At 40.7% G+C, this 237,432-nt stretch overlaps 15 protein-coding genes and 1 long non-coding RNA gene across 25 annotated transcripts; 5 read left to right on the forward strand and 11 right to left on the reverse strand.

The window, feature by feature from the left end:
• Window positions 1–433: 433 nt before the first annotated feature.
• Window positions 434–3,319, reverse strand: hoxc5a (homeobox C5a). Its single transcript, XM_030733187.1, has 2 exons — window positions 2,703–3,319; window positions 434–1,464 (listed from the first exon to the last, which is right to left on the reverse strand). Exons 1-2 carry the CDS (start codon window positions 3,175–3,177, stop codon window positions 1,256–1,258), a joined length of 684 nt encoding a protein of 227 aa, XP_030589047.1. The 5' UTR covers window positions 3,178–3,319; the 3' UTR covers window positions 434–1,255.
• A 1,404-nt stretch (window positions 3,320–4,723) lies between these two features.
• hoxc6a (homeobox C6a) lies at window positions 4,724–6,669 on the reverse strand. 2 transcript variants are annotated; one of them, XM_030733185.1, is made up of 2 exons: window positions 5,765–6,669; window positions 4,724–5,322 (listed from the first exon to the last, which is right to left on the reverse strand). In XM_030733185.1, exons 1-2 carry the CDS (start codon window positions 6,159–6,161, stop codon window positions 5,012–5,014), a joined length of 708 nt encoding a protein of 235 aa, XP_030589045.1. In that variant the 5' UTR covers window positions 6,162–6,669; the 3' UTR covers window positions 4,724–5,011. The 2 variants fall into 2 exon arrangements, with proteins under 2 accessions (XP_030589045.1, XP_030589046.1); XM_030733186.1 differs by having other exon boundaries at window positions 4,724–5,319; window positions 5,765–6,664.
• A 9,388-nt stretch (window positions 6,670–16,057) lies between these two features.
• hoxc8a (homeobox C8a) lies at window positions 16,058–18,918 on the reverse strand. The gene is made up of 2 exons (XM_030733184.1): window positions 18,185–18,918; window positions 16,058–16,848 (listed from the first exon to the last, which is right to left on the reverse strand). Exons 1-2 carry the CDS (start codon window positions 18,618–18,620, stop codon window positions 16,532–16,534), a joined length of 753 nt encoding a protein of 250 aa, XP_030589044.1. The 5' UTR covers window positions 18,621–18,918; the 3' UTR covers window positions 16,058–16,531.
• A 3,598-nt stretch (window positions 18,919–22,516) lies between these two features.
• hoxc9a (homeobox C9a) lies at window positions 22,517–24,895 on the reverse strand. Its single transcript, XM_030733183.1, has 2 exons — window positions 24,269–24,895; window positions 22,517–23,186 (listed from the first exon to the last, which is right to left on the reverse strand). The coding sequence occupies exons 1-2, from the start codon at window positions 24,810–24,812 to the stop codon at window positions 22,942–22,944; spliced, it is 789 nt and encodes a 262-aa protein (XP_030589043.1). The 5' UTR covers window positions 24,813–24,895; the 3' UTR covers window positions 22,517–22,941.
• Window positions 24,896–32,984: 8,089 nt separating this feature from the next.
• hoxc10a (homeobox C10a) lies at window positions 32,985–35,864 on the reverse strand. Its single transcript, XM_030733177.1, has 2 exons — window positions 35,052–35,864; window positions 32,985–33,295 (listed from the first exon to the last, which is right to left on the reverse strand). The coding sequence occupies exons 1-2, from the start codon at window positions 35,764–35,766 to the stop codon at window positions 33,018–33,020; spliced, it is 993 nt and encodes a 330-aa protein (XP_030589037.1). The 5' UTR covers window positions 35,767–35,864; the 3' UTR covers window positions 32,985–33,017.
• A 6,417-nt stretch (window positions 35,865–42,281) lies between these two features.
• On the reverse strand, window positions 42,282–45,589 carry hoxc11a (homeobox C11a). Its single transcript, XM_030733176.1, has 2 exons — window positions 44,803–45,589; window positions 42,282–43,232 (listed from the first exon to the last, which is right to left on the reverse strand). Exons 1-2 carry the CDS (start codon window positions 45,527–45,529, stop codon window positions 43,000–43,002), a joined length of 960 nt encoding a protein of 319 aa, XP_030589036.1. The 5' UTR covers window positions 45,530–45,589; the 3' UTR covers window positions 42,282–42,999.
• Window positions 45,590–55,149: 9,560 nt separating this feature from the next.
• hoxc12a (homeobox C12a) lies at window positions 55,150–58,813 on the reverse strand. Its single transcript, XM_030734191.1, has 2 exons — window positions 58,203–58,813; window positions 55,150–57,119 (listed from the first exon to the last, which is right to left on the reverse strand). Exons 1-2 carry the CDS (start codon window positions 58,789–58,791, stop codon window positions 56,881–56,883), a joined length of 828 nt encoding a protein of 275 aa, XP_030590051.1. The 5' UTR covers window positions 58,792–58,813; the 3' UTR covers window positions 55,150–56,880.
• Window positions 58,814–65,652: 6,839 nt separating this feature from the next.
• On the reverse strand, window positions 65,653–69,817 carry hoxc13a (homeobox C13a). Its single transcript, XM_030733989.1, has 2 exons — window positions 69,039–69,817; window positions 65,653–66,822 (listed from the first exon to the last, which is right to left on the reverse strand). The coding sequence occupies exons 1-2, from the start codon at window positions 69,688–69,690 to the stop codon at window positions 66,566–66,568; spliced, it is 909 nt and encodes a 302-aa protein (XP_030589849.1). The 5' UTR covers window positions 69,691–69,817; the 3' UTR covers window positions 65,653–66,565.
• A 49,769-nt stretch (window positions 69,818–119,586) lies between these two features.
• calcoco1a (calcium binding and coiled-coil domain 1a) lies at window positions 119,587–132,349 on the forward strand. Of its 2 annotated transcripts, none has more exons than XM_030733426.1 (15): window positions 119,587–119,786; window positions 120,892–121,056; window positions 121,155–121,257; window positions 124,075–124,277; window positions 124,475–124,687; window positions 124,925–125,073; window positions 125,166–125,235; window positions 125,344–125,499; window positions 125,904–126,158; window positions 126,700–126,825; window positions 127,046–127,141; window positions 127,854–127,941; window positions 128,121–128,368; window positions 128,624–128,715; window positions 130,348–132,349. In XM_030733426.1, the coding sequence occupies exons 2-15, from the start codon at window positions 120,925–120,927 to the stop codon at window positions 130,373–130,375; spliced, it is 1,959 nt and encodes a 652-aa protein (XP_030589286.1). In that variant the 5' UTR covers window positions 119,587–119,786; window positions 120,892–120,924; the 3' UTR covers window positions 130,376–132,349. The 2 variants fall into 2 exon arrangements, with proteins under 2 accessions (XP_030589286.1, XP_030589287.1); XM_030733427.1 differs by having other exon boundaries at window positions 124,928–125,073.
• Window positions 132,350–137,377: 5,028 nt separating this feature from the next.
• rarga (retinoic acid receptor gamma a) lies at window positions 137,378–178,435 on the reverse strand. Of its 4 annotated transcripts, XM_030732890.1 has the most exons (10): window positions 178,413–178,435; window positions 176,678–176,754; window positions 163,761–164,128; window positions 141,332–141,480; window positions 140,988–141,129; window positions 139,893–140,056; window positions 139,367–139,543; window positions 138,856–139,060; window positions 138,153–138,311; window positions 137,378–137,945 (listed from the first exon to the last, which is right to left on the reverse strand). In XM_030732890.1, the coding sequence occupies exons 3-10, from the start codon at window positions 163,927–163,929 to the stop codon at window positions 137,623–137,625; spliced, it is 1,488 nt and encodes a 495-aa protein (XP_030588750.1). In that variant the 5' UTR covers window positions 163,930–164,128; window positions 176,678–176,754; window positions 178,413–178,435; the 3' UTR covers window positions 137,378–137,622. The 4 variants fall into 4 exon arrangements, with proteins under 4 accessions (XP_030588750.1, XP_030588749.1, XP_030588748.1 ...); XM_030732889.1 differs by lacking the exon at window positions 178,413–178,435 and having other exon boundaries at window positions 176,678–176,833; XM_030732888.1 differs by lacking the exons at window positions 176,678–176,754; window positions 178,413–178,435 and adding an exon at window positions 171,364–171,566.
• Window positions 178,250–190,707, forward strand: nr1d4a (nuclear receptor subfamily 1, group D, member 4a). The gene is made up of 8 exons (XM_030732887.1): window positions 178,250–178,908; window positions 184,487–184,792; window positions 184,886–184,974; window positions 185,115–185,259; window positions 187,709–188,283; window positions 188,378–188,563; window positions 188,695–188,905; window positions 189,015–190,707. Exons 1-8 carry the CDS (start codon window positions 178,887–178,889, stop codon window positions 189,209–189,211), a joined length of 1,731 nt encoding a protein of 576 aa, XP_030588747.1. The 5' UTR covers window positions 178,250–178,886; the 3' UTR covers window positions 189,212–190,707.
• A 491-nt stretch (window positions 190,708–191,198) lies between these two features.
• Window positions 191,199–193,769, forward strand: mfsd5 (major facilitator superfamily domain containing 5). Its single transcript, XM_030733390.1, has 2 exons — window positions 191,199–191,328; window positions 191,676–193,769. The coding sequence occupies exon 2, from the start codon at window positions 191,757–191,759 to the stop codon at window positions 193,200–193,202; it is 1,446 nt and encodes a 481-aa protein (XP_030589250.1). The 5' UTR covers window positions 191,199–191,328; window positions 191,676–191,756; the 3' UTR covers window positions 193,203–193,769.
• LOC115782892 (uncharacterized) lies at window positions 193,000–194,970 on the reverse strand. The gene is made up of 3 exons (XR_004020182.1): window positions 194,709–194,970; window positions 194,171–194,435; window positions 193,000–193,169 (listed from the first exon to the last, which is right to left on the reverse strand). It is a non-coding gene; the product is annotated as an uncharacterized LOC115782892 (long non-coding RNA).
• LOC115782891 (protein lifeguard 2) lies at window positions 194,337–200,019 on the forward strand. The gene is made up of 12 exons (XM_030733391.1): window positions 194,337–194,601; window positions 195,661–195,751; window positions 195,890–195,978; window positions 196,120–196,184; window positions 196,290–196,343; window positions 196,432–196,482; window positions 196,578–196,617; window positions 196,865–196,902; window positions 197,098–197,185; window positions 197,307–197,402; window positions 198,326–198,379; window positions 198,522–200,019. The coding sequence occupies exons 1-12, from the start codon at window positions 194,587–194,589 to the stop codon at window positions 198,669–198,671; spliced, it is 831 nt and encodes a 276-aa protein (XP_030589251.1). The 5' UTR covers window positions 194,337–194,586; the 3' UTR covers window positions 198,672–200,019.
• A 1,163-nt stretch (window positions 200,020–201,182) lies between these two features.
• Window positions 201,183–212,364, forward strand: senp1 (SUMO specific peptidase 1). Of its 2 annotated transcripts, XM_030732634.1 has the most exons (19): window positions 201,183–201,414; window positions 201,469–201,829; window positions 202,019–202,077; window positions 202,169–202,356; window positions 202,439–202,514; window positions 203,092–203,284; window positions 203,478–203,622; window positions 203,718–203,836; window positions 204,233–204,516; window positions 204,636–204,699; window positions 204,966–205,004; window positions 205,104–205,188; window positions 205,288–205,425; window positions 205,836–205,967; window positions 206,184–206,387; window positions 210,800–210,879; window positions 210,983–211,067; window positions 211,716–211,811; window positions 211,900–212,364. In XM_030732634.1, the coding sequence occupies exons 2-19, from the start codon at window positions 201,696–201,698 to the stop codon at window positions 211,960–211,962; spliced, it is 2,184 nt and encodes a 727-aa protein (XP_030588494.1). In that variant the 5' UTR covers window positions 201,183–201,414; window positions 201,469–201,695; the 3' UTR covers window positions 211,963–212,364. The 2 variants fall into 2 exon arrangements, with proteins under 2 accessions (XP_030588494.1, XP_030588493.1); XM_030732633.1 differs by having other exon boundaries at window positions 201,183–201,829.
• A 2,118-nt stretch (window positions 212,365–214,482) lies between these two features.
• LOC115783346 (RNA-binding motif, single-stranded-interacting protein 2-like) lies at window positions 214,483–233,574 on the reverse strand. Of its 4 annotated transcripts, XR_004020201.1 has the most exons (15): window positions 233,059–233,574; window positions 226,551–226,744; window positions 223,368–223,426; window positions 222,346–222,437; window positions 219,490–219,647; window positions 219,132–219,211; window positions 218,843–218,952; window positions 218,690–218,736; window positions 218,504–218,597; window positions 218,289–218,339; window positions 218,051–218,161; window positions 217,753–217,833; window positions 217,523–217,604; window positions 217,323–217,380; window positions 214,483–217,213 (listed from the first exon to the last, which is right to left on the reverse strand). XR_004020201.1 is itself a non-coding variant. In XM_030734140.1 (14 exons), exons 1-13 carry the CDS (start codon window positions 233,173–233,175, stop codon window positions 217,527–217,529), a joined length of 1,224 nt encoding a protein of 407 aa, XP_030590000.1. In that variant the 5' UTR covers window positions 233,176–233,574; the 3' UTR covers window positions 214,483–217,380; window positions 217,523–217,526. The 4 variants fall into 4 exon arrangements, 3 of the variants coding, with proteins under 3 accessions (XP_030590000.1, XP_030589997.1, XP_030589999.1); XM_030734140.1 differs by having other exon boundaries at window positions 214,483–217,380; window positions 226,551–226,741; window positions 233,104–233,574; XM_030734137.1 differs by having other exon boundaries at window positions 214,483–217,380; window positions 233,059–233,573.
• Window positions 233,575–237,432: the final 3,858 nt, after the last annotated feature.

Consider the following 237,432-nt stretch of genomic DNA (forward strand, 5'->3'; position numbering starts at 1 on the left):
CAGTGATGACGCGCCAGTCTGCGGTCACAGGAAACCGAAGTTTTGCATCCACCTTGTGTTGTGGGCGAGTGTTTTCACAGGCAAGTGCGTCCCTTCCTTTCTTGACAAAACAGGAAACGGAGTGTACCAGTGGTCGAGTGGTCGAGTGGTGGAAAAGGGGCAATAAAGTTTTATGGGGGCCCTAAACTTCCGAGCGCGTTTGTAAGTCAGTGAAAATCTGTTGATTCCGAGTGAAACTAAAGAAACGTGACTCAAATAGGACAACGCATGTATAAATAGTTTGGCTAAGTGAGTTGAATTCCGCCACCAACCTTCGATGTGAGGTATAATAATAATAATAATAATAATAATAATAATAATAATAATAATAATAATAATAATAATAATAATGCATATGTTGACAGTAGGGAATTTCCTTACTTTTAATGAGTCTTTATTGGTTACAATCAACGAACAGGCCATCTATCAGTTATTGTAGGCCTAGTGTTAATCAGGCACCTTAAGTTTACAAAGGAGGGAAGAGAAATGTTCCATTGCACATTACAACATTATCACATACAGTCACTGAATTGTACATAGTGATTCAGAGTTACAAGAATATGACAGACAACATGGATGATGTCTTGACAGTAAATCCACTCACAAGGACATTGCTCATTGAACACACATTCAACAGCATCCTAAATGCAACATGTAAATTTAAAAGAAAAAGAAAAAGAGGGAGAGAAGTAGTATTTGTAAAACTATTTAACTGTTGCTACTGATTTTCAAAGCAGTCAGAACTGTTATTATTATTTTATTTATTTTATATTTTCGCCTTTATTTGATTCACTGACCTTGTAATGCATGATGATATAGAGTTGGGAGCTATGCAGGTTACCTCCCGCTTATACCATTCAAAAACACTGATTTTTAGTATTGTGTGCAGCATTTCAGTGTACTGCAGACCCAAGCTTTGCAGCGGGACGGTTCCAGCTCCCCTCAACCCCCTGTTCCCCTCGTGCAGTAAAGTGAGGCTATCATCGCATGGGCAGCAAATTAATTTAGAAATGTAAACCGATTGATCAAAGTGAGGGATATTCAATACATTAGGTCCCAAACTGCAGCAAGTGACACATAATTGGTGATGAAGCACACAGAGCGGTGTCATGATGTCATTGCTCCTAGCAGTTCATCCGAAGGTCAGGCGGCACTCCAGCATTGTGCAGTGAGGGGCTGAAAACGTGCTGCGTGCACCGCATTCGCTGATGCACTTTTACTCCTTCACTTTGATCTTTGAGTCCTTCTTCCACTTCATTCGTCTGTTCTGGAACCAGATTTTGATCTGCCTTTCGTTTAGACACAGAGTGTGGGCGATCTCTATGCGCCTGCGACGGCTCAGGTACCGGTTGAAGTGAAACTCTTTCTCCAGCTCCAGAGTCTGATACCGGGTGTAACTGGTCCTGGACCGCTTACCCTCCGATTCTGAAGTGGTATTAAAATGAGTTAGCTTTCAGCAGCATTAGTGTGGAAAATAAGTGGAATATAAATAATAGGCTCATAATATTATTACATTCATTACTATTACATATTATTACAAAAGCCTGGATACCCATAAGCACTACAAGAAAGGATTCATTAATTTAAATCCCCTTCAACCCCCATTTAAAAGATCAAAAATCTTTATATAACCTAATTTTAACCTGATATTACTTACTGTGGACTTGTGCAATAAAAATTTATGGTCATGCAGATAAGGATGGTTAACTAGACCCTCAAATAAATATACTCAGTGTAGAGGAAGAGGGCCCACTTAATCCTTTCACAGCAAAACATAAAAACACAAAATATTACTTAATACATCTTATCATGATTTAATGTGTAGAATTTGGTAACTAAAAGTATGTGGGCTTCACGGTAAAAACCCTGGCCTCGGTATAATAACGATGCAATGGAGTAGGATGTGTGGGGGAGAAACAGATATGTAAACTCTAAAAAAAAAAAAGGGGGGGGGGTGAAAAAATTTGGGATGATGAAAAGGAAAGTGATGTTTTCCAGATATTTTTTCCGACTGGGTACAAGCATGCAAAGAAATAGGGTTGTGTTGCTGAAGAAAAATAATTTCAACCTCCCTGTAGTGTGTTTCTAGATATTTGCATATGGAGGATCATAAAAAAAAAACAACTACTTTTTGCAGCAAATGTGCGCCATGTACATTTTGTTGCCTCAATAGTGAGCCAATGGTTTCAAGACATAGAGAAGAAGCATGCCTATTCAGATCTTTTAGAGGTGAAAAGTTCATGATTGGGTCAGGGCATTGGTGTTTCACAGAGTTCAATTTAAGGCTAAAGCTTTTCTCTCACAGTGTGTGTGCTGATGTAAAACACATAGCTAGACCAAGACTATAAACGAAGCAAGGCAAAAACTAATACTTGATTCTCAATTTGTAATATTATTTCATAGTTTTATCACATTTTTGTTCTCTTATCCAATTATACCACCATAAATCACAGCGCAGATCACATCTTCACCGTAACAGAGCAGGTTTACGAGCAATGGATGCCTTTGTCATAAAATTTATGACCGCGAGTTTTTATTATTTCCTGCGTTTGGCCTATAAAACTCAAGAGGGACACTGGAACGGGCAAAAAGAAGTGTTGTAGCGCTAAGAGTGAATAAGGGAAAGCATCTTAGCTGCACTTTAGAAAATACGCAAACTTTACCGTGGCTCATGTGCAGTTTTGTCATCCATGGATAAATCTGTGGTCGCTGCTCACTGTCCTGAGGCTGGTTCACATTTGTGTTTCGTTTCACGGATTGCGTGATATCCGCGTTTCTGTCGCTCTCTTGGCTCATGTTGCCGCCGGATTTTGCGCTCCTCTCCTGGTCTCTGTCAGCCCCTCGTCCGAGCAGCTTGCTGCTGCCGTAGCTGAGCCCGCTGGCGTCCACAGACGAGCTACTGGAGACCATGGTTATTTGTGGTCCTGACGGGAGTGGAGTATCCGTATTGCCACGCAGGCTAGTTTTCATCTCCTCCCGTTCAACAGAGGTCGTGGGGACGGGACAAGAGAATATCCCGTTCACATTAACACCCTCATAATGGCTGGACATGCGCCCAGATAGATCGAAACTAAACATAGTGTTAAGAGAACTTGTCTCGCTTGTTTGCCTGAGACTGGAGCTGTCAACAGAGCTCATTTCAAACTACCACCGACACTTTCTTTTTAAACCAGACAGGGCTGCGGGTTATACGTTGCGGTTTTTTCCTTGTTTTTGTTGATCATTGCTTTTCTTTGTTGCCGCTTTTGGAAAATTCACAGCTGTCTGCCCTAAAAAAAAATAATCCAGGATTTATAGGTGGAGTAGGCTTTGGTATCTTTTTTTAATTCTTGATCCGACGTGGGCTGCCCAAATATGGGGTATTTGTATGGGATCACGTGCGCATGTTGGCCAGTCATAAATTGGCTTTGATACTCAATGGGGATATTGATGAATAGGAGAAACGTGTCCGGTAAACTTTGAGCTGTTGGTTGCTGAGGACCAGGCAGGGATCTTTAGCGCAAAAAGGGCAGGACAGTAAGACAAGAGCGTCATCTGGTGTCTGGTATGGAGCAAGACGGTCAAGAGCGGTCAGAGTTCTGTGCCCTGGACACGCTGCAAGTCCACCATCAGTAATAATAATAATAATAATAATAATAATAATAATAATAATAATAATAATAATAATAATAATAATAATAATAATAATAATGAGCTAGGTTAAAATATATCTACGTGTATGGACTTAAAACTTGAACGTTGTTGGGAGTTTATATGACTACAGCGACGGGACTGTTACCGTGTTGGACAGTAGCTTAACAGTAGCTAATTCCCGTTTCATACCAATATCAGCGTCGAATACACAGGTCTCATACCTGAGAGGCCAAAATTGGCTTAAGGGTCCAAATTTGTTTAAAAAATATCTTTAACGTCCAAATTCTTCCCTACGTCCTTAACAGCCTCCTGACCAAACAGGCCACGATAACATTTATAAAAGAAGCTAAATTTTAAAATCAAAGTTTAGTGCGTATTTAAGAAACCTCTGCGTATTTAAGTGCGTATTTGAGAGGCCAGTCTTCATCTGACTTATGAAACACAGAGGACGAAGGTGGAATTTTTACAAATATTTTATTCCGTGATACACAGTTATGACAAAACATTAATGTTTGACTCTCAAACAAAGGTGAAGAATTACTAGTGTACAAATCTATCTCACAAGGAAGCATGTGGTGTCAAATGATGAAAAAAAGGGGGGACTAAGCGCAATTTTTTTTGTTATGCAGCGTCTATCAAAGCGGCTAAATGCACATTACGTTTCCACGGGATTTACATTATATACTGTTATTTTTATTATATACAGACATTTGAGTTTTGTGTGTGTGTGTGTGTGTGTGTGTGTGTGTGTGTGTGTGTGTGTGTGTGTGTGTGTGTGTGTGTGTGTGTGTGTGTGTGTGTGTGTGTGTGGACTGGAGACTATCCGTGCAACTTTCAGTTTTATGCAGGGGCCTTTCCTGCGGACGATTCAAGTACTAGATTATATTGTGATCAAGGGTCCGCCCGCTCCTTTGCCTCCATGGAATGTGCATGTACAATAATGAGTTTAGTCAGAGCAACACTGTATTATGGTGAGGTGATCAAAGAGTTTCACAGTGATGGATGGGGTGTGGGGGGTAAATACACAGATTTCCTGGCATAGGAAGATAGGTAGAAATTAATACTTCTTTTATTTTCACAATACAAGTGTGACATTTGCAATAAAACAAAATCCTCAGTTCTCCACACATCACAGCGGCCAAAGTGTGGCTGAAATAATTTGGATTTCTAAGGCTCAACACTCCTGTGGTCAACATGAAATAAAACTGGGAGAGCTGCGGGGTAGCAATCATGCAGTGAAGTCGCTCTCAAGTCCATGTAGATTTTTAGGTAGTTATGTTGGTTTTTAATGGTCAACGTGTGGGTTTTTTTTCCACGTCTTTATTTTTTTTTTTTTTAGCTATTCTTTCTTCTTGTCTTCATCTTTCCCTTCTTCCATTGCGCCATTGCGTTCCTGCTCTTGAGACGCTCCTGTCTGTTCAGTTCCAGTCACCGTGGAGGTCAGGTTGCTCTCTTTCTTCCATTTCATGCGCCGGTTCTGAAACCAGATTTTGATCTGCCGCTCTGTTAAACAAAGCGCATTCGCGATCTCGATGCGTCTGCGCCTGGTCAGGTAGCGATTGAAATGAAATTCCTTCTCCAGCTCAAGCGTTTGGTAACGAGAGTATATTTGCCGTCCTCTGCGTCTATCTGTCCCGTAGCCCACTCCTGCTGGGAGACAAAGTAAAGTCACTCATTTAAGCGTCAACAACGCGAAGTCACGTTTGACTTAAAAACGCGCCTCTGCCTGGAGTCTAGTCATACTTGGAGGCATACGTTTTGCCTCATTGTTGGATTCATAATTGCATTCTAAATCCACAAAGAGAAATAAACGCATTTTATCTGTAAGAAAAAATATCTCAAAGGATATCTTTGCTGTATTATCTAAAATTATGAAAGCTTCTTAAGTAGTCTCTCTATCTCACTCTGCTGATTATGGCTACTATATCATTCTTAAAATGAAAGCTGTTTGTTTGCACATGTTAAGGCCCATCTACAAGTCGAGGGGATACAGTAATGTTTTATGGGGCCATAAAAAGTAACTTGCTCTCTTGGTAAGACATATCGTAAAACTGGCCCATTTCCTTAATTTATTTGTCGTAGTAAAACTCACCGCTGTGTGAGTTCATTCGCTGCATCCACGGGTAGATCGGGATGTTACTTTTCTGCTCCTGAGCTCCTGCTCTTCCTTGATCCAGAGTGTACTCTTGAGCAATGTGGCTTTGTGTATTGAGTCCCATGTTTGTTTGTCTGCAGCTGGGAAGCACGTCCTTGTCTTGAAGAAACACGTTTGATCCATACTCATACTGTGCTCTGCCAGACCCAAAAACCACATTATCTTGAGGAGAGTAGAAAGGTGCATATATCCGATTCTGGGTCACAGCGGCACCGTACGACGAAAAATGTCTAACTGTGTCATAGGTGGTGGAGTTTAGGGGTACGTTAGGCAAAACGTCTTGACCACCGGATAAATGGCAGGAGAGCGACGGGTTTGCGAAATAAGAATTCATACCTTGCTTGTAACCCTCTCTCCAACTCTCCCCACTTCTTTATCGGTCTCTTTTCAATCTCCTCAGTAAATCTCCTTCCCCTCTGTGTCAACCAACCACACCTTTCTCCAAGGTCTTCGTTTTTTTCTCGACTTTCTGCCTCTGTAACTGGACGTGAGCTACTTTGAGGATTCAATATTATTAATTTCCAATCTCCGGTTAAGACGCACAAACCCGAGTGTTATAGCCGAGGCTTGGCTCGGTGAGAGACAATATGACAATGTCAGCTGACCATTCTCCACCAATTGAGAGGCAGGAGTTGAGGAGAAACTGTAGCTTTTAGCTCAGAGCTTGAACATTACTGCTAAATGTCGATAAACACAACGTAGACTTGGAGTGGCACACTATACAGCTTGGCTGAGTGAGAAGTTTTTGGCTTGAAGTTTATGAGCATGTGGTGTTTAAGCAGAAAGCAAGATGGAAAACGTGGCCAATGTCATTCAGGACAGTCACCACATTCAGAGGAAGGAAGGAGGGGAAGAAATATAATTGAAAATACGTGAAATATTGGACAAATGTCTATTAATTAGTGAACATTAGAAAATTAACAAGCATAGTAAAGCTATTTACTAATACAAAGCCATTTATCTGTCATACGAAGTTCTTGTGTGAGTGACTGTGTGTGTACATGTGTGTCCTGTACCCAATTTTATTCCATAACACAACATATACCACTGTTTATCTCAGCCATATCAACGAGTTTCCAGTTTCCATGCTTTTGTAGTGAACTGGGGGGAGGGTGTCGGTGTTAAGAATGCGTTTATGGTCTCTGTTCTGTGAGGGCAATAAAACAAGTGACGTTCCCCAGTTCACCAACAACTATCTCTGCAGCAAAGCCTTGAAACACAGGCGGCAATCTCTCCGGCAAAGAATCAGAAGCAATGCACAGCATGTGGAGGCAAAGCAAAGGCAAAACCGCTTGCAGGACAGGTATGGCAAAAAAAAAAAAAAAAAAAAAAAAAAAAAAAGGGGAAAGAAAATGCTCCTATGAAGATGACTTCTGCCACCATCTTGAAAAAAATCTAATCAATTGTGCGATTGTGCAAACCAGCTCATCACTGTTCACAGCTAGTTCCCAGGTGGAATATGATTAAACTCACAAAAACGAAGACCTCAGCTCAAATTAATTTTTCGCACAAAAATATAATAGGCAACTCGTTAAAATGCTTATGCAGATGTTCCACTCATTTTTTCTCTCTCTTTGTGATCATGCTTAGACATTCCTGTGACACACAGAGGAAACGGGAACCGATAATTATCTCAGCACCAAATGATGGGTTTGGAAATTACTTTAGAGGCGTTTTGCAGAATTCTAGAAAAACGTGATCACATGTTTGGACAAAACGAACTGCCTCCAAATGCAGTTTTCTGTATTAGACGGAAATGAATTGCTTTAACGAGACCGCATTTTTATTTCTGCACCGTTTCATTTAAAAAAAAACAAAAAAAAAAAACTTTTTAAATGAATTGAAACGAAAACGCCACACTTGTTCTTAAAACAGTTATTCAAATTACTGTAGCGATTTTTTTTTTCTGCAACAAGCCGCAACAGATAGCAATATAATAATAATCAATAAGGCTAGTGAAAATGTCTATTAAACGCAGTCCCACTGGCTGCAACAGCCTATTGGTTCACCTCATTGATTTCTTCAATAGAGTGAATTCTTGCAGCCTAAACGTGCAACGCTGTTTGGTCTGTTGTTTGGGATCCTGAATAGCCCATAAAAGAGACAGGAACAAAGAGAAGGAAGTAGCTGGTGCAGTAAAAGTTTCCCTTCAACTATTTGTGACCATATGTGACATCCGCGTCGCACAGATTTGAGGCAAATAAAGCGCAAAAGTTGTTGCCAGCAATGTCCCACAATTTCCGTCCTGGGACTGTTTTTTTTTTCCCCCTCTTCTTTTTGATATCAAGAAACGAAATCACTTGATGACGAAGGTGAAACCAACCAACAGCAGAAGGAATTTATTTCCCATTTTGTTCTGTGAATTCGCGTCTTTCAGTGTAGTGTAATTTTAAAGGAGACTAAATGCTGGAAATATAAAAAGTCAAATCCCCCACTTTGGCTAGAACATCAAATTTGAATTTGAACAACAGAACTATGAACAAAAACCGTGATAAATTTAGTGTTTGTGATATATTATAGTCAGTCGTTTTCGTGATGGCAGAAACGGAATGTGCAATAGATTAGCGAAAGCTTTCCTTCATTTAACAATTTCTGCTGTTGTCACCATGCAGTCGGTATAATTTACTCCACACAGCAAAGTGTTTGGAATTAATACAACTTTCAGCAGTCTTTGTTTCATCAAAATCCATTCAAATTATTTGCGTTTCCAAACACAGATTTTCCTTGTTGTTATTTACACACACAAACACACGAAGAACAGGCTGGTCTGTAAACTTTGGGCTGTAAATAAAGGCTGAACAGTAAAGCCAATGTGTGGACTGGAGAGACTGGAATGCAGCAGAGCTTGTGTCAGTGTGCAGAATTAGAAAGGTCATTCTTTCCCTCGTGTTTTAGTGTTTTATTGCGGCCCGTGAGGCAAATTACGCGCACGGCTTTTGATGCAGGAAGGAGAGCAAGCGTTTGCTGCACGTTTCCACAATTTTTAAAAAGGAACATTATGTCCAACGATGAATGCATGAAACAAGAAGGTCTAAAAGCGAAATAATAAATTACTATTAATACTCTAACAGTCTAGTTCTAACCATGGAAATTAATAACGATCATTAATAATTAATTCGTGAGTGCCATATGCCCTGAATTTGTAGTTTTATATGGTGATGCGCAACGAAGACCAAACTATTATTATTATTATTATTATTATTATTATTATTATTATTATTATTATTATTATTATTATTATTATTATTATTATTACTGGTTTCATTTTTAGGCTTTAATTAGTTCTCGTGCTGAAGGCCTAACTTTGACAGCTTGCTCCTCTGCAGCACTACATGGTCCATCCACATCCGCCGTAGCTTCTATTTTCTTCTTAGATACAGCTTTCAATATCTAACATCACAACATCACTCAGTATTAGTTATACGGGACCTTTAAAATTTCTACATTATCAGCCATGATTAAAAACACAGCAAGAGGGGCAAAGTCTGGTCATCCTCTGATGCTTTTTCCTCTCCCCCGCTTCTAACCTTACTAATAAGGAGTAATTCACATACTAACAATGTAAAGCCCTCTATAAGCACTTTACCATCGCTGGCTAGCCCAATTAATGTCCGGAAGTGTTCGACTTTATGCTCGTTAAGCACTCAGGAAGCTGTTGCCCAATGAGCGCATGTTGATCCACACATCATAAATTATGGCCATTAGTAGGCAAAATTTTGGTCCTGTCGGGATTTGTAAGTGAGGTTCTAAATGTGGTGATGCGGACAGATTCATGACTTCATGGAGTTTAATGCGAGCCTATCTCTGGGTTTAAAAACACTGCAGGGCAAAACAATGGACTGTGGTTTTCCCTTCTTATTTCAACCAAGATTTACCTAACAACTCAAATGGCATCTATTAAATGGGCCCTCTTTCTCTCCCTCTCTCTCTCTCTCTCTCTCTCTCTCTCTCTGCAGGCATAGTGCTGGGCAGCAGCGGACACGATCCATTGCAACAGCAATGTTTCATAAGGGAAAAGCAAACAACGTGTTTAACAGTAGGTTAAAAGAATTTAAAGGCTTCCACAACGAGGCTGTGCCAATAATTGTATTTTACAAGATTGAAAGCGCTGGACTGCTGAGCTTCAGCAGGAGACAGAAACACATCAAATCGCTTTATTACATAAAACAATATTTAGTCTGTACGCAGACAAGAGAGGACAATTCCTCAAGCTGGGCTTTGATAAAACAGCCTCAAACTTCAAATGCATAGAAACTACTTCCTGCTGTCTGACAACACACACACACACACACACACACACACACACACACACACACACACACACACACACACACACACACACAGTGTTATTTAAGATGTCTTTGGGTCCTTCTGTAATGGATACACTTTGTATATACTTTGTCTTACAGTGATCCGCCAATTTATTATCTTCCCTTTATTTTATTTTATTTCCTTTTATTTTATTTTTACTCAGGCTTTTCTGGTTTCTATCACACACACACACACACACACACACACACACACACACACACACACACACACACACACACACACACACACACACACACACACACTTGACAACTTCCAGCCTCGTGTGTGTTATTCCATATTTTCAGAATAACGTAAAATAATTTACCTGGATTTATGTCATATATTTATTTACTTATTTTAGTATTTTTTTGTCTGAAAGAAATTTCAAAAACTGAAATGTGTTTGATGTAATGTCGCACAATTCTTGTACAACATAATATAAACAATGTACTTTATAAATTCATTCTGTCTCAGTTCTGACGCCATATTTGCCACTGTTAAATGTCTGATGCTGTTGCTGCTGGTGTTGATGATATTGGCGATAATTGTTACAATTTTCTTTCTGTCTTTTTTTTTGTTTTTTTTTTGTTACAGATGCTGTGAATAAAATTAAATGCTAACTCTCACGAATGTCGTCAGTGATTATGTGACAGAGCAATATCTTGTACAGATCACTTAATTTCAGCACGTTGAAACAAAACAATAAAGCAGACGAATCTCATTCTCCGAAGTGACAACAACAAATCAGAAACACTCCTCGGTGTCAGGTCGAGCAGTTACTCGCTGGCAGCAGTGTATCAGCTGACATCCGCAGTGAACCACCGCCGAAAACCGGCAGCCGTAAACAACAAGCCTCAATACCCGCCCACATCCATATGACCCTTCTGGTCGCTAGGGGGCACTGCCGGGAGCTACCACTGTGTCACTGTGTACATACAGTAAGCCTATGTGTTTCTCGTGTGTGCGTGTGACATAGGAGTGTGTGAAATTGCCTATAGATGTTATTCAGGCTGCTGGCACAAACTGGGTTAAACGTATGGCAGCAGATATGGAAACAAAGCATAATTATTACATAACATCAGCCAGGAATGAATATCATCTGTCACTGCCTGGTCAGAAGGGCCTATGTGAGTGATGAGAAAGTTTACTATCACAAGGCAATCAATTACAACGGGCTGGCACAGAACCTTTAAAAACACACACTCGATGTAGGCTAAAGCGGCCATTATCCACGCAGGTGCTGCTACACTAGCCAGCAAGGAATAATGACAACCGCCCCGGGCTTCAGCACCCTCCCAGGCTACAGGTCAGGTCACAGCTACACTGAATAGACACCTTCAGCTTCTCTTGATTTCGCACACTCACAATGTTGCATCATTTCAACGCCACTAGCCGACTGAGAAACAGATCATTAAAAGGTTCGGAAAAGGCAGGTAGAAGAGTGTGTAATCTTACCCCCGGCAGGCTCTCCACAATTTCAAGCGTCACTGTGGTCCAACAAAGCAGCTGAAGGGTCACGATGGCGAGTGGGATATATCAACACAGCGCACATCTCCTGTGTGCTGCTGGCCGTGCTCACATTCCGGCGATAAGCAGCTTATGGAGACAGGGTGTCTGCCGGGGAAAGTCTTTTCTAGCAGGCTTTCTTGTTCCATTTGCTGTCCCAGTGGTTTTATTGCCTCCGGTGGGGGAATAAACGCAGGCAGCGGCTCGTAGAGGCGGCGACTGTCCCGAAGATCGCTCTGTCAGGAAGTCGGGGATCGGGTGAATAATACGCGCAGCAGTGCCAAGATGACTGTGCAGCATTTTTTTTTAAATATTGGAGTAAAGAAAAAAAAATGTTTCTACGCCCAAGCTTAGACTGCTGCTGATACAGGGGAAGGAACAGAGAATAGACAACAGCATAAAGTTCATGTTCATAGAGCCTGTGCCACGTGGCTCGCTTCAGCCAATCGCAGAAAGGATTCAGTCGTAAACTTTTATTACTCAGCTGTAAATTTCTCCCTTTAACAACCAGGAATGTTTGCACCCATCTTGTCTTTTCTCATTTTTTCTTTTTTTTCCGATTGCACAAAACTAAACGGCCAACAATATCGTGCGCGACAGCGAAATCCCCAATTTGTCACATTTCAGACATGTGACAAAATATGACAGTTCCCCTGGTGGACAAGCTGTATGCCAAGATGTACCCAGACCAGTTGGGAAATAGGAAATAAAAGTGTGTGCGTGGGAAAGAGAGGCAGGGGAGATAGAAAAAGACAGAAAGAAAGGGAGATCCAACTAATTAAACTTCAATTAGGACAAACTCTACTTCCATATAAGGACCTGTGCGTCTCAAATGACAACAAACAGATGTCAGGATAGTCTGCTCCTCACATCCAATATCAAATACGCAGACACAACAGCTACCAGCATAATATCAACAACGATGCCTGCTTTAGGTAATTAGCTACAAAATATACTTACAAGGCGAGTGAAGCAGCGTTCGAGCCTGAAAAGGGAACACACTTATAACAAGCAACATTGCAAATCTATTGCAAACTTTCATCGGCTACTAGCAGCAAAACACCCACAAAGAAAACAAATATCGCCTTTGCATAAATTCTACACCTTAATCATAAAAAGTCGATAATGAGGTCACTTACTTTAGAGCAGACTTTCTTGACCATCAGCAAATATACTGTATGGTAATACGAGAGAGAGACTGTTCAAGATGAAGAGAACAACAACAGGCACATCATTTAATTTAAGCCCAGCATGCAGCTTTTATCTCTTCAATCCTATTAGAGGAAGTCCTCTGGCTTCTCCTTAAAATAATCACATGACTTGTGGTCTGATGACGAATAAAATGCATTTTCCACAAACAAATAACCAACAAAATTTCTCTTACACACTAGTCTGCGTAGCGCATCTTGTCCTTGCAGGCCGTCATCTCCACACAGAACTGAGGCACACAAAAGATGCAGGCCAAGCCGCGTCTTTACACCGCCAATAAAGTTTACAGCAGGTACACTTAACTTTATTGGTCATGTCAACCCTCTGTTAAAACTACACACACACATACATGCACACATAAAGGGACAATACGGGATGCGGGATAGCTGTGACTAAGGGATACTTCCGGAAATTTTCTAGAGACAAAGCGCACGTAAACAGAGAAATAAACACTGAAAAGGTTGCGCTTTGACGCAACATTGTTTGATCCAAGAGAAAAAAGGGGGAATAAAAAGCCACTACTAGGGGAAAGAAAAAAAGAAAAAAAAAGGAGACACGAAGGACTCTGCTACCTTTTGGCCTCAGTCTGGATTGCGATCAAGTGAAAATGTTTAATTCAAGAATGAGTTTGCAGGTAACGTAGATCTGTCTGCTTTTTGACACTTAAAGATCAGCTGAAAAGCCTTGAACACTGCTTTCGTTCTGCGTTCCTCCGTTAGGCTGTGTGATACCGCTTTATTACACATGCTTGATAAATGGTGCCCTTGAAAAATGTGTATTTATATTTATTATTTCATTTTACCCGCGAAGCTGAATTAGAGAAGAAGCGGAAGAAAATGAATGGATGAAAAAAAAAGCAAATACAGCAAGTTTGTTCGTTTTTTTTTGTTTTTTCTTTTGTTTGTTTGTTTGTTTTGTTTGTTTGTTTCTATTTCTGAAAAAAAATTTTAAAAATTCTTACAAGACTTTGATTTTCCAATTACCACAGTTTGGCTTCAAATACATAATATTTTGAATTGCATTTAAATGTAGACTCTTATTTAACTAAATAACATAAAGTCCTCTAACACTCACAGCTTAGCATTGTACTGTAATGTATTTGCATCCACAAATGTCTCATAAACACATCAAAGCGTATTTAAATAGTCTATAAGTGAGCAAATAAAAAGCAACAGACTGAATAATTTAGCTGCCTAACACTAAAATGAGGCAGCTAAATTATTCAAAGTGACGGGTACTGTTATATTATATTTACTACTATTATTTACTTTGGAAATATTTCTAATGACACATTAAACTCATAGTAAAAAAATAAAAACAATGCGAGGAAACTCGTTCGGTTTTAGTCTTTCAATTAAAAAAAAAAAAAAAGCAGATCCGATAGAATTTGCTTGAGACGGAGAGGAGGATGAGGTCGAATTACATGTTTAGAAAAAGAGGGCTCACATTTCTATTATGGGCTGATGTGATCGAGTAAGTAGTGGTATTTTACCCCGCTTAACAGCACTTTAAAAGACCCACACTGGTGTACCGCTTGATACTTATGGCAGTATTTGTGCTACATCAGTGTTACTCAGGTTTCACGTCGCCGTCTCATGTCCTCTGTCTGTTCCAAAGCTGAACTGAACAAGAGAAGTGTTACCTGTTACCTGCACTCGGCCTCCCATTCCTTTGATTTCAGCACTCTGATGCATTCCGGCGGTTTGTCTGGACACAAGATTCACACAACACCTTGCAAATGTATGGCCTCTGACAGATAAAGCCTCCCTCAAGCTTTGCCATTACTTTGTTTGATTATTAACATAACACGTCAAATGTTTGCTCATCTCATCTCTCAAACAGCCATCATTCATCCCAAGATTCATTAAGGAAAGCTTCGTGTCCTCCCCGAAGAGAGGAAGTTTCTTATTAAGAGGATGAATCAAATACGACTCAGGCTTTGGAGAGTAGGCCTGCTGTGAATGGGATTCGCTGTCTTTCCTTAAAAGGTAAAGGGATACATCCGCAAACGCGTGTCTGGCGATTTTTTTAATCGAACAATTTGGAAAGTTTAAATTAGGAAAACTTTATTTAGGAGGCTTCTGCACTACCTTCCCTCCTGCCGAAGCACTCTTTGGGTGCCTAGGCTGAAGATCAAAGCATCATCAAATCATCAACTTTGAATTATTCGGATTGATTTTTTTCCCCTGCACATTAACTACTTATTATTGCTCCTGCATGAGAACAGAAATTCATTTTGACCTTTTTATAATATGGGAGGAGAAAACACTGGCAAAAAAAAAAAAAGCACTACACTGCATCACATTTTTATGTATATAAGGGTGTTGAAAATATCTGTGTATTTTTTGTTTTTATTTTTTTAATAAGCAAGTGCATAATCTCAATAAAAACAAAAACGATAGTAGGCCATCTTGTTTATTCGTGTTTTTACATCAACAATGGCGGGGACACACAATTCCGTCTTTCACAGGAGAAACACCAGAAAACGAGCATACGGTTAACATCAATATATAACAAGACGTACATAAAGATTATATTCAGTGCAAAACAACTACGCTATATCACCAGCACATTAAAATAAAAATTCAAATTCCCTTACTTTAAAATCGTTGTAATTGTAGCAGTTGTTATCATACACAGTACATGTGCGTTATAGGCAGTTTTAGTTGTTGGGGAAATAGCTTGCGATCAAATCAGAGCGATGCCACAAATGTGGAATATAAATTCTGCAAAGGCAAAGCTCTGAGTTTAGGTAGTGCTGTGGTACAATCTCAAAAGTGTTTGCTTGGCTTTGAGCTAATTGTCTTCCCAAGACTCACAAATTGTCTTCAACAAGTGTATATTGTTTGTTGGGTAAATGCTACATACATAACTTAATAATATAAGGTTGATATAGAACACTTTAAAATTAAAACCATATGAAATCTCTATATTCAGAAATCTCTATTGCAATTTCCCCAGGTTTAGGTAGCATCAAAGGATTCCAAAACGATTGCAGTTTCCTGGTAATCCTAGAGAAAGATGTCTGAGGAGCTAATGGCTGTCACATGAAAACGAGTAAAACAGTAACAATTATAATAATAAAACTTGTGGTTTATACATAGGCTGCTAGCCAATGCAGCTGTTGCGATGATGTCTTAACACATACTACTAAGTTATAGGCCTACATTTCTGTTACAATTTCGGAAAGGCTACTTTGAAGTCTTTTTTTTTTTTTTAAATGTAGGCTATAATCTATTTACAACACAGGTCGGCGTTGGTCATGTTTTGATCTTATTTGGCTACGCTTTTGATACAGTTATTATTAAAAGCAAATTTGTAAAAAATAGCTACGCCATTTTCCATCCAACATGCGTTTTAATTTACCCTCCTCTCTTTTTTTTTTTTTTTTTTTTTTAACAACGGCAAGAGTTCTATGAAACGAAAACAAACGCTACAAGCGTCTGTAGCTTCTACAGAAATCCAAATGGTAATGCGTATTATGTTAGAATAAACTAGAGAAGGGAGAATTTTGTCTATTTATGACAGCAATATTGGTGGGATTCCTGATCCCTCTTGACAAAATAGAAGTGTGGTCATAAAGTTGACGCTCTCTGTCTCCTTGTGACTCTTCGTCTGTTTATGGGACCTCTCCTTTTTTTTCTTTTTCACCCATATAACCATAAAAGGCCCATAAAATCACTCCTTGGTCTCTTCTTTCTCTTCCGCTTCTTTCTCTTCTCCCTCTTCCCCTTCACCGTCCTCGTTGCCCTCTTCCTCGGCCTCGGCTTCAGCCTCTCCTCTTTGACCCGGAAACTTGTCTTTGTTGTTCTCTTTTTTCCACTTCATCCTTCTGTTCTGAAACCAAATCTTCACCTGCCGCTCGGTGAGGCTCAGGGCGTGGGACACCTCGATCCTTCTCTTACGGGTCAGGTAAGGGTTGAACAGAAACTCCTTCTCCAGTTCAAGAGTTTGGTAACGACTGTAGGTTTGCCTCCCATTCCGTCTTCCTGGGGCTTGAAATATAAAATAAAGCCAGAGGTTAGCTGGGCTGACCACGATTTCCCTATAAAGACATTCAGATGATGCAGATTCTTTCTGCAATTACTTCTCTCCTCTGCACAATCACTAATCCAGTTCAGCTCTCACACACGCCAAATCACACTCACTAAAAAGAAAGAGCGGGTAAATGTCTTTTTTAAGCTGGATATATTAGAGTTTCCATTAGCAGAAACATATATCAGTGTACACACATACCACCCACAATAGAGTCCGTAGCATGTTTAGGATTTGTAAATAAATGTCTTTTAAGTAACAATAATTTACACTCATGTCTGCTCCATTTCCAGTTCTGCAGGTGTGATGCAACTTTACACTCACTTCCCCCAAGACTTAGAGGAGTAAAATCTAGTATTAAATATTTTGAAGTTCAGTTTTCAGTCTTTACATGAAGGTAAAATTGTCCTAAATCCCTATTAATTTAATGACGTTAAAATCCTACAAACAAAATCCATATACTACTCCATGTCAGATTTGGAGGGATGTTTACAAAAACTAGAATGGCTCCTCTTGCAGCAGAGCCCATGAGCCTGACTGACGTTTTCATTCATGTTCATGCAGGAGGAAAATAACGAGGCAAGGAAAATAACGAGAAGATAAAGATCAGATAAAGTTGTTGTAACAACAAATGGGGACAATCTAGGGGTGCATATATCTGAGCAGGGGGGAAAATGCAGCTTACACCTGTGTGGAGTTAAAGTAGCCTGATAGCCTGAATAGAACGATCCATGAATGGAAGGGGTAATATCTACAAAGCCCTTATGATTATGGCTGTATGAGTCTGAGCCACAGTGGGCCTGTGGGTCAAATTACCCCCAAACCTCTAAAACCCGGATTCTGGGTAATCGTGGTATGTTGTGTTTCAGCTAACCCCCTGTCACTCTGCATGCAGCTAGTGTGTGTGGTATCTTCATATTTTGGACTATGACTTATTCATCCCTCTTCCTAGCACTATCAGAGTTTGTGAAATATCTTATGTGAACGATAATTGACTTCAAAGAGCCGGTGTCATGTGGCTGTAATCAGCAATTCAGCGATTAAAGGCACTTTGGAAAGCAACCATTCAGCCCTGTATGGGCATGTGCTGCAGAGTAACAGCAGCCTGCACTTCAGGTTGTATGTGCCTCATCATGTTCTCTGACTTATTTTGTTTTATGGTTTAGAGACACACTCTTGTGCACCCAGCGTATTTAGCACACATGCACAGACACATACACACAGGCAGACACACAGTGACACACGCGCACCAAACGGTAACACTGAAAGAATAGGAAATAATTGTATGATTCTGACCGTGGGGTCTCATCCAAGGAAACATAAGACTGGGAGAGGAGTTTTGATTTAAGTGGCCTTGTCCTTCTCCGGGGTTAGAGCTGCTCGAGGATTTACAGTCTGGGTATTGCGCTAGGCTTGCGTCTTGTTGGGTACCATAAAGCGTTTGCCTTGGAAGGGCTTCATATCCATAAAATTTCGTTGCGTCTCCGTGGCAAGCCAAAGCGCAGGGGTTTTGCTGGTATCCAGGGTTGGAGATCCCCGTGGTCCCGTGGTGAAAAAAGTCCTGCACATGATGGGAAGGGTGCTGAAAACCCGGTGCGGCTGCTCCGGGTCCGTAAACCAGCGTGTGGCTGCGGGCAACGCTTTGTGGAAACCTGCAGTCGTAGTAAGTTGGCTCCAGTGACTCGCTGCCTTTGTATTTAGAAAAAAGAGGGTTAACAAAATAGGAGCTCATGTTTAGTTAGCATCAAGCAGACGGGCTCTCTCGCAGTAGAATATCTCCTTTAGGATGATGGCAGCCTTTTGTTTAGGGTCCCAACTCGCACAGCGCACACAAGCAGACAAACCGGAACTAGGAGAAACGCTGCCCCTTTGGACAATCTACGGCAGCTCACTCTCTCTGAGCCGTTCCTCTCATCGGATTTCTCTCGCAGTCGTGAGTGTTTTTTTTCCCCAGGTTTTGCAACCTCAAAACCGGCTCATGGCATGTGCTTTGGATGTATGTTAGCTAAGGTTACAGCTGGCTCGCTCGACCGGCACAGTCACAGGCGCTGCTCTTTTCTTTCTTTTTCCTTTTTTCAGATTCCCACCCAACCACCCCCACCACAGGCTCCCCCACCCTCCTCCAACCTCCCCCCCCCACCCCTTCATCTTTCCATGACCGGTCAGACGTGGGCCCTACGTATATCCACCTTGAGAGAGGCTTCACTAATCATAACCAACAATCTAAGAGGCTGTAAATATGATCAATGTTATGTTTATCACAAAAAAAGCTTTGTTACAGGCTGAACAACTGAGTTGTGAAATGGTTGCGATATAAAGACTATGAAGCATGATACATTTCCTCTGTAGTCTGAATTTATAGTTTTGCTTCTTTGTATGGAGGTTATGAAGTGTTTAAAGCAGGGAAGATTTCCCCTTTCTAAACGGATAAAGCTGCTGTAAGCTGCTGTTTTTCCCTGTCGTGCCTCGAAGGTTATATACAAGTTCCCAGAAAACAGTTGGCTTTTCATGGGCTCCATTAGGTCACTGTGATATGTGGGGGAGTTTATCAAGAGTATTAAACGGTATTAAAAGTAAAAACAACACAAACTTGAAGCTATTCAGTCTTGCAAGCAAAACAGCGAGTATAGGACAAAACATTGCTGGACGCAAATCGTGTAAAGGCCAAGGCGACATGTTTGCGCCAGGCGCTCTAAAGCACCGACGCACGCAAAATATAAACACGACCTATGAATGCTAGGTGCCACTTACTGACCCCGTAAAACCGACGTGGATGGGCAGTAAATCTCACACGGGGGAGTTCATAAAATTTAACATTGGATGTTTAGGCGCAATCAACGCGCACGATTCCCAGCTCAGTACTTGTATGGTCTCTCTCTCCAAATATGCCTGTGTGGGTTTTGTGGGGTTAGTGACGTTTTCTACACATCATCGTAAAATATGAAAGGCGCACTGGGCGAATTTATAGACCTTTCACACTCTATAAATATGCAGATTGCCAATCACTTGTTGGAGACTTTGAATTGTTGGTACAGACGTTACAACCGACACGGACTGAGGACAGAAATAGAACAGGGAGCCCTTTCTTTAATGGAGAGTATTATTATTATTATTATTATTATTATTATTATTATTATTATTATTATTATTATTATTATTATTATTATGTTGTGGTTTCCGATTTTGTTGTCCATGTTGCTTTGTTGATATTTATTGCACAGTATTTATTTATTTTATGTTACAGCTGCAACTGTTTAGTAACTGCTAATAAAGTAGTCTTTGGTTAAATATGCTTTTTGGCTCTTTATTAATTGTTGATTTTGTTGATTTTTGTTTTTAAATAAAGCATCACAGTCTGTTTTTTGTCTTGAATTTACAGCATAAAAAACAAGGGCAACAAATACAAAACAATTACACAGATTATGGATTATGATGTATTATCCCATACATGCTTAATTGAAAAAAAGCTGCATACATGTATTGCATATAAATGCAGACCTGCTTTTTGAATTGAGCAGCAATTGTAACTACCAGCCACAAAACACCCATGTTAACTCATAAATTCACAGACAATGGAGGAGTTTTTAGAACTGAAAAAATAACAAAAACATAATCAGGATTTTTTTTTTCTAGTGCAAAGACTAATACTGTATTTGCACAGATTGTTTGGCCAGCACAACAACCAGCTGGCTGTATTCCGGATTGCTGCTCTGTGGCCTATTACACAAAATGTGGTTGGTGGCCATATCTGTCATTTTGTCATCGATAGGTTACTCTTCGCTCTTCAGCCAAGCCACAGAGCTGTAAAAAAGCTCTTCAGTGCAGACACACTCCTCAAAACACGGACCTACAGCGTCATCTAGTGTCGAGATGTGTCACTAAACCTGGATAATTCCACCAATCAGACAACTGTTATGTGGACAGAAAGGATTTCTCTACTGAATGTATAGAGAATGTATGCTCCCTGTATTTTTCCTTACGTAAAGTTTAAGCAGTTAATTACTATAGAATCCATAAACACGTGCCTTCGGTCTTCTTTGCTTTACTGCAGACTTGAAATAGTTGCTGTGCTGTCGTTTCCTGTCTTGGCAGCTGATTACTTTTATATAGGAGATAATAGCGCTCTACAGCACTCATATTTATGCACGATGGATATTGACTTTTCCCATCTAATTGTAGGCTAATAGACGACTCATATGATGAAGTGCAGGGGGTTTTGCGGCTGACCTAGTCAGGCAAAAGTCCCCTGAACAGTGCGCATGCTTCTCCTTTGAACGAGTCCACCACCAGCGTCCATTAAAACCATAAAGTAATTTAGCCCAGACGTCTAGCCAGTTAGTCGAGTTTGCTTTGTTGGTCTGCATTTGAGACAAACAGCCGAGCTCCAACAGGGGCTGTAAAACTGGCATTTTTGTCCGAGCAGAGCGGAAATGCACTGGATTGGGCTTTGAAATTACAGCATCCTGCCTGTATTGTTTGCCACCACAAAAAGGCAATTTAGGTCTATCCCAGGAAACAAATGCGAGACATGGGAAACAGTCTCTCGCTTTAAAACGAAACTTTTGAAATCTGGTCTCAGATTTTCTGATCGCCTACGAGCCTGGAGATGCAATTAACGCATCGGAGTAGTAAGACGTTATTTTTAATTGTCTAAGTGCTTAATGATTGAGGGGGGAAAAAAGAAGAAAAAAGATACTGGAAATATGACAACTGCATAAATGTTGTGGATGAGCTACTTTCAACTCCTAAAGGGCATGGACCTAATAAACATCTAAATAAATACCTCGTGCATTTATCTTTGTCCCTATAATAATGTCATGTGAACAATTTAAATAGGATACATTATTTTAGTCATCCCATATTACCAAACCGTAGAGATATATGCTTTTCGAAAGAAATGTGTATTTTGAGTGCGTAGGCCAAATTTGGCCATTAGTATAAAACATTATAAATGCCGTGTTGAAGTCTACTTCTCCTAAAATGAATAACAACGGCACAGATGTGAGAGTTTGCGACTAAGAGGAGGGTAATTAAGGCCCCCATTCAAAGTAATGCCAAGCAAAATTAAAACACTGTTGTTCTACTAAAGCCTTAAATAGGCTACGCCAAGGTTTATATATCGCCATTATTTGTAACAGCAAAGCTCATTTAGGCCTGTAATGTAATGGAGGAACACTCAACGGCCAAAATATAGCCTACTGGAATTGTGGAGGTATAGTTATTAATAAATCATCCGTCTTTTGCTACATGTAGTTTAGCCTATAGTTTGGTGGCTCAGTTTTCCCGTTGATTTATAAAAATCCAGTATTTTGTCTATTTATTTATTTATTGGTTATGTTTTTTTTTTTGTTTTTTTTTCTCATACGGGATGATATTGTTTTTAATTGCTCTGTACAGCCGTGCACCCTGCTGAATGGGTTTGCAAACACACTGTCTGCAAAGTCACAATAAACACAGAAAACAAGAGGTTGGGATTATGGTTATATTTGCAGAGCTCTATATCTACATTCTATAATTAAACTCGTAGGCTACAGTCAAAAAATGTGCACAAATACAGCTACAGCTATCACAAAAATACAAGACAGACAAGTCGACCGCAGATGTTCTGTTTGCTGTACAAAATACTACACCTGCACAACAGCGTACAAAGGAAATAAACATGAAAGAAAACATTCACAGCATAAATTATGGTTTTTGTGAAATTCAAAGGAATTCAAGTATTCTCTTTCTTCGGACAGTTAATCGTATCCAAACTGCGTTTCTTTCATTTCTTTTACAAAAAACATATCTGGAAGTGAAAGCAGAATGCAATTGTCTCCTTATAAGTTTTCTTTTTTCTTTTTTCTTTTTTTTTTCTACTCAAACGCTGGACACAGAAATGTGCACTAAAAATAATATTCGGCATCAAACAGTCTGGAAGTTAAGGTTAATACAAAATCCAACAAAAGTGATAAATATAAGGAGGAGAGGGGCGCTCATCGTGTGTTTTGGTACATCTGTGCTGTCCATTAGACTAGTGGTTATACTTGTTTGTTTTGTCACTGTAGTCCACATTATTGGTCTTTGCTGTCGGTCTTTTCTTTGTTCATTTTCTTCATCTTCATTCGCCGGTTCTGAAACCAGATTTTGACCTGCCTCTCGGTCAGATTCAGCACTCTGGCGACCTCGTACCGGCGGTCTCTTGTAAGGTACATATTGAACAGAAACTCCTTTTCCAGTTCGAGAGTCTGGTACTTTGTGTAAGGACATCGCTTCTTCCTTGTGGAGCGGGCATGTATCCAATTTGCCACAGGGTTATCTGCAAATACAAAGAGCACCAATAATAAAGACAGAACAGCAATACAAAGCAAAAATTGACATTTTCAAAACAGAAGACAGCCACATTAATTGCTGGGCCTTAAAAAAAAAATAAAATAAAAAAAAATGAGCCTCTGGATTTATAGCAAGTCTGTGGACTCATCAGAAAGTGCAACAAACTGAAAACAATGCCAAGGCACACACACAAGTTTTGGGTGTACATCGTTAAAGCTAAACGGGCAGTTAACATTTTAAGGAAAGATTCTCAGTCTTACACTTTCCAAGCCTCCACTGATTTGCTTCCTTGTCCCCTTAACTTGTGAGTAACACCGTCGTAAAATACTCAATGCGCTTATTCACTTTATTGGCCCATAAAATGGCCCGTGGTTCAAGCCTTTACAGGTCCGTGGTGAAAGTCCTCGAGTATGTCCCTACATTCCTCAAGTTGTCTGAAAAACAGTCATGTGAATTTGTTTTGAACCCAGAGAGGAGAACAAATTGTCATATGTGCGTATAATCTTTTCAGTGCATATACATAATATTATTTTTATTTTATTTTATTTAATTTTTTTTAAACCACTGGGGATCAAATAGAGCCACAATGTGGCGTCTCCACACAGGATGGGCCTGTTTGATAATATAGGAATGAAAGTCGGCTAATAGGGTTTGGTGTGCCATCTTTAATGGCACGGGTCAACACATAGTCGTAAAAATGCATCATACGATGAATATGGATTTCTAAGTGAGTTTAGGCTGTTTATTTTAGAACACCTTGCATGTGCTGTTAGCTTATGCAATATCCTCCCAAATTCAACGTCTTCCTGTAGCTTTGAGTCTATGTTTACAACCCCGTCTGGTTTTATTGCCCCAATATTAGCCCAGAAGCGTTTGTCTTTTATAGTTCCTGAAGCTTGCTCCCTATAGCAGGGGCGATTCAGAGCTGAGCTGAAAGGGAAGGATGAAGCAGTTTATAATTTTACTTTATGCAGGACGCTAAAATGGCTCTTGAGCAAAAGCAATTTAAAGCAATCCCAAAACAAAACACCCACCCGGCTGTAAAAGATCGTAGGCGCTTGAACTTACTCGGATCTAGCTCCGGTTTCTCATCTTTATGTTTTCCTGAAGCCATGAGCTCCGACTCGGGAGAGGGGATATTCTGCTGCGTCTTGTCTCGCATGTCAGTGGATGAGCAGTACAGATAATCCGTGTAGGTCCGTCCGCTGGAGCCGAGGCACTCGCCGGCTCTGTGTTCTTGAAATGCATCGGGCTTCAGCCCATAGTGCCTGCTGTTCCCCGGATAGCCATGGAAAGGCACAGCGCCTGATATCGGCTCCAGCCATGACCGCATATATCTCGAGTCTGTGCCTAAGTGAGGTTGGTGACTGTATGGATGGTAAACCACTGATGACTGGGAATGTACAGGGGCCCACGAGGTGGAGAAGACGGGTGGCTTGGGTGCGAAGCTGCAGGAAGGATAGTCAGCACACTCCGGTACTAGAGACGTCGGACGAGGACCGGCTGGGTGCGAACCGGGCGCCGAAAAACGAGTTGCAGTAAGGACATCCTCGTTTTCATGGTTGATCAAGGAGTCCACATAATAGTTACTTATGGGACCCGTGGTCGACATGTCGAAGCTTCCCCGACTCTTTTACATGCATCCGATTATTATATGGACTGTATGTGTACTTTTTTTATCTAGCCATAGAACAATCAAGGCAGGTAATTATTTCTCAACGCTTCCCTGCCTGCTATTGGCTGCTTCGCCAACACGTGATTATATTTACCCCCACAAAAATTGTACAGTGGATCAATGCGCCACTTCTCTTGGGATACCAATGCACATAAATTGGATTAAAGAATCTGATCTTTTACTATTTTTCTTGGACGCATAGAGGCAACTCCCCTCCAAAAAAACCCATGTTTCTTAATGAACAAAATACGCATTTGTAGTTCTAGTAGTGGCTCTACCATTAGTCGCACAACAGACCTGCGCACATTACGTCTAAGAGCAAGGCACTATTTAATGGTGTAATCAATCTTTGTCTGGCAAAATCTACCGTAGCGCCATGCTGTTGCAATGGATAGTATTACAGCAAAGTGTTTACCGAATCGTTTACTCCTTTTTATCTTTATTAAACCAGTATTATATTTGATAAAGTGAATGTATTATATTTTCTTGTGGTATACTTTTTATGTCTTATTAAGGAGAAAAACCTCCACGCTAGCTAGATACAGCTGAAGTGGATATTGGAGAGACAGAATCAAAATACGGGATGCTAATAAAGTTTGCACTGTTTTAACGAGGATAGAGCAAACATTTCCCAAATGGGATCTGCAGAGATAGGAGAGGAGGGGATTCAGATTCTTGACAAGCAGCCCACTACTGCGCGCTATATTCGGCTAGTGACCGTTCATGTTTTTATGCCCATCAATAAATTTTAACGAGGACCATTTGATTGTTCATAAACGTGTCGTTAATAAGACTGCATCCGAGTTCCTCGCTTAACATTAAACCGCCACCATCACCACCACCGCTGCCGCCACTATGTGTACGTGAAACAATTCATATGAAACAAGAAGGGCCGAAGACTGCAGAGAGGACACTGGAAGCAGAAGAGGTAAAATGGGTCGTTAAAGGGCTAACTATGAAAGCTTTAATGACAGGGGTAATGTTACTGTTGTATCCAATGGCATGAGTCTGCTGTTTTGCCCTGCGATGCACATGGGTAGCTTGTCAGTTAGCAGGCTATGAAGCAAGGATGAATTCTTAAACAGAGATGCAGACACACAGCAAATAAAACAATATCAACTATACGGTGAAACAGGAGCAACTAAAGTAGCCACAGGCGTCATAAAGAGCTCGACCAGAGGTGCATACAGAAAATATAATGCATTTGCGCAGGGTAGATAATATACATGATGAATTATTAATTCCTAAAAGCTGCACACGTTCCTGTGTTGTGACTCCTGCGTGTGTGCATGTATGCTTTACCCCCAGCGTTTTATTTTGCCTGCACGGTGTATTTTCGTCTGTTTTATGTGCTATTCCTTTTTTTTTTACGTTTAACTGCGTGTTTAATCTTTCAAGTAACATTTTTCCTACTGTGTGTTCATAAAGGGAGCTGAACTGGGGTTTTTTGGTTTGTTTGTTTGTTTTAAGGTTAACTTACTGCAACCTTTAAGACAAGAAATCTATTTTAGGACGTGCAAAGCTGACAGTTATGTGTAACCAATAAAATATGTGGTGTGGAAGAACAAATCACACTTCCCTGTGCTAGAATGATATCAAACTGGGCTAAAAAAACAGTTTCATGCCATGAAATGTACGAAATAATAGTTTAACATAAAAAAGAAAGAGGGAAAATAACAATTGTAATAACATTAGAATTAGATCCCAATTTGCAACATCTGTAGGAAAATAACGTCTGAGTGTTGGTGTTTGAAAACGAGAAAGTGTCAACCACAAGCTAAGGATAAAATTCCGTCACTAATTACCCTACATCAAATTCAACTTTTGTCAAAACAAAATTATTAATTTGTTTATTAACCCACACAATGCTTAATATCTGGGCTTCGTGGTGTAAAACAACGTGCATCAAATCATAAACGCAGTAGGAAGTGCCACGTTTGTCTTCGCTGCTGAGTTCAGATTCAACCATGAAATTTAAAAGACCAGACGGCGGACCTTAACCCGGATAACTCCAAACGGTGTCCTGGTGTGTGCTGATGAATGCGCAAGTCTGAGTCCGGTTATTTTCCCCCCACATGTTATTAGAAACAAATAAGTTTACTAAATTTACTAGTCAGTTCATTTTAAATGTGTTTTCTGCAGGTTCAAGATTTGCTGTCAGTTTATTGCAGATACTCCAAGTATAATGAAATAGTACTCATTGACCATTTATTGCCATATGATCTTATAATCTCATTATAATCCTGTATCGATGGCTGCAGTAATGCAGTGCTGTTATTTATATTGTACTGAAGTGTCCTTTTGTTTTCGTGTGTACATACAGCAGCCACATGCATGTTTATATATGTGTGTGCGTGTGTTTGTCATTAATGAGAAGTAACTTTTTTTTAATTATTTCCCATCATCTATTCCACTGTTGTATCCGTCTCATTGTGCTATAAATAAAAAGATTGTGTCTTTTATTTAGTATAACCTTTTGTGGTTTGTCGTTTCTTATTTTTGCAGTTTCTGTCCTTAACCTCTGCTCTTCCTCAGTACAACTACGCTGGATCATCTGATAATATATTGTCGCAGAAAATCCCCCTTTGTTGCCTGACCAAACTGTTTCCTATTTTAGTTCCTTAACTTTTAATAGCGAAACACAACGTGATATGGCAGAAATAAGTGTTTGTGTTGAACATATTCGCTCTAATATCAGCAAATCAAGGATGGAACTTGATTAATCAAAAGTATACAGGTTAAAGTTTAAATGGAGACAAATACAAAAACCCCGGGTTGCGTGATTTTGGGCTTTGTACTCGTCTGTGGAAGAGTTAGTTTTATTAGATTTTTAAAAAATCCCATGTCGCTCTAGGACTTGTAGTCTATGCAACATATGATACTATCTATCCTGAGACTCTCCGAGATCACAGTGAGCCTATGTTTTCATTTTAGTGCAGTTCAGTTCGGGTTATTGATAATTCGTCCTTTCTTCTGACATCCAAAATCATTTATCTGTTAAACCGCTTCTTGAATCAGTGATGACAATACCAAAGACTAAGTATAACTTCGCCCAACTATACAAGCCGCATTCTGATATGTGTCAATTGCATACATTTTCTATGTGCAAAAAAGACAGATACAGCTGTTGTTGCAATACCCAGAAAGCCTATTTGTGCCTCATGACGCAAAGAAAGGGAGAACAGCTGCATGTTAATTCGTAGCTGTTTTTTGCTTTGAATGCAGGGCATTAATGCACAGCTTTGACCGGTTAGATGCCAAAAACGTAACAGTGAGTTACATTTTGAGTGTTTTCGCGCTGCCGCAGTGCACTGATGCTTTTTTATTAGTACGGAGTAGGTGGCATGTATCAGTATATGCGTCAAAATACTCTTCGCCCCGCGCTTTTAATTCAGCAATAATCTTTCACCATAGAAAAGGATTCTCCGTTAATACAGTTTTACCGGCAAAATGCTTCTAATGATAATAATTAAAAAAGGGAGCTTCAGCTAAGATCATGAATTCACTCGCGGGCAACTAAAATCATCTGAAGTACTGGTGGATGCAGATTGCAAATTTCTCTGTTATTGTGCCTTTATAAGCTCCATGGGCTGGTCAAACCGATGTTATATATTGTGCTTGTTAAAATAAAATGACTCATCTTCTTTGTCAAGTGACTCAGTCTGTTGCTAAGTCTGTTTTTATCAGTAAAACCAGTCTGGGGAGATAATAAACGAAGAATACGAGCTGTGTGTTGGAACATGACTTTCTTTTATTAGACATTAGACAAATCTGTTCAGTGCCAGAGTGGAAGCAGACTATTTTTCCTGTTTAGAATAGAGACATTGACTGCAATTACTGTATACTGTCAAAAGAATAGTAAGAGCAGCATGACTGAAGCAAAACTGACAAGATGTGTTCTCCCACACACACACACACACACACACACACACACACACACACACACACACGCGCGCCCCAGTTTCCTTTTCCAAAACTAGTTAGGCATGTGTAATTAGGACATCTCGTCTAAACTATCTGTTTAAACTCTAAATACTGGCGATTCAAAGAAACGATCACATTGTATTTTGTTACGTCCCAGGCGCTGAACACCAAGCACCACAGAGCTTCACCGTGATTAACTGAAAGGCCAAAACATATCTATATTTCTCTTCCTGTATTGGATGGAGATTTATCTATCCAAGATAAGCGCTGCACGCCACTGTTTCAGAGAATCAATAATTTAAATTCTCATATAAATTACCTCTAAAAATGTTTTTCAAACGCATTTTCCGTCAAAACATCCCGTAAAATGATCAGTCCTGAAGCTGATCAATGACCGTGGTGCTGAGAAGGCCCGCCGCAGTGATATTTTGCATTTTTTTTTGGTGCAGTTTTAAAAAAAAACTGTGCGATTACACTCATTATCTTTTATTTTTTATTTTATTTTTTTCATTTGCAAAGGGCAGTAGTGTCCCTTTTCCTATATGTTTTTTCCTCTTCTTTTTGATACTTTCATTCATAATTCATTTTAATATGGTTGGAAAGCATTCCCAATTATTAAATGACATTCAACAAATCCAAAAAATGGCACACTTTAAGATTCATTTCTGCATCGTACAAATTGGCAATAAATCAGTCTTAAAATTTTTCCAAAGAAAGAAAGCCAATCTTTAAGCTTCTTGGAAATAGTAAAATAAAAATAAAAATAAAAATCATGTCAAGGTCCTATGTCTCATAAAAATAAACATAATGATTGTCAAAAATGACAGTAGGAAAAGAGGGAAAGTGGGAGAAAAGAAAAGAAAAGCTGTTAGCATATTTGGTTCATGTCTGATCATGCCAGTAGCAGTGAGACATCTTGAGCTGTACTAAAGGAAGTGTCTAAAGGCTTCAGTTCCTGTGCGTAACTACAAAGTGGAATAAATTACTTTATGTGTATATGGTTTTAGGGTGAATCTGTGGAGCTCTCGGGCTGTTTTCAGCGCTGTAAAGTCTTTGTCAGTGGTGCATTCCAAGAGAGACACTCATTCACTGAGCTGAATGAAAGTGACTTTGGATTCCAGACTGTCTCTTCCACTGGTGCTACCGCTAAGAGGAGGGGGCTGACTAGCATAGTGACTAGCATAAACACTGGACTACCTTTCAAAGAAAACATGCTGACCGTGCTTGCAGAAGAACCAGCTCTTTCACCAATAAGTTTCCGTGTTTCATTTACGTAAGCTAAACCCCCTTTCCTGGGAGTTTTCTTTGTTCCTTTATCCCTTTTCATTAATTTTAACATAATAAAACATTATTCCCCGTTTATTTGATTTTCTTTTACTAATTACGGCAAGATATAAAGGTTTGCCAAGTGCCTGTGACAGTCAGTGAGTTGTAGTTTCAAACATAATTGCCATTAAGTTCTAAAGACGCTGGAAATTAATGGTAGCTCGGCTAATTTAATTAATTTAAGTACAAGTGCCATTAGACCAAAATATTACTGTGAAAGTGTTGTAGTTCGACTCCAAAAAAGATACAAGGTGTAATCATTATATTTTGGAAACTTTTCCTTAGCACGTATCAGGAGACAAAGTGTCTACGCAAGTATATTCTTCCGCGTAGTGGGCCGAGGACAGAAACAATAAAGTTTCGAAGATTGCAGTAAAACCAGAGGAAGCACAACTGAAAAACATTAAAGACTGAAGTTCTTTAATGCACAAATACAAAAAAAATAAATCTTTTTTTTCAGGATTTTTTTTTTAAATTGAAAAAGTCAAACTGGTCTCAATCAGCAAAATGCGTCTGCTAACGGAATGATTGCTGTCAGTAGGTTTTCTAATGTTTTCTAGAAACATTCACCATTAGCTTTTGCTGAAAATCACAAAGTAGCTTTCATTTTTTTATTAGGCTGCCTCTCACTGTAAAACTTTACAGCAAACTGGAAGTTGGAATTGGACGGCATTTTGGTATAAACACTTAAAAGTAGTCGTGCATTAGCAGAAGAAAAGAGCTCAGATTAGATCATAAAAATGTCAATACGCATCCATTTCCTGTTGTACATTTGTCTGATAATTTAATGAGTTAAATCAGCGACATCTATCTATCCAGCCAACTATGTATCTATTCATGTCTCCTTCCATCTCATCATAAAACAGCTGAAAAAACGAAACCCAAGCCGACAGCCAGTGATGACAGATGCACCACAACGCAGTCTAAAACTTTACCCCATGTTGTTTACAACCTATTCTCCTTCTGAGAGCCTCGGAAGGGTTTACAGCCCACCACAAAAATAACAGCAAAGAAAGAAAACGTCTCTGTCCAAGGTATTGCAACTCAGTTCATTTACAATGCCATTTGCGGGGACCTGTGTGACTATAGGGGGTAATTCAGCGGAAATTGTGCCCTTGATGAAGACGAACTGACGTAATCAAGGCAGTTTCTTGTTGCCGAGCCAGGAAGCCAACCCCAACAACATGAAACTACCTAAACCACGCTTCAGCTTCGCGCAAAGGGGTTTAAAATCCATGGAAAGGACAATGCAGGCAAAAGCCAAGTGAGGATTAAGACTATCCAGCACAAAGACAAAAGGCGAGTACCAATACATGAAACACACTGTGGTCTGCAATCAAGCTGCTTTTGTAACATTGCTTGTTGTCACGTTAGATGTGCTATGCCTTTCAATTGTTTACTCTCAAAAACCGCGCCAGTGCAATTTTGCTGAACTTCTAAATTCCTAAATACTTTTGTGTCAGAGCAGCATAAATTTTATTCATCTGTTAAGTAAACATAGCTTGAAAATCCAGTCACAACAAATCTCCAGAACTATCATACAAAAACAATCAGCATCCAGCATCATGAATCAAGTAGCAAAGGGAGTACCAATCAGCAGCGCGCTTAAGCAACTTCATACAAACTATGGACGTGAGCAGGCGTGCACCATGCGTGTCAAATCAGCTGTCAAGCAAACTTCTCTGACAGATGCACCATAGTTCCCAAAACAGGAAATAAATATATTACGTAAAGCCGAGTCCTACCTTCGCTTGCCTTCAATAGACGCCTTCCAGGTGCGCTTTGTTATCCACGTGTTTGCCGTGACGCTTGTCATTATTGTCACTGGAGCCGTCGCAGTCGCTGTCCCTTTATCCACCATCCTCCTTATCTCCTGCTCCCATGAAGCTCCATTATCCCCAGGGTGTAGGCGGCTGCTCCTTCCAGCCCAGCGCCTTTCGGCTGGGTCCTGCACACTGCAGTCTCTGCTGTGTGGATTAGCCCTCCTCCACACACACCTTTAAACGCATCTTTACTGCTGCAGCACATTATATTTGCAGATCATAAAATCCACCCCCAACGCTTTCCAGGGCGAACCTGACATTAGAATTTTATGACCTTGACTTACTGTGGTCACCTGGATAATATTTAAATCAACGTTATGGTCTCTCACTTCTATTAAAACTGCCATGATCTCCTTCTCTAATCCGCAGTGTCTCTCCCTCCCTCTCATTTTCACTACTATGCTAGGGGAAGGACAAAGTTGGAAATACCTTTTCTAATTCGCCCTCCTTTTATTGTTTTGGAATCGTTTGCCACGACATAGCTTAATATCAGTGTGTGCATGCACAGTACACTGCACACAAATGCCAAAGCATCAGACACCAAGGAAGAAGCAGCAAGAGTGGCAATTCATTCACTGAAGCTCAGCAAAGTGAAACTGCTTACATGCCACTAGTTATTTATAGACTGCATGAATATTGCCTCCTCCTTTCCTTTGGTTCATGTTATATTACAATTAAAATTACAAACTAATAGCACCTTACTGTTCCAGTGCCGCTGCAACTGTTCACCTGCGAAACTCAGGTCTTGTCTGCAAGTTGCAGCGTTTTATCGTTCATATAGGAAGGCACGATGTGTGCATGTGTATGTGTGCTTAGTGAGCACATTAAAAAGAAACACGACTAAATAATTGCTGAATGTATTAATTAAAAAAAAAGACACATGCATGTCTGTCAATATCTTTGCCTGTCCTGTGTGTGTGTGTGTGTGTGTGTGTGTGTGTGTGTGTGTGTGTGTGTGTGTGTGTGTGTGTGTGTGTGTGTGTGTGTGTGTGTGTGTGTGCGTGTGTGTGTGTGTGTGTGTAGGAGTGAATGTATGTATGTGAATATTTGTGTGGGTTAAAAAATATGTTCAGGAGTAGTTGTAGACTGCACTCTGTTCCCTTTCTCGGTTCTCCCTGTTGAGCTTCTTGAGCTTCATGCGTCTGTTTTGGAACCAGATCTTGACCTGTCTGTCGGTCAGGTTGATACTCCGGCTGATCTCCAGGCGGCGCTCCCGAGACAGATACATGTTGAACAAGAACTCCTTTTCCAGCTCCAGCGTCTGATGCTTTGTGTAGGGACACCGCTTCTTCCTTCCACTTTTGGCTTTTAACCAGCTTCCCATTGTCTTTTCCGCGGACAGATCATCTATCGGAGCAAGACAAATGCAACAATGAGCAAACATGCGGCCAGATCCCGATATGTGGAGATCGTACGCAGCTTCATAACCTTCATCAATACAGTGGATGCTAGGTACACGCCCACATTTTAAATGCACATTCAATACCGTTCAAAGAAATCCAAATTAATAGTGTACACGAGCAGCTTTACCTGGGTGCGGACTCCTCCGCTCTCACTTGAACAAATGAACAACATCGAGCATCACACCTTTTGCAATAACTCCTACTGCTTGCAAATTGCTTCTGTAAGATGTACAACTATAATTAGATCAAATCAAACGAGGGTGTGCAGGCACTTCCTTTGTCTGTGTTGGACCTCAGACTCCCATAAAAATTTTATTACCTTTGCACACCGGAGCCAGATGAATTTTTTTGTAGGTTCATCTTAAAACAAGAGGAGGTCTCTGTAGCATAATACCAGGTTTAGAAAAAATAAGGACAAAGAAACAGTGCATCCAAGTATCAGGAGCGAGAAAAAAATCACACTGCTGCACATTCAGTTAATTTCTTGATTAGCTTTTAGACTCTGGGGAGTAACGCCTCTGTTACTCACACACAACACACCCAACACACACGTACACACACACACACACACACACACACACACACACACACACACACACACACACACACACACACACACACACACACACACACACACACACAGGTTACTGTTATAATTACCCTAATGTGAACAGTCGCTGTGTGCCCCACGTTTAATCATTACAAAAACATTTAATTCAGTAATTTAATTCGCACGCACGCACGCATACACACACACACACATACACACACACAGAGAGAGAGAGAGAGAGAGAGAGAGAGAGACTCCCTCTCCCAAATACACACATAGACCCCACAGCATCTTCCAATTAAATTAAAAATAAAAGGATCATGTTGATCTACATCTATAAATAACGAGGTGAAATTAATTTTAAATAAGCTAATGAAAAATATGTAACAACATTGAATAACTTTGATCTTAATTAGGGGTGTAATACCAATACTACTACTTCAACTACTACTATTACTACTACTACTAATAATAATAATAATACTTGGAAATATTAAAAATGGAATCAACAGATGGTGATATTTCAACACTTCCTTTACCTTTAAATACTTTATCAAATATAACGTGACAAGTTTCTTTCTTGAAAAATGAAAAAAAAAAGTTTAAAATGTACTGTAAAACTGGGGTGGATTTTCATGAATTTACTTTTCATCTAAGCAAAAATTATTATTATTATTATTATGCGGGATTATGCTGATGGCTTTAACAATACGGTATTTTATGACGAAAGTATTTAAACTGTAGCTATAACCCGCATAATTTCATGCTGGCTCAATACACAGTTTTCAGGTATAAAATGTTGCTGTTACATTTGGCAATATAAATAACCCAAGTATGCAGAGAGAGAGAGAGAGTGTGTTTATTCTAATGATAACTGCCCATCTCACGTTGTCACATTAATGGAAAGGTGTTAAATGCCATGGGCACCACAACCCCTCCTAAGCGAAGCTATCAAATGCCCATACAGACCATATGACTCGTATCAAACGCAACGCTGCATTAAGTTATTAATTATTGTATCTGTGCAGTAATTTTAGTATCACCGTCAACAAGTCATCTGCATGTGCGCGTGAATGTTTGCATTGTATTTATACACAGGCATGTGTCTGTGTTAAGGAGGGGGACGTGGGGGCGTGAATTAGTAGTCTACCTTTTAATTCCCCGTCCGAGATATCTGTACAGCTGTCAGTCTTGGCCTTCTCTTCCTTCCTGCTCTCACTCTCCTCTGTTTTGGAGACCTCTCTCGCTGTCTCCTGCGACGATTTGCTGCAACTTATTGTCGATTCTGCTGCTGATTCAACAGATGTCGCCAAGTGGGTCAGAGAGAAACTGGAGGGGAACTGCTGGTCATCCTGTAGCGGCCTCTCTCCGCTGTACACCTGGAAACATCCGCTGGAAGAGGCGGCTGTTTGCTGAGGCCGGCAGCTATTGTCTCCAAGCCGGATGTAAGTGGCTGACTCTGTTGTCTGTTTTCCCTTATTGCTGTCATCCTGGTAGAGGCAACAAAACGCCTCCTCTTTGACGCTGCCTATTGGAAACGAGCAGGGTTGTAAACACTGGGCAACAGGTTGTTCGTCCCTAGAGGTTTTGGAGCCTGGGGTCCATGTGGCCAGTTGTGTTGACAGGTAGGCCTCATCCTGGAAGCCGCTGAGCGACACAGCGCCGGGAGTAACCTCGGCTCCCTTGGAGAGTGAAGACAGTCCAACCTTCCCACTGTTTCTCATCACTGAATATCCGTACTCTGCAGCTGAGTGGATGTACATTCCGGGGTTGCTGGAATAACCCTCACCCCTGAAGGAAGATGATCCTCCCATTAAGGAATCCATCAGGAAGCTACCGGGAGCTATGTTATTCGGACATGACATTTTTGCATTTAGCAACACAGTTATCGTTTAGTGTGTTCCACTGGTCTAAACTACGGGATTCTCCAGGAGAAAAATGACAGTAGGATGCTGACATCTTTTGGAGGGGGGTGCAAAAATATCAGGAACATAATTATGGATGCTCGGAGACATGTCATGTGAGTTTCAGACCAATAGCTGCGTGGAAGTGGACTTGATGCTCCAGACTGACGTGACGTCAGCGCGGTCAAGTTGTGAAGACTAAGGGGTTTTTGGTGGAGCAAGAGCGCCACCTAGTGACCATCTGCTGGTACGACCAGCAGGCCCATACCAGGAAGAACAAAGGAAGGCTGCTCTTGCTGCAGTGATTTTAAAAGACACTTACAGCGTGGCTTTTGGATATTTTATCTATCTCAGTACAGACCTTTGGATGCTCCAAAGAAAAATAACTCCGGACCCCGGTGCTTATGCTGTGGAGATGAAGCGCCGTGGATTTGATCCAAAGGGTACAATTTGTGTCATTTTTTTTTTGTTTGTATGTTTGTTTTTAATTCAGCTTTATTGTTTCCACAAATTTAGCAAGGTAAGCTCTATCAGGTAAGCTGATGTGTTCTCTTTAAAAGAAAACCTCAGCAGAAATGAGGACATTTTTTAAGGTTGTAATTTTAAAGAAGTAGTGAAGATACTTGTGAAGCAGCCCAAAAAAGTAAATGTTCGTTTTGGCCTGCAAAATATAAGACTGCGCTATCTTGGAAGGGCCTTTTACTGGCTTCCTGGGTCTACCACCATAATTTGGACCCTTTGATTATTCATTTGTTTTTGTTTTTATATTACAATTGTGCGCCAGCTGCCTTGGACCCGAATTCGTTAAAAGAATAATAATACCGCATCTTAGTAAACCAATTAGTCAACTTTAACTAGACAGGAATAACTAAGAAGCAGCATTTAGCTGTTTAACTGGGTCTCGACTTAAAATGGTGTCAACTGTACGGGAAAAACTGCAGATGGATGGCCTATAAGGATAGTTATGTAGTGGTCTAAAAGGACATCAAACAGAATTACATCAAGTGTCTTTTCATACTTTTAATACTATTAAAACACACACACACACACACACACACACACACACACATATATTTATATATTTATATATTTATATATATATATATATATATATATATATATATATATATATATATATATATATATATATATATATATATGTAAAGAAATAATAGGTATTTGCTTACTTGAGCTATTGTGATGCATATATAGCATTTTTATAATGAATGATTTCTCTTGTTTGGCTCATGTTTTGGTGTGCTATTGTGAATTTAACGATTTTGTTTTTCTTGTTTTTTTTGTTTTGGGGGTTGTTAATATCTCACTCGGATAATTGATGTGGGCTGCAGGAGTGAATTTGAAGCTACTTCTCAATAATCAGAATTTATACGAGCTTTGAACGTATTTATGCACAGATTTTTTTAAGGTCACTGTGATTTTTTTTTCCTTCTGTCCTCAAAGCTAATCAAATGATGTTGAAATTATAGAAACAGTTTATGATATAAAAGCATACGTAAAATCCTATCAGGTACAATGAAGTAAACAAAACAGCCAGTGCCGTTTAAAATATAGTCTGCTATATTATATGCAACTGTCCTATCACGTAATTTAAAAACTAAATTAAAACCCAGAAGAACGATAAAGTTACATGTCGTACCTCTCGGAGTGGAGCTGAAGGGACCGGTTAAAGTTGGTAATAAAATAAAGTTGGCTAAAACGGGTTAGACCTGTTATAAGCGGCTTTTCAGCATACTTTTAGTTTCAACAATGTCAAAAATTGGCTGTTTAAGCAAACGGGGTTTAAACGGTTTCAAATGTTTGTTGAAATGCTTTAACCACGGCGACCGTGAGGCGCTTGTTTACTCTGTACCAGCAATGCGTGCGAGGCTGTGTTTGCAGTTCAAAATCATTTTCAAAGGCAAGGGCAACATATTTTGCATCACTGTGCGTGTTCATGTGTGCAGAATGGTTGTGCTACAAGATGATACAGAACCTTTTGCTTTTATATATATAGTCAAGTGTGAGTGTAAATAATAAGTGAAATAAATGCTTAAAATAAATGATTTGTTGTCTTGTGGTCATTCCAAACTCGCCGGAATCATGAAGAAAAGGTACGTTAATGTAGTGAACATGTTTGGTGAACATGTTTGGTTCACAACGTAAACAATACCATGCTGTTTAGCACTGAGAGAAAACGACACAATAAAGAATTAATAGAGATGCAACCTATTTTCGCATCTGAAAATTGTGTAACGTGTAAACGCAGGTTTTGCTTCATATAAGGACACAATAAACACAACTTATATGGTCAGCTCATTTCTCAAAGTCACACCACTGACAAACACGCACAAAAATGCTTTACGACACATTCCCACCTAGCCTGCAGGCTAACACTGACTCAGCACAAAACCTAAAATAGTCACGCGTAAAAGCAAATTACGTGTGCACAACGAATTTTACAAACGATGCAAAGAAACCTCGCAAACCCGGCACTGCAGAGGAGTGTGTAAATATCTGAAATGATAAAGTAAAATGACAGAATGCCTGTTGCTATGGTAGCGTGCAAAATCTGTGCTGAATGTCACAGATGGAACAGTAATGTGCACTTGCAGAGCTGCCAGCAGCGTGGAAAAAGTGCTATGATTTGACAGACGAGTCATGGAAATTGTGTATTAGGCTATAAAGACAAAGAAGCACGAGTGTGTGGTTTGATTGGGGTTTTTTTTTTTCTCTCCTAGTACAGAATACACAGTGATCCTGTACGTATTGATGGTTCTCAATCTGAAACAATCTGATTTTTGCGTGACTGTGATCATCATGAGCCAGAAGTTAAAGAAGCTGCTGAGAAACTGAACTGCTTTGTTGTACAGACCAAAGGTTAAACCACAGCTGTATAACAGGGTTATTATCCCTACAGTTTATGCTTTTTAAAAACCGAGGAAAACTTTCAACAGGCATGCATTCTTCTCTGCTTCCACAACAAAATGCTGTTTGTTTACACAGATCCATTTCTCCCATGGAAACGCGAGCGCCGCCTTATTTTCCAATAAATGATCCCTAAAAATTTCGTGAGGTTTTTTTTTTTTTTTTTTTTTTTTTTCTGCAGACGCCTAAAGCCAACTTTGTCGTTTGTCCAAACATTTTCAAAGAAAACGCTCACCACACACACACACACACACACACACACACACACACACACACACACACACACACTTGACTGTGCCTGTATTTTACCATGGTCTTTACACTTGTCTAAACTTCAGCCAGCACCGACCACTAAATTACCGTCCAACTGATTGCAAACCTGGAGGCTGTTATCATAATGCAGGAAGGTATGGGTGTTGAATGCTGTGAGACAGCCTACATGGTAGCGGGTTTCCTACACTAATCAGAAGCCACTGGGGCGACACAACTAATTTGCTCCTGGCGGTCACTTTAAAATATCTTTCCAGTTGGAAGTAAGCAGGCTGTGCTTTGTGGGCTCCTTCATGCTGTTGGCCACTCCATGCGTAACTTCTAATTTATGGTGCCAGAATTATTCAAGTTCTTAATTAAATACCAAAGTGATAACCACCGTCAAAGTACAGCAGGATTACATTATTGCCGTTTACCAAATACCTTTCACCAGATGACATATGGAACTTAAAATTTCTATAATTTTTAGCAAAACTAATTTTGGTGACAACAATGCATAAATGCCAGCCTACAAAAGCACTAATGTAAATGAAAGCGCTTTGAAAGCTGGTCGGTTGCAGCAATAGGAGCTCGTTTTACAGCGACGAACTGTTTTATGGCCCAATAGAACAGGTTAGGTGCTGAGATGTAAGTACAACATTGTAGTATAAAAACCATTCAATAGCCTATAACCACTTGATTAGTATTTGCGGCGGGGGAGTGGGGGCGGTAGACAAAACCAGCATACTGACAAAAAAGAAAGCAAAATTTAAGTCAGAAGAGTTCATAAATTATAAACGATAAATTGTTGCCATAAATTTATAGCAAAATGATTTAAAAAAAAAAAAACATACTGAACAAATAAAAGAAAACTTAATGGTTTTTATTTCCGTGTATTTTCTACTTTTTAATTTTTTTTCTGGTGTGTAATTTTTTTCAAAATTTATGGGACACACATACGAGCACACACATACATACATACACACACGCACACACTGAAAAGATGACGCACAATGTACCCCAACTCTAAGACTGAATGTTATTTTTATAGCCTATTTATGACGCAAAATAACATTTTATAAAACATGATCTTAACAGTTTTATCATTTAAAAAAAACTTATTATGTAGGAGAACTAACTGATCCAGGCTACATCTTCTCCAATCTACTTCCTCTCGTCTACATGAAACAAACCGCCATTTTTCTTCACCGCAAAACCCAAGTGCACAAGCCAGACTGACACATAGCAGGAGCTGAATTCCAGCACAGTGGACTGTCCTCCTGTCACGCATCCCCAAATATGATGTCGACCACTACTACGACTAATAATACTACTCTGATGTCACCGAGGCATCTATATCAGGAAACGTTTTCAAAGTCCCTTTGAGGAAACAAAACAGTTCAGAGGCCGGGGGAGTCCTGGCCCCCGTGTGGCTGATAGACAACATTTGCAGGAGCCTCTGCAGCACTCGCTGTTAGTGACGTTGTGTGTTGGAGAAACCTACAAATTACCACGTCACTGTCCCAGGGCCAAGGTTGGTGGGTGTGGCAAGAGAGGGGCTGGTATAGCCTTGATCTGGGCGGCTAGTGCGCTTCGTCTTTCTTTGGTCAGAACAGCCCCCTGTCATTCCTGATGATATACTAAGACGAGCAGATTAAGTCTGATTTCAGTTCATGCAGATAAAATACATTACAGTGCTTTCTGCGGAAATGCACAAGAGCACGGAACTACAGTTAGTTTACCACGTTTGGTTTTTTTTTTTTTCTTTTTTGCTTTAAAACACTTGTAACTTGAAGAAAACCCTTAACCAAAATCACTCTAATGGAATTAACACAAGCATGCAAACGGTGCAGTAATATTTCTGTGGACATGAACAGCCTGTGCAATCTTTTGCTAAATCAGGAATCAAAGAGTGGACTGACTCACAGGGACCACACACCCACGCACGCACAAACCATCATGTTTGCACTTACAGAACCTCCCATTACGACAAATACACTGGGACAGCCACACACCAACACGTTTTCTTTTCTTATAGAATACGAATCCAGATCTACAGTTTACACCAACATATTTTAAAACGCCTCATGCGTGAAAACGTATACATTTTACAAGGACAATAAAGTGTATTTACTGGGCGTGCTAAAGCTGGCAAAGTTACCTGCTGTAGTTTAATGCGAGGGGTCAAAGTTGGTCTCTGTACACATTCCATTTTCTGTTCCCACTCATTCTTATTGGCCCATTCCGCCGCTGCACACATTTCCGGGCTAAAGGGGCTCCTTGATTCCACTTTATTGCATCGGGTTAAAGGTGAAGGCCTTGACATTATGGAAGTTCAAAGACTACATTTAATTATAAATTGTACTTAATGCACACGTGCAATCATGATGGGCATATGTTTAGCACACACGAACACAAACTAAACACACATGCGCTCAAATAAGGCATATAAACACGAAGAAAATGTATATATATATATATATATATATATCTTGCGCATTGCAGTGCATATTTAGCGCACCTAGTGCAAGGCAGAGAGCTAAACATATGCGTACTGCATTGCATTGGCGACTTAGTTACTCAGTACAGGGGAATATATTTTTCACAGACATCGGTCAGACTACACAGACCGAGTTCACGTCGAAACCCATTTGCAATGTTCTTCGGACATCCAGTCCTGCTTGTTTACTATTTACTGCGGAAGTGAACGCCATTTCCCCCGAACAGACGGTGCAATTAAGAGAAAAAAAAAATAGGCATTTAGTGCCTGTGTCTTTATGGCGGTGTCTAGACTACAAGAGTGGCGATTCCATTTAGTGGGCACTAAAAGAGGTTATCATTGAACCCTTCTTCTCTACATTTTTCAGATCTGAGCTTTACCTTTTTTAACATCCGTGCTAAAATTCAAACGTGATCCTTTGGACTGGTGTAACCTTGAAATGGTCAAAAAGCCGTTAAGTGTGAGCCCGCAGACACTATTCCTTATTTTCCAATCGCCACCAAATCCACCCCACCAAATGCGTGTAGCCTCGTGAACCGGCAATTAACACAAGTTTAAAGTGTGCACGTGTTATGTGTGTAAGCCAGCAGCGTTGGGTTATACACACATTTATGAGCAGTTGCTATTTCCAAAAGACTATGACTCACGACCAAGACAAAGTAACAAATACGTTGCCCGTTACGAATAAATGCACAGTAACAGCGGTGAGGGTAATAATTGAAAGACAAACAGCACAAAGTCGTTGTGTTTTGCCTATAGGTTTTCTGTTTATTTCATAGGTATTATGTTAATGATACACAGGCCGACAATCTGTTCCCCCTGTCTGGAATCGAAAGCAGCAATGTTTTTAAGCAAATAATTTAACAAGAGTTGGCTTTAAAGCTGTTAAAGATGAATGGGCACTGTACTGAAAAAATAGCAGCAGGAATAGGGGAAAGGAAATTCAACATAGGGTTATTTACAGTCATGATAGCACATTGCATAGGCTACTCTGTACACGGGGATATACTTTTTCACAGATTGGACGTCACAGTTCTCAATGGCAAAAGATGCAGCTTGAAGATTTCCTATAATTTGTTCGTACTCCGGTAGAGAAATTAGATAATGATAAGCTATATACATAGACCAGAGCTAGGGACAAGAGCTAAAAGTTGTCTGCGCAATAAGGATTCAAAATACTTGTTATATTTGATATTTTAACAAATACGTGAACAATAGAATAAACACAATGAAGAATCGTGATAAATAGAGGGACATATTCAAGAACAGCATATAAATGATTATTCTAATCGTGTAGGCCTTTTTTTCTGAGGACAGCTAGAAATTCAACGCCGCCCGTAGGGCAATAAGAAAATGGCGATTTATCCCATGCGGGCCTATTTCTGCCACTGTCCACTTTAACATTGCACTGTTGGTGATGTGGGCTTCCTTAGAAAATGGTTATGCCCACAGTGACAACACAATGAGATAATAGGGGGACCTAAATGCCACTGTCCAAGACTGTGACACTCTGCTCCTGCTCACAACAGGGGATTTCCAGAGAAGTACTGGAGGCGATCTCTGCTCAGCTTCTTCTCTTTCATTCTTCTATTCTGAAACCAAATTTTAACCTGCCGGTCGGTGAGGTTTAACATTCGGGAAAGTTGAAGCCTTTTCTCTTTGTTGATGTAAACGTTAAAGAAGAATTCCCGCTCCAGTTCTCGAATCTGAAACTTGGAATATGGACACCGCTTCTTTCTTGTTCGAGGAGCGCCTGGAAGAACAAAATAAATAAATAAATATGCAATTCAAAATAAAGTCAAACTGGAAAATATTCAGTGGAGTCACATGAATTAACAGCAACGATGTCTTTTTAAAGGGGTCAAAGGGAGCTTAACTGCTGAAGAGGCGACAGACTTGCCAGATGCTAAGAATTCAGTTTCAGTGGCATTAGTACTGATAACATTTCAGTCAGCATTCATCCAGTGAACTGGCTGAAGCTATCAGATAAACCAACCATAAAGAGTGTTAAATATCCGAATCGCCTGGAGTAAATAATATCAACTTACAGCCTCTAAGTACGTGTTTATCTGTTATAAATATACAACAACAAAAGTATTTCACCGCATTATGTGTGCGACATTCCCCTGGAGCTAAACTAACAATTTACACAATCTTTTGGCAGTGAGTTGAAATGCACTACCCTTGCCTGCAATGCCATATCAAGACCTCTGTGGCCCTGTAAGGTCTTATCAAACAGGTGACCAGGGTAATTTGTTGTTTTTTTTTTTTTGGGTTTTTTTTTTTTATTTTTTTTTTTTTTATTGTTTTTTATGTGTGTGGAAGAGGGCTAAGCACAGATCCCAGCTTGTGTATGTTCCCTGGCTAAAGCTAAAACGATGCACATGAGGCTAAATACCAGTATGGCTTAGGGTAAATGTTTCATACACAAGCATCCTTTCTTAAAATTTCCTTTAAAAAAAAAATCAGTGGTCATTTTTAGATTTTTAAAATATCTTAGACATTAACTGGAATGTCGGGCAACCTCACACAAATCATGAGGAGAAAAGAAGCCTAAAGTGCAAAAGGAAACATGCACATTAATGAAAACCTTTTTCCAGCGGCTTCTGGGGAAGAGGAATAATGTGCAGACCATGCAACCTCCTAATTCATGGACAGGGGGAAAGAAACGATTATTTATAATTTAAGCATTCTAGTAAATGAAGGAAACGGTTTTAATCGATAGATAGATATATAGATAGATAGATAGATAGATAGATAGATAGATAGATAGATAGATAGATAGATAGATAGATAGATAGATAGATAGATAATTAGATAGATAGATAGATAGATAGATAGATAGATAGATAGATAGATAGATAGATAGATAGATAGATAGATAGATAGATAGATAGATCGCATTTAACCGTAAAGTGTGTAATACTCTTTGCAGCATGCCTTTTGCGAGCAAACCCTGTACTAAAAGAAAATTCACAAGACGCCAAAAGCAATGTTCTGCCCAATTGGTTTTTACTCTCGACAGCCCAACGAGAAAATCCCTTAAAATGCCCAACGCAAGTTCATGATCAAAGTTAACATTTGTCACAATAGCTCTCTCTTAAAAATTTCACAGACTCTCACCATAGAGGCGTCTGTGTATAACATCCCCCTTTTTTCAAAGCGCTTTCCCATCGTAAAAATTCTTCTCGTTGCAAGAAAGAGCTTTGTAGGGTTATAATAAAATCCTTTGAATGCTTATAAAACTCCACATAAAATCTGACCGACAAAACACCGGGCTAGTCCCCTTAACCTTCCCCCATTTTACAGCTCGGTATACCTACTCGAGTGGTTGCTCTTGCTGGCGTTGCCGTCCTTGGTTGTTGCAGAGGAAGACGTACATGAGCCTGAATTTGTGTGTTCCTCCTCATCTTCTGGGTCTTTTTCCTGCTCCGCGGCTCCGGGTACAGAGGCTGTGGGCTGCTGCTGCTGTTGCTGCTGCTGTGGGGAGTCGCTTTCTAGCTTCCCCCCTTCGCCCTTTTGTAAACAATTGTCTGACTGATTGTCCGTGCTGCTGCAATATGCCGTCTCAAAAAAGCGATCGAAACCTTGCGGGAGGACGCTGTTTTTCCCCACGCCGGAATAAAAACCTGTGGAGGGATGATTGGAGCCCGGATGGGTATGATGGTGATGGTGGTGGCTGTACACACTCTCGTTCTTCATAAGCATTTCTGTCATGGTGGATGGTGGAAGACAGTCCCTATGCACCAGATCCTCTCCCGAGTAGCACGACGCATAGTTGCTTCTGTGGTGCCATTTACTAGCAGGGTCCAAGCCGTATGAAACTTCCCGTACCGGCTGCACTTGAGACAGATTTGTGGAATAGGGGTAGCTGATTTGTCTGGACGGGGCCTGTGGAAGAAACGACGAGACGGCAGAAAACTCGGGGACGTAGTAGGTGCAGCTGGGGAGGTAGATATTGGACGCACAGCCCGTCCTGTCCCCAAACTCGGATGTCCGGTCTTTGCGCGTCTGGGAGCAGAAGTTGCCCAGATTCACCGAGTTAAACATCTTTCTCTCTCTCTCGTGTTCCGTACTATAGATAGATGTTTTGGATAGGAGCTGCAGCAGAAGGGAAAAATTTGGGAAGGCGAGATGACGCGCAATCCGTCTAAGTCGCCCCGCAGACACGTGATCGAAAGTAGATATTGTCATATATCAATTTGGAAGAGTTGGATGTGTAGGAGTGGTTGGCTTTAGGTAAGATCGAGGAGGTTCAAACGAATAATTTTCAAACACCACGGGAGCACTAAGAAAACCAGTAACAGATTCGTGTTTGTTGGCTTATGACAATTAGGAAGATATGTGCTGTGCATGTTTATATTTATGGGCTGCTGGTAGGCTAGCTAAACAGCTACAGCTCCTTAAAAAGGCATAGCACAAACTGCAGAGTCCACTCAAAGGCATGCTTTTCATAGTGTTATGGCGTTTTGCAGGTAAGATTATTAAAATTAATATTATCACTACAATAAGTATGCTCACTCTTGAGAGTGCACCACTAGATTACTAGTAACGTAAATATTTTTGATCAGTGAATGGCAAATTATTAATACTGATGCTGGACACAATACAATAGAAAGAAGGATACTGATTAGCAATAACTGAGAATATAGCCCATAGAGCACAAGCCCATTAAGAAGGAGTCTCATAAGCTCAGTCAGCGCTTCAGTATTTACAAAAAGTTACACTAATCACAGCATATGACTCGTCTTTTTATGCTTTTTTAAGAAGATCTCAGCCTTTTAATTGTTTTGGTGCATTTTTACTTGCTACTGGTTATCTCAGTTCGCTGCACACACGATTAATAAATAGATCAGTTAATCATTTCATTCCTGGTGATTTTTTTTTTTAAATTATGCAACCGCTTATTGTGTTACCTTGCCATTCAGTTATTTAGGGACCACCAAATGAAAAACGCTGTTAATTTGGAGAAGGGGTAAGAAACCATAATTATTCCGCAAGGTGAAGCTGAAGCAGCGGTTGAACAATGTGCAATACACAAGATGCATGTTGACTGAGCAAGTTATTCGGTTCAGTCTCATTATTCCCTTTGACACTGGATCGTGACAGAGATCATGAAAGACAACCACACAATTCAGGACCTTTATCCTGGAGTTCCTGCAGGACCACTGGCCATGCATCTAACCCAGACGAAAAATGTGCCCAGTATTTATATACATATATATATATATATATATATATATATATATATAAACACACACATACACACACAGACACACAGACACATACACACACACACACACACACACACACACAAATAATTAGTGCCTCAAATGACTGGCTTCAGTGTTACTCCAGTTTGGAGTGGTTATTGGCAGCACCACTCACAATATTCAGTGTGTAAGCCTCACACTCTGAAAATATTCTGATTTATATGTTAGGAAAATACGTTCTTGGACTTTATTGGCAAAAATTGTTTCTATAAGTGTCTATAAGATTCAGAGCAGAGCAAGGATTAATCTTCTCAGTAACGCGCTACTTAAAGGCCACTCAGACTGGGCCTATTGACCGAGTAGTATGAATGTATCCGACATTTCCCTCTAAAATTAAATAAGTCCCAACTGATGTTCCAAGCTGCTCTGATCATTTTATTTTCACCAGAATGTCGACATTCATCTGTGCGTGACAGACAGAGACATGTTCCTCGGACTTTTAAAAAAATGTCAATAAAATGAATTGTTTGGAGAAAATATGCGCCTGCGTGTGATTTCCTGCGTCATTGTAAACTTTTAATTGTACTGTTGAGGGCCATCTCTGAATCTTTATAGACTAACTGATACTATCTCAAGGTGAAATTAATATGATGGTCCATTGTTTATGATTATAGGCTGCTTCCTAAACGTTGCAATAGACTCTCAAATTATTACCCACTTTTCCAATAACACAATCGTTCTGTTACAGTCACTTACGAGACACCTGTGTTGTTTAAAAAATAGAATTGAAAACAAAGTTAGGGACTTCGGTGATTCCCAAAAGCAATGGGAAGAAGAAGCAACATCATCCGACCCTAAGGATTGGAACGGAGATTCCATTGCAGGCGAATATGTGAAAACGTGGCAATGGCATTAGCTTGTTTACTACCCCTACAGACAAAAGGTTGCCTCACATGATGCATCCTGAATCCAAGTACAAAGAAAGCAGACAGCTGTCCAGACACAGCACTTGAATTTGACCACTAAAATCCTTCTACGTCCACCATAAAACACCGAATGGCTGTAGTAACGCTAAATCCCTTTGTTCTATAGAAAACCATAAATGCGGAGAATGAGAGGAATTTGGATTTCAGCAACTAGATATTGTGCAACCTTTCTGCAAAGAGGCAGTGGGATGAATTTCATTTTCATTGTATTTATTTATGTACCTCGAGCAGCCAAACGCAGTTAAGAAATCTCGCCATTTAGGACACGAATGTCGGAATAAATTTTCAAATTTCGCATTTTAGGACGTTTGCGAGACAAAATATTTTATTAAAATTACTCAGAATAAAATATACTGAGATAAGCAGCAAGAGAAGCAACACTAAGAGTTTATTTGTGATGCGTGAAGCCCAGCCGCTGATGCAATTTTTGTTTCAACAACCACAGTTCTGGAAATATTTGGGTAAACATACTGGCCTGTGGCCTATCTGGACACATGTTTGACACATGCTGCTGCATTAGTGTTTTGCAGCTGAGCAACAACAATAATAATAATTCGCACATCAAAATGTCATTGCCTATATTAACAGTGTGAAATATATAGTGCACTGTGTAATTAAAATAAAATAAAATGCCAGACTTGTGTCTGAAGTTGAATTTCTAAAACCCGAAAAGCCGCCATACTAATTGGCCATGGGTGTAATAAAGGTTCTGGATTATGACATTTAAAATGTATCCATATGTCAGCATTACTCTGATCATAATATCATCCCAGAAATAAAGAACAAATAAAAACAATAAATAAAAACTTCAAACTTTCCTTTCAGCAGGCAATAACAGGACCGAGGCCGACAGTCCAAAACAATACTGTCAATTCATTTCCTCATCATAATCATTTCACTGATGCGTAATAGCCCGACATAAATAAGTAATGTGTGGGTATGAATAAGCGATGCACTAATAAAATTCAAAGGTTAGGCCTGCTGATCGAGACAACAGAAACACAGAAAGGCTTCACTGGATTCAAGATGAATTTATATATTAGATAAGCATATATTAGAAAGACACCGGAAAATAATACTCCTGGTCGCATTTAAGTTGCAGTAATTGTCACAATATGGCAAAATATGACCAGCCAGCGTCCATCACTTGGCATTATCCTCTTCCTGAGAGTTTAAACACTGGCTACTCTCGCCTTAGTGCAGTCAAAGAGTAGGGTTTACCATGTGTTTATTTCCCTGGATGTGCGAGCCGCAGCTGAAATTCCGCTAGCAGTAGGACCCAGGAAAGTTTGATAAGGCTGCACCAAACGAGCAGGCAAAGAGTATGCAGAGTTTGGAAGCAAAATGGCCTGTATCCCAGTTAAGTCTCCTTCTAATTCGAATTAAAAAGACCCAGACAATGAAAATATTTGAAGCGCAGGTTCCAGTACTCTACAGACACAATGCTCAGTTGACTGCTTTGCTAGAACTCGTTTAAATATCACTGTTGAACCACTAACTTTATGACTGTGTCTGAGGAATTTAAGCTATGTCTTGCTACCGCACCAAAATTACAACTGTTAACCTAGGTGTCACCTTCTTGTAAAAAACAAATCGCCCAAAAATGGTGCGCCTAAACGTTACAGTGTTTTGGCTCCATGTCGATAAATCCATTGCCAAAAGATACAAGTTTCAGCACAGACACAGACAGAGATACACACACACACACACACACAATGGGTACAGTTTACCAGGACACTGCTCTACAGTTAGCTGAAGTCAAGGCTAAATGTGGGAAGCTTGCGTAATCACATTACTGTCCCCTCATGGCCTAGATAACTTTAATTGGATGTATGTCGGCCAGTTAAACTTCCCTGTATGAGCTGTGAAGAGTTCCAGGCAACTCTAAAGAGACTTGTTTTTCTTTTCCTTTCTTTCTTCCTTTTCTTTCTGTTTTTTTTTTTTTTTTTTTTACTGAGATCTCAGTGAGTGCACCTAGCGTAAAGCGTTTGTGGTGGCAACAATAGCTGACAAGATAAGGATGTGTGTTGCTGTTACATTTAGAGCAATCTCCAGAGTGTATTTCACTTTCAGCCACAAGGACATAAAGCTTTCACAACAATGTGTTAACTTTTTTTATTAGTAGTATTAAATGATTGCACATCACAAGAAATCGCTCAGTACAGTGACTACTGGATTCAGCTCCCATGTGTTATTTCGACGTCCTGAAAAGAAGCGAGAGAGGAGAGAGAGTGTGTGAGAGAGAGAGAGAGGTGTGTGTGAGAGAGGAGAGAGAGAGAGAGTGTGTGTGAGGAGAGAGAGAGAGAGAGAGAGAGAGAGAGAGAGAGAGAGAGAGAGAGACCTGGAAACCATTTAAGCAGAGGAGCAGTGAATTATGTCTATCTGAACAAATTCTAGGGAAGCTATAAGTAAGCTTCTATTTGTGTTTTGCTAGAGGAACTCTAAATAAAGAGCATTTTATCTGAAGATCCCACTTCAGGCTATAGCCTGTCACATGCTGATAAAAAGATATTTTTAGGCGCGGCGTGCACTGGGCTTCCGCTTACTAGAGTTAATCTCCTAAAATACCTAAATCACCTTTTAAAATCAGGGAACTGATATGAACTGTGCCGTCATTCATAAATAAACGCAGTTACGCACGGATGGCGCAAAATTACCCGCGAGCTGCAAAGCATGACGCATTTGTTTATTTTGAATTTGCTAACTTAAAGATAATGCACCTTGTTTGGTTTCACCATATTTTGAAATAATTTTACTTCAGCGCAGTAATTATACTATTTTTATTTATTGGTTAGACGTTAGATGCAAAAATTTCGAGTTTTTTTTTTTTTCAATATTTAATCTAATATTTTCAGTTGTGACCAAGTCTAATTGAGACAATGTTCATGAACACGCATACAGCAGGATAATTATGTGACTCGTGATAAGGTTTTGAACATCAATGCAAACTAAGACATGGTTGGTTGATTTCTGCGCGGGCGTCAACAATCGTTTTTGTTTGCGTTAGCCTTGCGTAAAATGGTTCAGTGTACCCAAACGGAAAGCGCCGAGCTTTCCGCAGTATTTTCAGATATCTTTGACATTCCTGCTTAAACAGTTACTGCTAATGTTTGACATGTGTTTGCTTCTTTTTTTTTTAGCAGTCCATCCATTTACCCCGAGTCACTGCATATTAAATAATAGATAGCAAATTCCTCCAAGCTATCCACATACGACTTCAACCGATGCTGACCAAACTTGAAACAGGTGACACAAAAATTTTCCACTATGTATAAAACAGCTTTAAAACAGTTTTCAAAAGCTTTAAACAGGTACCACAGTTTGTACAGCTCAATGCTTACATACTTGACCTTCAGTGGGGCGCTTTAAGGCCCAAGAGTCGGGCCTGGAAAAGCTAGTCCTCCATCAGAAATAATGAATAACACTAAAATCCTTGCCAAAGATAAATTAGAACTGTTTATCAAAGAAAGAAAGAAAGAAAAGAAAGAAAGAAAGAAAGAAAGAAAGAAAGAAAGAAAGAAAGAAAATGGTGATCAAAACAACGAGATTACATAACCTAATACTGCGTAATATGAGCTGACTAGCGTTGTGATTGTGTTTTGATTGTTGCCATTAGTGTAAAATCTAACAAAAAACCCGTCCGTGATGATATAACTGTCGATCAAGAAACTCTTACAATGACTTCAATCAATTCCTGGAAATGTTTTGCCTTTCTTTACACCAGGGGACAACTGGTCTAAAAGGAATTCGTCCTTTTTGACGCGAGCCAATGAAACCTTCACACCCCGTATTAAGGGCTGTTGGAGGCGCGATGCTATTGAAAAACAAATGTGATACGGGGGGCACATTTCAGGGAAAAAAAAGGACCTCATCGCGAACTCATTTTCAAATCATGTCAAAATCAATATATAACAGTTCTGAAAGACGTAAAACGATATAGATCTCTTACGTGAGCATCCTACCTATCTTCTCTTTCACATTAACACTCTCCTTTAAAACACACACATTCACACTCACGTACGTCCACGCACTCCACACTCCCCCTGCCACACACTTTAGTAGGAATAACAGTGCTTTCTATTTCTCTAGCCAGCTTTGTACCATAAACGGCAGTGGGGTGACGGGGGACGTAGACCACACTCCACACAAGTTCTCTGCGAAGGGCACTGTGAAGCTCGGTGACCTTTGGGACGCGGAGACAGCCTGCCATAAACAGATTTAGCCAGTCTCAAAGTCAAAAGTGCTCAAGAGCTGTGAAAGACCTATTGTAAAAAACCTGCAAAGCCAAATATCCCCAGATTGTCTGGAAAAGCAAAATATATCTTTGATTTCCTTTTTTTTTTTTTTAACTCGCCATTTTGTATAAAATGAATTCGACCACATTCGAATACAGACATGTAAGAGCAAACTAAAATTACATATTACGCAGAAATCATTGTAGCCTTGGAGGAAAGGGGTGGCAAGTAACAGCGTCGTGCACTGCTGTTTTTGGACGTCAAAACCCCCTTCCCAGCATAGATAAGGAAAAGCAAAGCAAAAGTCATAAATAATCTCAACAGATAAGTCTGGCTTGAAGTTCAAGTTAAAATTCCTTTTTCGTCATTTGATTAGACACAGTTCAAAGCCATGAATGTCAAGTTAATGAGTCCAAGAAGTCCAACCATTTTACAAATGACTCACTGAACTGGCCTGTAAATACACACAACTGTTTGTATCATTTAATCATGGCAGCAAACGCGTTCACGCTGTGCTCAAAGTAGACTTGTTTGGGTGCTTAGACTAATTACGTAGCAGTCAAAATACATTTGGATTAACGCGTTATGCAAATTATAGCTGCTGTGAATTGCAGTTTACTGAACGCTAATCTACTGCAGTTTGTTACAAGCCACGGATCTTGACTCATATCTATTGTTTCTCGTTTTCATGTCACTAAATTGTTCTGCGGGTTGTACAGGCTCAAGAGCACATATAAGCGCTACTGGGACCTTCATGAGTTTCTATCATTGTTGCACTTTAAATTCTGTCAGCGCATCATAACAGGTTTTCCTGAATTCTCCTAATATTTTTTTAACGTAGCACGGCCACGAAGACTTGCTTACAAATAATAACAGAAGTAAGGAAATAAAGTAAGGAACATCATGGTGCATTTTGCACATGCTATTCTCTCCTTACCGATTTAACAAGGCAACGCGCAAACATAAGATACTATTTTATCTCCTTTCGTGGTCAACAAGGCGTTTGATGACCTGGAAAGACTGGAGCTCTTATAAATGACGTTCTCTCGGTAATCAAATTCAATAAAGGCACTTTAAGATTACCTAGCATTATTTCATAGCCTAAGTTAATTATTGCAACAAATACTTGGTACACTTAAAAGGTTATGTTTTGCATCAGACTGGCGTCGCTTTGAAAGTGATGCATTGTGTATTCCTGAGATTAAAACATACACGGACACGCGAATGTTTCCATCGGTGCGTAAAAGGGAATATATTAAAATATTACGCCTGCATTTCTTGTTTTAAGTGAAGGAAATTATTCAAATTCCGTTGCTGTTGTGTCCTGATATATCTATACTATTTCAATCCACCGTTTTATCAGGTAGGCCTACGTAAATGTACATGATGCCAGCATATTTATTTACACCTTCCCTTGAGATGGCATGTATTGAAATTCACAAACAGCTAAAAAAAGAAAAAAGAAAACTGAATGGCGAGTTTATTACATTTACTGGGGTTATTTTAGAACTCAGTATTTATATTAATTTTGATATCCGCACACTGGGGCATCGTGCCTGTTTAAAATCAATGTGTACAGACGACCCTTTCTCTCATGTAAGACCATACAGGCATTATATTCATTGTATTCATGTGTTGCATGTACATTACAAAATTCCTTATGAACTGATGAATATATAAGGAGGCTATCTGTTGTGATTTAATGTACGGTGAGCCTAGATAGAGAAGGTTGTTCGGTGCAGTAACGTAAACAGGCACAAATATGAGCTTCTGTCAGTTGCAGAAACAGCAACATAATATAGCTCCAGTTAGACTCCTGCGAGACCTTCATCAACCAAAACTGTATCTTTCTAAATTACAAAGACTTAGAGATATATGTTAAATCATAAAGGTTCAAGGCAAATGATAATCGAATACCAAGGGGATTGTGCTAAGTAATGAGCTCACGCCATCTTACATTTGTACATGTATGCGTGATCATGCGCAGACTAAGTCAGGAATGTCATTCAGTCAGGCGGCTGCAGGAGCGGACGTTCACAGTTCACTGAAAAGGCAACATCTGATTCCAAACACAGACAGCACAGCGGTTTCCAGTGAGCACAGCCTACTTCACCTAACTCAGACTGCAAACCGATGAAGACAAACGCACAGTTGCTTGGTTAGTTAGCTGACAGGATAACGCTGCGCCGCCGCACGTTGCTTTACACTTATTTGCCAGTAGGGAGAGCCTTGTGGGTTTTAGAAACGGTTCACTGTAAAACTGTGTAGTGTGCATGTCATTTGAAAGAAGAATGTTTATTTGATCTGCGTATACCATATGAAATGAACCGTATTTTGATATATAATTATCACACTTATAAATCCGGAATGAAAGCCAGAGGTGAGGATACACAAGGAAAAGGCGGTCCAAAAGGCTTGAGTATATGGAGCACTGGGGTGTAACCCCATTACTGCTTTACAGAGCTATTGCGTGTTTAGCTGTGCCGTTATAGGCTTGTAGCATAGCAGTGACATTGATTAGGTTGAACTTCAAGAGAAACCACAAGGACTCGGAAACGGGATTTTACTTAAAAGCAGTCCAGGTGTTGTATAGTTGTTGTAGTGTTCCAGGCTTTATAAAATAATATTCAGTGTAAGTTAGAGCTTAAAATATGCACCTGGCTGCAATTCTGCATTTTAAGCTAGCTGCATATAACCTACCTTTGCACACACACACACACACACACACACAATAAAAAGCCCACCCTGCGTGGGCTCCATTTTCTTAAATTTCACGGCATGTACAATTAATGTGCCAACAAAACACTCTTTCAAATGCTTCCAAATGTGCCATTAATGTTCAGATCTTTATTCACTGTGGTGGACGCATGTAGTTTTTAAACTGTGTTACAGGTCACGTCCAATAAAATAATCCCAACAGTTATCACTGGTGTTGAACCAGAACATTCAGATAAGCAACATAATAACAGGCTAATACCAATAACCTTTTCAATATTCTGTTTTATTGAAGACCTTACGCATATACATTCATATCATTATTACTTTTACAAGACAACGTAGCAATCCTTACAAGCGCAAAGAAAGGAATGCACTGAGGGTGACATAAAAAAACGATAATAAACAACTACTACACTGAAACACTCTTTCTTTAAATGTCATTAATGGTAAAAAAAAAAAAAAAAAAAAGAAAGAAAAAAAAAGAAAAATGAAAGAAAAGAAAGAAAATTCTTACATACCATTTTTTTTTACCATTCTTGACAGTATATACTTTTGGCCTACATTTCCAACCCTTACAACCACAGATAGGCTCTTGCCTATGGAATGCGATATTTTTACAAGACGATCAATAACATAAAGCACTAGCCTATTACATTACGATAAGGCCTCCTCAAATAGGATGCAAATACTAACATATGTCATTTCATTGTACAAAGTTATACACGAGTACAGGGTAAAGAAAGGGACAACACTGAGCACATTGCAAAAAGCAAGTACATTAATAGGTCCAATAGACCCTCCGTCCTCCCTCACTAATAATAATAATAATAATAATAATAATAATACATTCTTTGAAGACGTTTGACTCAGAAAGTTTTAGGTTGTTGGCTTTTGTTTGGAAGAAAAAATATAAAAGTCACCTACAGAAAAGTGTCCTGCAGAACATGACTTGTAATTATTTCACATCAATAACATGCTGAGAACGTTTCACTGCTATAGCTTACTCATTATACATGGCGGATAATGCACTGCATTCACTCTGAATTAAGGGAGCACACACATAAGCCCATGATTACAAAAAATCTACATATTGATTTTTTTTTTTTAAATCATAAGCACCAAGTTTCAGAAATGCGCTTTCCCCTAACAAGTTATTCTCCCGCTGTTGCAACGCTAGGCGGGTCCCTTGCAGTAACCGAGTTGGCCTAGAACACAGTTATGTAGTACAGTTGAATCTTTCCATTACAGGTCCTCGCTGGTTCACTGTAAAAACACTATTTTTTTTCACTGGCACAGTCTGGACGTTAACTTTTTTATAGCAGCTCAAACCCGTTTTCAAACGGTGACCTCACTAAACGAAAGAAATGCAACCCATGCGGGATTCAGTGGTTGTTGTTAAGACAAGTTTAAAGGCAATAAAAGTGAATAAAAGAAAAATACCATTAGAAACTTATTTGCACACGAACAAAGTCATGGCAATCAATTTTCAATGCGCAGTCATAAAAATATCGATATGAATTACACTGCGATTTTAGTTCTCCCTCCCTCATGCAGACTCCCAGACTTCCAGATCTCATGCCCGTGACCGTGAACGTGCCCATAAACGTGGCGAAAACTATGGAGACGAGATAAAGGCGTTGTTCCTCTTACCCAACAAAATATGGCTGTGGAAGAAAAGGCAGCCGAGACGGAGATTCTTCATTATCAGTTCATAACTTCAGACATTTCTTTTTGCACTGATCCGCCCCAGTCAGACTGACATGTCTGACATCAGCGTTATTTTTAGGCCTATTTCGAGGGTTCGCCGACACGCCTTGTTTTCTCTAACTAAAACGGTAACAAAAATTACGTCGTCATAATGTGTCACCCCAAAAAGATGCTACATTGAAGACACATTTAGGGCGTACACTAATGTCATGACAGATCAGGAAAACGCACACACAGACACACACAGAAAAACACATTCTCACAGTTTTCTTTTGTGCGATTATGCAAAACATGAAGACTCACTGACATGTATAACTTTGGATGCCAGACAGTGGCTTGTTTTGGGCTTTTGTAACCCGCACCTTTTGTTATAAAAATATCAGAAATAAAGAAGGCTAATAATTGCTTGCAATGTAAAAGATGGATAGATGAGTGCATGCACAGAAAGAAGACCTAAGGGCGCATGGAAGGCTTGGCGTTTTTTTTTTCTTCTTTTTTTTTTTTTTTTTTTACTGCCTATCGATTCACCTTCTGCCGCATCTCTAAAAGTAGGCCAAAGCTTGCTCCCTCAGCATGAGTCTCTTCTTCTTCATCCTGCGGTTCTGGAACCAGATCTTGACTTGTTGGTCGCTGAGATTCAGACGATCCGAGAGTTCCCTGCGCCGCTGCCTGGTGATGAATTCATTCAGCATAAATTCACCTTCTAGCTCAGCCAGCTGAAGTTTGGAATAAGGTTTGCGCTTCTTTCTGGTCCGAGTGTGCATCGGGTACCACGGGGCACCTGGAGGACAGGGAAGAGGAGGGGGCACACAACGAATTAATCACCACAGTTGCAAAATCACGGTCATCTCCAAGGTTATGGTGAACCTATCCACGTCATGTTGCCTTACCTGTGAAGTCAGTTAACAATGCATTACATTAGAGCGTATCTGAATGTTGAATAACACTGTGCTGTTTTCTAAATATGTATAAGGTCCTGTAAATAAATGTATTATTTCAGTTAGCTGGAGTAAACTGCTGTGATTTGCAAAAGCTCCCTGATGTAGGGTTTGTGCTTTATGTTAAATTGAGAGAACTGATGCCCCTGGGTGCTGTCATTCCCTCCACAAGCAACGTGAATTTGTTTTGGTCTCTGACTGGACATATATGACTCTAATCCAATATTTGGAAATCAGGACTTGTCCAGTCTTGTTCTATATTCGCCCATAGGTGCTCATTTGCTTTTTAATTTTCAGCTTCCTTTATGGAGCCCACCAATATACCGCGGTTTGTGTCAAAGGAAGTTTTATTGTTGCAGTTAAAGCTGCATTAACGTGATAATTGAGCCGTGCTTGCAAATACCCCATACTTATTTGCGAGTTTCAGAGCATATTAAATGACTCTTGAGTCTACAGCGACAGATATTAATTCTGTTTACGAGTCATTAAAAAGAAAACTGTCTCTATTTGATGCAGTCAACCAAAGCGACTCACTTCTTTAAATCACTGCACTAATCTGTGTCCACAGTGCAAAAATAGACCAAAGTAAACCATTTACATGTATAAATAACAGAGACTCAAATAAGCTATGAAAATAAAAGATGGAACTAAATTGTTTATTCAAAGGCTGCTGGCAATATGGATTGCTGAGGTTATCTCTAACTGTACCTAAACACATGGTGCATGGAGTATTTTAGGGCAACCCCTAGTGGCGTTTGCACACCACGCAAGTACCCTGCAGGCTAACCTAAGCTGCAAGTTGTGCATCAAGATAACGAGCTCTAATGACGGTTTAATACCGCAAGTGTAAGCTATGCGCAGCCTTTTTATAAATGATGTGAAGGTGCGATTATGATAACTGTGATTTAAAAAAAAAATGCACTCACCTCCGCCTGCGGCTATGTTGCTCGAATGGCTTCCCGGTGACACCAGGGTCTGTGTGTCGCTGGATGAAGGCTTGCTGCCTTCGTTGAGCAGAGAGGAGCTGGAATCGGACTCCATTGACTGACAGGATGGCGGATCTTGCGTTAGCTGTTCGGTCCCATAATCGTATTTGGAAAAGGCAGCACTGTTGCCAATTCCACTGTGCATTCCGTGGTCAGATGTTAGGGATGATGTGTCTCTCGCCCTGTCCTCTCGTTTGAGACTGCTGCCACCTGAACAGGTCTCCCTGTTCCCGTTACCATTGTTGTAATAGCATTTGCCTTCCTCTGGTCTGGTAATTTCACACGAGCGATTGAAGGAAGGGTTAATAGACACGGGGCTGCTGAAGTAGGATTGCGAGTATCCATTGCACGGCTCCGAAGGATTCCACGGGAGGGAGCAAACGTTGTCCCTTCTCGGGTACGAGAGAGACGGTAGCCCCGCCAGTTGTCCCCCTGAGGCTCTAAAATTCGGAAAGTAAAATGTGTCTCCAGTGTGGATGTTTACTAAAGGTCCCACAAACCCTGGATTAAGGAGATTATGCTCGCCCATTTCCGCGGGCCCGACCAACAGCTTCTAGTTTATTGCAATCTGACATTTAACGTAGTTAAACCTGGAGGAGCGCCTGATTGGTCATTCCCAAACCACGTGTCCAGACGAACTTCTGCTACACATGGTACCACCCACTTGGTCCATCTCAGACAAAACAAAACATTAACTTCTGTATTACAGAGGTTTATATGCTTTTTAAAAATACTATAAACCTTTTATTAAAAAATGTAGAATCTTGTTTTTCCTCACTTGAGCCACGCTGAGTCCAAAAGGAACCCAGGCTGCTTCTCCTTTTACGCTTGTGGAACTGTCCATGGCCTCGTTTAATATCTTTATAAGCTGGCAAAAGTTTTTTAAATGCTATTTCTTATGAAAACTATTTTTCTTGAAGGAGAGGGTGCATGTGACATCTTGTTTTCTAGCAAATTATGGTTGAATTCCGTGTCATATAAAGCTGTGATGTCCCAATTTTACAAGCTTGTTTTAAGAAAAGACTGATGCTCATTGCCGCACTCTACTCATATTTACAGTAACGGGGTCAGCAGGTTGAAGCCACTGGCTCTGTAAAGGAGGACGATATTCTACAAGGTTACTTTAAGAGGGTATATTTCACATAATATTCTCTAGTACACCTCACATGAACAACTTTAACAGATACCGCCAATAAACGTTCGCAGCCAAACTCTGGTGGGATTGTTATACCTCTCACAATTCTTTTATATGAATTTTACAAGATATCAGAGGGCACTTAGCTGATTCAATCAGCCGAGAGACTCTCTGCTTTATATCGCACTAATTAGTTGATTTGTGAATGAAGCTCCAAAGACACTGAACAAATATGTAATATTCTGTGATATAGTCATCATATTTTCTGACAAAAGCGCTCTTTTCACACACAAACACACACATACAAACTTTGCATAGACTCCACCACATTGCGGTTTCTTTAAAAAAAAAGTCACCATCATATGCACATGATTGAGGCATTCTGCAAATACCTAGCCCAACAATTTCTAATGTGGTCTATGTTCATCAAATTACCATAATCCTCGTACATATTCTTGTAATTGAGCTTTGGATTTTGCATTCCTCTCCCGAATACAGAGGCTTGTCATTCTTAAAAATAAATAAATAAATCTAAGAAGACTCTCCAGTTGTTTACACCTTTCTATATTATACAAGACCAGCAAAGGTTTACTGCAATCTCTTCACAAATTCAAATTTTACCACCACCACTCTCCATTTGGGAAGAAACAAAATCAATTTATATATCACTAAAGTTATCATAATCTAGTCTTCGCTTGGCTCAATCAAGGCAGTTAAAAGAAACTCTGACAATATAAAGGGAAAAAAGTCTGACCAATAAAAAAAATCATAGATATAACAAAGCCCACTATGTCATCGTCAGCCTACTCAAGTTCACGACACACGGCGGGATGAACTTGATGTTGAACTCAAATACTCCATTAAAATAAAGGAGTAGATATTAGATGCAGTAAATTAGAGCAGGTATTGTGAGGTTTAATATCCATATTAAGTAAAAATATAGTGAATATATTTGAAAATGCCCCGAAATCCATGTTGTTTATTAAAAACTAATTGAAACTATCAGCCTTATTAACATGGCACCATGAAAATGAAATAATTATCAAAGGTCAAAATATAAAATTTATTCATACTGATTCCATTAATTGATGACAGCGATATGAATTTATGCATTAACACAAATGTGCCGGGTTGCAGAAGCCTGCACATGCGTGCTGAATGTCGCTAGTTGCCAATTACAAATTTGCCAATGAAGTGTTATGTGAGAACATTAGCATTCACTTAAACACTGGTTTGGGAACGATTTGCAAGTCAGCCGATATCTGATAGCTGGACCCGTCACTTGTGACCATGTATCCAATCTAATCCAAAGGCACCGGGCCTCGCTCTAGCCTTAAATAGAAAGAAAAAATATCAGATGTTTTAAACTGGAGAAGCTCTTAGGGATCTCTCGGGGTTTAATTCTCTCCCTCGTCTCACGCTCACTGCCTCTCCTAATCACTGCATCTAGTTAGTGAGTCTCGCAATTCACACAAACATCAATCCAGTATAATATCTTAGGCCTCGTCTTATGAAAAGCATTTGGGTGCCTTGGTATCACATCACAGCTCCTCGTGTTATTATAACAGTTGACAAAGCAAAACAGCGCAGTGTGATGTTTACAACAAAATGACCCGGACGTCCATCCGTTTACTAATGTGCAGGCTTAAGTCGCCACTTTACCTCCGAGAAAGAGGCCATGTGGTTGCGCCTCCTTGCCTCCACTCTCCACGCCTCCGATCCAAAGGCTCCCACAGATCCGGATTTCACGTGCAAACAACTGCTCGTCTGTTCAGTGCATCTTTATCTCAGCGGTGATGTCATAGATTACCGTGGGCGATAGGCCTTGTACTTAAGCATAAACAAAAATCTGTTATTAAAAAAGAATTTGGTAAACCGAGCATATAGCACTGTCAAGGTCACTGTCTAGTATCACTGTCTGCCCGATATTGAAATTAGTCTCCTGCGATCCCACTGGTCCTGTCCAGACAGGGTAATAGCCTAAACAAAGGGCTTTTCTTCCCCTTTTCTCTCTTTGATTCTCTGCAGGCAGGTTGCCACAGTTATAGCTATGTGCGACCTCTTTAAAGAGCTTCCGTCAAGAAAAAACGAACCACCAAGGGAAGCCTAAAGAACCACGAAGGTGGTAACGTTTAGTTGAAAGGTTTAGGAGAGCTTTTCTTTTTGTTTACAGGAGCGGACTATGTTTGATGCGGTTTTCCTGAAAAAATGACAACATCCCTTCTGACTAAGCTTATGATAACATACGTAGTCTGTTACTTAGGTCTGTAAGAATAGCGCGTAGCATTCTGGGGATATATATATATATATATATATATATATATAATATTCTATTATATATATATATATATATATATATATTATATATCTATATATAACATAAATATTTGTTATGTTTAAAACTGATATTGTTATGTAGAAATACAAAAAAAAACCAAAAGAAACTGCAAACTAGGATTAATAGTAAAGCCTTCGCTGTGTGGTTATCAGCATCTGACCTTGACCGTCACTTTGTGTGTAACAAAATAAACTGTTAAAATAAGAATATTTTATTTTGTTTCGTTTATTTTGGAAACTGATTTCATTTTAATCCAAAACTTGGCAACTTTAGCATTGTGTGCGGTTGTATAGTAAATGTTACAGAAATTTAAATATAAAGTGTTTATTACCTAGGACTGTTTATGACCATGTGACTATGAATTTTCAAACCAAACCTGGCTCGTGTGGTCAGTCCGATTGAATTCAGTTCTAACATGTTTGAGGAGAATGCAACTTTAAAAGATGAATTTGCCAATTTTTTTGCAACGTGTGCAACGATATCAACAAATAAATACATCATTTAATAAAACAACTGAACGCCGAAAACCCTGGTAGCCTTCCGCGTCTTACATTGATCCGACATATTATGTCCAGATTGGTAACTGGATACCATCTAATAATAGACTTAAAAAAAAAAAAACTGCAATGATAGTATAATAAAAGGTTTAATTCACACAGCACTGTCCTTACAAAATAGCTAAGATAGAATGGGCATGGGTTTTCAGGTCAACTCTGTGACTTTAAAGGTAGGGCTTCAACTTCAACTAACAGCTGACAGAAAACTTTTTTTACATTAAAAAAAATGTAAAAAAAAAAAAATGAAATAAAAGTAAACTCCGTATTCTACAAATGTGCACTGAAGAAGAGTCAGCCAGGAGCTAAAACCATAGATGAACTAAAGCACATTAAAAAAAATGTTGTTGCAACACTTCCTGATATTTTCCTCTGGTCACCACCAGAGGTTATCAGCCCCCTTTCTCATAGCTGACAGCGGCCTTGCTGAGTTGACGCCTCCGTACACAACCAAAAGCAAGGCTACTTTTTTCCTGTTAGTTTTTAAGCGATTTTGTATGGTTTAATGAGATTATATGCTGCGTAATACCCTGTTTGGCACAGGAAATACTAATCAGGCTACCTAATCTATTTGACAAAGGTGTCGATCTAGGCCTAAAAGTGAGCAGTTGAAAATAAGGGAACTGTGGTGGCTTATTGCGGTACAGATTTACTTAACACCTTCGTACTACGTATCGTAACATTTCTATTTTATAGTAACTTCAAAAAATATGTTTTTTAAAGCACCATATGCTTATGTTTAAATGAACATATTCTGCTTGGCTTATTGCGTTTGATCTTTGTGGGTTTGCCAATTTATGTGTTAAATTACTAGTCGGACATTTAATACATTTCTAAACACTGTAGCAAAATATATTTTATAAAGTACAAAGAACACATATAAGGAATGCTTTTTTTCATGTGAAAATATGAATTTAGTCGCTTCACGCTGTGTAGCTTATAGGCATAAATAAACTATATAAGTAAAAGTTACAGTTCTGCTTGATGCAGCATATTATTTCTTATTTTTGTCTTTTCAGCGTACTTTTTTTTTTTTTTATAAGCCACAAAAAGTCCTAAAACAAAGTCCACGTAGGCCTACAGCCATAATAGGAAGAAAAAGGCCGTACCTTTAATTGTTTTATTGTGGGCGACGTCGTATAATTATCTCCTCTTGCTGTGAAGGCAGTATGGCTGCGGATTACTGTTGTTGATGTGAGACGTCAAAAGTCCTACCTGTCCTTCGTGGTCAATAACACACACCTCATGATGATTGCATGAAACCACTGGTGGTTTGGGGGGTATGGGCTAGAATAAGTACTTTTAAATGAGTTCTGCAAAAAAAAAAAAAAAAAAAGTGGGGGAAAAAGAGCCAAAATGTTAATGCTCAGATCTTAGAGATGGTCAGAGTCGCAGGTCAGAGGATATCGCTACACTTCCCCTTTTTATGTATTTATGGCATGTCATTAAGCCAGGCTGTCTAGACGGGGAAATAACACCTTGTTTTCCTACAAACAAACCGTCAGCAGTGGTGTCCAGCCCCCTATTTATTATTCACAATCCGCTGTGATGTCAAGGTCAAAGTGACTGCATAGTCATGGTCAAGGGTAAATTAGGGGACCCAGAACTTTCCACATGGATTGAAAATCCAGGAACCGGACAAACAAAAACTTGAAGTCTGGCGGCTTAGAACACCATCAGCAGCCTGAATGTCCGAAAGAATAACACGGCCTCGCCAGAAACTGACACATAAAGAAATTACAGTGAAAACAAAACAAACAAAAACAAAACAAAACTCGGAGTAATTATAAATTCAGCTGGACTTTTTGGGTATAGTTTATAAGATTAGATTAATAGGTAAGGCCTCAGACGTTAACTACTAGGACTAAAGAAAGACAAGCCGTTTTTATCTTTTACATGTCACATGAAGAGTAATATACCCCAGTGTTAATTCAGATTACAAAAAAATAATTACAGACTTGATATGGGCTAGTCACATGGAGCTTAAAAATACGCTAACCGCAACTTCAATAATTCTCACACTTGTGTCAAACCGTTTATGTATTATTAGGTATTATGTATTATTTTCCTCCAGTCATTTCCTGCTGCACAAGTAGCCTAGCCTAACTTACCTTTGAGAAATCCAGGACTGCATTTGAAACAAGTGTGTGCATGTAGAATACAACAAAACCTACCCCTCAAATACATAAAACATATACATAAACAAAACCACTAAGACTTGTAGAATAAGATAGCCTTGTAGGGCATTTTGCTCTTAGCGTCAGTGCGTAATTAGCCTACTATTAAGACGCGGATAGACGAACAAAACCATGAGATTGTGTGTGTGTGTGTGTGTGGTGTGTGTGTGTGTGTGTGTGTGTGTGTGTGTGTGTGTGTGTGTGTGTGTGTGTGTGTTGTGTGGTGTGTGTGTGTGTAGGTGAAAGATTTGAATATCTCTTCAACCGTGCTACAACTACAACCTACATAACAACTTACCTGTAACTACAGCGGAATATAACCAATATCATAACTCCGGCGGGGATCCTGAAGTATACGTGAAGAAAAACTACGTTTACGAAAGCAAATCCTAATTCAAGCTACTCAGGTTTTGTTAATACGTTAGGGAAAACGGTAATCAGCGAAACATATTGCGGATAAATACTGTCAGCACAGAAGGTGTCTTATAAGAGTGCTTCTTGCGTTCTTAAAGGTGGCGGGTTTTACGTTCCCGTTAGACCAGCAACAAAACACTTTTGTACCTGCGGAATATCATGTAGACTGAAAATGATAACCCGGTAAATGTTCGTGTGAGAGCGGGGAGATAACCCGTTTGATTCGCTGATTTGCAGCGATTCTAAAATGTGAACGAATGCAAAAAAAAAAATTTTTTTTCCTTTAAATTTGACAGAAATTGCGGCAGAATTTAGTGGTGCAAACTTTCTGAGCAAGAATTTCCGTTTCTCAAAACTGATCAGTTTAAATGATCGGATCGAGTAATTCTCAGCAGAGTAGTTGTGCCTGAAAAAAAAAAAGATAAATTCTAATATAGTTCTTGATTTATATTTTTTCATAATTTGCAAGTGTCAGAGCGCCTTGTTGCCCACTAATCATGACTAATCACTGTATCGTCCCTGCTTGCCAAGAAGATGGCTCCGGGATGCCCAGTTATTCTTAATCAAGTATTGTGCAACATAAAATCTTGAGTGGCCCATCAGCTGCTGATGGAGTAGAGGAAAAGCGACAGTTGCCTGAGTCTTTGCTTCTTGGTAGCACCAGTGTAAGTTGAAACGAAGGTAAATGCTGCAAGGGTGGCTGATTGACTTGAATATTTGAGCATTTTCATAATCATCATTTATTTATGAAACACGTTACCAGTACGTAATTCAACACCACAAAACAGTTCACATACTCCACCAAAGTAGAAATTACAGGCTTCGTACAAGGCGTGTGATCATCTTCAATGCTACACTAACGAAGTCAAAACAAAATAGAAACGATTGTGCATTTATGTGTAATACTCACTGACTTTAATGGTTTACAATCATTCCGGTTGCATGACAGAATCCTTCACTGATAAAGGAAAACATACAGGTTTGGGGATATTCCAGTTTACATTTCCGCCATACTAGATAATATGAATTAAATAATAAAGGCATTGCACTATACAGATTAACAACATAGCAGCCTTTGCTTTACCCCAGGCTTAACATATCCCACACACAGGAACATAGCTTTTGAAATTCAGGCGGAACTTTTTTTTTCTTTTTTTTTTTTTTTTTTTTTTTTTTTTTAAGAAAAGTATTCTTTCTTCCGAAAGTCTTTTGTTGAAGATGATAAAGTCTCAAGTTCAACATATGTTTACGCCACAGCAACCATTTGTCCATGTGGCGATTACCGCTCAAAAATGACATGAATCCGTCTCCTCTGTTTTGATCAGTCGCAAGTATTGAAATTGCATCAGTCCTTTTTAAATTTAGAAAAAAAACAAAGAAATAAACACGCAATGCTTGTCTTTGAAATGCTGATATCGTTTTAAAATATTATATATTTATATATGTACATTCCTATAAAACAAATGAGAGGTGAATTTTAATATTTTCACAGTTTTTAGAGCATTATCTCTCATTTGAAAACAGAGTGCTCGGTGGCGTGGTCGATTGAGTTAATGATGGAATTTAAATTAAAAAATATCAGTCAGACAAAAAAAATTTCAACCACGATTTTCAATGGAGGAGGTAAAAATATGGCAAGATGGGGGGTTTTGGAAGGCGTAGTTTCGAGGAAGTCGGTCATCCTTTCAAGTGGTGTGCATATGATTGTTCTTGGATTTACTGACAAATTTCTTCTCCTTGACCCGCCGGTTTTGGAACCAGATGGTGACTTGACGCTCTGAAAGGTTGGTGGCGGCCGAGATGCGCCTTCGCTTGTCTTTGGTGATGAACTTGCTTGCTGCATACTCTTTCTCCAGCTCCTTGAGCTGGATTTTGGTGTAAGGGACACGTTTTTTACGCCCTCGACGATAACTGCTGACCTCGGGCTGCAATGGTACAACATCTGCAAGAAAAAAAATCCCAGGAAAATTTTAGCCCATGTGCGAAAGAGAACAATGTTTCACTTCACAAAATCATCTGACAAGACCGGTCAAATCTGGAAGGAAACTAATACGTCCTTTCAAACACTGACTCTACTAGAATGAAAATAGGAAAACACTATTTTTCCCACAATCTCTGTGTGCGCACCCGGGTGTGTGTGTGTGTGTGTGTGTGTGTGTGTGTGTGTGTGTGTGTGTGTGTGTGTGTGTGTGTGTGTGTGTGTGTGTGTGTGTGTGTGTGTGTGTGTGTGTGTGTGGAGATGGCTAGGTGGCTGGCTGGGAGGTGGGGGTACTCAACTAAAATTTTGTTCAAGTCAGAATCTCTGGTGTGCTGCACCTGACGTGTGGAGGGGTGACTGAATAACCTCCATTTGTTTCTGTACATGAACCATCAATATCAAGTTACCGCCACTACTGTTAGGGTGCATGTTGATACTTCATCTGTTCATTGATAATCTATGGACAAACGTAATTGCGGTTATCGGTATCTTAAATGACTCTCCCGTTGATATGTGATCAAACTGTGGGATAAGACTGATAAGTATAACTTTTTTTTTTTCTGGATGTGTGTGCCATACACCAGTCACCAGTAAGACACAGGAATCACAATCTGGCAACTAACCCGAAGACAGCTGAAAACTTTAAGATTAATAATTAAAATGAAATCATATATGTTAAAAGTACTGTAAGTACAAGTTCATACATTTCTGCAAAAACTTTTTTAAAGATTAAACATTTTACTCATATTATTGCATTGCATTAATTTCCCGGGCAATATTCTTTCTATATCTTAAAAAAAAAAAATAACACTGGCTACCTCGTTTGTCCAGGTAACCTAACTTCTCGGATTAGTCCCTTTCGCCAAAGGTAAAGGTAAACGCAAGACAACCAAGGAGAAACATGACAGGACAAGTATGCCAATACCTTAACACAAATACTGGCAAGCTGGAATACATGCAGCTTCCCCCACCCCTAGTTTACAGGCAGAGATTGTGGATTTTTCTCCCCTCTTCATGTTTATACAAGAATAATGTCTCTTACTCTTTTTTTAAACTATTAATTTAAGGTAAAGGATTTTAAAGCAAGTTATCTTAATGTTTGCTTACTGTTCCCATGCATTAGATATTTTGTCAGTCACATGAGAATAACGTGTTTTTACTTTAAAGCAAATCAGTCAGATCTGTTTGAGAGGACGTCAGCTTGTGTGCATGGCTAAAGCAGCATAGAAAGGCAGCGCGCACTTGTGTGTTCGTGCACGTGTGTGCGCGCGGGACACTGCGTGCCCGTGCTTGCGTGGCTTGCGCTTGTGTATTTATAATGTAACAAGAAGGAAGGAGGTCCCTACCCTAGCAAAAAATAGCTACAGATTTCAAAAATAATAAACCCATAAGCCAAACAAAGTAGCCTTGTAAACACTCTGTAAACTGCATACTGGTCAGACTCTTCAGATATGTGTGACAGTCTGAAGCATGCTGTGTGATGATAAGTAAAGTAAAAGGTGAGCCTGAATTACAGAGTAAGCTGTTTCGTGTTTCTGAACCATTTATATGACATGATGCCAAGATCGGTGTGTGTAATACATATGTTATAAATGATCCTTAATAGATGCAAAAGACGCACCACAGGGGCGCAGAGATTTATTGGCACCATCCAAACACAGCAGGCTAGCTAAGCCACTATATTGTCATACAAGGGGCAAAGGTATGCAGTGGTGCTGCTTTCTGTTCTACGTGACGAAACTCCACTGTAGTCGTCATATGACTGTCAAAAGCAAATGCTCAGAAAGGACAGGCTCCTGAAAACCCATTTTTAACTTGGGATTCTAATTTCTCACCACTTTACGCATATTTCAAAGAAATGCGTGGTGGTTTGTTGAACTTTAAACCAAAGAATATTCCTGCGTATAATGACAGACGCAGGAAAATTACATGAGTTGACTGACATAGGAATTTACAGTTGTGTGTTTATCGCAGTTTCCCTGGGCTCCTTGGTAAGTTGATACGGAGACTTTAACACACTAAAATTGATAGACCACAGTAAGAGAGCAAAGTAAACTATCTTATTGCATTTTAATAGCCTTAATGCGATGGCAAAAGTATTAAAACACTTCAAGCAGCTGGACTATCATATAAATTCCAACCTGCCAGAACAGTTTAAAAATAATTATACTTTTTCATACCTGGGAAAGGGGATTTCCAAATATGAGTTGGCTGCGTTGGCTCTTTATACCCATCCCAGCTATTAGGCAGAGCCCAGTGTTGGTAGCCCTCCATGGGAATCAAGGCGTCGTGCCGCGGTTCAGGGTGGGCACTGATACTGGGCACGACCGACACATCGAGATATCCTGGAACAGCCTGATACGAGCTGGCGAAACTCGGGTAGAAGGCAAACTCTTTCGCCCTGGTAGACAGTTCTTCCGTTTGCAGCGCTGTGCTGGGCTCGGCATATTTCTCTGCGGGATGGTACGAGCAAGGCTTCTGCTGCAAGTTCACGTTGTGCGAGTGAGATAATCTACAGCCGTAATATGGGTTTCCAAAGGGATAACCGTAACTCAAAGATGCACTGGATGATGTTTGAGAAGCAGGACACTGTCGGCCGGTGTCTGTGGAGGAAATATCCGAGTAGACGGAGCCCTGGTGGGTCGCTATGGTGCCAGAATGTCGTCCCAGCGCGGGGTGCGACATCAGGTCCCTGCAGTGGGTCGCAGGGCAATTACCGCTCAGTCCCTCCATTGTTTGGCTTTTATTCTGGTTGTTTTCATTCGGGCTTTTTTCATAAACGTACATCAAGGTGTCCGCCCAGCGTGGATGCAGAACCAGCGAAGTCGTCATATCACGGGCTGCCGATGCTTTTTAAAAGTCGACTACTCCAAGACGGACACCTCATTTCCAACTACAGTTTACACCGAGCGCATGCGCACACTGTGCTCTTGTGTGTCCACTTCATTAAGAATCTGGCACGTGATACGCTAACAAGTCCTACGAGATTGAGCTTGTGAGCAGGGGCAGAGCAGCCCTTTAAAGACCCACTGCCTCAAGTGTCATCGTTTTTCCTGCAGAACACAGAGTCATATCATTGGCTTAAATCACCGAAACCCACACCCTTAAAGGGGAGTTTGTATACGTTCAAGATTTGGGCAAACGAAAGCAGCCTGTGAAATTTAGCCGATTTCTGAAGCTGCCAGATGTTATAATATTGTGCACATAGAAAATAAAAAGCAAATTTTTCCATTTAAATTTTTTATTGGTATAATCAGCTTGCTCCAAATGGCACAAACTTTGTCCCTCTCCATTACTTTGAGGAGGAGATATGTTGCGTCTGGGGGTTTGGTTTAAATGTAAAATGTATATTACAAAAAGATAATTCAATATGGAACCTTAATTATGTAGTCAACTAAATGTCTATTATGTCATATTTGAGTTGGGTATATGTCCATGCATATGCATATGTAAATCTTTTATCAAGACTGCTTTGGCGTACGCATTCAGATCCGTACCTTCACACATTAGTGTTTCTGGGACCAAAGCTTGCTGTAGAATACCACTTTTTCACCAGGACATAATTGTGATATTTACTAATGTTGCATTTAAGATGCTGATAATGTGAAACCTATAATAAATTATTATAATAATAATATTATTATTATTATTATTATTATTATTAGAATGACATGATTGTTTTTTTTTATGCAGCTTTTTGTTTTGTTTTTAAGAATTAAGTAGCTACAGGCTGTGTGTGTATGTGTGCGCGCTGTGTGTATGTGATGCAGAACTACCAGGCCCAGTTTTAGGATAATCCAAAGTGAACGTGCTAAATGACTGCCATTGCACCGCAGCACCAGCAGCCACAGGACGAGATGAAAGCCATTCCAGGTAAGCGCCGTCAGTACAAATTCAGTAGACAGTGTATCCTTATTTGAACGTAACTGCCCAGAATCGCTGATAGCGTGCCTTAGTTTATATACAGCTGATTCCGTTATATGTTTGGGTAAAGATATGTCCAGTTTTAACATTCACGCTTAGGCCCAAAATGAGTTTCAGCGATAACAAGACAATGAAAGTGACCATTAAACGAATTCATGTGATGTTTCTGTTTCACTGGGCAATTCATTCAAACTCTAGAAGCGGACGCTGACGCTTCCAGGCGAAAATAAGAACAAGGGGCGCTTTCAGCTGGACTGTGTACTGGCTACAGATCTTATTTAATTACACTACATGGTGGATATGCGGACCTATATCTTTCAACAACTCTTCCTCTGTTGTTTTACCCACGTCTTCCTTCAGACTTGTAGGACTAGTCATTTGCTAAAGCTCTTTTAGCTCATCTTATCTCCGGGTTATACAGTCGCCACAGTTGTGGAAATCCCCCCTTTCTTCTGCTCTGCAATTCAAAATATTACTTCTGGGTTCAAATATAAACCTTTACTGTGTTTTCAAGTTTCAAATATGACTGAGAGGCTAGGCCCACAGTGAATCCATAAAGTAGGCTTTTTGCAATGCCTGTTCCATGAGTCATTCATAAAGCAGGCTACAATCTGCCCTGTAAAGGGCGGATAGTTTATCAACATTTTTGCTCTTCCGAGTCGTCTTAGGAATAATCGAGCAACCGTAGCGCATTTGTAAACAGCACTAAGGAAGCTGGACCCCTGTCGCTCCTTGAACAGAGACTTTAGTTCTTTTGTCTCAAGGAAATTACAACTGCGAAGGGCTCATCCAAGCGGCAGCTGCACGGAAGTCCAAGGTCAAGGTAAAAAAACGCAGACAAACAAGGTCGTAATCAGAGTCTAGACAGGCAAGAATGAACTTCACACTGAAGTATTCATGCAAACTAGCTGTTATTTGGAGACCCTTACTCTGAAATATTTGGTTTGTGAGAAAGGGGAGAGAGAGAATTCCAAATAATGCTTCGAGGTAATTAGTTTTTGTTTAAAAGATCAGGAATTTAACATTTGCGCGGCAGATAACCGGCTCCTTTCAAACTACTGCTGACAGTATGTTATAAGTCGATTTTAATTCATATTTTTTAATCAGTGCCGTTTCCTGCAATGACTACACATGTATAATTTTTTATTTGCAGATTATGGTAATAGCTCCCCCAAACAGATGATGCAGCGTTGGTCAAATAAGCAGCCTTATAGTTACACACATTAACAAATAACAAAACAAAACAATTAACAAACAACGACAAAGGAGGAAAAAACTCATCAAGTAAAACTTATTTACTAAAAAAAATAAACCACATGTTAAGCCGATCTGTTTTTCTCCAAAACAGACTGAGAATGCCAATTTCTGATTTTCTCAGAATCATTTCTGAAATAGACCATCACAAAAAACTTAAATATAAGAGTACCTAGGGACTTTATTGATTAAGCACTGTTCTCTTCTTCAGCCTTTTGGAACAAGTAATACAACGATTGCATATACGATTAGAAAAAATATATACTGGATACTATGCAGGCGGTTAGGGAAAAATACCGAAGACAACGACATTTTAGCTATAGCGTCTAACACGCCCTGCAGAAAATAGCATCTAATTAATCTTAAAAGATTTCACACTTGAACTTTAAACATTATTTTCCATTAACCCTTAACATGCTTTAGCTACACAGGTTGATTCTTATAATTATTTTCCCCAAGTTTACGCATGTACACGTTTCACATTATATTGAAATTTCCCATTTAATGCTGTCCAACTATGTACTCATTGTGAGATTTATAAATAATTAATTTATCCCCAGAAAGACAGACGCCGGAAATGAAGGTTGCTATTTTCTCGCCCATATTTAATCTTAAACTCACCCTTTAAGTTGTGATGACTTGCGCTGGGTAAGTATGTAAACATGTATCTACATTATGCTGGAAAATCAAACTAAAATTAATTTATCTAACAGGGTTTCGATTTTTTTTATCATAATACATTATAGTCCTTAAACTTGCCTATAATGGCATAAGAGAAATAAAATAAATAAAATAAAATAAAAACTCTGTCAATAATAGTCGTGTAGCTCACAGTGGCATTTAATGAAAATAAAAAAAACAAAAAAACAACAAAGAAAGAAAGAAAGAAAGAAAGAAAGAAAGAAAGAAAGAAAGAAAGAAAGAAAGAAAGAAAGAAAGAAAGAACATAAACCCCAGAAATAAATTAGCCATTGCAGACAATAATACAAACTGTTACTGGTCAGTTTTAGGCGAAGTATTTTAAGCAAGTACTTGTATTCAATATACTGCTCTTCATACAGTTTGTGGGAACTTCGACCAAAAAAGAAAAAAAAAAAACAAGCATCCCTCCATCTTGAATGTTAAAACATTTGTTTAGAAACTTAGAAGGATCTGCAAGGATGAGTTAAATATTTCTTCTCCACTGCGAAAGTAGAGGAAGTGTTTATAGAAAGGACTACCAATAGGCCTATCCTGACCACCAGCTATGATGCCTTGCTGTAAATACATTGACAACCAGACATCACGTCCTGCCAGACAGGCCCTGTCAGGCGGGGAGAGCGCCTGTCTGGTGCAGAGGTTTGTGGGGGAGGGGAAGCGTCCATCCTCATACAATGGCTCCCTACCTGCGGCTTCCGCTCTCAACTCACTGCATATGCACATGACTTAGCCGATGGATATTAAGCAAGCAGAATATGCGTTTACAACATGCAGCAAGCGCCATTTTGACTCTGCAGTACAAGGGTGTAGTAAATTATTGTACAATCCTAGTGATTTCTAAACCGTAGTCACATCTTATTCAAATAATAATGACATTGCAATCATAACCTATAAAGGAAAGAGGTAAAAACTTTCACCTAAAGCTAACGATTTCTATCTATCTATCTATCTATCTATCTATCTATCTATCTATCTATCTATCTATCTATCTATCTATCTATCTATCTATCTATCTATCTATCTATCTATCTATCTATCTATCTATCTATCTATCTATCTATCTATCATGTTATACTATGAAACAGATCCTTACCAGTCTCATTATGATGCAAATCCTTGGGCATAAAAAGCACTTGAAGACTTGATGCAGCGATCCAAGAGTGTGTTGACGGCTTGCAGGTAGAGTCTGTGCCATGCATGCTGAAATCAGGTTGCATTTATATTTAAGAGTTCCCAGTCAGCTGTAGGCTGAACCATTGTTATAATCAAAGCAAAGTGGTCGGTAATTCCACTCAAAAGTAGACGTGGACTATGATAAATAAAATAACCAAACAGATACGCGCACTACAGTGTGGAGCCCACAGAGATTTTAACAAAATAAGACGACCAACTTTGGACACCTTAAGTATATGGACGAACTGACTGAACCAAAGCTTAACTGTGATCTATATAAATATCACAGTAAACTGGGATTCGTGTTAACTTGAAAACATTGTGTCACTGTGTGTGTCACAAGTTCCTGGTCGAGCGCGTTACGTGTACTTCAGAGTAGTTTGTATTAGTCTTTCCGTGTAACATTTCCCTGTGAAAAATAGTGCATTTCTTTTGCTCTTGGGAATCATTTGTGTGTGTGTGTGTGTGTGTGTGTGTGTGTGTGTGTGTGTGTGTGTGTGTGTGTGTGTGTGTGTGTGTGTGTGTGTAAGAAGATGGGCTGTTGTTCTGAAGGTCGGAGAGCAAAGCAGTGTCCTGTCATGAAAACATTCCTACAAAAACTAAAACAGCATCTCAATCTGGTGTTTTCCAGTCCAAGCTGCATTTAATTTACGATCAGAAGAGTTCATAATCATAGAAGCCATGACCACTGAATTTCTATGCCAACTGTCAGGGCACGGGGCAACACGTGATTTTTGTCAAGGTCTAAAATATATAACTGGGGCGGTGCAGTGTTTGGTGCGTGATAAACAAGGAATTTGCAAAACAATAACATAAAATGCTCATTTAAACGCAACCGCCCTTATGCGCAAATAGATCAGGCTCCTATCAGAATTTAGTTTGCTATTGCACCTCGCTCTGAGATCAGCAAATTAGTTGTTGCATTTTCTGTATCTTCTTGCCTATATATGAGCAGCCGACACTAGCAGCCGAAGCTGGATAAGGCATTCATGACTCCAGTCTGATATAAACTAAGTGGCAGTTGCCTATACGTTTTCAGGAGGTAAATCTACCGCAACGCCGTAGGTTAGTGTCAGTGGTAGGAAGACATGTTTGCAAAGCTAACAAATTACTTTTAGTATCCGTGAAACGGCGTACAGTGAACAGAAGAAGCAAATGTATGGCGTTTTAGACCATACAGTGCATGGAGTGCAACAACACCTTCTTAAAAAGAGTCCTATCAACCTTAAGTTAACAGATTAAAATACAGCAAATAGTAACACAATGTGGCGGACGTTTGGTCGATATCTTCTTTAGGAGAATCACCGACAGGTTTGGCCAGCTTCTTACTTATCATCAATATACAGACTAAAGAGTGACTGTATGTCATTACGCTTTTAAAAACGCTGCATGAAAAGGACTACATACACTATACTTTAGGCACAATTTACTTCAGATTTGACTCGTTTAACCTCACCCAAAGCAGGTAGACTATGCGAGGATGGCTGTGGGCTAACCGCAACATAAAGCAGGCCAGGCGGAGCCGCGCCCAGAGCACTGAGGGCAGGGCTGGCAGACCACCGCTACAGCTAGGCCAGATGGATTTACAAAATACAACATAGGCTTTGCAACCCCCCTTTTTAGTGTACTTATCATATTATTATTGTATTTTCAATTATTCATTTGCTGAGTGCACTGAACTGACTGCAGGGTTTTACAAAATTTGAGAATGAGATATTTTGCAGGTCGTTAAGTTGAAATACAAAGTGTATTTCTGAAATGCAATAAATTCGTCAGGAATACAACACCGCTTTAATGGGGAGCATTTGAGCCACAACCATTTGCAGAATTTCGCACAATTTAGATGACAAGCTACACCAGCATCATCACAAAAACAAAGCGATAAACAGATCTGATAAGCTGCTTGGTACGGTTATAATTTACGATTTTAGACATAGTTTGCTGGATATTACCTGACGTGGACAAATGTGGTACTAGTGTAGCCTTGTGTAATCGTCTCTTACACCAAATGAATGTTGCCATTCTGGACTTAATGTTTTTAATTTATCGTCTGTAATACATTATTTTATTAGATATTTGTTTTCATAACGACACGTGATACCAATACGTTGCTGAGTCTTGTCTCGTCAAATATGTAGGCCCAAACTATTTCCAAGTTATATCTTTATGTGCGCTGATGTTACCAAAATGGATTTTAGTATAATCCTCAAATCTTTGATTTACCAGTGTTTAAGTGATAAATCAAGTCTTGCGAGAGTCACTGTTTAGTTTTCCTGCTGCAGTGCAGAGGGTGGACCGGTGAGAAAGCTCACTAAATAAATCCACAGTTTGACGCGGCTCGTCGGAAGTCCAAGTTCAAGTTAAGAGAGGCCGTCGCTCCATCTGCCCAGACAGCAAAACAAAAGACGCACACGTTCATCATTAATCACCTCACTCCTTCTCTCAAAGAATAAAGCCCTTAAAACTTTTTTTTTTTTTTTTTTTTTTGCATATTTCAGACTATCGCTACATAAGCTGCAGTTTAAAGGGGTTCCTGACAAACTAGAGGTGCATTTAATGTTTTAAGTTTCCATTTGCTGCAGAAAAACGTCTTGGCGGAGCCATGTTCTGATGAAGACTTATTTTCCTTAATAACAGGTCTGAAAAAAGAACAACACAGTTCTCGGAGGTTAAACATGTTTGTTATAAATGTGATTATCACAAGGACACAGATCCAAACGGCAAACCGCGTTTGGCCATTCAAGATACAGAAAACTGTTTCCCAGTAATCTTCATGGGTATCTTCATAAATCTTGCGGATTTTGTTATAGTCCAGTTTCTGCGCCACTTGGATTGACGCTAACATTCATTACAGTCTCGAACACTATGCAGTCTTCAAAGGGTTCATATATAGAAAATGTGTCAGAATGCAATCCGAGGACACGCGCTCGGATTATTTTTGATCTTGAGACGCCACTACACAATCTGCTGAGAGGGATGCCAGCTGTATTCAGATGGTTTCTAAACAAAGTTTATATAGAAAAGCCAAATTAAAATAATCGTTTCCTGAATGGTAACTGGTGAGGAAACGTGGAGAGGCAGTCAGAACTATGATCTAACTATCTAAGTGGTTCTTTATGCGCACGTAGCTAAAGCAATTAATTTTACTTTATGTTCCACCAATAACCACTTAGAGTCTCAGTATCGCTAAGACGTAAATGTTTAACCTGAATCATCTATTAAGTCCTAAATGTACCTTCATGTTCCTTATCACTGTCGTCATACACCGTGTCACGATACCACTTGTGAAATCCTCTATATACTATAGTTTAACGTCTTTTTAGATAGCTCAAAGAGCAGATTGCATTTTGAGGCACAAAATGTAAACAGTGGAGTTAGTCTGTGCGCACAAACGGCTTGTTTGTATAACCCACCCTGTGAGGCTCACTTTACTTTAGCACACCAAATAAAAATGCGGGGAATTTGCTGAAAGAGATTTTTAGAATAACTTCCTCACCTAGTATGCAGCAGTTCAGCAGTAACTGTATCCAGAGTCTAAAATCAAATAGGTTGCTGGTTTGAAGGAGCTACGGTCTGGAAAACGATTGTCAGCACCTGCATGATGTTGTGATGTAAGAAAATCTGAAGTGAAACGGTGAACTGGTAACCATACTTAATCATTTGAAATATATATATATATATATATATATATATATATATATATATATATATATATATATATATATATATATATATATATATATATATATATATATATATATATATATATGAAAAGTGAATCGTTATCTAATCAATCAGAAGCAGAGGAAACTAATTAGATACTCAGAGGTGGTTATTTTGTGCAGGTTTGACATTCGAATATGGGAATTTTGTATTAAACTATAATTAAGTCTAAAATCAGTCGTTTAATTTTGATTTCACAAAGGTGAGTTTTCCCATTTCACTGAAATGTTTTATTTGCGGTTCATCTGATCATTTATGAATTTTGACTATTACAATGTAACAGCTGCTGCAGTTTCGATGAGCTACACCTCAGATAAACATCGCATAAAATTCCTCCAGAGAAGCGTTTGTGTGCAGCGCGATCTCTTTCATCGCTTCTACCTGCAATTAAATATTTACTGCTTATCCCAGTATTGACACGTTCCTTAAAGCGTCCAAATAACATGGCTGAGGTAAATCACGTCGTTAATCTGTGATGTTTTATCTGTATAAAAGGCCCGTTGTGCTGAGAAACTGAATAGCGAGAATTCTAAATAATGACCCTGAAGCAAAGACAGACTTTTTTTTTTTCTTTTAATTTTGACTGAAATCTTTACGGAGCTCCGTCTTCGTGTTAAATATTAGGTTAAATGTGTAAAAAGTGTGACTATTTGAACCTCATTCAAAGTAAACTGACTCTGCACAACTACGCCAGATCCTGTTTTTATGCATATGGACCATTTGACTGTTTAACAGGTAAACATAGCTGTCCTTGAGAATGGTTGTTCGTGTAAAACTAACATCAGGCCACACCTGTAGCATAACAGAAAAGAAATTATAAGGCAAACCATACATAACCAAAGAAGAATTGATGGAGTTACACGTTGTCTTTGTCGCTCACTGTGAGAAACAACACATCATTTGAGTTTTTGAGCTTAAGGTATATGGCCTGGATGGATGGTGGAGGGGATAAAGGGGAGAGTCAAATCAGTTCATGGACCAAAATCAGTTCTGGTTCATTTGTTCCGGTGTATTGCGCACATAAAGATGAGCGACGCGAAGTTCAAGTTCAAAGTCCCTGTGCTCAGACAGTGCTGGGTGTGCTCAGGAGAGGACACTCCTCACCTCCCTCATAAACCGAAACAGTAGCCGTTTTCATAAACAGGGTGCAAATTCGAGAAAGAAATATCTGCGATTCAAAGATAATTCTTGAGCCAAAAAAATAAATAAATGTTTAAAAACATTTTTAAGGAGACAAAAATGTGAACAATCTTATCAAACCTGTCATAAGGGGTTAATCTATTTTCTTTCTGTCCTTGAGTTGCTTTTATCTTATCTGGAGTGATATGTTAAAGCTGTTGGCTGTAGACAGAGTCCTCTTATCAGCACTGCTCTATGGCATATGGCTTTTTCTATGCTATGGCTTATTCTGTTGTAAATCTGAATTATTAGAAATTCTGGCTGGATTAGGCCACGCCCTTTACCCAAATAAAGAAATAAAACACCGGTTATCAAATCTGAATCTGCAAATTTGATCACCTATTCATTCATAAGTCTCGGTCTAATATTTCACCAATCAAAGGACATATTTTGTCATGCGTCGTTTCCCAACAGATGAGGATGCCAACCGTATGGTACTGACTCCATATTAATTCACTATTAAACGTCCATACTCGTTTGAAGTCATTAAAAAGTCGTGCATGAATTCAGAAAGATAAATTCTATTAAATATATAGAATATATAGAATTGAGATATTTGTGGCATATAGTCCATATAAATAAGCTAATAAATAAATAAGAATAAAATAAAATGTAGCCCTATTCTAAAGAAAGGAGATATCCAACCTTTGCAACCAGCGCTGTTTTGTTTATAATGTTTTGTTTAAAAATGAGTGCCTCGTTGTAGACACGAATTATTTCATAAAAATAATGAAATACAAACCAAATTTAAGCGATTACAACACTTTTATTAACATATTCGAGGAGTAAAATGAGGGATAAATGACCACATTTCCACACTTTTCTTCCTGCGTGGGATTTTTATGAGAAACCAACAACTCCAAAATTTCGGACCTTGAACTGCGCTAATGTATACCCAGAGAAGTGCGTCGGCTTAAGGGCTTTAATTAATTTTCTATTTAATTGCACAATTAACGACTGGAGAGGCTGTAAAATAATCCGCATCGCCAAGATATTAAATGCGTGACAGAGTTTTACATGTTGTTATGGTGATTATTTTGACTCAGATACAGGGTGGACATTAACATACATATCAGACCGGCTGACTAATTGTGAACAATTGTCTAATAATGCACAACACAAACAACAAGAACACGTTTCTGCAACAATTTGGTCTGAAATTATTTCTATCTGACAGAAAGACAGGGAATGTGGAGAAAATGTAAAATGGCTGTTTCTAGTGGTATACATACAGTCAAAATAGTGAACACAAATAAATGTCATTCAATCCACACAATACATATACTAAACAATCATGGGACATACGGAATCATAATCCAGGAAGAATATAGCTATTATTTTATATATTTTTTAATTAATTACAACAATGTAGTATCCTTGTTGCACCTGATATCAATGTTTTGTGCTTTTTGGAGGGAAATTTTAACTAAGGTTTTTTTCTTTTTGTTGTTTTTTATTTTACTTTTGTTTGTGTGTTTCACTTTTACAATCACAGCCTTTATATTCAGAAGCTCTATGTTATATAGCGCCTTAGAAGTGAAAATCTGGCCAAAGCTGGATCTGTGTCTATAAACAGACACCAAACTATAGTTTAGCAGTCACATCCATCCATTTTCTTCCACTTATCCAATTCAAGGTTGCAGGGGGGCTGGGGCTTATAATTTCATAGGTTTTTTTAAAATATTTTTTTGCAAACAAGGTAATATCTAAGCATCTAAAGAACTTTTTAGTCAGGATTTATACAGAACATAAGCATAATTGAACAATATAATTAAAACACCTTAACCTGGATTTTAGAAAACATGTTCTCAAAACTCTTCTTTTTTTTCTTCTTCTTCTTTTTTGTGAACCCAGGTTAAAACACTTCACTGAAACACCTCCCTGGCATATTCCTGACATGTAAATGGTTCTCCCAAGCCTGTTTTGACTGTTGTGGAATCCTGGAAATGACCCAAGGTAGAAACATTTGGTCACAGCCTTGCTTATGGTCAGAATAAACACAAAAAGACCATTTAGTTTGGTTGAATTTGGCCCAGAATGTGGAGAAGTCTAGCCCAAGAGCCAGTAGAGATGGACAACACATCAGAGGCAATCCAATATTTATTCATCCAACCTTTCCATAGGAACTGCAATTAACTGCCAGTCCTAAAACAACTGTCTGACTGCAAGGCACTAGTCTTTAAAGGTAAGAAACTGGTCCGCGCTTCAGTTTTAAGCTGGAGCCAGATGTGCCCTGCAGGCTGCTAAATGAGCCTCACTGTTTTAATTCTTACCTCCCCGGGTATGATGCAGTTTTTTGTTCCTGTCATTCCTTTAGCAATGTTAAAACTACATCAGCAATAACTAGAAATTATATTATTGTAGAAGCTGTCAATTATACCTACAAATTGAATTAGAGCACTTTTTTCTAATTTTATATTTAGTTTTTATTTTTTGTCCTTTTTTTTTCAAATAACAAATAATAAGAAATAATACAGCAAGAGAAAATGCATTTCATCTTTATTATTTTTAAGATATCCAGAAAAAAAGTGCTGATTTATGTTTAAAAAAAAAAAATATGAGGTGAAATATGAGCAAATAAAAAAATCTAGTCTATGATGATGTTTGCTAAAAAACTAATAACTGCCCTATTTTGCCTTTAGCCTTAGAGAAATTGCACCCCTAATACAAGTAGCTCCAGTTTCTTATCTACCAGTAATGAAGAAAGCAACGTCATGAACTGCTTGCATGATTCAATTTGGTTTTGTGCATATTTTTATTACTCTGACATTGCTTTCACAGGAGAAGAATGTTTTGCTAATCTTACATCTGTATTTTGTTTATGCATTAAACTGGAAAATCAATAAATAACAGTACAACTTTGTACACCGTGCTAAAAACAGTGTTTCTGATACAGTACATGTCTAAAAAACTGTAATGCCTCAAGCCTGCAGTGCGACCAACTAAATAAACACAAAATAACCAAATATGATGCATACAGGAAATTTTGGTATTTACAGCAGTTACCAAATATCACAAACAGTGAAATAAGAGTTGGTGTGGTGTTTAGAATAATTGTATTGTTTCAATTTTTTTGTCTGTCTTCAGTCTATAAGTACATTCAGTAAAATAATTGATTTGTGATTACAGATAAAGTGGTCGAATAAACATTTGCATTGTTTGCTAAAAAAGACTGTTTTTTTTTTAACCCACAAATTAAATTCCATGTTCCTTTCCTGAATCGTATTATTATAAAACATTACACAACCATCACAGACAGCACATTATAAGAACACACTAGTGCTGTGAGAGACAACATAAGAGCTCTACGTGGATTCTTACAGCCACAGTATTGCTGCATGCGAACACCCTCAAATGACTGAGCCGTTTGTAGGACAGTAATGGATACTGTGTTTGTACATTTCTGCACATCCACTCAGAAAATTGTCTTGTTTTCATGCTGCCTGAGGATATAATAACCACAAAGGGATGGGTTTTCACCACATGTTTAATATTTAGCACAGTTTTGCTACTGTCTGCATCTATCCCTGTCAAGCATTCTGTGTAGGAAGTTCTTACACCTTAGCACCAAACCACAACACAACATGCTGTAGTTTAATTCCATTAATATCATACATTGCATTTATCAAAATATTTAATACACTGTGCTCATGTGCAAACCTGTACACTACAATCACTTAATGCATGTAGAGGAACCCTGTAGACCCAAATACCATCTTTTCATGTATGCTGATTTACTGCATTGTACAGTGAGTGCCACATCAAAAGGAAATGTTTTAAACTTAAAAAATAAAAATCTGTATACTTTTTAAAATGTCATTGTATGCTGACATCAACTAGAATCAATTTTCTCTCATTTTTCACAATTTTTATGAATTTTCAAAAAATAACTATTTTTTGCATTATATTTTTTTACTCAGCATTTGGTATATGATAATAGTGCTGATAATAATAATAACGATAATTTCTATTCTGTCAAACTCCTACTTCACAAAACAATTTACATCAGACCTTTAGTACTCAAAGTCCAGCTGAGTCAGCCTCGCTGAAAACGCCTTCCAAGTGGCTACAGCAGGTTTTACATCCATTTTATGGTCCAAAGACAAATAAATCCTGACTGTTTTTTTTCCCCCTTCTTTACCTTACCTTGCAGTCTTCTCTGCTTTTGTTTCTTCTCCCTGCAAAAGTCAAAGCAACGCTGGAAGTCTGCCTTCTTTGTCACCGATATCCTGGACTGCGATTTTGAGCGACTTTACTTTATGAGTAGCAGACTTATTAAAAAGCGCACTTTTAGATACATCTGCCAAAGCCTCCACACTGCAGGTCTAGTACAAAGGCATTTGTGAATGGAAAGCCTAGCATGCTGTATAGTTTTGTTGTTTTGTTTTGTTTTGTTTTTAACTAAATGTTCTAGTACACTGGTCAGTGTGTGAAGTCAGTTTCTGACTGCCTTTACCTTGAGAGAAGTAAATTAAATGTGTATTAGTGTGGAATGCAGAGGTGTGGACCCAAATGCTGAGAGAGATCTAAAATAACAAAAGGCCAGCCTTTTATTCGTATATGCTTATAACAAAGCACAAAACCTGAAACAAACAGAGATCCAAAGCACAGGAGCTCACTGAGAGCAGGAGACTCGTAAGCAACGACAGCAGGGACTATGACAACAAAGGGAAGAGAGGGCTATGTAGACCGAAGACCGATTACTAATAAAAAAAAATAGGAGGGAGAAGAAAGCAGGTGAACACAATTAACAACAGGTGAGAGTCATCAGGGAAAGACAGACAGGAAGCAAAAGTGACACAGAACACTAAAGAAAATAAACCTTCAAAGTAAAAAAGGAAAAACCAAGGAAGACATGAATACTAACACTAAACAAGATGTAAGAACAGGAATATACTAGAATAATCAGAAAAACTCAACTCTCAAACACTAGAACAATAAAACACCAAAATAAATACTGAAAGGTGCTAGATCATGTAATTGACACCAATTAATGGACATAAAAGGAAAAACACATTTTTTTTTAAACAACTGTATTCTTTAAGAGAGGCTTTTCATTTAGCTATACTTAACTTATCCACAACCTTGTAGTTCAGCTCAGACCAGAGGAAGACATGGGAGTACACAAATAAATGTTATTTGCCATAACCACACTTATCTAAAGTTAATGGAGGTGGATAGAAAAACAAGTAATGATGTTACCAAATATGCAAACAGAAACTGCACAAAACTCTTGAATATTTTGTTTAATAGATTAGCTGTTGGGTATGGATCGGAGCGATTGGCAGAAGATCTGGGGGCAGTTCAAACACACACTGTCACAGCTGCCCATTTTTGCCCTTGGCTTTCAGCAACAACACCAGCATTATCAAACAAACATTTAAACAGAATATACTGCCTTACTGGATTTTTTTTTCTCTTAAAGTCACTGCTTAAAGTGAAGAAAAACACGAGGACATGGTATATATACAAGCTACTGAATTGGACTGACATCAGAAACACTACTTTTAATATTGGATGGAAATGCAAACCATAAGCAGACCACAATGGTTACTTAGTGTTTAAGTACAGGCAATTCCTTGAACATAATTCAATACACTATAAATTACCTGCAACTAGTAAATTACACACAGTTAATTACAGTCAAGTAGAGTTTTTTTTTATGTTAAAAAATGCAGCATTATGCTCTTTTAACCTGCTCTGTAGCAAACTATGGCGCTGTATCTGTACTGCGCCATGCCATATGCACTTCAACTATTTCCTGGCAGTAGGAGGTAACTGATCCAACATTATTATGGTTCAGCTAGACAGCAGAGAAAATGTCCCTGGCTGCAACCAGGGTGTTATGTCACCAGAAATTTACTGACTTAGTACACGTGATAATGAAAAGAAAAGAAAAAAAAAAGTTAACTTGCTCCATCTGGTTTTCAGTATACTTGTAGTTCCTATGAAAAGTTTGAGATGCGAGGACATGAATTATGTTATTAAGCTGATGTTAATTTAACAAAATGAAGAAATGGTGTTGGTGGTATATCCACCAACAAGTTAACATTATTGATTTTAGAGAAAGTTTACCACAAGTATTGCGTAGACTGCCATTATATTAAATGAAGAAGTTCTCTGTTTCTAAAAGAGGAAATCCCAGATTGAGATAAAATCAAGTACTGACATAATCAAACCATGACGTTCACATTCTTAATTTTCAGTGAAATATCCATACAACTTTTAGATGAATTGCCATAAAATTTGGTACAAACCTTCCAATCCTTCTCAGGAAGAATAAATATACTGAAGGGAAACACTGAAAAATACTGATCCTTTAATTTCAAAGACTCAAACAGTCTAGATCCACGCTTAAAGGCACATAAACTGGTAGGCAAGTCATGAGCTTGCCATTTTCTATGGGTATTGTTTCCCATTTTCCATTCTAATTTGCATGCCAAATGCTCTCTGATTGTCTTAAGAATTTGACTCAAAGGTTTTCAAACCTTTATTCCACTTCAGTTACAATATCAGTCCTACAGCAGCTCCTATTCTGGGAACACTAATAGACTTAATAAACACTGTTTTATTGTTTCCTTTTCCTGCAGATTGGAAATGCTTTCCCATTACCAACAAAGCTACTTTATAATACATCACACAACTACTCAAAATACAGTGTTGCCATAGATTGATAGTTAGGTCACTTTCTTTGTGGATAATTTTGTTCATCCAAAATTTTATTCTAGCTGTTGAGTTGATCTACACAACCATACAGCTAAGAGACTAATGTCATGAACTGTTAAGTTAAAGTGATGCAAAGTTAAATTATACAAACCTTTATTCCTACAGTCTACGATATGGACTCATATCAAGACCTGGAATGTGACGAGACCTGGAATAATTGGTTAATTAACCTGATAGTCTTGAGACAGAAAATTATTCAATAACTATTTGGCTAAAGATACTTTCGGCTGCTCCCTTATTTCCCAAGGGATCACCACAACACTTGCATCCACTTGCATTATTTGATTTGGCACAGATTGTACCCCATATGCCCTTCCTAATGCAACCCTCTCATTTATCCAGGCTTGTGATCAGCACTAGATGTACACTGCCTTGTGACCCCCTGAGGCTGGGTTCCTGTCTCCTCCCAGTCTCAAACTGGGAATCTAGGGCAAAATGTATAAACCACTACACCATGGAGCCACCGTTCAGTGCCACTTTGGATAAGCTATTAAAAAAAAAAAAAATAAAGGTAATATTACAATAAAATTGGTGCAGTTTATAATGTGACTGCGATTTTAAATTGAATAGTTGTTGACTGTGGGCAGGTAAGGCTATTCATCAATTTTTTGTTTTATAATGAAACATCATTATTACATTTAATAAGAAAAAACTAGTAAAGTTGCATTAATTAATTACTCTACCTTTCTATAAATGTAATATCATCCAGGCTTTACACAAATAGAGCAATCTTTGATTCTCTAACAATTTGAGAGAATTTTGTTTTATTTTATTTATTACCATCTAAACGATCAGCAATTTTATAACTCCTAAACAGTAACAGCTTTAACATAATTTTCAGATATTCTTTTGAGAAACTAAAATATTTTTGTCTTCATCCATATAAACGTGTTTCAGGCTATTAAAACAATCTCACAGAACACCACTGAAGGTGGAAGCCCAAATTTCAACAAGTAGTCATGTAGCTTCAACAAAAGCTAATTTTCACAACTGTGGTGCTTGAAATTATCAAAGCAAACAGCCTTTTGCATCTGATTCTACAGGAAAGGCATGAGCTCTGCTGTTGAAGTAATACTTTGTAATGGTATTAGGAGGGCTATAAAAGTGTCACAGTCCTGTAAACAGGCAATCAGAGAATGAGCCATGGCCGGTTGCTTTCACAGGCATCAGTCACTAAGTAATGAATGCAAAGTCTGAAAAACAGGCATCTGATGTAATTGGATAGGTCTACACTGTAAAAAAAAATCTGTAACTTAACATAATTTTTCCTATAAATTTTACTGAATTTTTCTGTTATTTTTAAATGCATTAAATATCTATAAAATTACAAATAGACAGTAAATTAACATGTCTGATGTAAATTAACATGACAAACCTGTAACTGTGAATTTTTAATTTTTTGATAAGAAAATAATGCTTCTTTCCACATAAAAAGTCTGTTTTAAAATCTCTGAACCCCAGTGTTCACCAGTTAGTATTCCCTAACTGGATGACTGAATTCTGTTTGGCATGTGGGTGTGAACTTATATGTAATTTTGCGTGAGTGATTATATGAACACTGTTTTTGCACATGATGAAGGTAAGTTGGACCAAAACATGATTTAATAAAATAATGGTTATCAAGACACTGTGCTGAGGTTCTAATTTATCTTTTCATAAAAAGACTGTAAAAGTATAGTCACAAATTTAACATAATTTCGCAAATATGTACTGTTCACAGTGTATCACATTTTGTTGCATGTGGGGCTCCATAGCCGCAGACCAGTCATGGTGCCCATACTGACCCCTGACCACTGCTGAAAGCACCAACAATACGCATGTGAACATCAGAACTGGACCACAGAGCAATGGAAGAAGGTGACCTGTCTGATCAATCATGTTTTCTTTTACACCACATGCATGGCCACATGCATCACTTACCTGGGGAACACATGGTATCAGGATGCACTATGGGAAGAAGGCAGGCTGGCAGAGGCAGTGTGATGCTTTGGGCAATGTTCTGCTGGGAAACTTTGGGTCCTGCCATCCGTGCGGATGTCACTCTTATCCAGGGGTGAAAGTAGTTTTAAATTCTTACCGGTGCTATGACAAAATTCATGTGTGTGTGCGTGCGTGCGTGCGTGTGTGTGTGTGTGTGTGTACTCCATCAGCTGTCCTAATTCAGACCATGAATGTCTGTGAAAAGAAGTTCCTCCTCAGCCTTTCAATATTTTATCAATATTTTACTTTACTGTTGCCCACCTGTACAAGGCAGAAATTAGAAGCACTTGACAATTTGGAATATATTTTTATAATTGTTACGGAACAGATGTTTGCACACACTGTACACTGATGACCACCTCCATGCTTTCTGGCTCTGTCCACCAATACAAAACTTCTGTAAAGAAATAATCACCAAACTTTCTCAAACCTCAATCCCCTTGGCAACCACTGTGTTTTGGAGGTGAATGCGCTCTCGTTTAGCGTAAATAAAATCTCCGGTCATAAGCAGTGTTTTTGAGCTGTGCTGTGTTGTTGAAATTGAGCAGAATAACATGAAAGACAATTAGTTAATCTCTCTTTGCTTTTAATTGGGATATTTTGTAACGAGCAGACAGACATTAAACGTAGCAGTGAACGTTTTAAAGGCTGGCCATTGACAAAAGTCTCGAGCTCCGAGGGAAGAGAAGTTAGCGCGAACATTTCAGAAGAATTTGAAATGAGAAAAAAAAGCTATTTATTAACTGATTAAGTCGTGTTTTAGACTGCTTATTGCTAGCGGATCTATTCTGACCCAAAGTCCAGCCGCCCCCCCTCTTCCAGGTACTGCGTACCGGCACAGAATCTTTTAGTGGTACACAGTACCAGACCATACCAGCTTACTTTCACCCCTGCTCTTATCTCTATTGGTCTACAAAACACTCACTTTAAGCCATTTTTAATTCTGGAGCCAAGCTGGCCGTGTGAGATCCTGAGGGAAAAGAAAGGATGAGATGCAAGGAAATGGCCTAGAGGAAAGCAAGCCACCATCAGATACAGGGCTTGGGCACACCAAGCTCCTCTACCTAGCATCCTGCTACCCAACATCCAGTCTCTGGATAACAAGCTTGATGACTTCAAGGCCAGGATAGAGGGATTTTTGGGATTGCAAATTCCTATGCTTTACTGAGTTGTGGTTGAATCCAGCTGTACTGAGTACTGTGTGAACTTCATGAGCTCTCACACAGTTTCAGACACAGCACTGGGATGCTGGACTTATGGTCCCTACTCAGAGTTTCTGTCTGATTTCTCAGACTTTTTATCTGATTTAGTGCTCAGTTCAGATAAAATAATTATAGTGGGTGATTTCAACATCCATGTAGATGCTGAGAATGACAGCCTCAACACTGCATTTAATCTATTGTTAGATTCAATTGGCTTCTCTCAAAATGTAAAGGAGCCCACCCACCACTTTAATCATACTCTGGATCTTGTCCTAACATATGGCATAGAAACTGAAGACTTAACAGTATTCCCTGAAAGCCCCCTCCTGTCTGATCATTTCTTAGTAACATTTACATTTACTTTAATGGATTACACAGCAGTGGGGAATAAGTTTAATTACAGTAGAAGTCTTTCTGAAAGTGCTAAGTTTAAGGATCTAATTCCTTCATTGTTATGCTCTTCAGTGCCAACACAGTGCAGAGCAGCTACCTAAACTCTGCTCCCAGTGAGGTTGATTATCTCGTCAATAGTTTTACACCCTCACTGCGTATAACTTTGGATACTGTGGCTCCTCTGAAAAGGAAAGCTTCAAATCAGAAGTGCCTGACTCCATGGTATAATTCACAAATGCACAGCTTAAAGCAGATAACCCGAAAGCTGGAGAGGGAATGGCGTCTCACTAAATTAGAAGATGCTCATTTAGCCTGGAAAAAGAGTTTGTTGCTCTATAAAAAAGCCCTCCGTAAAGCTAGGACATCTTACTATTCATCATTAATTGAAGAAAATAAGAACAACCCCAGGTTTCTTTTCAGCACTGTAGCCAGGCTGACAAAGAGTCAGAGCTCTGTAGAGCCGAGTATTCCTTTCACGTTAACTAGTAGTGACTTCATGGATTTCTTTACAAATAAAATTTTAGACATTCGAGAAAAAATTATTCATAACCATCTCAAAGATTATTCTTCATGTTCGGCTGTTTTCAGCACTGCTGGTATTTGTTTAGACTCTTTTGCTCCAGTTGATCTTTCAGAGTTAACTTCAATAGTTACTTCCTCCAAACCAGCAACATGTTTATTAGATCCCATTCCTACTAGACTGTTCAAAGAAGTCTTTCCAATTATTGATGCTTCAATCTTAAAAATGATCAATCAGTCTTTATTAGTTGGCTATGTACCACAGACCTTCAAGGTGGCTGTAATTAAACCTCTACTTAAAAAGCCATCACTTGACCCAGCTGTCTTAGCTAATTATAGGCCAATCTCCAACCTTCCTTTTCTCTCAAAGATTCTTGAAAGAGTAGTTGTAAAACAGCTAACTGATCATCTGCAGAGGAACGGTTTATTTGAAGAGTTTCAGTCAGGTTTCAGAATTCATCACAGTATAGAAACAGCATTAGTGAAGGTTACAAATGATCTTCTTACAGCCTCTGACAGTGGACTCATCTCTGTTCTTGTCCTGTTGGACCTCAGTGCAGCTTTTGATACTGTTGACCATAACATTTTATTACAGAGATTAGAGCTTGCTATAGGTATTAAAGGTACTGCACTGCAGTGGTTTGAATCATATTTATCTCATAGACTCCAATTTGTTCATGTAAATGGGGAGTCTTCTTCACACACTAAGGTTAATTATGGAGTTCCACAGGGTTCTGTGCTAGGACCAATTTTATTTACATTATACATGCTTCCCTTAGGCAGTATTATTAGAAAGCACTGCATCAATTTTCATTGTTATGCAGATGATACTCAGCTTTACCTATCAATGAAGCCAGATGACACACATCAATTAGTTAAACTGCAGGAATGTCTTAAAGATATTAAGGCCTGGATGACCTCTAATTTCCTGCTTCTAAATTCAGATAAAACTGAAATTCTTGTTCTCGGCCCCACAAATCTTAGAAACATGGTGTCTAACCAGATACTTACTCTGGATGGCATTACTTTGGCCTCCAGTAACACTGTGAGAAATCTTGGAGTCATTTTTGACCAGGATATGTCCTTCAATGCACATATTAAACAAATATGTAGGACCGCTTTTTGCATTTGCGCAATATTTCTAAAATTAGAAACATCCTTTCTCAGAGTGATGCTGAAAAGCTCATTCATGCATTTATTACTTCTAGGCTGGATTATTGTAATTCATTATTATCAGGCTGTCCTAAAAGCTTTCTGAAAAGCCTTCAGCTGATCCAAAATGCTGCAGCTAGAGTACTGACAGGGACTAGAAAGAGAGAGCATATTTCTCCCATATTGGCTTCTCTTCATTGGCTCCCTGTTAAATCTAGAATAGAATTTAAAATTCTTCTCCTCACATACAAGGTCTTGAATAATCAGGCACCATCTTATCTCAAAGACCTCATAGTACCATATCACCCCAACAGAGCACTTCGCTCTCAGACTGCTGGCTTACTTGTGGTTCCTAGGATACTTATTGCTTACTTTTAAAGCCTTAAACGGACTGGCACCTTTGTATCTGTCTGAGCTGCTTCACTGTCACACCCCTGTAAGAGCTCTGAGGTCATCGAACCAGCTGCTCTTACAGAGGCCTAAAACTAGACTAAAACAGAGAGGTGATCGAGCTTTTGCAGCAGCAGCACCAAAGCTATGGAACGATCTACCTCTCCATATCCGCACAGCTCAGACGATACACACATTTAAATCTCTATTAAAAACACATTTCTTTTCTTTGGCATTTGGCTGCAGTGCTACCTCCTTTTAGATGATTGTTTTATGGTATTTTATGGTACTTGTTTTAAACGTTTTAATTTTTAATTTTCTTATGTTATTTATTGTTCTTAATGTTTTTATTTATTTATTTTTATTTTATTATTTTATTTATTTATTTATATATTTTTATTTTTATTTAGTATAGTCCTTGGGGTTACAGATCTTGTACAGCACTTTGGTCAACGTCGTTGTTTTAAATGGGCTTTATAAATAAACTTGACTTGACTTGACTTGACTTAAGAGTAGAATGGGAGGCAGAGCCTTCAGCTTTCAGGCGCCTCTTCTGTGGAACCAGCTTCCAGCTTGGATTCGGGAGACAGACACCCTCTCTATTTTTAAGATTAGGCTTAAAACTTTCCTTTATGATAAAGCTTATAGTTAGGGCTGGATCAGGTGACCCTGAACCATCCCTTAGTTATGCTGCTATAGGCCTAGTCTGCTGGGGGGTTCACATAATGCACTGTTTCTCATTCACCTTATTTACTTTGTTTATACTCCACTCTGCATTTAATCATTAATTGATATTAATCTCTGGCTCTCTTCCACAGCATGTCTTTCTCTCCCCTCAGCCCAACCGGTCGCGGCAGATGACTGCCCCTCCCTGAGCCTGGTTCTGCTGGAGGTTTCTTCCTGTTAAAAGGGAGTTTTTCCTTTCCACTGTCGCCAAGTGCTTGCTCATAGGGGGTCGTTTTGACTGTTGGGTTTTCTCTGTATTATTGTAGGGTCTTTACCCACAATACAAAGCGCCTTGAGGCGACAGTTTGTTGTGATTTGGCGCTATATAAATAAAATTGAATTGAATTGAATTGAATTGTGGTTGGTGATTTCAACAGAGCCAACCTCACGCGTGTAGTGCTTAGCATTTATCAGCACATAACCTGCCCCACCATGGGCATGAGGACACTTGACCATTGCTACACCCCCATATGAGGACAGTTACAAAGCACAATCTCATCCCCCATTTGGTAAGTCAGACCACACCGCCATATTCCTGATACAAACAAAGGCTGAAACAGGAAGTTTCGGTTCAAATGAAGGTCACACACTAGATGGACAAATTGGTGGCTGCTCTACAAGATGGATGATGCAGACTGGGACATGTTCCGCTGCAGCACTGATGGCACCAACGAGTTTACAGAAGTGATAGTAGGGTTTGTTGGGAAATTGGTGGACAATACGGTCTCAAGAATCATCATCACCACGTTTCCCAACCAGAAGCCGTTGGTGGACAAAACTATTTGCAACACTCTGAACTCTCATAGCACTGCCTACAATGCAGGGCCCATCGGAGGGAACATGGACAAGTACAAAGCCGCAACATACAAAGCACGCGAAGCCGTGAAGAAGGCGAAATGGCGCTACAGGAAGAAACTAGAGTCACAGTTCCAATAGGGTGATTCTAGAACCCTGTGGCAGGGACTACAGACCATCATGGATTGCAAGAGCACCCCCTCTGGACCAATGAGTGTGGCTCAGTCACTGGTGAACGAACTTAACAACTCGCTTTGAAGATGCAACCAGTGGCACTAACTGCACTAATAGTGCTGGCACTAGAGCTGGAGCTAATGGTGCTAACAGCGATAGTGCTGGTGCTAACGGTGCTGATAGCGCTGATGGTGCAGCCAAAGAAATGTGGGACAGCGCTCTTTCACCATCACAGAGAGAGCCATGAGGAGAGTGTTCAATAGGGTAAATACCAGAAAGGCGGTGGGACCAGACAGAATCTGCATCCTGAGCCCCTTGCTTTACTCACTATAGACCCATAACTGCGCAGTACCTTGGAGTACACATCTCGTAGGACTTGTCCTGGTCTTGCCACACCAGCTCTACAGCAAAGAAAGCTCACCAGCATCTCTACCACCTCAGACGACCTCAGATTGCCCTCCAAGGTACTATGGAACTTCTACACTTGCACCATTGAAAGCATCCTCAGGGGGAACATCACAGTCTGGTTTGGGAACAGAACCAAGCAGGACAGACAAGCGCTTAAAAGGGTGATGCGTTCAGCAGAGCACATCATTCGGACTGAACTTCCTGACCTGCAGACCATCTACTACAAGTGGTGCCAGACCAAACCAGAAAGATCGTGTAAGACTAGCCATCCCAACTATGGACTCTTCTCTCTTTTAAGGTCAGGGAAGCGCTTTTGCTCCCTGAAGGCTAACACAGAAAGGCTGAGGAGGAACTTCTTTTCACAGACATTCATGGTCTGAATTAGGACAGCTGATGGAGTACACACACACACACACACACACACACACACACACACACACACACACACACACACACACACACACACACACACACCATTCATCGTTCACTGACTCTACCACTGATCTGGACAATCACAATCATGTCATGTTATTTACACTGTATTATGCACCCTACACCCCATTCCACAACATACCCTGTTTTTGTGTATTTTTGATTATATTTTGATTAAATTTTATATTATATTTTGTTAATTACTCTACTTTTATTTTATCTTGGTGTATATTTCTGAGTATATTTTTGATTATATTTGTAAACTACCGTATTTTCCGGAGTATAAGTCGCACTTTTTTTCATAGTTTGGCTGGGGGTGTGACCTATACTCCGGAGCGACGTATATGTGACATTTATAACACATGAACCAAAATACTCCAGCCACTTGACATCTCCGTGAACTGCAGCTTTAAGGCAGTCTTGCGTAACCTGTGGGCACAGTGGATGATGGATGGAGAGCACAGCTTAACGGCAACTGGGAGAATGCGCCACCCAACTTTCCTGGAAGTCATTGGATGGATCAAGAAAACATGGGCTTCAGTGACAAACCATCCTGTTGGGATTCAGAAAAGCTGGAATAATTGGAACTGCAGCTGACGACGAGTCTGACTAACGCGACACAGAAGAGGAAGCGGCGCTTCGTCTACGGAGTGTACGGAATTGTTTAGAAGTGACACCGAGGATGAAGAATTCAATGGATTGATGGTTTGGTTAACTTGTTAGTATGTTCTTTATGCTATGGTTATCTGAATAACTTAATGTTACGTTAACATACCGAACACGTGTTAGTTGTGCGTCATGTAGCGGAATGTGCTACGTTAGCATAACGTAGGCGTAACCATGTTCGTCCTGTTCTTTAATCCATTATTATTTTAAATTGCCGTTCAAGATGGAATTTCTGCTCTGGGTCTCGGATTCTATCAACCCCCCTCCCCCCCAAAAAAAGTGCGACTTATAGTCCAGTGCGACCTATATATGTTTTTTTCTTCTTTATTATGCATTTTTTGGCTGGTGCGACCTATACTCCGGAGCGACGTATAGTCCGAAAAATACGGTATTTATATCTTTCATCTTTGTGCTATTGTGTCAGAGCAGTTGTCATAGCATTTCACCTAGTTGTATCTTGTATGACCATGTATGTGACAAATAAACTTTGATTTGATTTGACTTGATTTCATGGCTGTGGCCTCGATCAGCAGGATAATGTGCCCTGCCAGAAAACAAAAATGGTTCACAAATGGTTTGAGTGCACAACAAGAAGTTTGAGGTGTTGACATGGCCTCCAAATTCCCCAGATCTCAATCCAATCAAGCATCTGTGGGATGTGCTAGACAAACATGTCCAAATCATAGAGGCCCCACCTTGCAGCTTACAGGACTTAAAGGATCTGTAGCTGACATTTTGGTGCCAGATAGCACACTTTCAGGGGTCTGGTGGAGTACATGCCTCAATGGGTTAGGGCTGTTTTGGCAGCAAAAGGAGAACAACACAATATTAGCCAGGTGGTCATAATGTTATGCCTGATCAGTGTATAAATACATATGTAAAATTTGATCAAATGAGTGAAAATTAAAAGTAAAAGAAGTTAAAAGTAAACTAAGTAAAAGAAGTAAAAGAATAATAATGATAGAAATGTATATACTGTATAGAATTCATTAATATTCTGATAAATGTATTATGTAACACTAAAAATATCGAAAAATATTTTTATAATTTGTAGGGGTTTTTTTTAAGAATACAAAAATATCAGAAGTAAAACAGTTAAATCGCAAACTTTCTGCAACCAACCATATTTTATATGTTAGTTTTGAACAGAAACAAGGGGTGTAGGGCAGGTAGTCTGTCATAAAGCATAATAACAGCTAATTCTCAAATCTGCAAAGATACAGGAAGGAAACTGACTTTACACAGCAAGGCCATTGCATATTCTGGGACACTTACAATGAGACAGTGTGCAACTGTTGACATTTTGGAAGCGAAAGTGAAAACTTTTATCTAATATACAGCAATATGGAAAAATATGGGGGGAACACATTTATTGTTTGAACCCAGTGAAGTAAGACAAATGGACATTACAAGGCCAACAATGTAAATATTTACTATCAGATAAGTGCCATGGATGTGGGAATATTCTAATATTGTTGTTGTTAAAACAGCAATATCTAATGTTGAAGAAGAAAAATGATTACTTTGATTACTAATTTTTAATTATTAAAAATGTAGTAATTTAGAGTTACCATTTACCCTAATCTCTCTGGACATACACACTGTAGTACAGGAAAAAACATGCAGACTCCCACTACAAACATCCTCTTTGTAAATTCCCACTTTTTTACTACTTTTATTGTTAATATATGAAAAAAAAGTATGTCACAGTGGAGTTCCTCCTCTGCAAATCATCACCTTTTCATGGTGGAGGGGTTTGTGTGTCCCAGTGATACCAAGAGCTATGCTGTCAAGGGTCTTTTGCCGCCTAGTAGGGTCTCCCAAGGCAAATTGGTGGGGGCCAGACAAAGCAATTCCAACAACCCTTATGGAAGAGACATCAAGGAAAAAGTTTACCCTGCCCAGGATAGGGTTACTTGGGCTTCACCCTGGAGCCAGGCATGAGGGTGGAGCTCGAGAGAGAGCGCTGGTGGCTGGGCCTTAGCCCATGGGGCCCAGCCAGATGTGGCTCGAAGAGGAGACATAGGCCTGCCCTTCTGTAGGCTCACCACCCACAGGAGGGTCAGATGCAATGTGTGTAGGGTGGTGGTCATGGGCGGCAGCCCTGGAAGACAGATCCCCAATTATCAAGGCTGGCACCCTTGCATCCTCTCGGCTCACTGCTTGTACATCGGAGTTTTCATTTCAGCAGATCCGCCCTGAGCAGTTCCTAAACTCCTCCACCATCTGCTCACAATCTACGCAAGGGCAGTTCAAAGGTGAGCTGGGTCATTGTGGTGGGTTTCTGCTACACTGTTTTTTTTTTTATTATTCAGTCACCACACACCTTTCCCAATGATTATACTAAGATCTCCCACCTCACTGGCTTATTAAAAGATCAGGCTCTTAAATGGGCTGAAGCTTGCATAGATTTTAAACAGCTCAGTCAGATTGTCCATGCCTCGCTTCTCCAATTCAGCCCAAGAACAGAACTTTTGATGCAAAGAGAAGGACATTTCTTTTCAAGATCTGCAGGTAATTCTTGCATTTGTTCGTATGAAAGTGATTGCATCTACAATCAGAAAGAGCAAATAGATAAAAGGGCATAGTATGCTTGATTTTTACTTGAAATAATAATTTTGCTCTTCAAACATTTCCTTCAAGGGCTTTTCATTTGAGGCAGCCTTTCAGACCCTGTGCTTCCTGAAGCAACTCCCAGAAGTGTGATTATTTTGATAGTAACTTCTTTAATACCAAGTTGTTTTGAACAGCAGGTCAATAGGTTTGAGATCTTCTGCTCACTTCATTACAGACAGAATACCTGCTGAATGTTTCTTCTCGAAGTAGCTATTGCGTAGTTTGAAGCTGTGCTTTTGCTCACTGTCCTGTTGTGGGAGGAAATCAGTTCTACACCCACTGGCTATGGTTGTGATAATGTGAAAAGGAAACAGCAGAAATTGTTGCATGAAATTATAGTATTTTTGGCATGGAATACCTTTTATTTCTTAAAACTTGAATATTCTAATGACCTTCAGGAGTTCTTCTCTTGGCCAATTTAAACCTTTGAAGAACTGACAAAGGCTGATGCCTCAGACATTTAACTACCCCTGTTTTTCGTTGTGCTAACATGAAAAGAAAAGGAGTTTTGCAACAATCAGTTAGTCTTTGCATTGCATCCTTTTGCATTAGGTTAAACAATGTGTCATCTGAACACAAGTGTGATGTTTGCTGAGAATGCATTAGCCTAGGTAAGTCATAGTCCTGAGTCTGTTACCTAGCATTTTGAGTTTGGGACTTTGTTTTGTTTATGATTATTCTTTGTGATCCATGTTTTTTTGATGTGTATATTTACTTAATATATTCTTTAGTGTGTTTAGTTTCCTCCTAATTCTAATATGCCTTAGAGTTTAGTTCCTCTCCCAGTGTTCCATCCTCTTGTGTCAAGTTCTGTCTTTAGTCCTTTCATGTGTCTGCATCTTCCCCATTTAATTATCTTACTTCTTGTTTTACTTTTGTGTTCTATATGCTTTCCTTTTAGTTTTGCTTCCTGTCTCTCCAGTTATTTACTTCACCTGAGTAAAAAAACCTGTGAGGGGGTCGGTGGACGGGTGAATGGGTGGCTGGCTGGCTGGCTGGCTGGCTGGCTGGCTGGATGGTTGGATGGATGGATGGATGGATGGATGGATGGATGGATGGATGGATAGAGTCACTGTCTCCCCATGCCTGTCATGGATCTGCTGTGTGGCAGGCAGGAAGGAGGACCCCAACGCAGGATACACCAGACAGAGATAAGATATAAACTCAGCTTTATTTGGCAGAGCTAACAAAAGGCATGAACAAAATTAAACTCCACTAGATCTCCAGAAAACAGGGAAAACTTACAGAGGCACACAGCATGGGAAACGAAGAACAAGGCGACGACAACGACGTGACAACAGACACTGAAAACACGGGACTTAAATACACAGGAGGATAACGAGGGGAGTGGAAATAGCCGGGAACACAGGTGATGCTAATTACAAGGACAAGACAAGGGGAAGCAAAATTAAAAATAAAACAGGAAGTAAGACGAGGGAACAGAGATGCAGACCTGACACAGAATACTGGGAGAACACAAGGAACTAGAAACCAAAACATAACCAAGCCCCACAAACAAAACCCAAAACAGAACTATACAAAAGGAACATAACGCTGGGCCACTGGCCCAGGACCATGACAGTCCCCCCACCCCCACCCCCCCGGCTCCCGACAGCCGCAAAATCAAAACACAAAAGCAGACCAGGGCAGGCGGAGGGGGAACCGGAAGGAGGGACCAAAACAAAACCAAAACACAAGAGTCTAAACAGGGGTCAAGACAGCTCAGGGGATCTGCCGGGAACCCCACAGCAGAAAACAGATAGTTCAGGGGGCCTACCGCAGTGCCAGTGGCGGCGGCGTGACGAGATGGGCGGCCAACCGCGCTCCAAGCGGCAGCGGCGACAATGTGGCAGGGCAGGAGGATGACCGCGCACACAGCAGCGGCCACTTGGAGTGGCAGGGGGCCGAGTATGCTCCCAGCGGTAGAGACGGATGACCTTGGGCGGGCGGCCGCGTGGCATGCAGCAGAGAAGAATGACCTCAGGCGGGCGGCCGTGTGGCATACGCTGGAGACTCTCCAGAGCCTTAGCTGGCCTAGACTCTCCTGAGCCCTGGATGGTCGAAGACTCGGAACACTTGGAAGACTCAGGAAGCTCAGAATGAGCGGGACCCCCTGGTGGCTTGGACTGAGCGGGACTACTTAACGGCTCAGACTGAGCGGGACTCCTTAACGGCTCGGACTGTGCGGGACCCTCTGACGGCTCCGGCTCTGGTTCTAGACCCCCTGGCAGCTCGGACTGAGCGGGACCCCCTGACAGCTCGGACTGAGCAGGACCCCCTGGCGGCTTGGACTGAGCGGGAACCCCTGGCGGCTCGGACTGAGCGGGACTCCTTAACGGCTCGGACTGTGCGGGACCCTCTGATAGCTCGGGCTCTGGTTCGGGACAAGGCTGTGGTGCAGGGCGCACAGCTGTCTCCCTGGACAGCTGGGGATGCTTAGGGGATTGTTTGGGTGTATCTGGTGGTGGTGAGGATGATGGTGACAAGGGCTCTGACTGGGAAACTAGGGGCTCTACTGCGGCTGACAGGAGAGACTGGGGCTGAGACAGGGAAGCTGCTGAGGCTGATACTAGGGCCATTGACTGAAGCTGAGGAGCTGCTGCAGCTAACAGAGACTGAGGGTGTGTGGAGGCTGGATCTACAGCTGACTGAGGCTGAGAGAAAGCTGACACTGGGGGAACTAAGAGGACCAAAACTAGAGGGCTAACCGAGGGAGCTGACTAGGACTGGACAGAGGCTGGAGCTACTGGAGCTGACTGGGACTAGGGGAGAGCTACTGGAGCTGACTGGGACCCGGGGAGAGCTACTGGAGCTGACTGGGACCCGGGGAGAACTACTGGAGCTGACTGGGACCCGGGGAGTGCTACTGGAGCTGACTGGGACCCGGGGAGAACTACTGGAGCTGACTGCGACCCGGGGAGAACTACTGGAGCTGACTGGGACCCGGGGAGCGCTACTGGAGCTGACTGGGACCCGGGGAGAACTACTGGAGCTGACTGCGACCCGGGGAGAACTACTGGAGCTGACTGTGACCCGGGGAGAGCTACTGGAGCTGACTGGGACTGAGCTACAGCTGACTGAGACAGAGGCTGGAAAAAAGCTGGAGCTACAGCTGACTGAGACAGAGGCTGGGGAAAAGCTGGAGCTACAACTGACTGAGACAGAGGCTGGGGAAAAGCTGGTGGTGCAGATGGCATGGAAATCCGTGGTGGCGGCGTGGAAGTCCGCGGCTTTACACCGTCCGGCACCTGAGATGAGCCTCTCCACCACTGCTGGGAGCCTAGCTGCCTTCCCTCTGGAGCAGGCTGAGGCGGTGATGAAATGAGCGTGCTGGATGGCCAGGGACCCCTATATCCCAGGTACCGGGAAAGTGCTTCTCCCGGCGCCATCCCACTCGGCTCCGGAGAAAACTCCCTCCGCTGCTGCTGGGACTTCTTCTTCCTCTGTCCCTGTGTAAACGTCTGAGGAGAAGATGGGTGAGCAAGCGGAGAGGCAGGTGAGGGAGGGGCTGGAGCCAAAAACAGTCCGCCCACTCGACAAACCTGCAGCTTAGGCTGGGGAGGTGAGCGGCGTTGTCGGGGACCCTTCCAATATGCGGGTCCTCCCAGAGCTAGGCAAGAGCCGCTGTATATTTCTGTATCCGCGGGGTCCATTATGGTCACGTTGTACTGTCATGGATCGGCTGTGTGGCAGGCAGGAAGGAGGACCGCAACGCAGGATACGCCAGACAGACGTAAGATATAAACTCAGCTTTATTTGGCAGAGCTAACAAAAGGCACGAACAAAATTAAACTCCACTAGATCTCCAGAAAACAGGGAAAACTGACAGAGGCACACAGCATGGGAAACGAAGAACAAGGTGAAGACAACGATACAACAACAGGCACTGAAAACACGGGACTTAAATACACAGGAGGATAACAAGGGGAGAGAAAACAGCCGGGAACACAGGTGACGCTAATTACAAGGACAAGACAAGGGGAAGCAAAACTGAACACAACTATCAAAATAAAATAGGAAGTAAGACGAGGGAACAGAGATGCAGACCTGACACAGAATACTGGGAGAACACAAGGAACTAGAAACCAAAACATAACCAAGCCCCACAAACAAAACCCAAAACAGAATTATACAAAAGGAACATAACGCTGGGCCACTGGTCCAGGACCATGACAATGCCCTTTGTCAGATTGTCTGTTTCTGTTTGAGCAGAATGAAGTATAAGGGGCAGAAAATCCAAAATGTAATGCCCCGCCTCCCCTTTAAGAGAGACTACAAAATAACAGTTCAAGTGACATCTTTATAATAAATGATCATTTCGTTTTTTTCTGTACAATCCAGTTAAAATTAAACCAATCAGCAACTGAAAACAAACAAAAACAAAGTGCAAAACAAAGCTCCCAAATGAGATGCAAACTGCAGACTTTCCAACAAACTTGTGATTTTTGGCTATTTTTACAGGATACGAATGAAAATATACAGGGGGGGGGGACTAATCTTTTAACTATCATCAAGACAATAAAGACTATAAATAAATAAAAACTCAGACTATTCATTGTATTATATAAACCATGTCATGCTTGTGTACTTTTTTGTGGCAATTAACTTAATTTTTTTCCACTTCTGATTTAACTTCTTTTAGCATATATCATATTGATACACCTGGACACTTTTCTGTGCTCATGGAGTCTTCTGCGTCTTTCAGCCAGGTGAGCCAGCCAGGGTTCAAACCCCTCATTGTGTCAAGGTGACACTGTGCACAGCAGTCTATTCCTAACTCCTTCTGCTGCCTCAGTTGATGGCCTTGAAAGCTCCTTGACTACTGACCCAGCTTAAGTTCAACATGTTAAAGGTATTGCAGATGGATGAACTTAACACACTGCATCCCACCACAAGTCACATTTCCTGCCAGATGTTGCTTTGATATTCTTCTCAAGCTCAACATACTTGGCCCTCTTCCTTTCGTCTCATCATGGTTTCATCATATGGTACTCCCAGTGAACAGCAAGTTATAAGAGAATGATCTGCATACAGACGTTTATGATCAGTACCATGCACAGTCTTACTGTTGTTATAACAGCAATGTCTGGTAAGTCTCTCCCAGGTTAACTTTCAGCTCCAGTTATGTCACATTTAGAGATGAAACAAATTTTTTTCAGTGCAGTATGTACATAAGTGCAACAAAAGCTTCTCAAAAGTTAAATCTCACGTTAAATCTCGCATAAGATACAGAGGGAGAAGTTAGCATGGACAGCACTGGCAATGGCACAGTCACCCAAAAATAAAGCCAGTGTGGAAGTGTCTACAACTGCTGATCGTCAAATGTTTACTTCAAGCTGGCAAGTTCCCATCGAGTCCCATTTTAAAAATGTCCTGCTTTAGAATAATAAATAAATAAATAAAAATCATCATTAAACACTGGCCCAAAAAACAGGTTTGGTCTTTGTAACAAATTTTCCCCTTCATTCCAAATGAGCCTAAAGATGGCTTGGTCTCACAGCAGCTAATTCCACTAACTAAACTGGACTGTTTGAGGTGTTGGTGCCTTTTAGAACATTTTTTATGCTGTTATCTAATAAATAATATGGCTCTTCCTATGCTTAACTAAAATAAAAGACTCTCCACAAAAGCTGCAGTTAGTTTTGTTTGTTTTTTTTAATTGAAACTGCAGTTTTATTTTATTGATATTGTTTATTTATGCACTCACTAGCAGCTATACGTGTGCCAGACACATGTATAGCTGAGACTACATGGGTCACAACCAGACAAAATGTCATACTCAAGGCTTCAAAATGGTAATGAATAAAGCAGTTAATGATATCATTGTGGGTATGTTCATCTTTTATAAAAAAACAGTCTGCTTTCATCACTTCACTTTACCACTGCTTGCAAATAAATGACAACTGACTCACAAATTACTGTAACCAAAGAGAAGTTGTTAGTGTAGTTAGCATGAAATTCCTCCAAACTACTGACCCCTTGCTGTGAGGTAGTCAAGATAAAGTAATAAAGAATAATAAATTAAAGTAATAATTAATGGAAAAGTTGAGCCCACTCTCAATTTGGCTACACAACAGCTGCTGAAAACAGATAACTTGATTGTAAACTCAGTATGTGTGTGTTCTGGACTGTTTACCTGACAAACCAAGACATTGGAGGCTTTGGGAAATTAAAATTTACATTTCTTACAGTTTTCTAACAATATTTACCAACTCACTTATTCAAGGAATCACAATCACATCTCCCTTAACCACAACTGAAAATAATGAAATATAATTTGTTGCAGTCCCAGTTCAGATCAAATCTCTCCAAAGAGTCTGCACACTTTTGTCGAGTCAGTCAACCACAATACTAAATATCAGAACACTACAGTCCAAGTTCAGATCAAATATTCCTAAGCTGCCTGTAGAGTAGGCAGAAACAGACATTCATAACCTGTTCTTCACATCCTGTCTTTCTACGGGATCCTTACAAACACAACTCCACCAACAGGCCGTAATGGTAAGGCCCACATATGCCATTCTATCAAAAGGATCTATCATCCAAGCACAGCTAAATTACATAGACGCCAATGAAGATGTGACAGGTTTCCCAACAAAGCCAGGATATAGAAACCACACACCAGCCAATACACACACACAAAGCAAGAAGGCTATAAATACACATAAGAGAGCTAAAGCCAGCTGCAGTGAAACATAAATCAATGAGACTCGTTTCTATGGTTTTTATTGGTTTACAGTACAGATAAACAAACATACAGAGATACAGACGGAGATAAATAGGTACAGATACATGAAATGATTTAACTGCATATTTTATGCCTAACAAGCTAATGCACATTGGGTTCTTTTGCAGTTTCCATACGGAATGCATAAAAGACAGTTTTGCTTAGGGTTGCCAAGGCTATGAAAAACATTTGTAGTCATTGTTTTCAACTCACTTTACATCCAAAATGTCTTCAATTTGTTCTCCGGATCAAGGTGTCATGTTTGACACACACACACACACACACACACACACACACACACACACACACACACACACACACACACACACACACACACACGCATAAATAAGCAAATTGGAAGCAGTTTAATAACCACACTAAATACACCTATGAATCAAGTATTTAAGTCAAGTTTGAATGAGAAAAATGTCATTCAAAACCACATATTTGTGTGATACAAGCACAGATCTTAATATTTATATTCTGCAGTGTCAAGTGGATACTTTCCACTAAGGCACTCCATAGCAAAATGTGTACTAAGAAACTAAGCATATCTTCATCAGCATATTTTTAGTATCACTGCAGAAATTAGGCAATGGAGTTATGGGCTTGCACCTGGAAAAGTCTCTTAGAAGCATTATTGTTTAACTGATAATATGGAATTTGTGTTGTAGTTTGTGTCCCCATTTAAAATTAAGTGCAGCAAAATTTATTTCATTTTTGTCAACATTATGAGTATTTATAGATATTTCATGAGCCATAGCTTTTCACAGTTTTTTCATCACATCGTAACTTAAAACTAAAGCTCTATTTTTTTTTTTTTACTAGACCTTTAAGAGTCAGTAAAGTGTTTTTTTTTAATCTTGTTTAACAGTCACTTACTGTCAGTTTTTGTATAAAGAACTCAGGCTATAAATTTAGGAATGAATTTTACTCGAATCCCTTGTTTTAACTTTTGGTGGGAGGTTGTCTGTTTATTTATGAGAGGATTTGGCACAGATCCTTGAAGTCATCAAAAACTGTAGAAGCTGTGAATCAAAATCCCTTTCTGCGGTGCATCGCTCTCCACTGCCACTGCTGTACCTCTAAAGAGCAACCACTAACGGACATTTGACAAGGTCTTTAATTCTCTTCATCTAAGCAGTTTTTCCTTGACTTCAGTGAGTTTTCCATGTGTGCATGAGCACACACCCCTGTCTGGTTCCTTAATGTGTCCCTGTGAATAATTGCAGAAGTATATGCATATATCATTGTCATAAAAGGACAAAAGTATTATTTTTAACCAGACCACAAACCCTGGTCTTTGTAGTAAAGAAAGGTGAAGCATAGCATGTTTTTTAGACTTATTTGGTCATGTGGGTGGAGTTCAAACTCCAAAACAGAAAAGGATGTAGTATGTCTTTGCCTTCTGACCAAATGGAGGAAATATGCCTCTGCACAACATGTCTCCACCAAAACTTTTCCTGCCAGGATCTTCAACTATTTTTCCATTTATATTATTCAAAAATGTTTCCTCTCTACATCTCCAATTTCATGACAATAAATATAGACAGTACATAATTAGTCTTTATATGTTTCCAGTTACGTATGCTGATTTCACTCTCATTCAGTACTGCCTTCAAGCGCGGTCTCTATCATGACTACTAACCACTGCAGAGCAACATGGAAGCAATTAGGTGGCCTCTAATTAAATAGCCAAAACGCCTATGTCACCATTCGTTTTCTTGCTAGAGACTACATGGGTTACATGTCAATGTATAAATATTGCAAACTGTCACTGCCAAGTTCCCACCTAATCTGTAAGTACATTTGAAATTAGTCATTAATTTCCCATGAACATATACATAATTTAGAGCTACTGTCTGAAAAATGTCTTGGCTATTCTGTCTCTTCTGTTGGATTAAATTAATACAAAACGTCAAGCTAATATTTATCTCTCAGTAGCTTTTACAGTTTTGCGTGTGTGTGTGTGTGTTGGAGATTCTGCTTGTTTTAATCATTTTTCCTCATGTCAGGTTTTGCTTAGGTACTGACATCTGGGCATTTATAGTGCTGGCAAGTAATAGCTGCTGGCTGCAGTTTAGCATACTTCAAGCCATACCTTAGAGGGCTAGGCAGGGGTTTGTTCAAATGAGCAGATATTCCAGCTCTAATTTGAGTGAAATCCTGAGACAAGGCAAAAGTTTCCTAGTTTAGATTGGCAGAGGTAGCGACAATATACTCACGCATAGACCTATTTAAGCTCGTACTAACGCAAATGTCTGAGAATCTGTGATTTGTTGTAATCTATCTGAAATATAATGACTTGTATATTGAAATACACCACCAGATGCACCTAAAGTTTTTAGTATTTCTCTAAAGTAAAATAAAAGTGTTTTTGACGCTTTTATTTTTCTCGTCTTCTACATTATGGTGTCAATCATTGATCCATCTCTACAAATGTATACTATAACAATAAATATATTCTTAGCAAGGTCTAACATTTGACAGTAAATATGTCTTGGTCAACATAAATAAACGGTAATGCAAGTCTAAGTGAATTCTTTTTGTCTAGTTTAGGTCTAGTTTAACTTGCAATGTCTCTTGTATGCACTCTATACAAAAAATATCAAGCAAAGTAACAGAAAAAACAATAATGGACCCACAATTATGGTTTACTATTCAGTACTTTATGCTGCAGTAATCAATAGATAACATCAATTGAATATACTATTTGAAATAAACCCTGAAAACTACTTCACAAAGAACACTTTGTTCTTGTGTTTAATCACTAGCACTGACAGGGTGGTGAGACAGAGTGCTGTGGTTATGAAATCCAGTCAAACATGTCAGAGAATGCAGCAGTAAGTGGTAAAGGCACAGCATACCAGGTCTATTTTAAATGTATACTCCTACGGCAATCTGATTTCTGTCACATAACCAGTCAAATGTTATTCATAATAGCAAGTCAATTTTGAGACTTTGGTTGATTATTAAGTTGTCCTTGGCTCTAAGAAACAAAAGACCTAAGGGTCAGCAATAAATCAGTGCAGACCTTGTTTCCCCTAGGCTATTGCGCCACTTGGGGTGTAAAGCACTCAAAGGCAATGAGCACTTGAAAGTCTGGAGCTGCGGACCGATTCTGCCCACCAATTATCCTGTCTGCATGCCTCCTAAACGCTGCATACCAGATATGTTTGAGCCTCTTCAGCCAGTTATGCAGACCCAAATGCTAATGACACCATATTTTCTGAACTGCATAGACAGAGGGCCTCTGGCCATCGCTTCTAAAACACATGCCACACAGCCTGCACCACCCACACCACACAGACATGTTATTGATGACCACTGACAGCTCTCCTCTTCACTCAACTCAGGGTGGCTGCCATAGGCAACAAAGCAGTAAATACAACTTGTCAAGGTAACATAACTTACTAATAACTGTTTATCAGTTACTTGGACTTTTTAGCGAGGATGAATACCAAATTAAGATGTGTTGGTATAACTGACACAATTTCTTTTCCACTTGCAGACTTGCACCGTTTCAAACCTTGTACTTCTGTGGGGTTTTTTTGAGGTTTTTTGGGGTTTTTTTTGTTTGTTTGTTTGTTTGTTTGTTTGTTGTTTTTTTGGGGGGGGGGGGGGGGGCTTCCCAGTAAGGAACTGACTGACAAGCACCTGTCACATGGATTGATGTGCCCAGCTGGTGAGCAAGAGGTGGTATAAGAGACAGAGCAGAAGGAGCAGTGCACATTAAGTCTCATTGTCAAGATAAGCGGGATGTGGCTGAGACCTGAGCAGAAGGTTTGAAGGTGATAGAAAGATGAGGTAAGATAGAGAGTTGAAGGGAGGGCGGATTGGAGAAGGGATGAAGGAGAAGGTGACAGGAAGTGATTGTACCTTAGATATCTTCAAGGTGACTCAGCATGACAGATCATTCCTATGGGTTTACTACTGCAATGAGAGATAGACAGACAGGGACAGAGAGAAAGAAAGAGAGCGAGAGAGAGAGAGCGGGAGAGAGAATTTCAAGGTGCAAGAGCTCTTTGCAGATGTCCAAATACGTAGTAAATCACTCCGAGGACCTGAGGGTACTCAAATGCTTTTTGACTGAATCTGTCTCCCAGCCAAGCGGCTCCAGAATGACTAAAACATTAACAGAAGTCTTCATGGTAGCGGCAGTAGCTCACCCATCCCCCCACTAGCAACTGCACAATCCCAGGACTGTGCAAACATAAAGCCAAACCAAAATGGCCTCTGTTCAGATGTTGTCCAAATGCATGTTTTGTTTGAAACCAGGGGAATGCTCGACCTGGAAGACAAGCTTGTACACAAACTATCTATTTAGCTGTGTGTCCCCATTCCCATGAGTCATGGCCCTGGCATTTCAGTAGAGAGGTCTGTGTGTCGAGTTACAGGTGTTCTTTTTTAACACGGCTACTCAAAAAGGAAAAAAAAAAAGAAGAAAAAAAAAAAAGGTTTATGGCTTTTCTGCTATTGGAGGCCCAAGGAAACAGCAGTGACATTGGGCTTAAAAAAAACTTTAGACCTAGGATGTAATCACCTTTTATAGCACAGAAACAAATAAGCCTAGACTACTGTGCATACTATGCAACCATACTTCTGCAATCAACATATTTTCCTGACTTTTCATAACACCAACAGCAATAATGCTGATGAGGAGACAAATTCATTTGGAATGAAAACAAACAGCAATATTTAAGTTTATTATGTTCTATAATAAACACACAAAGAGGCATTACAATGAATATAAATACTTTTTTTTTTTTTTTTAAATGAAAGCCACTTCCAAACATAATTGTAAGTGGTATGGAATCATTACTTGATTTTACTTTTTTAATTAAAAATATAGGGGGGGGGAACCCACTGAATGCTCAGGAAGAAGTTTAGTGCAAAACCATTATTAAGAAATGCAGTAACATTAATATATCTATTCTTATTGCTCATAAATGGCTGAGTAGGAAAATGAGTGGCAGTGAAATGAATAAAATTCTTTCAACAGTTTTATAGGTACAAAATTACAGCTCTGCAACTTAAATTCATTGAACTGTAGCTGACAAGCTTACTTATGAGAATGAATAAATGTTCTTGTTATGTATGCTGTTTAAACTTGTTGAATGTTTTAACATACATTTGTTGTAGTGCATATGTGATATCACAGCTACATCACTGCATCACAACACTGTCTTCTCTGACCTTCAAATGGGAAATGACTGATATAATTAATTCTAATGAAAAGGACATGAATAGGTAATATAAACCACTGAGTGTCTATAATTAAACTGGGCTTCACAAAACTATATCCACAATTCAAATAAGTCAAATACATATAGCAGCAATAATATGAAGAATTAATTAAACCACACAATGCGCTTAATTTGCATCTTTCTTAAAATACCTTCAGGCATAGAAACAGAAACAGCAATATTGCCACAAAAGAGGGAATGGGGATCTGCAAAGGCAGGGCTGCATACTGTATGCCTCTCTGCTGAGTTGATGTGTGTGCTTGCCTGCCCCCTGGCAGATACAGCTGTCACTGCAGGAACATGTCAGCACGAAGAAAAACCACTCCCTAAAACACAGTACTCCACAAAACGGTACTGTGTTCACCCACCCCGCCATTTAGGCCATCAGCATTGTTTGGAGGTCATGTCAGTACTAATTATCTAAGGATTCAGGAGTGATACAAAGAAGCATACTGCCTGAAACCTCCCAATATTCTTCTAACATACCAGTCAAAATAATGAGATTTTGAATAAAACCATATGATGCATAATGGAATTCAGAGCTCTGCAAAAATGGAAAATCTTAAGCGGAGGCCAGATCTTGCCAGCTTGCATTTCACAAGCTTTACATTAAGACTCACAGCCTAGATAAATGTGAATCAAACAAATAATACATTCCTAGTCTCTGGCCTTGTGTATTAAAACATGGAAGTAATCTACTGCCATCCTGCTGAGATCAGAGTCTTTCCTGTTCAAACTGAGATTTCTGGAAATGTCTAAATGTCAAAACCTATAACTGCTGACCAGTTTTTGGCTACATATGAGTAGAGAACAGTTCCAGTCTGTTCCTGGGATCAGGTGTTTTAACTGTACATGGAAAAAAGGCAGGCTCACAGCTTTAGCAGAAACTCCATGTGATATCTGTATGTATAATTTTATGTGAAAAAAAGAAATGCCAGTGAAATGAATGAAATGCCCAGCTGATATAAGGCAAAGCCTGAGACACACATGATGGGAAAACAGCACTGCACACAAAGTTAGTTATTTTCAAACCACATTCACAAGGCAGAAAAGCTTAAGCATAGTATAGGACAGTATTTCTTAGTGACAGCCCCGTTTACATAAAGTCTGCATGTTCACTGGTACACTAGCTGTAATGCAGTAAGGTTAGATGTGTTGTTAAACTACCCTCTGTCACAAACAGATGCTGTGTGACTGAACTGCAGAGTAGCCCACCTAAAGAGATGCTGTGGAAATGGGTACTGCATTACAGTACCTCAGCCTAACTAAAGGTGGCAGCACAGCACCTGACACAAGCGTGGGCTAACTGTGATCACCATCAGTGAGCATCTTTAATGTCTGAACATAAACCACCAGAACCACAAAGATCCACTCCGTAGATGATCAGCAACTTTGGTGAAGAAGTCATGTATGAAATTTTTTTAACACTTAATAAACTCATCAGGACTAAAAAAATAAATAAATAAATAAGCTCTTTATGTATAATATGCAGGGTCTGTACAGTAGTTGATCCTCCTAATTAATTGAATGAGAAATATAGCACGACGACTAACACTTCTTAGGTAGTAGTTCGTGCACAGCAACACCTTCCCCTGATGAATGGTCACAGGGCAGGACATACTGAAGGGGCCACTGCAGATGAACATGCTTCACTGCATTCATTTCACAGCGCTTGAAGTCAGCTCAGTACAGAATGACATCACTCATCCAAGACCACTGGAGCAGAACCAGAGCCTGTAGGGCTATTCAAATTAATTAACAAATGACCTTAGATTACAGGGGGAGTCACAGATCAGACAATGAAGGCATTTATCAATTCAACAGACATGGATACTCTCGCAGGATGCCTTTATATTAATTCTACTACAGGCACACATTCTCACACACTGGTGTGAAGAAGACATACACTGTATTATATATAGTTAACATAAAAAAAAGCTATAGGATATTGCATAATTTGCTTTCAGATGGCTACCATTTCACTAAAGGCCTGGTTTGTAGAAGAATGCCTCAGGACATAAAAGCATCACTGGTTGTTTTTCTATTTGGAAAAATTCCCCAATAAAGAAGCAACCAGAAATCCTGTCACAGTGCTGTCTGATAAAATGTGAAATAAGCTGCAGACAAGACGGCATTTTCTTTTATTTCAAGAACAGACTATATCGGAACCATCTCGGAAAGACAGGTCAATTTCAGGGTTTACTAATACAGTCCCATAGACAGGAAATAAATCCCTGCTAGGCAACAAAAAGCAGATCAATAAAGAAAGCATGTAAACAAACCACAGTGTAAATGAAGCTGAGATGGATTGAGAATGGGGCAGTGAAGGTAACCAACAGTGCTTCAAATAAAGAACATCACCAGGGACTGAAAGAAGAATAAAGGGCAGAAAGCCAGGGGGACCGTCGGGGTGGGAGTGCAAATGAGGAGAGAAAGATGCACAGCCTTGAAGTAGAGAAAGAAACAGAGAAAGAGGCAGAGCACGAGTGAGGGGATGGGGGAAGCAAGAAATTGAGGGAGAGAAAAAAAACGGTAGTGTAGAAGTGATTTATGGTAGTTGTATAATTTTCTACAACGCTGCCCCCACATCCACCCACCCCCTTTCCCCCTTGCTACGGCTCTTCTTACCTCCTCCATATTCCACCCTCCCACTAGGGTGTGCTCCTCCTCACTGTCACAGCAAGGAACAGTCCCTGACCACACCAGCCAGTGATTAAGATTCTGCAGTGATGCGACTGCAGCACTTCGCAAATGGAAGACTGGACATAATTTCCCTAAAATGCTGTTTTTTATCACCTATTTCCCCTTCATCAGCTTGCCGCACACGATTGATAGCTGATGGCACCTCTGACAACTTAACTTTTTATGGCTAGATTTATGGGCTATCTGCTCCTCTCCTTTTACAGCTCAAACTCTGTAAAAATGCTTATTTCTCAGATAAGGAGAGGGAGGGTGTGTGCCTATGTGTATGGAATGGTATCACACCCAGCTAAATGTATGTATGAGAGAGAGAAGGGCCCCACTCACTGCATTGCAGTCAAGATCTGTGCTAGGCTTCCAGCACTTTATGGCTACTCTGAGACTGAAATTACCTCTGCATAGCACCATGGATTAAATAATATGTCTCACTTCTTAGGCACAACTAGAACTCTCATCACCTCATTAGCAGCAAAAATTTGCTGTCATCCTCCTTCAAGGAAATAATAAACACTTGAGCACAAATAGACACTCTTCTTGAGTCAAATGATATGTGTATTCATACAGAGACAATTTGCTCACACATATAGGCCTATAATCATTTCATTTATTGTTTTAACAGAAGACAAAACTGACAGTACTGCAAAAGATTAACAATAAAACACACTCACTAATCTACCAAATGCAGACACTCTAAAACATGTTAATCTTTTGTATCTTTATACAAAGGCTAATGCAGTGGCAATGTGCTAGCTCCATATGTGAAAAAATAAAAAGTTCAAATTTAGTGTAAAATCTCATTACTAGTCTCAGGTTACGACAGGATTAACTAATTGCAATGGAGTAAAGTTAGGTAACTTTGAACACTAGGGAGAACAAACCCCTCTTGGGTACTTGTGTGCACTTATTTGCACATGCAGAAGCACGTAAAAGGTCTTAAGTGTACTGGGGGGGGGGGGGGGGGGGGGGGGGGGGGGGGGGGCACTGGACTTACTGAGCTGCAGAGGACGTGTGGCCGCTGCAGGTTCTCCCTGGATTTACAGCCAGTGAGGGCTCCCAGTTAGCCTTCTCCTCTCCTTACTGATGAGCCTGGCAGATCCCAGACAGACGCCCCAGGGGACTGGATGGTGACAAGCAATGGGGGGAGGGAAGCACAGAGAGCGATATGGAGGGAAGGATAGAGAGAAAGAGGAAGAGAGAGAGAGAGTGAACCAGTTTGATGAGATCAGTGATTCATAGACACCCAAGAGGGCATACCCTGGAATGGAGTAATACCACACATGTTTTAACTGGGCTGGCCCATAATTCATTAGGGTTACCAAGGCTACCAGGAGCACCTTAGGAGATAGGCCCCAGAAATAATCTCTGCATGTAGTTGGATGCATCCCATATAGAGTGGAGATTAATATTCACAGCTCCACCTTAGTGGAGAAGACCAATCGTGTTGATTTCTGCATATTTCCACATCAAGTCACAGGTTGCTCTGCAGCTCAGAGTGTAAGTGGAAATTTTATGACATGAAATATGTAACTGGAAAAAAAGCAGTTTAAATACCATCATCTTCCCATGCTATAATTCCAGTATGGCTCTAACCTCTTCCAGAATCCAAAAATATTTAATGTTGCAAAATACTGCTGTGCTTTGTTACAGGAGGTTACAGTGCTCCAAAGACAAAATAAAAAATTAAGGGAACCCTTGATTTGACTTTTTTTTGGTGTGATTTTGAGTCCAGCCTTCAAAGTCTTGATGACTTTGGCTTCAATTGATTGCTGTTACATCATTTTGTTCTCAACAAATTACAGTAAAGATTTTCAACTTGAATATTTCATTCATCAAGATCAGACGGGCAATTTAAGAGTTCCTTTAATTTTTATGAGCGGTAAATTAATAACTGTAGACTAAGAACAGCACACTGGCCCTCAGTAACAAAAATGATAACAACAACCGCACGCGCACACACACACACACACACACACACACACACACACACACACACACACACACACACACACACACACACACACACACACACACAATCTCTGTTTATCAAGATCTTCTAAGAAAGCTGTCACTTTTATATATAGCCTATGGTTTAATTATCACATTTCATCTAAAATATAAAATTCCCTACCCATATCTCTGAGCTAAGTAACTCTGTAACCAACAGATAAATCCCAGTGAAACAATATGCTAGCCCTAAAAGAAATTAATTACACCTGAAAATAATTTAAAATGCTTTAAAATGCACTCATTTTAAACTATTCATCATTTTGAAAATTAAAAAAAACCCAACCTGAAACTGCTGTTTTCCCTTATTGCCCATATCTCTGCTATATGCATTTTATTCTTACTAAAAAAATTTCAGTCTCAATCAGATTATTTACACAAAGGTTATTTACATACACACAGATAAATGAAAGTTAAAACTGTTCAGTTTCTCTCCTAAATTCTGAGTGTGCGTGCAAGACCCAGATCTTTGAGAAAAGCCACTGAAAGCATTTTTTTCATGTGGCTCAAAACAATCTTCAGTCCTCCCTGGAGAGCTTAAATGCTCTAATTATTCCCTGTAATTGCTGTTGTTGTCTCTGTTTTGAGTTTTATGGGGTTTCAGTGAACAGGTACGGTTTGACTGTGGCTTTGTAACATGGACAGTGTTCATGTTTAAATTAAATTCAAGCAATTTCTGTATCTAAATTATTCTGGTTCCTCATTTCCAGGGGATGGTGATCCTGAACAAGTCATTACGCTCTTACTCAGCACCTGGGAGGTCCTGTGTGACTGTATTGCATTGTGGTTTATGATGACCTTATTTCCTAACATGACACAAGCCTGTTGACATCATACTATTAATTATGCACTTATTTGAAATATTAAGACAAATACAGGACTACCAGGTAGAAAAACTATGACCTCAGTGCAGCAAGAACTCGTTATCATTTAAAAACAATTTAATAGAGGCCTATTAATCACATAAGGCAAAACATTGGTCTCCTCTAAAAGGCCACAAACTGGGTTATTCATTGAAAAATGGTCTCTTTCTGATTAAGCAATCACATTGCAAGCACTGGATGCCCAGATTTCATAAATCACTTCAAACATATGTGGCATTTGATTAGAGCCCATTAGCAATGAGCAACAGTATGTGTATGACGTGCATGTGGGGAAGTATGTGCATATGTCTCATCTCACATTTTCCATGGTCTGCTCTTTAGGATGTTCCTCATTAGTGTGAATATTAATGCAACCAGAAAGGGGGGAAGAGGCGAAGAAAAATGTAAAAGGAATTTGGAAGAGCTTTTTAAAGGGGCCATTTCATCAGAATCGTTATTTTTTTGCGGTTCTCTGAAGGCTCGTAACTGGCGATCTATGAAGAGAGACGTGCCGCAGTGGGGCTTAATTTAAAACCAGAAAGGTCACTACACCAGGAAAGGTCCTCAGCTCAGCCAAAAATATAAAATGAAGAGGAGAAAAAGAAAGCAGTGGGGGAGGAGGAGCGGGCCAAGAAAAAGAACAAAATGAAAAGAGATCAGAGGATGCCGACTGGGACGGGGGGAACCCAAGCGGGAGGAAACACGTTCAAATAATTTGGAAAGAGTATTGTGGAAGAGAGTACAAAAACTCAAAAATACTGAGCGGAGAGAAAACAAAAAGGATAATGAACTGAGCTGCAATTGAACTGGAACAAGTTTTTGTTTACTTTAATGGTGTTTTTGCAAGTAATTTGTTATAATTGCTCAATTTGAGGGAAAAGTACTGCATCAACACACAGTGAAGGACTGCCAATCTGTCCAACAATCTGTGTTGGCAGAAACAACCCTCCCCAAGCCTTTGCTGAATTAGGCTTCCCATGCTTTGGACTTGACCAGAGTGCTAATGGTCAGATGGGAAATTAGCTTTGCCGTATGCAACTCAGCAAAAAATAGGTAAAACTCTTAAAAACTGCATCTCTCTCCAGATCAGCATGTCTACATGAAATGTTATGTCTTGATTTGGCCAAGAAATGCATGTCATGTGTTGGACTCTGCCTTGTTAACAATAATAAACCACTAAAGTGTCCCTCCCCCAACCCACAGTGCATTCCAGAAACTAAGATTCTGGTCTTCAATCACTTCTTTATCTATCAGCTCACTTTAATTGTCCACTGGGTTTTTGACTGCACCACATTACATAAAAGCACAGTGGGGCCACATGGCAGTAGCACGACAGCCTCTGATGTAAAGCCTCACGGCTTGCACAGATAAGACGAGTTCAATTTTAATGTTGCTAGCACACCGAGACGCACCAGGCTCACTTGTAAAACAGAATGCCCCCTTCGCTTGTAAACGCAGCAGCCCAAGAGGAGGAAAGAGATGGGGGTTGGGCTCGTTGAGGTGGGGCTGAATTAAAACGAAGAGAGGTATTCCACTTGTCCAACTCCTGCAATCCATCCAGTGGATCAATTTTTTTTCTCTCAAATTCCCAATCCACTCCCCATCTCTTTTAAAAACTAATACCCAATTCCAATCACAGCTGCAGTAAAGCATATCTTGTAAAAGGTCATAGTGTGACCTCTGAGTTTTCTAAATTGGATGCTGGTTGGCCCACTTTTCTTTGAAATACTGCACGCCCTAATATAAAAGCGCCCTGTGCACAATCACATTACCAGTGGGACCTGCACCCAGCCCATCAGTAGGTGTTCACATTGATGTGAAGTGTCACAGCACAGAGAATTTAACAAGATATTGGATGTTTTTGTTGAGGGAAACAGGAACCAGAACCCAAACATAAACTAGAGCATGGGGGCCCAGGAATTACTCTGGGATAGGTGTATCTCTGTGTGCATGTGTGTTTGCCATGGGCAACATACCGGCATATAGTGGAGCATCTCTCTGCAGCCAGCCAAGGGAACTGATCAGATGGACGATCAAACACTAATCATTCCCTCACGGCCCATACCGAGTAAAGCTGTCATTAATTTTGCGGAATTACATCAAATCTGAGACATTCTTTATGTGGCCCACGGCCTGCAGACAGTTATACGACAGGGACTGCTGCGCTAAGCAGATGGGGCAGCTTGGCCGTGCATACTAAATACCACCGTCCCCCATTTCTCTATCTCCACCCTCCCAACACTCTGCACTCCTTCTAGGCACTCTGCTTCTGCTCTTCTTTCTTTGTTTTCTACCCTTAATACCTTTCTTTGACTATATCTTCACACAGGCCAACATCACTACAAAGCACAGTACCTGGCATTATTAAACTCAAACCTGCCCATATTGGCTTAAAAAATACCTAGTCAGAGTTTTATTCCCATGCAAGACACGCCACCCATTAACTTAGTATGATGAGAAAATAAATTGTTTACTGACATAAATCTTTAATGTTTGTCTCTTGGATCTTCACAACTCTAACAATTTGCTTGGCTATGCACAACAGAAGGTCATAATCCCATTTGAGGTTTCCTTGGCAACTGATTACTGCTGAAGGCTAGTTGCAATTTATGACTAGTGACACATACCTGCCATTCCCTTTGAATGAGACATGTGGTAAGCTATATTCAGACAAACCACCTCAGGTAATAAAACTGCAGTAGCACTCAGGGGCTATACCATTTTCTAGCATTGAGAGAAATTCCAAGCCAAGCTGCTAGAAATCAGCAGATGACAGGGATTAAATTTGTGTCGAGTAGTTCCACAACAGATAAATAAACAACATGTTGAAAGTTTTGTGCCAGAACACTTGAGAGTATTTTTTTTTCCTACCAAATGCCTCAAAGTGTGAATGTTAGTCCATCTATCTCCTCCCAAAAACCAAAAAAAAAGAGCTATAAATTCACACGGTAAGCATAAGTGCATGTGTGCGCATGTTTGCAGGGTGGAGGTGGGACGTTATGATAGGCAGAGGAGCCATAACAGCAGACAGCCGGGTCAAGATCAAGCAGTTTCATGGACAATCCGCTTTAAGTCTAGTCTCTATTATGGTGAAACCTTCACATTCCTACCGCACAGCCATCCTCTAACTTTACACAACAATGGTGCTTCAAAGTCAAGGCTATGTAAAATTTGACACAACACTGTCACATAAAATAACATAAAATAAAATAAAATATTGAGGTGCAAAGCTAGTAGGAATAAGATTAATTCATAAAAAGCCTTATATTTATTTTTTGTATACCTGAATTGTCATGCTGGTTAGAGGAACTCATGATTTTTAAAAAAAAATAAAGGCAGGAGTGAGATTTCCACATTTCCACACAAAGTCAAATGGAGAAATCCTTTATTTTAATAACGCCTCAGCCTAAACACGTGTAAACAGTGGCTACTGAATAAGATAGTCATCACAGTAGAACCTATTTAATTATCCCACTGTGAGAGAGCCACTATTTCCATCACCACTTTGCTCACACAGGCTCAGCACACTATTAATCCACTTAAACACAATTTATAGGGTCTCAACATTGACTGTCCGTCGGCATAAAATTACATGAAGCATCCTTATAGTGTCGTCAACAGACTAAATTAGCCAAACTGGACTTACTAATTGAGGAGGAGTAAAGTATTGTGTGACTGGACTGTCTCATCAATGAGCAGAGATAAATAGGCTGGCTGTGGGCAATGAGGTAACATCAATAGCTATAATAATACAGGCTGAGCATTATTTAAGTTGTTGTTGCAGAGGACTAATAACCTTTAATAGGGAATGCTAACTTTAATTTCCATTTCTGTTAAAGAGGTTTTTGCTTTTCTGTAGTTGCAGGCTGCCAACAGCCTTTTTTTTTTCTTCTTTTGTTTAACACTTTAATCACCATCTTCATCTCTGATTTAAATTGAAATCCTTTAAAATCACATTTAAGTTAAATTAAAGGTAATGTGTTTTTTTTTTAATTTAAAATCGTGAACCCAGATAGACAATTTACCATATTGCTTTAATATTGTCTCATACTATTACTGTAACCTTGAGATCTATCTGCACAGCCATATACTTTGCATATCTGTTATAACTGCAAGATCAAACAGATTAATTAAAGCAAAGCTACAGGGATGAAGGACAAAAGCTTTGTTTGCTTTTTTTATTTTGCGGCGTAATGAAACGGTGTGTTCCCATTATCTTGTATCTAATAGTGAAAAGACAAAAAAAAAAAAATGCTTATTATCAGTGAGCTAAAAAGACCGTACTGTGTGTTTAGACTTGGATGTTTACATCTGGTTTTTAAAATGGTATACTGCCATCTGCTGCCAGCACTGTAACCTCGTCATGCGTCAATTTGTCCTCCCGTTACAAGGCGTTGTGAGATGTGAGGCTTATCTTTAAAATGACCTGCCAAATTGGGGTGCTTCCAAAAAGCAAGATTACTGGATTAATTGGAAAATCTTTTTGGCTAAAGTCCGAATTCCCCATCAAATCTGGAACATGGACTGACGTCAAAAGATCTGCTCTGGTTCCTTTTTTTCCTGAGTAAAGTTATACAGAAAATACATTAACTGGAAAAATAAAATTCCAGTAGGACATTGATTTAAACTAAAACAAACAGACAAAACTCTAAAACCTGTAATATTTTACCATCAGAATAAACAGCCATCGTAGCGCAAAGTCTACCAGCTGCATGGGATATAATGCGAAAATTTGTTTATAGAGCAATACAGCGATTATTTATGAGATCAAACAATCGCAGCAAATGAAAACATCTGTTTTTATTATTAAGTCCGCTACTGGCTGCCTTCCTCATCGCAAATAACACATACTCTTTCCATTGGCGCATCAGCCTGACAGCCACGCTTTGGCAGATGTCCGATGCGAAAAACAACGGCGACCGATGACACGCGTCATGTTACATTCAGCGGATCTCCGTTATTCTACTGTGAGCATGGGGGTTGTAGTTTAAAGAGGGGTATCTCAGCGTACTTTCAGCCACATAGTGAACAACAGCTCCCATAATTCCGCGGTGAAATAGAAGCTGTCGTGCTTGTGTTTTGCTTTGGGGGTTTTTTTTGTTGTTATTGTTTGGCGTTATTGAAGCAGCCGAGCTCCGTGAGGAAAGCGAGACTGTCTCGGCCGTGGTTTTTGTGGGTTTCTTGCGGACTGTCAGTCCGGTACCTCGCACAGAGAGGGCTCGTTTAGACCGTTTGCAGAGGGCTGAGGACCGTAAAGGTAAGACATCAGAGACGCTTCGAGATAATGTGCGCAGATGTCTTTTGGTAGTGAACAAAGCCTTGCATTGTCTTTCCTGATTTGCATTCCTATCACCTTAACAGTGATAAATAACGTGCACGGCTTCAGGTCTGTCCGTAGTAGCTGTGATTGTGCGTTTGTCTTAAACCTTCATCGACGGGCATGACACACAGTTTTCTTGACATGTGTTACAGCTGGGCCTTAAGCCTCGTGCTGTGTAAAACGAGTCCTCCGGAAAGCTATTTTGATCACTGGTGCATTGTTTTAGACGCTATCTGAATTTTTGTTTTGCAATATTTACACGAGAAACTGACCTTCCTTTTATAAATTTGGCATGTTTTACAAAAATAGAAAACTTGTGGTCTTTAATTATTGACTGTATTACAGGGGATACATGTCAAGTTAGAGGAGTCAAAGTTAATCCACGCTTATAACATGCTCACTGTAAATCCTGATTGGGTTTACAGACTACTTGTTTTGTTTTGCTCCCCTTTAAAATCTCGTCATACTTGTCTCTACTGCTCTATCAACGTGTCCTTTACATGTCTTTCTGCTTGTTTGTGTAACCATGACAGGTTACCTTTATCATAATTGTTGCCTATACTTTAGTTATTACACCACACATAATGCTACATAAATAAATCGTGCTTTTTGTAGGCAAGCAAGGTAGTTAACTGCAGGGATCCCACAAATTCATGGCAAGGAACCACTAGTAGAATCTGAGTCCATACATGCTGACACCTGGTACTGGATGCCTACACGTGATGCTGCATAATAGCAGATGATTCTGAAGATGACTGAAATAGCCCTGCTGACAAACGTGTAACGTGCGGTGTTGCTTTAAGCCCAAACTGTCACTGTGGTTTAGTGTGCACTGTGGCGCTGTTTCCTTAAGTGTGCACTCAGGATATCTTATTACACTAAAAAAAAATATATATATATTCACATACTAGGGGCCTCTTGTTTGTTCAGCAGTGGACACCTCTTACATATATATCACAAATATCTCATTTAACAGTGCATGTTGGTTTTAAGGTTGATTATGTTTGTTTGGGTTTTTTTTTTTTTCTTTTCTTTCTTGTAGGTGCAAAACAGCCTGGCTTTGTTTTGTGTTGCCATGGACAAGGCTTGGCGGGTGGAGTTTAGAAATGTCGGCTGCAGTTACTTTCCTGAGAGCAGAGTCGATTGCCACTACACACTGAGCTCACAGCACATCTGGGCCAGTAATGATTGGATCGGGCTCTTCAAGGTATTGTTTTCCTGACAAATTTCTCAAAAAAATCAAGTAAATAAAGAATATACGTGTCCAACTGCAAGTTAACACTGTCCACACATTTTCTTCTTCAGGTGGGATGGACATCTGTAAAGGACTACCACACCTTTGTATGGGCCCTTGCCCCAGCTGACTACCAAGAGGGCACAAATGTCAATTGCTGTGTTCAGTTCCAGGGTATTCACATGCTTGTTTTCTAACAGTATTTATTTCCCATAGTCACACAGCATCCTCTACTAGTGCAGTGTCTAGATCAGCACATAAAACCTTCAGCAGGAGATTGATGCCTCTGTAAAATGAATTGCTCTGTTGTTTACACAAGGCTAGCGATTCATGTACTGAGTGGAAGAAAATGTTTATTTCTATCTTCAAAAAATTCTTCAATAGATAACAGGAAAAACATCCCATGCACAAGACAAATATCCAACTTGGCTTGTTCTCTAAACAGAGACAGTCTCTGTCATGGTTTGAATTCATTTCTTTAGTAAGCAGGAGGTTGAGAAATGAGGATGACAAAGACAATGGCCCAAAGGCTGCTCTGCTGACTGCTGCTGCTCACTGGAGAATACAGTGTTCACTTTGTCCTGTGTGTCAGGGCAGCTGATAAGCCTGATTGAGGGTGAGGGGCACGTGTGCAGCAGGTGTGGCATTGACCCCTGGTAAAGTGATTTATCACTAACTTAAACATACTGTCAATGTCATTCTTCAGTGCAGAGAAAGGAAACTAAAGAAACTACTGATGGTTCCTTATCACCAGCAATGCAGTGATTTAAAAAGAAGGTTGCCTCTCCTGTGACCTTAGCTGGTGCTCTAAGTTGAGTTACAGCTCATAAACTTTACCGTATGTCATTCCCTCTGTCTGTTTTCTATCTTGGCCCTTTACTGTAGATGTATTGTGAAACAGTTTCAAAGTAAATCACTCCAAACATGAAGCTATGGTCTGTGTGAGATAATGATATTAGATCAGCTTACTTTATAGGGTGGAAGGAGTCACAGACTATGGCTGGCTGCTTTGTGGTTAGAGTGGGAGGCAGGATGTGTATCATCATCACTTCCAGTATGCTTGGATAAGGGTGCATAAAAGGGAAACAGTATCAGGAGTTTGGAGATACTGAAAGCAAGTTTTAATGCCATGCAAGTGCCACAATGAGTCTAAAAAGCAGTTATTTTGCTCTCAAAACTAGTAAACTTTCAACTTTGTGAGCGATGGCGTCCTGCCAAAAAGTGACTGCTGATGTTTCTATGTGTTTTTATGTCTAATATCTTTGCTTATGTTGGTAAACAGGCTGCAGTCAACAGGATTTATGAAAGGGTCGTATATAAAATGAAGAAACGACCGGTTTTGCAAGTATCTTTATAACGCTGCATTATTGTACCCACTCTGTGTTCTACATTATAATCAGTCCAGTCCACTTGGCCACTTAAAATATCTTTATAGAACTGGTGTGGTATATTTGTTGCAATTTATGCCACCCTCTTGGCCAAATCTCTCTTGAAAAAGGCATTTTAATGTCAATTAGACTTTTTACGTGGATAAATAAAGGCCTTATAAAAGTCACTTTGCCAAAAACTGATCGAAGCTTCTACCGGGTGACAGGAATGTGCTTTCTGGCTCAAAATGACTGGATATCATTCATGAGAGATGTTTGACAGATTACAGACCAATAAGTTATTTGCCTCAGTTTAAAATGCCAGGAAATCACTTTTTGCCAACGACAACTGAAAGCATGGACAGCGTCATTAACAGCATATATATTGATATTAATTTCTGTGGTCTCATCAGATATATAAACAGTGATGGCGACTGCACAGCTATTTTATTGTGTCATGTTAAACCCAAGTTTAGTTTGCTAGAGGTGGCTGCTTATGGACACTACAGGACATGTACAACATACAAAGTTGTTTAGCCGCTTCTGCTCTAGTCAGTGTTACATTGAATATATACAACAGACATAATACTGCCGCAAAGAACCGTAACTCGCAGAAACTGCAAGTTTTAGGTGGAAACAAGCACCAACCTGTCCTGAGAGTCAACAGCACCGGTTAAGGCTTTTGCTAGCTCAGCTAGCCAGAGACGCGCTGCTATTTCAGGGGCTGTGCGGTTGTTTTAAAATAATAAAAACAAAAATTCACTCAAGGACAAGTGGACGTTTACAGTAACAAACCCTAGCTTATCTCTAAGTCCTGTATGTTGTAACTGGGGCCCAAGTAAAATACGAAACGTCATTGTTTTGTCGCTCACCTATGGTGAATGACTGCAGTGCTGCGAGTGGCCAGAGGTTGTATTGCAACATTGTTTGTAAATCAGAGTTACTGAATTGAAGCTAATCAGCCAGTTTCCATGAAAAAAGGAGAAAAGAGAGAGAGAGGCGTCTATTTGCTAAATGTTTTAGTCTAGCACAGGGCTTAATCCAAGTTTGCAAAGCTAAGCCATTTTTGTCTGCTGTAAATACAGACAAGTGACAAATTAAAGGATATTGACTCCTATATTTTTTGGTTTGTTTTTTTTTGTTTTTTACTTGAATTTGTCACCCATCTGTGTATTTTGACTTGTCGCAGTAGGGGAGGAGCAGGTCAAAGTAATGTTTTCTTAGTTCCATTAAGTTTCCTATTTCATGGCTGTAAAACAGCAAAAAGTGGGGCCTCCCCTAAGTGGAATACAGCCAGCATTCATACACTTTCCCTACTTTCACAAGTCAAATGTTTGTTGTGAAACAGATTTATGAAATGGATTCTTCATCTAATGTAACAATGTAATACAAATAAACATGTTAGGCTCATAGTTTATATGTACCAGAACATTTGCATATATAATGATTAGCTATTAAAAATTTAGAGGTAGGTAATTTAGGCTGCCTAAAGTCCAACTAACCAACAAAGGAGTATAATGGAGAGCAGGGTCTAAATTAAAACAGAGCTACTTTGAAACACAATTATTCTTTTCTGCAAATTGTAATATAACCTTTGTTTTTGTTTTTTTAATCACCATTTTAGCCTCCTATCTACCCAAGCCCAGCTCCAAAGAGTATGAGTTTGTGTATATTGATGCTAAAGGGGAGGTGTGCTCTCGCAGCTCCAAATTCACTTTTTGCGCACCAAAGCCACTTGAGGATCTGGTGACCCTTGAGGAAGACCCCCATGGAGAGGAGGCAGGCACAGATATGCTGCTGGTAGTACCCAGAGCTGAACTGCTGCAGGTGAGCATAACATGTACAGAATAAATCACTGAATAAGATACTGGATAGGAGAGTACGTTTTCAGTTGAGCTAAATTAATGAGTGCTTATAAAACACATCTGCTGGAAGAAAAAAAATCAATACTGTTGTTTACTGCTGCCACACAAAGACGAGCACACGATCATGCCGCTTGCTTCCTCCGGTTTCTCTCCTGTTAGAATCGACTGCAGGAATGTCTGCGAGAGCGTGCTGAGCTGTTGCAGGTGCAGGAGGTGGTTAATAAGCAAAGAGAGAAAGAGAAGGAGGAGTACAAGAGGGCGAGAGAGGCCTGGGACAGACGACGCAAAGAGCTGGAAAGAGATATCGCCAGGCTGCAGGAAGAGCTAAACCAGAGACTAGAGAAGATTGAGGAGCTGGAGAAAAAGCAGAAGGTGATGTATGAAGCTCATGCAAACGATTGGGTCAGTTCATTTGATTAGAATCAGCCTGCTACTATTTCCCTGGTTTCCGCTGTACCAGTGCCCTCGTTCTCAGATAAAAAGTTTCTGCTTAAACAATATCCCTCCATGATAAGTGTAAAAAACAATAAAGTAAGAGAAATTCAATAAGTTGTCTTGAGTTATTATATTAACATAGCATAAAAATTAAACATGCCTCTGGTCTGTTAGGAGGAAAAGAAATTAAGAGCATCACTAGCCCAGGAGAAAGCTGCTTTAATGGATGCGAAGGAGGCAAGTGAAGTGCGAATCCGAGAGCTAGAGGACGACATCAAAACCCTGGCACAGAGAGCTGTGGAAAAAGAGACTGAGTTGGAGAGGTTTGACATGGTTTTCTCATTTGTCCTTCTTTTAGTTTTATATAGGTCTCGTGAATAGTTTTGATTGTCTATAACCAAATCTGTATGTGCAGGATTAAGGACAGAGCCAGGAGGGCAGCAGTTCTGAGAAAAGAAGAGGACAGTGAAAGGAGGAGCCTGCAGGTGTACAGTTCAAAACATACTGTGTAATGTACTGAAACACTGTTTTGTTTTTTCTACATCTCAGTTTCACTTTAACCATCTTGGCCATTTTTTTTTTCTTTCTCTCAGAACAAGTTGGAACAAACAGAGAGTGAGCTTAAAAGTCTGTCGAAGGAGTTCCAGGGCCTGAGGAACTCCCTCGCTCAGAGAGACACCAGTGTCCTGCAGCTTCAAAACACTGTCACCACCCTCACCCAGAAACTCACCACCGCCCACAGGAAAGAGGTCAGGCATTTTTTTTTGGAAATCAAAGGACTGTCGTGAATTAATGTATGGTTTAGCAGCTGAAACTGGACTAGGTTCCTCGCGCTAAGGAAACTTTTTGTATGTAAAAATACAGTATGTTTTCAACTTGACACTTTTTAAATGGGTCGCACCTAAAACCAGAATTTATTTTGGGGGAGAAGTGATCTAAATTACTTTATTTGGGATGTGGTTCTCATTTTATAATAAATTTGCTCCCTAGTGTAGTTTTACTTTTTATCTTGATCTTGCTACAGTGACGTTAGATTGTGACTTTAACATTTCAGATTCACTCTTAGTTATTTTTAGGACTAGCATTATACAGAAAACCACCTACAGCATGACACAAGTAACCAGCACATGCTTTCTTGCTCCTTTGTGGACAGACTGAAAACGAGGCATCACTGAAAGAAATGCATAGCCTACGTGAGCGACTGCACATGAGCGAGCGTGCTGCTGAGGGCTTGAAGAGTGATCTAAGCTCTATGGTTGGCCAAAGGGATCAGGGGCAGGCTGAACTGCATCAGGCTCGTCTTCAGGCTGCCCAACTCACCCTCCAGCTCGCAGATTCCAGTCTGGCCCTGAGAGAAGGAAGAGCCCACTGGGCCCATGAGAGGCAGAATATGCAACGCTCAGCTGAGGTGCTGCATTGTTGTAGAGCATAGAATCTGGAGAATTTAGAAGCTTTAACATAAAGTATTTGGCCTACGGCAGAGTTAAAGTTTTGAATATATTTTGCAATATGTTGCTGTCTAAATGAAATGCTCCTACCACGTTTAAGGACTGGACGGCTAAAGGAATAACAGTTCTATGCAACATAATGAAAGAAGGAAAACTGCTCAGTTTTGAATTTGGTACGTGTATATTTGTAATGTGTCGTATATGTAGTGTTGGATGTTAAGAAGAAGACAGATTTTTAAAACAGACTGCAGAGCTCCAAACCTCCTCTGGCATTAACATCAGCACAAAAACCGTGTACCAGGAGCTTTGTGGCATGGGTTTCCATGGCCGAGCAGCTCCTGTATCCAGTACTTTGGTTCATACAGCATATATTATTAGACATTCCAGCTATGAAAGCAAGTCAATATTTTACTCATACTCCAGAGATCTCAGTGGCAGAGGCAGTTATGTTATACATGAAGTAAGTAAGTACATAGTAGTGTCTGTGTGTCACCCTGATAGAAAGACCATGAGCGTTTGGAGAAACTCAGCCAAGAGATGCAGGTGATGGAGGAGAGGCTGCAAGAGGAAAGGATGGAGAGAGTGAAGCTGGAAGTTGAGCTTGGAAGAGAAAAAGATTGTAATCGGGTGAGAGAAGATACATTATATACATTTTCTACGCACTCTATGTCTGTGTACCAGATGATTTTTTTCTAAATTGGCAAACATACACTCAAACTCAGTAGGAACATCATTTAGATGTCAAAAAATACCTTACTGACTCCTTGCACATCACACAGAAATCAGGGTGTCTTTGAAGTGGTTCTAATATACCGTCCCCTGCTGTTTTGTGATATCTGGCTTGTAGGTTCAGCTGAGTGAAACCCGTAGGGAGCTTCAGGAGCTGAAGGCCAGCCTGAGGGTTGCCCAAAAAGAGAAGGAGCAGCTGCTTGCAGAGAAACAGGTTAGAAACATTGTCTGCTACAGTGGATGCATTGAGTCAGTACTGACAGAAACCTGTTACAAAAGGGAGAAGAATAAAGTCTGGTTGGGCAGTGTTTTCATTCAACACTGTGCATGTGTAGTGTCACAGTTAATGACTTTGTGCCATTATCAGTTGCTAAGGTCTCGGGGCTTAGTTTTTAAATTTAAAACAAGGTTAGTGCATGACTATGAAGACTGGGTACACCCCTGCAATTTTTTTCTAAAAATCTTATTAATAATAAATGCATATCTTTACTGATATAACAACAGAAATATTGTTATTGTGAATGCCTCTGGTGTTGGGATTCATCTCCCTGTAGTTGTCCTCTTGTTATTGTGCAATATAATTTGTTTACAGTGCAATATAAATCGGTGGATTTCAGGGCAGTCAGTGCTGTTGCTATTAAAGTGCCTGCCGAGTTTTTGTTGGCTAATTACCATCACATTTTCAATCTAAAGCCACAAGTAAATATTCAGTGTTTTTAAAATGACTGTCCTGCCTAACTATAACCTGGGCCACATGGAAGCACAACAAACAATGTGTTTAAATGTTCATTGTACTGTGATAATATTTATATAATAGGAAATGCTGTGGTTGTGTTTTAACAATGTAACTACTTTATGTAGTACTGGGTTGAGGAGGTCAGACGTTTTAAGGGTTATAAGGGTGATGGCTGTGTTTTTCACCACAGGAGTTGATCGAATACATCTGTCAGCTGGAGCAGAAGATGGGAACAGTGGCTAGCGCCAAGTGGAGTGCTTCCCCAATTGCCTCTACAGGTGAATTGAGCCACACATCAATCTACTGTATGCCCCGCAAGATGTGAACAATAAAAGTGTTAACTATCATTCAAGAGCAACACTAAATATTGTTCAGATTGGCCCGTATTGTGGACAACAAGAGCAGTGCTCTGAGGAAAAGTGACCGCTATTTCTTAGCCAATGTTTCTATCTGGCAGGCCGTCCTGACAGTGTGTTATCTGACTCCGAGGATGAGAACCCAGAGGCTTTGCAGATCCTCCATCCACCAAGGCCCCTGGCCCACTACAGCCTATGTGAGCAGGGACAACCTGACTCCCTGCTCCTTGCCACCCCTCCTCTCTCCCCCAGGGAGATGAGCAGGAGGGAAGTGGTCATCAACCAGCCAGCACCACTCTCTCTTCCACACCAGGCCAGCGCTGACACTCTGGCCCACAGCTCTGATTCGGTGAGACATGCTAGCTGAGCCATTCACAATAATTATATGCGATACTGAAAATGAGCTATGTCTTCATGCTGATAGCCATGCGCACCAGTTAAACACGGGCAGTGGGTCGTTTGATATAGACATTATCTCCCAGTAGCAATTAGGTTGCTAGTGTGCAAGTTATTGGACGGTAATAGCTGCTGGACAGATATGTGTTAAGTGTCCTCGAGTGTGTGTGTGTTTATGTGTGTGTATGTTATACTCTCTGGTATTAAGGAGGAGGACTCTGATCCACATGAGTGTAGAAGGAACAGCTCTGGAGAGGAAACGGCTCTTTTGTTGCCTGAGCCCATGGATACTTTTCTCAGGTACAGCTTTCCACTACAAACATGTTATGTTTATACATATAATGCTACCTGTTTATTTACTGCTTATACCCATTACTGTAAAGTATCAGTGGAATAATACTCAGTTTTTTTTTTGTTTTTTTTTTACCAATATTAAAGTATGCACTGTAGGTATTTACAGAAATTTGGGTTAAAATGCTAAAAACAAAAATCAGCCCTTTGACTTTCATCAGTGATAGAAATTTAGATAGGATAGGACTATCAGAGAATACAGTGCATTGTTAAAGAGTCATCGGTGGTTGACTGTTTCCAATATGCAACAAAACAAAGACTCGGAAAAAGGCTAAAGCATGAATACAAAATAGTATTTTTATTTGTAGTCCATTAACAATCCCACAGCACCTCAGATCCATGTTTAGGCAGATCTAGCCCTTAGGTTAGGAATCACTGGATGAAAATACCTTCATTCACAAAAAATATCTCCATGTTGATGTGTAACATGCTATATGCAGATTAATGCATTAGTAGCAACAATTTACTAACGTCATATCTAATAATATAGCAGTGATAGGAGCCATGTTTCTGCAGAACAAGTACTTACAAGTACTCCAGTATAGTACAGGATAGTTTTGAACAAAAGAATTTTACTTGAGTATATTTGTTCTTTAACCGCTTCCTTTTACTATTACAAGGAAGTATTTAATGTCGCAGATGATATAACAGTTTCATAAACTGCTAGTGTTATAGCCTCTAAAAGTCAGAAATAACTTCTCGTCGGCACTCAAAATACATTGAAGGATATTCTCCTCAATAAAGAGTGAGGGATTGCTAAACATGTGAGACAGTTGCAACAAATTGAGCGCAGGTAAAGATTTAAGGCTCAAAAAAGATTTGCATTACTGACTGCATATGGAAGTGAAAATTTCTCTGAGGCAAAACAAGCCACCAGATATCACCCCGTCATGCTGGCTGGTTTTAAACTCCAGCATCGTATCTATATTTTATGAGCTCACGACTTGATTTGTGTGTACAGTCTTAGTCTGCAAAGTAATTAGAGAACAAAGGCACTATAAAAATGCAGTGGGGGTAAAAAGTATCGTATTTCTCCCTGAATTGTAGAAAAGTACCTCAAAACTGGGGAATGAATAAACGCGCCTGTACTTTAAAAGTGCACCTGAGCACGGTACCCGAGTAAATGTACTGTTACTTTCCTTTGCTGGCCTCACGCACAAATGGTTTCATAGTTTCATGCGTACGCAGTGAACTCAAAGGTTTCTAATGCCAACAGACATGTGCAACCAGTTATTTATGGCGACGCAGTGAATATGACTAGAAGATGGAAGTTTTGAATACGTGGCCGTAAAAGAAGTTGAGTCAGGGTGAAGCGAGGGAGGCTGTTTGAGACACATTTGGGGCATGGGAGGGGCGAGATGGGAGGACAAGGGGACAGACAAGTTGACAGCAAGCTGTAGCAATGATTTACCTGAGGGGTGTACCGCAGTCACGGGCCAATTTTCAGCATCATTAAGGCTCTCGCTCTCCCACTCACCCACTCCTTCCATCTAAGCTGCTCTTTCAACCAGAATGTGTGTTTCTTTCGGTTTTTAACACACACTCTCTCTTTATCTCCCTCTCCTTTGTTTCTTCCTCCAGTGGTCCAGCTGACACCTCGCTTTGGTAACCAGTGGATATCTAGCCACAGCAAGTGATCAAAAAGGGAAAGAGGGACCTTGTTTCTGCATTATTTCCTGTATCAAGCACAAATACAGCTGACACTCTATACACAGACAACATTTTAATATGCAATTACGTTATATCTGCCATAAACCTTGTTTTTTTTTTTTTGTTTTTTGTTTTTTCTTCTAGATTGCTGTGTTTTTACTCTGACTGTTGTGCCCGCAGTGGCAAGTCAACACAATGTTTATGTCTGATATAAGACTGGGGCACAGTTTGAAGCGGCAGGCTTTTAGGCATGGGCTCTGGCATTTGAGGGTTTGCAGGCTGTAGCAGAATGATTTCTGGTGAATCATTGCTATGTCGAGAGCTTTACGATGGATGTTATGTCGTTTTTATGGCATTTGTGATTAGGAGTCATGACAGGCACTGTAATTATGATGTTTTGTGCAGGCCCAGCTCCACTGGAAATCATAGCAAAACTCTCTTCCAGCATTAAATTCTCCACAGCAGCTTCGAACACTTTTCATGGCAGCATAAAGTAATGATACAGCATCATGCTAAATTATATTGCAGTAATGTAGGTCTATGACATCATATTTCTCCTCCATTTACTCAGAACTAAGATTTGATTTGCACTTTCTTGTATGCATTAGCAGGTGATTGTTGTCTTGCAGATGCAGTTAAGGTGATTTAGGGATGCAGACGCTTAGGACGAGCTTTTGAAATAGAAAGCTTATTCAACAGATTGTGCTTCAGGTCTATTTAGATAGGCGCAACATGCAACCTTGTCCTTGAGTAACTTCACATAATCGCGATTATAAAATTAACGTTCATTAGCTTTTCGCTGCAAAGCTGCAGTTTTTATTTGTTAATGAACCTGAGTTTATTGAAATTCACTAGCGGTTCATTTTGGATATTTAGCATCTATTATTTTATTTATTACAGCTAGATTGCACAGAAGTCATAGTGATGCAATTCTAAATTTGTGCCTAAAATAATGAAGCAGAATCATCTTTATAGATCCTGACATCAGAATCATGGTGTTGATACTCTCCCCCAGCCCTATGATAATATACTGCCTAATAAAGAAAATGCTGCCTACGTTTTAATCAATACTATATGCATTTTTCATGATTTTCTATTTATAATTAATTTGAGTTATGCTGCAATTAAACTATATTCAGGTTTAGTTTGAAACAGGTGTACAGTTTTCACAGTTTGTGCAATTTTCCATGCTTGGCTAAGAGAATTTACTAGATACCTTGATGCTTGATTTTATCTGCTGTATTTGCACCCTATTTTTACTAGAGTTTTTAGATGAAAAGTTGATATATGGATACTCACCAATATGCCATTTGTGTCCTTCATCATCATTATCCTAATCATTACCCGTGTGTTGTGTTTACTCACATTTAATCTGTTTTGCTCTTTTTACTTCATGTTTTCAAATACTCAAATGGACTCTTTTAAGGTTATGATGTTGCAAGATATTGGTGCTAATGAAAGGGAATGATGCCAACATAGTATGTTAAGGTAAGGTGTAAAAAAAGAACAATATATATGCGAGGAATTCTAATGTTCCAGATCATTAAAGTAGGAGTGAAAGAAGTAAATGTCTTTTCAACGTCTCCTTTACCTTTTGTTACACTACATATATCGATGGTTGGAAGGTTGGAAGGGGCCTGGTGTTCTTTCCCAAAAGATGGCACACTAAATGTATTCTCAGTAGTCCTTGTTTGTAGTTGTAATTTGACTTTATGTCTCAAGGAAGTTATCTTTTTGTCGTTCCACTGAGAGCTCCAGTACGAGTGCTCCTCATCAGGACACTGTCTCACACCGCAATAAAACTCCAGTGGTTACGGTTTGTTTTGAAGTTTTGTGTGTGAAGGTTATCCCACATGTACACTGTGTATTTTCTTACCAGTCATGTAATGGGGTTTGGGTGGGGTTCTGCATAATAAAAAGGTTTATGTATCCATTATTGGGTCTAATGTGTCTTTTTCTGGCCAATGATTATAGCAATATTTTGATCCTCACATGACATTTCACTGGTAATTAACTATGCCATTTCTTTTCACACCGCTATATAGCCTATATTCCCTTTTGGCTCATTGCCTGTTTCATATACGCTTGTCATTCCGGATTTTCTCTCTTCTCACCTTTGACTTTCCTGCAGTCCCCCCTCAGGCCTGACTTCCTCATCATCTTCATCCTCCCCACTCCACCAGCAGTCTCCCGCTCTGTCTTTTAAGCTCTCCTCGTGCCCCTCTACCACACTCCCTCCATCTTAAGTCTGGGGTGACGATAGCTAATTATAAAATCAATGATGCCGGGCTGCCTAGTTTACAGCCCCCTCTAAAACCTTAACTGGGAAATCACTGTGGGATTGATGACTCCCTCACTCTTTATCTCTTTTAATTAGAAATGTAAAAGATATGAAGACCCAGAGGCCAGAACACATCTCCTAGTTTTTATGACCCCGACGCCTGCCTTCCCACTTCTTGCTCCTCATCCCCAAATCGCCCCCACCTCTACCTGGCCTTGTTTATTTCCTCTGGCTCCCTTCTGGCACACCCTCCATTCTCACTCTTGTCACAGATACCTTTACCCGTTTCTTCATCACTTTCTCCATTACCCTTTCGGTAAGATGGCCCGTCTGCCTCTCTGCTCGTACTGGGGAAGGTGTTAAATTTATGGTCTTTGCACATGAAAACGTTTCTCACCTTCTCCTCACCTCTCTCTCTCTCTCTCTCTCTCTCTCTCTCTCTCCATCCCTCCTTGACTGATTCCCAACCCTCAGTGAATTCGCTGCATATGTAACAAATGACGAACATGTCCTTTTTCTCTGTTCTGACCCAACCAGGAGGCACACAGTAAATGATGTGGTATTTCACATTATGACCCTGGACCCAGCTCCATGCTTCCAGCATATGACATATACACCTCTCTGTATTGTATATAGCTTTAGGTGCACATAGAAAGACCCTACAGTTTTGTTTTTTTTTATCACATCAAACTTGGGTCACATGCACCACCACTCTCGGCCTTTATCACACCCTGAGCACGGCACCTTCCTCGCTAACTGCTGCCAGGAACTTTTGGGTTCACCGAGCTTTATCCTGCAGATCACTTTCCGAAGAGCTGCAGCCGCTGCTGGTCCATCATCTCGCATCTGTGTTGACTGAGTTGCAGCTGCAGCTCAGATGTGCAGCAGGGTCTTTGTCTGGGTTTAAATATTCAAATGATAATCTTTGGTATGCCACACTCATGGCCTGCTTTTATGGATTCTTTACTATTTTTAATAATTAATGTCCTTTGGCTGTAAAAATATTACAAGGGAGAATTTTTTTTTTTTTTTTTTTTTTTTTTACACTTTAATTCATTGTGAAGTTGTACCTTTAGGTGCCACATTTCCATTCTTTAATTTCAGATGAATAAGCCTTCTCATCTCAAGTAATTACTTAATCAAGCATCACTAATATGTGAGGATGAGTATATAGAAAGCTAACCCGGCTCCTTTAAATTCCCCCAAGCATGCCCAAACCCTCCCTTGGGTTCCCATGGCAACACCTTCCAGGGTTCAGTATATGAGGCAATTTGATTGTTCCTTGTAAAATAGTGTATAATGTATGGGCCTTATTTTAATTCCAGTCTGGTGTTATTGATCTGTCTTTAATGATAATTAAAGCAATCATATAATTGATAGAATCTCATCTCTGTTTATCACCCGCCTCTGATTCTCTTTTTCTATTAATGAAATAAAGGTGTGGCATTAGTATCAACTGGTACGCTTTTAAAAAGAGAAGGTTTACTGTCAGCAGCCCTTTATAAAGAGGATTCCTGCTCCTGTGCGACGGCTGATCATATCAGCAACAGTGATACAGTAAAGATACGCAGTGTAACCTTGACACACACACACACACAGGCTGATTTTTGTTCCTCTTAACAAAGAAAGTCTTAAAACTGTTTAAAGGCATCCCAGCCTTTCTTTGTTTTATTCACTGACTTGGTTCAAAGTTTGCACAGCATATTCTGAAAAAGCTTTTGATTTGAGTTCAGTGACCGAACATCCTTTCACAGGCCATTACCAAGTGTTGGATCACTGCTACAGGTTCAAATTTCACACAGTTTCAGTATAATCTGAGCGCACTGGTTTGGGCAACTGACTGACCGTGAAAGTGTTGCTTTTATTTTCTCTGGCAGACCTCTTATATGGACTGCGTTAACAGCTATGCAGCAGCTATTTTCATTATGAATTGATCCAGATTTTTATGATTAATACTTGAGTCTATGAAACTTTAAAAAAAAAAAAAAAAAAAGCTTGCCACAAATTTGCAGAGCCAGATGTGATTTTATCTTATTTCATTTGACCCAAAGCTTAATGGTAGCTGATACAAATATACCAAGTAATGCATTGAAAAACTGAGATAATTTATTGTGCTATAGTTGTGGCCTTCTTAGACACATTTCATGAAAAAATTCATATCAGCTAGATATACTTTTTGATCACAGTGAGAAAGAGTCGTTCTCTGATGATTTTTATGCTGCTACCTGCACTCTTTTAACTGCAGAGTGAACAAATCTTAGGAACAGACCTTTATCTGATGTCCTTGTTCAGCAGGAGGCTGTGATTTATTAGCCTCTGCAACCACGGCTCTCCATGACCCAACAGACCCCGCTCTTATCCTCCAAGCAGTGAACACTGCTGCATGCAGCACACCCTGCACTCACAGTGCAAGAGCTCCCTCTACTGCTCCATCTTGGTAATGATTATTTTCATTCAAAAGTGCCATTAACTCTGATAAGTCTGGTATAAGAGAAATTACGCATCACATCATTTGAACACAAAGAAATTGCAATGAAAAGTCCAGTAATCTCTCAAAAGTAGTTTATTGTGCCTCTCACTGTTTATATGGCTTTTCTTTGTATGACAAGAGTTGACATAAACAGAGGAAGGACAACACCTTGGCCATGTTGAAAAAACATAACACAACATAATCTCAATGTTTTGCCTGCATTACCATCACTATCACCATGACGGCCCAGCAGAAAGAAAAAGGATGAGGTCACACAAGAGTTTCTGTGTGACAGCACCATGCCAAGGACATCCACCCATGACTGAAAACTTCCTAAAGCATTCACACTCACATGCACACTCACACGCAACCACGCACGCACGCACACACAATGAGGAGACCTGCCCGTATTTAGAGGATGGGACCTCTTGCTGCTACAGAAAGAATGCTTGTATTGCTTCAAAGAGGGAGCGAGAGAAGAAAAAAAAAACCTCTGTACTGTACATCAGCCGTGCTTTCCCAGCTGATCACCCACTGTGACATTTTGGCAATAAAGAAATGATACATGAGAACACACAATCCTCCACTCTTCTTCAAAAAAGGGAGAATATACACAAGAAGACAAGATGATATAATGGCTTTTGGGATGAGAGGGCAGTTTGCTGCATGGATACCAGTGTGAACGCAGGCGGGACCCTGATTATGATGATGATGATGGTCCCTCCTCACTCTCTGGAGAGACAGACTGGTATCCATGCCGTTTCTCTGACTTGTCATCTTTTATGTACACAAAGTGGGGTTGAGAATCGCATAGTCAAGAATGCACGCATAAATATTGCCTGTTTCTAGCATGCTGGGAAGCAGCTAGGGTTTGGTCCTTACTGAAAAGCCCTGAGTCTGATTCCAAAATGTCTTCCATAAAGATTCCTGCTTGCATATGCCTTTAATGGTTGTGTTGATGCATATGATACTAGTACGCTGGGATGCTTATACCTGTGTTGAATGAGCATGTTAATGTACTCCTATCATCAGGGAGTGCTCTAAGATCGTATTTAATAGGTTGATGTTACCATCAATTTTGACATGCTAACTGGGACATATGCTCACAGACAGTAGCTCTACACTTAATGGAAGAGATGTGCCTTACTTAAACAGAGGATCAGAAAAGTGCTACATATACGGTCAAGTCTAAATCTCTGATCCTTGCACTTTGTGCCAGGTTGACACATCCGCTACCACTGAGCGTAGAGTGAGAGGAGTGTGTATTTTTGTTCTATGTGCTTGTGTGTGTATACACTGCCCAAGATATTTAGAGTGTGTTTTTAGTGCATGTGTGAGTGAGCATTCTGCCATGAGGATCGCTGGATTGGATCTGGAGTCCCTGCCAGTAGTTAAACTCATGCTCCACAGATGACTGTTCCTAACTTTGGCACAAAGATACTTATTTCCTGCACTGACAGCATATGCTGGCTGCAGCAACAGCATAAAAGAATAATGCCAATTACCTGATAACAGAAACTGGTTAAATCGCTGCAACAACAAAAAAAGTCCTGGGTTGATTATCATCCACAGTGAGCCAAAGTGCTCAAAGAAGCCGGAGCTAAGCATATGTAGCTGATAAGGAAAACCCAGCCAGTTGTGATTACCCTTCTTTCCATCTGAATATCTTCTCAGGAAAGCTCTTCAAAGAAAAAATCTTGTCTAAAGGATTCATATATAAAACCAGAATAACAAATAAAAACAAAATATAATGGTATATAGATATGTATGGACTTATTCATAAACTGAAAAAAGAAAAAAAAAATGAAAACAATATTCAAAAACAATAAACACAAAAACAAAAGATTTGCATACTCAATTTGGCTTTGCCCTGTACTCTTGCTTTCATTTGACAAATGTGCTTGTTGTAATCCATTAAAGTCAACTGCTTAGTTCTGGTGTCTGGTTTGGAGGCTCCCCTGTTTAGATATAAACAACAATAGTGAGGTGGGGTGGGGGGGGGGGGGGCGAAAACAACAAACATTTAGCTTTCTCAAAGAGGTCATGTTCTTTTTGTCATGTTAACTTCCCTCTCGGCCGCACCAGGAGTTCAAATGGTTTACTGTCATCTCTCCTTGACCTCTCATTTTTTCTGCATTTCACTTGTCATGGACCGTGTGGCCTGAGTTAGAAATGTCTATACGCTTAAGGCTCTGCTGTGCTCAGTTGAGGAGGACACAATGATGTGCAGTAAGGAGAGAGAAGGGGAGAAGGGAAGGCCAGCATTTTCTTGAGGCAGGTGAGTGAATGAGGTTGTGCTGTATATGTGTATGTTTAATTTTGTGTGTGTGTGTGTGTGTGTGTGTGTGTGTGTGTGTGTGCGTGCACGCGTGTGATGAACCTGTGTGTCTATGTATGAAATGCTCTTTTCACTGCACCCTCCCAGCAAGGCCTTTCCTAGACCCATCTATGTTATCTAAAACCCCCAGGGTTCCCCGTCACTGTCCGAGCCCCTGTCTCGCTCTTCATCTCCCGCCTCGTCGTCGTCGTCTTCGTCCTCCTCTTCTGGTGACGGCTCACTGCCGTTTTCATTGGCCCAGCTGTCATCCTCATCCTCAGCCTCCTGCTTTAGGACCAGGGCTGGAGGTGCAGCCGCAGGTTGTGCTGGTGGTGGAGGCGGTGGGCTCTCGTTGCACTCTGTTTGGTCGTCAAAGGCCTCCGGGTTCTCGAGCATTTCCCTGATCAATGGAGGCATTGGCCCTGGGATCTCCATCTTCAGAGTGATAGCTCTTTCTGCACCTGAAAATAGGAAGCATGGAGTTGGTGGATAATTAATATAATTACCTCTTAAAAAACATGGACACATTGAAAACAAAACAAAAAACAGGAGTAAAGCTGGAAGAGGAACTAGTAGAGACTCCTGTAAAACATGTCATCCACTTGCTGACAGTGACCTTAGGAAAATGGTCAGAATTCAATCTTAGAAAGCACTCTCTCCATACTGACCCTTCGTACTGATGCCCCTGAGGTCAGTAATCTTCATCAGCATGCGTGGGAACATGTGGGGCTTGTTGGGGCGGCGGCGACGGGCATAGATCTTCAGAGCCTCAAGTAGAGGCTCCTGTAGTTTATCCACTTTCTGGGGCTCTTCTAAATCCATGCGGTCTGGTGAAGAACGCAGGGAACATATCAGAATCAGACGGTTTTTATTGCCATATGGGTGAACAGGTTCACAGCATTAGGAAATTGCTGCGGTACTTCGTGCTTACAGAAAAAAAACAAAAAAAAAACAAATAAGTATAAAAACTATAAGACAATATACAAGTATACAAATTGCAAATATACAGAGATATTAGAGCTATAACTATAGCACAATATTACAAAATTACAAAATATACAGTGCAGAGACTAATTAAAAGATAAAAGAATGTAAACTATATTCCACTAATATGTACATCAGTGCAGTCAGACAGGTGCATAGACATAGGGTCATCAGCGTTTGTGGAGGGTGGTGGTAACAGTCTTAGGGTTATTGTTCATGAGTCCAACAGCAGAGGGGAAGAAACTGTTCTTTCTCTCTTTTTTTATATGGCACAGTTTGAAATGATCTTTTATATATATATGAAATCTAATATGCTTAATTTTCATTTTGCTAAAGTCACTTCCTCTTTATAACAGAGGAAGTGATAACACATGTATGCTGCAGTACCTCCACAGATGAGGCAGATGGCGCTGAGGAGGCCGGTTTCTGTGTCATCCATCTCCAGGGGTAGAAGTTGGCCTGCAAAGGCAAAAACCAGGTCTGTAAGTGGTCCGAAGCCCGCATTGTGCATCTGAGTCCGGTTCAGAGTCAGGCCATCGGAGAACGTCATAGTGTCCTGTTCCGGGGTGTAGCGTGTGCAGATTCTCAGCATCTAAAAAAGCAAGAAAAGCAAGAAAGGCAGAAAACTTTATAAGCATTAAAAAAAATGAAGTAATATAATACGAGTTCCTACAACACTAAAATATTTGCAGCAGTTAAAATTGATTGAAATGAGCTCCAGGCTATTTGTGTATAACTATTTACTTATATATAGTAGATTTATCTGGGCAAACTTTAATGCACTACCACTTTTGACCACCAGATGGAAGTATACCCATATCTCAGCATAAACGTTGGCACAATCATTTATTTTCAAAAGTGAGTGAAAAGGACAGAAGGAAAAACAAAAGCTCCTCACCAATATGTCCAGACAGGCGGACTTAAGCAGAGTGATTTGGTCTGCGATGGTGAGGCTGGTGAAACCTGGCAACCGCTTGGCAAATTCTACTATCTTGATGATGCATTTGGTGGAGAGCTCGCTAAACTTGTCCCATAGCCCTAGATCAAGCTGGACCCGATGGTCTGAGCTGGAGTTCTGAACAAAAAAAAAAAAACACCCACAGTTAAGAATGTCATGCAAGAAGAGGTGTACAACCATGTATGCATCAAAGGCAAGTGTCACCGAGCTGTGCAACACATTTACATTTTACATCAATCAATGAGGGGCTTTTGGAGGGGGGGGGTGTCCATTTACATGTTGCATCAGTCATTCTGAGGCCACACAGATGGCTTAATAGGGAACTGAATTAGTTAAGCCACCGCTAGGTTGGGAAAGTTACCGTGAATTTACGTCAGAGTGCAATTTGGGAGGTTCACTGATGATTAGCTGAGAGAAAGTTTCCAAACACAGCAGTGAAAGATGAGAGTTTATGTGTATGACTTACGGTGGTGTATTTGCCCAGCTGGCAAAGTGACGGGAAGGTTTCTTGGTGAGCCTTGCTGACTTTGTTGACTAGCTCCTCTAGCTCTCCACTTAGTTCATAGCTCTCTGGAAGCACAACCTCCTCCTTCACATCCTTCTTCTTCTTGTTTCTGTCATTGCGCACCGCTACGTAAAAGGGGGAAAAAATAAAACCATCAGTTAGGAGACATATTCGTCACTAATTGGTACAAAATTATTTCCACACGCAATGTTAAAGCTCATCCAGAGAGTTAATTTAATCTATCTGTTGAGTGTCTTTCACTGCTGCCAAGGAGATGTTACATGTTAGTGGAAACCAGAACCTTTCTGCTCTTAACAGCATTAACATATTTCCTTGAGACCAGCACGGACACTGGCTATCTCCTTCTTATCACCCACTGGCTTCCTTGTCCATCTCTCTCTATCCATTTGACCGGTGCACATAAGCCAGTCCACGCTCTCCCTCTCTGCCTCTTCTCCCACCACCTCCTCCCATACTTTCCTTCCTCTCAGGATATCCAGTAATAGCAGAGGCACAATGTGATCCCGGTCTTAACACACATCCCACACAAACATTACACCCACATACATGTCCCCTGGGCTTCATGAAGGGCAAGAAACTGCCACTTACACGCAGCTGGTCACACAAAAGGTTCAAATAAAAATGTCCCCCAAACTGGTGTTTCTGATTGTGCAAACAGCGTGAATCCTGTTCTTATTACGTTGGTCAAAACTCCAAATCTTGTTTTCTCCCATGTTGTCTTTATGAATGAAAGCAGTGTCTGTGCTGGCCAGGGGGGCGAGGTTTTGTGGTGAAACAGGAAGTCAGATTCATTTTGTAAAGGGATTAGTCATATGATTGGTACAGTGCCCAGCCTCGCCCTGATCACCACCCCTGGTAGGCTCATCATCTGCTTCTGTCTTTGCTGCCTAGTTTCCCCAGAGTGTCTGGATGAAAATTAACAGATCAGTAAGAGAACCGAGAACCTGCTGTCTTTATGTGTGTACTGTGGAAGTGAGTGAGTGACCCTGTTTTTCAAAATGGGTCTCTCTATCTCTTCAACCCTAGGGGACTCACCTTCCTTGGACATGCCAACCTCGAAGCACTTCTGCAGCCTGCAGTACTGGCACCGGTTGCGTGTGACCTTGTTAATCTGACAGTTTTTATCTCGGTGGCAGGTGTACACCATGTTCTTCTGAATACTGCGACGGAAGAAACCCTGGAACATCAGGAAGCGAGACACAAAAGGGGAGAGGGCAAAGGAGAATGTACAATATAGTTATCATATAAAGGCTGTGACATTTGGCTGTTTATCTTTCAGCTGCCCTCCGTTTATCCCCATTTTATCATGTGAATCCAAAACAGAGAATCAAATTTTTCATTTCAGAAAACTCAGTGCTTAAGAGGCTGGTTCTTCTCACCTTGCAGCCTTCACATGAGCTGACCCCGTAGTGGTACCCTGAGGACTTGTCTTGGCACACAAAGCAGGGCTTGTAGACACGAGGTGGGGGAGGTGGAGACGGAGAACTGGGTACCATCTCCTCTGAACTGCTGCTCTGGGTCTCCACCGCTGTGACAAGGGGAAGAAAAGACAGCAGAGCACATGAACAGATATTTTCTTACTAGTCATTATCCTAAAGCTATTGCTCAGTCTGCAAATGCCACATGTGCACTTGTCAATACATGTAGCAGATGTGGACAGATAATTACACTTAGAAAAGATATGACAGCTGACAGGAGTTCCAGAGAGCGAGATACTGACTAAAATTCATACTCACTTGGTAAACAATTTGCCTGGAGGTGGTTTGCGATACATTTTTCATTTACTCATCTCTACATGAGACAACATTAATTAGTCTCAAAAGATAACATACAAACTACATAGCAAGAGTGTCTATTTCTTGGCACCAATAGTCACGAAGAGACAGAACTCAGGGGCCCGTTTGGGGGCATGATTGGTTAATGTGAACACATTAAATGAATGAAGAAGGACTGTCTGACAGCAGTGAGAAAACTGCTTTTTTTCCCCATCACTACGCTGTGCCTGACAGTGTCAGACAGATTATTCGATAAGGACAGGTGACAGAGCAAGCTACTGAGTCAGGAAAAGTCAGGAAAGCTGGCTTTTCCTCATTCCACTCACTGACAACAGCTCATGTGTACATCTTGCATGCACAGCGTACGCACATGACAAACACACGGGCATGCAAAGCTGGTGTAGGGCCCTGCTTCTAGGTTTCAAACTGGAACACAGCTGTGACATCAGTGCTTACTCAAGTCACATAATTGATATGGTATATTATACTTCATTATATTCCAAAGTGGACCCCATATACGTTTTTTTGGAAGTTCAAGTGTGCAGAGTATGGATTCCACACTTCCCCTGAAAAACATAAGCTCCTGGGCAGATACAGGGCCAAAAAGCACACATGCTAGTCTGCACAAAATCACGGACACACATACCCCCCCAACCCCTCTTGCCCACACACACACACACACACATGCACACAAACACTTTCACCCTTGGTCACCCTCTAACTTCAACCCCCTTCTCTTCATCCCACCACCCCCTGACACACAAACCCTATTTTTCTCTTGTTTCCTGGCCCTAAATTCCTCAGTGCAGCCCTGCCACGTTTTAACAGAGGACTATGCTCGTAAGTTGGCCTATAAAGGCAGTCCCATGGCTGGACTGGAGGCCCCAGCCCGGCTGGCCTGCACTTTATTGGGACTCAGTCACCTTGGGCAGCTATTCACACCACCAGCTGTAGCTCCCAGCCCGTAAAAAACAAAAAAAAAAAAAAAAAAAAAAAAGAAAGGAGAAAAAAAAAAGCCAATCATAAAATAAAAAACAGGGAGGCTCTAAAATTCTAACTTTTACTGCCCCCTCCTCTCCCCAGCACCTTCAATGGAAAGCACAGAGGACTTGCCTAAACTTAACCTACAACCCCCCCAACACACACACACACACACACACAGCAGAAGCAAAAAAAAAAACACCAGCATAGTTTTTTTTACTAGAGAAGGGAGACTTCAAAAAGAAGGGGAAAAAAAAGGGGGCGTAAAAAGAGGAATTTGATATAAAGCAGAGAAAGGGGAAGAGGGAGAGGGGAGGACAAAGTTGCTCCTGAGGGCAAGTCTTGTTCAAGACCAAGTTGACGATTACTACTACTTCTGCTGCAGCTGCTCTGACTGTCCTGCAACTACCTCATTAATGATAGGAACAGAAATATGTCAGACATTTTTTATTTGTTGCCTGCCGCTTAAACATCTGTTTTTCATATGTATTTTTATATTTGACTCTTCAGAAATCCAAATTCAAAGTCCTCCTTTGAAAACCCAGCTTTGCTGGAGGTAAAGATGTTTTCCATTAGTTTTTAGACCAATCCCAGAGCCAAATGCACAAATCAATCTAAAATTTGAAGTTTACACCGTCTGAATGTTTCTACAGAACGTCTCATATCTCCTTGGCCAGAATGTAACAAAACGGCAGGGTCAGTGGGAGAACAGAAACACTCTGAACGCACCATGAACCACTGTTTATGCAATAATAACAGCAGCAAATGAGGCTCCAGACCAAGCGCTGACAACCCCTCAGAAAAGGACAAACCATATGTGGCGTCAAGTAACGAACACTGACTGACACCACGTAAATGGATAAAGAAAGAGGGTCAAAGAGAGAAAGTCCATCTTGGAGAAAACCCGGAGAGAGGTGACAGAGAAAATACATCAGGGTCTGTCAACACATTGAACCTGGTTCCTGCTGGAGAACATGACTCCTGAACCCGCCTCCCAGACTTCGCCTTATTCAGCCTACTCCATCCAAATCCCCTGCACCACTTACCCCAGGGCGCCACAGTCAGAGGGCCCATTCAGATGGCTACCCTGAGCCTCTTTTCTCAGTCTCTTCAACTCAGCTCATCACTGTTTAGAAAACAAAGCCCAGTGAAATGAGAGGCCCTTCTTATCAGCTCTTTGAGTCCTGGGGCACCATTTGCATGACAATCCGTTGTCTAAGGCCTGTGAGCTGATGATGGACAGATGAGATGAAGAGTGGGGTAGGTAGGGGGGCTGCTGCTGTTGTTGGGGGAGGAGAAGAGGAAAAGAAAGGAAAGAAGAAGGTATAGTCAAGATATCAGTAGTCGCTATTAGCTTCATGCTAAGTATCAGTTTATTCCCTAATCCCTTGTTGCAATGCTCTCAGTGCACAAGTGGTCCAGCTGCCACTGAGCAAACCTAATCCTCTGGTCACAAATACACACTCAGTGGTTATAAATTATAGGCACACACAGCAATCTTCCCCACTAACATTCACAAAAATACTTCACCCTGAGTGGGATGAGCACTATACCACTCACCACATCCTCATTAGATGACAGAAATAGCTGTTTAGCTGAAGGTGAATTCAACTAGGTCAATTACAGTGAATTCTAGGTCAAGTTAACCGGGTCAATCAGCGTCCCTTCAGGATCAACAGATACAATAGCAGAGAAAAAGACAGAATAGGAAGAAATAATATGGAAAGCACGGGACTTTCTGGCAACACTGAGGCTGCCTGCTGTTCACTCAACTGGAAAAAGGAGTGTTTCCAATGTATGTGAGCAAAAGCATGACTATGCAGCTCCTGTTTTGTGTTGCAACACACTCATTTTAACTGAGCAGCATATGACATTCTGGCACTGTAACAAGTATTCTTTCACAATAGGTTTGCAGATTTTGTCTACGTGACTTGTCGGTGTGATTGAATCTTCAGTGGGACGCTCTTCCACAAGGTCTAGCCTTGGCATGTGAGAGCGAACGAATAGGCGTTTTCTGTCTGGGGGACAATGTACACGCTGCGCAATACAAAAACATCTGTAGGATGTGTGTAGGTGTTCATTTTCATCTTTGTGCTGTTTTCACGTGCAACTCCAGCCAGCGGTGCAGTTCTGTCTCTATAGCGTACATTTCACTTGCAAATGCCGGACTATTTGTAACAGTGCACCACTGAGCTCCAGTGTTCCCTATTAACCCCCCCCCCCCAGTGTGTGTGGCTCATTGTGTTGATGTTTTCTCTGTTAGTATTAACCTGCAAGCACGGGCATGTGTGGCCTTTGTCTCCACCTCAATTTGCACTAAAGACCCTGCAAAGTTGTAGTTCTTGCTGAAAACACTGAGCAGTAAAAACTGAGAGACTTTGAGGCAGAGTGGGAGAGTGGGAGAGGATGGGCACACAGTAGGGTTCAATGTGAAAAGAAGGTAGGGTACTGGGCAGAGAATAGTGGCAGAAGGACAGCAGATTGAGAGAGGATGTGAACAGTGGGCTCGGAAAATTGCTGGCACACTAGGTGGGGCTTTCGAGGGTGCCCTTGGCCCTCTACACCATGACAGAGGCCACAGTACCATAGGGTACGACCGACTGACCATCAGCACATGGAACAGGTTTCTTTGAAGAAGTGAGCTTCATGAAAGAGGAAAAGAAAGTAGCACCACACCCTTGTCAGTGGTGCCAGCATATATTACTCTCCTTCTCTGTTTTTCTTTGCCCATGTCTTCCTGCTATCACTCTTGAGGCTTCTGCTACAAGGTCCCACACAACAGACTTGTTTCCTTCCTCTTTTCAGCGCCAGCGTTTCCGGAGGATCTTCGTCACTGCTTTTGTTGCCACTTCTCAGTATCCCTCACTGTTACACCTTCACACGTGTTCTCATTTCCCACTGCTACTCTGCTCAACCTATATATAACACACATGAACTACACAGGTACTCAAAATGTTACCTGTCTATAAGTGAAAAAAGACATTTAAAAAAGTTTAAAAACAAAAAGAGAGAGAAATGTGAGGAATTCCTGTGCTGACAAGGAGGGGGATACTTTCATTAAAGGAGCAGGAGCAACACCTTTCAACAGCTGTCTCACACAAATTGACACACATTCACTAACGTGCCTGTAAAGAGACACTGTGTCTTTTGAAACAAGGTTTATAAGAAAAGAGGACAGCCAATCGGGAGTTGGCTCAGGTTTAAGAGGTGAAAATGAACAAAGTTGGATAGGTATTAAGAAGCACACAGTCCTTCAGGAATTTAGACCTTTCTGTGTGGAACCAGAAGAAAATAATGAGGCAAACAGATATGTGAACATTCATGACGCACACACACACACAAGCTGACGCCAGACCAGTATGTTGAGTAAAAACCTTTTCCCATTTGCTCATGCCTACTGTGAATAATAATGACAAAACCGTGGAGAATGGCACAATGTGACAGGGCACACAAGCTCCTGCCAACACACATTTTTATCTTTAAAAAAAAAAAAAAAAAAAAGGCAGGGGGACAAAGCAGGAAAGACAGCAGGTGGGACAAGAATGTATCCTCAGGGCATGTTTTAAAAAAGTGGAATTACACTTGGAGTCTGGCGGTGCTCTCAAAACACCTGGTCTTCTTTATAGCACCTCATAAAGAGCCTTTTGATATTTTCTTGATGGAGTCGGCCAAGCAAACATTTGGCAGCATGCACCCCCCTCTTTTCCTGCACCACACAACCCTGTCAACAAACACATAAGTTGGCTTCAAACAGGCAAACTTGTCTACTGAGCCGCCTGTCCCCAATGAACCCAGCAAATAAAGTTTCCTTCAAATGTCCTTGTACCAAAAGAAGGTGCGAGAAGGTAGTAAACAGAGGAAAAATGAAAGGAAATATAACATCCATAAAAATATTTCAGTCAGCAGCCTTTTATGACTAGTGTAGGAAAAAGCAGGCAGTCAAGTGCAGATCTGTGGAAAAAATGCACCCCCTCGTCCCTGCTGTGAGCTCCAGCTGACTCTTCATCTGCCCACCAGAGAGGCGCACAGCTCACCTTCAGTGACTGGAGAGTGAACTCAAACCTGGCAATCCGGCACAGGGCCGGGCCATTGATCATGTCAAGAAGACAGGACAGCTCACAGGCAGGCAAGGGAGCAGACAGAGAGCGGAAACAGGCGCACAGGCGAGGTGAGGAGAGAGGAGAGGAGAAAACAGTCATCGAGGGAAACCCTGAGTCTTTGATCCTTGGGCTGTTTCTCGTCCTCCCAGACTTCCTCTCACCATCTGTAGCCCTGGCTCTCACCTGTCTGTCTTTGGCAAGGCCACTAGCACTCGTTCAATTGCTATTGCTTCCTCCTCACAACAATAGAAACTTACAAAAGTAGAAGTAGCCCAGCCGTGGCTGCAGCCTTGCTCTGTCAGAGGAAGTGAGTGAAAAGGCGGATAATGTAAACAACAACAGTAGTATTCACTCCAGCACATTGGGGAAGCACCGCACACCAAAGCATGCAAACGCAAACCTCCTATTGGAAGGAACAAGCACACCCACGAGTAGCAGCACGCAGTTCATTTCTACTCAACATGTAAATGTTCATGCCAAAGAGTTTGCACACACTACACAAAGCGGTTTCTTTTGCCGTTTTACTTGGCCTTTCCCAGGACGCAGCTCACTGACTGTTAAAATAAAAATCACGCAGCCAGCTGTCTAACTAACTTCTGTTATGATTTTACTGTGACCAGACGTGCATTTACAGTACATTTTCCTCCATGTAGTCACTTGGAAGAACTTTAAAGGAAGAACTCAGAGTGACTAAGATCAGCAGTGGCACAGCAGTGACAAAATGACTGTAGTTTCCTGACTTCTGAGTGAGCAGTCCATGTATAAGTAGTAATTTTTGAGGTTTTTAAACTGGCACAAAACCACCGAGTCCTATTAGACATAAAAGTTAGTCTGAGAAACTTCTGCTTTGAGTGGCTCAGTGAAGCAATGATGCATATCGAAGTTTTTCACTTTTGCTTGATAACCAACCACCAACAGGTTGCCCAACTCTCTTTGGGTGGAGGCACTCACAGATCACTGATGTGACAGCCAGATTTGAGCCATACAGTGATTCATTTCCTGCCGTGACTGTCTCTACAGATGTCACAAAACGAAGTTCCACATCAGACTAATACATGGAGTATTAAAGTCACATTTTGACATTTTGAAAACTACCATTCAGTGAACACATCACTGAGAAAGTAAGCCCATTCAGTCAGTTCCCTTAACAGCAGTTAACCTGAGTGGGTTGAGCATTCTTAAACAGGCCATAAATCACCCCAAACTGCCCCTAATTCATTTGCTGGATTGTTTCCTGTCAAACTGGCTGTCTGTTTGGTTTTCTCTCTAGTGTTTTATGGCAAATGTGAGATGTTCTTACCATGAGGCAGAAGCTGATAAATCCAGGCCTAATGGCAGGCTACTGCCAGCACCCATTCACTCAAAGGGTCAAACTATAGTGAAGACGTGAACATATTATTTGCTAGTGTGTAGCCACTGAAGACCATATGGTGTTTTTTGGGGGGTTTTTGTGCTTGTGAGAGTGTCTCATAAATCTAAGGGCCCAGACAAACAGTAAGTGTGTTAACATTACATTAGTAACCTGGTAGTAGTTCTTTTTTTCTGCAGTAACTTGATTTTGAATGAACAATATAAATATTTAGGTACCTACATTAACGCAAGAGAAACCTAATATCATAGATACTAGTTTACCCATAAATGGATTAACAGATTAACAGAGGTATTACAAGTGTGCATGGCAAAGAGGAACAGGGAACAAGGAAATGCAGTGCCGTGAAGGCAACACGGTGGGATGAAAGAAAAGATCACAGCTGAAACTGTTCTTTTATCCAAAATATAAATATCCAAAACCCAGATAAAAGCAAAGCTAAAACAAATCATTCACAGCAGCTGGACTGCAAATTATTCATAAAACTCAGATACATGCACACAGCAAAAGGAAAAACTCAGTGGCGTGAGGGTATTGGTTAAAAACACAACAGTAGGCTGGAGAGAAATCTGATTACTGATCAGCTGTATTTAAAGTTCTCATGATGTGAACACATCCTCCTGTTTCCTGGTTTAACCTGATTTCTTCCAATAACCTGGTTTCATATGCATTCGTAACCACCCACACACACACACACACACACACACACACACACACACGAATTCATGTTCCTCCTGTAAAAAGTCTCAAAATGTCAGCTAGGCTCACAATTACAGGCATGTCAGCTTACACACACACCTGTTCCTCTAAGAGATCACACACAAAGGCACACTGAAATGGACATATGCCCACAAACAAATGTAAGCTAATGAAAGAGTATATAAATGAACTCGTGCACCATTTCCAGAAAGATGGTCATGTCAGTTGCACATACGCACATTGGCAGGATTTGACTAATGTCAAAGGAAAAACAACACCGATGGGCTTTCCTCCCTCCCCTCCTTCCACCCACTCTACGCCAACTCCTCATCCATCTCTCTCCACCCCTGAGTCCAGATAATAGCTGTACTACTCCAGCCGCTCACCACTCCCTGCCAAACACTGTCGGCTGCGTAAACACAACCCATTCACACATACACAGGAGGAGGACAGTCGGGCTCGTCTGGGTTTCTAGTCCCGACTTGGCTATCCGAGGGCTCCACTTCTCCTAACACCGACCCCCTAGCAACAGTCGAGCCAAGCCGTCAGTCAATAACACACTGGTAACAGAACTACTTTCTCCATAGCCAGCTCGCACACAGCTCTGAGCTGACATGCACATGCTCCTATGCTATAAACAAACGTGCATGTGCAATGGTACATCACACGCTCACCAGTGAAATAAAATCGTTCAGGTGCAGGCATTAATACAGCACGTACATGCATAGTTTGCCGATTGCCCACGCCTTTGTGCAACGGAAAATGTGTCTGGCAGGCAAAGAGCTGTTCTCAGTAAACAGCTACAATAGCAGCAGCCAGACACGAGTGTTAGGGTGGGCAGCCACAATACCACTGGGACCAGCAAACTATTGTGAAAGCACTCACAAAAGTCTAGATTTTATACTTAGCTAGAGCTCATGTACAGAGGCAAACTGTTGGCCCAGTTGCCTCATAACAGCCACGGTTATCATGTTGTGCTCCACAACTCGTCAGCTGATCACAGGTCCTCGTGGCATTTCAGAGTACTCTCTCTTGTGAAATACTGTTTTAAAAGATGGACAGGAAATCAAAAACAGCCCTTTTCCCTTCTGCCTACCCATGGTGGTTGATGAGCCTTATTTACAGTGGTGTGACTGACGTTGCTGTCGGGCTATAAACTGCTATAAACTGCTGGAGCTGGATTCCAGCACTGGCCTGAGGAATCCAGCTTGGCACACTGTCCGTCTCTGGATTTGATACAGCAGTCTGGGCGCCCAACACCAGCCAAACAGGCACGTAAACTGTGCATGCGTCAACACAGAGGAGCACACATACAAACACCACACACGCAAGCGCAGGTTAACACTCTCTGATTTATGCCTATGTAAAACCACGCACAGGAGGGGGGCTTGGGGAAAAAACTTGAAGCAACTGCTAGGACTGAATCTGTTTATTTATAGACAGCACTGCCTATTAATGGGCTCAGCTATTACTGCAGGGCTGTGAACAAGGTGGTGTGATACTGCAGCAAGTAGGTCTGACACCAAAAATGGGTTCATGCTATAAAAATGATTTCCATGTGGTAATGTACCATTGCACAATAAATGGAACTACTGTATGGTTAGAATGAACCAGCAGGCCTATTATTTTTATTTAACAACTATTTTTTGTTCCTATTCTATTTATCAAAACAAAGAACACTGCAGCCGTCTGAGCTACTGCAAAATAAAGTATTACATCTAGAATACTGTATTCCTCTAGACATTAATGAACGATTTAGTCGATTATAATGCATTTGCAGGTGTAGATATAATGACAGTTTGAAGTGCACTTTAAGTGGTCTACTTTTTATAATTAAACTTTGCAATCAAAAAAAAACAAAACAGACCTCCCTTTGATGCTGAGTATTTTCCTCTTAATGGATTTTTTGTTTAAAAAGTTAATTTAGTTGCACCGGCTTTATGTTTTTTCCCTCCATCATATCAATTACAACTCATTGACCTTGGACTGGCTTAATCGTTCTAAGTTCAGCACATTGTTTTGACATTATCTTGAAAAGATCAGCTATATAAACATATGACGTTAGTGACATTCATTAGAAGTGTAAGTATGGTCGCTTTAATTCTCTCTTTCTTTTGCACCCCCCCCCCCCCCCTTACACACACACACACACACACACACACACACACACACACACACAGAAAAACACCACCCCCTTACCAACATACCACCATCTATTCCTAGCCCTGCCCCCTCAGGCATTCTAATCTTTTAATTGAATCTTTTGTAATTATAATGAAATAACTGCAGACTTCTATCAGGGAGAAAATGATCAGGCCAGAATGTGCCAGCGGTCACAGGAAGCTCTTATTTCTCTGCTGCTGCTGCCGAGATCTATACCCCCCATTTCAATTAGCCCCTCAATTCACATTTGAACAGCGCATTAAGGGAAAACAAAGAGGTGTGTGTGCCAGTGTGTGTGTGTGTGTGTGTGTGTGTGTGTGCTTGTGTGTGTGAAGATGCACATAGTGACAAATTACACAAGCAATCTGTTAGTGCCAGATTGGGCTCTTATATGTATCGTTTGTGAGCATCACAATCCAAAGTGTGTTCAACAAGATGGAGCTATGAGTGTACTTGGGCGAGAAAAGAAAAAAGAAAAAACACTTTCCCTTCTTCTGACCCTGGAGAACTGCTAAAACGTAATTGCCTCATTCTTCTAAGCAAATGAACATTGACAGAGAGGGGATTGGTCGGCATAGGCTGTCTCAAATGGCTTCCCTGGCAGTTGACTAATTCAGTTCTCATTGACGTACGACTAAATCAGTGTCCATTATCCTTATGTGTAGGCCAGCTCAGATGTAGTACCAGCTCTGTGGCATAAGGCACTTAAGAGCATTACACAAGCCAAGCTGGTTGAAAGAGTCTCCTTTTCAGCAAGCTGACAAGCTTACCACACATGCAGAAGATCTGACATTGGCCAGGCTGTAGCCTCTGACTAACCTCTGACATTAAGGTCTCCCACTGCTGAACAAAACAACAAGAAAACTGACCACACACTTTTTAAGTCCTAAGATTGTCACTGGCTAATGGCCAACAGCAGTGGCACTTATCATTGCTGGAGATTAACTGCGAAGAGAATCAGTTATGCTCACTTTGTGGAAGATTTAGTGTAGACAAGCATTTTCTTATTGCATTTTTCACAGGTTATCAGAGAAATACAGGTTTTAGACTTCTAGTAAAAAGTAAAAAGTGGATTATTTTTTACAAATGTAAAACAAAACGTGTTTGAGAACAGTATTAATCCAGGACCAGGTGACTCTCTGGTGGTTATTTTGGTGTGCAGAGTGCGTGCTTGTGTGACTGTGGCATTAAGAGCCAGACAGGTCCCTCTGTTGTGCAGCTGGGTTGGCTTAATGAGATATCAGACTCAAACATCAATTCATCAGCTTCATTGATGAGGACAATGAGAGGCAACTGCTTCAGTAAAGAGGGGCATTATGGCTCCTTGTGCAGCAATAGGGCAGCTTTGTTTACAAAGGTTATTGGGCACACTGGGTTTGAAACAGTACACCAAACCAGCCACTTTGCTCTGCTCTGCTAACATACATCTCTTACCCTCAGGGCAGCATCTCCAGACTTTTTTTTCCCCCCTTCTTCTTTTAAATCTTTGACTTTGTGGAACAAAGACCCAAAAGAAAAATATACTTCTGAAATCTGAGGCCTGATTTTTTTAAATGTGTGCATGTGTGTGAACGGGTTAAAAGGAAAGGACCATAGAGGCCTGATTGATTAAATAAACAAATCTCTTCTTGTTATCATCAGGGCTCCCCTAGCTAAGCAGAGCAGGCTGGCTTGGCTGGAGTCCCCTCTGGCCTCAGCCTCCACTGACAGGGCATCTGTCTTCATTAAAGCTCAGCCAGTGTGCATGACGGCCACTGAAATGCTGGTGTCTTCACGATTAATGAAGACAGATGACCCCCCTCCCCGAGAAGCAGTAAAAAGGGACAAAAAGCAGGAGGATGAACAAACAGAAAAACACAAAAATGTATTTAAAAAAAACTTTCAAGGAGCTCCTAAAAATCAAGAGCAAAGTTAAGCTGCTTATCTGATTGCTCAGGCTCCTCTTATATTCTTGATTGTTTTTCCACTGTCATATCTGGCTTGGCTCCCTCCACACTTCTCCCACCATACCATGCATACCCCCCCCCCCCCCCCTCCTTTCCACTCTCACACACTCTCCCACAGCAGTAGCAGCCCCCTGGAAGTAGATGAAAATGGACCCCAGTTGTTGTTAGAGTCAAGAGTCTTGTCTGAAGTCAGCGGCAGAAGAAGGAAGAAGGAAAAAAAATGAGGTGATACGGAAAAAAAAGAGCAAGAGAGAGAAGAGAAACTTGGCCTGAATATCTCTCGGCTTTCTTGAGATTTGTATCTATTATTATTTATTCATGCATTTATGTGCTAAATAATTAATCTACTTACTAATTCATGGCTGTTTGGCTCTGGAGGAATATCATTATCCATCTAGTATCCAGAAGCATAAACAAACCTCTGACCTACAAAGACTGCAGCAGGCTCAACAAAACTTTTAACAACTGTAATGTTAAGACATCTGTCATCAACTTTTCATGAGACAGGCACTGGAGACAACATTTCTAGTGTCAACCCCACACTATGAATAGAAGATAAGCTGAATAAAGTGTATCTGGCACATTATTGTCTTCTCTTCCTGTCACTCACTAAACCTTTTCCTCTTTCTAGTATGCAGCACCTGGCAAGGTCAAACCCCAGGTGGCTAACATTGTCACTGAAACTTAACTCCATGGGCTCAAACTCACAAGTCAAACATGACCACACAAACACACAGAAACACATACACACTTTGCACATAATATCATAGCAGAGAACTTCTTTCAGATGGCTGAGCAGCTCACACTGGCTGTGAGAGGAGAGGAGAGGAGAGGAGAGGAGAGGAGAGGAGAGGAGAGGAGAGGAGAGGAGAGGAGAGGAGAGGAGAGGAGAGGAGATTGTCTGTCTCTGTCTTTTCCTGTGTTACTCTGTAGCCCCTGACAGCAGCCCCCTTGGCCAAGCCCTGAGGGGTAAACAAGCCAGCAATGAGAAAAAGAAGGAAAGAGAAAGAGAGAGAGGGAAACATGATTGTGTCATACAAGAAATCCAAACAGGATGCCACTTACACTGAACACTGGCACTGCCCGTCCAAGCAAAGGGGTCCAACCCAGCAAAAAAGGGGTTCGCTTTCCGCAGCATGCATGCACCACGACTGGTGACATCATAGAGCTGACGGGGGCCCATTCCCAGAGCCTCCATACAGTCAAACATGGTACCCCCCCACCCTCAGCAAAAATCAGCGAGAGCCCTCAGTCCTGCCTGTGTCCTGCCCTGCTTCCACTGCTCACGTCACTCACTGAAGCAGTGAGAAGAACACGCAGCAGCAACAGCTATCTGGATTCACTACCTTCCTTCCCCTCCCTTCCCTTATCTCGCACTGTCACTCTCTCTGCTGTCTTTTCCTTCCGATGCCGGAGTTTTCCTCTTTCCCTCTCAGCTGGAATGCAGATATGGTTCCTGACTGGCTGAGCTGAGCGTGACTCTGACTCTCTCCTCTCCCCCCTGCCCTTGGGTGAGCTGCTCCCTGTCTGCTGTAACAGACCTAAATAACAGCCTCTCACAGCTCTCACTGAGCCCCAGACACAGCGGAGTGAACCAACTGCTTCGGCGTGACGCTGCAAGAGGGGGTGGAGAGAAAGACAGAGAATGCCGGAGAGGGAGGGATAGAGAGAGGAACCCAGGAGGAGGGGGGGAGGGAAAGGGGCTGTCCAGCAGAGTCTGCACTGGAGGAAGAACTGATCTGGTTAGAGGACAAAACTTTATTCCCATTCTTCTTGTGCTTTTTTGTCTGCGCCGTTTTTGTGTTTCATATTTCAGCCCTAAGTGCAAACACTGCCCCCCTCCTCATCATCTTGCATTCAGATCTGGTCCCTGTCTCTGGCTTTCTTTACACTGCACCTCCCCCAGTTCCCTGCAGTAAATAAGACCCCCTCTCCCCCTCCCTTTTCTGAGCCCCCGTCTCTAATCATAACCATATTAAAGTCCAGCCACTGGCCGGGTGTGTATGTGTGTGTCAGAAAGAGAGCCAGAGAGAGAAAGAGAAAGAACATTGTGCTGGGGTTGAACCCAGAAACCAGATGCCAGGGTAAATCCCTCCCTCTGCTCTGTCTGTTTCAGGGAACAGAGGATGGGCAGTTCTTTCTGTCTGTCCCTCTGGAAGTGCTTTAACAGTGATAAATGAGGGCTGCCTTGCTCAATCCCTGCAGTGCATTTACACAGACAACTATCCCCAATATACAAACACACCATGTCCTGGACACACTTCTCACAGGTTTACTTGACCTTGTTTGTGATTTATATCTCTGCAAAGAAATGCCAAAAGACGCACAAGGAGGTAGAGGCAACAAGATTTTAATGCAGTAAAAAGCCTCTTGGAAGCTAAATATTTAGTGGCTTGTTTTACTGGAATTCACACAATAAAAGTAGAACATATACATTTAACCTTCATTAACACTGGCTGTTCTGTGCATTGATAAAATAAAAAGGTCAGTTTTAAAAAGCTCCAGTGCCCTCACAGTGACAGTAAATCAAGGGAAATCAATAGGCAGTACGCGGTCAATAAAAAAGCCTGTCACTGGTCCTAACTGTTGCTCAGCAGAGGGATGGACTCTGACTGGGCTAAAGCAAACAGCATGATACAATGGGAGATATATGATAATAGAATAGCTTCAGTCTGTGAGCTCCTCACATTCATCTCCCCCCTGTCAAACTACTACAAGTGGTACAGCCCAGCAGGCAAAAAAGACACCATTTCCTGTCAATCTGTGCTGCTGGCTACGCTCTCCATAAACACACAGCGCCCCACCACCACCACCACCTCCCTCCTCCTCCTTCATCTAACACTTCACTCTTTTTCCTGTCTCATGAAAGAAACCATGCTTTCACATTTCTAACTATTCTGAATGATTTTCATTACAATGTTTATTGGTTTTAAATCTATTCCTCCAGTGGAGACTCCTGGTTTATTTTTCTTAAACTGGCACACACACACATGTGGGTTGAGACTCACACACTCAATCTCACAAACAGGCACACATTTAACAGCTCTTTTGTTTCATCAAATAGTAAACAACATCAGTAGTTTTTTATGTGCTTCTTCATACGGCTGTCGGGTCATAAAGGGGGAAGCTTTATATGATGGCAGGAACAGAACACGGGGGCTGTGTAACAAATCGTTATCTATCAAAGATGCCACTGCTTAACAACAGTTTGCTGTTAAAAAAAAAGACATTTTCTCTACCTCTCCAGCCATTTACACAATAATTCAAAAAATGTCTTGGTCTGGATACATTTCAGATTAAATCATCACTGCCTAGGAGTCATATTTTTATGATCCACAAGCATTCTTCTCACACTCATCTTTCGTCTCCTTCCTGTTTTCCTTTTCCTCGTGCTAGCTTCATACAGCATTCTGGAAACTAAAAACTGGCTAATCCCCCGGTGCTCAAATGTTCTATGTAACATCAGTAGGGTTTGCCAGGGCTCCTCTCTGAACTGACGAGCTGCAAAAAAATCAATTTAAAATATCATGCGCTCACACTCTTTTGTTTTTAGAGATTTACGAGCCCTATCTGGTTCCCCTGGTTTTGACTTTTCTTTTTTACTGTGTTTGGGACTATAATTCAGACCACTAACTCCAGGTTCTCCAGTTATTGGCAAACTGCACTCTGAGATGTGAGCCTTCCAGGGCTTCAGAGGGTTTGCCGAGTGAGTTCAGACATCTAATCTACACATACTCCATACTGCAACTGACCCAAGCTGGTCCCTACCTCCCCCTTCTCTCCCCTCCCTCCTCCCCTTCCTTCCCCAGCCAGAGAGGTTGAACTCTAGAAGAAACCCCCACTGGGCCACTAACTTTCCCCCCAAACTTATCCTGCCCTCCCTTCTTCTCTCCCTCCCTCACTGGCTCGCAAGTCTCTCCATCTCTCTCCATAATACTCCCCCCCCCCTCTGTTTCTCCAAATACTCTCACCATTTCATCAAGTTCCCTATGGCCACTTTTTCCTGACTGCGTGATTTGTTTTAGTTGACAAAGTTCTCTGCTTTTGTTTCTGGTTTTGGAAACAGTTCATTTTCTGTGGCTGCCAACTCACTGGCCACTCTGTGTTGATGTCTGCTTTCAATCATGTTTCATTTAAGCGATTAGAACAGATCTGACCCCACATTTAAGATGTTGAAATATAATTTTTTTTTTAATTAAGATTTTATATTTATGTCTCAGGACTTTATCCAGTCAGCTGGATGTGGTCTGCTTATTGCTCCACGTGTGCTGGAACCCAGGAAAATCAGGCTTTACTACTGTCTGACACTCTGATGCCAATTACAGATAAGACGTATACAACACATTGTTGCCACTTCCTCTGTATACAGTCATTCAAGTTCCAGCCGAGCGGTCAACAGCGCAGTTGTGTGTGAGGTAATAAAGACAGAAGTCTTTGCACTAAATGCTGCATGGCAATTTTGAAAGGAATGTAAAGCTTTTGCATTTCTGATGTGGGCATGTGTGCAGTGTGTGGACATGCCGAAACAGATTGCTGGTGATGATAGAGACACTGAACACCAGTCCAGGAAGCCTTCCCACCAGAGCCAGATTCAGGTTACGCAGAACACACACATTTAAAAGAACACACACATTCCAGACAGGTTGTTTTTCTTAACTTATTTTGTGGCTGAGCCTCTCAGTACGTTCCTGACTATCTTAAATATATTAAAAAAAAGTAACATCTAATTTACGTGATGGTGTGTTATGTTCATTAGTGAAAAGAAAGGGCAGTCCTTGCGTTCCTTCCCATTTCATCTATCAATTGTTCCTCCAGCCACAGATTTTACACATGCTAAGGTCTGACAAGAGATGTAATCTTCTCCATTCATCTTCCTCTCTCTCAGATTATATCGCTCGAAGATAATGTCACTGTCACTGAGGAGGGACGTCAAAAAAGTCAAACATGACTTCTGAGAGAACCCATTTTTCCAGTGGCACCCACGTCCACCTTTGCTCACATGCTGGTCCCACCAAAGAGCTCACTGAGCTACTGTTCAGAGCACTATCACTCTTGGCCATCTTTCTGCAAAGTCTTTTTCACTTTCTTTCTCTCGCTCTATCTGCACTGTCATGATATTCTGATACTCGTGTTTTATGGCGAGAAAAAGACAAATCTAGTTGTTTGGCCAAAAATGCGAACCCCTGCTTTGTTCTCATGGGCCCGTCCTGGACCCGTGTGCCCCCCCACGCCTTCGGTGAAGCCAGCCCTCCTTTCTCGCCATTGCGCAATTTTCATCCTGCACGTGCCCACAAAGCCTGTCTGAAAACAGACCCCTCCCATTTTTAATAGTAGCCCGTTTATCTTCATCTGTCATCATGTCAAAGTTGTAGTACACTCCATGGCTCCTCTCTTACCAGCAACCTTTGCTGACTTTTCAAATGTACACTCACACACACACACACACAAACACGCACTTGAGACGTGCTAAGTTGCAGAAAGTTTCCAGCACTTAGGGCAATCTGGCTCGGCCTTGCAGTGAGGGATAATGAGAGGAAATCCAAGGTAAAGGGAGAAGAGAAAAGAGGGAACAGAGCAAGGGAACTCTGGAGAGGATAAATCAGCAGGGTTTAGGTGGATATCATCATGGAGCAGCAGATATTCTACTTACTAACATTTTCACAAAAAAAAAAAAGATAAATACAAATAAATTCATTGCTACTGAATCAGGGCCAGCACTAGTTGAAAAATAAAAAGTGCAATTGAGTGCCAAAACAGAGTGGAGCACTTTGGAGAGCTGTCATTTAAGGCCTGTGATTGCCTAGGGAGATGAAAGCAGGGATGTCAGACAATGCAGAGCTGTTTATTATAGCCAAGTAGAGTCCAGTCTCACTGACAGATGAAGGACAAAGCCAAACAGCGCTGCACACACTGTCATCACGCACAAGTATGGACTAATATGGTCCAGTCCTTGCATTGCTAATTTGCTATGTAGATCATGGTCACAGGAACGGAGATGCCAGCGATCACAAGGCTTAAGCGTTGGCGGTGATACCATTTAACACCAGGGTCAGAAAGAAGAACAGCTAACAGTGATTTAGTGTGATAATCAAGCACTACAATTTTTAATTTAGCAGTATATTTCATAATTCAGAAGCTGTTGTCGAACAGATTGCATTTGGCAAATGAATATAGCTGAGCATATCCTTCCACCGGCTCTCTTTCAGTCTTCTTTCAATAACTGAAATGATCTGGTATTTATTTCTTGCATGCTTTTCATTTGGGCTTCGATAGCATCACAATCCTAAGAAGAAACACAATTTACTGGAAAGCTTTGGATCCACTCAAGGAAAGAGCACAGCAAACCAAATCAAAGTTGAGCTTTTAACCTATAAAGAAACATTTCAGCGACTGAATGGTTTCATGAGGATGAAAATGATGTGAATCATATGTTCTTCAACCCAATTTAACACCTAAAGGAGACCGACTGAGCTGACAAGTTTGGAATCAATGTAAAGGTGCACTGACCTTACTAGGTAAGCTGTTGTATGATGCTGGTTAAGCTGTTATGCTGGTTTTTCCTTTAAATTGACACCTAATATACCTCATATATAATATAAATTCTTTACAGATATACAGACAGGGAAATATAAAGATGGGAGTTTGGTTTTTACTGTGTCTGTAGGGAAATATTTACCTATGAGGAAGTGTGGGGTAGCAGGGCTCAGCTCATGATTTTCATATCTATCCATAGAGCACTTTGTCTTTTGTCTCAGCCCCACCCTTTTCTTAAATATACAGTTTACCCACATCAGCACACACATGTGCACAGAGGCAAATCCAAACCTACACCGTCAACAACGTTCCCACCTACCTCCATCAAGGCTAGGCTTAAGCCCAACACTTTAACCTTATGAAAATAAATAGAGATTCAATGTGCCATTTGTGCTGTGCTTCACCTCCAGTGGAGAAGGCTTCACTCTGCTAGTTGACATCCTTCCCTGCTGTCCCTCGCCTCCATTTAAAGGTTCGCTTTGACATTCCCTCCCATACCACATTTCCCACCAAAATGGCTCCTTTACGCAACTCCCTGAGCTCCCTAAGCCAACATGACCTCCTTATGTGTGTTTCCGTGTGTGTGTTTAAGAATGCAATGAGTGTTTTTAATTATGTCACTCTGCACATTTTTTTTTTTTGTTCTGCTGGAACATTTTGGTATTTTTCACAATCTGCCTAACTAGATGTTATGTGTTGAGCTGTGTGTGTGTGTGTGTGTGTGTGTGTGTGTGTGTGTGTGTGTGTGTGTGTGTGTGCGCACCCGCAAATGCATGCATATATGCTCTGCTGCCAGTATGCTAATGCTAGTGAGTGTGTGTGCGTGTGAATTTGTGCCTGTTGCAGGAGTCCATGTCTAAAACTTTACATGAACTGCTATTCCCCTTGTCTCCACCAGAGGCACAAAAGAGCAGGCTGAGCCAGCTTTTACACAGGTTTCAACACGTTATTCATTCCATTCTATTAATACAGTGCTTTTGATTTCATCCCACTGTGATGCAGCTCAAACACTCACAGCTGGGCCTCTCATGGGTTTTCTGTATTCATCACTTAGCATAACCCTACAAATTATGGTATGAATGGAAAGTTCGAGCCCAGCGAAGGACTTCAGATTTTGGGCCAGGCCATGTGGGCTGAAGGAAATGACCTACTAGCTTTTCAAAACATCCCCGTGGCTGGCTTTGGGGCCAGCGCTCTGGCTCTGATTGGTGAGAGCTTAGAGAGGTGTTTTAGGGCTCAGTGACGATGTTATCACATAATAAGTGGCCTTAATGGGCTTCCAATTGTTTGTTTGAAAGGCTCCCGTAATGAGAGGGATCAACTGATAACAGCCTCAGCAACACACTGCACTGAGAGCCATCAGACCATCTCATGGATGAACAAATGCCTTATTTATTCAGATATCAGTAGCAAGGATGGGAGTCTACAGCTAACCCAGGCTGAAGCGAGGCGCTGAGGTTTTCTGGAACTTCCACGTCTTCCATTTAAGCATTAAGCAAAAAGAAAAGCATACTATCTGGACATGTGCAAACACACCCACCCCTTCCCATCCTTCTTCTGTCTCTTCCCACCTTCGTGCAAAACAGGTATTTCCAAAGACACTCTGGTGCCAAGACAGAGCACCGCCATGGGAGGTGCTCTGACAGGTCAGCACAGCATGCACATCCAACAAAGGTAGGTGTTACCCAGGGTACCTTTCTTACAACAATTGCACAAAGAACTCTGATGTTGTGCAAGCATGAAGAGCTACTGACTGTGCGTGCGCGCGCACACACACACACACACACACACACACACACACACACACACACACACACACACACACACACACACACACACACACACACACACACACACACAGATTTCCACAGTGCTACTCCCTTTATGTGAAAGGTATTTTCTCAGTCTGGCCTACAGACAAGCCTGACAACAATGAGCAGGACTGTTAAGTCAACTCCTGAAGAAGTAGACGGAGAAGAAAAACAGGGCCTGGGGAATGTCCAAACCGAGGTCTTTTGTCTTCCCCACTAACATTTAAGAGAGCGGGGAATGAGACTGCTGTCAGCAAAATGACTTGTAACATTCCTTGTCAAGGGATACACCAATAGGATGTTTTAAAAGCAGATAAAACACTGGAGAGTTTTCCACTGAGTTGCCAGAATTTAAACTGATACCAAGATGTATTTTTGTACAGTGCAACAGAGATGAAAACATTTTGATGTTTTAGAACTGGCCCAGTTGTCCAATTATTATTATTTTTCAACTGGCAGGTATTTAATTGAGATTCAAACAATAGCTGTAACTTGTAATATAAGCATGAAATAGTAAATTGTATAAAAGAGATACTTTAATTAATCCTAACCTTCACAGTAAATACCATTCAACCAACATGGTTATGCTAGTATAGACATACAAAAAAAAAATGTCAAACTCCACACATTGAAGCTAATTGCCACTATGATCCTGATTTGATCTTTGACCCCGGCTTTGCTTAGGCTCTGACACAGAGCTTAAACCAAATAACTGCAGTCCTTAACCCCTGCGAATGATACTACTGGCAGAGTGGATGTGTCAGTACAAGCAGTCATGTATGAAGCCCCAGTGCATGTGGTTGCCTGCGTCTGTTTGTGCTTTGATACTTGTTTTTGTTTTAAGTCATGCCAGCATGAAAACCAAAAAGAATCCATCTGTCAGCGTGGTGGGATTTCATTCTGCGTCAGGGGTATGTTTCTAGTTTTTAGATGAAAGAAGTGCTCTGTGTCCGTGTGTGTATGTCTCCATGAGAGAGAACCAGAGAGAGAACAAGAGCGAGAGAGCGAAAGAGAGAGGGAAGAGTGTCTCTGAGTGTGTGTTTGCCTGTGTGTATATGTGGGTTTTTGTTTTTTTTTGTGCTGGGTGTGTTCTTGGATTCCACTACACCAGGACATTACCCCCAGGTGCTTTCTCTCTCTCTCTCTCTCTCTCTCTGGTTCTGTGAAAATACCTTAAGGATTAGGTGGGCAGTGGCAGCAAGCAGGAAGAGAGGGAGTGAGGTAGTGATTGATGGCTGAAAGGCTGGAGAGGTGCTCAGGCATGCTGCGGTGGGGGGAGAGAAGGGGCTGCACACAGAGGCAGGGGTGCTCTTAGGCTCTGCACTCAGCTGTTGCCACCCACACCCATTATTACCCCTCTACTACCACACACCACCACCACCTGCCACCCCTTTAACACTGCACCCAGATCAGATTTCAAATAACTTCTGCTTACCTTTACCTCATGCCTTAACCTCAACAAAAGTGTTCATTCATTTCTCTCTCTCTCTTCTGGTATCATTATCGTCAGTGAATTACACCGCAGTGGTTCCACACAAGGATACTCCCTGACCTAGAATCCTGCTGTTGATTAGTGGTTTTGAGACAAGCAGGTGTTTTGAACAATGAGCAATGTACATCGGCACCGTGTGTCTAATCTTGCTAGTTTTTGCATGACAGAAAAACACTCTGGATTGCCAACAATCTCCTCTTTGTCCTCTGTTCCCCATACATCATCTCATCTCAGCGCTTCAGAATGCAACAGTGCCCCCTATGGTCAAGTGTAGAACTACAATGTTGACAGAAGAGAATGCTGCTGTTTTTAAATCCACAGTCTAGCTCACCTTTCTTTTTACAATTAGATATGTGCCCAGTCTGAATAAAAAGTTTGAATTACACTAGAACTCCTTTTTAACTATTTATTGATGCTCAATACTCATCACTTTACACATAAATGAGCTCAATGAAAGGTCCAGGCAAGCACACACGCACAGATGCACGCGCACACGTGCACGCGTGAAGCCAGAGCCAGAGCTTGTGGTCATAACCACACCATCTACAAGCATAAAGCATATAAGAAAACCACAGGAGCAGAGTAATCATTGTACTGATGAAAGTAGACTTTTTCCCCATGGTTTCTTTGAGGGAATTTTTTTTTCTACCACTGGTCCTATATCACAAATAGACCCTAAAGTTTTCCATTTCCACAAAATTACACATAATGAAGTGCAATTTAAATTAAGCCATATTTCCCGTTTTCCAGTAGCTGTAGCTTAATGTGACCTGACTAAAATGAAAGTAACAGCCGTATACGTAGAGCTGAGATGGAAGGATGGAAAATGAGAGGAAAGGCAAGTCAAACACACACACACACACACACACACACACACACACACACACACACACACACACACACACACACACACACACAGAGTAATGAAAATGACTTACAGAGAGCAGCCATCTCTTTGGGCAGGTCGGCCCCAAATCTCCCAAACAGGCTGCTGTTGGCCAGCAGGTCGAAGGGGGAGTGGCTTCTCATGGAATTGAAGGGAAAGGGGTACACAGCAGGTGGGAAGCCGGTCATGTGACCCACCTGCTGTTCCCTGTTTGTAGCCATGGCGACGGATCACCCAGGGTCCACAGCAGGCGGCTGGCTGAAGGTAACGGCTTTTTCGACACCTGGAATCCCCCACAAAGCTCAAATCTGTGTCCTTCGAAGACTCTTAGGATGTGGAGAAGGTATGGGCGACGCGGGGGCCTCTGATGTACTGAAGGATAGGTGGACTCCACTTTAGAAGAGTTCTCCTGTCTCTTGTCTGAGGAAAAGAGGGAAAAAAATTTTTATTTCTTACGAATAAAATCCCACATAAAATACAAGAATAAGTGGTTTTGATTGCCATGAACATGATGATACAATAAGTGTTTTTTTTTTTTTTTTTTTTATGCTGAGATCCACTCTAAATTCAACAAACAGGATTCACCTCACATCAACTCTGAGTCCATCTGGGTCGGATAATAGTTTATCCACAGTTTTAATGCAAGAAGGATGTGTAACTTCATACCAACAGGTATGAGAGAATGGGAAGGAAAGAGGAAGTGAGGAAGGACAAGATGGCGAGAACCATAACAGAAAAAGACACGAGAGAAAAAGAATTAGTAGGCTCTGAGAGGGAAAATCCAGAAAAACTGGGACTGGATTAGGGGAAAAGAAAATAAGAAAAAAGCTTGGAAAAAGTTATAACAGTGAAGAGCGGGAAGGGAGGAGGGAGGAGAAAAGAGAGAGGGAGAAAGAGAGAGAGAGAGTTCTTGTTCCTACAGTTTTGAAGCGCTTCCAGACTTCTACAGTGATTCCAGGCTATGCCATATGATTTAAATCACCAGAACTCTATTATAAAGAGCTCCTCTGTTCCTGCTGCCAGCCTAGCACAGCAGCCTGCCTCTTTGCCTCTTTCCCGTAGGACCAGAGGCCCAGACACGGGGTCCAGAGCGTGAAGAAGGGAACGAGGGGGGGTGGGGGGTCGATGCGTAGGGAAAATGAGATCCACTGATTGCTAACTGCTGCTGTCACTTCCAACTATCTTCTCTTGAGGTCAGGCTCCCATCCCACAGTCATTTTGGCTCTGGCCTCTTGCAGCACTGCTCGTCACTTTGACACCACTCAGTGGGCATAGACAAGTCAGGCTCAAGTGTAGACAAGGCTGCAGTTATGCCCCTCTGTTGACTCTTAATACAAGAAGGGGGGGAATTGTAAAAGGGGCCTCCCATTTTCTTTTTCATGTTTTCTTTTTGCTTTTGCTTCCTTAGTGTGATTTCATGAGTGGGTGGTGTGATCAGCTTGTTTTTTATATGTGGCTTTGAAAAAGAGCAGAGCCAAGGAATTTGGAACTGCTGTGGCTTGTGAATCTGGGAGAAAAGACAGGGAAAAAATCCTGGTAATGAATTCGGTATAAACAAAGAAATGGGGGTGGGGGGTGGGGGGTGGGGGGTGGAAAGATCTAAGCTAAACCAGTGAACTGCTGAACTGAGCGAAAAAGCACAGAGGAACAGTGACAGGGTCTGGGCACATGGGGGCACTAAGAGGTGGCGCCATGCCCAGGAAAAAGAGGGAGAGCTTTCCAAGATGCACACATATGCACCACACACGCAATCAAGCACTCAAAAACTCCACACATCACATGTGTGAGAGCATCCCCTAACACACAGACACATATGCACGCACACACACCTCTCACCCCATGCCTTTTTCCAGGGCTCTGGCTCCCTCCCTGCCTCTCTTTCTGGCTCTTTCTCTTTCAACAGAGCCAGTTAATTACACCCTACTGCTGCAGGCAGCTTCAAACCACCACTAATTTAGAGTTCCATTACAGTAAACTGTTCCACATGTGCATCCAGGGCCCAGGCAGGCTCGGGTGGCCACGTTTCAGGAAGGAGCAGCCGCGGATAGGCACCCACCCCCATCCTGCCAACACAACCATACTGCCATCTTTCTTCTTCTTTCCTTCTTTCTCTCTGTATTTCTTGCTTTACGTGTTTACTTTTTCCAGTATATTTCTCATCCAACCTACCTTAGACACCCCCACCTACACTTCTGGCCCGCCTCACATCTCCTCTACATAATCGTATCCTTATACCAAATCCCATCCTCCGCCTCCCCCCACCTACACCCCATCGCTATCCTTCCACTGCTTATACAACTCATACCATGACCCCGCGTAGTGATTCCACTGTGCGGCCAATGCACAAAAACATCACTAGAGCCATCACACGATTTCACACTGGGCCTAATGAGAGAAGAAGTACAGACTGAAAAAACAAGACTGCCAGCAACGCGTAGCCTCATAATGTGCATGTGTGTGCGGATTATGAGTATGTACTTGGCTAGCATTTGGGCCATTTGGATATCTGCTTCAAGAACTCAAACCAGACCAGGCCCCATAAAGGCAACACAATGTGTCTGCACGGCTGGAAAAGAGGAGGATAAAAAAAGGGTGACTGTGTGAGAAAAAGAAGACTGACAGCGGAGTTTACAAATCGACGCATGTGAAGTGTGTATTCTGATAGGAGGAAACAACGGTATACTAATCCAAAAACTAAGTTTAAAGTGGGTCTGAAGAGAGCCGGTCCAAAGGCAGAATTCAACCAGAATAAACCACAGCCCCACTCTACATTCAAATATGTGTTGCAAAACAAAGACATTAAAAAAGAAAGAAAAAGAACACTTAGAAGAAAAAGAACTGAAGCACAGAGACGCAGCCTTTTAAAATAGAACCCAGTAACTTTACGCTCCCCAAACACAATAATGAATTAATAAAAGAGTTGGCGCCAGTGTTTTTTAATGAGTCACATCAGCCCAGCAGCTTTTTACAGAGCCATTTATGTTTTATGTTGGGTCCTGTGGTAGACTCACTTCGCCAGCCCGTCTGGGGCTATAAGGGGATAAGGGGAATTTGGAGTGACCTCATCCCCTGCTAGCCAGGGCCAAATGGGCATGGAGGGCCTCCCCACTTCCCCTGAGCCTGGGGGGCACACAGGAGGCAGCAGGCGGCCAGGCAGGCAAGGAGCACCAGGGCCAGCTATGGGTGGGTTCACGGCTGCTGCTGCTGCTGCTGGGACTTTCCATCATTGCCTAAGAGAGGTGTGCTGTAGCAGTTTATATTTACTTTGGTAATTTCTGTAAATAGTGAAGTGTCAGACCTCTTGGTAGTTCATCATGTTAAACCGGAGTCATTAGTTACACTTGAGATAATCCGATGATTTTCAGGACGAGAACCCATGTAGCAAATGAAATTAATTCAATCAAGCTGGCACTTTGGAGACAGTCCTACAAGATGAGGCATGCTTGTAGAGAAGGAGATTCTCTTGTTTGCTGAGGAGTTTTGCCTCAAACAAAAAGATGGGGCAGAATGAGAAATCAAGAAAGAGTAAAAAAGAGAGAGAGAGAGAGGGAGAGACAACAGTTCCCACAGATTGAATGTCTGTCAAACAAAGGGTATCAAATCCTCTGTGAGCAAAACAACAATTGTGCCTTAACTGTTGTGACAGAGCCCCTCAGGCAATAAGAACTGCAGTCAAACATAACAAATAAATCACGGCATCTCAGGAAGCTCTGCACCACACAACCAAGAAAGGCAGTTGTGATTTTTTCTTTTTTTTTTTTTTAACTCAGCAATAGAAACCACAGGTGATTACTCGACATACGCGAGCAGAACTGTGGATGCCATGACTTTTCTGGTTTGTTTACCGGCTGAGGTTCTTATTCCAGTCAAGGAGGACACAGAATATCGAGTTATAATTTTATATTTGTATGGCTATGAAGTCACTTTTTCACCCTTACCACAGTGACACAGACCTCTTTTTGTTTAATTTCTCCAGAAACTGAGTAACTTCACAGATTTTTGTTGAGCTTCATCAAATCACAAGTAAGTCAAAATATGCACGTTTCTGCAAGGTAAAATAGAAACTGTGTAGCATCCTGTGCAGCGCAGAAACCCCATGAATGCTTTTACTAGAAGTTCTGAATTGTACATTCACAGCCTCAAGATAAATGAACTGTGTCGTGCATCCTGGCAGGGAAAGCATCCTCTTGCACTTTTTTTCCACTTCTGACTTGCCCACTCCTGTCAGTTTTTTGACAGAAAACTGTGCATGCCTTCCAGGCGCTGTCTTTAAACTGCTGACATCATAAAATGAGTTATGTTCATTAACCCTATAAAGGAAATGATGTGACACAGAGAGATATATGTTTGAGTGGCTTTATGTACATAAAGCTGTTAATAATGACTTCAAAGTCCGTGCTTCCAAACTGCATCAACACACCAGCTTTCCCAACTGCTCGGAGCTAAAAAAGCTCTTACGGTGATCATCGCCGCTTAATATGCCCACATAGAGCCATCAGAAGCCGTTTACGGATTCAGAGCTGCACAGATAAATTAAAATTGCTCCTACTGAAACAGGTTCATCAGTGATCTTGTTGCAGGCGTCAGCAGTACTTTAGCTGTGAAAACAATATCCTCAACACTTATCTGATGCACCACTGACAGCTTCCAGTCTTTCAACAAGTGGCTGGCTAATGGCTCTGAAAGATACACCAAATGACGAGTTGTCCAAACACAATTGCATTCCATCACCTGAAACTTGTTTGACATCAGCATGCTCTTGGCATCACACAAATACCATTTGCTTGCAGCAACAATGCAAAGAAGCACCTCTGTGTAATAATTTGTCACTTAAAAAAAAAAGGATTGTTTTTTTTAAGTGCCACGAGGGAGTGTCAATAAGCAATCCTTTGCTTTCTACCTATACATCACCTAACACTAATTTCACAATATTTTTTCACTTCTCTCTCTCTTGTTTAATCATAATGCCACATAACAATCTGTCTTGACTTGCATTGGTGAAGAGAGCCATGGAAAAAGTGAGAACACACAGGGAGACATAAAACACTTTGTGACATGATGAAGTCATCCAGACAGCTCGCTGTTTCCATGATGTGACAGGGTGCTCTCTGATACTCAAACACTGAGACTTTCAGCAGTCGGTCAAGCAAAACAAGAAAACGTGCAATGAATGGGGAAAGGGGCAGGTGGCAGTCAGGAAATCTGACAAATAGAGAGAGAGAGAGAGAGTGGTGGCGGGGAAAAAAAAAAAAAGCAAGAGAAGAAAGTTTAAAATAGCAACAGTGTGAAAGTCAAAGGTGGTGCAGGCTAATATGTCTCTTGTAGCAAGTACTAAAGGAAGAACTGGTGAGACTCCATAGAGGCAACAATGGAGGTGTTTCCCTTCCTAAACATGTAGAGAAAACAACATGTAAAGCAAAGAGTAATGGATGGGTTTCACCACTGATGCCTTTAGGCGCAGGACTCAAAGCAACAGTCAGACACATGCAGGCCCAAACACACACACGCAATAACAGCATGCAAAACACCACACTTTCACACAAGTTCAACTTTTTTGCCAAAAGGTCTTTTAATGAGCGCCTGGGAGGAGGCTTAAATGTAAATCTTCACATCAGAATGGCACACCTGCAAAAATAGACATAGGAAATGGCGTGCAGATAGCTTCCTACTTAATTACAGTGTGGCGGCGGAGAGCCCCTCGATTCTCTTAAACCACCTGTCTAACCCCTCCCCACCACTTGGCCTTAATTGCTAAAGAAATTCCAGAAGAAGACAGGTATCAACAACTCCCTGATTTACCACTCAAAGTCATGTCACAAAGAAGGATTGTTAGCAGGTTTTGCAATGCAGAAGATTTCATGGCTCAACTGCTGTTTCAGTAATTCCACCAAAACCAGGGATTCATCTGAAACCACACACACACACACACACACACACACACACACACACACACACACACACACACACACACACACACACACACACACACACACACACACAGCTTTGGCATTTCTAATCTGTGATGGATTTATAGGAAGTATGACTCAAATGAACACTATTTATTTTATGGGTTATTTATTGCTGTAACTTTTGTCTGTGTTTCTCTTGTTAGATCTTTACTATGTTTTTGAATTATGCCACACATACAACCACTAACTGTACAGGATAAAAATATGTGTTCTTCTATGTGCTAGTTTTAAAGTAGTTACTTTAACTGAAATGCAGCATACTGTACCAGTATATACTGCCAATCTGTACTGATAGATGATGCAGTTTGTGAGCAATATTCATAATGAAACCTGGGAGGATGTTTTCGAGGCCAGTGATGCAAAAACACTCCACACAGGTATATTAAGACACACACTTATCTGGTGTGCGTAACAGCAAACACATTAATAATTGATTCCAAACTGTCACTGAAGACAAGCAATTTGCCGTGGCTGTGCACCATGAAGGTAAAGCTGCTCTGTACGGGTACCCTGTCCTTGAATAAGACCCATGAGCGGTTTGCTGAAGGCGAAGAGTGCTGTGACATTTTTCTGCCACAGAGATGAGCTCTGCTTCTTCCACTCCAGATGACACGACTTGTCACACTGATAGATCAGAGTGGAGGGGAAACATAGATACCGCTGGCCTTCAAGCAGGCATCCCTCACTGGGCCATGTGGCTGTTTATTTCCAATTCACTTCAATCAGCCTGTTCCTCACGCGACATACGCCCGGTCCACCGCCAAGTGACAGCAGGTGGAAAGCCGAGGAAGTCGAGGAAGGCGCTTTACCTACGGATCGGTCACCAGTGGAGCGATAAAACTAAACAGTGTGAAGGAAAGCCGCCCTCTGATCTTTATCTGATATCCAGATCACACAGCATTAAATGCACTGTGTTGCACATGGCTGTAACAAGCTGAACCTGTTATCCTAGCACAGATGCCAGCATCAATAATCTTCACTGACATCACAGCTAAAAAACTCTGGGAGCACAATTAATAAACAAACAAAAATAAAACCAGGGTTGCAGACACACCTCACTCCAGAGGAATTAGTCTCTGTTGTTTAAAATATGGAAAACAACACTCGTCTTTTCCAAGTGTTCATATGGTGGTTATAAAAAAAAAAAAAAAAAAAAAAAAAAAAACAGGTCAAGGACTGGTGACTCCTCTAGTGAATACACATCAAACACATGCAATTGTGTACACACTGACACACACATACACACGCAGACATATGCTAATAATAAAGAGCTCCACAGGCACTGGGTAACACTTGAAACACTCACTAATAAGCACATGTGTGCACACAAGCACATGCGGGCATACACACACACGGTCGAGTGTGTTTGCACATAAACTCAGCGTCGCTCTCGTGTTTATAAAGAACAAAGAAGCAAACACACTGAAACAGCGCATCCAAACAAACACGTGTAGGGATGTTTTTAGTGTTTACACATGAAAATCTGCTCTGACTTTGTAAGGCGATGATTAATTGTCTCAAAGTCTCTCAAGTGTCGTGCACATTCAGTCTCTGTCTTCAATTAAAAACTGTTGACCCATTCTCAAAAATATGCTCTCTCTCTCTGTGTCTGTTAAGAGTAAAACAGAAAAAGCAAACATTCGCTAAAGTTAGCGATTCTAAACTTTTAAAGTTTATATTACTTACGAGCTCTCAAGTTGGTGGTGCAGACGGAGAGATAAAGTACCCGACAAAAGGGTCTGATGACCGGAGCGAGCCAATGAAAAGAAGAAAAGATGTGTGCACATTCAACAGAGTCCTTCTAACAGCAAAGACAGAGTAGCAGTGAGTCCCTCTCTCACTCTCTGCCTCTTGCACCCTCCTCCTCCTTTTCCAGTCTCTACCTTTTAAAATCAGTCTTTCACTCCCCCAATACAGGCGCACACTCACTCTCTCACTCACTTAGAAATAATTATACTCTGATTCATAAAGCCTTCCTTTGTCACGTGACCTCCGATGCTTCAAATATACAGAGCATTTTTTCACAAGCCACAAAATGCCTGGAGGGAAGAAAAGGGCCCAGAGAGCTTAAGTTTCTGTTTTTAATTCTCTCTCCCTTCTTTGTCTCTTCGGTGGATCCCCCCCCCTTCCAAACTTCTTGGCTGAAAAGTCAGTTTACCTACAAATTGTTTGTGCATGCTGAACCACATGTCGTGATCTTGGATCATTTGTGTTTCATCAATAAGTTAAGTAGGTTTATTAGGAGAGGATGTTTTAGTATCCCAAAGAACACAGATCATCCACTTTATACTGTTTTGATTTAACACAGACGCTGTTTTAATAGTGAGCCAATCTGTTTATTCCCCTAAGAATTTCTATGATGTTTCACTATGTAATTTATCCCCGGTGTGATCAATTTATGGAACGATCTTAATGGACTGTCTGCTCGCTACAGGCACACACCGAAGGTGCTGCTTTTGTGTGACTCATATTTGTGTTGGGCTGTGTTTTTATTGCTTGCAATGTTCCAGTGACAATCTACCCAGATTTGTGACATTAACTCACTACTATTATTACCATTACAAATCCTACTACAACAACAGAACTTTACATTAAAAACAGCAAGCATGAGGAGCCCTTTGAAACCCATTAAGCCAGTATGGGACATCTCATATAACTCCTATAAACACATTTGGCACTGGGATTAAATAAAAACCAGAACTGGGCCTTCACAGCTAGGATTTTTTTTTTTTTTTTGGGGATACACAACATCTGTCTACTTCCTTCCAAACTTTATGGGAATTTTTTTTGTTTTGTTGGCAGAAAATGTCATTTAAAAAGAAGAAGAAGAAGAAGAAGAAGAGTGATCTCTGTAAATAAATCACTTTGGTTCCTGAATCGAAACTAGTGTTGGCACATCAGCTGCGAGGAAGTCACGAGTGAGATGGCAGAGCCGTGCAGCGACAGCAGCAGATTTGGGTGTGCCCCTGAACATGCCCCTCTCTCCATATGAGATCATATGTTTCAGATCTGTGTTTATGTGTTTGTGGTTCTGGGTGTGTGCCCTGTTTTTCTGAATGTCATGTTTCTCAAGTTGTTTTGGTTATGAGGAGCACCTCAAACCTCAAAACTGGGAGGGGAAGGCACACCTCAACTGGCACCTCAGCAGGCACTGTTACCTCTTCATGTTGCCTACGCTTTCTTAGATTACAAAAGAAAAAACCACACACGGTCAGTATAAATACATGCTTCACACCTACTTCACACAAAAAGACTAGGCTACACCTAGTCTAAACAGAGCAGATAGAACAACAACAAAAATGAGATATACATGTAATACTTATTCTGAAACTCCATCTAAAGCTAAGCCTTTCAGGCCCATTAACCATGCATCGGTGCACAATCTCCTAAACTTCATGGTCTGAAGCAGAACTGACAAACAATGCAGCATGTGGATTTTCATGTTTGCCTCCCAAGCTACCTGCACATCCAAGGCCGGTCGCCTACTCTGTTTGTAAACCTCAGCAACTGGCCTGATGCAGAGATAGATCTTATCCTCAAATACACTGACCCCAATATGTCTCCGGGATAAAGTCAAGCCATCTTAATGAGAAAAAAAAACCTCTTGGCCTTACTCTCGTTATTCCTGTGAGCTTTCAATCTTTACAGCCACATATGGTCTACAGTAGCCCACCAAACTGTTGAAACTGTTCCTCCAGACATTTCTGATGCCAGTACATAAACAGGGTGAATGAATGGATAAGTGGTGAGAGGCTCTGTTGCCTTCTTGCAGAAACTTTATATTCAGGAAACACAGATCTAAGCCATACTGCCAAAAAAAAAAAAACTTTGGCTGATCCTTATCTTGTTTACATTTGATTTATGTGTTGCTTATGAGGCCACTAAGGCTAACAGAAATCCCTTGACTGTTTATGCAGCACTACTAAATCAGCAGTTATGTAATATGAAACAAGAAAGTAAATATAGCCATAGGACTCTCACCAATAGTAAAGTGAACTTCTCAAGTCCATATGAAGCCATCAGGCTGACTTAGACCATGCATTTGTGTCAGAATATGCAGTCAAGTGCATGAAGAGAGTTGTGTGTGTCGGTGCACATGTCATGCTGTGGTCCTTATTAAGTTATGACAGTGAGCTTGAGAAAAGGGTGCGTGTGAGCACTGTGCACGCAGCACGCATGTCGTGCAGTAGTAATAAGTGTGTGGGTACCCATGTCTGTGTGCATGGATGAGTGTGCGTAGGCAGTAGCAGTGAGAAGGTCAGAGGTTACTAGTGTTTGTGTTTCAGTGTCAGTGAAGTGTGCTTCAGGCAGAGATTTATGATCATTGTGTCTGGGAGGCTGCAGAGTGGGGGATAATGAAGACAGATCGGGGTGCTATCTCTCTCTCTGGGCACCACTGGAAACATGGCCTATGGCCCTTGCCATTCTCGTATCATTAACTTCAGCCTGTGACATCATAACACACCGCCCTGACATCAATCCTAACACAGTGTGCTCTCACAAGAAGTCAAACACAGAGAGGCAATTCCTCACAGGAAGTCATCCGGCAAACACAGGCATTGTTGAGCACATAGCTTTGCAGTTTCTCTGGGTGTGTTTATGAAGATATGAAATATTCATGGAAACATCATACTCGGGCGTGTGTTTCCACTTTAGATTCCACGTATTTGCATTCACGGAGCAAAGGAGTAGAGGCCTGGGGCTCGCTGGCAGAGGAAAAGGAGTAAAGGCAGAAAGGAAAGAGGAAAGGGGGGATGATGCAGGGAGCAAGAGAGGGAGGAAGTGAGGTTAGAGAGGTTAAAGTGAGATGGCAAGGGTGGGGGAGGCGGGGGTTAGGGAGTGAGGAGGGCAGTGGTACAGGGAATGTGAGAGAAAGAGGTGTGAAAAAGAAAGAAAAATGGAGGGTGAGTTTGAGAGAGGGATGGATGGATGGGGTGAGGGGAGGGGAGGACTGGCGGGGGGGGGGGGGGGGGGGGGGGGGGGGGGGGGGGGGGCTGGTGCCGGTGGCGGTGGGATTCAATCAGTAACAAGATGCCTATAATGAGATCACTATTTCCCCACATTCAGATTGATGTCATGAGAAGTTTGGTGCCGCGCAGAGACAGGCAGGGGACGCAGGGCAAAGGCACACACTGGCTCATTTGCACAAACACATTTATGCACACACAAATGTACGCATGCCTGCACTTTCTTGGTTAGAGACTTATACACACATCCTGTGAAATGAAGGAGCTCATTCATCCCACCTGGCAAAGTGTGCTCATTTAGAGTCCAACAGCCTTGAAGTAAAAACATACACAGAGGAATACTACTCACAGGAAAATGAGTTACTCATGAGCAAAGGAGAAATGTATGTGCAAGGGACCGAAGGGCATATACCAGTATGAACTCCTCTAACAAAAACAAATGAACAAAAAGCTTTGAGCAGAGACAGAGGGAGCCAAAAAACTGTTTTACTACTACAGAAGAAATAAGGGAGAAAAAAGAAGGGGAGAAGAAGAAAATAAAAGTGTGTGTGTACTTTTGGCGCATAATTTAGGGTGCATCCAGAGGTTGTCGACACAGCTACCACCGTGTGTGCCAGCACATGAGCGCTCTGCCTATTCCCCGACATGTGTGTCCAATGAAAGGTGAACGGTTCTCCTGTCTATACTTTCCTCAAAAATCAGCCATGATGTCACCATGAACCCATCTTGAACCCACCTCTGTCAAAAAGCATTACTCCAGCCCTCCCTCTCTCTGCCTCATTTTCTGTTCCACCTCTCCCTCCTTCACGCTCCGTTCCTGCCTCTCAAATTCTTCACTGAGCTCCCTTTCTTTTTCACCATTTCCATATTTTTCAACATTTCCCCTCTCCTGTCCATGTCCCTTCTTTTTTTTTTTCCCCTCCCTCTTCTCATACTAAAGAACACAAGCTTTTTTTTTTTTTTTTCTGGCAAGTATGATCTAATTGAATCACCAAAATGCACAGCTGTTTGCCAAAAATGCCAGGATGTTCTGATTATCATAAACTTTGTTTAAGCTGTGGTTTTAGGGAGAAAAAAAATGTTCAGAGTGCATGAAGGAAAGCCAAAAATAAAATAAAAAAATAAAAGCAGAAAAAATGAGCGATTGGGGAGAATGCAAATGAAAGAGGGGAGAGGGAAAGAGAGAGCAGTGGGGAAGAGAAGGGTGGTGGGGGCAGCCAGAAGGCAGCCAGAGAGCCACATATGGAAGTGATTCTGTAATTACTGCAAATCTGTGAGCTCAAAAGGAAAGGTCTTCTTTTCCATGCCTCCTTCCCTGCATATAAAACTGCCCTTGTGAGAAATGTGGGCACTAAATACTGCACAGGGAAAGTGAACAAAAAAAAGTTTTCCTTTTCTTGAGCACTTAGACATATGTTTAGTATGTCGAAGTCAGATAAAGGTCTACTTTTGTGTATTTCTGTACAGAAGGGGAAGAAAAAAAAAAAAAAAAAACATCTCAACTGATCATGAGGCTAATTCCACAGAGTCTGCTACTGGAAAATTTTCTGCATTCTTTGCTCATTTGGCTTTGCCTTTGTGAGCTCAATCAACCATCCCGGACATCAATCTAAAACTACCTCCGAGGTTGAGTCTGGAATAAACTTCTCATCAGCCACACAACTGGCGTCATTCACATAACATGCAACAAGGTGTGTGAGGGAGGGGGCGGTGAGGGGCCGGGTGACAGACAGGCGCACAGGCAGGGAGACTAAGAAAGTGATGAAGACTGTCTTTTAAGCCTCGGGCAGAGCAGTGCTCTCTGCAGGTGTGTATGTTGGCAGCGGCTTCTCTTCTGCTCAGTCCCCACACACTTTTAGCAGCCTGTAATTATCCCGTGCCCTGCCGTAACGTGTTCTAATGATGAGTGCGTGAGTCTTCACATACACACAGTAAACACACGCCCGGATCGACGCAGCTTGAGCTACGTTTATTCTTAGACGTGTCCAATTAATCACGACGGGAGATGATTTATGTAAAGTACACAATCCTACCTTCTACGCCTGCAGAAGTTTATGCTTCGGCTTCAAACGCGAGCGTATTCCCCAGAAACTCAGAAGACAGAAGTTTTCTATGAAGGAGACAAAGCAAAGTCAATTACGAGCTTTACAGAAGTCCTCTTTGGGCTTGGCTTTGCTTCAGAGATCTTTCAATCATTTGTCAGTTTACGATCGTTTGCCAGTCGGCCACTACGTCGCGGCAGCAGCTTCAGGGGCGTCGATGGGAACCACCGCGCGTTCACATTTCTGACACTACCACTCCACCTAGTGTGCGAAAGGAGCAGTGCGGCACACTTCCGCTCAAGGAGATGGAAACCACAACAAAGGAAACCAATAATAAAAAAAAAAGCGCACGAGACAAAATAAAATATAAAACCACTTCAGTTTGTATTTACATAAGCTAATAGATATTAAATCCTTCCTCGCTGCCTGTGATGATATCTGATGTAAAGGAATTCAAACTACTATTACATTAGTTTAATATAATAATAACCGCAATTGTTATGATTAATTTTTTTGTTATTAACATTTTGCTTATTGGGCTAATATTCTCTTGTTAAAAGGCCATTACAACAATTACTTAGAGAAAAACTGTTTTGGGTTTTTTTTTTTTAAGTTGGCGAAATGATCAAAAGGGTGCACAAAATATGTTCAAGCAAAACACTCTTTTAATAAAAGCTTTTTTAAATAAATGAATAAATAAGAAGTCATTAAAAATAAACTACATGTTACAATGGACTTTTTTGATTTTGTTAACAATTCTGATTCCAGTTACCTCAGATAATTAAGTAAATAGTAAAAACTCAAACAGTTTTTTTTAACATATTTGTGATCGTGTATTTACAAGCATACAACGGTTTGTCTGCTACACAGTGGAATCACAAGGAGGCACGTGCATTTGTGGTTGTGTTCAGTTTGTGAACTTGTTAAATGTTAATGCTTTGAATTGCCACCGAGGGGCGCTTTCCACAAGTAGCGTCCACATGGTTGCTCAAAGCTAAGGTTCAAAGGACACGGGCTGCAGTCTTTACAGTTTGTTGCGGGTGATTTGCTGGCAAACAAATTATAAACTTATTATTAACTTGAAATAATAAAAATAATGCATGTGACGACCGACTTCACCCTCATTCGTAAGCCACGTGTATATATTTTAAAAACCGAGAATATATCACAAATGCATGGGATTTACAGTTTGCGGGAAATGAAATTTCTGACAAAGGCTTTGCGCGTTGCACGTGGTCTGCTCAAAGAGCATGTTGTTCATAAGTCCGCTTGCGCGTCTACATTTTCCCTTGGCACACGCGCTTTAGAATTGGCACTCGCATGATGTTTGGCATGTCTCAGTGTTTACCATCCGTTTGCAGCGCTGCTTGTCAGAGCAGTCACGGTGAGCCACGCCTCTTGTCCATGTGCTTCATCCTCCAATCTCGCCATCCCTCCGCACCACACGCTCTGTATTTTGCATAAAATGTGTATCAGTAGGGCAGCGCTCTCTTCGGCACATGCAGCGCGCACATGTAGTGTGGCTTTACTGAACACATACCACGGTCGAATAAGCGCATCAAACTCCCCTCAGCCCCGGATCCCCGCCAATGAAAACGCACAAAAGCGTAAAGGAGAGAGAGGGAGAGGCAGGACTCCGCTACATACAAAGACTGAGCCAAATCCTACACAAACAGCCACAACACAAGTTGGGGAGAACAGAAAGGCGGTCACATTTCCTACTCACCTGCAACGTGATTGATGTGGGTGTTTGTATCAGTGGGTGTGCAGCTTGTGTCATGTCTGACAGTGTGTTCAAGGATATGCTGACTCCACTTTCTTGGAATTCTTGAGAATAGTTTAATCTTCGCTCGTGCAACATCACGCGCGTTTGAGCCGAGGTGCAGTGCTCAGAGCGCAGAAGGTATCCAGGTATCACTGGGGGAGACCAGCCAGACTAATTCACATCTCTCGGAGAAGAGTTGTCGTTTACTGAAATACCTACAGAGTGCAAAAGAAAAACAACTTTACGAGCACTGGACACTTTTCGATCAATGCTTCCCATTGCTGCGCTCTATGGAGCAGGTGTTTTTCGCAAAACTCTTTCTTGACTTTATTGCCCGTCTTCAAAAGACTTTTGCTCCAGCCTAGTGACGAGACAGACGTTCACAGACGTCTGCCATCAAGTTTGATCGGAGATTTAATCATCAACAAGACAGAAATGGATAACAGCCCCGGTGGTGGTAAGATTCTCTTTTAACATTATGTGTAGCGTGCTGCAAACGTTTAGCAATGCTGATTATGACACGAGTTGAATTGAATGACTGATCGATGTTTCATTCATGTAGCTGCCAACGATCAATAGGCCAAAGCAATTTAACTCGGTCTGACCCTACTGTATTATTAAGTGTAAAATAGACCTGATTTTGATTGAAATATAGCAAAGCTCAAACTGATGCATAACAGAAATGCTAGGCTATCTATGATTTATTCCACTAATTTAATAATTGTGTAAACCACTCTTAAAAGTACTTTTTCATTAATACTTGTGAGGCTTTTTTTTTAATCGCATCCACCAACAAGTGCATGAATGATATTTTTTGCAAGTTTTGTATTTTACTCATTATTGAGCTGAATATTTTTTAAGTTTGTGACTAGCCAACATTGCTTTTGCATTAGCCTGCGATTTTATCATCGGGTCCTTTTGGGTTGTTTTTAATATCAAATAAAAAAAAAAAAAAAAGCTGCCAAGACATCGCTGTGCTGCGTTCAAATGTCCAAGCGCAACAGCGCGTGGGACGCAGCTCTGACGGTGAACCGCATATGATGGAAGAGGCTGGCCACTTCCTGTTACTCTCCATGAAAACAAACTCACGTGGAGCTACAGTATCACTGTAATCATAATCTGTCGTGCCAGAATTTTAACTGCAGCACTGTCATATCATAGCTGAAAAACAAACTTCGGTATAAGGGGCGTGTCTGTTTCCATTATCAAAGTCATCACTGGAGTGCCTGCAGTATAAAGGCTGATAATGGCAGGACCTCTATCCGTTAAGTGGTATTAAGCAGCGTTTTTTCGAGATCAGCCAAGGGTGCACATGCTCTCTGCTTCCCTCTCCTAATTGACGGTGAATCATTTACAACAGCCACGGTCACGTTCTCGCACAGGTGATGGGCGCACCCTGTGCCACGCTAATCTGAAACGAAACTCTCTAACTGTGTTATGACTTTGTATTTCACTGATTAAGTGGGCCAGAGTAAATACATGAATAATCATATATTAGCTGTAGTATTACTCGGCCGATAAAAGCAGACTGCAGCGCTGGGTTTGGTGTTTGTCCAAGAGGAGTGAAGCAGGGTGGCGTTTAAAGCTTTATTTAAGCACTTTTTTTATTGTTTTCTTTTTTAATTTATAAAATAAAATGTTTTTAATTACAACCCACATTTTAACCTCCTTTTGTAGTCCATTCTCATCAGTCCAAATGGTGACCACATTAACCTGACCTTTACTAGTTCAATAATGTTATTGGGACATAATCTAATTTAATTTATGAGTTCAGTCATCTAAACAAAACCTATAAACATCTTAATAACCATATGCCCGCAATTACCAAGCCTGTAGAAGAATGAGTTACAGATTGAGTGGGTGAGTTGTTGCATGTGGAGGAGACATTCACCTCGTGAAGAAGGTTAATTTAATGGTTTATTCATACATGAAATATCTTATAACACAAACAGTAGACCCAAATACATCATATGTAGCTTAGTCTGTCTTATCAGCAGGTCTGTTATGTAATTCTAGTAAACACAATGTAGGGGAGTAGGCTACAGTCAGTAGGAACAGTTTACACTGGACCAATTATTAGGAAAATATAAATCAGTAAAAACTAATATTTGGAATTTATAATATACAAATAGTTGAAAATGCATTAGAGAGTATTTGTCAGAATCAGTATTTACGTCAGCTTGTACGACCTTCACCGGTTGAACTAGTGTGTGGAAGCCAGCAAATGTTTATGACACCAACAGCAACAGCTCTGTAGCACTACCGTAGTACAGCTATGCTGTTTGATCACATTTAGCTGTCAAATGATAATCAAATGGTGTAAACAAATATGAAGAAGAAGAACAAGTTTCGTGCCCTTCACTGCTTAACTTCATGGACTTTAGATGCCTCCCTAAAACGTCCTCTGGCACGCCCCCGGTGGAGGTTTTCTGCATTATTTTCAGCATCATTCAAGTATTCAGACTATTTCTAGCCATTGGCTATAAAACATCAGTGCCTTGGTTCTAAGGCTGACTAAATGACACAAACATTCACATAAAAAAAAAGCACTTATGGGTCCCATTTTTCTCAACATTAAAAACGAACCAATACTATACTCATTTGCAAGGTAGTTATCCAAACTACATTATTTTGCAGTATGTGGGAAAAATAGGCCTTATAGGCTACAAGTCATTTCAAACTCAAACAGTACCTTCAAACTAAATATGTGTATCCCAAAATAATACATCTGTGTCCTCAAAAACAGAGGCCCTATGCCAGTAGGCCAGTTTCTTGTAGAACATACGGGGCTATTGACACCACTCAGACTCTGAATGGGAGATGCTGAGTGGTACAACTGATCTGAGTTAAAAGTGAACCAGTCCTCCCCTGGTTATAAATTCAGACGTACTGAGGCGAATGAAAGAAAACGCTTAATCACATTTAATATCCTAGGGTATGACTAATCCAAAATAGATGGATTTTGAATTAAACAGGGTTCCATATTCACGCGAATTTCCCCCCGATACTTTTGTCTGGTCACACACTGACACATAGTTTTCGCCCTACTGTTTTAAACTAGTTGCAGCGCGGGAGGTGCTGCTGGTGTCGCGCGGTCAGACCACCCCGCCGCATAACATGCTGCTCTATTTAATTTGGCTCTTTAATTATAAGCCCCTGGCGGACTGTAGAGAAGCTCTGGCTCCCGGCTGGAGCGCACGCTTCACGTCTTCCCAGTGAAAGCTCCGTCAAAAAGCTCTCCTCACGTGGCTTCCCTTGCAGAGCCGCGTGCGACGCGTGAGATAGCCGAGCCCTCCTCCTGCCGTTGCCCCGCTCTCACGGACGCTTCTGTGTTGATGCCGCCTGCGGTGGTGGTGAGGCAGAGCTTGGTCAGTGGGTCAGCAATTCCATGCATTAACTCTTTTCTCTCTGGTCACGTTTTCCCGCCTCATGCGCCACTTGTTTCAATTGACCCCCCCCCCCCCCCCCCCCCCCCCCCCCCGATTTAAATCAGTGTGAGCTTGCAGTGTTGTAGAAGCCGACTCGATTTTGATTCTGCAACATCTGTCCCCGACTCATCGGTTCAGGGCACTCATGCGCTTAGCGTGCGTTTGGACTGGAACGTGACTGTTAAAACGCAGCATTTCCCCCTCACATCAGCTGCGCCTCGCAAACGCTCCTGAAACATACAGGAGATGAAAGCGATGCTGAGAGGTTGCGTGGCAATGTAACTGATGCTCTAACAAGACGACAGAACACAGAACATTTCAGGATATTAGACGACTAATCATATTCTGGGGCTCTATAAAATAGGCCATAGCCACCCACTGTGATACTCTAATACAGCTCGTCCTCTTAATTGCATGAGCCAGAGCTGCTGTGTGATGTGGCACCAGTTTAGAGAGATGCTAGAGGCACATAGACACAATTCCATCTAGTTCCTGCGATATTGACCTAGTTTCACAAGCCTGAGGTAACGAAGTCTTCTGCAAACACCCAAGTACAAACTGTGTTCTGTAGCACAAACTCTTTTTAATGGCAATAGAGAAGTACATGTTTAAAAAAAAAAAAAACATTTCTCAGGAACTCATCATCTATATTTATAAACTAAAGGGGTTGGGGGGGTGTGGGGATAAACACTATTGTCACTGTGGCTTCTATCTACTTCAACCAGTGAAACTAAGAGATAACGAGGGAAACAGAAGGGAGAGGGACCGCCTGTGGAGTATCCAGTGCTCACGTTTCTCTGCCTGCTTTCTGGTCCCAGGCAGATTAGCGTTTGCACGGGTACACTAAACTTAAGATGAGCAGTGACTGAGTCCTCAATTAATACAGTCTGCAATGACCTAAATTGTAAGTGTCTTGTGCACGTTGTGGCAAGGTGCACGGAAATATGATTTGAACGTGGGAAACTCTATGCAAGACAAAGAAACAAAAATGAAGTTCGGTTCACGTTTGGCGTAACTCTCACCTGAAGGTATTTTATAATGGCATATAGTCTCATAGAACTGCTATTACCTGTCTATCCAAAAAAAAAAAAAAAAAGAACCTGTATGCATTACACATCTTTATTGATCCTCATGGGAAAAGGGGTATTTTCCATAATTTGAAACAAAGATTTCAGTTTAGAAGTTAGAAAGACCAGAATTTAGAACAATAGTGAATGAGAGCAATACTTTAGAGCCTGCGTGGGTACTTCCTGCACTCGAAAGCAAAGTTTTAAACTGATTATTAATTAACTGTTCACAGTACAGTGGCTCTGGCGGGGTCATTCATAAACACAAGGCTATACTGTACATGTGAGTCTTCAGGTGGACATGCAATGTGTTTGGGTGGAGTGGAGGGGAGGGGTTTGGGCATTCACTGTCTGCATGTAAGCTCAAAAGGAGGTGAGGCTCAGGTCTGGTGTGCTGGATCTGTCTATGACTCTGGCATGAGTCAACAAATCCTCCAACACGTGCTGGTGAAGGGATTATCAAAACATTTGAGCTAAACAAATACTGTTTGCAGCAAAAGGCGAGGTCTCCAGGCAGAGTCGGTTAAAGCACTGTGCCACTTTCAGCTGCATGTGCAAGGTTAAAAAAAAAGGTTTTAAATTAGAAAAATATCTTTCAGACTGCTTTGTATACAGAAATTAATATGCATATAACCTAGTTTGTCGTCCTGAATGTCTCTGTGCTGGGCTCTGCTGCATGGTGCTTTGTTACACCAGTCCAAACCACACAATTGAGGGTTTACCTTTTGGGGGGAAAAAAAAAACGTGACTCACATTCTTCTGCTGTCGGCGGAAGAACAACAGTAGCCGAATCTCGGTGCCACCTCACGCTCAGGGGGCGTCCCATTCTGCGTATGTTTATAAACACATATCTGACTTCGAATTGTGTTAGATTTCAACACGAGACTGCGGATTTGGTTCGGGCAGTAACCGTGTCAGGAGTCCATGCATGTGAGGCGGCGGTCAGGTGTCGTGCTGTTGGCTGGCGCTGGGCACGGTGCCAGGGGAGCGAGGCTATTATTGGAGCGGAGGAGGCAGCAGACCCCGCAGACACGTGAGGTCGTGTCTCAGCTCATCCACAGCGCCTGACTAGAAGTGCGAGAGAGGGAGACAGAGAGCGGGGGGGCGAAACTTCAGAAACAACCGCAATTGAATGACATAAAAAGAATCCACCGATTATTTACAGGTGCTTTAATACTGCATGATGCAAGAATTATTTATAAAAAGTAGCGCTTCTAGTGGACGTCTCTGATTCGTTGCTGTGTTACCGGCAGTATTTTTAGCGCCCACTTTATCCGCTTGAGCGCACCATTACGCCTATTACACTCAGCTTGCAGCAATGTCGCTGCAGATTCTCAGAGCTGCTGCCCAGAGATTGTGCAACATTACATCACAGCACATCCACAGCTATAGCGTAGCCCAGCTTAAGGTTTTCTAACGAAATACGAGTACCCAACTTAAATTGAGATAATTTATAATTCATCTAATCCAGCCAATTTAAAGTAGGCTCTATATAAAAATAATGTCGCTTCATGTGAACATCTCCATTCTTTCTCTGCAGGAGGAGTAATCCTGTATGCCGGCTCCTCTGGCAGCGCCAGTCCGAGCCCTGGCAGCCCTTCCAGCGGATACCAAACACAATCACCTTCTTCACACTCCCAGCCCTCATCTCCAGAGGAGGTTACCTTCACAGAGATTGGGGCCTTGAAACAGAGGGCATCTGGGTGCAACACTCCATCCTCCAAACTGGTGTTCCAGTTTCCTGAAGTCTATAGTGGTCCCTCAACACCAGCAGCTACTCCACAGCATTCCTATGCACACCCTATTGCAGGGAAAAGGCCATGCGGGTTCCCAGGAACTTTCACCAGTTAGTCTTCCTAATTGTCAATATGCATAAATATTTATTCCTTCCCCTACGTGCTTTTTGTAGCATAACTCACTGTTCATTTTCATTCCTCAGAGACGGGTGGAATGGTCTTGCTTTGCAAAGTCTGTGGTGACATTGCATCTGGTTTCCACTATGGAGTGCATGCATGTGAGGGATGCAAGGTAAGCCAATAACCCCCCCCCCCCCCCCCCCCCCCCAAAAAAAAAAAAAATCAACCTGTGGAACATTTCTTCTGTGTGTTGATTTTGGTGCCCTGGTTCCACGTGATATATATGAACACGTTTTTGTGTGTGTGTGTCAGGGTTTTTTCCGCCGCAGCATCCAGCAGAACATCAACTACAAGATGTGTGTGAAGAATGAGAACTGTCTGATCATGCGCATGAATCGGAACCGGTGCCAGCACTGCCGTTTCAAGAAATGCCTCTCTGTTGGCATGTCAAGAGATGGTGAGACATCCTGATTTTTTTTTATTTATTTATTTATTTTTAATGAAATTTCTCCTCACACACTTCTGCCAGAATACCACAGTGTTCTGATTAACCAAAGCAGCAGGGAAAAAAGGGCACCCAGAAAGTGGTGCAGTCCCAATATGTAGGTCTGAGTGAAAAATGTAATGCGGAAGACTTTTGAGGTCATCATGCCAGTAGCTCAGTCATTCAGTCTGTAGGAAGACTTGCACCTGTCTTGCCCTCCTACTTTGTCACTGTGCTGCCAGTAAGTACCATCTGGCATTGTATCACTCTTTTAAGTTTCTAAGTGTCTTTCTGCTGCCCTTTGCAGCATCCTCCAACACCTACCTCTATGCTCTTGCTCAGTGCAGCCCCTCCCCCTACATGTACCCACTATGTTCCCTCAGCTCCCTTGCATTTCTCCCTCAGACAGTGATTTATGAGTAGAGGAACCCTGAAGTCCCTAAAGCTATCTATCATCTGGAAAACTGCAGCAAACACAGGAATTATTTTAGGAAATTGGAACGGGGTCAACTTGATTACCTTGTGTATGCCCATAGAACATCTTACTGCAATTAATAAGGGACAGGGCAGCAATTAAGCAAGGGATGCAGAAACCATCGTTGTGACAGAATTTATCAGGCATAATGCTCCTATCATCTAGTTCTGGCTCTGATAGTTAAACAATGATTGATCACCTATCACCACAGATTAAGACACCAGTTGGGCTGACCTAGAAAAACAATACAGAATCAGCCCTATAGTGTGTATAGTGCATCATGACCTACTTGGTGTAGTTTGTCTGTTTTCTTCCTCTCAGTATGGTTTCTGCTTATCTCCACCCTCCAGTACTCTGCATTGCCTAATCTAGTAACGAGGTTAGTGTTATTTCTGCATGTGCCTGACACTTTTGGTGCACAGCAAAAAAAAAAAAAAAAAAAACCAGGGTGGCAAAATGCAGCCAAGTAAGAGAACATTCAGGTTGACCCTCTTAGGGGAGATTTTTGAAAGCGTTAAGTACCACAACCTAGAAACCCCTTTTTGCTCTGTTTCAAGCTGCATTACGAAAACAGGAAAACCGCAGGCAACCGACTGCAGCCCACAATAAATAGTACACCCTGATTTCACACCAGGCAGCTATGATACTCTGGCGCTGCAACATAGGCAAATACTTAAGTCCGTTGGCATGGTGGCACACTTTTCTTCCTGTAATTCTGTAAGGTTACAGGAAGGTTTCTTCAGGTTTCTTCCTCTAACCTTTGTGGTGAGAGGGTGAAACTTCTTTAAGAGTTATTAGCAAATGCAGCTCATTACTCTGCATTCACTTCTTTGTAACCATGATGAAAGCGATTGAGCTCATGTTACATTACTGGCCACTTCCTTATCAAGGGTCTGTGCAAAAAAGTTACTGTGTTTGGTAAATACTGTAAAAACTACTCTAGATCTCTCAGTTTGACACAGCAAACTGTCATTCTGTTTTCCATGGTAAATTGTGAGGGTATGCAATAAAAAGAAAAAAAAAATTAGGTGTGCTCTACTTATAAAAGTCTTTGAAGCTGTACGATTTCTATCTTACTCCACCTTACGCGCACACACACGTGTACACACACACACCACTTGACTTGCAGTAGTTTCCTGGTGACTTGCACTACCCAGAACATCGAACACAATTACCACAGCTTGCCCGGTTTAGACTGTAATCCTACCTTTGAATCAAATCGTCACCTTACACTTCAGTGATTTACATAACGAGGGCTTTCGTCCCCAAAAGGGAGGCAGGTCCTCACAGTGTGACTGTAACAAACAGGAGCAACACACATACATTCTCACGTTATAGCATCACCGCCTGTCATGTCAGTCTTCTTCACGTTCTCACTACTGTCTCAGCTCTTCAAGCCCACCACTCTCATCCTTCTCCTTCTCACGATCTCAGTGCCAGTGACATCATGCTCATGTTGCCCCACTGCCCTACTTACAAATGGAGAGAGGGAGCGGTAGAGGAAGGAGACAGGGGTGGATAGAGGATAGGATGAGGCAGATGGCAGCAGGGGGTCTATAAATAGCCTCTCCAGCTGATGGTTACTGTGAGAAGTGGGGATGGAGGATATGGGTGAAGAAAAGGAAGTTTTCGTCTCCCAACTTGCGTGATTTTCATTGAAATCATTAAAACAGTTTATCTTGCCTATATATATAAGGTTTGATGGATAACAGTTTAAGAATGCTGAGCTTTGAGTTATACATACTTTATGCAGGATACATATCTCTTGATCTATATATATAATCTATTTGTAATTTCTGTCATTGCTGTACTTTACCATTTATTTAAAGAGAAAGAAACAAAAGGAGCAATGAAAAGCCGGGCAAAAAAAAAAACATGTTTACAGGATTGCCTATGTTTTCAACGACAGGAAGCTGATCTCTTCTCTTCTGCTTGTATCGTCCCTAGCGGTGCGTTTTGGGCGTATCCCTAAGAGAGAGAAACAGCGACTTCTGGATGAGATGCAGAGCTACATGAACAGCCTAAATGAGTCGGCCGCCATGGACATGGACTCCTCCTCAGTGAGGGAAAGTCCTACCAGCACAGATGACAGCACCTCAAAAGAGGCCATCGGAACCATTTCCAGAGCCTATCGTGACATCTTTACCAGCAACAGCAGCAACCAGGAGAGAGCATCCAAGGGGGGCAACATCATCTCCAACAATAACACATCTCCCTTTTCTCAGGATGGCAATTTTCCTCAAGTCTCATCTCAGCCCACCTCAGCCCAGAGTTATCAGTCTTGCCCAGTTACCCCTGCCAATCTATGCCCAGTTTCCTCCAATGACAACCAACCTGCATTTAACAATTTGGACAACAATCGCTATTCCTATTTAGTGTCATCAAATCAGAATCAAAACCAGGCAAATACTACAACACCTCAAAGGGGAGGCTCTGCCAATCACGACAGCTTCCACACTGGAGGCAATACCCAAAATCAGCCCTCCTGCCCATGGAAGGTAGCTTCAGGAGCTAAAATTCTGGTAAGTGCAAGAAGCTTGCTAAATTAGGACTCGAGTAGGATATCCTATTTAGCCAGTAATGATTTATGATTTTATGTTTTTTGTCTTTTCAAAGGCTTGTCCTCTCAATGCGTGCCCTGTATCAGGGGCAGAGCGCACAAGTCAGGAAATATGGGAGTCTTTCTCTCAGTGCTTCACCCCTGCTGTCAAGGAGGTTGTAGAGTTTGCTAAAGGCATCCCGGGGTTTCAAGAGCTTAGCCAGCAAGACCAGGTCATGCTGCTAAAATCAGGCACCTTCCAGGTAATGACATACATTTTCAATTTTGCTAGTTATAAATGCATAATATGTAACACCTTCCTTATGTGTCCAAATGTGTTATTGGCTAAAGCATTTGTTTTTGTCCTCTTTTTTCCCATTTCTTGTGTGTTTAGGTTCTGATGGTGCGGTTCTGTACCTTGTTCAATGCTGAGGAGCGTACAGTGACCTTCTTGAATGGCCAAACTTATCCCCTGTCCACTTTGCGGGCGTTGGGCATGAGCTCTCTGCTGGATGCAATGTTTGAATTCAGTGAGAAGTTGGGTTCTCTGGGGCTAGAGCCTGATGAAATGGCCCTCTTCATGGCTGTGGTGCTGGTCTCTGCAGGTTAGAGAGGGATAGTTACAAATGCTGCAAAGCAGTGGCAGTTTGATAATAAATCAATAATGTGCTCACTGTGTCAACCACTCACATGGGTATCCTCTGTGCTCCTCAGACCGTTCTGGCATTTCGGACATGCGGGCCGTGGAGCAGCTACAGGAGGGTCTGATCCGCGCCCTGCGTTCACTGATCACTCGTCGTCGTCCAGACGATACCACCCTCTTCTCCAAGCTGCTCCTGCGCCTGCCAGACCTCCGCACTCTCAACAACCTGCACTCCGACAAACTGTTGGCCTTTCGCATTGACCCTTAAGAAGGCCTCTCTTTTACAGAGTGCACAGGAAAAAACTGTTTTGCACAGAAACACACAGTATATATATATATATATATACATATGCACACACACAGATATTATCTTCCAGGGGCAGGACTTCCTTCAATATTGAGGAACAAGGAATTGTGCAATCTCATGAGTGCTTTTTTTGAAAAGGATAAATGAGGGCTACAGACATATTTTTGGCTCGCTGTTGATCTTGTTAAAAATAAATAAAAATACTTATGTACACTCATAAACCTCAACACCTTTTGAGAGACATTGGTCAGTTACAAAAAAATCATTGTGTAGAATTACTAGTACCATTTTGGAAAAATCATTTGTGCACTTGCTCATTATATCCTGTATACTTAAGAATAAAAGCCAGTTCGCTTCTGTTTATTCCATGAGTCATACAGTATTATCAGATCCTCACTAAGCAGCAGCTAAAAGATGAATATTGTATATGAAAAAGTTTTACTTAGGGGCCACTGGTGATGACTGACCATGTCTCAGTTTGTGTTTAAGAGAAAGGGAATCTGTATATAATATATGACCCAATCTGGCAAAATGAGTTGGAAGTTGCAGGGGCTAATTCTTAGCCAAATAACATATGAATCAGTGCTGTATTGCAGGTCATTACAGGATGTTCTTAGCAACAAGGGAGAGATCGATTACATGTTTTGAGCGCTATTATCGGCTACTAGTGATGTCATCTTAATATTACTTTGCATAAATCTAATATGCAAGTGATACCTGAAATCTTAAGGTAACTGTGTGTCACCATTTTACAAACGTACTACCTGCATCAGTACTGAAATGGGATCCTTATTTTAACCTGTACATGACAGGATACAATCGGTTTCTTTCTAAGTTTTGACTGACCTTCTAGAAAACATTTGGTTCACCTTGAGTTTAAATACGCCAACATCATAAATCAAAAAATGTAATGTCTGTCACTGTATCGTATCACATCTGGACTGATGGAGATGCTCCATGCACATTCGGTTTTGTAGTTCCTGTGTTTATTTTATTTTTTTTGTTTTTGCTGTAAATATTATGTTACCCCAAATGTTGATGTATCAATTAATGAACCGATATGATGGATCAGACATGAGTTTGGTGTAAAGAAGAAGAATGTAATGACCTTCCTGTATTTGGTGGGAATCTGGCTATGCCAAGGGAGCTTTGCTCAGGAGAAAGTGTAGTAGGGATTCTCAGAAGGCTTAGACACTCTTCCTGCTATTAGATGACGTAACAAACCAGCATAATCCCTGAAATCACCAGCACTCACTCCACGTGCACCCTTCCTCTGGCCCCAATGTTTGTCATACAAACACAAGAGATTTTGTTTTTTTTTTGGGGTGGTGGGAGTTGAGAGATCTAATATGATTGGTCCTCTCACTGTTAACTTGTTTGATTATGGCTGATTGAGCACATCTTGTACATTTTGTACATTTTTTTCTTCCTAAATAGAAATGATAAAATGATATAAAGCTGGAATTATGTATTATTCTGCCTCTGCGTCCTTTTTTGTGAACATAAGTGCAAAATGCAGTTAAAAAAAATAGATGTGTTGAGTAATTAACCCTGTAGTTGTGCAACAGACACTGTACATTGGCAGATCTAAGTAAGGCTGGAAGTGCATTGTCATTATGTAACCCAGTTTTATACTTTATGCAGTTATGTGCACGTTAGATTTATTGCTTGCAATCTGCATTAGTGAGCATTAATTGGCCTAATTAATTAGGCTATTATTATGTTATGGTGTACACATCTTTATAGCTTAAAATATATAGAAAATATAAAAACATAGATAGATAGATAGATAGATAGATAGATAGATAGATAGATAGATAGATAGATAGATAGATAGATAGATAGAGCTGCAATACAGGATGTCTAGAAGCACAAAACTTTCGCTCGCTTCTACCCCTAACATGAACATGAAGTAGGGGCGCCACCTTCTGGTAAAATAATGCACACCGGATCCCGGAAGTGGCCGGTGTGCTACCTGGTGCTGACTTCCACGTATCTTTCACTGACATTTAATTACTTCACATGCCACCACCGTTTTACGTCTCAATAATACTATGGGACCGCTGTTAAATGTTACGGTAAGCAATGTCATATAAAATGATAGAGTAGTGGAAACACGTGGGCAATACTGGCGCGAGTGGGAGCTGTTGATATTGGTAGCAGGTTAGCTCATGGGCTAGCCTCAGCTAAATAATAGCGTGCAGGTAGATCTGTTTGCTGGGAATCATAAGCTTCTTTAAGCGAAGTTAACTTTTGCAAAATAGCGTTTTAATCATTGATGTTACGTTGCCATATCTAGGTGGAGCCGCTGTTACTGAGTTGTCAGATTATTATTTTATTAAGATGATTAACTCATGAATGCTGCTCTCTAGTAACGTAAACCCTCGTCTGTCTATACTAATTTGCCCACTTTGTCTCTCCACAGGCGCTGAGAAACAGAAAGAAAAGTGCTGTAAATACACCAAGACCTCAGCTTTGACCTCCAGGGAATGCAGTTCATGACATCATGTTAGTGACAGCGTATCTTGCCATAGTTTTCCTGCTTGTTTTATGTGTTGGTCTCGAGCTCACAGCACGCCGCCTCACACCACCTCAGTCCACCCCTACTGCTGTAGCCAACCCAGCATTCCGTGGCTTCCAGAGAATATTCCTCAGGGCATACCTTTTGGCTTTGTGGGCAGACTGGCTCCAGGGTCCGTATCTCTACAAACTTTACCGCCACTACAGCTTCCTGGAATCCCAAATAGCCATCTTGTATGTATGTGGCCTGGCCTCTTGCGTTCTGTTTGCTCCTTTTGCAGGCTGGCTACCTCAGGCCTTGGGCCGCAGACAGACGTGTTTTCTCTTCTGCCTGTCCTATTCTGCCTGTTGTCTCACCAAGCTTTCCAGAGACTACTTTATTTTGATTGTTGGGCGTATTTTGGGGGGTCTGTCCACATCCCTGCTAGCCACTGCATTTGAAGCCTGGTACGTGCACCGACATGTTGATGTCCATGATTTTCCCAAGGAATGGATCCCCAGCACCTTCACCAAAGCTGCTACCTGGAACCACGGCCTCGCAGTGGGAGCGGGCCTCCTGGCTAACTTGTTGGCTGAGTGGCTCCACCTGGGGCCAGTGGCCCCCTTTCTCCTGGCTGTTCCCTTCCTGGGCTGCTGTGGCTGGGTAGTCCTAACAGACTGGGGCAAGGAAGAGGCTCAAGTGGGTCCTGAAAGGGACAAACAGACTCTGCTCATTGGCACTCCAAATGGAGGTGTGACCCATTTGTCTGCAAAAGCGCGGTTCTCACGCAGCTGTCATGAGGGCCTGCGCTGCCTGCTGTCAGACAAGAGAGTCATGCTCCTGGGTGGAGTTCAGGCTCTGTTTGAAAGTGTCCTCTACATTTTTGTTTTCCTGTGGACCCCAGTACTGGACCCTCATGGGCCTCCTTTAGGAATAGTCTTCTCTTGCCTAATGGCTGCCAGCATGGCTGGGTCTTTGCTGTACCGCCTAGCCACCTCGACTCGATACCGTCTACAGCCTGGTCATGTGCTCTGTCTAGCTGTGCTGATGGCCTTCTTCTCTTTATTTATGCTAACCTTTTCCACTGTTCCAGGACAGCCTAGACCTCATGAATCCTTTCTGGCCTTCCTGCTGCTGGAGCTGGCCTGTGGTCTCTACTTCCCTGCTGTCAGCTTTCTTCAGGGCAGGGTGATCCCAGAGGAGAAGCGGGCTGGTGTGCTGGCCTGGTTCCGGTTGCCTCTGCACCTGCTGGCCTGCTTAGGGCTCCTGGCCCTCCACGGGGAAGTGTCAGGAACAGGTGGTGGGGAGGGTGGTGGGGGCACCAGACACATGTTTGGAGGCTGTGCCGTCATGATGCTGGCAGCTCTGATGGCTGTGGTCAGCCTTTTCACCTTGGGTAGAAATGACACAGACCTGAGACTGGAGGGAAACAGAGGAGAATGGGAAATGTAATGAGTGGATCAGCCACATATCCATCTCTGCTTGTTTGGTTTAAAATGTATTATGTCAGTTTTGTCTGACTCAATGTAGGGACATCAAATTTGTCTGGAGTACTTTTCACTCCACATTTTGCCAAATGCAGAATAGAATAAAGTCGTGGGGTGTTTTTGTAGATTTAACATTTACCATGTTACTTCCTTGTTTAGTGGTTACAGACTTTTGTTCATTTGGGAATATTTGTCAATGAAAATGTTGGAAACTTGGTTGATACCTCCTGTATCATTCCAATAACTATTCCAGATTGTTTCTGCCTATAGGCGTCTGGTGTGATGACAGGTGAAAGTAATGTTAAATCTTGATGTAATGCTTAAAGACAGACTTGAAAATATTTGATTTAAGAGAGTAGTAACAATGCTGGTTTCTACAATATTTCTTCCGCAGTGCATTAGTTCTTGTATGTATGTTGACCGGGATCTGTTTTTATTTTTATTTTTCTTTGAATCAGGCAAGCAGCAGCTTTACTTTAAATGTCCTTCCTGTGTCATCTACAAAATATTTTGTTCTTATGTTCTTAATATGTCTCTGTTCTTTACACTTTTAAATAAAAGTGCAGAAATTGTCTGTGATGTTATTTGTTTTGTATTACAAGCAGTTCTATTTTTTGGCATGTGGTTGTTTTTTATAACATTTATACTGCAGGATCAAGAGCAGCTTCCAAATGATTTAAATCCATTTAATTTGGACCTATTTTGATGTTTTCTAGTAACCACTTTCATTTGATTCTTCTTCTTCATTAAGAAAACCTCCAAGCGTTAGACACAATCATTTTAACTAACCATTAAGGATATTAATGGTTTAGTTTGACATTCATTGTCAACCATTTACTGAAAGTTTGATGTCATTCAAATGCAAGAACAAGAAAGAAAAACAGCTCCTAACTGGCGTTGATTGCTGTTGGAAATCTGGAAATTTCACAGTACCCTGCAAACCCCCTCTCTCCTGGTGCTACTGCAGACCATATTTCCAGATTCGTCTGGACTTCTGTCCAGAGATCGCATCATGCAGAGATCCATACTCCCCATTTTTCCCGGTGCTGTGGTACAGTCCAAGCGTTTCTCTATGGTGGAAGTTCATCTGGATGCTGCTAGAACATCCCTCGGTGGGTGAGGGAGGGGGTATCTGCACGAGTCTGAGCAGCGTTGTTTTTGGATTACATCACTACATCGTCAGAGGCTGGCATTCAGTCTAAAGAGGCAAGAAGAGTACATCAGTCCGAGTCCCTTCTCACAGCTGTCAGTCCTTAGGTAGACTGCAAGAATAAAGGAGACCCCACAGCTCTAGTGCGTGTTTGGAATACACACCAGGACTACCTACTGCTGGGCGACACGCAGGCATCATGACACAGGGCAAGGTATGAGCTTTAATATCGCTACTCAGGATTTGATTAACGTCTTAACAAATAAGAAATGATGTCTACCCTCACTCGTTCAATAACACGCAGTTGATGTGAATGCTTACCTAATCCCTTTACTCTCGTTACCGCCAGGCGCGTAATGGCAATGCGGACCTGTAACCGCAACTGGATCTCGTCATTTTCATTAATCATAGCTTGAGCAGTTATTTGAATGACTGTCATTTTGCGCCCTACGTCGACGCATTTCTGCAGGATTTGACAGCTGGTGCATGGGGTAGCTCATTAGTGGTATCTTAATCTAGTTATACATTTTTTTTTTCTTTTAGTCTGTCATATTTTCTGTGCTGCATAAGTGATACTTTAGTAAATGCGTCACATCACCATGACAACCTTTATTTGTGTAGACCTGGCTACACGGTTGCATCTAGACGGTTACATCAGTCATTGAGGATTCTGGATTATTATTGTTTGTTTGTTTTTAGATAAGCGCTACACACTGGTACAATTTCTATCTCTTATATAGATCCTGACAACTGAATGTTTCATGCATGCAAACCCATCTATCAAGATCCTTTGGTAACCGTTCACATTTACAATCATAAAAACCCATAATATGTTCAAACTTTACATGTCCCATTGAAATTAAGACGAGGCGGTTGAGTACCCGCTGAAGAGTTAATTATTAAAAGCAGATGTTATTTAAGCTGAGGGTTAGATCATCAGTGCTGTGACCGGAGGTTGTTTTTTTTGATTGTCAAGAATAATAGCCATGCATTTTTTTTTAATTAAAATGCCCAGTAGCTCTTCTATTGTACAAATATTCAATGAAATATTTCTATTTCTTGAGTAATTACTCCAAATCTTGAACATTTTGCACAGTTCATCCCCAAATAGTACGACAACTATATGGGGATACAGCCAACTTGCACTCAAGAGTTCAGATTTAATAAGATGGCCAAACATAGAGGATGGTAAAAATAAATAAATGGTTTGCTCTAACTTGAAACTAAACTGCTAAGTTGAAGATAACAAACTGTTCATGTTTTATCCAATCAGCTGACACTTGCAAACAAGACCACCAACGGCTCCTCCAGCGGACAGGCCTTGGTGGCGCCTGCTCCTCCAAGCTATGAGGAAGCTACTGCAGGTATGGCTGCTTTTCATCCCAGTATATCTAATGATAGCATGTCTTTACCTTAAACGGTATTTGCCAGGTGTTGGCTTGGCATGGTGGGATTACATAAGGAAATGCCAGCTGAGAAATGTGTTGTGATGATTGCTTTAGGCGTCAGTGCTCCTTGCTACAATGATGTCGAGATGCTCACAGAATTCAACTGGGATGATCGCAACATCAGGAGGGTCTTCATCAGAAAGGTATCAAAAAGTGTAATCACTAAGTGATTATTGATGATCAGACTGTGATTGTGAATGCAGTGCATCACTGATGATTCTTTTTTTGTTGCTTTTATTTGCTTTGGGGGTTTTTTTGTTTGTTTGTTTTGGTTTTTTTTTTAGGTGTACGCCATTTTGATGATCCAGCTCTTGGTTACTCTTGCGATTGTGGCCCTGTTCACATTCTGGTGAGTGTCTGGAGGCAATTTTTTTTCCAGAGTCCTCTCATGTTGAACAAGCAATTTGTAAAAGACTTGATGGGCAGTGCACTTACTTAAGCCACTCTCTTACAGTGACCCTGTGAAGGACTACATTCAGACCAATCCTGGGTGGTACTGGGCCTCTTAGTAAGTAAAAACATCAGTAAGAAATGTTCACTTATTTTTTTTTTTTGTCATTTCTGTCTAAACACATAACATTCCTGTTGTTTTACAGCGCTGTTTTCTTTGTCACTTATCTGACCTTGTCTTGCTGCTCTGCACCAAGGTGAGACCGAAGTTACCAAAAAGGAAACTGCATATCATATGCAAAGAGTGAAATCACATCAAATATTAAACACTGATCTTTGTTTACACCTATAGGAGACAGTTTCCATGGAATCTGATCCTGCTTGTCATCTTCGTAAGTGCAACATTGATATGTGTTATCTTTATAATAAATATGGCCTTCCTTACACATAGACTGGATTTTTTTTTTCCCATCATAGCAGTGAGATACAATTCACTCCTCTATGCATGTGGACCTTTCATTTAGAAGTTGTTTGCAAGTTAACACTTAAAATCTAACAACAAATGTATAAAGATGTAGTTTTTACAGTTAATGTTATTTGTTATAAAGCATTTACTGACTGTTCTATGTCCTATTACAGACTCTCTCCCTCTCCTACATGACAGGGATGTTGTCCAGGTACATTTTGCGTGCCTTCTTTACAGCATGTCAATGTAAAGTTAGCCTAGATAATGATCCACTCTGTGTCAGTATGTCTTTAGGTCACCCAAACCTGAAAATCAATCCATAAGACAGCTAAAACTCTTCAGTCAGTGAGAGTATGCCGGTGTCCTCTATCCAGTGGTGCCATTTTCATGTTTCTTGTTTTAACAGCTTTTATAACACCAAGTCAGTGGTGATGTGTCTGGGCATCACAGCAGCAGTCTGTCTCCTGGTCACAGTCTTTAGCTTTCAAACTAAGGTGAGAAAAACAAAATGCTTTTCCATCTGTTTTTGTGCAGTTGTGAGTGTAACGTCACTGTGTCGCCTTTTTCCGCTTGTTGACTTAGAGATGTTTGATTTGATGTGCTTTCTCCTTGCAGTTTGACGTGACTTCATACCAAGGTGTGCTTTTTGTCTTCTGCATGGTGATGTTCATCTCTGGCCTGGTGCTGGCTCTCGTCCTCCCATTCCAATACGTAAGCTTGATCAAACTAATCCAATGATCGCATCACTTGTCTGTCACAGCATTAGTTATCTGACTGTACCAGAACAGGCAGGATTTAAGACACCAGGCAATTACCCAACTGGACCCAAAACCTCATTTGAGGGTGTTCTTTTTTTTTTTTTTCTTTTTTTTTTTTAGTTATGTTGTATCTTATAGAACAACAGCATACTGGAGACATAAAAATGTATGGAATTATTTGGTTAACAAAGAAAAATATGTTTTAGATTTTAGAGTCTTTAAAGTAGACACATTTTTCTTTGATAGTTGCTTTGCATACTGTTGGTATCTCTTCACTCCACTTTATGGAGTAGACACCTGGTATTCTCAGCATTTAGCTCTAGAGAGAGAAATGTTAGATTTTTCATTCTTTTTTTAACAACTGCACTTGAAAAAGAGAGCGAGAACGGGGAAGACAAGCGGCAAAGGGCCACGAGTCGGACGAGAACCCGGGGCCGCCTGCACCACAGCCGTGTGGTGTACGTGATCACCATCCTGACGCCAGTTCTTGACCTATTGTTTCTTAAAAACAATGAAGGAGTACATGTTTATTTGAGCTGTTTAATACAATAGTCAGGGCTTTTTGTTGGTTTGCTTTCATTTAAGCCAAGAAATTCCACTAATTAACTTTGTTTAAAAAAATATAATTCTATGTGTTATTTCATAATTATCATGTCTTCAGTGTCATTCTAAAGTGTCTAAAATAGTAAACATGAATAGAGGCCCTCAAATGAGTACATGTTTCCAAACTAATGTAGATTAAACTCTAAGAACACATTTAATAAGAGTATTCCAGCTGATTTCCCAGTGTAAGTATCCTGATCTTAGATGGAGGATCTCTCATGTGGTGATCCATGTACTGGAATCACAACTAATAAATTAATATCTGTCATTTAGGTACCATGGCTGGATGCCACCTATGCTGCCTTGGGAGCCATACTATTTACCATGGTGAGCATGCAGACACAGATGACCTATTACTAATAGCTCATCTGCTATTACTAATATTTAATAGAGCACATGCAGTAGGTACCTACAAACAGAAAAAAAAGTTGTGTTATTTGTTTGTTTGTTTTTTTATTATGTGTTGCAGTTTTTGGCATTTGATACCCAGCTCCTTATGGGGAACAAGCGGTACACCATGAGTCCAGAAGAGTACGTCTTCGCCACGCTCAACATCTACCTGGATATCGTCTATATCTTCTCCTTTTTCCTCCAAATCTTTGGAACAAAGAGAGAGTGATCTGGAGATCTGTCGACAAGAGCTGCACCATCATTAGTCCGATATGAAAAGAGTCTTTTAAGCTGTTGTTGATAGTAGTAATGATGCTCCCAGTTGTAACAGCTTTATTTATTTATTTAGTTTTGCCTTATACTGATGAAGTCATCAATACTTTGTACAGCTATACACCCAATTTGAGGTATGTGAGTATTCACTCACAAACTGTCTATAACCTTTCCCTCATTTCTAGCATGTTTGTGGACCCATGATGCAAACTATGGGTTATTACCCAGAAACACTCAGTGATCAGTGATCATCCACATTTCATGTAGACTTATCAGACTGTGAGTGTTCATACCAAACTGTGTGCATCTCTTATAGCCATGCTTGCATAGGTATAATACATTTCCTGCAAATAACAGATGTTAATGGTCCTTAGGAGATACTGGTTGTACAATATATTATGCATCACCCTTAAAAATGTAAAAAAATAATAATAAAAAAAGAAGGTCTAACTATGCCAAATACAGTCATTCTATCATTGGACTGATGCCGTGGGTTTTGAGTTAGTGACTGAAAGCACAAATGAAACTTTAAAACAGCTTAAAAGAGTTAAATAATTTTCCTGTTTTCAGTCATGTTGTCTTACCACTGTGAATTACAAGGAACCCCGCTCACTACATGGAACAGTTTGAGGGTAGGTGACATGTTTTCTGGATTTTGAATGACAATCTACAAATGTTGTTTATCCAACTTGGGATTTTGCTTTTGATTTCTGCCTTGAGTTGTTGATTCATATTAGCTGTATACGATTTAGTCAGTACGATGTTATACTGTATTCACCTTGTTGCAGTGTTTATTGTATGTCATTGCATTTGAATCTGAAATCTTTTAAACGAAGATTGTTTTGACAATTGTTTTTTTTTCACTACTTAGTTTGAACAATCCTTCATTTTCACCATTATAGCTTTCTGGATCTGTATGTATACTTCTGTAGTTGGTTTGAAGTGGTGAGAAATAGTTAAATACAAACATAACAGTGCCACATGTGCATGGATTTACTCATTTATTTTTGATAAGGCTTGTATTTAGAGAGGGCTTTGAAAGCTATATTTCATAAGATGTGAAGTTTATTTTTTTATGACAGAACAATGTATTACAGAAAGTGTGTGATATCAAATATGTAGCGAGCTTGATGCTTAAAATAAATATATAAGTCTTCTAAAGTGGCCTTGGATAACCTTTATTTGATTCTGTTGATGCAGTTTCATGTTTTAGCAGCACCCTGCATTTCAAGCTAGAATTGATGTTATTGTAATATAGGGTGAATGTGTATGACTGTCACTGTGGTTCTCTCTGATTAAATAAATAGTGCTAAAAGTATCTTTTGTTGTGTTATCTATATCACTTCTTGTTCTTGATTGAACAAAGGGATTCATGGGGTTCTTAGTGTTTGCATAAAATTCTAGGCATCCCCTATACTGGGCCTAAACTGATAGGAGACTTGCAGTTTGGAATCACTTGAGTAGCAAATTTTAAAAGATCAGACACATGTGCTCATAGAGCAATTTATTAGGTACAGGCTAATACACTGTCACAAAGCTCAAACTATCTCAGACTGGTTTGTTGAATTAATTCACTCTGTTCAAATGGGTCTCCATAGTCACCAGATCTCAGTCCAATCGAGCACCTTTGGGAGGTGGTAGAATGGGACAATGTCATTATGGATCTGAAGCAACTGTGTAATGTTATCATGTCAATACGGACCAAAATTTCTGAGGAAAGTTTCCAGCATCTTGTTGAAAAATGAAGGGAGTTCTGAGAGCAAAATGGGGTTCAACTGTGTACTAGCAAAGAGTTGTATGAGAGTATGTGTTGGTAGAAACTTTATCATCTTTATCACTTTTATTGTACAGTCCCCTAGGCCAGCCCCAGATTAGATAATCCACTTTTACAGTTCCCATGTGATATGCTACAGAAACGCTTGGCTTTCAGGGTAATAGCGTTACTATTATGCCCATTATGCAACAAATCTGTTCATTGTAGGTTGGAAAACTTTCAAAAATAGTCCATTGCAGATAATAGAAACAATAAAACTTAAAAAAGAAAACTGTCAAATTGTGGCAGTTAATTTACATTTATCTACTTGAGATAAGAGTAGTTCTGTAAGTGTATAAGGATTTTCTTATATATATAGTCATATATATATATTTTTTTTAAATTCTCCTTCAAACCCGTACTTGACCTCATTGCGTTTTCCATCGAAAGGGAAAGTGATATGGAAGATTTAGAAACTCGTTTTTTTTTTTTTTAATCTACTTTATTAGAGAAAAATAGTGACAATACAATCACAAACATGAACTCACATGTATTATGCAACAACGTATGTGATAATAAAGAGGGCTCCAGAAGCCGATTCTTACGGTTATGACGTGATGTTAAACGTCAGAGCCCCGTCTGTTGACCGTGTTCCACCGTTCTGCAATCAACCAGTTAGCCTTGGCTACACTGGAATTTACAGCCTCCAGTTATCCAATCACAATGTACGAGGGTCAGACGCTCGGTTCAGCCATGTTGTGGTTTTGAATAAGGAAGAAGCGGGAGATGTTATTCTTCAACGAGTTTATTTGCAATATATGGTTACGTTTAGGATATATAAATGAGTTAGGGTGCAACTCAAAATGATTTTCGTTTTCCTGAACGCGTCGGTTACGACTTATAGCATTGCTGTTGGAATTTAAACATACTTTCATAAATTAGCCGTGTAGCTAACAACGTTAGCTAGCTGGGTAGTTAGCCTAGTGTGCTAGTTAGACAGCTAGCTAATTGTAAGCTAACTAGCAGGCGGTTTGGTAGTATTCGTGGGAAAGTAAAATGGTATTTTTGAGGAGTGTTAGCTTTTGAAGCGGTCTTATCTAACTTACCCGGTCCGAAAAAAAGCCCATTAGCTTAATTAGGTTTGACTGCATTGGCATTAAAGCTGTCTGAAATCAGTGATAACGGGTTGTGTTTAAACATCGCCGTTATTTCTAAAACTTTTGAGTCATGTTGAATAAAATCTACGAATGGTTAGAAACTAGCGTTGCCAATCTTCGCAATGATGTACCAGCTGCGGAACATCCACATGCTCAACGCACAGCGAGAGATGGTCAGATGAGGAGGAAAAGACCAGTTGAATGGTACGAGCTGAAATATCTTAACTCCCTCTGGTAGCCGAAGGCCAGTATGTTTAGAAACAAAGGTTATTTAATGTCTGCAAGTACAGTGTTTGTTGTGTACCTCGCTGGTCATTTAACCTTTATCTTAAGTTTGGCAAAATTGATGCAGTGTTTTGTTAACGGAATACTATCTATCTGTTTTTCCTTAAGTTTGGAAGATGGCCATAAAATCGACCAAGATGGTTTGGTGATAAAGAAATCACGAATGGGTAAGTAGTAAATCACTTTGTTACATATATAAAGTGTGCGTAAATGTGGAAAGTATAGGTACACGTTGTTTTCTGTTTGAAATGTCTGTAGGAGATCTTATTGATACAGTCAAGAATGCAGCTGAAGGGGTTAAGAATCACAGCTCCAGTGTGGCTACATGGATGAAGAACAATGTAAGTCCTACCTTGAGGAATATACTGCCTACCTCCCCTGGTTTGCCACCTGGAGAACCCCATCCACGGCCCTCCACATCAGCAGCAATTTGGACAGGGAGGCCGGTAAGGCGCAGATATTTTGGGGGTGTCGCTGTCTGTCAAAACACGTATGAATTTTATTTAACTTGTATGTGTTTGGATTTAGATTGTTGACAGGAATTCTCAGAATGAGACATTTGCTGCTCCCTCAACAACTTTGGAGTGGAAAACATCCAAATCTGGTAAGATTAAAGTTTTGCACAAGTTTTTGTATTAACAAAACTTACAGTAATTTTCTCAGATGGGCATATGTGGTGTCCCCATCATGCCACACTTTGGGAATGGCTTTCCAATCCAATCAATTTAGAATAAAACTAAAAAGTTTTAAAGCATGCACTGGGTTTTGGAGGATGTAGCACCAATTAAATTGAATGGCCGTGTTTTCCAGGAGAGTGTGCTGTTGTGAAGTCTTTCACCTTTGTGTCAGAGAATTGTCTAATAACTTTGACATTCCACCATTTATCCTTACTTCTAACTTACTCTATTGTCGCTAATTGGAAATATTTGAACAAATGTGTGTGCTTTGTGATTTATTTATTTATTTTTATACACCATTTCTGCTTTTGTACTACTTGATTAATGAATTGCATGAACACTAATTCCTCAGTAAACTCAAGTTTGGATCCAGAGTGTTTTCACAGTAACACTATTTTCAACAGAAGTGCAAATAATTTTTTTTACAGTAAGTCAAATAGACACATCTGGGAGATGCATTTGAAGCTTCAAGTTTCTACTTTTTTTTTTTTCCATCTACTCTAGAGTGGTTGCGTAATGAGAAGTCCAGTATGGGATCAAAAGTTTGTAGGCGACAAGTGTGCATGAGTCCTGCACATCGCGAGGTGCCAAAAACAAATGGGCACTCGGTTAACTTGCCGCTTTCCATCACCCCCAAATGGCAGCCCCCTCCACGGCTGGGCAGGCCTTTAAGTCTCAGAATGCATGGAGCTCAAAGGTATTCCTTACATTTGTTTTTTTTTGTTTTTTTGTTTTGTTTTTAATAACTCTAACTTTTTTGTGTGTGAATGTGTCTGACGCAAAATATGTCAGCTATATTTAGTGTATATATATATATATATATATATATATATATATATATATATATATATATATATATATTTTATTTATACACTACACTTTGTCTGCAGTTCATTAGGTGGAGGAGGTGCAACAAGTAGCTCCTGTACCAGCATGTATGAAAAGACCTTTCCCATCAAAGTGGTGCAGAGCCCAACGCACAGTACTTCATCAGGCCGCTTACACAAGACCAGGCCCCGCTGCACAGCACAGGAGGTCATTTATCAGAATAGTAATGAAGTGTGTGATTCCTTCATATTTATTTGTTGCATGTCTTTGTATGTTAATGCTGGGTTTTTCCTTTGCTTCAGTCTGTTCGAGAGGAGGAGAAAGAGGTCTACAGGCAGCTTCTGACCATGGTCTCAGCTGGTCAGTCGTCTTATCTTCACAACGGCAGCTCACACACCATTGTGAGGTCTCACAGAGATTTGTACGTATTCAATCGATGCTGTATTGTTGTTGCTAAAGAAATGTGTAATGAGATAAATAAAGGGGGCACAGAAAAGGGTACTGTCAGAATTTAATCACAGGTCAGTCGAGGCCTTCGGAAGCATGAAGGGTAGTTTTTGTATCTGGTCATTCTTCCATATATAACATGGAATACATTTTCATGTGCATTATGCCAGAGACTTAAAAGGAGAGCTTTTTTTTCCTGTCATGCACAACATGATTATTTTTTTTATAAGTAGTAGTAGTACATGAACAAAGATGTAGCTATTGTATGTGAGGGACAGAACAACATCTAAGTATCCCACTTGACTGTAATCAGCCTCTTTACTGAAGCTGTGTCAAGATAAGGGTCTCACTGTAACACTCTACTTGTCAGCACCAGCTTCCTGACCACCAGCCGCAGACTGCTACAGTTCTCTCCTCCAACTGGCTCGGCAGTAGGAGAAACCTCAGAGGGGCCCAGCAGTCCTGGCAGCCCCAGGGAAATTTCTAGCCAGTGCTCCAGCAACCTTCCTAGTCCACTGGGGGCCTCCAGCAAGCCAGGGATCCAGACGTGGTCTCTGGACATGGACCTGAGCTCCAGCAGAGGAGCTACTCTCACATCAGCTCCTTCTCCATCAGCTCTGCAGGATAACTCTTCTCAGGACACACAGTCATCAGGTAAAATTGCTGCATGTATACTTGATGGAAATATAGAGAGCCCGAAAAAAAATTAATGTGAGTGAATTAAATGTTACCTGGTGTTTCTTTAAGGGTTTTAAGCTTGTTTTTTCTTGCAGCTCATGATGGCGACTCCGTAATTATTGTAAGTGAGCAAAAAAGTAGAGAGCAAGACAGCTCGAGGTTAGTGTTCCTTTTTTGGTCAGGTCTGCTCTTTTGTTCTTTACATTTTTTTTATGACAGGCTGCTTCTCAATATATTTTGAAATAATTTGAAGTTTAATACGATTAAACATAATACAAACATGATAAAGATGTCCAAACATTAAGTTGTGTTCTGATTTAGTTTAAAAATAAATGTATGTATAGTAATTATTTCTAGATTTACTGAAAATTTCAGCACAATTAAGTTTCATGTTTACAAAATAATAAATATCGTTGTCTTTACAGTGTGCCATGTTTCCAAGCTGAGTTATGGATCAAAGAATTGTAAGTGTACTACAAAACATGCTGTTATTAACATTAAGTTTGAATAGTGCAAAGAGAAGACATGTTTCCTTTTTTAAATTATTACTATTCTCCCTGTAGGACTAGTATGTATGACTCTCGGGCGAGGGAAAGACGGAGACAGATAGAAGAGCAAGAAGCTCTAGCTGCACAGCTGCTGCGACAGGTGAGTGGTCACCCATGAAATCTTTTGGGTTAAATTTTGGGATGTTCGTTGTTTTTAACTTTCATTGCATTAATTTGATATGTAATTTCTGGTTCTCAGCGCCTGTCTGACGAGGGGCAGCGTAGCCCAGACGTAGAGGTCCGTGTTCGAGTTCCTTTGGAGAAAGAGGTTCCTTTGACTCTTGTGATAGAAGAGAAGCCTTTGGAAGAGAAACCAGAATTCCCTGAACTTACAGAGGTATGGAAATTTTACCATAATTTACTTGCAGGGCTCATCATACATTTATTTAGATGTGACCACAACAGACTCTCACAGGAGAGTATATTTTCGAGCTAGTATTTATCTTTAAAAAGTAAAACAAACTGAAAGGAAAGAGGAACAACATTTTGATGTAGTTTGATGATTAACTGTGCAGGGGTTGATTTTCTTCTATAATCTTCTGGATATTAAGTTCTCTCTGTTGCTTTTGTTAACTTTCCTCATTAAAGCAGGAATTTTCTGATTATTATGCAGGTATTAAATGACTCTTCTTGCATATTGTCAGACAAGTTTTTATTATATATATTTCAATCAAATCCATGTAAAATGTAAGTATTGAGTTACATTTAATGGTTTTCTGCATGTATTCTCTCTCACTTTCTGTTAAGGAAATGGACGCTGAGGTGAACCGGGTGCTGAGAGGAGGTAACCCTCATGAAGTGTTAAGTGAAGGTTTTGGTCTCAGCCTTACACGTAAAGACCTGCAAACCCTCAGCAATCTCAACTGGCTCAATGATGAGGTGTGTATATATTGTATTCAGATTTCTAAAAAAAAAGAAAAAAACAAAGATTTTTGTGTGAGAGTTTTAAGCATCAGATGGGCGTACATTTGGGCTTCCATACAGCATTTGTTTAAAAAAAATATACATTGTTAATTTCATAATGCGCAAGTACACAATCGAGTGTACACTAGTGTATGTCTGGTTAATTCAAACTGTCCTTACTAAATTTCCCAGGTGATCAACTTTTACATGAACCTGCTGGTCGAGCGCAGCAAGGATTCCAACTTGCCATCAGTCAATACGTTCAACACTTTCTTCTATCCCAAGCTGCGCAGCAGTGGCTACTCTGCTGTCCGTCGCTGGACCAAAAAGATGGATATCTTCTCTAAAGACATCCTGTTGGTTCCTGTCCACTTGGGGGTGCACTGGTGCCTTTCTGTAAGTCCCAATGACTGTTGTAGCAACTAAGCTTAAGGTTTAAGCTGAGGAGCTGCATAAACAGGCATACTGTTATGTCACTGTTTTTAACACGTTTTATATTTTACCTGTTTACTAAAACATATTGAGGTTACATGATGATTATAAACTTCAAGGCAAATATTGCAGTTGCACAGGAGACTGTTTAAAAATGGCTGTAATTCCTCAATGGTTTATGCAGTGTTTTGGTTCTTCTCTACTAACTAAAGCTGAAATTCTGAACTTGGAGCCAAAATTCTTGTTAGACCTAACTGTCTAAACAATAGATGGTATGAAAGATGGGCATAGGCTTTTGGTCTGAAGAGTGTAGCCAGTGCAGAAAACACACTTTAAACTTGGATTCTTTTTAATGGCTGCCAATGGGGGGAAAGTATTTGGTACTGTAGAGTTTTCTCACCTGACATCATGTGCAGATTGCTTGAGAGTTGTCTGCCATGTTGGATGTCATACAACCACCGGTCGCAAGGGGAAAAATGTGTATTGTCTGACTGGTTGGTGAGTGGGTTCTGAAGGTTCCTAGCTCTCGCTAGGTGAAATTAGTTGCAAAGAGGGAGCTGCACCAATACCCTCATTGGGATTGCTTTGGTCACTTGGAGATTACTGTGGTAGCCAGTAATTTACATGGAATACGCTGACTTGTCCCCATACACTTGCCAACTACTAGCTGAGCATTAGTAAAACTGCGTGAATGGGGCCTCCTTTTCTTGACTACACATTATCACACCGCAAAAATAGCATACAACTTGATGCCATGTGGGCGCCTGTCACGTGAATGCAAATCCTCACTAGAAGTCTATGGAAACACAACTCTTGGCCCTGACTTCAATAAATGAGTTTATGGGCTCAGTCACTTATTCTAGGTCACATCGAATACTTTGTCAAGTTGTTTGCCAGTCAGATCCACCGTCACTTGTCACATCTGGTGTTTACAACATAGTGTTATTGTTTTTCAGTCATTGAATGTAATGTTTCATGCTTTTTTTTTTTTTTTTTTTTTTGAAAACCAAAAGCATATTGCATATTTGTCATCATAGGTAATTTAAACTCAGCTACAGAAATGCATCTTCTATTAGTGAAATTGCAAACATCTCTAAAATCATATTTAACTCACACATTGAAAAAACCTTTGGTACACCATCTGGGAGTGAATTTGATTTTGCTTTGAGCATTATTTGGTTTATTTTAAAATAACCAAATAATTAAACTTCATCAAGGAGGTACACCAATCAGACATAACATTATGACCAGTGGCAGGTGAAGTAAATAACACTGATTATCTCTTCATCTAGCACCTGTTAGTAGGTGGGGATGTATTAGGGAGCAAGTGATCACTTTGTCCTCAGGCTCAATGTGTTAGAAGCAGGAAAAATGGGGAAGCATAAAGATTTGAGTGAGTTTGACAAGGGCCAAAATTATGATGGCTATATGACTGGGTCAATCCATCAAATTCCTCATCTTCAGTGTCTGAGTTGAACGGCTGGGTGATTTCTGCATCAAGCATGCCGGGTTCCCTCTCGTCATTATCCGAGTCAGTCTCGTTGTTACTGTTTTGTTTTGGTTGCGGCACACAGCAACCATTTAATTGTTAATAAAAGGGGAACTTTTGCTGGCAATCTCTCGCCATCTCCTTCAACGTCTTAACAGACGCTACAGTATATTCTTTATTAATGAGGGTAAAAACAAATAATTTCTTCATTTTATATATAAGCCCTTCATAAATCCTGTGCACCAGTATATTTTAAATATAAGCAAAGAAAAAATATTAAAAAAAAAAAATAGAAATCCCTTTTTGACTCAACACCGGAAACCTGAAAACTCCGCTGTCATCGTGTTTTGTGTACATACAGCGCTCGTACTGCGTCCCTTCATACGCTGTGGCATCGCCCGGACCTCTCTTTGGCACCGAGGGGGACAGCCCTCACACCCCCGGACCTCGATTCGTCCTTCAGTGACTTCTAGTTACTTTTGAGACAGCCCACAGCGAGTTTTGTTGCACAAAAGTTGGCAACAGTGCCAGCCGCTGATCGCCAGATTACGCACAAATAAACGGGCCAGCATAGATGAAAATAGGCCAGGAACATGTAGAATAAAATCCATCATCGTTTTCTGCGGTTTTCTGTGTACGGTTTCTACTTTTGGAACAATGCTTCCACTTCTTGTTGAATTTATCTCCGGCTGCTTTCCACACCTGCTGCGCCGCACTCGCAGCTTGTTCCTGTCTAATATCGTCAGTAGAGTCATTTTGTGAATTTATGATGGCCTATTTTACAGAATTCAATGAGGCGTTTGAACTGATCTGCCAGACCAGAGGAAATATCGCTGCAGCCCACGCAATGGTGCAGTGGTGTGGATTCCTCGGCCATCGGCGGTCAGACGGCAGCGCTCAACTATTTGAAAAGCGTACGCTGGATGTTACCCCCCTCCCCTCTGTGGTACGCTTTGTACGCTCTGGAAAATGTCGATATTTATTAAACATCCCTCACCAAAGTCGCACTAAAACATTTAGACAGATTTTTGAGCGCAGCGTACCACATAAAATTGTTTCAAGGTCAGTAAGCGCAACAAGAATTCATACATAAGGCGCACCGGATTATAAGGTGGTGAAATTTAAGGATTTTAAGTGCGCCTTATAGCCGGAAAAATACGGTAACTGAAATGGCACCACTTGGCAAACATCATCCATGAGACCTTGTTTTCGACAGGTAAAATAACAGAACTATTACTGTACAAACATTAACAAGGTATCAACGCGATGCACTAACTCTCTAAGACAGAGGTCCCAAATCCCCGGGCCGCGAACCAGTACCGGTCCGTGGATCATTTGGTACCGGGCTGCACTTAAAACGTAAATAACTTAGATTATTTCCATTTACGATGTTTTATTTTGCAAAATGGGCGGATTCTCTCCATTACATCTGTCTATGACTCCCTCTTGATGTGTGTCAAGACGCTTGTCTCGGTCACGTGATACGTCACCGCTAAAATTACACCCAAAGCTTCACTGGTTCCCATGCCTGTCTAACAAAATAGGTTGGTTGACCTACATGATGCTCATTTAAATATTTGAGTGCTCAACAAGAGCAGAAAAGTGCCATATAAAAACTAGTCCATTTACCATTTATATTTAGCAACACTGGAGACAGCAATGAGGCGGACCCAGCCATCAAGCTGACACTCTCCGGCGCTCGACACCGCGGCTCTGCAGCCGCGCTCCATGTGAAATCAAAGTTTGCATTGGTGTGTGTCAACTGATACTTAGTGAGGCCGAACCCAGCCAACCCACAAGCTAGCAAAAATGAGTTGCAGAGAAATAAGCTCAGGGTTCACACTGATTCAGTGTTATGGTGATTTGTATTTTTCATGCGCTTTATACAGTAAAAATTGCATAAGTCGAAGTCGCACAAATCGGATTTTTGCTCTAGTCGGATGGCTTCTGCAGGTCCTGATTTTTTTCCTAAAGTTAATTCCAATAAAATCATCACCTAATCAGTCTAGCACTAAAGCCCTCCTCAGCTCCTGTCTGCTCACTTCTATGCATCGGCTCGTTCATGCACAGCTGCACACACTCACAACGCCTGGAGATCACTTCAGTGTCTATATCAGTTCATTTAACCGGAGACAATCATGGCAAGTGCAGGAGGCAAGCATATGCTACAAACTTACAAGCAAACATATGAGATTATAAAATTTGTGGAAGCAAATCCAGAGATGAAGCAGAAGCAATTGCAGCGAAATTCCATATTAGACCCCAAACTGTCGGATATTTTGAAGAATGGATTTTATCTGACTTACACGTCAGATGAAATTCCATGAGCCATTTGAATCCGACTGAGGCCATTTCTACTGTATTTGTGTAATTAGAAAATCACATTTTAGAATGACACGTCGACATTAAAATTCCACGTTGACTAATTTTTGTAGTCAACGTCATCAATTATGTTGACACTGGTGCATCTGACCAGGCCCTATTGGCCTGGTCAGATGCACCAGTGTGATGCTTTGGGCATCACACTGGTGCATCTGACCAGTGTGATGCTTTGGGCATCACACTGGTGCATCTGACCAGTGTGATGCTTTGGGCAATGTTTTGCTGGGAAACCTCGGGTCCTGTCATTACTTTGACAGGTACCGCCTAGCTAAGCATTGTTGCAGACCATGTACACCCTTTCATGGAAACCGTATTCCCCGATTGCTGTGGCCTCTTTCAGCAGGATAATGCATCGTGCTAGACAAACAAATCTGATCCATGGAGGCCCCACCTCGCAGCTGCTTGCAGTTCAACCTCTTTAATGTAGAGATTAATATTCAAAATCTGGATGTAAATATTTGGGGATTTATTATCTATTTTATTTTTATTGTGCAACTTTTTTCAGGTGGTGGATTTCCGCAAAAGGTCCATTATGTACTTTGATTCTATGGGAGGAAACAACGATGAAGCGTGTGAAATATTGTTGTAAGTTTCTGTATCGGATATACAGTATCTTCTGAGAGCTGACTTTGGAGATTGAGGTTTGAGACATTAATTTCTCTTTTTGCACTTTAATTTTGTTTCCCAGTGATTACTTGCAAAAGGAAAGTAGGGACAAGAAGGGCCAAGAACTCAATACCTCAGGCTGGATTCGGCACAGCAAAACGCGGAATGTAAGTCCTACAAATAAGGGCCAAAATTGGTTTCAGGAATTTTAGATGGGATTTCATTATCAGCTTCATAATATAATTTTATCTTCTCTTCTTCTCTTTTTCTAAAAAAACAATTTGTTTTACAGTTGAATCAGGTAGTTGTAGATCTATAAAAGTTCTTGTGTAAAGCCCTTACTAAGCTTCAGGTAGCTAATAGTTTCATAGTAGTGACAGGCTAAAAATGTTAGTAGTTCAGTCTGATTGTAGGGAAGAATCCAGTCTGTAGGGATTTAAAATCTTTAGTATCAGAGTAATGTGTGCTTACAGTGTTGTTTTTATGTTATTGTGAATCTTTTAGAATACTTACACAAGATACACAAGAAAGTGACATCATTAGAGCATGGATGCATTTGAAATTTCAAAAGAAGTTAAACCTCCCCATGTTTAAAATTTGTGAATTTTGCTTGTCTTTGGGGGGAAATAATCAACAAATTGGGAAAGAAACTGAAAAATTAAAAAAAAAATCAAATTAGTTTCTTAGCAGTTTTTAGTGTTAAGACATTTTGTAGATAATGATTGATGAAACTGTCACAGATGTCATTTTACACTATGGGTTCATCAGCAGCTTACTTGAACAATTAAACTTGTGCTTTCTTTCCTTGCTCGTAGGAGATCCCCCAGCAAATGAATGGTAGCGACTGTGGAATGTTCACATGCAAATATGCAGATTACATTACCAAAGACAAGCCAATCACTTTCACACAGGTAGCTGCAGCTAGCATCAACATATCTGTTCAGTAAGAGGTCATGATGGTGGTTTAAAAATGTTTAACCTCTCTGTTCTTATTGACAGAAACACATGCCATATTTCAGAAAAAGGATGGTTTGGGAGATTGTAAACCGTAAGCTGTTGTGATGTGAAGATGGAGATTGTACAGTTGGCTCACACACCATGATGATGGTTGAGCTTTGCTCCCCAGGGAAGACTCACTGATAGACTGTGGAAAAACTTTCACACCAGCTCATCTGATCAGGAACCAGCTCAGCAATTTCCATCCCGTTGAAGCCACTAAGTCCTCAGCTGAAACCAGCTGAAGGGATGTTGCTGGAGCACCAAATCACTGCCTCCAAGTTCTTCTACAGTTTTCTTTTTTTCTTTTTTTGGTGTCAAACAGCAGCTCAAACACTTTGATTTGTATGGCAGAACTGTTTTTGAAATTACACTTATGCAAATCATACTCTGAGGTGCAATGTCCATTACATGTTTTTGTGTTTTTCCCCTCCTTTTGCCTTTATGTTTAAAAAAAAAAAAAAAAAAGCCACAGGCAGTTGTCATTGATTCATTTGCTTTGTGTTATCAGTGATTTGAGCTGTCATTTTGTCAGTAAAAATGTGTTGTAAAACATTCTAATTTCACAAAGACCAAAGTCTTAATTTTTCAGGTTTTCACACATGAATTCCTGACAATGCTCAGACAATCGGGTAGCACACGAGGTTCTCCACATCAGTCTCATTACTAGATATGGTCGGTTTGCTTGAAGCAAGCCTGCCTGGGTAAAGCATTTACAATATTTGACACCCACTGGTTCATTATGAATTCCTCAGTTACCCACTGATTTTCTGTTAGGGGGCTGGAGATATTTGAAGGTCCAGTTCTGACTGGCTTTGACTTTTGTGTTACTGAAAAATTCAGGGCTGCAGCTTGTGTGTGACAACAGCTGTGTGGAGTTTATTTTCATAGTAGGATTTGGGGCAAGAGAATTTAATTTTATCAAGTGAAATAAAATAAGTATTAACATAGTTGATATTTACCTGATTGTTACAGGTAAATCAATTATTACTATTGTTGAAATATCTGAATGTCAGTTTTTTGTGACATTTGATTATTTCTCTATTAATTTAATGTGACACAACCTCAGAGTATGATTTGGTATAAAAACAATGTCTCGCCGTGCCGCCGGATTGCAGGTGTAACCAAACAATTAGCCCGTAAGAGTATGGCAATAGTTTCGCCATTTCCTTATCCAGTTTTCTTGATATTGTAAATTGAGGTTGAAAGTCTATTTTATGTATTTCAGTATCTTTTTGTTCAGCAACTTTTGGGTATATTTAGTATATTTTGAACTCTGTACATAAAACATACGAGCTACAGTGTAAAATACTTTTTTTAAGAATGTATTTCTTATCTATTTTATCTAGAGTCAAGTCTGTTTTAGAAATAAATTCTCATGTATTGTGACCCCCCCCCCCCCTCAAAATACTTTCACATAAACTAATTTCATAATTTTGGAACATAAGCTTGTGTCTTTGCTTGTTGCTTTTAAAAGCTATACAGTACTGTGCTAAAGTATTGAGCCACCCCTCATTTTGCTTCCGAGGAGCCAGACTTGTCATTTTTTTAACTGGTCTTGAGCAGTAGTTCTCCAGGCTGTCCAAAGCTCTTTCAGTCCTTGTATCTGACCATTTTCATAGGAATGTTTGATTCAGTGTTCAGTGACTTTAAGTAAAAAAAAAAATAAAAAATTCAACCATAAACAAGGCACCTAGCCCAAGAGACAAACCATCGTCATGTCTACACATACCCTGTTCTTACAGGTATAGTGTTTTTGCACCAACAAGGTGATTCCAAAAGATCTCTTAGCTGAAAACTTAGAATATCTCAGCATGGTGTGCAGTGTCCTTTTTTTTTTTTTTAAAAAAAAGGAGGAAACTGGACAAGTGGAAGACAAAAGAACTGGCAGGCCTAAAGACAAATCTACAGCAGGTGAACAGTATCTGAAAGTCATGTCCTTAAATAATAAAGATTTGACACAACTTGAGAGATGCATCTAGCCCTTCAGCTGAGCTATCTGCTCACTGAAGCATCATCACAAATGGTCTCAGTGGAAGGGTGGCAATCAAGCCTGGAGAACTATTCCTGAACATTACAGAAATTACAAGAAAACTTCTCTGAGACTGGAATAAAGGTGATCATGCCAAATATTGACACTCAAGCTTGTTACTTTTGACAAACAGTTTTTTGCCTTATATGCTGCGTTTCAATGAATCACTACACCTATTTCCTACCAAATATAACAGAATGAAGTGTGGCTCAAGACTTTTGCACAGCACAATAATCGGCAACAAGATTAAAGCTCCCTGGATAATATTGTCGCCCTCTTAAAATAATGGCCTAAGTAATTTTTTCAGAAAACACAAAAAACTGAACCAAATACTAAAACTTTGATGATTGACGCAAAATTTTAATTTTCATTAAAAGATGACTACAGTCATTATTTTAGGAGGGTGACATATGGAGGTTTTCCTCAGTGTTCATTTAAGCGGTCACCACTGGCTCTAACCTTGTCTCTAATCACTGAACCCTGTAAAGGGGACTTTGGGTAACAAAGCACACAACCACAGTGAAAAAAAAATTTATTTAAAAAAAAAAATGGCAAGTTCAAAAATCAAACTGAAGGGATTTCTTCTCTATGAAGGGAAAAAAAAAAACTGCATCATGGCACAAACACTGAGGAGAAGTCGATGCGCACAACAAAACAGAAAACTTCATGGACACTGGTGAACTGGTTACAAACTGACCCCATATTTGACTTGATACATTAAATGACCTTCAGATGTAAGAATTCAAAATTAGCAGCAATAAGCCACAACTCTTTTTTTTTTCTTTTCTCTTCAGTATTTTGGATTAAAATAATGGAATGGTAAACACAAAACAGCGAGTCAACATTTAAACGCCTCTTTGCTTCATAGATCTAATATCTCAAGGAGTTTGATAAAACAACTTCAACAGTTTGCAGTGCATGAAAACAATTCCAGTCAGAGATAAAGCCCAACACAGCTGAGTAGCACTTCACAATCCCTTCCAGTGAAATCTAAGGCATTTCTGTGAGGTTGATTTTTCACCTGGAAATAAAAAAGGTTTCATGGTTAAAGAGAGAGAGAGAGAGAAAAAAAAAAAGGTAACAGCTAAGAAAGGAGTAGATAGGACACAATATTTATCCATACCATAAAAGCCAAAACTGGGTGGAATGGTGAAAAACAATGCTGTGGTGTCTGTGCTTAAACAAAAAGCAAACAAAAGTGGGAAAAAAAGTGGCAATGTGCCTTCATACAAAAAAATAATAGGACCCCCCCCCCCCAAATCTGCCATATTTTTAAAGAGTTCTTACTTTAATTACAATCCTATTAACAACCACATTTTGGTATGAAAAAGTTCCCTTTTAATGCAGCAATTTTGCTGACAACTAACGAACCACAGATGCATGCGTCACAAAGCAAAACAAAGCCATTTATAAAGAAAAGAGAAAAGCCATGTCAGCCAGAATATAAAGTCACTGTGAGGTGAGCCACTGTCATAACAGGAGGTGTCTCTTGGATATTTGTACTATTGCATTTGTATAAGGACAATAAATTAATTGCATAGATCAACAGACCTTGGGCATGTTTTCCAAACATTGGACGGAAGAGTTAAAGGATGTGGACACAGTACCAGCTGTGAACAGCCATGACACCCACTGTAGTCGGTTACTGCCCGTGAACATTGAACACAAACTGAATCTACGTTGCTCTGGCAGGATGAGGTAAGTCAAGGTTTGCAACATAAATTGCTCTTACGCTGATCCCAACTGCGTGGGGTGCAACTCTGCAGAAATGCGCATCTGAACCTAAGCGTACATATTTCATCATTAGGAGCCATGTCTGTAAAGTGCCAACACTGGTGACACTGACAGAAGTGAAATATTAAAGCCTCTTTGACATCAACACTGAAACCACAAAGGAAGTATGCAAACGAGTAAAGAAAAAAAAAAAAGTTTTCAAAAGTGAAAACATCCATTTCTCACCATTTTAAGCACACGGCACACTATCAAAAATAAAAATCAAAGCTTCTTTGAAAAATAAGCTCAATCTTAAGTTTTAAAACTGATTTTTTTTTAAAGAAACCTTTAAATAATGTTAAAAAAAAAAAAAAAAAACAACACATGAATGTAAAAACCAGAAATGAAGAAGATTGCAAACACACAACAATGGCCAGTTTCACAGCATCCATAGCCTGGCCATAATGATTCATTTAAATAGTGTTTTCTGCAGATATAACAGGACAGATTCATGCTTCACCAGTTGAGCTCCACAACTGTGTAATTACATCTTTATACTTTAATAACAACATTTGATTCCTGCTTCAGAAAATAGATTTTTGAGATTTTTTTGGGAGTGGAGAGTCAGCATCCCCGTTTACAAAAAGGGACACTGGGTGGGGGCAAAAAACAACAACATTGACATTGCTGTATGTTCATTTGGTGTAATGTTGTTATTAAAATAACTGAAGCATTACATCACATGTAAGAAGGAAATCACAAGAAAGTCTGAATAAGTTTAAATCTATTTACAGGCAGCTGTGTGTGAGATGTGATCCCTGTTAAACAACTTTGGATTTCACCGTGTGAAGCAGCTCCAAGTGAACCAATATTTAAAACTCTGATAACAACATCTGGAATGCTCTGAATCTATTCTCTTTAAAGAAGTCCTCTCTATGAAATATATCGGCAATGACCATCAGCTTAAAATGTTCTCTTCCATGTGATCTGATTGTCTGAAGCTTTGTTGAGATTGTTGGAACTCTTTTCTTTTTTACTTTTCCTTTTTTTTTTTTTTTTAAATATTGAAGTGCCAAAAATAAAGTGAGACCGCTTCAGGTAAGGTTTCATACCTGATAAACTCGCTGCCTTTTTAAGAGAAGGAAGCTAAACCCATGTCAGCACCATATCCATCTACAATATCAGCTTTTTCCAAATATTTGCACCAATTTATCGGACAAGGCTAGAAACACACACACACCAAAAAAAAACCACTATGTACAAAAAGGCTGGTTCAAAAAAATGTGAAAGCATCAAACAAAAAGAGGAAGGAAAAAAAAAAAAAAAATCAGCATATCTTACAAAAATTCAAAAACAGAACATGACTTAAAACACGGTGCTGAAATGTTCTTTTCCTGGTTTCACTTGCTCCCCAGAGTAGTGTTTTTATAAAAAAAAAAAAAGTGAATATGAACAACAATCATACACTAGACATTTAAAAGCTTTTTTTTGAACTTTTTTTCTTGACAGTTATCAAAATAGATGCTCACTGTTCTGTTCTTCCATTTCCCCGCTGTCTGCTGTCCTCCAGCTCTGCTTTTTTGGAGCAAAAGAATTTGTTTTAAAATGAGTTCATAGAAAATATCTCTTTTATGTCCTTTGTGTGGAACAGTTCATGTTCCTGGAGTGTTTAGTTCCTCACATAGGGAATTTCAGCTCTTGGGACCCCCTTGAGAGTCAGTCAGGCTCCAGATGAAAATCTAATAACGGGTGACAAGAGCAGCAAATTAGAAACAAGAGCTCCTGCTGCACCGTCTCCTTCTGCAGTCACATCAACGAGGCGAACTTACAGGAGTGCAAAGAGGCACACGCCGACACTAGGAAGAATCAATCAAAACCCACCTCTTCACTTGTTATGCTGGTAAGAGTAGGTTGCATGTTCTGTGGGTGTCTCTATGGCAACAGGTTGTTGGACGGCACTTTCCTGAAATAAAAAAAGATTAAAATCATCAACGATTATTAAAAATTAAACAAATAAACAAACAACATTTAGTGTTACTTTTTTTTTTTTTTTTTAGGAGGGAGGGAGGAAAAAAAAAAAAAAAAAAAGGGGGGGGGGGGCACGTCAGTACCTCAACTGAGATGTTGGTGGCAGGCACTTGGGTGTACTGGGGTATGTAGGTCCCCTGCATAGATGTGTTTGCAGGTATATACTGGAAGAGAATGGAAATTAGAAGTTTGTTAGACATGACAGCTGCACTGGCAATAACACAGTTAAATAATGCTGCACTAGAGAAGAATTACAGGTTACACTGGGCAGTATCAGCCTAAATTACAAAAACAAGCTGAAACTCAAAAAGGAACAAACCACAAAATTCCTACCCTGGCCTTTATCTTTGTTCAGAGCTAAATACTGTACAATATACTTACTGTACCACTGCTGCCCATGGAGAGGTGGCTGAGCTGCTGTGTTAGAGGCCCTATCATTGAGGCTGGTTGGATGGACATGGTGTGGTCCATTCCAGGCGTCAGGACTGCTCCCTATGGGCGGGGGGGGGGCAAGAGTCTTAAGGTGCTTATTTGTAAAAACATAAAAAAAAAAAAAAAAAAAATGCTTCTGACTGCAACAAAAAAATAAAATAAAAAAAATAAAATTCAAGACACTCACTGTGGGTGGCATTATGTACGACTGGTGATGTATCCAGGACGGGTTGTGTACCTGTGAGAATAAGAAAGACGCGTCAGTTATTATATACATACACATCAAAATGAAATAAAATGCTACACTAAACATTACAAAAGAGATGCAGAAAATGAAGAAATACAGCTGAAATATTTAAAACAAAATTAATTTAAAGCAAAAACAAAAAAACCCCACAAAACCTGATAGGTGGACACAGGTGAATGCATATATGGGGAAAGAGAGGTTGGTCCAATCATCCGATTGGGGGTAATGCTATAGGGAGAAGAGTAAAACCTGCAGAGAGACACAAATTTATTAGTGACTACAGCACAATCCCACTCCTTGGGGCTATACAAGAGACTGTTATTATCATCAAGCATACTGACCCATTCTGTAAGGCTGTGGTGGGGTCGTATGTGAGGGTCATTCCTCCCTGGAGGAAAAAGACAAAAGGAGTAATGTCATTATGAAGGTAAAGTTAAAAAGGTGCCTGGATTTTTTTTCCAGGCATTAAAAAAAAAAGAAAAAAAGAAACTCACAGCCTCTCCATCTCTTGTCCAGGACCGACCATTCTGCAGATATTTTCCTTGGCTCTGACGCTTCTTCTGGCCTCCATCAGCAAATTTACACAGCAGGGGTTCTGATGGTGCTGGACCAAGGATTTTCAAAATAGAAAGAAAGTAAAAAGATGATAATTTTCAGTTTTCAAAAATGCAAAGCTGTTTTAATAAGATCCTCTTGGACTCATTTGTTTAGAAGATGCTGAATAAATAGAGACTGACAGCTCGGATGCAAAGGTAATTAAAAAAAAAAAAAAAAAAGACTCACCTAGAACTCCTGGTGGAGTCTTGATATATTTTCCATTGAAATGCTGGATAATGGCCTCACATTTTTCTGTTGACTCCATCCTAAAAGTAACGTTTTGTGCATATTAAAACCGTGTTTAACTGGGGCAGCTGCCAAGCTTGCTCCCATAAAATGCAATGCTTTGAATGAGTTTCTGCTTGAAAGGGTGCTACCTATAATGGCCACCAGAGGGCCCTCTCACCATGCATTACAACTGAAAAAGTTGATTTGAACTTCAGTACTGACTTTAACATTGTCTTAAATACACAAGAAGCTAAACAGTAAGTAGTCATCTTTAGCCAGCTGTCCTAAAACATGATGAAATATTGAAAGCTTGTACCTGGCAAAGCCCACCCCTCGGCTGGTGCCATTGGCGTCACGGAGGATCCGTGTGGAAATGGCCTGACTGAAGGGCTTCAGCATGTTCTCCAGCTCCTGCTCGTCCATTGACAGCGGCAAGTTGGAAATGTACAAGTTGGTGGGGTCCTGTTCCTGTTGCTAAAGCCAGAAAAGCCAGGGAAGATTAATGAATTGGGCCTCTGTGTTTCCTTGTGACAGAATAACAGCTGAAGCATGACCACAGGAGCATTCCAAAAACCAACAGCCAGCAAGCGTTTGGGAAATTTACATAACCTTTGAACAGGAAGTGTGTGAGATGTCTTATATTTGGAAGAATGTAAGACATGAATTAGTTAAAAAAAAAAGAAAGAAAGAAAGTAGCAAGACAAGGTAGAGGGTCTGAAGCTGAAGGCAGATTTCATTTTGGCTGTCTGTATGAGAGAAGAGAAAAAGGCATGGTGGAGGAAGAGTTCTGGCTGGATTTCTGCTGAACTCTCATTTTAAGTCGAGTGAGTTTATTTCTACAGCTCACTATTACAAATCACAAATTTAATCTTCACACTCTTCTATTTCCAAAAGGTTACAAAGGAGGTCATTGTTTGAAGACAGGTTCTTAAGAGGATGAAAGCGGGTGATACAGCCACTGTGATATCAAAGCATAATTACATTTCATATTGCTCTCCATCCCTGGATGATCTAAAACGATTACGTGCTCTCTCTCACTCTCTCGGTGGAGAGAGAGCAGAGCAGTGACATTTCGGACAAAGACCTTTGGGAACAATCTGGAGAACATTTTAAGCATTGTGCTACCAAAAACATGGTCGTCCTGGTTCCTCAATCGTGTCACTAATACACTGCTTGCATTCAAGCAGCTATATTCATGTGGTAATCCTGACCTTGAATGCAGGCACAGATGCTGGCTCTGTCAGCTTTTATAAACCAGAGAAATTGTGCAGCGCTTCCAAATTTGAATGCAAGACTATTAGAAAACATGCTGAAAGAATCCCAGAGTGCCACAGTTTCACTTTAAGCACTTGAACTGTTTTGTAGGTTTTTCCCCTCCTTTGCTTTGTACCCTGTTTAAAACATTTTAATTTGACCGACGGGATCTTGTGAGATAACCAATCTGTATCGCCCTATAACCATTATGCATATTCATCATCTCAGAGTGCAGATGTGATTAAAAACCTGTAAATGCAGCGCAAGTTCATTTCCATCCCATGAATAATACATGTGTAATCGCTGCGACCTGCGATGAAGGTGATTTCTCCTTCACCTTCCTCCTTCTCTTCCTCCCTCACCGCAGAGCACGCTAGCAATGAGGCTTGAACCCATGAGAGCGAGCAGAGAAGCCCCAGTTGTGGATTTCATCTGTGACTGAGTCAGACTGAGTCAGAGAGAATTCTGACGCAAACACACAAGTCTTGTTGTAAACTCGGGCTGAAAGGGTGAGTGAAATCAAGTTATTTTGCGAGCAAGAAGCCGTATGAATGTCAGTGATCCAGCTTAACGAGAGATCAGCTTTCCCAGGGCGCCGGTGGTGTGCGAGTCCATGAGAGCGTGTCATAATCCGGTTGAGGCAAGGCTGCTGAAGTGCATGTGTGATTGTCAAGTGTGCTCTGTGTGTGTGCGTGCGTGTGTGTGTTATGTGTTGACAGGGCGGGTGGCTGGGCGCTGTGCCCTGCTGACTGGGGAACTGCTCAGACACTGAGTCAGATCCCACTAGGGAGAACAGACAGGTCCTTTGTACAGGGAGCTCAGAGAGCAGGCACTGGGACGTGCTCCCTAAACACCATCACCACTATAAACACATATATACATGTAAGCACCCGTGGACTCTTTGTGCACAGAAATAGTCTACAGTACATTAGTCTCTTTAAGACATCCGCCTTTAACATTATTCTGAGGGCACCTCAATGTGCTGGCTTCACATCAGAAGAGCACCCTGTTGACTTTTCTGCAAAAGTTGTAACGCTGCTGGTGTTATGTTATAAATATGTTAAAATGACAGCATTTAGACACAAATCACTTACATGGTAAAGTTTCCTAGTGCCTTAATTAAAAAAAAAAAAATATGAGCAATGCAGCATTTAAGCAATGGCAACACATGCTATATTTGCCATACTCACAAAGTCTGAGGTCAGAATACCCTTACTGCAATATGACAGATGATCGTGCAATACAACAGGCAACAATGGCGTTCAACATGTGTGAAAAAGTCCTGTCAGTGTGTGCCTCTCTGTTAACAAGGCTGCACGTATCTCAGACTTTCACAGAAAACTGGCCAGAGTGCATATCTGAAAGGGATTCACGGCCCCTTTCAGTAAGGCTAGTAACCAAACTCAGACCCCATGCATTATAAGTCACTTGATATACAGTCAAATATGGCACACGTGCCATGGCTGTCTCCATCATTGCCGTAGGATGTCTGAACAAAGCTGCAAGGAACATTAACATAAAAGTGACCTGTGTCTGAATAACAGAATGCAGTCAGTGTAGCAGATTGGTGAAGCCAGCAATTTTATGTATGAAAAAAGCTGATTTAAGCATACAAGAATGTCTTGTGATGGGTGGGAAAAGGGGAAAAAAAAAAAAAAAAAAAAAAAAAAAAAAAAAAAAGGAGGGGCGGTAAGATAGTGAAAATGCTGGGAACAGCAAGAGAGATTTATTTTTTTTAAAGGCAGAAGAAACAACCTTTTGGCTGCAAGATCAGTGACTCAACATTTAATATGAAATTAATTAATCAAATCATTATTCAAAATTTTTGCTGAGACACTGACAAAACGCTCATTCCATCTAAATGAAACTTGCACTAAATAAACCCACCAAATGTTGATACCTCGAGCAGAGTTCTCACCTTGGCCATCTGAGCTTGCACTCCGCCAGCCTTCAGTGCCATCACTGCCTTCTGAGCTGAGGCTGGACTATCAAAGTCAACAAAGCCATATCCTGCAGGGACCAAAATATATGACAATGAGATGTGCATACTGCAGGAGAGGTGCACAGTTTAAACTCATGAGGCACTCATGGTTGCAGTGTTTGAGTATGAAGAGACAGCCAGCCAGGATTAAACTGTGCTTCCCCGTGGAGGACAGATGGAGGACGCTGCCCATATTAAATCGCACAATACACACCTATTCAGTAGGTACAGTGTGAAGCTGAACACACCGTGTGCACTTATCAAACAGCTTTATTGACTTTATCAGCAGTGTGCTGTAACCTTATACATAACAAATACCACCCGTAGATCCCAGATACTCCCTCCAATACTCAAATCTTTTCTTTGGCTTCCCATATAGAAATATAGAAGTGATTTTTATAAACTATCAGACACAAGGCCCTATGCGGTCTTGCCCTTTCATATAATTCGGAACTTTGGCATCTCATATCATCTGACCATCTCACCAGCTCCAAGGATGATTGTGCTTTGGGCTCTGAGCGGTCCCCCCCTTCCCTGTTGGATATGCTGACTCTGCAAGAACTTCCCCAAACCAGTTTTTACAGGCTCCCGTTTCCCTGCATTATATGTATGTCGGTTATTTTTGTTTTCTGTGCAGCAACTGTGGCCTTTTTCCACATATGCATGCAGACCTGAACTTTTTTTCCAACTGTGATGCAAATGCCTGATGCAGTCAGATCAGACATTACATGATTTTAATCTGCCAGCTCCCTAGTACAAAGTCCAAGTGAGAATAGTACAGGTAACAGTCTGGTGAATTTACAGAGACCAAGTGGGCACCAATTGTGTGGCTTCACGCATGCTCTATCAACCTGGCCTAAACCACATTTCAGCTTCAGCCATGATGAGAAGCTATTGAACTGAAAAGCAACAATTCAAATACTATGAGTGAGCCACGTTTTTGTTTTTTTACACCTCACCTTTGCATTTGTTGGTAGTCTTGTCCAAGATTGCCTTCGTGGATACAATTTTCCCATACCTGAAAAACAGTGAGGTTTGCACTCAGAAATCATTCTTCCACTGTATACAGATGCAATACAGAGGCGGTTCTTGATAAATTATAAATCATCCAAAGAATTCAATGTTACACAGTTACCTCATCTGATAATCAATTCAGGGGAGGGGCAAATTCACTTAAAAAAAAATAACAGTGTCCCATGGGCTTCTGCATTCTAGAGAGGACTATAGATTTACCATATCCTATTTATTCTAGCTCACACACAAATGTCAATACGGATCATATCTCCAGGGGAATCCAATATGATGTGGTAAATTGGCAGAAATGAATCCCCGTATTGCCTTTTCAGATTGCTTCACAATGCTCTATAAATATGAAAATCCTGCTTTAACTGCCCCCCACCCCCCAGCTAGCTGTAAGATACTGCAGATGCATAGGATAGTGTTCGACTTGGGAGAATGCTTCTGTGCAGTAGTGTCTATCAGTTCCCATCTCTCCAGGCATGTGCATGCAGTGTAATCTGATATGCCTCTCCTTGGCTGTCCTGTCCAATGTTGGCTCCCAGCCACACTCTCATTCTACTAACCAGCTTCTCTCTAGGCAGCCTTTAACCCTCCACTGGGTCTTAGTGCCCCCTGAAATGCAGTTCAACTTTCATCCAGTGGCACTGCACCACTTTACCTGAGACAGAGAAATTAATTTCATAATATGTTTTGTAAATAAGGATTAGTTGATGACCTGCTAAAGTTGTAGTCTGACAGTCTAATGCATTAGTCCAAACTGAAGGGGAAATTATTTCTTTTTAAATGATTTACACTTACTTTTTTCCTTAAAAAAAATGGCTTAAGGTAATCCATGTACACAAATAAGTGATGATTTTACTGGACTCTGCAAGAATTATTAAGTTGGACACTACAGAGAATATACATGTAAATACTGAAGAACTGACATCACAGTGGGTCTAATCGCAACACAGAGTGACACAAGAACACGAAACAGCCATATGCATTCACATTATGGAACACACTTCATCTGATTAATGCAACTGCACAAACGACAATCTCCCGAGGGCTTTAAGAAACAACTCCAAACCTTTTTTTTTTTTACTCAGCAAGTAAATCTGACAGAATCTCAAAACTCATGTGGCCTCATTTTGTTTGTCCTTATAACCTGCATAGGAACATGTTTGGCTGTGTGAACAGTGACAGATCTTTGACATTTTGTCTACAATAACAGATATACTTGAATGTCACCATCATTAACTCAGTCAAAATCTTCTGCAACCCCATCCAGTGTGCATCAGCTAGAGGACTGTTGTATTATGCATTTGCCCTCGTATATAAGATTACAATTTCATCGTGTATTTCTGATTCTAAGTGACAAGATGCCACTCACTGGACTGGATGGATATGCCAACAATGTCTTCCTGTGTTTGCATATACACTATTACAGCAGTCCCATCAGCATGCTTCTTCACATAACTAGTATTAAATCTGTGAGCTCTGCATGCTGCACACTTGCTGCATATGAAGTGGAGTTACTGAATTGTGCTCAGAGGTTTTGGTCTTCATGCTGCAGAATGAAAAGAGTGGTCAGAGACTCAGCCATGTGTGAGGAAGCACAGCATACATTGTCCAGCTTAATGCCCATCCATGGCCAACCACCAGAGACAGACTGGGGCAAGAACCAGAGAGGCAGCGAGGAACCCGGAGAGACAACTGCAGGGCCCGGTGGCCCATGGAGAACCAACCCCCAATCCCATTCCCTTCTCTCATCCCTGACTTGGTACACAGTACATCGCAGAGCTTGCATGAAACAACTCTCAGTGTGGGGGAGGGAAGCTGTGGAAGTGCTGCGTCCTCATGCACAAATTTACGGTTCCAACTTGAGTAAAGTAAGTCAGAGTCCCTCCATGAGTTGCCTTCCTGCTGCTTTACATCCTCATCTACAAGCCTTTTGCCCTTTTAACTATTATTGGACACAATATCCTCTTTCAGTCCAGTTTAACTGAAAATTACATCAGCCTTAATGTGCTCTGCTAAAAGGCAAATTTCATGCAGTGATTTTTATCTGCTCTGTGAAAGCAGAAATATGAGAACTACCCCCACAGAACACCACCTGACACACAAACCCTGAACTCCATTCACTCCTCCCCCTCTGATTCGCTCCATCCCCCCAACCCCGCCACCGCTATTGCCCTTGTTTGTCTTTCCCTTTCCCCTGGGCTTGCCGTTTCCTGTAGGGTTGGGCTACCTCATGTGAGCCATAGCTTCCAGACAGCTGTAAAATAGCAGGCCTCACCCTCCCTCATTCAATCTCTCTAACCCCCTTTTCCCTCCTTTTCTCCCACTCCTCTCCTCTGCTGTTCTGGTTCTCATCACCAGGCTCCATAATTCAATTAAGTAAGAGCAGATCATTCATCTCAGCCCTGCATGTTTTGATGTCTTCCACTGAGGGCCTAACAAACATATCAGATGGATTAGATGATGCTGCCGTTTGATGTCTGACTACACGCTGTCCACAACAGAGTTTTCAAAGGCTCACAGTCACACTGATGAGCAACACAGTATGATATTTATAGTGCAGAATATGACTTTGTATTTGATGACAGGGTTCACTGTCATACTGTATCACAACTACAACTTAGGGGAGCAAAAAAACAAAACAAAACAAAACAAAAAAAAAAAACATGTAGGTTAAAAGTGTAAGAAAGAGCGAGAAAAGACTGAATTAGTGTGATAGAGGGAGACTAAACATTCTGTACTTAGTTGCTGGAAACTCTGCTCAGCTATGTCAAGCAGAAAGGTCTTAGTTTGCAAGCCCCAGTGATTGTTAGTTTTTCCATAAAGGCACTACATGATGTGTCTCAAAAATGCGTGAATGAAAATGTGGCCGTCTTGTACATTACATAAATACCAAATAAGGTGTGGTTCAGCGTTCCCGTGTACTTAAAGTCTAGGGAAGCCATCTGCTTTATTTGCCCAAGTAGGGATGCAAACCTTTCATCCTTGCTGCCGGCCAGCCATCACCCATCACTCACCCATCATAATCTGCTTCTCTAACCGAGTTCATGCTTCCTAAGACAGCCAGAGAAACTTATTGGGTGTAAGTGCACACTGAAGTAAATGCATTTTGGGTGACTTACGGCTGACAGAGTTTGACCAGATCTTGGTCTGTGGTTCCTGGGTGGAGGCCACGGATGTAAAGGTTGGTTTTACTCAGCTGCTCTCCCCCGCTGCTGTTACTGCTACCATTGCTGATGGTGGTGGTGTTGCTATTGTTGTTGCTGTTGGGGCTTGGAGGAGCCATCTGATGATTGGACAGGGACACATAGGTCTGCTGTGGAGGAAATAGAAGGCTCTTTTAGGTACAAGGAATTGGATGTATACATGGATATGGTGGCTAATTCGAAATAAAACAGCAATCCAACCAGATGGGGCTTGAGAGATACAGGCAGGATATTAGCATCAATTTAGTGCTTAATTTGACTTGACAGATCAGGTCAGATGAGATAAATAATGTAACAGGTGGATATGAGGGGAAAGAACAGACAAATAACTGAAATATTACAAACATTGAGATTATTCAATTTATACTAGATCTAAAGCAAAATATAAGAAAAACACTGTGGAGCTTTTGCATTTACACTAAGAGGAAATATTAAGCATTAAAAAGTCACATAGGTAGAAGAAATGTTTGCATATGAATGCAATGAGCCACATATTATCGACAGTAACTAGGGCATGTACAATTACTGTATTTGCAGACATCTCAAAACTCCTGTCTTACATTGCAAATTTTCTTTTCTTTTGTTTTTTTAGCAAACATTCATGTTAAGTACTATCAAAATACTCGCCCAACCATCAAGAGCTACTTAATGCTGGCCACTGCCACCTCTTTGCACACTGTGTTGTGGCTGGTGCATAACAGCAAAGTAGACAGGCTGGCATTAGACTGTCTGTACGGAGATCCAACTCTACAGGCATCTCTATAAACCATCAATGCAACAGCACAGGATTCACAGATGGCACAACACGTGTGGGGAAACTGCTGAAAACAAGATGGAATAGACAACTTTCTCCAGGTAAAGGTGGGAAAAAACAAAAAACAGTCAATTAGACTGAATGGCACACTTTGTGTACATTTTTTTTTTTTTCGATTTCTGCGTACTTTTCACAGCAACACCTTTCATTTAGGAGAAAACTGCAGTTAAGTGCCCTTTAAGAACAACAACAAAAAACTCTCACTGAGTTTCCTCTCTACATGCACAATTTATCCATTGAGTTGTAGACAATTTGGACCTTTTCACTGACTTTAAAGAAAAAAATCATCTCTGAGGACATAGACTGCCCTGTCCATAATTGTAGCACTTGGTTTAGAAATTAAATTGTGTACAGAAGCAGAGCTGAAATGTTTACAAAGACACCAAAATTTTATATTTTGATTGTCTGAGATTGCTGGTTAGATGACGCAAACATTGTGATGGCATCACTGAGCTTCTAAGACTATTTTAGGAACTTTTACAAAATATTTCTTTTAAGTGGGTATTGAGGAAAAACCTGCTGAAACCATTCCTTGCTTTTAACTGAGCAAAAAATAAATAAATAATTTCAGACATTTTTGAAACATATTTAGACTGCTGGTCCACAGCAATGTTGTTTAGGGAAAAAAAAACAAACAAACAAACAAAAACAACACATTACACAAGCAACTTCCAAAACAACAACTGACCCATTTAACTGACGCATGACTTTTTTTAAATGCCCAGAGTGTTGTTGGTGGCCAGATGGCAAACAAACAATGACAGCTGTATACAGCGCTCCTCTGGCTGATCCCATCTTGTGCCAACCAAATTAAATTAGTAGGGAAGTGAAGTAAAATGTATGCAAAATGTCAGCTACGCTTGGCCTTGGTGTTGCCTCCCTCTTAGTGCTGGAGGAGGAGGAACTGTTTGATTAGCTGGGGTCAACAGGTCAGACCACAGGGAACAATGAGGAGGCTTGTAGGGATGGGTGATTCACAAAATAAGGTTTTAATCTATTACCAAGCAACAACACATGAGCCATGTGTTTTTAACCAGTCTCTAACAACAGGCATGTTGAAATATCAGAAAAATCTCTACCTGCTCACATGTATCCACCAACAGCAGAGACGCTAATGCTGCAATAAGAAGAAATGTGATGGATTTATTGGATCAATTGGCAAATGTATCATACTCAAAGTGAGAATTAGCAGTATATGGTATTTTTACTGTAAAGGGATTGATCTTCCTACCCCTAATGGCTTGTTGGACATCACAAAGTCACCCTCTGGCCATCGGCTTATTAACGGAAAGGAAGAAAGACAGCTGGAATCAAGCTAATTATGACCCATGCCTCTTTCCTGTGGCTCTGCTCTTACAACTGCCAAGCATAACATTAAACCAACTATTCATGTAATACAGTACAGCTTTCATCAGACTAGCATGCTTTAACTAGCCACCTAGCCCCACAATACCACACAGGAAGACACAACTGTGGTATGCAGGTCTGTTTCATACCTGTTAGATCCCCATGTTTGTAGCAGTGCAAAATTCTGCTGTCAGTAAATTGTGTGGGTTCAGAAATGGGCAAAAAGTGTGTGTGTGTGTGTGTGTGGGGGGGGGGGGGGGGGGGGGGGTAAATAAATAAATCAGCCGATTAATGGTCACTTCAACAAAGCACAACCATAGGGCTAATCCACTACGAGGTCCACCAAGTGCATTTAGATTAGTCACATATGCCAGCCAGCACAGAAATATTACTGTTTAAAACAGGAAGCAAGAAACAGCAAGCAACACAGCATTTTAGTTTATTTTTTCTGTATTTTAGCATTATTTTATGCAACATTATTTCAAACCAAGGGGTTCCCAACTTGTGAAAGAAAGGCTGGAAGGCTTCTTTGCTGAAGGTATCTGTGTTTTGTTTGCACAGTAATGTCACATTATTAAGGATCAAAGAGGGAAATTAACTTATATGTAACATTATGCTTCCTCCTTAAGTGACTAATAGTACAGTGTTCTAAATAAACTTGATTATATAGAGATTAAATCTTCATGGTATTAGAGACTTTTTAAAAATGTTTCCTATTTGTTGAACCTTTGTTATACTGTATTTATGGCAACCTCTACAGAAACCAGATCTTTATCCCGGCTAATAGACTACAGGAATATAAAAGAAATTAAAGGATATAAAGTTTCCCCTAGTACAAACCATTTTGCCTTATGGCTAAGCAGCACTAGTGATTTATTTGCAAACTTTCATGTATCCCCCCACTACTCAGCTGCCATATGATTTCCAAACCGATTGGGAGTCATCCGTACCAACCTGAAAGCTGTCTTTTTACTCAAGCTGAGAAAACCACACTGACTCACAGAGCCCATTCATCTTAGCCTCCTTCTCTAATCTCCCCCTCTTCTTTACCATCAGTGCACTGTTTGTTTTTCCACAATCACGGTCTCTTCTGGTGCTTTCCCTCGCTTTCATGATAAGCGGCCTGCACAAGCTGTCAAGAGGGATGCACCTGCAGAGACCTGGGGAGATAGGATCCGACTGGAGACCAAGTCCGGGCCCGATTCTGGCAAGTGAGGCCTGACTAATTGGGATCTGAGCTTGTTAGCGGAAAGTGCTAATCCCTCTCATGTGCTCTCCAGTCAGAAGGTAGTGTCTCATTAAGACCGCTCCGCTAGGCTCCATCTGAGAAGGGGATGGCAGTGAGTCAGCTCCACACCTACTCCCAATCTGCCCCAGCGCTGCTCCAGGTGTTTTGCCACCCATGTAAAGCAATTTCCAATGTAATGGTGCGAACACAAGGAAATCTGCACGTAGAGAGTAGCCTGTAACAAATGTCTTTAATTCAAATGATTAAGAAATTACAAATGTAATTTCACAGGCTGCATTTCTTCTCAGTTAATCAGTGGCCAAAACCTGACTTCCTTGCATGCAGCTAAGCTACATGACTGCCATTCTTCAGTCCACAGCCACTTACATACAGTATCTGTTTACAATGCTCCTTACAGCCATAACAGTGTCAGCATTCTTTACATTCCTCTGCAACACATAAATACAAGGAGTAGTGGGGACCATGAGTTCAAGATTAGAGTTCATTAAAGTGAACTGCATTCCCGGAGACGCCACAGTTCACTGGAATTCAGCTCTATGAAATGTTTATCATAAGGTAATACATAACTAACACGCCACACACAAACACACTGAATGAAAAAATACACAAGGATTTTATTTTTTTTTATAATATATAATAATTACTGTTATCTGCCTGTAAACAATTGATGCTGTTTCTTCCAGCTACTCTGTACAAAAAAAAAAAAAAAGGTGGAAGTGTATGCAGTTTCCAATTACTATCAGATTATGCCTTTAGAGCCTGAGAGCGATATCAGTTCTTTGTGTTGCTACCACAGCTGTTCAAGAAGCATAACTACAAAAAAAGTGGCCTACAGCATGACTGCGGATGTGAGCTCCAGACAGCACCTAAAGACCGACGAGGTGATTACAGTTGGAGGGAGCAGAGGTGATTCCTGTGGGCAGAGCAGGTGACTCAAGGACTTTTTCATCCAAGAAAGAACAATGAGCGCTAAATTAGGCAGATACATGCCTTTAACTGCAGCACAAATCTTTTGTGCAGCTGATACTGAGTGTTACCTGCACAAAACATGATATTGGTTAGGCATCACATTTACTTCTTTCATTTGATTTAAGTTCATATTTGTCCCAAGATGAGCACACAGTTGCCTATAAAATCCCACGTGAACCACAGCATTAATTACACCGTCCAAACAAAAATGCGTTTTGCTTATTATTAAAAGCATATCTGCTGATTTCCATTATCATACAGTAGCCTTCCATCTATGCACAAATAAACTACTAACATCAGAAGCAAAACAGATAAACTTTGCACTATGCAACAACTACATCTTTTATAAATTCATGCCATATTGTGCCACAGAGAGATATAGCTGTCCTACCTGCTTGGTTAAAGAAACCTTAAAAGGTAGAGTGGAAACAATCAGAGTATTACAGATGAAATCTCTGTATATTTCTGCAGCTGCGGGTGAAAAAGAAAGTGAGAAAAAAAAAAGGAAGGTGGGAAGAACCACATAAGAAAAGCAATGAAAAACCTTGGTGTCCTGTGGCTCAAAGGTGAGACCTATTTGCTCTGCTCTTCACCAAAACCTCGTTTCATCTTGACACTTATGCAGCCCGCTTTCCGCAGAAATATAGCTACCCAAAACACAGGGGAGAAAGTTTTAAAAAAAAAGAAAGAAAAGATCCGGGAGTTAATCAAAAGCAGAGGAAGAGGGGGTTGGGTTGGGTTGGGGTGTATCTTAATCCCTTTCTTTTCTCCACCCTTTTTCTTGTAGTAAATGACACAGACCAGGGGCTGCCACTTGACACTGGATTTACAAGTTCCCTGTCTTTGTGAATTTGTGTGTAAGGGGAGGAGGGAGGGGGGGGGGGGGGCTGTGTGTGCATGTCTTATTTCAAGAAAAAGGGTTTCAGTTTGAAAAGCTCCTCTAGAAGTGAGCACAATGTCTGAATCCAGGATTCCAGAAATTCCAGGTCATTAATCTGAGCAATCTGAATTCCTTCCAGTCTTGAGGCAGGAGAGGGAAAGACAGAAAGGAAGGAGGGAAGCGTTTGATTTCAGCTGCTTCACACGTTACTCTGAAAAGTGCCGTTTAACAGTGTATAGGCATCATTTTATACACACACGTGCACAGTATCTGTCATATTTAAGATGCCAGTCAAATCACACGTTAGCTGCAACATTTTTAATTCAAATTTTGGGATCAAATATTAGTTTGAACAAATCCTGCCACTATCACCAGCCAGAGTAACAGATTGCACTGTGACTGCAAGCATTCCTACATAATCCTAAAATATCTATGCGTCCCAGAGTTTAAAATGAGAAAAATCTATATACCCTGCACAGAAAAAGTGGTTGGATGTCACCTCATCAATTATTTATTTCAGCATGCAAGATAATCAATATCAGCGCGTACATATCATTAAAACTCATTTTCCTCAAAAATTGGTTTCCACGTACTTAAAGTATATTAGACTTCTTTCGTAGGCTCAGTAACTTTCCTTTTCCTTATAGTGCCATCAGTAATCATTTGTAATACAGAAGGGGTGGGGCATACTGTTGCGCGTGAAAGAGGCAAAAAAAAAAAAAAAAACTTTGCTAACTTGTGGTTAATTCAATGAAAAGAGAAGCTGGAGAAATATATAACAAATTAAAACCCGGCGAATTCATATTAAAGTCAAATATGCTTAGTCTTTATTAGCTTATTCCGAGCCTAGCGTGCCTCCACAACATTTATAAGCTGTACTCTGTGCAGGCTTGGTAGGAAGAGAGCAGTCACCGTATCGGAACAAACGAAACCAAACTGTAGCCTGCTACTATTTCACGGCCAACAGTGTAACGGGCCCCGTTTTACTGCGTAACAGTTAAACAAAAGCACAGGAAAAAGCCGGAAACGAACACCGCAACAGAAAGTACGAGAGTTTTAACGTCGCCTGTGATCCACTTTCAAGGACACTGCAGCTTAAACAGCCGAGCAGCTTTTAACCGGAGAGGCAGAGCTCGAACAGTGTATCGAAAAAAAAATGACTTACTTTCAGAAAGACGCGATAGAAGTAGCCAGCCGTGTCGTTATTTACCTTCTTGCTGTTTTTGCCGTTGTAGCTGTTGTAAGGGTTGATTCCTGTCCTTGGCGGCACAGAGAGCAGCATTTTTACTCGGCGCTGTGTCCGGAGGAGCGGAGAGTGGAGAGAGCCAAGGCAGTCAACTGACGTCAGCCAGGGAAACTGAGCCAGGAACAGCGGTAGTGATTGGAGCCGCGTTTCCCAGCACTCTGATGTACTCCACTCAAAGCACTGGCTATATGCTTATTTATATCTGACTTCATCTTCCAGCTGTGCCTTCTCGCCAACTAATAACACCTTTTATGCGGGGAGATAAATGGCCTACCTGGCTTTTTTTTTTTTTTAACTTCCACTGTGTTGTGCTCATTTAACTCTAACCCACTATGATGAGGAGAAGAAATGCAGAGCTGCCCGTGTTTAAAGTGTGCTTTAAAAATAGATTCCGGTATTTGTACCAGAGCCAGAGTGGGGATGGTGATTTGGAAAAGGTGATCTGCCCAACTGTAAGTCTTTTTTTTACCGGCTGGCTTTAACGGCAAACTACACACAAGCTTCAAGGACCTATAATGCATGAGAAATGAGGAGGAAAAGACAACTACTACTGTTTCCTGAGTAGAAAGTAGACACTGAAATACAGCAGCTTACAGAGTAATTCAGAATATATATATATATATATATATATATATATATATATATATATATATATATATATATATATGTGTGTGTGTGTGTGTGTGTCTGTGTGTATATGGTTTGTTTTTTGCCTTAAGGCCAACATGTATGGAAAGAGAAAGCATTAATTAATATTCCTTTTTATTATATAATTAAAGTTAGATTAACTGTCTAATAAAGTTACCAGCCATCCCTTCTCTTCTCCAGCCAAGTGCTGTTCCAAGTGCCGTTCTTTGGGAGCATCAGCCCACATACACTCACACAAGTATGATTCCAAAATGCATTTCCAAAAAGATTATTGTTGGCCCTGATCATCCAAGGAAAAGAAGCTCAGTCATCAAATATATTATCTTACACAATCACTTGTCCCATTATTGTCTTTTTATCTGGCCCTTCTTTTTAACTTCAGCACCACACCAAAATGCACAGTAAACCAACAGCCAGCAGCTCTTTAAGGCTATCACCTACTAACTTTATGAGCTACTTGCTCATTTCCAAGAAAGTTGGGATAGTGTGTGAAATGTAAATAGGAACAGAATGCAATAATTTGCAAAAACATTTAAACCCTTTGTTTAATTGACAATAGTACAAAGACAACATATCAGAAGTTAAAACTGACGATGTGTTTTTGAAAAAAAAAAATCTATCTATCTATCTATCTATCTATCTATCTATCTATCTATCTATCTATCTATCTATCTATCTATCTATCTATCTATCTATCTATCTATCTATCTATCTATCTATCTATCTATCTATCTATCTATCTATCGCTATGTGCATTATAATCCACACTCATACCATTATAGGAGGCTGGCTTTTGAACTGTGAACTGTGCTTTTTCACAGTCTTTTGTTGTCCATCTTAACTTTCTGAAAATGTGATGCTTGCATCTAAAATTTTATTATTTGTCAAATAACAATAAAAATATCAGTGGTATTGTATAATGTCTATATACTCCATGTACTTAAATAAAGAGGTTAAATGATTTTCATATTATTGCATCCTGTCTTTATATAGATTTTCACATAGTCTTTCAACAATGTTCAAATTGTGTTGTAGGTTACTATTCTTAAATAAATGATCATATAAATAAAATCTTATTTAAAAGGTAAAAGAATGGGTGAAATAAGCAAAAAAAAGTAAATTATCTGCACACTTTATATGTAACTACAATCACAGAGGGATTCCTCAGCAGAGGGGGTAATATTGATTATTACAATCAGAAAATGTTGCAGTTTTAATGTTTGTCAATAAGAGAAATGCAGTAATTAAATGTAGTAATGTCAATTATCTGATGATACTTCACTGTCATTAAAAGCTTTAAGCTATACTTTACTGAAAATATACCTAATAGTTGTTTTGGTGTTTTAGTGCTTTATTTCCCTTTTATACAACTGAATCTGCCAATTATTTCCATACTTCTATTTAAAGAAAAACCAAACATCGGTGTAGAGAGTAGCATCGGTCAAAATTAGCTCCCACCCTTCTTTTCATGCATTTTCACAATGCATGATGAAAGTGTTCATATCAGCCTGAGGGTTAAATCTTCTTACCCTTTTGCCTTTTCTTGTGTACTTTGACTCATTAATCCACATGTTTGCTGAAAACATATGCTCACTCAGCTATATAGTGGGTTCTCTCTACCGCTGGCATTTGCCTGTTACAGCTATGACTGCACAACTCAGACGGAGCCCGTATACTTATGTTGATCTACGTGCACAAGGGATTTCATCCAGATTTCATCATGATGGTCTAGTCAGACAGACGGGAGAGGCTCAGCTGAATTCGTAATCTCTGTCTCTCTCCACCCTCTATCTCTGTATCCCAAGTACATGCATGTGCACAATATCAAAACTTGATGCACTGGTTGTTAAAATAACAGTATTCTATATTGGCAGCATTCTTTCCAGCCAGATATTGACTCTCTTTTTTCGACTGGACCAGTTTCAGACCACAACTGGGTCACCCAGAGTCATTCACCTCCCCTGCTTAAATCTATGCAATGTTTTGATGTGTATGTGTGTTTGTGCGTGTATTTGTGCAAGTGTTCAGCCAGATGGGCTGTGTGTTCCACAGAGCTCAAGGACAGTTTGGGGAGTGACTCAGTCAGCAGTGTGCGCGAGCCAGACAACACACACTGCAGATTCACCAGTAACAGGAATAATGGGGCCTGTTGGGAACAAGGAATTTTTGGAAAGGGTTTCCTCCACACTAACAGAAAAAATGAAATTTTGTTAATTATGAATCTTAATCTGCAATAATCTAGTGTTGATTTTTATTTCCCAGCAGAATAATGTCAATGTTCCATATAACATCTGCAGCCACAAACCCTGTGAAAATACTTGCTAGCTGGCTGCGTGGGGGGAGGGTTACAGATGGGGAAGAAGCGAGGTGTGGTAGTGGGGAGAGGTTGCTGGGTGGTTAGGAGAACACAGCCCCGTGCTGCATGCTCTACATTCCGCAGGTGTTGTCAGCATAGCTTGCTTAGTAATTACCTTTTGGCAAAAACATGCACAAAGCCACACTTTACCAGCAAACCAAAGGGCAGCAAACAAGAAAAGCTATGAGAGGGGCTTAATAGGCCCTGGGATGTGTATGTTTCAAAGAATGTATGCATCGGAGTAAAAATGTGTTGAAAATTACATGCATCTGTAGCTATACTGCATGCATAAAAATGTAGACTATGGCTATGTGAGAATCAGCAGCTTTGTCTATGCAGCAATCCATCTTCTCTCAAGGATACAAGCAGCCTGGGTAATGACTGTAGCCAAGCAGACCTTGGCATGTGAAGTAATGGTGTAATACAGATGCACAGTTACTAAGATGGTGGTGAGCACTCACACACAAATTTGTACTTCTTTTGCATACAGGAAGTAGATTCTTATACTTCATATTGTCTGTATGCTGAATTTCATCATCTCTCTTTCTCTTATTTTTTCTTTTAAAGTCAGATGTCATCATTGTCATCACTGACACCACATTTCTTTTCACAGAAATGTCAGGTTCTCCCTGTCTGGGAACGCTTTTCTCTCTCCCTTTTCCTTTCCCTCCTTTGCCCCGCTCTGTCTCCTTGGCTCACTCTCTGAGAGCAGAGGGATTGTGTGCAGATGTGCCTGGAGAGAAGCCAGCCCCTCTGCCCTGGGAGAACATGTGGTCTGGGAGTGTTTACGCTGGCACTCTTTCAACCTGTCTCCCACACAGCATGCTGGCGTCTGTCTCCTTTAAATGACAATGCTCAAACCTTCTTTCACAAAAGGGGCATTTTCAGGTGGAGGTGACACCAGCATTTGTGGTAGTTCGCTGTGTTGACAGACAGGATGTACAGCAAGCAAACAAAAAAGCATAAAAATTTGCTGGCATGTTTTCCAGGGAAGCTTAAAGGGAGCATAACTGGAATATATGCAATCCATAGCTGCAAAAAAATTCCCACTACAGTATTTCCTCTCTAACTTTCTTTGTGTTTATATTCTGTCTCAAGCTTGGAGTGAAATATGCTTGGATTAAACAGATATCCAGAATTTTCAGGCTTGTTTTTCACAGATTCTCCACATACTTGACATTCTCTCCTGTGATTCAGGCTTTGGGTAAACATCTGTAAGCTGAAAAACCCTGAAAAGAAATTCTTATTCTTAACACTGGTGGCAGCGAAATTACTGTCAGTTTGTGTAG

This window comes from Archocentrus centrarchus, chromosome 7, assembly GCF_007364275.1.
Source record: "Archocentrus centrarchus isolate MPI-CPG fArcCen1 chromosome 7, fArcCen1, whole genome shotgun sequence".
NCBI lineage: Eukaryota > Metazoa > Chordata > Actinopteri > Cichliformes > Cichlidae > Archocentrus > Archocentrus centrarchus.

Coding starts and splice junctions, on each gene's coding strand:
- hoxc5a (XM_030733187.1), bottom strand. CDS start 3,177: ATGAGCTCTGTTGACAGCTCCAGTCTCAGGCAAACAAGCGAGACAAGT. Junction 1,465..2,702: donor AAAACTGCACATGAGCCACG/GTAAAGTTTGCG, acceptor ATACCACTTCAG/AATCGGAGGGTAAGCGGTCC.
- hoxc6a (XM_030733185.1), bottom strand. CDS start 6,161: ATGAATTCTTATTTCGCAAACCCGTCGCTCTCCTGCCATTTATCCGGT. Junction 5,323..5,764: donor GCGAATGAACTCACACAGCG/GTGAGTTTTACT, acceptor TTTGTCTCCCAG/CAGGAGTGGGCTACGGGACA.
- hoxc8a (XM_030733184.1), bottom strand. CDS start 18,620: ATGAGCTCCTATTTTGTTAACCCTCTTTTTTCTAAATACAAAGGCAGC. Junction 16,849..18,184: donor TCCTTGGATGAGACCCCACG/GTCAGAATCATA, acceptor TTATATTTCAAG/CCCCAGGAAGACGGAATGGG.
- hoxc9a (XM_030733183.1), bottom strand. CDS start 24,812: ATGTCGACCACGGGTCCCATAAGTAACTATTATGTGGACTCCTTGATC. Junction 23,187..24,268: donor GAAACCGGAGCTAGATCCGA/GTAAGTTCAAGC, acceptor TTGTATTTGCAG/ATAACCCTGTGGCAAATTGG.
- hoxc10a (XM_030733177.1), bottom strand. CDS start 35,766: ATGTCATGTCCGAATAACATAGCTCCCGGTAGCTTCCTGATGGATTCC. Junction 33,296..35,051: donor CTCGGACGGGGAATTAAAAG/GTAGACTACTAA, acceptor TTGCTCCGATAG/ATGATCTGTCCGCGGAAAAG.
- hoxc11a (XM_030733176.1), bottom strand. CDS start 45,529: ATGTTTAACTCGGTGAATCTGGGCAACTTCTGCTCCCAGACGCGCAAA. Junction 43,233..44,802: donor CAGCAAGAGCAACCACTCGA/GTAGGTATACCG, acceptor TTGTTCTTCCAG/GCGCTCCTCGAACAAGAAAG.
- hoxc12a (XM_030734191.1), bottom strand. CDS start 58,791: ATGGGCGAGCATAATCTCCTTAATCCAGGGTTTGTGGGACCTTTAGTA. Junction 57,120..58,202: donor CAACATAGCCGCAGGCGGAG/GTGAGTGCATTT, acceptor CCTGTCCTCCAG/GTGCCCCGTGGTACCCGATG.
- hoxc13a (XM_030733989.1), bottom strand. CDS start 69,690: ATGACGACTTCGCTGGTTCTGCATCCACGCTGGGCGGACACCTTGATG. Junction 66,823..69,038: donor TTGGAAATCCCCTTTCCCAG/GTATGAAAAAGT, acceptor TTTTTCTTGCAG/ATGTTGTACCATTGCAGCCC.
- calcoco1a (XM_030733426.1), top strand. CDS start 120,925: ATGGACAAGGCTTGGCGGGTGGAGTTTAGAAATGTCGGCTGCAGTTAC. Junction 125,236..125,343: donor GTGAAAGGAGGAGCCTGCAG/GTGTACAGTTCA, acceptor TCTTTCTCTCAG/AACAAGTTGGAACAAACAGA. Junction 127,942..128,120: donor TTCCCCAATTGCCTCTACAG/GTGAATTGAGCC, acceptor TCTATCTGGCAG/GCCGTCCTGACAGTGTGTTA.
- rarga (XM_030732890.1), bottom strand. CDS start 163,929: ATGGCTACAAACAGGGAACAGCAGGTGGGTCACATGACCGGCTTCCCA. Junction 139,061..139,366: donor CCGCCTGTCTGGACATATTG/GTGAGGAGCTTT, acceptor TTGCTTTTTTAG/ATGCTGAGAATCTGCACACG. Junction 138,312..138,855: donor CATCTGCCTCATCTGTGGAG/GTACTGCAGCAT, acceptor GTTCTTCACCAG/ACCGCATGGATTTAGAAGAG.
- nr1d4a (XM_030732887.1), top strand. CDS start 178,887: ATGGATAACAGCCCCGGTGGTG. Junction 188,564..188,694: donor TAAAATCAGGCACCTTCCAG/GTAATGACATAC, acceptor TTGTGTGTTTAG/GTTCTGATGGTGCGGTTCTG. Junction 188,906..189,014: donor TGTGGTGCTGGTCTCTGCAG/GTTAGAGAGGGA, acceptor TGTGCTCCTCAG/ACCGTTCTGGCATTTCGGAC.
- mfsd5 (XM_030733390.1), top strand. CDS start 191,757: ATGTTAGTGACAGCGTATCTTGCCATAGTTTTCCTGCTTGTTTTATGT.
- LOC115782891 (XM_030733391.1), top strand. Junction 196,185..196,289: donor GTGGCCCTGTTCACATTCTG/GTGAGTGTCTGG, acceptor ACTCTCTTACAG/TGACCCTGTGAAGGACTACA. Junction 197,403..198,325: donor TCGTCCTCCCATTCCAATAC/GTAAGCTTGATC, acceptor TCTGTCATTTAG/GTACCATGGCTGGATGCCAC.
- senp1 (XM_030732633.1), top strand. CDS start 201,696: ATGTTGAATAAAATCTACGAATGGTTAGAAACTAGCGTTGCCAATCTT. Junction 205,005..205,103: donor GAGTTATGGATCAAAGAATT/GTAAGTGTACTA, acceptor TTCTCCCTGTAG/GACTAGTATGTATGACTCTC. Junction 210,880..210,982: donor GAAGCGTGTGAAATATTGTT/GTAAGTTTCTGT, acceptor TTTGTTTCCCAG/TGATTACTTGCAAAAGGAAA.
- LOC115783346 (XM_030734137.1), bottom strand. CDS start 233,175: ATGCTGCTCTCTGTGCCGCCAAGGACAGGAATCAACCCTTACAACAGC. Junction 219,648..222,345: donor TGCAAGCTCAGATGGCCAAG/GTGAGAACTCTG, acceptor TTCTGGCTTTAG/CAACAGGAACAGGACCCCAC. Junction 218,598..218,689: donor ACCACAGCCTTACAGAATGG/GTCAGTATGCTT, acceptor GTCTCTCTGCAG/GTTTTACTCTTCTCCCTATA.